The sequence below is a fragment of the Oncorhynchus mykiss genome, chromosome 5 (assembly GCF_057628025.1).
Source record: "Oncorhynchus mykiss isolate SJ-2025 chromosome 5, ASM5762802v1, whole genome shotgun sequence".
NCBI lineage: Eukaryota > Metazoa > Chordata > Actinopteri > Salmoniformes > Salmonidae > Oncorhynchus > Oncorhynchus mykiss.
Window position 1 is genome coordinate 92913551 of NC_143026.1, and position 288358 is coordinate 93201908.

At 43.9% G+C, this 288358-nt stretch overlaps 7 protein-coding genes and 1 non-coding gene across 25 annotated transcripts in view; 4 read left to right on the forward strand and 4 right to left on the reverse strand.

Moving 5' to 3' along the window:
* Positions 1–61009: 61009 nt before the first annotated feature.
* On the reverse strand, positions 61010–61081 carry trnap-ugg (transfer RNA proline (anticodon UGG)). Its single transcript has one exon. It is a non-coding gene; the product is annotated as a tRNA-Pro (tRNA).
* Positions 61082–63273: 2192 nt separating this feature from the next.
* Positions 63274–86682, reverse strand: hdlbpa (high density lipoprotein binding protein a). Of its 2 annotated transcripts, none has more exons than XM_036978909.2 (28): positions 86080–86682; positions 84490–84561; positions 80103–80217; positions 79722–79873; positions 78630–78845; positions 78005–78211; positions 77392–77607; positions 75370–75573; positions 74787–74894; positions 74596–74700; positions 73967–74045; positions 73679–73818; positions 73495–73599; positions 73052–73165; positions 72709–72795; positions 72445–72576; positions 72050–72268; positions 70475–70696; positions 69963–70181; positions 68217–68373; positions 67708–67868; positions 67451–67555; positions 67130–67264; positions 66777–66920; positions 66353–66532; positions 65789–65905; positions 65237–65389; positions 63274–64918 (listed from the first exon to the last, which is right to left on the reverse strand). In XM_036978909.2, the coding sequence occupies exons 3-28, from the start codon at positions 80176–80178 to the stop codon at positions 64823–64825; spliced, it is 3849 nt and encodes a 1282-aa protein (XP_036834804.2). In that variant the 5' UTR covers positions 80179–80217; positions 84490–84561; positions 86080–86682; the 3' UTR covers positions 63274–64822. The 2 variants fall into 2 exon arrangements, with proteins under 2 accessions (XP_036834804.2, XP_036834803.2); XM_036978908.2 differs by having other exon boundaries at positions 65228–65389.
* A 12568-nt stretch (positions 86683–99250) lies between these two features.
* Positions 99251–134972, forward strand: LOC110524871 (ephexin-1). 3 transcript variants are annotated; one of them, XM_090236430.1, is made up of 15 exons: positions 99251–100395; positions 100502–100610; positions 100761–100868; positions 115861–116502; positions 116681–117054; positions 117703–117863; positions 118199–118351; positions 119856–119985; positions 120093–120165; positions 123412–123497; positions 123655–123806; positions 123941–124114; positions 131877–131950; positions 132299–132403; positions 133608–134972. In XM_090236430.1, the coding sequence occupies exons 3-15, from the start codon at positions 100859–100861 to the stop codon at positions 133793–133795; spliced, it is 2322 nt and encodes a 773-aa protein (XP_090092556.1). In that variant the 5' UTR covers positions 99251–100395; positions 100502–100610; positions 100761–100858; the 3' UTR covers positions 133796–134972. The 3 variants fall into 3 exon arrangements, with proteins under 3 accessions (XP_090092556.1, XP_090092555.1, XP_036834812.2); XM_090236429.1 differs by lacking the exons at positions 99251–100395; positions 100502–100610; positions 100761–100868; ... (4 more) ...; positions 132299–132403; positions 133608–134972 and adding an exon at positions 103815–104005 and having other exon boundaries at positions 120093–120203; XM_036978917.2 differs by lacking the exons at positions 99251–100395; positions 100502–100610; positions 100761–100868; ... (4 more) ...; positions 132299–132403; positions 133608–134972 and adding an exon at positions 103836–104005 and having other exon boundaries at positions 116165–116502; positions 120093–120203.
* A 187-nt stretch (positions 134973–135159) lies between these two features.
* Positions 135160–223408, forward strand: farp2 (FERM, ARH/RhoGEF and pleckstrin domain protein 2). 11 transcript variants are annotated; one of them, XM_090236418.1, is made up of 29 exons: positions 135171–135274; positions 142681–142929; positions 164089–164193; positions 167456–167498; positions 167589–167667; positions 168650–168747; positions 169050–169164; positions 175484–175631; positions 175748–175843; positions 178299–178462; positions 178667–178735; positions 178822–178879; positions 179315–179684; positions 191734–191927; positions 192319–192408; positions 192612–192745; positions 193812–193893; positions 194168–194405; positions 196030–196160; positions 199417–199485; positions 200500–200589; positions 202558–202578; positions 203153–203235; positions 203428–203546; positions 206382–206545; positions 218545–218652; positions 219791–219942; positions 220298–221643; positions 221714–223408. In XM_090236418.1, the coding sequence occupies exons 2-28, from the start codon at positions 142729–142731 to the stop codon at positions 220386–220388; spliced, it is 3312 nt and encodes a 1103-aa protein (XP_090092544.1). In that variant the 5' UTR covers positions 135171–135274; positions 142681–142728; the 3' UTR covers positions 220389–221643; positions 221714–223408. The 11 variants fall into 11 exon arrangements, with proteins under 11 accessions (XP_090092551.1, XP_090092548.1, XP_036834807.1 ...); XM_090236425.1 differs by lacking the exon at positions 202558–202578 and adding an exon at positions 214602–214741 and having other exon boundaries at positions 135160–135274; positions 220298–223408; XM_090236422.1 differs by having other exon boundaries at positions 135160–135274; positions 191734–191879; positions 220298–223408.
* A 4428-nt stretch (positions 223409–227836) lies between these two features.
* boka (BCL2 family apoptosis regulator BOK a) lies at positions 227837–240097 on the forward strand. The gene is made up of 6 exons (XM_021604830.3): positions 227837–227936; positions 228425–228695; positions 229120–229515; positions 231285–231413; positions 233787–233950; positions 238579–240097. Exons 3-6 carry the CDS (start codon positions 229293–229295, stop codon positions 238702–238704), a joined length of 642 nt encoding a protein of 213 aa, XP_021460505.2. The 5' UTR covers positions 227837–227936; positions 228425–228695; positions 229120–229292; the 3' UTR covers positions 238705–240097.
* Positions 240098–244684: 4587 nt separating this feature from the next.
* Positions 244685–263877, forward strand: atg4b (autophagy related 4B, cysteine peptidase). 2 transcript variants are annotated; one of them, XM_036978919.2, is made up of 13 exons: positions 244685–245313; positions 246536–246637; positions 247560–247631; positions 247772–247870; positions 248391–248492; positions 250621–250693; positions 250928–251007; positions 252878–253080; positions 253296–253374; positions 255510–255655; positions 262408–262464; positions 262748–262844; positions 263180–263877. In XM_036978919.2, exons 1-13 carry the CDS (start codon positions 245304–245306, stop codon positions 263251–263253), a joined length of 1194 nt encoding a protein of 397 aa, XP_036834814.1. In that variant the 5' UTR covers positions 244685–245303; the 3' UTR covers positions 263254–263877. The 2 variants fall into 2 exon arrangements, with proteins under 2 accessions (XP_036834814.1, XP_036834813.1); XM_036978918.1 differs by lacking the exon at positions 244685–245313 and having other exon boundaries at positions 246502–246637.
* Positions 263856–272445, reverse strand: dtymk (deoxythymidylate kinase (thymidylate kinase)). 2 transcript variants are annotated; one of them, XM_021604832.3, is made up of 5 exons: positions 272167–272445; positions 271818–271926; positions 266942–267032; positions 264588–264785; positions 263856–264181 (listed from the first exon to the last, which is right to left on the reverse strand). In XM_021604832.3, exons 1-5 carry the CDS (start codon positions 272294–272296, stop codon positions 264026–264028), a joined length of 684 nt encoding a protein of 227 aa, XP_021460507.1. In that variant the 5' UTR covers positions 272297–272445; the 3' UTR covers positions 263856–264025. The 2 variants fall into 2 exon arrangements, with proteins under 2 accessions (XP_021460507.1, XP_090092557.1); XM_090236431.1 differs by having other exon boundaries at positions 270416–271926; positions 272167–272406.
* A 9560-nt stretch (positions 272446–282005) lies between these two features.
* The window catches only part of zgc:103559, a 25031-nt gene continuing 18678 nt past the window's right edge, over positions 282006–288358 (reverse strand). For all 3 annotated transcript variants that reach the window (XR_016496373.1, XM_036978921.2, XM_090236432.1), the window contains 4 exons: positions 287236–287374; positions 282732–282904; positions 282573–282605; positions 282006–282413 (listed from right to left, as the gene is read on the reverse strand). Coding sequence is in view for 2 of the 3 variants with exons in the window: in XM_036978921.2 (XP_036834816.1) it covers positions 282225–282413; positions 282573–282605; positions 282732–282904; positions 287236–287374 (534 nt within the window). In the remaining variant the exon portion in view is untranslated. The remainder of the gene's footprint in view (positions 282414–282572; positions 282606–282731; positions 282905–287235; positions 287375–288358) is intronic.

The following is a 288358-nucleotide window of genomic DNA, read 5'->3' on the forward strand; positions in this document are numbered from 1 at the left end:
ATGCCCAACTACACAAACTACACACATTCCACAACCCTCCACTCCACAATGCCCAACTACACAAACTACACACATTCCACAACCCTCCACTCCACAATGCCCCACAACCCCTCACTCCACAACGCCCCACAACCCCTCACTCCACAACGCCCCACAACCCTCCACTCCACAATGCCCAACAACCCCCCCAACTCCACAACCCCCAACAACTCCCCCAACTCCACAACGCCCCACAACCCCCCCCCAACTCCAAAACCCCCAACTCCACAACCCTCCACTCCACAACGCCCCACAACCCCCCCAACTCCAAAACCCCCAACTCCACAGCCCTCCACAACGCCCCACCCAACTGCACAAACCCCAACTCCACAAACACCCACTCCACAACCCCTCACTCCACAACGCCCCACAACCCCCCCAACTCCACAACCCCCAACTCCACCAACCCCCAACTCACAACCCCCAACTCCACAAACCCCCAACTCCACAACCCCCAACAACCCCCCCAACTCCACGACGCCCCACAACCCCCCCCAAACTCCAAAACCCCCAACTCCACAACTCTCCACTCCACAATGCCCCACAACCCTCCACCCCACTCCACAACCCCCAACAACCCCCCCAACTCCACAACGCCCCACAACCCCCCCAACTCCACAACGCCCCACAACCCCCCCAACTCCACAACCCTCCACCCCACTCCACAAACCCCAACTCCACAAACACCCACTCCACAACCCCTCACTCCACAACACCCCACAACCCCCCCAACTCCACAACCCCCAACTCAACAAAGCCCCAACTCCACAACCCCCAACTCCACCAACCCCCAACTCCACAACCCCCAACTCCACAAACCCTCCACCAACCCCCAACTCCACAACCCACCCACTCCACAACCCCCACTCCACAACCCTCCACTCCCACTCCACAACCCCCCAACCCACTCCACAACCCCCCACTCCACAACCTTCCACTCCACAACCCCCCACCCACCCAGTGCAGCAAACTCTCTCCAGAAGTTCAGTGAGGATCTCTGAATGATCCAATGTTGACCTAAATGACTAATGATGATAAATACAATCCACCTGTGTATAATCAAGTCTCTGTATGAATGCACCTGCACTGTGATAGTCTCAGAGGTCCGTTAAAAGCGCAGAGAGCATCATGAAGAACAAGGAACACACCAGGCAGGTCCGAGATACTGTTGTGAAGAAGTTTAAAGCCGGATTTGGATACAAAAATATTTCCCAAGCTTTAAACATCCCAAGGAGCACTGTGCAAGCGATAATATTGAAATGGAAGGAGTATCAGACCACTGCAAATCTACCAAGACCTGGCCGTCCCTCTAAACTTTCAGCTCATACAAGGAGAAGACTGATCAGAGATGCAGCCATGAGGCCCATGATCACTCTGGATGAACTGCAGAGATCTACAGCTGAGGTGGGAGACTCTGTCCATAGGACAACAATCAGTCGTATATTACACAAATCTGGCCTTTATGGAAGAGTGGCAAGAAGAAAGCCATTTCTTAAAGATATCCATAAAAAGTGTTGTTTAAAGTTTGCCACAAGCCACCTGGGAGACACACCAAACATGTGGAAGAAGGTGCTCTGGTCAGATGAAACCAAAATGTAACTTTTTGGCAACAATGCAAAACGTTATGTTTGGCGTAAAAGCAACACAGCTGAACACACCATCCCCACTGTCAAACATGGTGGTGGCAGCATCATGGTTTGGGCCTGCTTTTCTTCAGTAGGGACAGGGAAGATGGGAAGATGGATGGAGCCAAATACAGGACCATTCTGGAAGAAAATCTGATGGAGTCTGCAAAAGACCTGAGACTGGGACGGAGATTTGTCTTCCAACAAGACAATGATCCAAAACATAAAGCAAAATCTACAATGGAATGGTTCAAAAATAAACATATCCAGGTGTTAGAATGGCCAAGTCAAAGTCCAGACCTGAATCCAATCGAGAATCTGTGGAAAGAACTGAAAACTGCTGTTCACAACTGCTCTCCATCCAACCTCACTGAGCTCGAGCTGTTTTGCAAGGAGGAATGGGAAAAAATGTCAGTCTCTCGATGTGCAAAACTGATAGAGACATACCCCAAGCGACTTACAGCTGTAATCGCAGCAAAAGGTGGCGCTACAAAGTATTAACTTAAGGGGGCTGAATAATTTTGCACGCCCAATTTTTCAGTTTTTGATTTGTTAAAAAAGTTTGAAATATCCAATAAATGTCGTTCCACTTCATGATTGTGTCCCACTTGTTGTTGATTCTTCACAAAAAAATACAGTTTTATATCTTTATGTTTGAAGCCTGAAATGTGGCAAAAGGTCGCAAAGTTCAAGGGGGCTGAATACTTTCGCAAGGCACTGTATATACAGTAGCGATGGGGAGAATTCTATATACAGCAGAGTATGGTAATAGTATTAGTATTATTGCTAGGGAGTCAACGCTGGCGCTAGTCGGCTGTACCTGCGCCAAAACTCTGGTATTTCTCCTTCTCTAGCTTGAGCCAATATGTTTTCAGCACTTTTATTTCCATGACTGATCAAAACTAGTTTTCTCATTGGCCTTCTCTCATCTCTCGTCTCTCTGCAGCAGACATGGTGACCAATATGTCTGGAAGATTGAAGCACTATAAAATCACAGTATCAAATCACAATACGAATAGAATCATGAGAATTACAATGCATATCGTATCGGCACCTATGAATCTAGGAAATATTGGCAATTCTTTAGAATACAGAAAACACACATGTACACACGCACACACACACGCACGCACACAATGCCCTTCGTTTCTGGGGAGTAGATTTGTGGCAGAGAATGCTTCAGGGCCTGTAATTCTTTGCAACAGAAAAGGACATCTAAAACTCATTATGCCACTTAAAAACGTAGAATTTCTGGAGTGTTGTGGGACCTTCACATAAAAATATACCATTCTAAATGGGCTTGGTTCCTTTTCTCTTCTCTCCCACCTGCTCCTTTTCACCGCGTGACAGGACGACAGACGAAGGACAGTAATTGAGAGGGACACTGCACTGGAATCGACACACAGAGAGAGGGAATGACCCAATACAGCTGCTTGCCCTATGAACAACTATTACCAAATCATTGGCCAGTCCACATGATAGTGGAGAAGGAGTCCTTAGGGGTCTGACTGTTGAGGTGATAAGGTGAGCAGAGCCCCCCTCTCTCAGGGAGTCGTTCTGTAGAGCCAGACTTTATTTAATGCTTCAAGAGAATCGAATTTCTAACCAAAAAGTAATCTCAAGGTGAGTCATTCTGCTCCTCCTCCCTATGCATTCAGTTCCTCAGGACTTATGGTGATACCACACCTGCATGGGCTAGAGATGTCCCTGAATCACAATGTTGACATTCAAATCAGACATGTCTAACGACTCTTTGTCAAATGCAGAATCCACTAAATGAATGTGGATATAATGTATACAGGGAAAAGGAAAGGGGGATACTTAGTCAGTTGTACAACTGAATGCATTCTACTGAAATGTGTCTTCCGTATTCAACCCTACTAAGGTACACAGTATAATATAAGGTATGTATATTATATTAGCCATCTCTGTTCTAGAATATATACACTCTTCTCCTATCAGTCAATGGAGGCTCCTCCTCTGAAGAAGGGGAGGATCATCCTCCTCGGTCATTTTTCAGAAGAAAAAAAAAATAAAAATAGTTAAACGTCTAAAAAGTTATAGTTTTTAGATAAAACTATCCTAAATATACTCACACGTCACCAAATAATTGACTAAAACACACTGTTTTGCAATGAAAGGTCCTCCTCTGGGTACATTGACTTCGATAGAACACCTAGGAGGCTCGTGGTTCTCACCCCCTTTCCATAGACTTACACAGTAATGTACAGAGCCTTTGGAAAGTATTCAGAACCTTTTGACTTTTTCCACATTTTGTTACAGTCTTATTCTAAAAATGTATTAAATAATTGTTTTTTCCTCATCAATCTACACACAATACCCCATAATGACATCACAATACCCCATAATGACATCACAATACCCCCTAATGACATCACAATACCCCCTAATGACAAAGCCAAAACAGGTTTAGACATTTTTTGCAGATTTATTACAAATTAAAAACAGAAATAGCATATTTACATAAGAAGACCCTTTGCTATGAGACTCAAAATTGATCTCAGGTGCATCCTGTTTCCATTGATCATCCTTGAGACGTTTCCACAACTTAATTGGAGTCCTCCTGTGGTAAATTCAATTGATTTGGACAGTTTAATCTCAATCTCTTCATTCAAAGACTCAATCATAGATACTATTAATGACCGTTGTGGCTGCTTTGCGTGATGTTTTGTTGTCTCTACCTTCTTGCCCTTTGTGCTGCTACCATGTTGTGTTGCTACCATGTTGTGTTGCTACCATGTTGTGCTGCTGCCATGTTGTGTTGCTACCATGTTGAGCTGCTACCATGTTGTGCTGCTGCCATGTTGTGTTGCTACCATGTTGAGCTGCTACCATGTTGTGCTGCTGCCATGTTGTGTTGCTACCATGTTGTGCTGCTGCCATGTTGTGTTGCTACCATGTTGTGCTGCTACCGTGTTGTGCTGCTACCATGTTGTGCTGCTACCGTGTTGTGTTGCTACCATGTTGTGCTGCTGCCATGTTGTGTTGCTACCATGTTGTGCTGCTACCGTGTTGTGCTGCTACCATGTTGTGCTGCTGCCATGTTGTGTTGCTACCATGTTGTGCTGCTACCGTGTTGTGCTGCTGCCATGTTGTGTTGCTGCCATGTTGTGCTGCTACCATGTTGTGCTGCTACCATGTTGTGCTGCTGCCATGTTGTGCTGCTACCATGCTGTGTTGTCATGTGTTGCTCCCATGCTGTGTTGTCATGTGTTGCTCCCATGCTGTGTTGTCATGTGTTGCTCCCATGCTGTGTTGTCATGTGTTGCTCCCATGCTGTGTTGTCATGTGTTGCTCCCATGCTGTGTTGTCATGTGTTGCTCCCATGCTGTGTTGTCATGTGTTGCTCCCATGCTGTGTTGTCATGTGTTGCTGCTATGCTATGTTATTGTCTTAGGTCTCTCTTTATGAGGTGTTCTGTTGTCCCGCCGTCCCCACAGGAGGCCTTTTGCCTTTCAGTAGGCTGTCATTGTAAATAAGAATTTGTTCTTAACAAACTTGACTAGTAAAATAAAGGTTAAATAAAAATATATAATAAATACAATTTGTAAAGGCACACACATGTCTATGTACACAGTTGAAAGTGCATGTCAGAGCAAAAACCAAGCAATGAGGTCGAAGGAACTGTCCGTAGAGCTCTGAGACAGGATTGTGTCGAGGCACAGATCTGGGGAAGGGTACCAAAATATTTCTGCAGCATTGAAGGTCCCCAAGAACACAGTGGCCTCCATCATAATTAATACTATCAGGTTACTTTTCGGGGAAACACCCACTGTGGAAAGAAACTCATTTAACAGGCAAAGAAACATGACATCTCCTGGTTACTTTACTCCTCCGACATCTGAATCACACAAGGATTTAACCCAAGTCCACTTCACCTCCCTTTTCTTGGGCCTTGTCACAGGTAAACCTGGGGCCTTACATCCCAAATGGCACTCTATCCTCTATATCGTGCACTACTTTTAACTAGAATCCTATCGGCCAAAAGTAGCGCAGTATAAAGGGTACCATTTGGGACGCAATCCCACTATTGTAAAACCCAAAGCATCAGTAGTATCAGTGTTTTCCACGTGAACCCTGTAGATTGGTTGACATTTCTAAGAAATTCTTCCTAACCCCTTTCTGCGGGATTAAGCAGGTATTAAGTAGACGTGTAGGAACCAATTTTCTCCAGATCATGTTCTGCAGGGGACAGTTCCTGTGGTAAGCCCCATCCAGCCTGTGAGAATAAACAAATGAAGAGTCAAGTGCCGTGGCTCAAAATCCCTGCTGATACTCTGATTTAGAAAATACCACTCTAATCAGTTTAATAGCCCGATGTGGCCCGCTTACTGATACCGAGTCAGCGTGGTATAAAAACAGAGGTTATAAAAACGCAGAGGTTATACAACTCTCACAGTAAAGTCAGCGCTCAAAAGACAACAATTGAAACAACCTCCTGTGTCCCGCTTAGCAAAACATCTGGCCCCCGTGTCTGTTGTTTTTCATTAACGGCCCATTTACGTTATTACATTCTTCTTCGCTAAATCCTGGCTCTACTTTATCAATGGCCACACATGATATCTCTTACAAGGGGATCTGTGTAATGAGATACACTAGTGGATAAACCAAAAGCAGAGGATTAGCTGCTCGTTGTGTACCGCCATCTGTTGACCTTTGTACCTTATGTCAGTCTCAAACGGAATTGGAGCCAACAATAGCCTATCGCATTTACAGTACAGACAGCACATTTACCATCAACCCTGCATCCCAGCCATCACACAATTATTGTAGTTGTTTACGCAATCCAAAAATAGCCCATTATAAATTGCAATCCGGGTTAGGTGGGCATCATTTGAAAGCTTGCTCTATTTCCAACTTGATTAGCTAAGTTATAAAATACAATCTCACAGTGTTAGGTTTGTACAAGACAATTCAGAGAAACAAATGGTCATTTGAGTAGGGATGTTGCAGTGACCGTATTACCGCCACACTGGTGGTCACGAGTCATAAAGGCAGTCAAATTCCACGTGATCATTCAGTCACGGTAATTAGGCTTCTCCAAGCTCTGATGCTGCTGATGGTCATTAGTAGCCTACCAAACTTGCTAACTGCCTCTATTGTCCCTCTAATCATTCTGACATCAATAAAAATGTAATCGAAAATCGAATCAAACACTTCATGAGAGCCCATGAGCTCATGTTGCACATTTCAATAGGCTATGCATTTGCGTGAGAAAACAGAGTGATGGCCTCTATTAAAAAGAGGAGGACCAGCTTTCGATAGGCTAGACCTACTAGATTTATTTCTCAACTTACCTAATACTAAGCACGGTGCTTACATTTACAACAGGAGTATAGCCTACTTGGTTGGCATGAAAATGAACCACGGGGAAAAGCGCCCTCCATTCGCTATTTAAGTATTTTTTCCCGCTGTCCATGTCGCGATAGAGGTGCATGATAATGGTCCATACTTAAAAAAATATATATATATATAATATGTTTATTATTTTACAATAAAAAATATAATTAAAAAGACAGCAATACTAACAATGACATTCATTGTACTGTTGAATGGGATGGCCAATTTAGACGATAGTAAATCAAGAATAATCTGATGGGTGACAATATTAAATAGTATCACTTGTGAATGATGCCCAGCATAAGAAACAATGCCTTTTTTTGCAACTTTTTCAAATCATAGTCTCCCACCTCATGTAACCTAGCCAATAGGCCCATACTGTATGTTTTAATAAGGCTTGTGTAACAACTAAAGTGGCCAAAGCACATTAATCCGCTTTACAAGGGATGTAGAGCCTAACTGGCATACATAAGCAGCGCGTGAGTTTCAAGTTTGAGGGAAGATAATTTTCACCGTAAAAATTCACCTTCATAATAAAAGCATTACACTTTTGATAGTGGCGTTTTTCACTAATGGAACATTCACACATATAGCATTGCTGCGCTTATAATGTGAAATAGCCTAATAGTTTATCAACATTTTAAGCTATAAGTTCAGATCTGTTGCGTCAGCCACATTCCTTAAAAAAAAGCTTTTTTGATGCTAGTGGTTGTATTAACTTGGGATCTATCGCATCCCACAACTGTCCCAGACAGAATAGGTTGGCCTTTGTACTATGGGGGATAGTAGATTGACATAGGCTAGTGTTTTTCCTGTTCGTTAGGCCTACTACTCATCTTGTTGGCTGACGAAAAGCAAATGTGGACCGTTCTTCCAATATCTTCATTATGCACCTAGGAATTGGATAAGGACACAAGCGGTTGCGTCTCCGATGTGTCTGTCTTCACTTGTAGCCTGCGAGAAAGAGCCAATGATGTGATGGAGCGTGCAGCACTCAGGTAGAAGGGCACAATGGCTGCAAAAGGCACGTATTTTAGGGTGCATTACGGCCACACAAAGGGGATGCTGCAGTGAAATTGTAGGCATCATCAAGTGCTTGTCTCATTGTGAATGAGAGACTGATGAAGTGTGTTAAGCTTGTGCACAAATAAACAAAGCAGAGCTCATGCCTTTCAAGATACTTTTTTTTCAAATCATCATTGGAGTCTCATCATGCAGGCTTACAACGTATTAAAAATCAAAACATATAGCCCAACATTTGTAGAACAACTAAAGTTACATTAATAACTCTAAATTAAGCATATAGGAATACTTATTTGTTAACCTCTCATATATCATATATCATATCTATATATATTTATATTTGAGATTATATTTGCGACTGCAAAACTGTCATCAAGGCAACGGGTGGCTACTTTGAAGAATCTCAAATATAAAATATATTTTGATTTGTTTTAACACTTTTTTGGTTACTACATGATTCCATTTGTGTCATTTCATAGTTTTGATGTCTTGACTATTATTCTACGATGTAGAAAATAGTAAAAAATTATAATTATAATAAAGAAAAATCCTGGAATGAGCAGGTGTGTTCAAACTTTTTGACTGGCAGCGTGTGTGTGTGTACGAGTGTAGAGGGCTACAGTAAAAATTCATATTACTACAGTCAGTGCAAATGCTTAAACATATACAATCGGTCTGATTTCAGTATGAAAAGTGTCATTGTGTCAGTCTCATGTTGCCTAGTAAAGTCAAATGCACCATGTGCACATTTGGGTTGAAATACTGTACTAATATTTTCATTGGTAGAAGGAGAGTAAAGGGGGGGGGGGGGGGATCATAATATTAAAATCCGTATTTAACCTTTCAAGGCAAGAGGATTATGCAGCAGAGTCTCCATTCCGAACGGTTTCCTCGCCCCCTACTCCCCTGCCATAATATTGATCATTATCACCATTGTGTGAAAAGAGGATTATCATATCGTTCCATAAACCCAGGAACACCCCTACCATTATGAAGTCATTTCCTTCTCATCAGGAGAGCCTCAGCAGCCTGGCGGTGTGCGTGACAGTCAGCTGGGCTGTCACAGGTGACCGCGTTGTCTCTCCCTGTTCATTGTCTGAGCTGAGCTGCCTGGCAGAGAGAGAGAGAGAGAGAGAGAGAGAGAGCTATATTCCAGAAGAGTCGGAGGATGCCGCTCAAGGCACACTCCTCTCATTCATACTTGAACTTGGAAATTCAATTGAATAGCGGATGGGTGAGGTGGAAGTCGGTCTTGATAAGTATTTCTGACACATAGTGTGAGGCGGTGAGGGCCAGAGGCCTTAGACGGTAAGAAGTGCAGGTCCAGTAAGCAGGAGAGAGATACAGGCAGGGTAGCAGTCAGTCAGAAGGGCCAGAACCACAGCTGATACTATTTGTATGACAGCTCTCTTAGAGAAATGTGGTGTACAGTTCACTAAGCCACGCCCTGGAATTTCGGGAAACCAATCGCAGCGCTCCAATGGATAGCAACGGTCTTCAAGTCCAACACTTCAGACTCACATTTGAAATGCATGAAAGCCAGGCTAGTTGGCTGCAGCTGTGCAAACATGTTTTCAGCACTTTCATTTCCAGGACTGATTTAAAAAAATAGTTTTTAATCAAGAAACAAATTGTTTAAATGGCCAAATAATTTAACAGTGCAGCAGGAGTACTTGATACTGTGATTCCTGAAATGCAGAGCCTGTTGATGGAGTATTTTTTTTTGTTCAAATCCTAAATTATACTTTTGTTACATTATTTGGTAGATCAGCTGGTTTGCTAGCTCTCAGTCTCATTGACCACAAAACGTTGCTAAAGCTAGCTAGCTAGCCACTTAATATCACTTGTTTTTTCCTTGAAATGTATGTTAGCTCGCTGAGTTGGCTATATTGACTAGTGTCCCAGTCCCTGCCGCTGAAAAACATCCCCACAGCATGATGCTGCCACCACAATGCTTTACCGTAGGGATGGTGCCAGGTTTCCTCCAGACGTTACGCTCGACAGTCAGGTCAAAGAGTTCAATCTTGGTTTCATCAGACCAGAGCATCTTGTTTTTCATGGTCTGAGAGTCCTTTAGGTGCCTTTTGGCAAACTCCAAGCGGGCTGTCGTGTGCTTTCTACTGATGAGTGGCTTCATTCTGGCAACTACCATAAAGGCCTGATTGGTGGAGTGCTGCAGAGATGGTTGTCCTTCTGGAAGGTTCTCCCATCTCCACAGAGGAACTCTGGAGGTCTTTCAGAGTGACCATCGGGTTCTTGGTCTCCTCCCTGACAAAGGCCCTTCTCTCCCGATTGCTCAGTTTGGCCTGTCGGCCAGATCTAGGAAGAGTCTTGGTGGTTCCAAGCTGTTTCCATTTAATTATGATGGAGGCCACTGTGTTCTTGGGGACATTCAATGCTGCAGAAATGTTTTGGTACCCTTCCCCAGATCTGTGCCTCGACACAATCCTTTCTCAGTGCTCAACGGACAATTCATTCGACCTCATGGCTTGGTTTTTGCTCTGACATTCACTGTCAACTGTGAGACCTTACATAGACAGTTGTGTGCCTTTCCAAATCATGTCCAATCAAATGAGTTTACCACAGGTAGACTCCAATCAAGTTGTAGAAACATATCAAGGATGATCAATGGAAACAGGATGCACCTGAGATCAATTTTGCATCTCATAACAAAGGGTCTGAATAGTTATGTTAAGGTTTCTGTTTTTTATTTTTCATAAAATGTTTTCGATTTGTCATTATGGGGTATTGATGAGAAAAAAAATATTTAATCAACATCAGAAAAACTCAAGGAGTCTGAATACTTTCTGAACGTACTGTTCCCCTTGTGGTACTTTGCAGAATGGTAAATCAAATCAAATGTATTTACAAAGCCCTTCTTACATCAGCTGATATCTCAAAGTGCTGTACAGAAACCCAGCCTATAAAACCCCAAACAGCAAGATACAACTAAATCCCTGCAAGTTGTTGGAAAGCAGATGCTGTCCCATCTGCAGTGCAAGTGTAACACAGTAGTTATGTTTACAAAATGTAATAGAATTTGTCTGCCTTTTCTCAAAAGGCACAATAAGGTGGACAAATCCAGCACAACTTGTAAAAGAACCATACAAAAGTAACTAGGTTACTTAATTCAAAAGCAACCTGACTCTTAGCCTCGCTCTCTCTCTCCTCTGCCTGTGTATTTACACTTGGCTTCACTGTCATTTTCAGTATTTAATGGCAGGGTCATTTCTGCCTGCTCCCTAAACCTTTGTGTTTCTACATTCTCTGTAGCTACATTCTTTGAACATATTTTAATTAAATCATACCTTGATTCAGCCTGTCTCAGTCTTACCGACAGAAAGGTTATTCAACTATTAAAGTGAGTCACGGGGAGATGTGTTGTGGGCAGAGGGAGGCAGGAGAGGTTAATTAGGTAGCCATTGCTACTCCTAGTCCTTCGTACCTCCAGCAATAGCAGCATTCTTTTATCTGAGATGTGCCAGAGAAGGACTGTGGCTTTAGAGAGCGCAAGCGCAGGAAACATCTGCTGGGCAGCAGCAATAGCTCTCTGAATTAGCTAGGTTAAATATCATTTTTGTTCCACACAATGCTGATAAAAAAACTGTGACCCACTTTGTGAACCTGGTCATGAAAACAAACTTTGGAGACAGAAAAAGTGAAATTTGTTTGGAGAAAAACGACGGAAGAGGGTATGAGTAACCGGATCAGGGTCATTTTTGTGCACTAAGGCCCCGATTCCGACCTGAGTTAAACACACGTAAATGGAACATGATTCCCTTTTTAAGCGCTTTCGCAGTATGCGTATATCTGACCTTGAACTTAAGCATAAGAATAGCACACTATTCATTCGCTATTGGTTTGAGTTGAAACTCAAATAAAAATGAAGGCGTGGCGGAAGTGTGTCTACAGAGCCGCCGTATTCTGACCTCTGACTTAATTACCTCGTAATTCCACCACCTTCACTCGAGAGTAAACCATAAATACGGTCATTCCAAGTGGGAAAAGCATCAACTTTTTTGTTGTTGTATATTTTGTGTGTATATATATATATGTTTTTTTAAATAACAGCATTCTCCATGCACTGTAATTTATAAATTGATAAGAGCTATTGATAAGAGATATTGATAAGAGCTATTGATAAGAGCTATTGATAAGAGCTATTGATAAGAGATATTGATAAGAGATATTGATAAGAGCTATTGATAAGAGCTATTGATAAGAGCTATTGATAAGAGCTATTGATAAGAGCTATTGATAAGAGCTATTAATAAGAGCTATTGATAAGAGCTATTGATAAGAGATATTGATAAGAGCTATTAATAAGAGCTATTGATAAGAGCTACTGATAAGAGATATTGATAAAAAAAAGTAATCCTTTTGGAGAAGGGGATTGTAAACACACATTGCAATTGTTTTAGATGATTCTTCCTTATGATCCCTGGAGACGAATGTGATTTCAGCCATATGAAAGCACAACTGAACATGACATGTATTTCGGCTCCTTTTCCCACAGTGAAATATCATAGAAATAAATATTTAAATAGATAGTAAGAATTTAAATTGTGTTCCCTCATCATTTGCGTGGATGGTTCATCAACATTTTGATAAATGTAATTTCATGACTTTTTCCATGTGATCTCTACGTCCACCAATTGGTACAGTACGTATAACAAAAGTAAGGTGTCATCAACACTGGGAGGCTGGTCTCTGATCCCATGGACCATCTCCTGTTGTTGTACAAGGCACTTAACCCCTACTACAAAGTAGAATACCTGTTAGGCAACTGTATAAAAAAAACATGTGGTCAACCCTCAGCCTGGAGAGCTACTGGGTCTTTTGATCAAGCCCTGCTCCAACACATCAGAGACAGTTTATCAACGTCCGGTCGAGCAGCTCATTTCTAAATGTGGTTTGTTAGAGGGGGGACTTGAATTAAAGCCTGCCCACCCATTGGCTCTCCTGGAGGATGGCTGGCCACCCATTGGCTCTCCTGGAGGATGGCTGCCCACCCCTTGGCTCTCCTGGAGGATGGCTGGCCACCCATTGGCTCTCCTGGACGATGGCTGCCCACCCATTGGCTCTCCTGGAGGATGGCTGCCCACCCATTGGCTCTCCTGGAGGATGGCTGCCCACCCATTGGCTCTCCTGGACGATGGCTGCCCACCCATTGGCTCTCCTGGAGGATGGCTGCCCACCCATTGGCTCTCCTGGAGGATGGCTGCCCACCCATTGGCTCTCCTGGAGGATGGCTGCCCACCCATTGGCTCTCCTGGATGATGGCTGCCCACCCATTGGCTCTCCTGGAGGATGGCTGCCCACCCATTGGCTCTCCTGGAGGATGGCTGCCCACCCATTGGCTCTCCTGGAGGATGGCTGCCCACCCATTGGCTCTCCTGGACGATGGCTGCCCACCCATTGGCTCTCCTGGACGATGGCTGCCCACCCATTGGCTCTCCTGGAGGATGGCTGCCCACCCATTGGCTCTCCTGGAGGATGGCTGCCCACCCATTGGCTCTCCTGGAGGATGGCTGCCCACCCATTGGCTCTCCTGGACGATGGCTGCCCACCCATTGGCTCTCCTGGAGGATGGCTGCCCACCCATTGGCTCTCCTGGAGGATGGCTGCCCACACATTGGCTGTCCTGGAGGATGGCTGCACACCCATTGGCTCTCCATGAGGATGGCTGCCCACCCATTGGCTCTCCTGGAGGATGGCTGCCCACCCATTGGCTCTCCTGGAGGATGGCTGCCCACCCATTGGCTCTCCTGGAGGATGGCTGACCACCCATTGGCTCTCCTGGAGGATGGCTGCCCACCCATTGGCTCTCCTGGAGGATGGCTGCCCACCCATTGGCTCTCCTGGAGGATGGCTGCCCACCCATTGGCTCTCCTGGAGGATGGCTGCCCACCCATTGGCTCTCCTGGAGGATGGCTGCCCACCCATTGGCTCTCCTGGAGGATGGCTGCCCACCCATTGGCTGTCCTGGAGGATGGCTGCCCACACATTGGCTCTCCTGGAGGATGGCTGCCCACCCATTGGCTCTCCTGGAGGATGGCTGCCCACCCATTGGCTCTCCTGGAGGATGGCTGCCCACCCATTGGCTCTCCTGGAGGATGGCTGCCCACCCATTGGCTCTCCTGGAGGATGGCTGCCCACCCATTGGCTCTCCTGGACGATGGCTGCCCACCCATTAGCTCTCCTGGAGGATGGCTGCCCACCCATTGGCTCTCCTGGAGGATGGCTGCCCACCCATTGGCTCTCCTGGATGATGGCTGCCCACCCATTGGCTCTCCTGGAGGATGGCTGCCCACCCATTGATGTAAAGCATTGCAGTACGACATCCCAATAAAGGCTACAAATCTTTTTTTTACTCAGCTGAAGCAAGCACACAAATTCTCTTCAGTCATATTTATCTTAGCTACCTTAGAAGAATTTACTTTGCGGGATGACTAGCATCTATTGAGTTGCAATGTCCCATACATTAGATGCCCAAATCAACTGGAAGTACATTCAAAACACATTTTAAAACCACAGAATACAAAAGAAAGGCTACTTCTAATACATTTCCTAAAATGTATGTTCACGATTCACAAATTATATTTTTTTTATTCAAATGATTCAGTTCAACGCGATGGAACGGAATCCTAACTAATACAATGGTGAAGTGAATTGGGAGTTTAATCAAAAATAAATTGTTTAAATTAATCATATTAATCTTTTTTTTTTTTTAAGTAAATCAACTTTGTATGGCCTTATTTGCGACTTGCAAGAGTCAGTGGAACTGATGGTAACATTAATAGAGCTAAACAGTTAACTAGAGGGTACGGTTAACTAGAGGGTACAGTTAACTAGAGGGTATAGTTAACTAGAGGGTACAGTTAACTAGAGGGTACAGTTAACTAGAGGGTACAGTTAACTAGAGGGTACAGTTAACTAGAGGGTATAGTTAACTAGAGGGTACAGTTAACTAGAGGGTACAGTTAACTAGAGGGTACAGTTAACTAGAGGGTACAGTTAACTAGAGGGTACAGTTTACTAGAGGGTACAGTTTACTAGAGGGTACAGTTAACTAGAGGGTACAGTTAACTAGAGGGTACAGTTAACTAGAGGGTACAGTTAACTAGAGGGTACAGTCTATGTTTTGAACCTGCTTTTGAACCTGCTGCAGCATTGGCCTCCCTCTCCTTGAACAACGGCCCACTGGTCTCACACACAGGTGATGTGCCCAAACACGGACGCGCTGTCATTCAAATCCTGGCTGATATGTCGATTTTTTTTGTTTATTTGATTGATAAAATATTTTAAAACTGTGCCAAAATAAATTATAATAGAAATTATTATATACATTTTTCGGATTTTATCATCTTCCAAAACATTTCCAGGAAAACACAATTTTAAAATACCATGACTTTTTCCAGGATTTTCATGACTATTAGCCACTATTGGGAGCCACCGTCAGTAATACCCACGTACATTTACTTTTTCATAATTTAATTCCATTCCGTTTACATTTCTTCCCTGTGTCACTTCCTTGTAAGTTGTTCCTGAGGGTCACTAGCAATAGGGGCTCATATTAGGATAACGTTGTGCAATATATTTGGGGCAATGTAGCCTATTTGAATCATTATGGAACACGGGTTTCAGTGCTTTTCAGACACGAGGTTGACATTTTTTGTTGACATACCAACACTGATCAAAAAACATAGATGTTTTGTTACAGTCACATTTTTCATTGTGAAAAATATAACACGCTGTTTTCCTGTTCAAACAACTTGTTTTGATCTCGACACAGAGTCCCTCATCGACTCCATGGCTTCAAGTTGAGGCATCTGTTTTGCGGTAGATCGGGGAAGATTTGACAGGAGATGAGTATGTATATTGTGGCTAGATTCACAGCACCCTGAAATAGCATCCTTTCAGGTCAGACAATACACATATGTATTGCTACACAGCTCTAGTGTATATTCTATAACAGCTAAAGTGATCATCAATAACTGTGTTCCCCCCCCCCCATATTTTTGAAAATGAAATATTCTGTATTCTTTCCATTGAGAATTGAGTCATACCCAAACAATTATAACCCTGTGACTACACACTGGCATTATTCCTGGTAATGTTGCAGCCACGTAGTTACCAAACAAAAGGGTTAATGTGGTTAATGTTGCAGCCACATAGTTACCAAACAAAAGGGTTAATGTTGCAGCCACGTAGTTACCAAACAAAAGGGTTAATGTTGCAGCCACGTAGTTACCAAACAAAAGGGTTAATGTGGTTAATGTTGCAGCCACGTAGTTACCAAACAAAAGGGTTAATGTTGCAGCCACGTAGTTACCAAACAAAAGGGTTAATGTTGCAGCCACGTAGTTACCAAACAAAAGGGTTAATGTTGCAGCCACGTAGTTACCAAACAAAAGGGTTAATGTTGCAGCCACGTAGTTACCAAACAAAAGGGTTAATGTTGCAGCCACGTAGTTACCAAACAAAAGGGTTAATGTTGCAGCCACGTAGTTACCAAACAAAAGGGTTAATGTGGTTAATGTTGCAGCCACGTAGTTACCAAACAAAAGGGTTAATGTGGTTAATGTTGCAGCCACGTAGTTACCAAACAAAAGGGTTAATGTGGTTAATGTTGCAGCCACGTAGTTACCAAACAAAAGGGTTAGTGTTGCAGCCACGTAGTTACCAAACAAAAGGGTTAATGTTGCAGCCACGTAGTTACCAAACAAAAGGGTTAATGTGGTTAATGTTGCAGCCACGTAGTTACCAAACAAAAGGGTTAATGTGGTTAATGTTGCAGCCCCGTAGTTACCAAACAAAAGGGTTAATGTTGCAGCCACGTACTTACCAAACAAAAGGGTTAATGTGGTTAATGTTGCAGCCACGTAGTTACCAAACAAAAGGGTTAATGTTGCAGCCACGTAGTTACCAAACAAAAGGGTTAATGTTGCAGCCACGTAGTTACCAAACAAAAGGGTTAATGTGGTTAATGTTGCAGCCACGTAGTTACCAAACAAAAGGGTTAATGTTGCAGCCACGTAGTTACCAAACAAAAGGGTTAATGTGGTTAATGTTGCAGCCACGTAGTTACCAAACAAAAGGGTTAATGTGGTTAATGTTGCAGCCACGTAGTTACCAAACAAAAGGGTTAATGTGGTTAATGATGCAGCCACGTAGTTACCAAACAAAAGGGTTAATGATGCAGCCACGTAGTTACCAAACAAAAGGGTTAATGTTGCAGCCACGTAGTTACCAAACAAAAGGGTTAATGTGGTTAATGTTGCAGCCACGTAGTTACCAAACAAAAGGGTTAATGTTGCAGCCACGTAGTTACCAAACAAAAGGGTTAATGTGGTTAATGTTGCAGCCACGTAGTTACCAAACAAAAGGGTTAATGTGGTTAATGTTGCAGCCACGTAGTTACCAAACAAAAGGGTTAATGTGGTTAATGTTGCAGCCACGTAGCTACCAAACAAAAGGGTTAATGTTGCAGCCACGTAGTTACCAAACAAAAGGGTTAATGTGGTTAATGTTGCAGCCACGTAGCTACCAAACAAAAGGGTTAATGTGGTTAATGTTGCAGCCACGTAGTTACCAAACAAAAGGGTTAATGTTGCAGCCACGTACTTACCAAACAAAAGGGTTAATGTGGTTAATGATGCAGCCACGTAGTTACCAAACAAAAGGGTTAATGTTGCAGCCACGTAGTTACCAAACAAAAGGGTTAATGTTGCAGCCACGTAGTTACCAAACAAAAGGGTTAATGTGGTTAATGTTGCAGCCACGTAGTTACCAAACAAAAGGGTTAATGTTGCAGCCACGTAGTTACCAAACAAAAGGGTTAATGTGGTTAATGTTGCAGCCACGTAGTTACCAAACAAAAGGGTTAATGTGGTTAATGTTGCAGCCACGTAGTTACCAAACAAAAGGGTTAATGTGGTTAATGATGCAGCCACGTAGTTACCAAACAAAAGGGTTAATGATGCAGCCACGTAGTTACCAAACAAAAGGGTTAATGTTGCAGCCACGTAGTTACCAAACAAAAGGGTTAATGTGGTTAATGTTGCAGCCACGTAGTTACCAAACAAAAGGGTTAATGTTGCAGCCACGTAGTTACCAAACAAAAGGGTTAATGTGGTTAATGTTGCAGCCACGTAGTTACCAAACAAAAGGGTTAATGTGGTTAATGTTGCAGCCACGTAGCTACCAAACAAAAGGGTTAATGTTGCAGCCACGTAGTTACCAAACAAAAGGGTTAATGTGGTTAATGTTGCAGCCACGTAGCTACCAAACAAAAGGGTTAATGTGGTTAATGTTGCAGCCACGTAGTTACCAAACAAAAGGGTTAATGTTGCAGCCACGTAGCTACCAAACAAAAGGGTTAATGTGGTTAATGTTGCAGCCACGTAGTTACCAAACAAAAGGGTTAATGTTGCAGCCACGTAGTTACCAAACAAAAGCGTCCAAGGTTACATACGGTAGGAGAGTGGACTAGATTATAAAACAGTTATAGAAGAAGACAAATGAGATGATTTACCAACTGGTATATTGTATATCCTTTTCAAATGAATGACTATGTCCTATTCCAATTTGAGTAGGCCAGATTTCATCATCCTGGCTATATATTCAGATACAATAGCCAATGTGCGAAGCTTGGTCAACTGCACTCCCTTCCGCTTTTGATATTCAAAGTTATAGTTCCTCGGACACTGTCGATACGACTGGAGGCTTTTTCTGTTCCACGACCCTTTTCAAAAGTCCAACGAGGAGTTGGAGAGTGTAAGAGACCAAACAAAGCTGTTGGCTGCGTGACCAGATAAACAGTAAAGAAATGTCCGGGGTAATGTATTATTCACAGAGGAAATTAATCAATTTCCGCCATTCTCCAGCCCTTTGCAATTATACGTGAAGAAGAAAATGCTATCCATCACTTTCAATGGCAAGGGACAAACAGTGGTCAGAGCAGTGAGGGAGTTTGGTTGAATGCGGGGGGAAGCTAAAAAAAAAAAATTGCATTTATTGCAGCCCTGGCATTACCTATGCAGATCTTTATCGGTGGGGGGGGTCTATTGTGGCCATTTTGCTGGCCTACAATGGCTTTCTGTGCACCCAAGCTACCGGGAGATTGGCTGAAATTATATTCCCTTCATGCTTGGCTAGGTTGCAGCTTAGAAACAAGCTGCTTGTGGAAGCCAGGGGAAGATGGCTGATAATAGGAGCTTCACATCCCAACTGACCTTTTTCCTACTCTCCCCCCCCCCCCCCCCCCTCCTCCTCAATTGCAGTGACAGAAGAAAAACGCAAACAATCTGTGCAGGAGAGGACACACAACCTGCACCTTCTAAACCAAGGAGCTTGGTCCTGAATGGCGAGAGGTCCCCCAATCTGTGTCACCGTCGTGACCTGCCTTGACACGTGCTCCAACTTGTTCTAATACACATCAGAACATTTCCCAACCTGAGGCCATTTAACCTCTGACAAATCGTTAAATTATACACTAAGTGATAGACACCGGAAATGACTGACATGTATTTAGGAACAAGGAAAGGTTAAATTACCAGATTGATCTACATTGTAAAAAAATATATTGAGGTCATGAACTAATACGGGGGGGGGGGGGGGGGGGGGGGGCAGGTAGCCTAGAGGTTTGAGAGGCGAGCCAGCAACCCGGAGGGTTACTGATGTCAAATCCTAGATGCCATTGCCTGCCGTTGTGCCCTTAAGCAAGGCACTTAATCCCACACAACAGCAGCTCCCCAGTGTGACGCCCCCCGTTGGCTCCTATCCTAAACCTGTGTATGTGTGTCATTCAGAGGGGTTGGGGGTTAAGAGCAGAAGTAACCGTTCAGTCGGACCTTTGAAAAAAAGCAGTCGCTCTTCTTAATACCAATCTTTAACTTCAGAGTTACATAAAAGTACATTTGCTTCCATGGCAACGGGCCAATTGATGACAGGTTGTTGTTGTTTTTTGTGAGTAATCCATGTAATGTAATTAACTTCCTGTATGCCTGTATTGTCTGCAGACACCAATGGTCAGGGTAAACAACAATGGGAGTGTGTACAGTACTCTTAGACATCACGGCCATGCCTCTCGTCAGCCTTCCGGGTCTCACATGGACCTCGACGTTGACGTTGCCTCTTCACCTTTCTGGAATAATCTAAATCACGATAACAGGAAGTCAAAAGAGATGTGGCTAGCGTCAACAAGTGTGTGTGCGATAGATAAATACAAAACATCTAACAGAAAGACGGGAGTTTGTAACCTAGAACCCGTGGAACACTGGGGAACGTGCAGTGCAACATGAACTGTTATTGATAAATGTATCGTCAAAAATATGGCCGCCACTTGAGGACGTAGAAATGTTAACAACCTTTCCATATCCTCTTTCCAGGACACACAAATGGAGCTTCGGTGTATAACGTCAAACCTGTTTATTCAAAAGTGTGTATATAAAACTCAGCTGAAATGTCAGGGTCAAACTCAGAAAGAGTTCAAACTCTGCGTCCACCCCGATAAAAAAAAAAAAGAGAAAAAAAAAGAAGATTTGCAAAGAATAAAAAGTGATTCGGGAGATACGGCCGGCCCTCATGTGGGGCGGCTGGTTGCAGGGGATATGTATAACTGCAGATAAAGGCTTCTGTTCAGAAACTGTATTTATCAAGCCTTTTAGATACACATCAGCCGTGAAGACATGGGTCGGGCCTTCATTATACCATGTGAATCTTCCCTCATTTACCTGGGATAGCATCTCCTTTATTTCACCTTCGAATACCCCTATCCACACTCCCATTCGCTCCGCTCAGCTGACAAACAAGATGTTGCCCGTTGATGCTGGCAACAGTTGGTAACAAATGTCTGGCTTTTGTTCAGCTGTCTCAAAGACCTCCCAGTCATTCTAGAAAAACCTAGAAAAATAACTGTTTGGGAAATCAAAGGTGCTCACTAGACGATACAACTCGGGTGGGGTGTGGCATGCAAAAGACCCTGGTCCTGATAGGCTGAAGAGATAAGGGGGTCCGGTTCATCCCCATCCTCAACAATCAAGGAATAATAAACCATATTATACAAAAATACCACATCTAGCTTCATATTTTTTTCAAAGTTACCTCAAAGTCAAAATGAGTTTGTTTCACAGTGATCTTTTGAGCACTTAAAAGACAAAATCTCGGCTGTTATTTCAACAAAAGATGTGTTGCTACGCTGCGATGTGATCTTTTTAGAAAACGTGGTCAATTTGAAGATTTCTTTCTTCTTCATAATAACTTCGTGGACAAAAAAACAATTCAACGTGTAATGTTAGGATGTGTCACCTCCCAACCATTTGTTGGGTATTTTATAGCAACTGTAGATAATAAACTGGTCTTTCATGTTATGTTCTTCTGAAATTGGATTGTGATGAAAGTGAAAAACTAAAACGGGACTGTCATCCATGTGTGTGTTCACAAATATGTTCCCAACATCTCAATAAAATAAAACCTTGTGTTGCCTAAGTTCATGGTGGGTTCAAGCAGCAAATGGAAGTGTGGCAATGATAACTGAAATGTTGACAATGCGTGGAAACACAAGCAGTCGTACACAATTACATGCAAAGCAAAGTCAACCATATACTCAGTGGCCAGTTTATTAGGTACACCGCCCCATTCACGAACATGGTTAGCTCTTACAGACAGTGAGCCACGTGACCGTGGCTTTCTATATAAACCAGGCAGACAAGCGTTGAGGCATTCAGTTACTGTTCGATTGATCGTTAGAACGAGTGACCTAAGCAACGTTGAGCGTGGTACGATCGTCAGCGCCAGACGCGCCAGGTTTCCATGTATCTCAAAAAACACGGCTTCCTGGGTGTTTTACCGAGGATGATGGTGCAAACAAACCTCCAGTCCTGAGGGGGCGAAAAAAAAACAGCTCGTTGACGAGAGACGTGGAAGGAGAACGGAAAGAACAGTGCAAGCTAACGGGCGAGTCGCTAACGGGCAAATAACGGAGCAGTACAACAGCGGTGTGCACTACGGAATCACGGAACGCACCAACTCGTCGGTCCTGGTCACGGATGGGCTATTGCAGCAGACGACCACACCGGGTGCCCACAAGACGAAGCGGCTTCAGAGAGCACGCGATATCAAAACGCTGGACAATTGTGGAAGTGGAAAAAACCATCACCTGGTTCGATGAATCCCGTTTCCTGTTACGGCAGAGTCAGGATGTGACGTAAGCAGCATGACTGCGAGGACCCCATCCTGCCTGGTGTTAACAGTACAGCATGGTGGCAGAGGTGTAATGGTGTGAGGAATGTTTTCCTGGCACAAGTTAGGTCCATTGATAGAAACTGAGCAACATTTCCATGACCCAAAGAATTCTGTCTGTTCTGGAGGCATAGGGGGGCGTGGCTTGGTACTAGATGGGTGTACCTAATAAACTGGCCACTTACTGTACATCAACTTCAATTAGAACTGAATTCACTTGAAGTCATTCTGTAATAGAGGACATAATCCCGACTGGCATGGAATTACTTCCTTACCTTGCTTCCTTACCTTACTTCCTTACCTTGCAAAGTGAGCGAATGAGGCTCTCTTCAAAAAGCAATGACAGCAAACAAGAACAAATGTGTAGCCTTTTAAACTACAGTATATATTGGGAAATATAAAACTGTAAATAATGAATCATGTTACCATAACCACACCAATGTTGTGCATTCTAGCTAACAGATAGATAAGATCCCTGTCATATTTCTCTGGCTGACTAGACTAAGCACAATACCCCAACAGTGTTTTGAATGTGAGCTTTTCACATTTACATGTTATTAGGGGATTTCTATAGAATGATACAAGTTGCATCCTGAAACCTATACATGATGGCAAACAGAATGTAGTGTCAAAATAAATACATATTAACACCTTAAACAATTTATTGATGGCAATACTGTTGCCAGTAACCATATTCACTTCTGCTGAGAACGATACCTTAAACAACTTTGATATTTTCAAATGTTAGAGAAACTATAGAAAATGTTTGATTATGGATTTCCCCTTTCCATTGGTTTTGGAATTTCCTAATCCCAAGTAAACAAATTAAAATGTGTTAATCTTTTACGTGTCTTTATCTATAGCGCTGTTTCATTTTCTTGTTTTAATTGTCAGTCTGTGGAGCCACATTCCACCACACAATGTGTAATCAGTGTTTGCTGTGTGCTACAGGGGTTTGAGCAGAGCTGTGAGGCGTGGGGTGATGACCTCAGAGAGGACCTTTCTAACAGGGTAATTACAGAGCCCTCCCTTGGCCCACTGAGGGGGTGGCCTTTCTCATCGCCACAGTACTGTTACACACACACAGACACACACACACACACACTCACAACCTCACAACTTAACCTAACAAAACATCTCAAATAAATATTGGATCAAAATATTATATCACAAATGTATGGTGATTTTACACGGCTATATATATGCACACAATGTACCAATAGAGTGTCTATGTTAGGGAAAAGATCCCGCCCATCTCATTGGCAAGATGTGCCCGGAAACCCTCAACCCTCTATTGACATTTTTCCCCCCTAAAGAACAGGCCAGGGCAGCATAAACATCAGCAAGCTAAGCGTGCTCTCTCTCACTGATGTTGCGATGGGACCTGTCCCACTATCAGATCCCTGTCATATTTCTCTGGCTGACTAGACTAAGCACGAGTCAGAGGTATGAGCCGATAAAGGTTGTCTTTCACACAGCAACAACACGTACCCGTGTGCTTATCGCCTCGCCTCCTCACATGCAATCACTAGGACAGGAGGAAGGATTGTTACATTTTGACGATTTGTTTTTGCTTCCCGGGGACCGATAAAGAATGTGGGAATCTAAAGAAGGAGAAAGACTCATCTCTGGAGACACGGCAGGAGGTCAAGGGTCAAGGGGCAGGCCTGGATCTGTGAACCAGTGTCTTCATGCAAACAAAAGGGCCTTTCCTGTCTTTAGAGGTTTATTGGATGTTTATTGAAATAAGCACAAAATAACTATCAATTACACACCACTACACAAGAAAGGTTATCAGGAAGTAACAAGACAACTCGGAATGTTGTTTTTGCATGTTTGTATACAGACAGACAGACAACAACAACAAAAAGCATGTTTGAGTCTAACAGCAGTATTAATACGTGGATGGGTGTTAGATAAACCCCAATGGTAACCGTACCAACGCTTCTTCGTGTGACGAACGGTAACAGAAACATCTTCAAAGACCTTTTGGCATATTTTTTGTTAAATCAACAACAACAACAACAACCAAAAAAAAGAGAGGAAAAAGGGTGAGGTTTTACATCCATTTACCAACGCTATCCTGTAAAACCTTGTTTGAAGGCTGGTTTGATCTTCTGAGACATTACTGTGCCCTTTTTAAGTCCTAACCTCGCAGTCATCCACCGAGGCTCCCGCTCAGCCTTTATTCCTTCATCCATAATGGCAGCAATTAAAGTATAAGGTAAACTTTTCAACAGCCCTTTTCTACCGGATGAAAAGCATTGTGTTGCAAATTGGTAATAATATATTCATCCCTAGGTAAACATGCCTGCCATGTCCCTTATACACAACGGAGGCGAACAAAATGAAAGTGATAATTTCTCTCCCTTTGAGAATTCTGTTCTTTAATTCTGACAGTAAACTCGTGGCTGTTACAGGGTGTTAAGTAGGATTTAAAACTTGTCAGACAAGACATGTTTGAAATTGCTTTAAATAAGAGCACTGTGTTGCTGTCAACCAGAGGCTTAGAGAAACATATCCTCACAATTGAGGCACTCATCCAGGCTCAGAGAGCCGTGGCCCTAGCACCGACTTCTCCATACTGGTCCTTACTGGTCTCTTAGCACTGTGACCCAGCGCCCCCTGCTGGGGGAAACAGACACTGCCTCCGTCTCGTATTGGAGAGACAACACTGGATGAGAGGAAAAGCTTCCATGCTCTTGTTATTTATGACTTTTTTTAGGGAGGTAAGGATAAGTTTATTTACGAAACAAAAGCTAGCATTCAGTATAAAGATTGACGTTTCTATATAACTAATGCTTGAAGCTTGAATACTAAGGGGAGGGGGCCTTATGTGTCCGGGGTGGAGTCAGCTCCTTCCGGGGAGGAGTCAGCTCCTTCCGGGGAGGAGTCAGCTCCGTCCGGGGTGGAGTCAGCTCCGTCCGGGGTGGAGTCAGCTCCTTCCGGGGAGGAGTCAGCTCCGTCTGGGGAGGAGTCAGATCTGTCCAAGGTGCTCCATTTTTTCACAGCAGAACCGCAAAACAGACACTAGCATTTTAACAACTTACTAGCCACTTGCTTATTGAAAACCCTGTAGGCAACAGTCATTGCATGATAAAATAGGGGTTTCATTAACATATAGCATTGGACTTAAAAGATCCTTTTAAACTCCTACACAGTGGAAGAAAAAGAAAAAAGCCAGCCTCTGGTATCAGGATACTCTTTCTCCCAAGACAATGGTCTTATAGGGATACTTCAGGATTTTGGCAATGAGGCCCTTTATCTACACTGAACAAAAATATAAAACACAACATGTAAAGTGTTTGGTCCCATGTTTCATGAGCTGAAAAAAAAAGATCCCAGAAATGTTCCATACACACAAAACAAGCGTATTCCTCTCGAAAGTTTGTACAAATTTGTTTTACATCCCTGTTAGTGAGCATTTCTCCTTTGCCAAGATAATCCATCCACCTGACAGGTGTGGCATATCAAGAAGCTGATTAAACTGTATGATCATTACACAGGTGCACCTTGTGCTGGGGACAATAAAAGGCAACTCTAAAATGTGCAGTTGTCACACAACACAATGCCAGATATGTCCCAAGTTGAAGGAGCGTGCAATTGGCATGCTGACTGCAGGAACGTCCACCAGAGCTGTTGCCAGATAATTTAATGTTAATTTCTCTACCATAAGCCACCTCCAACATATGTCCAACCGGCCTAAAACGCAGACCACGTGTAACCATGCCAGCCCAGGACCTCCACATCCGGCTTCTTCATCTGCGGGATCGTCTGAGAACAGCCACCCGGACAACTGATGAAACTGTGGGTTTTCACAACCGAAGAATATCTGCACGTTGTCCTCACCAAGGTCTTGACCTGACTGCAGTTCGGTGACATCAGTGGGCAAATGCCTACCTTCGATGGCCACTGGCACGTTGGAGAAGTGTGTTCTCCATGGATGAATCACGATTTCAACTGTCCTGGGCAGATGACAGACAGAGTGTATGGCGTAGTGTGGGCGAACGGTTCGCCGATGTCAACGTTGTGAACAGAATGCCCCATGGTGGGGGTGGGGTTATGGTATGGGCAGGAACAAGCTACAGACAACTAAAATGTACATTTTATCAATGGCAATTTGAATGCACAGATATACCGTGACGAGATCCTAAGGCCCGTTGTCATGCCATTCATCCACCATCATCACCTCATGTTTCAGCATAATAATGCACAGCCCCATGTCGCAAGAATCTGTACACAATTCCTGGAAGCTGAAAATGTCCCAGTTCTTCCATGGCCTGCATACGCACCAGGCATGTCACCCATTGAGCATGTTTGGGATGCTCTGGATCGACGTGTACAACAGCGTGTTTCAGTTCCTGCCAATATCCAGCAAATTCACACAGCCATTGAAGAGGAGTGGGACAACATTCCACAGGCCACAATCAACAGCCTGATCAACTCTATGTGAAGGAGATGTGTCTCGCTGCATGAGGCAAATGGTTTGTCACACCAGATACTGACTGGTTTTCTGATCCACGACCCTACCTTTTATTTAAGGTATCTGTGACCAACAGAAGCATATCTGTATTCCCAGTCATGTGAAAACCATAGATTAGGGCCTAATGAATGTATTTCCATTGACTGATTTCCTTTATATGAACCGGAACTCAGACTTTGAAATTGTTGCATGTCGCATTGATATTTAGCTTCTGTGCACTTCCCCAGAGTCGGATGAGGATGCTAGCAGATAGCGCAATGACGGGAAGTCTATGGATAACGCTTGTTAACATTGGCTTCGAAAACTACCTTTAACTTCCTGTGCTAACTAGCGTTAGCGCAATATAGATACCCTTAGACTTTCAGTCATTGCGTTAGCGCTAGTTAGCATTTTCCTTCATACTGGACACACAGACATACAAAATGGTGTCCACGAGTTCATCTGACTCTGGGGAAGTAGATACAGTCCCGAAGTATCCCTTTAACTGGAGATACAGTCCCTTTAATTGGAGAGAAGCATTAGTCGAGTAATTAGACGAGCATCGGAAAACGAGGAAAACACAACACGGCGTCTCGTTCTTTGCGCCAGAGATGGGTAAATGATATCTGTTCGCTTTTGGGATAATTGAACTGAGTAAATAATCTCAGAGAGAGAAGGGAGTCAATAAACCAACAGCAGTTTAATCTCTTGTTAATGGCCAGAGTCACGGATTACTTCCTCTATTACTCCCTTCTAAGAAAAGATAACCACTAAGCCTTTAACGTTTTTCTCCATTTTGACTGTCATGTCCATGTTTTAGTGTTGACCCATACACAGGGATGTTAAGGTTGCACCCGTCCTTCAAAAATCTGCAAATATATATATATATATATATATATATATATATATAGGTAGCAAATATTGTCATTTGACAGTCTACTAACAATCCATATCTGACTACCCAACTACGAAGGAAGTGTCAAACGCCACCAACTAGTACTGTGTTCTTTTAGCTCATTAACAGGGATTAAACACTTTACAAGATGGCGCGGGGAAACAACATTTACCACCAGCATCCTGTCTATAATTTGTGTTGCGCTCGTCAGTGCAATAACATAATGTGTAGGTCTCTTTCCCATTAGGCCTAGTAGTTTGGCTGGGGAAGAGAGGGAGGCGGGAAGGAGCTAGGTTGTGATGTGAGGCAGGGACTAAACCTCCCCGAGTACCTTGTCCTGTGAGCTAGCACACTCTCCTGCCAAGGCGAGCCTTTATCATACAAAGGGATTAGATCGCCCAGTGTAAGTGCCTTCAAGTTATTAGCACCTTCTTATACAAAGTATAACAGCAATCCCAAAGACATTGATTGCAGGGAACAGTTCAAATATGAATTCCTTATAGCTATTAATATGTATGCCTTAAATAGAAGCACACTGCTAAGCAGCTTATGATATTAAGAAAAGAATGTTCCCTCAGGGGCATAATATGCCAGTAGTGACAGTAAGGATAGAGATTCGTATTTACCCAGATTGGCTGTACTTACGTCAAGCATTCTCCAAGCTTGTGGGAGGGAAGATGGGGCAGTGGCAACAGCCTGGTTTCGATAAGCACTTACCGTGAATAAAAGACAAGCATGAAAGTGAGGTTTAGCCTCTTTAAAGATTCCCTACCAAATGTAGAGGCAGATAGGGCAGGTGCCTTTGGTTCCGGACGTGATTAACCGTCTGTGCCGCACTGTTCCCGTAGAAACGAGACATTGCAGAGACATTGTCCAAGCTTGTCCAGGTGGGGGACCCGTCATCCCAAACCAGAGCTTAGCAGTGCGTCGCTTCGAGCGAAAGATTAGGACCCGGGGAATTCAGATTCTTCTATTTTTTTTCATTCTCCAATGCATGCTTAATCCCAACCGAAAAAAAATCCCTCTCCTCCACATCTTCTTCTTTCCCTCTCTTGCCTCACTTCCATCTTTCATTCTGTTTCTCTATTTTATTCATCTTTATCTTCGTATTCTATTCAACATTTTTTGTCATTTTCACAAGCAGACTTGGGTTTGATTTGCTACTCAGTTATGCAGACAGTTTTTCCAGGGATAAAATAAGAGGGTTGTCCACCTGGATTTGTTGGGATAGGCTGGTACAGTCGTGTTCTCCACAGATAAATAAACAACAGTCGCTCCTGTATTGTTGGGGAAAGTGAGATAATATTGCTGAGCCAAGCAAAATTTCACCATCCCAGACCCATTTTCATTTTACAATGCTTATGTCCTCCTAGTAGTTTATATAATTCAATCCTGAGTAGATGCAACCATTCAGAGGGACTTCAGAGTGTATGGGATGCATTAGGCAGCCGGTAACAAGGTACACGTGTTCATATCTTAAGGCTGATAGAGGTTGAGTAGAGTTGGTGTCTTTCCATAGGTCTAGGTCAAAACAGGGTTTAAATATTTCCAGTAAGATCAGCTAGATGGTTGATACCTTTGCAGACATAGTGGCTGAGGCTGCTGGTGAATCTTGGCAACAGTGATGTGTACAGCATCTGTCTAAAGTCCTGTTATTTGTCATAATCTTCCATGTACATTTGAGTTACTTAGAAGTACGCTCTTATCCAGAGCAATTGGGGTTAAGTGCCTTGCTCAAGGGCACATCGGCATATTTTTTTTACGTAGAAATTAGCTCCACTTGGGTCAGCCACTCACTGTATAATCAACGTTAAAAAGGGACCCATTCTAAATAACCCACTGGTAAACAGTGTGTTTAACATGCATCATGTTGTTTTTATCAGGAACCATTTTGAAAACGTGACGGTTTCTCTCAACAAAAGGAAGTCATCGTCCTGTACAGATTTAATAAATATATCCGCTTTTGTCAAGGAAAAGGATCTGATTTTGGTTATTTAACCATCAAGAACAACTGAAGAGATATGACCTAAGATCATTTACACACTCAATGTTAGGCTGAAAACCCCCCCCCCCCCAAAAATACACTTTGTAATAATAAAATATATTGAAGTGAGATTGTGTAAATGTTGCTCAGATGTCACCCATTCTCCTTCCCCGAAACGAGGGTTATCAACTGAGGGTAAGGGTTTGCAAAATGTGGCATTAGGCATTTAAAAAAAAAAAATGTTAAATAAGCTTTTTTTGAGTAAAAGCCTTCAAGGTGCTCTGTCAGTAAATAATATATAATTCTGCACACAGGCATGTGATAAGACAACTTTGTAGATATGTTGACACGCAGACAGAAACGTGTAAAAGGCCTCGACTTTCTATGTGCTGCTGATTCTGATCACACGTTGGAGGACAGGCAGATTCCACCGGAACATGTTTCAGCCCCAACAACAAGCGGGAAAATAGAAACAAATATGGTTCATATATGTCTGTAAATTAGACAACGCGCCTCTTTAACAACCAATGATTCCAACCCCCCCACCAAAACCCCTAATGTTTACCAACTCAATTATCCTTTTATCTCCAAGTGGAATTCGCTCGATTTGCCCGGGACACTTATTTACTACTTGTCCCCACGGTGTAAATGATGAAAGGAGGTGAAAGGGGATTCAGCAGGGTGGGAGGGGGGGGGGGGGGGTGAGGGATGGAGAAAGAGTCAGTGTTTCATTTATTAGAGTAGGGAGGCATTATACAAGAGCATTTACCTATAATGGGTAAATGATGAAGAAAGATTAAAGCCCTCCTAGTACCCTAGGTTGTTTTCTAAAAAATGGTCACAACAAGTCGTACTGGTGACAATAGAGAGCAGAGAGCTCCAGACACCATTACGTCTCAGACACCAGACAGAAAGACCACTGTTAAAAGCCCCATCAGCTGGTCAGAAGATGGGAAATATGAATAAGGTGTAATATGAATAAGGTGAACTAAGTGCTCTTCCTTTTCAATGTCTTGTGCTATGGAAGAAAACAAGAGGAAGGGCATCTGTGTCATGAAACTGAGTAAGGAGGACCTACAATTGACAACATTTGATCTCACAAACCATGATTACACTGAATGGCTTCAAGTGCTCCGACCGGAGGCTCTAACAACGTAGCCTAGATGCTCTCTGCTGTAGTCTACCGCTCCTCTGCTGTAGTCTACCACTCCTCTGCTGTAGTCTACCACTCCTCTGCTGTAGTCTACCACTCCTCTACTGTAGTCTACCACTCCTCTGCTGTAGTCTACCACTCCTCTGCTGTAGTCTACCACTCCTCTGTTGTAGTCTACCACTCCTCTGTTGTAGTCTACCGCTCCTCTGCTGTAGTCTACCACTCCTCTGCTGTAGTCTACCACTCCTCTGCTGTAGTCTACCACTCCTCTGCTGTAGTCTACCACTCCTCTGCTGTAGTCTACCACTCCTCTGCTGTAGTCTACCACTCCTCTACTGTAGTCTACCACTCCTCTGCTGTAGTCTACCACTCCTCTGCTGTAGTCTACCACTCCTCTGCTGTAGTCTACCACTCCTCTGCTGTAGTCTACCACTCCTCTGCTTTAGTCTACCACTCCTCTGCTGTAGTCTACCACTCCTCTGCTGTAGTCTACCACGCCTCTGCTGTAGTCTACCACTCCTCTGCTGTAGTCTACCACTCCTCTGCTGTAGTCTACCACTCCTCTGCTGTAGTCTACCACTCCTCTGCTGTAGTCTACCACTCCTCTGCTGTAGTCTACCACTCCTCTGCTGTAGTCTACCACTCCTCTGCTGTAGTCTACCACACCTCTGCTCTAGTCTACCACGCCTCTGCTGTAGTCTACCACGCCTCTGCTGTAGTCTACCACTCCTCTGCTGTAGTCTACCACTCCTCTGCTGTAGTCTACCACTCCTCTGCTGTAGTCTACCACTCCTCTGCTGTAGTCTACCACTCCTCTGCTGTAGTCTACCACACCTCTGCTGTAGTCTACCACTCATCTGTTGTAGTCTACCACTCCTCTGCTGTAGTCTACCACTCCTCTGCTGTAGTCTACCACTCCTCTGCTGTAGTCTACCACTCCTCTGCTGTAGTCTACCACTCCTCTACTGTAGTCTACCACTCCTCTGCTGTAGTCTACCACTCCTCTGCTGTAGTCTACCACTCCTCTGCTGTAGTCTACCACTCCTCTGCTGTAGTCTACCACGCCTCTGCTGTAGTCTACCACTCCTCTGCTGTAGTCTACCACTCCTCTGCTGTAGTCTACCACACCTCTGCTGTAGTCTACCACTCATCTGCTGTAGTCTACCACTCCTCTGCTGTAGTCTACCACACCTCTGCTGTAGTCTACCACTCATCTGCTGTAGTCTACCACTCCTCTGCTGTAGTCTACCACTCCTCTGCTGTAGTCTACCACTCCTCTGCTGTAGTCTACCACTCCTCTGCTGTAGTCTACCACTCCTCTGCTGTAGTCTACCACACCTCTGCTGTAGTCTACCACGCCTCTGCTGTAGTCTACCACTCCTCTGCTGTAGTCTACCACACCTCTGCTGTAGTCTACCACTCCTCTGCTGTAGTCTACCACACCTCTGCTCTAGTCTACCACTCCTCTGCTGTAGTCTACCACTCCTCTGCTGTAGTCTACCACACCTCTGCTGTAGTCTACCACACCTCTGCTGTAGTCTACCACTCCTCTGCTGTAGTCTACCACACCTCTGCTGTAGTCTACCACTCCTCTGCTGTAGTCTACCACACCTCTGCTGTAGTCTACCACTCCTCTGCTGTAGTCTACCACTCCTCTGAACATAGTACTTTTTTTAAAGTTCCAATGCAGCTGTTTTATCTCAATATCAAATCACTTCTGTGTAACAATTAAGTACCTTACTGTGATAGTTTTAAATTAAATTGCTTCTTAGCAAAGATAACTTTCTCAAGTAAGAATTTTGCTAGGACTCTCTGGGAGTGGTCTGAGTGGGGAGTGGTCTGAGTGGGGAGTGGTCTGAGTGAGGAGTGGTCTGAGTGAGGAGTGGTCTGAGTGGGGAGTGGTCTGAGTGGGGAGTGGTCTGAGTGAGGAGTGGTCTGAGTGGGGAGTGGTCTGAGTGAGGAGTGGTCTGAGTGGGGAGTGGTCTGAGTGGGGAGGGGGAAAACTGAAAACTCTTATTGGTCTATTGATTTACCACCTCGTGATAAAGGGCATTATCATCATTTTCACAAATTCACTGTATTATTTCAACCTCATAGTGTGGAAATATATATGAAACACAGGAAAATCTCGTTTTTGACAGCACTGGGCCTTTAAAGGAAAAATCCACTCAAAAACTTTTGGTATTTTCTTCCATGTTTTTGATATCAGCAGTTAAGTTTTCAAGATATAGCATTAGCAAGAAGCAAAATGTCACATCATCGTCATTATCATTATCATTATCATTATCATCATTATGATGTGGCAAGTGACATTTTGCTTCTTGAAAATCCTATATCTTGAAAACCTGACTGCTGACATCAAAAACATTTTTTTTTTTGGTACTGTATTAACAGTGGACGAATGGAAAAAAATACCAAAAGATCGTTTTTGAGTGAATTTGTCCTTTAAAACTGCTTCCACTCCTCTCGAGAAAGTTATATCTTTGTCCCTGTGAGCTGGTTGACTGATATTACGCTCACAGTGGTCCATACATTTTTTGACTGGACCATTTTTAGACTTGATATTGGTCAGGCTACACATTGGTCAGGCTACATTGGTCAGGCTACACATTGGTCAGGCTACACATTGGTCAGGCTACACATTGGTCAGGCTACACATTGGTCAGGCTACACATTGGTTGTTATAATGCCAAGAAACACAGTGGCATGACAGGAGTGAAAAACCTACCCTGAAAAGCTTGTTAATGACTTCCCATCCCAGTAATCATGGTTAGACATTGAAAAACATCTGGCTAACATAGTGTTATGCAGGACACTAGTGATGAATTTACTCCCTAAACATGTTCCTTTGTGTATTCTACATCCCTACCATCACACAGATCTAAGCCATCGTACACAGAGAAGCAGCCGATAGAAAAGCAAGTGACCGAATTTTCTGGGTTTATCAGGTACGAGTTATTAGGCACCTAAGAGTGTGGGAAATCCTATGGAGAAATATTATTCCCAGTAAATCTCAAAACTGTGAATAACACGAGCCAAGCAATTTACGCCAGAAGGTCATAGCAAAGTAAAGCAGGAAAATTGGCAGGAAAAACGGGCTTTTCCGGGAGAGTGAAATAGATGAGAGATGAAGGCAGATGGAAAAGTTGACGGCCTACCCAGGCGGGTATACAAAAAGTAATGAATATCCCTTGGTGTGCAGCGATTTTGAAGAACTGTCATTCTGAATGAAGTGAGATAAAAAAATATATATATATATATATATTTTACCCAGATAAAGAAAGAAAAAAAGCCAGACCTTATACAAAAGCAGAAAGGACATGTGTCTGGCTGATGCAGTCCTTAACCCAGGCCTGACACCCTCCACCAACCATGTGGACGCAACTGAAACATCAAAACACCATTAGAGCTCTTAGTTCCAATACAAAACCCATTGAAATCCTTTGGGCGTGCCGCCTAAGTCCAAACTGTGTCAAAAAATATATAATAATACGGATACTTTTCTGGGTGGAAAAACGCTTTCAGTGTAAACCGAAACGACTAAAACCCAGATGAGTAGAGTGCCAGTCAAAGTGAGACGTGAATCAGGCCTTCGTGGTCAAATTGCAGCAAACAAACCACTACTAAAGGACACCAATAATAAGAAGAGTCTTTCTTGCTTGGTGCCAAGAAACACGAACAAAGGCCATTAGTGGAAACCGGTGGAAATCTGTCCTTTGGTCTGATGAGTCCAAATTTGAGATTTTTGGTTCCAACTGCCGTGTCTTTGTGAAATGCAGAGTAGGTGAACAGATGATCTCCGCCTGTGTGGTTCCCACCGTGAAGCATGGAGGAGGAGGTGTGATGGTGTGGGGGTGCTTTGCTGGTGACACTGTCTGTGATTTATTTAGAATTCAAATTACACATTTAATCACCATGGCTACCAGAGCATTCAGCAGCGATATGCCATCTGGTTTGACCTTAGTGGTACTGTCTTTTTCAACAGGACAATGACCCAACATAGCTCCAGGTTGTGTAAGGGCTATGTGACCAAGAAGGAGAGTGATGGTACTGGATCAGATGACCTGGCTTACACAATCACCCAACCTCAACCCAATTGAGATGGTTTGGGATGAGTTGGACCACAGAGTGAAGGAAAAGCAGCCAACAAGTTTTCAGCTCTCAAGACTGTTGGAAAAGCATTCCAGGTGAAGCTGGTTGAGAAAATGCATTGAGTGTACAAAGCTGTCATCGAGGCAAAGGGTGGCTACTTTGAAGAATCTCAAATATCTCAAATTTGTTTAACACTTTTTTGGTTACTACATGATTCCATGTGTGTTATTTCATAGTTTTGATGTCTTTACTGTTATTCTACAATGTAGAAAATAGTACAAATAAAGAATGAGCAGGTGTGTCCCAACTTTTGACTGGTACTGTATATATTTTTTTTATAATATAATATTTGAATCTAACAATCTACAAAACAAAAAGCAAAATTCCAAAAACAATGAATTTATGAATAAAGATTTTGTTATTATGCTTTAGCAAAAGAACACAGCATTAGCCATGACAAAAATGCATAGTATTGCAGGAAATTTACTTAAAAACTACATTTTGGTCTCAGTTGCATGGCAAAATGTGTAGAACTGCAGGGAATTAATTAGCTTTAACACTGCAACACCACCAACAAACAATCTGCTTCATGGAGCAGATGTCGAATTGTAGAAAATTAATTACACAGCCAAAATGGTGGCCTCTAAAATGCTCCGAAATTCAGCCACGCCGACCGCACCCCCTGCCATGCCCCCGCCACGCCCACCACCTAAGCAATAGATTGTTCCCATAATAATAATGTTGTATCATACACAAAACATAAGCTACAATAAGAAGAAGAATGACATAGAAACAAATGTAATAGATAGGTTCCATGCAAAGCAGAGGCCTAGATTGTTTTGCTGAAGAGTTCCACTTTGTTGACGTTAGCAAGCTTACTCACAACGCACAGAATAACTGGTAGTAGCATGGTAGCAAGAAGCCAAATGACTTCCTCGTAATTAACTATGTAGCTGACACCGGCCATTGTTTAGCATGACAGCGTCACTAGCCTAATTCTAGCTAAAATAACATCTCCACGTCGTTTTATTACAGCAGCTGCATTCAAACAAAAGTTTATCCTGAAACTTCACCTTTTCCACGGTTGCATCCAATATCAGGTGCAACGTTTTCTCTACCCCCCCCCCCCCCCCCCCCTCCCACACACACACACTAGCTTTTATCTTATCTTTTTTTAAACACAGAATGGATTGAAAGCAGTCATAGAATTTGCTCCTGTCGTTGCTGCAGGAAACTAACGTGTGTCCTTCGAAAAGAGAATACAGCTGTGCTTCTCATTCCGAAGTCTTGATGCTATTTCCTTGAATAAATCATCCACGTCTATGGAATCCTTTCGGTTTCACAACACAAGACCTCTATTCAAGACGGAGAGAAAAGATTCTGAATTACTTTGAGATGGAGAGTTACCTAGCATAGAAAGGAATTAGGACCAGTTGCCAATATTGTGGATCAACTATGCACTGAATAAAAGGGGGTATTCTTGTGTTACCTGGCTAGGGACTAAAGCCACAATGGTCTTCAAACAAGGACCAACGCACCATTCATGCATTGATTTTTACTTCGGGGACCTTGGACTTTTCACAACAGACAATATCCCGGGAAGACAGGCATAAAGAGATGAATGGTCTGAATAGTCGCTGTATTACCCCTCTGGCCTTTGTGGGAGAGGAGTATAGGAGCTGTTTGAAGCACACCTCAATAGGTGACCTCAATCTCATACTCTCCTATTGTGATTTCTGAAAGCAGAATTCTGCTTTGAACGCTGTTGTCTTACATTGTTTGGCAGCTATTTGGTACGGAACACAACTTTGAAAGTTTTCTGCCATATTTTTTTGTTTAGCTACCACCTTCACTTCACCCTTGTGTATTGTACTGAATTTTCTAATGCTGAATTGTAAAATTTTCTGGGGAGGGGAAACACACAGACAAAGCAGAATAACAGGAAATGACTGCACTCTCCCTGTGGAGGAGACAGAATAATAAAAACTCTGGAAACATTTATTTTCCCCCCGACTGTCACGGGACTTTACCTTGAGTACTCAACAATTAGGATACTGTAGACCCAGGTATTCTCAAACTGGGGTACGCCAAATAAAACTGTGATTCGCTTTTCTTTCTTTTTGTTCTTCACATTTTTCACATGTTCATTTTTATTTTCCAAATGAGGCTATACATTTTTGGTGAGTTATTTTTTCCCCCCTCGCCTGCGTTGTCTAGTTTCACGGCCAAAAATAAAATTAAGCCATCTAGTGTTCAGCGAAATAACAACACAATAACAAATACAGGTAACCTAGTCAAATAATTAACATCCAATCACATTAACCGTTACTCATCCAATCACATTCACCGTTACTCATCCAATCACATTAACCGTTACTCATCCAATCACATTAGCCGTTACTCTCTCGTGGGAAACCTTCACTCTTGCGCAGACATTTAGAAACGAAACATGACCATTTGAAAAATAAGATGGGAGTTTTTGAGTGAGAATAAAGATGACTTTCGAGTAGTAAGACATGTATAAAAGCAACAGATTCCATTAATAAGAAGGGGCTAGAAGCATCTTATATGGTGAGCTACTGAGTGGCTGGGACAGGCAAGCCCCATACTATTGTGGAGGACTTAGTTCTTCCTGCTGCCGTGGATATGGCTGGGACAATGCTGGGGGGAAAAGGCAAAGAAAAACTATACAGACAATGACTTCATCAAACTACACTGTTTCACGGCGCATCAGTGACATGGCAGGAGATGTTTTGAAACAATTACTGCTTCACATATAAGCCAGTGAATTCTATGCGTGACAGCTGGATGAGTCAACAGACTGGCACAGCTCCTGGTATATGTCCGTTACGTTTATGGGGGGTCAATTAAGGAAGACATCCTCTTCTACAAACCACTGGAAACCAGGACAACAGGAGAGGATATTTTTTAAGTACTGAACAGCTTTGTGACATCAAATGGACTTTGGTGGTCAAGATGTGTTGGTATCTGTACTGATGGCACAAAAGTCATGACAGGGAGACATAGTGGAGTGGTAACGCACGTGCAAGAAGTTGCTCCCGACGCCACTTGGGCGCCACTGCATTATCCACCGAGAGGCTCTTGCTGCCAAGGGAATGCCTGATAGCTTAAAATATGTTTTGGACACTACAGTGAAAATTGTTAACTTTGTTAAAGCAAGGCCCCTGAACTTGTATATTTTCTGCATTATGCAATGATATGGGCAGCGACCATGTAACGCTTTTACAACATACAGAAGTGCGCTGGTTATCAAGGGGCAAAATATTCACACATTTTTAATTCATTGAGAGACGAGCTTAACGTTTTCTTTACTGACCATGATTTTCACTTGTCTGACCGCATGGATGATGACGGGTTTCTCACACGACCTGCCCATATGGGTGATGTTTTCTCTCACCTGAATGATCTGAATCTAGGATTACAGGGACTCTTCGCAACTATATTCAATGTGCAGGACAACATTGAGGCTGTGATTAAGAAGTTGGAGCTCTTCTCTGTCTGCATTAACAAGAACAACACACAGGTCTTTCCATCATTGTATGATTTTTTTGTGTGCAAATGAACTCAAGCTTACAGACAATGTCATATGTGATATAACGAAGCACCCGAGTGAGTTGGGTGAACAATTACGCAGGTACTTTCCCGAAACGGACAACACAAAAAAAACTGGATTCGTTATCCCTTTCATGCCCTGCCTCCAGTCCACTTACCGATATCTGAACAAGAGAGCCTCGTCGAAATTGCAACAAGCAGGTTCTGTGAACATTTTATTGAATCAGAAGTCACTGACAGATTTCTGAATAAGGCTGCGCTCAGAGTTTCTTGCCTTGACAAGTCACACTGTTAAGACACTGATGCCCTTTGCAATCACGTACCTATGTGAGGGTGGATTCTCGGCCCTCACTAGCGTGACAACTAAATACAGGCACAGACTGTGTGTGGAAAATGTGTGTGTGTGTGTGTGTGTGTGTGTGTGGCAGGCTTACAATGATGGCAACAACAAAAACACATTTGAGAGTGCGCTGACCCTGGTGCTAGATGGGGTACACAGCTGACCCTGGTGCTAGATGGGGTACACAGCTGACCCTGGTGCTAGATGGGGTACACAGCTGACCCTGGTGCTAGATGGGGTACACAGCTGACCCTGGTGCTAGATGGGGTACACAGCTGACCCTGGTGCTAGATGGGGTACACAGCTGACCCTGGTGCTAGATAGGGTACACAGCTGACCCTGGTGCTAGATGGGGTACACAGCTGACCCTGGTGCTAGATGGGGTACAGCTGGTGTTTGAATATTTGAAGGGGTACGGGACTATCTGACGTAGACTATAGTTAGAATGATGTTCAAATAGAAGGAAGATAATAAATGTGTCGATAAACTAGTAGAAAGTAAGTTCAAGAACAATAAAAGGAAATGACCACAATTATCTGACAAATATGGCGAATAAGAGAAGTAGCCTATATAGTTTATCCATCACCACATACATGAGGCAGTACTATTTGTATATGCCTGAGTTTCTATAAAGACATTGCCATCCATTTATGTTTTTTCTCTCTGTGTGCCCACCACCACCTCCCCCCCAGCTGCTCCAAGGGAGAGGCGTAGGAGTCCTGCCCTCAACTCCCACCTGAGTGACACTCGCTTGGTCTCTGCTGCTCGGCTCTAACCCCCCCCCCCCCCCCCCTCTCTCCTCCTAGCTCCTCAAACAAGAAGATAACACAGCTCTCGTATCACCTCCAAGAGGAGAGATTTGGCCTCTGTCCAAGAGAACCAACGAAGCAAGAAAACCACTGTCTAGACACTTAAGATGAACGAAAGGAAGGAATGCCATGTTTGACAGGAAATACTAAAAAAGGGCTTTTCGCTGGTGCCGAGCAAGTAGAGGACGCTGTAGTTCAGACGATGGATACGTTCCAAATGGCACCCTGTTCCCTATATAGTGCACTACTTTTGACCAGGTCCCATAGGCTCTCTCATCAAAAGTAGTACACTATATAAGGAATAGGGTGCCATTTGGGACGACAATCAATGTCATTGTGCTAGAGACCGTCTTGCCAAATCCTCTTTTCTAGAAGCAGTAAATGGAATGTTAATAACATGAATCTTAGTGCCGGACTACGACGCTCACTTGAAAAGACAACAATCAATAGTCCTTCATTACTAAGGTCCTATACTCATTACTAACAGACTATACTCATTACTAAGGTCCTATACTCATTTCTAAGAGACTATACTAATTACTAAGAGACTATACTCATTACTAAGATATTGTACTCATTACTAAGAGACTATACTCATTACTAAGGTCCTATACTCATTACTAAGAGACTATACTCATTACTAAGGTCCTATACTCATTACTAAGAGACTATACTCATTACTAAGAGACTATACTCATTACTAAGAGACTAGACTCATTACTAAGATACTAGACTCATTACTAAGTCCTATACTCATTACTAAGATACTATACTCATTACTAAGGTCCTATACTCATTACTAAGATACTAGACTCATTACTAAGATACTAGACTCATTACTAAGATACTAGACTCATTACTAAGAGACTATACTCATTACTAAGAGACTATACTCGTTACTAAGAGACACATTCACAATTGATATAAACATTGGTATTTATATCATGTACTGCATTTTTCACAAGACTTGGCCGAGACCCTTATCAAATCAAATGAAAATGTTATTCATCACATGCTTGGTAAACAACAGGTGTAGACTAACAGTGTAATGCTTGGTAAACAACAGGTGTAGACTAACAGGGAAATGCTTGGTAAACAACAGGTGTAGACTAACAGTGTAATGCTTGGTAAACAACAGGTGTAGACTAACAGGGAAATGCTTGGTAAACAACAGGTGTAGATTAACAGTGAAATGCTTGGTAAACAACAGGTGTAGACTAACAGTGAAATGCTTGGTAAACAACAGGTGTAGACTAACAGTGAAATGCATGGTAAACAACAGGTGTAGACTAACAGTGAAATGTTTGGTAAACAACAGGTGTAGACTAACAGTGAAATGTTTGGTAAACAACAGGTGTAGACTAACAGTGAAATGCTTGGTAAACAACAGGTGTAGACTAACAGTGTAATGCTTGGTAAACAACAGGTGTAGATTAACAGTGAAATGCTTGGTAAACAACAGGTGTAGACTAACAGTGAAATGCTTGGTAAACAACAGGTGTAGACTAACAGTGAAATGCATGGTAAACAACAGGTGTAGACTAACAGTGAAATGTTTGGTAAACAACAGGTGTAGACTAACAGTGAAATGTTTGGTAAACAACAGGTGTAGACTAACAGTGAAATGCTTGGTAAACAACAGGTGTAGACTAACAGTGTAATGCTTGGTAAACAACAGGTGTAGACTAACAGTGAAATGCTTGGTAAACAACAGGTGTAGACTAACAGTGTAATGCTTGGTAAACAACAGGTGTAGACTAACAGTGTAATGCTTGGTAAACAACAGGTGTAGACTAACAGTGTAATGCTTGGTAAACAACAGGTGTAGACTAACAGTGTAATGCTTGGTAAACAACAGGTGTAGACTAACAGTGTAATGCTTGGTAAACAACAGGTGTAGACTAACAGTGAAATGTTTGGTAAACAACAGGTGTAGACTAACAGTGTAATGCTTGGTAAACAACAGGTGTAGACTAACAGTGAAATGCTTGGTAAACAACAGGTGTAGACTAACAGTGTAATGCTTGGTAAACAACAGGTGTAGACTAACAGTGTAATGCTTGGTAAACAACAGGTGTAGACTAACAGGGAAATGCTCTGTAAACAACAGGTGTAGACTAACAGTGAAATGCTTCAGAAACAACAGGTGTAGACTAACAGTGAAATGCTTGGTAAACAACAGGTGTAGACTAAAAGGGAAATGCTTGGTAAACAACAGGTGTAGACTAACAGTGAAATGCTGACTTGCGGACCTTCCCCAACAATACAGAGAGAAAGAAAATAGAGAAGTAAAATATTTAATAATGAAAGTAATAGATACACAATGAGTAATAACATGGATATATACACAGGGTACCAGTACCGAGTCGGTGTGCCAGGGTACGAGGTAATAACATGGATATATACACAGGGTACCAGTACCGAGTCGGTGTGCCAGGGTACGAGGTAATAACATGGTTATACACAGGGAGTACCAGTACCGAGTCGGTGTGCCAGGGTACGAGGTAATAACATGGTTATATACACAGGGTACCAGTACCGAGTCGGTGTGCCAGGGTACGAGGTAATAACATGGTTATATACACAGGGTACCAGTACCGAGTCGGTGTGCCAGGGTACGAGGTAATAACATGGTTATATACACAGGGTACCAGTACCGAGTCGGTGTGCCAGGGTACGAGGTAATAACATGGTTATACACAGGGTACCAGTACCGAGTCGGTGTGCCAGGGTACGAGGTAATAACATGGATATATACACAGGGTACCAGTACCGAGTCGGTGTGCCAGGGTACGAGGTAATAACATGGTTATATACACAGGGTACCAGTACCGAGTCGGTGTGCCAGGGTACGAGGTAATAACATGGTTATATACACAGGGTACCAGTACCGAGTCGGTGTGCCAGGGTACGAGGTAATAACATGGTTATACACAGGGTACCAGTACCGAGTCGGTGTGCCAGGGTACGAGGTAATAACATGGATATATACACAGGGTACCAGTACCGAGTCGGTGTGCCAGGGTACGAGGTAATAACATGGTTATATACACAGGGTACCAGTACCGAGTCGGTGTGCCAGGGTACGAGGTAATAACATTGCTATATACACAGGGTACCAGTACCGAGTCGGTGTGCCAGGGTACGAGGTAATAACATGGATATATACACAGGGTACCAGTACCGAGTCGGTGTGCCAGGGTACGAGGTAATAACATGGATATATACACAGGGTACCAGTACCGAGTCGGTGTGCCAGGGTACGAGGTAATAACATGGATATATACACAGGGTACCAATACCGAGTCGGTGTGCCAGGGTACGAGGTAATAACATGGATATATACACAGGGTACCAGTACCGAGTCGGTGTGCCAGGGTACGAGGTAATAACATGGTTATATACAGGGAGTACCAGTACCGAGTCGGTGTGCCAGGGTACGAGGTAATAACATGGTTATATACGGGGAGTACCAGTACCGAGTCGGTGTGCCAGGGTACGAGGTAATAACATGGTTATATACGGGGAGTACCAGTACCGAGTCGGTGTGCCAGGGTACGAGGTAATAACATGGTTATATACGGGGAGTACCAGTACCGAGTCGGTGTGCCAGGGTACGAGGTAATAACATGGTTATATACGGGGAGTACCAGTACCGAGTCGGTGTGCCAGGGTACGAGGTAATAACATGGATATATACACAGGGTACCAGTACCGAGTCGGTGTGCCAGGGTACGAGGTAATAACATGGTTATATACGGGGAGTACCAGTACCGAGTCGGTGTGCCAGGGTACGAGGTAATAACATGGTTATATACGGGGAGTACCAGTACCGAGTCGGTGTGCCAGGGTACGAGGTAATAACATGGTTATATACAGGGAGTACCAGTACCCAGTCGATGTGCAGGGGTACCAGGTAATTGAGGTAGATATGTACATATACAGTGCTTTCTGAAAGTATTCAGACCCCTTGACTTTTTCCACATTTTGTTACGTTACAGCCTTATTCTAAAATTGATTGAATCTGTTTTTTTCCCCCCTCATCAATCTACACACAAAAAATCATAATGACAAAACAAAAACAGCTTTTTAGAAATGTTTGCAAATGTATAAAAAAAAAAACTGAAATATCACATTTCCATAAGTATTCAGACTCTTTTACTCGGTACTTTGTTGAAGCACCTTTGGCAGCGATTACAGCCTCGAGTCTTCTTGGGTATGACGCTACAAGCTTGGCACACCTGTATTTGGGGAGTTTCTCCCATTCGTCTCTGCAGGATCCTCTCAAGCTCTGTCAGGTTGAATGGGGAGCGTCGCTGCACAGCTATGTTCAGGACTCGCCAGAGATGTTCGATCGGGTTAAAGTCTGGGCTCTGGCTTGGCCACTCAAGGGTGCACAGTCATGGGAAGCTATTGGTTAACTAACAAACTAACTAGAGACATTGTCGTGCCCTCTTCACGACTGTGTTGGTGTGTATTGACCATGATATATATTTAGTTAAGTGGACACCGAGGAACTTGAAACTTTCAACCCGCTCCACCTCAGCCCTGTTGATGTGGATGGGGGCGTACTCGGCCCTCTGTTTTCCTGTTCTCCATGATCAGATCCTTGGTCTTGCTGATATTGAGGGAGAGGTTGTTGTCCTGGCACCACACTACCAGGTCTCTGACCACCACCCTATAAGCTGTCTCATCGCCGTCAGTGATCAGGCCTACCACCATCGTGCCGTCTAATGATGGTGTTGGAGTCGTGCTGAACAGGGAGTACAGGAGGGGACTAAGCACGCACCCCTCAGGGGCCCCCGTGTTGAGGGTCAACGTGGCGGATGTGTTGCCTACCCTCACCACCTGGGGGCGTCTCGTCTGGAAGTCCAGGATCCAGTTGAGGGAGGTGTACAGTGTACAGAGGGCTCCCGAGTGGTGCAGCGGTCTAAGGCACTGCATCTCAGTGCAAGAGGCGTCACTGCAGTCCCTGGTTCGAATCCAGACTGCATCACATCCGGCCGTGATTGGCCCAGCATGGCCAGATTTGGCCGGGTTAGTCCATCATTGTAAATAAGAATTTTTTCTTAATTGACTTGCCTGGTTAAATAATAAACTTTTTTTAAATACAGTGATGGTGTTGAATGCTGAGCTGTAGCCAATGAACAGCATTCTTACATAGGTGTCCCTATGCATCATCTGTGTATCTGTTGGGGCGGTATGAAAATTGGAGTGGGTCCAGGGTGTCTGGGATGATGGTGTTGATGTGTAGCATTTCATGGCTACAGATGTGAGTGCTTTGGGGCGAACGTCATTTAGACTGGTCACTTTGGTGTTCTTGGGCACAGGGACTGTGGTGGTCTGCTTGAAACATGTACGTATTCGCCTGGTCTTGTGAATATCAACTGTTTAAAGGTCTTACAGTCGTCCAGAACAGCTGGTGCTCTCAAGCATGGTTCAATGTTGCTTGCCTCGAAGCGAGCATGGAAAAGCATTTAGCTTGTCTGATAGGCTTGCATCACTGGGCAGCTCGCGGCTGGGTTTCCCTTTGTAATCCATGATAGTTTGCAAGTCCCGCCACATCTGACGAGCCGGGTGTATTAGGATTCGATCTTAGTCCTGTACTGACGCTTTGCCCGTTTGATGGTTCGTCTGAGGCCGTAGAGGGATTTCTTATAAGCATCCCGGTTAGAGTCCCGCTCCTTGAAAGAGGCAGATCTAGCCTTAAGCTCCGTGCGGATGTCGATTGTAATCCATGGCTTCTGGTTAAAATATGTACGTACGGTCACTGTGGGGACGACATCATCGATGCACTTATTATTAATGAAGCCGATGACGGATGTCAGACCCTAACATCACGCCATACCTTTTGTGAGATAATAGTGTGTCATCACTTGAACGCAAGAGCAACCCAAGAACTAACAGCATTCTCAGTGGGTTGTATTTTCAGGAACAATTGTCATGACAAGTATTGTACGATTCTGCATAGGTCAAGTCTAAATATTTTAAAAAAACATGCAAATAGATCTGCAGACCAAAAAATAAATAAATAATGATATTCTAAGTCTGAATCAGGCTCCATGAGTGGAAGAACAAAAGCCAGTCATGGCCAATAGTAAAAACAGAAGAAAACCCCAGCCAGAGATCCCGACGGCCACAGGTCAGAACATGCAAGAGCGTGTTGTTATCGCTGTTTTACACCTCTGTAGATATCAAAGAGAAACAGCTCTGCTTCAAACCCAGCCAGGTGATTAGCGCACTATAAACACATTGCTTATCACTCTCTTTATGGGACTCAACTCCTCTGAGATTCCTCAGAGAAATGTCATGATTTTAATATGTAGATAGTAAAGTAAAAAAAGTAAAGTTGTATTGTAAGCTCCTCAGACCACCCAGGGCCTCAAATTAATATTTTCAAATAATTCACAGTAACCATATTTAACTGAATGGCAATGATGTCACGACTGTCATAGTCAATGCTGCCTTGTAGGAAACGCTTGTAGGAATATCACTTATTGGGATTCAACGATCCATTAATATTGTTGGCAAATGGTTACGCACAACTTGGCCCAACACAACCAAGTCTAATATCATAAAGAGAGTAAAGAAAAATAACTCAGAATATTTACTGTCATTTGATGGCATTTTAAATGATTTAGCCTTTTTCTGCCAGGGCACATTGTATCCTCATTCTTCCTATTTCAGCGGCATCTGGTACATTCTAATGCCTTGATCTGAAATACACAGCGAAATTATGGAATACTTTGTAGTTTTTACCTCCCAGATTGGATTTTCTTTTGTATGGAGTAGAAAGACATGACTTTACAACTTAAAATGACTGGATAATGTATGAATTCAAACTGTATTACTAATTGTTTTGGATATTGTCTAGGTCTATATGATCAGGACTATTTTCTAAATAAGATCACTTTATAAAACATTGAATCTGTCTTCTCTTGAGATAAAAAAAAAAAATGTTATTTACAATTTTACTGCAAGATATGAATTGCCACAATGATGTTTGTTCTTAAAATTATTTATTTGATTAAAAACAGAAAAATTACGTAAATAGCCCACATTATCTTGAAAAATAAATGTAACATTTTGTTGTCAGAGTTTTTTGTTTTTTCCCCGCTCTCAAATCTTTAAAAAAAATGTTATAGAAAAACAAACTAAATGTGTTTTAAGTCCACAACAACGCTTAAAATCGCATCAGGAGAACACTTTTGAGGTCTCGGAAAAATCTGAGAAATGTAGATGTTGGTGTGTAGTTACCCTTAATTCAAGTGCAAAACTTGAACTTCAAAACTTTTTTAAAAACCTAGCAAGGGGCTGTTTGCTGGGTTTTTACAACGCATGTGATGCTAGAGTTTGCAAAAGAAACCAAGAAAATCCTTGGGTTTACTTGTCCCGATGCAATACAATGGACATATAACCACGTTGCATGATTTATGGATGGCAAAGGGATATAGATCGACTTTATTTCACTCAATTTGACACCTTTTTATAAACTAGTCAACACTTGCTGTTCAGTTGTCAATCAACGCACAGTAAATAGTCTACTGTGCGCCAGGACTCCGTGTGGCTGGCTATGTGAAACACGCGAATGAAAATAAATGAATGTCAGAAAATTGTGATTAGGCTAAGTTGTTGATTTTGCCTCATCGTTACGACATTACATAAGACGTGCAAATTCACGAGCATCGCGCTCTCTCCCTCCGTGTAAAGAAATGTGACTAACCACATATATGACGAGATGCTCATGTCTCCGCCCTAACAATGGGAGTCGTTTTCCCAAAGGCAGGAAGGCAGGCGACAAGCTTAGGTCCAAAATAAGCCCATAGAAAAGCGTTGAGATATTTTGGGCAGATTTTGGCGAGAGTGAAACCTCTCGCTGCGCCTCTTCCTCTCTGCAGCGTTACTCTGTCACGGCTTGCTTTGTGACTGACAGGCGCCTATCCTACTAGTAGATCGCCAGAAGGTGCATATTGTTAATTCCAGTGGGACAGGGCTTGACCTACTAGTGAACTGAAACTTTTAAATAAAAAAGTAGCCTAGTTAATATGAAGTGGAAAATGTAGCCGGCTGAAAATGGATCTGCAACCGGCAGCCGACAGCCGGCGCTAATGGAAAACACTGACTGGGGAGTCCGCAGTCTGATGCGTCCCAAACTGAACTTTATTTCCCACAGCCCCACGGCTCCTGGTCAGAAGTAGCGCACTATTTAGGAAATTTGGGATACAAACATGTGTCTGTCTACCATTTACTGGCCCGCCCATTGAAATAACAAAAATCCACAATGACCTGGAGACACAAAACTAACGGCTGTTCCATAATACAGAATATATCAACATGATCATTAGTTTGTATAGGCACATCCAAGTACAACTACAAAACAGACAAAACAGACATTCAATACATCACACTCAATGACAACAAATGAATCAAGCAAATCTATTATTCAAATGCATACTCATGATTATAAAACGTCATTGACAGGCTGACACAATCATTGTCATAAAATGCCTTTTACACAGATTACTGTTAGTTTGGCATTCATATTTATTCACCAGACTCAATGTCATGTCCAATACTTGTCGCCAAGTCACATCATATAGGGCGGGGGGGGGGGGGGGGGGTGATCAGGAAATATGATCAAAACTGATAAATGCCATGTATCAACATACATAGTAAACATGTTACGACGTGTAGGCTACCTTCTAGGTGCCAGGCCGCAGTGTCGAAACATGCCCTGTATCCGGGAAATATGACCCAAACTGATGTCGGAGAGAGAGAAAAAAAGACATTCAATTTGGAAGTAAATTATTGCCATCTAGCGAACAAGTAAGGAGCCTGCTTTCAGTAAACGTGGGGAAAGTGCGCCCTCCAGGGGTAAAGTTAGGTTATGGCATGGTAAGACCATGGCTTACATTTGGTTTGGTTTCTTGTCAAATCATTTGTTTAAAAAAAATAGTTTTTTTTTAAAGATGCAATTTGTGCACATTTTTTAAATGTGTATTATTTTTATTATTATTAATAATACGTTAAAATGTTGTACCACAGGGATGTGACGTGTGGTTGCATAGTGGTAGTAAATTTACATCATGAAATACATGTCTACAACAAATGTTATCAAATTTACTAAGGCAATTAGGTGTGATACAAAGGAAATATTGGTCACATTGTTATCATGGACAGACATTTTAATTAGTATTCAAGAGCTTGAGTGAGAAAGACAGTGATGAAAGAGAAAGAGAGAAAGAGTGAGAGAGATAATGACAAAGTAAGAAAGATGGTGATGAGAGAGTGATGGAGACAGAGGCAGCAAGAGAGAGAGAGAGAGACAGAGAGAGAGAGACACAGAGACACAGAGAGAGAGAAACACAGAGACAGAGAGAGAGAGAGAGAGAGAGAGAGAGAGAGAGACAGAGGCAGAGAGAGAGAGAGACAGAGACAGCGAGACAGAGACAGAGAGGGAGAGAGAGAGAGAGACAGAGACACAGAGAGAGAGAGACAGAGACAGAGAGAGAGAGACACAGAGAGAGAGAGAGAGAGAGAGAGAGAGAGAGAGAGAAAGAGAGATTAATAAGGAGACATAGCCCAGTAGACTTATTTTAGTTATAAGTGTCAGACCGAAGCAGACGTTCGGCAGCAGAGAGACTGGTAATAAGATGACAGGTTCATGGAAAGACAGACAGACAGACAGAGAGCGCCCGGCTGCCCGCCACTCGAATGATCTTTCCAGTGTAGCAAATCGAAACCAAATTCCCTTCCTTCCTTCGAGGCAGCCATCAACGAGGAAGAGAGAGACAGAGATACCTAGGGCCACCTGGGTCTGACTCCAAAGACTGTCAAAAATCTGCGTCCCAAATGACACTCTATTCCCTATATACGTAGCCCTCTACTTTTGACCAATGCCCCATAGGGCTCTGGTCAAAAGTAGTGCACTATATATATATATATATATATATATATAGAGAGAATAGAGTGTCATTTGGGACGTAGCACTCGCCAAGACAATTTCCCTCCAATCACCTCTCTATCTTAATCTGACAGCCAGACTCGATTAGGAGGCGTGGAAATTACTTCTCTACCCACCAGCTGTCGTCGAGAAATTATCTTAATTGTGCCATGATTATGCCTCTAAGCTTTGGTGAGAGGTAGGTATACCGTACCTACTGTACATTGCTCCTTTTTTAAAAAAGGCACAGAAGGGATGGAGTGCTTTCTAAAGTATGTGGCAGGGTTGGGGTCAATTCGAATTGAAGCCAATCAATTCAGGAAGTGATTTGAATTTAAAATGGGGGGAAAAAAACAAGGTACTACTTCTGAAATCAATACCTCCTACTTTTCAGCTTATTAAGAAGTCATTGAAAATAAATGCCCTTTTTTTTTCAATTACTAAATTGGAATGCCAGTTTACTTCCTGGATGGACTGACTTCAATTCAAATTGACCCCAAAATCTGGTTTGGCTTAGGTTACTACTCTGTAAGTACGAGAACACACGCACACACACGCACACACACACACTCTCTCATAAATCAATCCGGTAGAAACAGGCCAACTACTAAGGATCACCTGAGCAACTTCAACCACCCACTGTCAGAAGACATGGGATGTGACAGGAGACATAAGAGTTCTGCTTCTGTCAGTTAATGACAGTGAAAGAAGAGATCAAGGCTGTCAACCTGTCACTGACAAAAGGCCAGCCTTACTGCAGTGGAAATAAGGCCAGGCCTTACTACAGTGGAAAAAGGGCCAGGCCTTACTGCTGTGGAAAAGGGCCAGGCCTTACTGCAGTGGAAAAGTGCCAGGCCTTACTGCAGTGGAAAAGGGCCAGGCCTTACTGCAGTGGAAAAAGGGCCAGGCCTTACTACAGTGGAAAAAGGGCCAGGCCTTACTGCAGTGAAAAGGGCCAGGCCTTACTGCAGTGGAAAAAGTGCCAGGCCTTACTACAGTGGAAAAAGTGCCAGGCCTTACTGCAGTGTAAAAAGTGCCAGGCCTTACTGCAGTGGAAAAAGTGCCAGGCCTTACTACAGTGTAAAAAGGCCAGGCCTTACTGCAGTGGAAAAAGTGCCAGGCCTTACTGCAGTGGAAAAGGGCCAGGCCTTACTGCAGTGGAAAAAGTGCCAGGCCTTACTACAGTGTAAAAAGGCCAGGCCTTACTGCAGTGGAAAAAGTGCCAGGCCTTACTGCAGTGGAAAAGGGCCAGGCCTTACTGCAGTGGAAAAAGGCAAGGCCTTACTACAGTGGAAAAAGTGCCAGGCCTTACTACAGTGTAAAAAGTGCCAGGCCTTACTGCAGTGGAAAAAGGGCCAGGCCTTACTGCAGTGGAAAAAGGCCAGGCCTTACTGCAGTGGAAAAAGTGCCAGGCCTTACTACAGTGTAAAAAGGCCAGGCCTTACTGCAGTGGAAAAAGTGCCAGGCCTTACTACAGTGTAAAAGGGCCAGGCCTTACTGCAGTGGAAAAAGGGCCAGGCCTTACTGCAGTGGAAAAAGGCCATGCCTTACTGCAGTGGAAAAAGTGCCAGGCCTTACTACAGTGTAAAAAGGCCAGGCCTTACTGCAGTGGAAAAAGTGCCAGGCCTTACTACAGTGTAAAAGTGCCAGGCCTTACTACAGTGTAAAAAGTGCCAGGCCTTACTGCAGTGGAAAAAGGCCAGGCCTTACTGCAGTGGAAAAAGTGCCAGGCCTTACTACAGTGTAAAAAGGCCAGGCCTTACTGCAGTGGAAAAAGTGCCAGGCCTTACTACAGTGGAAAAGGGCCAGGCCTTACTACAGTGGAAAAGGGCCAGGCCTTACTACAGTGGAAAAAGTGCCAGGCCTTACTGCAGTGGAAAAAGGCCAGGCCTTACTACAGTGGAAAAAGTGCCAGGCCTTACTGCAGTGGAAAAAGGGCCAGGCCTTACTACAGTGGAAAAAGTGCCAGGCCTTACTACAGTGGAAAAAGTGCCAGGCCTTACTACAGTGTAAAAAGTGCCAGGCCTTACTGCAGTGGAAAAGGGCCAGGCCTTACTACAGTGGAAAAAGGCCAGGCCTTACTACAGTGGAAAAAGGCCAGGCCTTACTACAGTGGGAAAGGGCCAGGCCTTACTGCAGTGGAAAAAGGCCAGAACTTACTGCAGTGGAAAAAGGCCAGGCCTTACTGCAGTGGAAAAGGGCCAGGCCTTACTGCAGTGGAAAAGGGCCAGGCCTTACTGCAGTGGAAAAAGGCCAGGCCTTACTACAGTGGAAAAAGTGCCAGAACTTACTGCAGTGGAAAAAGGCCAGGCCTTACTACAGTGGGAAAGGACCAGGCCTTACTGCAGTGGAAAAAGTGCCAGAACTTACTACAGTGGAAAAAGGCCAGGCCTTACTGCAGTGGAAAAAGTGCCAGAACTTACTGCAGTGGAAAAAGGCCAGGCCTTACTACAGTGGAAAAAGGCCAGGCCTTACTGCAGTGGAAAAAGGCCAGAACTTACTGCAGTGGGAAAAGGCCAGGCCTTACTGCAGTGGGAAAGGACCAGGCCTTACTGCAGTGGGAAAGGACCAGGCCTTACTGCAGTGAAAGGGAAGAGCTACCCATCAGTGCCATAGACTGCTAAATCATTTATTATGATTGACCCAGCCATAACAGTAGTCCATCATGCCCCTAACAACAGTAGACCATCATGCCCCTAACAACAGTAGACCATCATGCCCTAACAACAGTAGACTGTCACGCCCTAACAACAGTAGACCATCATGCCCTAACAACAGTAGACCATCATGACCCTAACAACAGTAGACCATCATGACCCTAACAACAGTAGACCATCATGCCCTAACAACTGTAGACCATCATGACCCTAACAACAGTAGACCATCATGCCCTAACAACAGTAGACCATCATGACCCTAACAACAGTAGACCATCATGCCCTAACAACAGTAGACCATCATGACCCTAACAACAGTAGACCATCATGCCCTAACAACAGTAGACCATCATGACCCTAACAACAGTAGACCATCATGACCCTAACAACAGTAGACCATCATGACCCTAACAACAGTAGACCATCATGCCCTAACAACAGTAGACCATCATGACCCTAACAACAGTAGACCATCATGCCCTAACAACAGTAGACCATCATGCCCTAACAACAGTAGACCATCATGCCCTAACAACAGTAGACCATCATGCCCTAACAACAGTAAACCATCATGACCCTAACAACAGTAGACCATCATGCCCTAACAACAGTAGACCATCATGACCCTAACAACAGTAGACCATCATGACCCTAACAACAGTAGACCATCATGCCCCTAACAACAGTAGACCATCATGCCCTAACAACAGTAGACTATCATGCCCTAACAACAGTAGACCATCATGCCCCTAACAACAGTAGACCATCATGCCCTAACAACAGTAGACTATCATGCCCTAACAACAGTAGACCATCATGCCCCTAACAACAGTAGACCATCATGACCCTAACAACAGTAGACCATCATGCCCCTAACAACAGTAGACCATCATGCCCCTAACAACAGTAGACTATCATGCCCTAACAACAGTAGACCATCATGCCCCTAACAACAGTAGTCTGCTTTTAACAACAGTAGTCCATCATGCCCTAACAACAGTAGACCATCATGCCCCTAACAACAGTAGACCATCATGCCCCTAACAACAGTAGACTATCATGCCCTAACAACAGTAGACCATCATGCCCCTAACAACAGTAGTCTGCTTTTAACAACAGTAGACCATCATGCCCTAACAACAGTAGACCATCATGACCCTAACAACAGTAGTCTGCTTTTAACAACAGTAGTCCATCATGCCCTAACAACAGTAGACCATCATGCCCTAACAACAGTAGTCCATCATGCCCTAACAACAGTAGACCATCATGCCCCTAACAACAGTAGTCTGCTTTTAACAACAGTAGTCCATCATGCCCTAACAACAGTAGACCATCATGCCCCTAACAACAGTAGACCATCATGCCCTAACAACAGTAGACCATCATGCCCCTAACAACAGTAGTCTGCTTTTAACAACAGTAGTCCATCATGCCCTAACAACAGTAGACCATCATGCCCCTAACAACAGTAGACCATCATGCCCCTAACAACAGTAGACTATCATGCCCTAACAACAGTAGACCATCATGCCCCTAACAACAGTAGTCTGCTTTTAACAACAGTAGTCCATCATGCCCTAACAACAGTAGACCATCATGCCCTAACAACAGTAGACCATCATGCCCCTAACAACAGTAGACTATCATGACCCTAACAACAGTAGACCATCATGCCCCTAACAACAGTAGACCATCATGACCCTAACAACAGTAGACCATCATGCCCCTAACAACAGTAGACCATCATGACCCTAACAACAGTAGACTATCATGACCCTAACAACAGTAGACCATCATGCCCCTAACAACAGTAGACCATCATGACCCTAACAACAGTAGACCATCATGCCCCTAACAACAGTAGACCATCATGCCCCTAACAACAGTAGACCATCATGACCCTAACAACAGTAGACCATCATGCCCCTAACAACAGTAGACCATCATGACCCTAACAACAGTAGACCATCATGCCCCTAACAACAGTAGACCATCATGACCCTAACAACAGTAGACCATCATGCCCCTAACAACAGTAGACCATCATGACCCTAACAACAGTAGACCATCATGACCCTAACAACAGTAGACCATCATGACCCTAACAACAGTAGACCATCATGCCCTAACAACAGTAGACTATCATGACCCTAACAACAGTAGACCATCATGCCCCTAACAACAGTAGACCATCATGACCCTAACAACAGTAGACCATCATGACCCTAACAACAGTAGACCATCATGACCCTAACAACAGTAGACCATCATGCCCTAACAACAGTAGACTATCATGACCCTAACAACAGTAGACCATCATGCCCTAACAACAGTAGTCTGCTTTTAACAACAGTAGTCCATCATGCCCTAACAACAGTAGACCATCATGCCCCTAACAACAGTAGACCATCATGCCCCTAACAACAGTAGACTATCATGCCCTAACAACAGTAGACCATCATGCCCCTAACAACAGTAGTCTGCTTTTAACAACAGTAGTCCATCATGCCCTAACAACAGTAGACCATCATGCCCTAACAACAGTAGACCATCATGCCCTAACAACAGTAGACTATCATGACCCTAACAACAGTAGACCATCATGCCCCTAACAACAGTAGACCATCATGACCCTAACAACAGTAGACCATCATGCCCCTAACAACAGTAGACCATCATGACCCTAACAACAGTAGACTATCATGACCCTAACAACAGTAGACCATCATGCCCCTAACAACAGTAGACCATCATGACCCTAACAACAGTAGACCATCATGCCCCTAACAACAGTAGACCATCATGCCCCTAACAACAGTAGACCATCATGACCCTAACAACAGTAGACCATCATGCCCCTAACAACAGTAGACCATCATGACCCTAACAACAGTAGACCATCATGCCCCTAACAACAGTAGACCATCATGACCCTAACAACAGTAGACCATCATGCCCCTAACAACAGTAGACCATCATGACCCTAACAACAGTAGACCATCATGACCCTAACAACAGTAGACCATCATGACCCTAACAACAGTAGACCATCATGCCCTAACAACAGTAGACTATCATGACCCTAACAACAGTAGACCATCATGCCCCTAACAACAGTAGACCATCATGACCCTAACAACAGTAGACCATCATGACCCTAACAACAGTAGACCATCATGACCCTAACAACAGTAGACCATCATGCCCTAACAACAGTAGACTATCATGACCCTAACAACAGTAGACCATCATGCCCCTAACAACAGTAGACCATCATGACCCTAACAACAGTAGACCATCATGACCCTAACAACAGTAGACCATCATGACCCTAACAACAGTAGACCATCATGCCCCTAACAACAGTAGTCTGCTTTTAACAACAGTAGTCCATCATGCCCTAACAACAGTAGACCATCATGACCCTAACAACAGTAGACCATCATGACCCTAACAACAGTAGACCATCATGCCCCTAACAACAGTAGACCATCATGCCCCTAACAACAGTAGACCATCATGACCCTAACAACAGTAGACCATCATGACCCTAACAACAGTAGACCATCATGACCCTAACAACAGTAGACCATCATGCCCCTAACAACAGTAGTCTGCTTTTAACAACAGTAGTCCATCATGCCCTAACAACAGTAGACCATCATGCCCTAACAACAGTAGTCCATCATGACAAAACCGACCATACAAAGCCAACTGAAGCACATATGACATGGAGTAGGGATGTGGGGGTCATACATACAGTAGAGTATCGCAATATTATTTTTTGAATATATAATATTGATTGTCTAACTCCAAGTATCAATTCTGCCCCCCAAAAATAAGCTTTTTTTTGCTAAGCAGTTAAAGTTAGCTAGAGCTAGTCAGCTGTTCTACCTGTGCCAAAAATCTGTTATTTCACCTTCTATAGCTTGGCATCAATCTTTTTTTTTTTTTTTTTAATGGTGAGCTAACACATTTTCAGCACTTTAATTTCCATGGCTGATTAAAACTCATGTTCTCATGGCTCTCTCGTGTCCCTCTGTACCAGTCATGGTGAGCAATATGTTTGAAACACTGAGTAAAAATAAAAATCACATTGAGACACAGTACATCTAGAATAGTGATAAATCGTGATACATATAGAATAGCAATACATATATCGTGATACTGCGGTAAGTTGCGGACATTGAGGTCCATGGCGATTCCCAATCCTAACTTGGACTAGGTGGCCAAATCAACTTTAAAAGTAGACACGTTACCCCTGGTGCTGTGACCTTCTTACTGTGGATTGTGATCACATTTATATTACATTACATTCTAATCAAGAACTGAATGTGTACTCTGTAGGACCCACTACATTCCCAAAAGTATGTGGACACCTGCTTGTCGAACATCTCATTACAAAATCATGGGCATTTATATGGAGTTGGTCCCTCCTTTGCTGCTATAACAGCCTCCACTTTTCTGTGAAGGCTTTCCACTAGATGTTGGATCATTGCTGCGGGGACTTGCTTCCATTCAGCCACAAGAGCATTAGTGAGGTTGGGCACTGATGTTGGGAGATTAGGCCTGGCTTGCAGTTGGCGTTCCAATTCATCCCAAAGGTGTTCGATGGGGTTGAGGTCAGGGCTCTGTGCAGGCCAGTCAAGTACTGTGCGCAGGGGCATTGTCATGCTGAAACAGGAAACGGCCTTCCCCAAACTGTTGCCACAAAGTTAAGATCTCTCTTCACTGGAACTAAGGGGCCTGAACCATGAAAAACAGCCCCACACCATTATTCCTCCTCCACCAAACTTTACAGTTGGTACTATGCATTGGGGCAGGTAGCGTTGTCCTGACATCCGCCAAACCCAGATTCTCCCATCGGACTGCCAGAAAGTGAAGCACGATTCATCACTCCAGAGAACGTGTTTCCACTGCTCCAGAGTCCAATGGCGTCGAGTTTTACACCACTCCAGCCAAGGCTTGGTATTACGCATGGTGATCTTAGGCTTGTGTGCGGCTGCTCAGCCATGGAAACCCATTTCATGAAGCTCCCAACGAACAGTTCTTGTGCTGACTTTGCTTCCAAAGGCAGTTTGGAACTCGGTAGTGAGTGTTGCAACTGAGGACAGACCATTTTTACAGGCTTCAGCACTCGGCGGTCCTGTCCTGTGAGCTTGTGTGGCCTACCAATACCAATTCTGAACTGAGCCACTCCTAGAAGTTTCCACTTCACAATAACAGCACTTACAGTTGACCGGGGAAGCTCTAGCAGGGCAGAAATTTCACAAACTGACTTGTTGGAATGGTGGCATCCTATGACGGTACCACTTTGAAAGGCACTCAGCTCTTCTGTAAGGCTGATGGAGATTGCAATGGAGATTGCAATGCTGTGTGCTCGATTTTATACACCTGTCGGCAACGCGTGTGGCTGAAGTAGCTGAATCCACTAATTTGAAGGGGTGTCCACATACTGCTCTTATGTTCTAGTTCCTTTCTGTGGGAACTAACTTGTGTGTATTTTTCATAAAAAAATGCAATGCATTTAAAATGATATAAAATGGAAAACCGCTTGCATTTGCAGTCTTACCTTACATCATTTGGAACAAGATATTTCAATTCTACCTGTGTATTTTGTGCAACAGTTTGGCTAGGTTATGAATTAGATTGGCATAGAAAGAAACTGTGAGGCATGCTGTATCTGTGTACTTAAAGACCAGAAAAGGCCTTGTACTGAGGGGACTTTAACAAAGGTCTTGTGATGGAAAATCAAGATGGCGGGTGATGGTGATGTGATGCGGTTAAGGTTTACCTTAAAGCCAGGGCGTCCTGAGGAGGTTTTGAAGCCTCTCAGTTTTCCGCTAGTGTGCTGGGCCCCTGTGGCGGGGGGGGGATTTAGCAGTCAGTGTCTGTCTCCTGGCTACTCCCATCCAGGCATCAGCTTTGACAGATCCCCTTAGCACGGCTGTGTCCCAAATGGCACTCTATTCCCTATTTAGTGCACTACTTTTGGCCAGAGCCCTATGGGGAATAGGGTGCCATTTGAGACGTAAAGTCAGTGTCTAACCTCCATACGACTCCAAGGTCAGCCTTCTGAAAAGAGGAGGGATTACGGCTAGTTGTGACACTGACACACTTTTGTATTTTTCTCAGAATATTGTATTTGAGTAGAAGAAAATGATATGAAACGGAAAGTCAAAATGAAAGTAAAATCTATAGCTAAATGTAAGCATTGCTATTTCCTACAATGTCAGACGTGGATCAATCGCTCCAACTATAACCACTCAATGATATATTGCTGACCTATTAAGGCAATCACAAAGACAACAGAATTTAAAAGATGCACTGCAGCCTCCCTAGCAACTCATTTAAAAAATGCACTGCAGCCTCCCTAGCAACTCATTTAAAAAATGCACTGCAGCCTCCCTAGCAACTCATTTAAAAGATGCACTGCAGCCTCCCTAGCAACTAATTTAAAAGATGCACTGCAGCCTCCCTAGCAACTCATTTAAAAGATGCACTGCAGCCTCCCTAGCAACTCATTTAAAAGATGCACTGCAGCCTCCCTAGCAACTCATTTAAAAGATGCACTGCAGCCTCCCTAGCAACTCATTTAAAAGATGCACTGCAGCCTCCCTAGCAACTAATTTAAAAGATGCACTGCAGCCTCCCTAGCAACTCATTTAAAAGATGCACTGCAGCCTCCCTAGCAACTCATTTAAAAGATGCACTGCAGCCTCCCTAGCAACTCATTTAAAAGATGCACTGCAGCCACCCTAGCAACTCATTTAAAAGATGCACTGCAGCCTCCCTAGCAACTCATTTAAAAGATGCACTGCAGCCTCCCTAGCAACTCATTTAAAAGATGCACTGCAGCCTCCCTAGCAACTCATTTAAAAGATGTACTGCAGCATCCCTAGCAACTCATTTAAAAGATGCACTGCAGCCTCCCTAGCAACTCATTTAAAAAATGCACTGCAGCCTCCCTAGCAACTCATTTAAAAGATGCACTGCAGCCTCCCTAGCAACTCATTTAAAAGATGCACTGCAGCCTCCCTAGCAACTCATTTAAAAGATGCACTGCAGCCTCCCTAGCAACTCATTTAAAAGATGCACTGCAGCCTCCCTAGCAACTCATTTAAAAGATGCACTGCAGCCTCCCTAGCAACTAATTTAAAAGAAACACTGCCTCCCTAGCAACTCATTTAAAAGATGCACTGCAGCCTCCCTAGCAACTCATTTAAAAGATACACTGCAGCCTCCCTAGCAACTCATTTAAAAGATACACTGCAGCCTCCCTAGCAACTAATTTAAAAGATGCACTGCAGCCTCCCTAGCAGCTCATTTAAAAGATGCACTGCAGCCTCCCTAGCAACTCATTTAAAAGATACACTGCAGCCTCCCTAGCAACTCATTTAAAAGATGCACTGCAGCCTCCCTAGCAACTCATTTAAAAAATGCACTGCAGCCTCCCTAGCAACTCATTTAAAAGATGCACTGCAGCCTCCCTAGCAACTCATTTAAAAGATGCACTGCAGCCTCCCTAGCAACTCATATATCACCTGCTTTACTTAAAGCCACAATAAGTCCATTTTTGGGCAACCCAACCAAATTCACATAGAAACATGTGTTATCTGACACTTCTCATTGAAAACAAGTCTAATACGCAGTAGATATATTATTTCTATGCTTTGCGTTATTTAACAGCTGAAAATACAATATTTTTAGTTATGGAAAATCTATTTTACAGTAGTTTAGATGGCACAGCAGTTTAGATGGCATGGGATTTCTGCATAGTGCAGCTTTAACAAAAGGCACATCTCAATAGGTGGTCCAGGTATCATGACATGGCACAAGTGTGTGTACTTTACTGTATTTCCACTTTAAATATAGTTTTTCAACCAGAAAAGTGCAAAAAATAAATAAATAATAATTAAAAAAAATAAAAAAAATGTAAATAGCTGGAGTGCGTCTTTAAGTTGGAATTCAGTTGCGTTGGTCGGGAATTGAAACCCGGGTCACTGCTGCTGCGGGTTCGCGTGGGATCGAACCGCGTCTCAAAAATCAGCAGAAAAGGTCAAAATAAGGTCACCAAAATGTCTGTTTTCGGGCTATACATGTCTGGCTGCGGTGCTGAACAACATACCACCAACGCATGAGATCTGGTGAGAATGTTCCCAGTTGAATGTGGTGCAGAGGTTGTCTCCGCAATAGTAATTCGCATAATCTTAGTGTCGTGAGATTCCATAAAAACACCATTCCGATATTAGGAGAATTTACGCAGCAGGTTAGGATAATTAACATAGCAGGTTAGGAGAATTAGGTTAAGGTCAGGAAAAGGGCTATGAAAAGCCAACTGACATTTACTCCTGAGGTGCTGACCCGTTGCACCCTCTACAACCACTGTGATTATTATTATTTGACCCTGCTGGTCATCTATGAACGTTTGAACATCTTGGCCATGTACTGTTGTAATCTCCACCCGGCACAGCCAGAAGAGGACTGGCCACCCCTCAGAGCCTGGTTCCTCTCTAGGTTTCTTCCTAGGTTCCTGCCTTTCTGGGGAGCTTCAAAAATCTGCATTGCTTGCAGTTTGGGGTTTTAGGCTGGGTTTCTGACATCGGCTGATGTAAAATGGGATTTGACCCATTCATTGATTGATTATGGAAAATGCTCTCCTAATCTGCTACAAATAAGTAACTTCCGGTTGCAGCTGTATCAAAGTGGCGTGTTTTTAGGGAGTCCCTTAGCATAATAGCTAGCTAAATAGTATGATCTCTTCAAATATGTTGATTTTCAATGTACCGTTGAGCTTCAAAATGTTGGGCTCGTCCGGGATTTGAACCCGGGACCTCTCGCACCCAAAGCGAGAATCATACCCCTAGACCAACGAGCCAATACAAACTCAGTAGGCTAAAAAGGTCAATAACACATTACAACCAAAGATACTTAGAGCTAATCCAAGATAGTCAACTGCCTGTCATTTTTAATGGAAGCAAATTACTCCTCGTGGGCAGAGAGAAGCATATTTTGCACATTTCCGTTAGGGAACGCCTACTCTGTGAAGTGGGCGCGTGCAATTACTAAAATCGCCCTCTTTCTAAACAACGCAGGTTCACTCAGTTCCTTACAGATTTTAGTTTTGGAAACAGAAAACTGTATTGACATGTATGAAATGTTTTATCGATGAGAAAATTTGCCAAAAAAGTCGGCCAAAATCCATCTCGCTCCATTTTCTCCCACTGCCGGCCACTGGGCTTCCTCTCACCACCATATTTGGTAGTGAGTGGAAACAACTACCGGATGCTTCACATTTACACATTCGGTGAAATATCTGTTTCATTGTTCTGTGTTTTGTTACATTATATAATTAATTACATAACATTTGGATTTGTTCTCTGCTAGCTTTGAAGTGACCGAGTTGTGCTTTTTAATTATATTTATAGCTACTTGCTAGTAGCCTCTGTCACAGGTTTTCATCGCGTATATTTGTTTCAACGTGAAATGGGGCCGAGGCTAACTTGATAACTAGCTATCAAGATAAGAAGATGAATGCGTTGTGCTTCACGGCTCTCTGGTGGCAAAATGCAGTTGCATTCGCTAGTAAGTTGTCTTTGGCTAGCTAGCTACATGCATTACAGTATACGAACAGGTTTTTTTTTTTTACTCTTTAGTTAGCTAGTAACTAACACTTGGCTGGCTCGTTATCAACTCTGTCTTCTGAAATATTCACTCCGGGGTTACACTACAATTTATATAACATTATTATGATGATGATATACCATGAGTTACACATTCACCTACCATTTCATGTCTGTGACTCCATTCAGACAGTTTTACTTCTGTCAGCTTCCGGTGCAGGAAGTGTTAAGTACGCTGGACGTTCACCTCAAATCAAATTGTATTGATCACATGCGCCGAATACAGCAATCCAATCACTTCAATGCTGGTAACAGGAAATAGGAAAGAAACAGGAAACGGCCTTCCTCAAACTGTTGCCACAAAGTTGGAAGCACAGAATCATCTACAATGTAATTGTATGCTGTAGCATTAAGATGTATCTTCACTGGAACTAAGGGGCATAGCCCGAACCATGAATAACAGCCCCAGACCGTTATTCCTCCTCCACCAAACTTTACAGTTAGTACTATGCATTAGGGCAGGTGGTGATCTCCTGGCATCCGCCAAAGATTCTTCCGTCGGACAGCCAGATGGTAAAGTGTGATTCATCACTCCAGAGAACGCGTTTCCACTGCTCCAGAGTCCAATGGCGGCGAGCTTCACAACACTCCAGCCACGGCTTGGTATTGCACATGGTGGTGATCTTAAGCTTGTGCGCGGCCATGGAAACCCATTTCATGAAGCTCCCGGCAAACATTTATTTTGCTGGCATAGCTTCCAGAGGCAGTTTGGAACTCGGTAGTGTGTTGCAACCCGAGGACAGATGATTTACGCGCTACCGGTTTCAGCACTCGGCGGGGCTGTGAGCTTGTGTGGCCTACCACTACCAATTCTCAGCTGAGCCGCTCCTAGTAGTTCCCACTTCACAATAACAGCACTTAGTTGAGCAGGACAGATATTTGATGAACTGACTTGTCGGAAAGGTGGCATCCTATGACGGTGTCACGTTGACCGCCACTGATCTCATCAGTACAGCCCCTTCTACTGCCAATGTTTTTCTATGGAGAATGCATGCTCGATTTTATCCACCTGTCAGCAATGGGTGTAGCTGAAAGACAAATCCACTTATTTCAAGGGGTGTCCACGTACTTTCGGCCATGTAGTCTGTTTTCCACCAAGCCATCTTAAGATCTGGATTTGTATTCCTTACAGAACATAAGGATCTTGTGCCCTCTGCTCCAGGTGTTGCCATGTCAGACCCTCTGCCTTAAGCTCCTGCTCTCTCTCTATGTGAGTGTCCTGATCTGGTGCACTTTAAATGCAGTTCAAAACAAGTACAATTACCAGTAGTAGTCCTCATCTTGCAACTGGTGGGGGGGGGGGGGGGGGGGGTGTCAGGTTTTCATGCAGCCTAAACTCTAGTTAAAGTAGCTAGCTAGCTACATGTTCAACTCAACAAAAAAAAAATTACAATTTTCAATTTTTATTGACTTTTTGGACAATTTCATTTCCAGTGTCATCCATATTTGTTTCACTTCTTCTTGTAATGGTTTTTGCATAATCTTTCATATAAGGCTAGAATGATATAGACCAGGATTAGACAATGATGTCATATCTTTCAGGAAGTGTGCATCACCGGAAAAAATAAAAATAAAAAAAATGAACCACCCACTGCCATGAACTGAATGAGACGACTGAACATTTATCCACAGCATTGTACTGTACGCCTCCTGATCTCCTCGGGACTGTGACATCACCTCTGGGGTCTGGTTTATATCACTCTAGAGCTAAGGCTGATAAGAGGGCCATTGCTATGGTTACAGAACAATCTGCATAGCAACTGGAAGACAAAAAGGGACTGGACACTGACCCCGGGTAGGTAGCAGGATGAGTAACATCACTAGACAGAAGACAGTTCATTGGCACAGAATGGTCTGCTCTTTTGCTTCCGAAAGCCACGAGTAGAGAGTTAAAAACTTCATTTTCAAAATGTCACAAAAAAAAAAAAAACAGTATGGAACAAGTATGGTACTTTAACAGTTAGTGTGTAGGGTATTGAAACTTCTGGAGCTCTAGTGTTGCAGTAGGATGATTACAGTACAATCTCCAAAAGCATCTGGCAGTTTGAGAGAGAGTGTGTGAAATAGTATATCTGTAGTGAATCACCCCTCCAAAACAAAAAAAGTTCAACAAATGAATAAGGCTGCATGATTACAACACATCACTACCTGGCCATACACCTCACAAGCACAGTAACAAGCAGACAGGATGAAAGACTGGAGGACAGAACCACTCCGATGCAGCAATAAGACTGAGACCTGAATGAGATGACGTAACACAGTTCCACGAGGAGTGGAGGGAGAGCAGTTGAAAACAGACAGCTGGCCACCACGGTGGTCAAGCTTCTTCACTTCAAATCAAAAGCTGAAAATGGTCAGACGTGCGTTAACATGTCGCCAGAGGTAAGTCAACTCCCTCCCTCCCTCCCCCAGCCCCACACACCCTGCAAAGGCAACTAAGGGGCAGCTCAGTAAACCTAAGAAGCGTTGCTTGGGTTCCCTTTAACAGCTTTGGATTTGGTAACACATTTCAAAATCATTATGAAATGTCAAGTTTCGGAAAAAAAACACTGAACGTCTACCTGAATATAGACATAACCCAACAACCCAGCAATGTTTCTTATAATAAGTATAATTTGTTTGTTTTTTTTTTTGTTACAGAAAGACCCATTACTGAATGCAAGAAGACACAAAGCTGAAGTTACAGGTCCAAATACAGTTTGGTTGAAAGCATTTCAGACTACACCGTAAAATCTACAAAAAGGCAAACCAAGTTATGTAGACAGAAGAGAGAAGCATGAAACATTTCCAGGACTGCAGAGACTTCTGTGGGGGAGGGAGGGGGGGTCAGCGGTCAGTCCAGGTCCATAGGGTTGGGGCAGGCGATGGAGGGGAAGATTGTGTCGTCAGGTGGAGGTGAGGGCCGTCTTGTCTCCTTCGTAGCAGCACAGCTCTGCTCAGAAGCGCTTGGGTCCCCAGGGAGAAGCCTTGTTGGTGGCCGCCACAGGAGCACCAAAGCTGGGGAAGTCCTCTGAACTGCTCATGTCTGGGGCCTGGAGAGAGAAAGAGAGAGAGAGAAAGAGAGAGAAAGAAAAAGAGAGACAAAAAACAAGTACATGTCAGTGATCATCGAATGACAAATGACTGCATTCCAAAACAAATCAATGAAAAAAAAATGTATTTTTTATAATAAGGACAATACAAACGTATCCTGGATCCCAGATCTGTGCTAAATACAATAACCACAGGAAAAAATATGGCAAGACATTATAAAAAGATACGGGACCAGGCTAGCACAAAAAAAGGTAAATGGGTCAGATTTGTCAAAGGAGGGGGAAAAAAAAGAAAAAAAGATTCATCACCTCTCTCACCTTCTCACTGCCAGTTTGCCACGGTGCCTCCCTCACCACGAAGCCTTTGGAGGAGCCTCGCTCTCGTCCTCCCTCATCCATCGAGGACGCACCGCGGTCACCAGTGGGCTTCATGTACGTCATCTTAGATTCATTCTCATTCACGTCAGCCATCTGAAAACAGGTTTGATTTTTAAAACGCTATTGGGGGGGGGGGGGGGGGGGGTTGTTGAAGGTACTCTACATTCAAAGGGAATCAGAAAGTGTGTTCAGTCAAATGAAGAACCAAAGATTATCGTGGGGGGGGTCACAGAGGACAACGCATCACAGAGGATATGGAGAGCCGTGGTGGACACCAAGGGCCAAGAGGATTAAGTCAATGGAGGATGCCCAAAATGGCTTTCAAAGCCCAGGGTGAAGTTTCCCCCTAAGTACAGATCAAGAATCAGCTTCCCTTCCTGAAATCCTAACCTTACCCATTAGTGGGGGGGGGGGGGGGGGGGGGGGGGAAGAGACCCAGGATCAGCATTTAGGGGTAAATTCACCCTCCACCACTTCGACAAGAGTACTCACATATTCCTCTTCCAGGTTGAGGAGGTGGTCGATGGCTTCGTCCACCAGCTCAGGACGACCAGTAACAAACACCTGATTGGGGTCAGCAGCTCCGGGCTGGGGGAATCTCAGATCCACCTAAAACAAAAACACAGGAAGAAAACATGGTCAGTTCATCTGGTCATTTAAAGTGGAGGTCCTATGTGATGTTCCTCCAGAAACAAAAATAGCATTTAATAAATACATTAAATATATATATATATATATATATATTTTTTTTAATTTATAAATTCTTGTCTTTTGTCCATTTCAAATGAAGCCAAAGAGGCATTTTTATATGAATCCCGAAACACAAACAGTATGTACAGATTGAATACGTTGAATAGATTCCCAGAATTCAAAGCGACAAGGCAAGACTACCCTGTAAGATCTGTTCCCACAACCTTATCCAAGACAGACGAGCCCTGGACTAAAATCCTATTTCAATAGACAATTTTCATGGAGCATGCATTTGAGTCCAAGACTGGTATTTATGTATCAGGGAAACTAGCCCACTGATAAAGGCCACCCCCCCCCCCCCCTCACCTTGAACTCATCCATGATCTTGCGGATGCCTTTGCCACGGGCCCCGATGATACGGGCGTGGACGCGGGCGTCCAGGGTGATATCCTCGGAGATCATCTCCTCCAGCTCGTCCACGATGGCCTGGATGGCATCCCTGGCAGCTGTAGCCTTGTGCTCATACCCCGTGATGGTGATCTGGTCCTGGTGGTGGGGGGGGGGGGGGGGGGGGCATGTCAGGACTATAGAACTTACATGAGGGGAACATCAAGTTGAAGGCTTTCAATGAGCATTTCCTCATTTACTTGCATAAACCCACCCCCCCACCCCAACCCCATTGGAGAAGATCCAAGACCAATTTCCTCTGGCTTTCAACAATGCTTTTTTTTTTTTTTGTTGCAAAGGACAAGTGGCTTGAGGACAGAAGAATTGACCACAGACGGTGTACCTGGTTGTCGTCGTTCTTGTCTGGGAACTGGATGTTGACGTCGTGTTCCGTGCGGATGTTGGTTATTTTGGCCCCCTTACGGCCAATGATCTTGGGGTGATACTTAGGATCCACAGTGATGGTCAACTTGAAGCTCCTGAGGGACTGCAAATGAGCGACGAGCACAAAACATCCCCAGTCAGAACCATGTCACTCGTTCGCCTGGTCTTACAGCCGGTTTTGGGGGCCGAACGCCAGATGGCATAACAATGACTCGGCAACAGACTTAGTAACTTGTGATTGACTTGCAGTCCAACACGTTTTAATACTGTGGTTCTGAGATGTAGAAGAGCAGTGAAGAGAGCAACACGTACCCGATCCTCCTGCTCAGCAGTCAGCTCTTTAACGCGCTCCAGGAGACCCTCCTTAGCGCGGTCCAGGTGATTGGCCAAGCCAGTAATGGAGATTATGTCGGACTGCAGCTCAGGAGCAGGCACTTGAATATTAACCTGGCGGTGGAGGCAATAGTAAAAAAAATAATAATAATTTTAAAAACCATTACAATGTTGAATCAAACATCCAGACAGAAGAGACTGTATCCTGAATGAGTCCCATTTCAGCTACTCAACTAAATTTAAAAAAAAAAAAATTAGAATACATTTAAGTAAAAATTGACAATGAAACTACTCACGTACCTCAAACTCATCCATCATCTTACGAATTCCACTTCCTTTCTGCCCAATGATGTAACGGTGAAGCTCAAAAGGCACTTCCACTTCAGTGGTGACAGGGACCAAAGCCTGTGGGAAGAAAAGGTAGTGAAACACAAGTTGAACTACACATGAAAAAAAAACACACTGCTCTATACGAGTCACATATAACCTCCGTAAAGAGAGTTTACTGTACCAGCACACAGACAGACAATTTCAAAATGTCCAAGAGGAGGAGTGACCTTGAGTGCCTCCACAGCAGCCTCGCATCGCTCCTTGCGGCCAGAAAGCACGATGACGTCACACTTCTTCGGTGCAGTGGGATCCACAGGTGCTGCCGGCTCTTCAACCATCTCCCCGTTAGCCTCTCCATTCTCCTGCACTGCAGCCTCGGCCGGGGGAGCTGGGGAAGAAGAGGGGGGGGGGGGGGGGGGGAAAGGTTGATTAGAGAGAATGAACCAGGCAGTTGGAACAGTAGAAATCTGAAAGACTTGCTTCAAAAAAAAACAACCTTCTCTTAACAGTCTAGGATCATTACATTTAGGTCATGTAGCAGGCGCTCTTATCCAGAATGTCTTACAGTGCATTCAACTAAACTAAAAAACAAAAAAAACAGTAGATCAACCCATACATCAGTCATTGCCTGTAAAAGTCTTTGAGTGCCGATCTTAAACTAGTCAAAACTGATCCCATAACAGCCTCAGCCTCCTCTGACTCTGAATTACTGCCCGAGAACGACGGGGTGCTTTACCCGCTGGGCCTCCTTTCCCCGGGCCGTCCACTCGCTCAGGGAATTTAATCTGCACGTTGTGGTCCCTGGTGATGCCCTGGATACGGGAACCTTTGGGCCCCATGATGGAACGGTGGAACTTCTGAGGAATCACGCACTCCATGGTCACCTGGGCATCCTGGAGACAGAGGAGGAGGACCGTTAGCCAATCAGAGAGGACGGGCTAGTTATGACATGGGCATCATGGCACTGGGTGAACGAGACTAAAAGATTCATGCGTCCTTATGTCCCAGGGGACGAGTATGAGGCAGTACCGCCTGAGACTCCCCCCTCATCAGTGGGGTCACCAGTGTTCTATGTGAAATGTCAGCTCTAGTGTGACTGTGTTCCCATCAGGAGTGACACCAAAGACCTGTGGCGAACACAATCAACAACCTCTGCATCAAGACCGTTGCTTTCTGAGGCGTTAACCCATGTTCAGAGAGAGATCTATACACACACACACACAGAACAAAATAATATATTAAAAACAATTGTTTTCCTTAAGGCACAAAAAGCTCCTCAAATTCTGTGCACTAATTTCTTTATATCCCTGTTAGTGAACATTTCTCTTTGCCAAGATAATCCATCCACCTGACAGGTGTGGCATATCAAGAAGCTGATTAAACAGCATGATCATTACACAGGTGCACCTTGTGCCAGGGACAATAAAAGACCACTTTAAAATGTGCAGTTTAAAAATCACACAATGCCACAGATGTCAAGTTGAGGGCGTGAGCAATTGGCATGCTGACTGCAGTAATGTCCACCAGAGCTATTGTCAGAGAATCGAATGTTCATTTCTCTACAATAAACCCGCCTCCAAACTCATTTTTAGAGAAGTTGGCTGTACGTCCAACCGGCCTCGCAAACGCAGACCACGCGTATGGCGTCGTGGGGCGAGCGGGTTTGTTAACAGAGTGTCCCATGGTGGCAGTGGGGTTATGGTATGTGCAGGCATAAGCTACAGACAACCAACACAATGGACAGAGATAACATGATGAGATCCTGAGACCCATTGTCGTGCCATTCATCCGCTGCCATCACCTCATGTTTCAGCATGATAATGCACGGCCCCATGTCGCAAGGATCTGTACACAATTCCTGGGAGCTGTAATTGTCCCAGTTCTTCCATGGCCTGCATACTCACCAGACATGTCACCCCATTGAGCATGTTTGGGATGCTCTGGATCGACAGCGTGTTCCAGTTCCTGACAATATCCAACCATTGAAGAGTGGAACATGTCACAGGCCACAATCAGCCTGATGAAGGAGATGTGTCGCGCTGCATGATGCAAATGGTGGTCCCACCAGAAACTGACTGGTTCTGATCCACAACCCATTTATTTTTTTAATAAAGGTACAGTAGATCTATGACCAACAGATGCATATCTATTCCCAGTCATGTGAAATCGATAGATTAGGTCCTAATGAAATTTTATTTCAATTGGCCGATTTCCTTATATTGAACTGTAACTCTGTAAAACTGAACAAAAAATCTAAATACAACAATTTCAGTGTAAATGCCAGCTGAAAAGTACTAGTGGTCAGGTTGAGACCCCGATTAAGAGCAGGACCACGGAGGCCATGGCCTTGAGAGACACTGGAGCTGGGCCGTGGAAGTGGAATCAAAAGGACAGCCCTTTTAGGTAAAACACCGAGGTAAGTCTCCAGTGGGAAAAAAAATAAATCGGTCCTAAATAAGTTCGTAAAGCCCTGTGAACTCACCAGGTCCTCGATGATCTCCAGCATGCGTTTCTTGGCTGCCTCCACGCAGTCTTTGGCTCCCTTCAGAGTGACCTTGTCGCTGTTGGCGCCGCTCCTGGGGAAGCTCACCATCACGCCGCCGTACTCGTCAGCGATGTCCCTCAGCACCTGCCCACGGCGAGCCACAAAGTACCGGTGGTGCTTGGGGTCCACATTCATTACATCCTCCACCACGTTATCCTGAGGGATGACAAGCAAGCACGGGGTTTAAAATATTCAAAATGTGTCAAACTAAAACACAGTGAGTGTATAATCTAAAGTTTGGGGTCAGTATCGAAATGACAGTTTCCTCCCTTACACTAAAAAAATACACAGGAGAGTTTGATTCTGCTGTAAACACAAGTACGTAACATCAATACAAAACAATGCTGTCAGGAGAGTCTTTTGATAGGGGGGAAAAAAAACAGGAGAAATTGACTAATCAAATCAACAAAATGTATTGATAATTTTTTTTATTTTTATAAGTCTTTTACCAAGCTCTTGATGAGTTCCTCCAGTTCCTTCTGGGCCTCTCTGACGGCCTCCTCTGTCCCCACCACGGTGATCAGCTCCTGGTCCTCGTCATCAAGTGTCGGGAAGATAATCCTGGCTCCAGTACTGTCACGTACTTTACGGATGTTACCGCCTCCTTTACCGATCAGGAACTTATGGTACTCTGGCTTGGCCTTCAGCTCAGCCGTGTAACTCTTGGTTTGCTAAGGGAAAGAGAGAGAGAGAGAAGGACACATTTCTAGAATGTGCTGCAACGTAATGGTGGAGCTGGTTAGTTCAGTTGACTTCTTTTAAAAAGTGTACATGGACTACTGACGACCAGGTTTGGGATTAGGGTGACCACGTCCCAGATTGTACCGGGACAGTCTCGCATTTTGGCTCTTTATCCCCCTACCAAACAATTATGTGCCGTATTTTACCAACAAATTAAATCTACAAAAAAAAAAATGTTTTTATCAAATAAATTGTCGCCTCAGAGGTGTCGGTTTCATTTATTGGTGCAACTGTCCCAGAGTTCCTGTTAGAGGACTGATAATCATCATAAGGAAACACGAAGAAGAGACTGGCAGTAGGGTAAGTGAGGTAGTGTATAGTGGTTTATGGTCATCCAACCACTAACACAGTTAGGAAGGTTGTTCAGGAAGGGTCCACAGTATCGTGTTGAGGAGTTCTGACCCGTTGTCTCTCTGGACCTCTGTGTCCAACTATAGAACCGACTATTGGGGGTTTGAGACCCCTTCACAGCCTGTGATTGGCTGACCAGGTCAGCCAATTACAGGCAAGGGAGTGTTCTAGAAGGGCCCTTGGCGACCCCCTAACAACGCCAGAGGTCCAAAACCAGGGGATGGTAGCCTCTGCTGGGCTGGAGAGTTTCTCTAAAGTTTGTGGCTGTGTGTCCCAAGGCCAGAGAGGGTTTTTAACAAGTCCATGTGTCCCATATTTCATTCAGACATTCCAACCGGTGCCGTATGTTGTGCTTATGACCAGATATATCTTAAGGACGTGGTGCTGGTGACGTCTAACACTGTTCCAATCGTCGTTGAGATCTGATATTCCGCGCAGCGCAAGATGACACGTAGGCCAACGTCATATCGTCAACCAATCACATTTGTCGAATCCTTTTTGGACTAAACTCCAGCTAAACTTGGAGAGGACCGCTAACTACTTACAAAAAGCGTGCTTCAAACGAATAACTACCATAGTAAGTAGGCCTAAGTAGCTGTAGCCTTATTAGACAAAGAGAAGGTCATTTCACCACACTTGGTAGGCTCTCAATTAGCGTGTATAAAACAGCCAGTCTCTCATTTCCGCATCACTGAATTTTGCACTTCAAAATCATCCCATATTTGGGCATTTTTAAAATGTGGTCACCCTAGTTGGGATGAATTCTATTTCAACTGCTTTTTAGTGAAGGAAAATTGGGGATTTCAGTTTACTTCCTGAAATTGAACCCAACCCTCTTGACAACCATAGCCAAATGAACAAATAAAAAAAACGAACCTGGTCCTCAACCTACTGATAAGTAAAGCCTACATAAGATAAAAACAGGATCAAACCTTATCCTGGGCCAGAGAGAGCAGCTGTTTCTTCGCCTTCTCCACCTCCTCAGCAGGGCCCCTGATGGTGACCGTGTCGATGCCGGAGCCCTCGGTGGGGAAGTGGATATGAACGCCGCCACACTCTTCCATGATGGAGCGGACGAAACGGCCCTTAGAGCCAATCAGGGAGTTGTGCAGCTTTGAGGGGATGGACACCTCCATCTCTGTAATGTTGGCCTGGGTGGGAGGGACACAACCGTGGCATTTGTAGTTCACCGGGCACAGAACGGAAACATGGTTTCGTAGGAGAGAGAAATTAGAAACGTACGAACATTATATCCTTATCGGCATTGACATAGAAGAACACAGGCCATCTTAGATGGCAATCATCCTGAGAAAAGCCAGTAAGTTACCAGTTCTTTCTGGATAGACAGGATGCGGATTCTTGCGGCCTCACAGTTTTCCTTCTTGCCGGTGATGACGATCATCTCAGAGTTGCTGTTCTCGGCAGGCAGGTCAATCCTGGTGTTAGTTTCCTCACGAATCTGGAAGGAATTACTTTGTCACGTAATACCATTTCCTCCCCTCCCCCTTTATTTTAAAAAGCCTGAAAATTGTGAAAGAACTGTTCCCCCAAAGTAAGTTTAAATTCATAATCTTATTAAATGAGAATATACCTTCTTGATGTTGGCGCCACCTTTCCCAATAATGTTCTTGTGGAATTGTTTGAAGATGGGAACTGAGAGAAAGAAGCCATTCTCCACCTGAAAAAAAGACAAAAATCAAATCATAGATAAAACAGCAAAGCAAGATTTGCCATGTTCAATACACTTAAGGAAAGAGCTATCAAAATCATACAGACTCAAATGAAGTACTTCACCAGCACAATGTCTTGAAAGCCAAATGTACTTAACACAATTACACTAACCTTATTCAATGTCAAAAAAATAAAAAGTTAAAAGTTAAACCTAGTTGTCTAAACGATCGACTCTGTGACGTTTTGTTTCCTGATCTACATACCATGTCAGCAACCATCTTCGCCATGAACTTGGAGCATTTCTCCACCTCATTTCTTGGACCACGCAACTGAACGATGTCACTCTTCGCTGCCGGGTCTGGGAAGTTGATGATGACCTGCAAATCGACACATTACTACTTTATGTACAGCTTGGAAAACTTTAAATATATACCTTCTCATAAAAAAAATAAAAATATAAATATAAATATATAGTTGTAACTGCTCATCCTAACCAAAATGAACATAGTTGTTTACTGTAACTATACAGCAAAATGTTATAGCTGTATACACTGAAGCATTTGATAGCATTTACCAGAGCCACACATGTACAGCTAGTCTAAATATATGGCTCTGGCACACATGATCGTCATGGCTGAAGTCTTACTGAGCCACGGTCTACGGCGTCATCGGGAGCGTTGCCACGGCAACATGGTTTGCGACTCACCTCAGGGAACTTGTCACGAACGTCCTTGATCTTCTCCCCTTTTTGGCCAATGATGGCTCTGTGAAAACGCTGTTCAATGATCAGGTCCTTTGTACGCTCGTTCTCCTGCAAGAGAGAGACGAAAGGTTGAGGGACAACTCCCACGGGGACATTTATGGTGACGAGAGAGAATCGTGATACTCACCATGCGCGACGCTAGCTCAAGCAGCTCCTTACTGGCTTCCTGAACCCCCTGGGGATCCCCCTCGATGCGGATCAGGTGGCTCTTCTCGTTGTCAGGGGGGATACGCACAGACACCTTGTGCAGATCTTTGATGCGGTTTACTGAACAGGGCAGGAGAATAAAAAAGTCACCCACCATTTAGTAATACGCTAAATATCTTAAAATACATTTGTGTATCTTTTTATTTAACATCTTACTCGCCCCACTTCTCAAACCAACCCCTGCTTTGCTTAAAAAAAAAATACTTACTGTTGGCACCGCCCTTCCCAATCAGGTGTCTGTGGAATCTGGGGTCCACACTGATCTCCATATAATCCATGCGGCTCACCTAGAAGGGGAAAGGAAATACAATCATTCATTTGATGCCATGTTTAACTATGTCCTGAAACCAGTGTGGTTTACACAGTCTGTCGTTGGGACAATGAAACAAACTAGGCCTAGACTCAGATTAAGCCTACTCTTTAACTACAAAGCTAAAGCTCAAGGGAGACTCTTTAGTGCGCTTTAGCCCAGTAATCTAATAGGCTTAATCTGGGTTTTGGTAAACGGACGTCTGCATGGAGCGGACGAGGCTGTGCCTGGTCCGTCTGCTTGGAGCGGACGAGGCTGTGCCTGGTCCGTCTGCTTGGAGCGGACGAGGCTGTGCCTGGTCCGTCTGCTTGGAGCGGACGAGGCTGTGCCTGGTCCGTCTGCTTGGAGCGGACGAGGCTGTGCCTGGTCCGTCTGCTTGGAGCGGACGAGGCTGTGCCTGGTCCGTCTGCTTGGAGCGGACGAGGCTGTGCCTGGTCCGACTGCTTGGAGCGGACGAGGCTAGCCTGGTCCGTCTGCTTGGAGCGGACGAGGCTAGCCTGGTCCGACTGTATTCAGACGGTCTTTACCAGGTCAGTGACGATGGCTTCCATCTGACTCTGCACCATCTGCATGTCTTTGGTGGGGCCTTCCAGGGTGATCTTATCCTCGCCCTCAGTGAACTCGATGTGCACCTGCAATACACAGAGAAAACACCAAGTCAGACCGTGAGCTGCATCCCCCTCTGGAACAAACACACGCCAGCCACACACACACACACCTTGGGCATTTGCTGGGTAATCTTGGCCAGGTTCTGCCCCTTCTTGCCAATGATGAAGCGATGAAGCCAGGAAGGAGCTACGACTGAGGACACAGTATAGCTGTTGGCCTGGGAAACACACACAGGGTCATGTTTAGAAACCGAGAACCCACTGAGGTCATGGAGACATCCTCTTGGACCAGAGGCCCTGAAAAGGTGCTATGGTTTACACGTTAGTCATTTAGCAAGTAGCCTTATAGGAGATCTACTTACAAGTACATTCAACTAAGGTAAAAAAAACACATTCATTCACATTGCAAGTAAAACCTTAAAAAAATAAAATAATAATAATAATAATAATAATAATAATAATAATAATGCATCTACCTTGGACTAAACGTCAGTGAATGCCAGGCCCAGGCCGTGCGAAAGGTGCTGCGTATAGGTGTAATGTATATCTACCATGGCCCCAACTTCAGTGAGGCCTGTATAGTACGTACTGTGTAGTAGTGTGTGTTGCAATGTGTAACATAGCTACCTTGGCCCCAACTTCAGTGAGGCCTGTATAGTACGTACTGTGTGTTGCAATGTGTAACATATCTACCTTGGCGTAAACTTCAGTGAGAGCCTGACCCAGCCGGTCTGGCTCCCCGCGCAGGATGACTGTCTCCGAGTTGCTGTCTGGGGGTGGGATCTCGACCGAGACGCCAGTTTTCTCCAGGATCTCCTGCAGGGTGTTTCCTTTGGGGCCGATCACGTACTTGTGCTGAGATTTCTTCACCTCTACCGCGATGGTGGTGGCATTTTTCTGCCGGGAGAAAAAGGGTAAAACAGAGCACTGGAAATTAATGTAAAGATCAAGTGTAACTTGGTGCATTTGACAGTTACAAATATACCATTTTGAATATGTATTGGTCCCAAGTCGAATAAAATGTCAAATCTGAAAAGAAAGAGACACAGTCTAAGACTGCAGTCGTGCCACTGACACTAGTAGGAACCTTCACAAGACCTCAGATTACGGAGACAACTGAAGTCACGCCCTGGTACCCTGGGGCTACGTGACAACATTCCATACATGTTAAACGCAGACACTCAAATCATTCCTGTTTAGCACAATTTTAGCTAGCAGGACATAACAGTTGAAGTCTGAAGTTTACATACACCTTAGCCAAATACAGTTAAACTCAGTTTGTCCACAATTCCTGATATTTAATCCTAGTAAAAAAATCCCTGTTTTAGGTCAGTTAGGGTCACCACTTTATTTTAAGAATGTGAAATGTCAGAATAGAGAATAATTTATTTCAGCTTTTATTTCTTTCATCACATTCCCAGTGGGTCAGAAGTCTACATAAACTCAATTAGTATTTGGTAGCATTGCCTTAAAATTGTTTAACTTGGGTCAAACATTTCAGGTGGCCTTCCACAAGCTTCCCACAATAAATTGGGTGAATTTCAGCCCATTCCTCCTGACAGAGCTGGTATAACAGTCAGGATTTTTAGGCCTCCTTGCTCACACACCTTTTCAGCGCTTGGGGGTCATTGTCCATTTGGAAGACCCATTTGCGACCAAGCTTTAACTTACCGACTGATTTCTTGAGATGTTGCTTCAATATATCCACATAACAGATGGCATCATGAGGGAGGAAAATTAAGTGAAGTGCACCAGTCCCTCCTGCAACAACGCACCCCCACATGATGCTGCCACCCCCGAGCTTCACGGTTGGGATGGTGTTCTTCGGCTTGCAAGCCCCCCCCTTTTTCCTCCAACATAACGATGGTCCTTATGGCCAAACAGTTACTAGAGGACATTTCTCAAAAAAATACAATCTTTGTCCCCCATGTGCAGTTGCAAACCGTAGTCTGGAATTTTTTAATGGCGGTTTTGGAGCAGTGGCTTCCTTGCTGAGCGGCCTTTTAGGTTATGTCAATGTAGGACTCATTTTACTGTGGATATAGATACTTTTATACCTTTTTCCTCCAGCATCTTCACAAGGTCCTTTGCTGTTGGTCTGGGATTGATTTGCACATTTCGCACCAAAGTACGTTCATCTCTAGAAGACAGAACGTGTCTCCTTCCTGAGCGGTATGACGTCTGTGTGATCCCATGGTGTTTATACTTGCGTACTATAGTTTGTATAGATGAACGTGGTACCTTCAGGCATTTGGAAATTGCTCCCAAGGATGAACCAGACACCTCTAATTGACTCAAATGAAGTCAACTAGCCTATCAGAAGCTTCTAAAGCCATAAAATAATTTTCTGGAATTTTCCAAGCTGTTTAAAGGCACAGTCAACTTAGTGTATGTAAACTTCTGACCCACTGGAATTGTTATAAGTGAAATAATCAGTCTAAACAATTGTTGGAATAATGACTTGTGTCATGGACAAAGTAGATGCCCTCACCAACTTACCAAAACTATAGTTTGTTAACAAGACATGTGTGGAGTGGTTGAAAAACGAGTTCATGACTCCAACCTAAGTGTATATAAACTGACTTCGACTGTACCTTCCCCTCCAATCACATTCATCATAGCAATAGTAATATTTGCCATAAAGCAGGTTCAAAAGGACCATAACATTTCATATTAAAATCCTGTTGAAGACGACAGAGCATAGACCTTACACACCTTCCCCTCATAAATCTTCTTGATCATAGCCACAGCAAGGGCCACCTGCTCTTTCTCCCCAGTAATGACGATCTCCGTCTTATTGACGCTGGGTGGAGGGACGTTGATGCGGGCTCCCGTCTCCTGCATCATATCTGCCACCAGCTTGTTGTAGGCACCAGTGATGAAGGGGTGGAACACCTTGTCGATGTTCACCCTCTCCACAGCACGCTTGTCCTGGAGAAGGGGGGGGGGCAGAGAGCAGACAGTCGTCAGCTAGGTTGTCCAACACGTCGGACTGATATAACAATTTCACAAACTGAACTGGCTCGCTTTCCGAACTGTGTTCATGGCAGTGTAATTACAGCGAGGCTAGCGTTAGTGGTATAGGGGCATGTTCATTAAGTGGGGTGGTTAACTTAAAAAAAAATGGCCGAAATTATAAAAAGATAGTTTTAGATAAAAAGGTAACAGATATGACCTGAAGTGGAAAAAAAAAATGTTGTGCCGCAAAGGATTCCATAGCGAGTTAAAGAGGTCATTGTGTGATAGTTTACTCTCCACTCGCTAAGTTGTTCTAGACGATGACACTAGAGCGATCGCTAGGTGACTGATACGACACCAGGTTGGCTACCTGCTCGGCAGAGATGAGCAGAATCTCGTGCTTGGCCTTCTCCAGGCCCTCCTTGGTGCCCGAGATCTTGATATGGTTGCTGGGGTCATCTGGTCTTGGAATCTGGATCTTGGTGGCAGTCTTGAGCTCCAACTCCTGCAGCTTCTCCCCATTCTTGCCGATGACAAAGCGATGGTGTTCTTTGGGGATTGCCACAGTAGCTGAAGCCTGGTGTAAAAAAAGAAATTATATATATTTTAAAAGCAACATGAAGGAAAATATGTTTATAAACCTAAGTTAATATTACCACAAAGGTAAATAAATAAAAGTAGTCACCTTCGATTAACTTCAGTAACAGTGCATGAATTCATATTGAAATGTGATGACTCATTTCATTTTTATTTATTTAGCCTTGATAGTCCACTCAGTAAGAATTGACACTTTTTTTCCCCAGGGAGTCCTGAGGTGGGGGCCTCAAAACCACACACTAATAGTACAACAGTTGGGAAATCACAAAGATCAGTCTAAATGCATCTCTGATATATACAATGCAACCTATATTGTTATAATGAATACAACAACCAAATAAGAACTCATCCCATCTACACAGACCGGAGTCTGCAGTCGGGACACCAGCTACACTGACCTGAGTCTGCAGTCGGGACACAATCTCCTTGCGGGCTTTCATCACTGCGTCCAGTTTCCCAGACACCATGATGGACAGGCCCTGGTCTTTAGCCATGGAGAGTTCCAGGTGGGCTCCAGTCTTATGCATGATGTCCACACAGACCTTCGCCTGATCTCCTTCACCGAACTGGTTGATGTCCTTGTACTTGCGCTCTTCCAGAGGAACGTGGAAAACCTAGCGAGAGTCATAAGTTAGCAGAGAGCAAACATCACATGTTTGAATAGACTTTTTAAAGGTCTACACACCCAGGTTTACCAAAGGCAGAAGGAAGTGTTATTCGCTACAACAAACATGGTGCAGTGTCCCCAATGGTATCCCTATTCCCTACATAGTGCACTTCTTTAGACCACAGCTCTATGGGCTCTGGTCAATAGTAGTGCACTATATGGAAATTAGGGATACCATTTGCTACAACAACAGTTTCTTACTCCTCCAATGCAACAAAGTGTTGCGTAAATGCTGCAGCTAACCTGGGTGACGACAGAGGGGGCGTAGCTAACCTGGGCGACGACAGAGGGGGCGTAGCTACCTGGGCGACGACAGAGGGGGCGTAGCTACCTGGGCGACGACAGAGGGGGCGTAGCTACCTGGGCGACGACAGAGGGGGCGTAGCTAACCTGGGCGACGACAGAGGGGCGTAGCTACCTGGGCGACGACAGAGGGGGCGTAGCTACCTGGGCGACGACAGAGGGGGCGTAGCTACCTGGGCGACGACAGAGGGGGCGTAGCTACCTGGGCGACGACAGAGGGGGCGTAGCTACCTGGGCGACGACAGAGGGGGCGTAGCTACCTGGGCGACGACAGAGGGGGCGTAGCTACCTGGGCGACGACAGAGGGGGCGTAGCTACCTGGGCGACGACAGAGGGGGCGTAGCTACCTGGGCGACGACAGAGGGGGCGTAGCTACCTGGGCGACGACAGAGGGGGCGTAGCTACCTGGGCGACGACAGAGGGGGCGTAGCTACCTGGACGACGACAGAGGGGGCGTAGCTACCTGGGCGACGACAGAGGGGGCGTAGCTACCTGGGCGACGACAGAGGGGCGTAGCTACCTGGGTGATGACAGAGGATTTGAGGGGCCGGATCTTGGAGGTCCAGGCATTGACTGGTTCCTGGGTCCCCTCGGGTGAAGCAGCCTTCTCAGGCAGCGGAGGGAAGGCATCCTTGTAGGCTGGGGCCTCCTCATCTCCAGCAGAACTAGACCCTGTGTCAGAACCATTAGAAACAAGCCACCATATTAAAAAAAAATATTAAAAAAAATAAAAAAATCACTGACTACGATTGTCTGATAAATGACAGGTACATGATCGGTTAAACGGCAGTTAACACAACTCATGTCTTGTCTTGTCTTAGGTAGCATATTTGTTGAGATGGTCATTGATAACTGAACGCCAGACTACTCTACCCAGAGGAACAAATAAAAAAAAACTCACCACCTGCCTGCTCTGCAACGAGCCCAGAGCGGTGCTCGTTGAAGCTTTCCTGCGTAAGTACAGCGACTGAGCTCATGGTCGAAATCCCACGTTTACACGGAGTACGAGTGTGTCACTAGTAAAGGAAAAGAGGTCATCGTTAAATCAGGGTTAAAAAAAATACAACAAAATAGCCTGCATAGCTAAGACATGACAGACTCAAAAAGGGCAAGATCATTAAAAATCATTGATGTCTTTATATAAGGCCTTGTCTCATGGCTAGAAAATACAATAAACCATGAAAACAAATAAACCACTTATAGTTTAGGGTTAAATATATAGTAGTACAAAAACACATTTATCAGCTTGAATGGACTTTGATGTTAGGCCCCACTGTCTTATCTACCGTTATCAAAAGAAGCCATGCCTTTCCAGGAGGGATAATCTATGTTCTAGCTATTACCTATTTCACACAGCAACACTTTCTTAGAATGTCTTGACAAATAGCTTTAGTGCACAGATTAGGCCAATTTAGCATAACCAAGAGGACAAACTGACTCATTGCAGTAGCAACATGTGATGTTGACACTACACACTGATCTCTGTTCAGTTCAGCATTTCCCACACTAAATGTTAAGGTTAGGATTGGGGGTGAACCTAAAGGCCTGCTGATAGCGATATTAATCTGGTGTGGATGGTTTCAATTTACCGTCCAAAACGCATTGTACGCAGCAAGCAACACAGCCAATGGACCGGTTTGTACCTTTAATAAAAATAAAATATAAATTAAATTCTCCATTCAGGTTGCAAAAGTGTCGATTTCCTCCTTAACTAGATTTAATGGCGAGAAGGAAAAATAAATATTGGAAAACGTGTACTTTCTTAATGAAACGCCATTTCCGTCACCATGTTAGTGGCTAATGCTACTTCCTGATGTTGTAGGTTCAGCAAGAGGTAAACAGACTGCTGCAACCTGATTGGCTGACCGCGATACACAACATCCGGAACTAGCATTCCTAGGCATTAGCCACTTTATCACGGTGATGGAAAATGGTGTTTTACAGAAAGAATTCATATTTTTTAGTCTAGTTAAGAAATTCACACCATTACAGCCTAACTGGAGAAAGTCCTATGTTTAAACCTGTCCACGTGAGATATGAGTGTATTGCCGGCTGCATGCAAATTCATCTGGACAGTAAGATGGAAACTAATCAAAATTGACATCTGCCTGCCTCTGGGCTAGGGGAGGGGAAGTGGAGCCTAGATCTGTACCTAGGGTAAACTTCACCACTACCTACATGAACAAATTACCTCGACTAACCTGTACCCCCACACATTGACTAGGTACCGGTAACCCCTGTGTATATCGCCTCTTATTTTATTGTGTTACTTTTCTTACTTTAGTTTATTTGGTAAATATTTTCTTAACACTTCATGAACTGGTTTAAGTGCTTGTAAGTTAGCATTTCACAGTAAGGTCTACACTTGTTGTATTCGGCACTTGACAAATACATTGATTTGAACAACTAAGTTGAGTTGTTGGCCTAGGCCTTTCTAAGCTGGGTGAATGAGCTTTCCAAGGTTAAGAGGATTTCCCCGCTGACCCGTTCAGTTCATCCACCCACTGGAGCTTCCCCTAGGTACAGATCCAGGATCAGCTTCCCCCTCCCCAGTCCTAACCAAGTAGATCAGACTAGACCCTTAGCACATGCGCTAGGTGTAGGGTGAAGTTCTCCCAGGACACTCCACTTGGGTCAGTTTTGTACTTGCCCCACTAATGGTTAAGGTTAGGATTTGGCAAAGGGGGGGGGGCCTGAGAACATTTACTAGGCTATTCCTCTGCAAACTAGTTTTGCTTCAAATGAATGAGAAGCAGTGTGTGGGGGGGGGGGCTTTATACATTCAAAATAGAATCAAACCAATCACATAACATCTACTTGAATGGGAAGGTCCACTCTAGTAATTATATTTTGTACTGGCACACAGCACAGTCAGTGGAGATGGTGCCTGGGATCCTTAGCATGGCATTAGTACAGCTGTATTCACATGCTTTCCAGAGCAGCACCCTTTAAGGGGCCTCTTCCTTCTAGGCTAGGCATCTTTAAGGCTGAGCAGGCCGAGTCAGTGGTGCTTTAGCACAGTGAACTACATACAGGCCAGCCCAGGAAAGCCATACTACTGGCGCCTCATTGGTTTAACATGGAGCAAGAAAAACAGCCTGGAAACGAAAAATGTAAAACGTTGAAAAGATTTCACAAGGTAGACTACTGAAGTGTTTCAAGCCTTCTCTAGAAAGATTATTTGAGAATGTTATATACAGTACCAGTCAAAAGTTTGGACACGCATTCATTGAAGGGTTTCTTTAATTAATTTTTTTACATTGTAGAATAGTGACGACAAAGCTATTGTAACGGATGTGAAACGGCTAGCTTAGTTAGTTAGCGTGGGCGGTAAATAGCGTTTCAATCAGTGACGTCACTTGCTCTGAGACCTTGAAGTAGTAGTTCCCCTTGCTCTGCAAGGGCCGCGGCTTTTGTGGAGCGATGGGTAACGATGCTTCGAGGGTGACTGTTGATGTGTGCAGAAGGTCCCTAGTTCGCGCCCGGGTATGGGCGAGGGGACGGTCTAAAATTATACTGTTACACTATGAAATAACAAATGGAATAATTCACACCCCCCCCCCCCCCCCCCCTCCCCCTCTTAGCTGTCATCCAGACAAGCACACTCAACCAGCTTCACGAGGAATGCTTCTACACCTGCATTGCTTGCCGTTTGGGGGTTTTAGGCTGGGTTTCTGTACAGCACTTTGAGACATCAGCTGATGTACGAAGGGCTATATAAAATACATTTGATTTGAATGCTTTTTCAGTCTTGAAGTTCAACATGTGCTGAGCACTTCTTGGCTGCTTTTTCTTCACTCTGTAGTCCAACTTATCCAAAACCACTTCAAATTGGGTGTAGGTCAGGTGATTGTGGAGGCCAGGTCATCCGATGCAGCACTCCATCACTCTCCTTGGTCAAATAACCCTTACACAGCCCGGAGGTGTGTTTTGTGTTATTGTCCTGTTGAGAGAAAAAAAAATGATAGTCCCACGAAGCGCAAACCAGATGGGATGGCGTATAGCTGCAGAATACTATGGTAGCCATGCTGGTTAAGCATGCCTTGAATTCTAAATAAAATTCCCAGAGTGTCACCAGCAAAGCACCCACACTTCCTCCTCCATGCTTCACGGTAGGAAACACACATATGGAGATCAGCCATTCAGACTCTGCATCTCACAAAGACACAGCGGTTGGAACCAAAAAAAGCTCAAATTTGGACTGACCAAATGACAGATGTCCACCGGTCTAACGTCAATTGCTCGTGTTTCTTGGCCCAAGCCAGTCTCTTCTTATAGTTGTCATTTAGTAGCGGTTTCTTCGCAGCAATTCAACCATGAAGGCCTGATTCACGCAGTCTCCTCTGAACAGTTGATGTTGATATCTGTCTGTTACTTGAAGTCTGTGAAGCATTTATTTGGGCTGCAATTTCTGAGGCCTGGTAACTCTAATGAACTTGTCCTCTGCAGCAGAGGTAATTCTGGGTCTTCTTTTCCTGTGGCAGGTCCTCATGAGAGACAGTTTCATTATTCCGCTTGATGGTTTTTGCGACTGCACCTGAAGAAACTTTCAAAGTTCTTGAGATTCTCCAGATTAAAACCTGGAGGTCAGTCAAAGTAATGATGGACTGTATTTTCTCTTTGCTTATTTGACCTGTTCTTGCCATAATATGGATTTGGTCTTTTAACAAACACCACCCCTACCTTGTCACATCACAACTGATTGACACAAATGCATTATTAAGGAAAGAAATTCCACAAAGTAACTTAAGGTACACCTGTTAATTGAAATGTCATGAAGCTAGTTGAGAGAATACCAAGAGTGTGCAAAGCTGTCATCAAGGCAAAGGGTGGCTACTTGGAAGAATATCAAATATATTTTGTTGTTTAACACTATTTTGGTCACTATATGCTTCCATGTGTGTGATTTCATAGGTTTGATATCATCACTATTGTTCTGCAATGTAGAAAATGGTCAAAAGAAAAGAAAAACCCTGGAATTAGTAGGTGTGTCCACCTACTTGACTGGTACTGTATACACTGATTCAAAGTATTGCAATGAAATCCAGATAAATCTGACAAGCATCTGGTTTGTGATTGACCCAATAATATATAGCGTGCCACCCCCCCCTCTCTCCCCCTCTCTAGTATTCAAAAAGTAAATTGTCAGCTTTTGATCTTTAATTACTGAGCCAGTGGATGTGGCCAACAAGGCCATCTATTCCACTGCCTTTCCATTTGAAAACTGCAGGTTAGAAGAGACTGCAGCATGGCTATAATTAAGAGCTTAGAGTAGTGTCACTTCTTACCAGCTAAATGGTCAGTTACCAGATAATCCGTCCTGTAAAGCTGCCTGTTCGTGTCAGCCTGCCAGCTTTTGCCTGAAAAGCACAATTAATAAATAAAACATACTGGTTTCACAACAGACAGTCACGTGATAAAATACTGGACATTCAATTAATAGATTAAGTGGTATATTCACATGTGAGGATTTATGGGGTGGGGGGGGGGGGGAAAATTAAACTAAGCTTTGACATCCAATTAATGGCTGGAGGGATCCCCCTATAGAAGTAGCTAGCATACAAATCTGGGCCTACTTGCTTGAAGGTAAAATGTAGTTTAGAAATAGATAAACCAAACATTGTTGTTTGATATTAGACCATTGTATTGACCACTAAGTATTATATTCTACTACTAGACTTGGCCAGCTTTGTCATATTAGCCTAATGAGGTGTACGTTGATACCTATTCCAGTGAGGACCACAGACTCCATTAAATTTGGCCTTTAAAATCTAATGCTAAATTAGCCTCATTCATATAAACAGGCATTTATTGAACTTTCACCCTAGTTCGTCAACAGTGATAGATTTAACGTGTTGGTGTTTTGCAGCTGAAAAGCTAAACAAGACATAGCTAGCTAACGTTAGCTAGCCCACTGGCCTACTTCTCTCCCTCATTCACAAGCTAGCAAAAAAAATAGCTAGTTAGCTGGCTAGCGTTGAACCAAAAACAAAACAAATATACATAATTACCTAGCTAAAAAAAAAAATCAAACGATGTGGAAAATTTGACAGACTATAACACGACAGATGAATATATATAAGGTAGCTAGCTAGCTAACCGAGCAAAGACATGTTAAAATAGATAAGCCAATATTCCCTGGTTCCCACCACCACGGCTAGTAACTGCGTCGACAAATGGACGATTTAACATAAAACATATCTAAATAAAAAACGTTATTTGCGAAGTATTAGAAAAATAAAAAAATAAAATAAAAAAATAATTGCATTCCAGTAAAAAAAAAAAAAAAGAAGGTAAATGTAAACGCCCTATTGCGTTTTGTGTTTGTGAGACATTACTTGTACTGAAAAACTTTGTGTCGTCGCATTAGTTTCCTCGGTAATAAAACTGGTATAAAACTTGGACCGTCGGCGGTAATGACACGTAGCTGCAGTGCTAAGCGGCTAACTAGCTCCGGAGGCTAACAACCAGTTGTACCAGTGAAACTCATTATTAAAAATGTAATAACATTAAAAAAAAAAACATGAAATCGAGAACAGTGTTTAGGTCTTACATTTTATTTCTTTTTTAAAAATCAAAAAATAAATTGATAGCTACATATATTCTCCCATTTTAATACGGAAACGTTAGCATCCACAATAAAAGCTACACAAAGTCCACGTAGGCATTAAGGCAGCCGAACAAGGGCAGAAATGACATGGAGTCGACTCAGGCCAGAGCACACTTTTTTTTTTTAAGACAGTGATAATATTTCACTGCGTCCTCGACAAAACTATCAGCCCCTCCAAATTGGCTAAATGTCGACGGAAATAATGAGCACATCGTCTTTAATGTTCCTCGTACACGTTACATTGTGAAACAATTTCTTAGCTACTTACTCGTGTTTATGTTCTCGTCTGCCCTGGGTGGTGCAGAAGCTGTGCTGAAACTCCACTGGCGAGAAGGTGGAAGTGTAGGCCGAAGGAGGGCTATATACCTGCACCACCCTCCAATCCTATCCTCTAACGTCACGCCAAAGAGCCTCTGATTACAGATCACAGATTTGTCATACAGTGAGAAGAAAAATAAAATAGTATATTTTCATTGTAACACTATGACTACATTTGATTATGATTTAATCGTGTGGTGTATGTATCTGAAATGTTTCAGTTTTATACCGAATAGTTTTTTTTTTAAATCCTACAGCTTGAGAAATCAAACACACATTATTAAACTCTTGACGAAAGATGACGTTTCATAAACCCCGAGTAGCTACAATTCAGTTTTTTTTTTGTCGCTATTTCTGATGCGGTAACTGTAGCCGAAAATGCGATGAGTGACTGTAACAAGTATTCTCAGATGACATTTCATGCGTTTTGCAACATTGTAGCCAACTATGTGTCGTTTTAAACCAGTTGTTACATTGTTGTTGCACTGTCGCAGATAGTTAACCCCTAGTTCTCGGTCGATGATGTGGCTATAGGATTCGTGAAGCACTCGATGACGCCTTTAGTATAATCAAATGTACACGTATGCATTTTACTTTATTTACTTTACATATCTGTGCTTTAAAATGAATATCTATTTTTGATAGTCCAACTCATTCACATTTCCTTATAAATACGCCATTATAAATGAAGGATAAATGAATGAATGACGAATAAACCTTTTGGACAGATACTTTCTGATAAATAAGTCTTGACAATTATCGGCGCCTTTAGCAATGGAGCAAACGGAGCGGCTGCATCCCACTTCCAAAATAGGGGTGCGAACGTGTGTTTTTGCACAACCACTTTTTTTTACCAGATAATTATGATCCATTTGGTAGCCATTTTCAATGACAGCTAATAATTTGAGCTAGTCTGTATTCAAATAGATATGTCCATTTTATATACAGGGTTGAGTCGGTTACTTTCTAATTGTAATCAGTTACTAGTTACCTGTTCAAGTAATCAGTAACACAACTTTTGGATTACCCAGACTCAGTAACGTTATCTGATTACGTTCCGTTACTGTTAGATTACTTTCCCCTTAAGATGCATTAGAAGAAGACATACATGTGTATTACCAATTGAATGACATCTATTTGCAGGATAAATCAATGTTAACATTAACATAGCTGGCCATATATGGATGTTACATTTTATTTTATGGGTTGGTTATGTAGGCTTCTTCTAACCCATCGCTTTCTACTACATATAATAATAATACGCTTAAATTACAGTTGAAGTCGGAAGTTTACATACACCTTAGCCAAATACATTTAAACTCAGTTTTTCACAATTCCTGACATTTAATCCTAGTAAAAAGTCCCTGTCTTAGTTCAGTTAGGATCACCACTTTATTTTAATAATGTGAAATGACAGAATAATTGTAGGGAGAATTATTTATTTCAACTTTTATTTCTTTCATCACATTCCCAGTGGGTCAGAAGTTTATATGCACTCAATTAGTATTTGGTAGCATTGCCTTTAAATTGTTTAACTTGGGTCAAACGTTTCAGGTAGCCTTCCACAAGCTTCCCTCAATAAGTTGGGTGAATTTTGGCCCATTCCTCCTGACAGAGCTGGTGTAACTGAGTCAGGTTTGTAGGCCTCCTTGCTCGCACACGCTTTTTCAGTTCTGCCCACAAATTTTCTATAGGAATGAGGTCAGGGCTTTGTGATGGCCACTCCAATACCTTGACTTTGTTGTCCTTAAGCCATTTTGCCACAAATTTGGAAGTATGCTTGGGGTCATTGTCCATTTAGAAGACCCATTTGCGACCAAGCTTTAACTTCCTGACTGATGTCTTCAGATGTTGCTTCAATATATACACATAATTTTCCTCCCTCGTGATGCCATCTATTTTGTGAAGTGCACCAGTCCCTCCTGCAGCAAAGCACCCCCACAACATGATGCTGCCAGCCCGTGCTTCCCAAAGCCTCCCCCTTTTCCCTCCGACATAATGATGGTCATTATGGCCAAACAGTTCTATTTTTGTTTCATCAGACCAGACGACATTTCTCTACAAAGTACGATTTTTGTCCTCATGTGCAGTTGCAAACCGTAGTCTGGCTTTTTTATGGCGGTTTTGGAGCAGTGGCTTCCTTGCTGAGCGGCCTTTCAGGTTATGTCGATATAGAACTCGTTTTACTGTGGATATAGATACTTTTGTACCTGTTTCCTCCATCATCTTCACAAGGTCCTTTGCTGTTGTTCTGGGATTTATTTGCACTTTTCGCACCAAAGTACAGTACGTTAATCTCTAGGAGACAGCACGCGTCTCCTTCCTGAGCGGTATGACAGCTGCGCGGTCGCATGGTGTTTACACTTGCGTACTATTGTTTGTACAGATTAACATTGTACCTTCAGGCATTTGGAAATTGTTCCCAATGATGAACAAGACTTGTGGAGGTCTACAATTGTTTTTCTGAGGTCTTTTCTGATTTTGTTTGATTTTTCCATGATGTCAAGCAAAGAGGCACTGAGTTTGAAGGTAGGCCTTGAAATACATCCACAGGAACACCTCCAACTGACTCAAATGATGTCAATTAGCCTATCAGAAGCTTCTAAAGCCATGACATAATTTTCTAGAATTTTCCAAGCTGTTTAAAGGCACAGTCAACTTAACGTATCTAAACTTCTGACCCACTGGAATTGTAATACAGTGAATTATAGGTGAAATAATCTGTCTGTAAACAATTGTTGGAAAAATTACTTGTGTCATGCACAAAGTGGATGTCCTACCCAATTTACCAAAACTATAGTTTGTAAACAAGAAATTTGTGGAGTGGTAGAAAAACGAGTTTTAATGACTCCAACCTAAGTGTATGTAAACTTCCGACTTCAACTGGATATCTTTACATTAAAAACTAAATAAGTCGATTAGAATTCCATTCATTCCAATAAATGTTATACCCCTTCATCTTCAAGAATAGGACTTGGAAATATGGATGAAAAGATTGGCCAAATTGTTTTACCTGAGCATAACCCCAAAACTAAGGAGTTATTAGCCAGCCCTACTCTGTTGTTGACGATTCTGTTGTCATGGACGACTGATTGGGCTCATTGATTCTCATTGGATGGCTTTGAGCACCACTGAAAAGTTATATTTACCTGTGAAAAATAAATACCATGTGCTGCATTTGCTAAAGGCCTATTGTTTACCTTTTAGTTGGTTACACTTTGATATCTTAATAATACGCAGCTGTTTAAAGGGCAAATCCACAGATGAAACAATAACAAAATGGTTGCCCCGTCTCTGTTTTGGTAAAAAAAAAAAAAGCTGAGGGATGGGCCTGGAGAAATGTAACCACTCTCAGATTAATAGACAGAGCAATGGATGCGAGGACTGACCATCCATGATATAAAAATAATTGTTTTATCCATGCTATGAGGCTATACAGTGTTTGTTTACATTGATAATGTTCACAAACATGGGAATAAAACAAGTTCACGCATACGGAATTATTTAGTGACCAAAAAAGTGTTAAACAAATCAAAATATATTTTAGATTTTAGATTATTCAAATCTAAAATTCAAATCTAAAAGGGAGATTCTTGATGACAGCGTTGCACACTTGGCATTCTCCCAATCAGTTATGCCTGGAATGCTTTTCCAACAGTCTTGAAGGAGTTCTCACATATGCTAAGCACTTGTTGGCTGCTTTTCCTTCACTCTACGGTCCAACTCATCCCAAACCATCTCAATTGTGTTGTGGTCAGGTGATGAGTTGATGCAGCACTCCATCACTCTCCTTCTTGGTCAAATAGCCCTTACACAGCCTGGAAGTGTGTTGGGTCATTGTCCTGTTGAAAAACAAATGATAGTCCCACTAAGCCCAAACCAAATGGGATGGCGTATCGCTGCAGAATGCTGTGGGTGGCTATTTGAAGAATCTCAAATATAAAATATATTTAGATTTGTTCAACACTATTTTGATGACTACAAGTTTCCAAATGTGTTATTTCATAGTATTTTTGATTGCTTCCCTATTATACTACAATGTAGAAAATAGTTTAAAAAAATAAATCTAAACCCTTGAATGAGTAGGTGTTCTGTAACTTTTAACCGGTAGTGTGTGTGTATATATATACAGTGGGGAGAACAAGTATTTGATACACTGCCGATTTTGCAGGTTTTCCTACTTACAAAGCATGTAGAGGTCTGTCATTTTTTATCATAGGTACACTTCAACTGTGAGAGACGGAATCTAAAACAAAAATCCAGAAAATCACATTGTATGATTTTTAAGTAATTAATTTGCATTTTATTGCATGACATAAGTATTTGATACATCAGAAAAGTAAAACTTTATATTTGGTACAGAAACCTTTGTTTGCAATTACAGAGATCATACGCTTCCTGTAGTTCTTGACCAGGTTTACACACACTGCAGCAGGGATTTTGGCCCACTCCTCCATACAGACCTTCTCCAGATCCTTCAGGTTTCGGGGCTGTCACTGGGCAATACGGACTTTCAGCTCCCTCCAAAGATTTTCTATTGGGTTCAGGTCTGGAGACTGGCTAGGCCACTCCAGGACCTTGAGATGTGTCTTACGGAGCCACTCCTTAGTTGCCCTGGCTGTGTGTTTCGGGTCGTTGTCATGCTGGAAGAACCAGCCATGACCCATCTTCAATGCTCTTACTGAGGGAAGGAGGTTGTTGGCCAAGATCTCGCGATACATGGCCCCATCCATCCTCCCCTCAATACGGTGCAGTCGTCCTGTCCCTTTTGCAGAAAAGCATCCCCAAAGAATGATGTTTCCACCTCCATGCTTCACGGTTGGGATGGTGTTCTTGGGGTTGTACTCATCCTTCTTCTTCCTCTAAATACGGGGAGTGGAGTTTAGACCAAAAAGCTCTATTTTTGTCTCATCAGACCACATGACCTTCTCCCATTCCTCCTCTGGATCATCCAGATGGTCATTGGCAAACTTCAGATGGGCCTGGACATGCGCTGGCTTGAGCAGGGGGACCTTGCGTGCGCTGCAGGGTTTTAATCCATGACGGCGTAGTTTGTTACTAATGGTTTTCTTTGAGACTGTGGTCCCAGCTCTCTTCAGGTCATTGACCAGGTCCTGCCGTGTAGTTCTGGGCTGATCCCTCACCTTCCTCATGATCATTGATGCCCCACGAGGTGAGATCTTGCATGGAGCCCAAGACCGAGGGTGATTGACCGTCATCTTGAACTTCTTCCTTTTCCCGCAGGACAGGCGGGAGACTCCGGCAGCTCCGGAGTGAAGGGCGATTCTGGCATCGCCTGGCTGACTGACGGCTCTGGCAGCTCCTGGCTGTCTGACGGCTCTAGTGGCTCCTGGCTGACTGACGGCTCCTGGCTGACTGAAGGCTTTGGAAGCTCCTGGCTGGCTGACAGCTCTGGCGGCTCCTGGCTGACAGGCGGCTCTGGCGGCTCCTGGCTGACTGGCGGCTCTGGCGGCTCCTGCTGACTGGCGGCTCTGGCGGCTCCTGGCTGACTGGCGGCTCTGGCGGCTCCTGGCTGACTGGCGGCTCCTGGCTGACTGGCGGCTCTGGCGGCTCAGGACAGACTGGTGGCTCTGGCGGATCAGGAAAGACGGGAGACTCTGGTGGCTCAGGACAGACGGGAGACTCTGGCGGCTCAGGACAGACGGGAGACTCTGGCGGCTCAGGACAGATGGGAGACGACGCTGGAGAGGAGGAAGGCTCTAGCAGTACTGGACTGGCGGGAACACCTGTAGGCAGAAGACGGAGAGACAGCCTGGTGCGGGGGGCTGCCAACGGAGGGATGGTGCGTGGAGGTGGCACTCTGTAGACTGGACCGTGCAGGCGCACTGGAGCTCTTGAGCACCGAGCCTGCCCAATCTTACCTGGTTGAATGCTCCCCGTAGCTAGGCCAGTGCGGCGAGATGGAATAGCCTGCACTGGGCTGTGCTGGCGAACCGGGGACAAAATGCGTAAGGCTGGTGCCATGTGCGCCGGCCCGAGGAGACGCAATGGAGACCAGATGCGTAGAGCCGGCTTCATGGCACCTGGCTCGATGCCCACTCTAGCCTGGCCGATACGCAGAGCTGGAATGTACCGCACCGGGCTATGCACCCGCACTGGGGAAACTGTGCGCTCCACCGCATAACACGGTGCCTGCCCGGTCTCTCTCGCCCTCCGGTAAGCACAGGAAGTTGGCGCAGGTCTCCTACCTGGCTTCGCCACACTCCCCGTGTGCTCCCCCCAAGACATTTTTGGGGCTGCCTCACGCTTCCAGCCGTGCTGCCGTGCTACCTCCTCATACCAGCGCCTCTCTGCCTTCGCTGCCTCCAGCTCTGCTTTGGGGCGGCGATATTCCCTTGGCTGTTCCCAGGGTCCTTTGCCATCCAGAATCTCCTCCATTGTCCAGGAGTCCTGTGGTCTTTGCCGCTGCTGCTGCCTGTTACCACGCTGCTTGGTCCTTTGTTGGTGGGTGTTTCTGTAACGGCATTCCTCCTGAGGAGGAGTAGCGAGAAGGATCGGAGGACCAATGCGCAGCGTGGTAAGTGTTCATAATGTTTATTTAAAGACAAAAACTGAAGACTACAAAACAATAAAATAGAAAACGAACGAAACCCGAAACAGTACCGTGTGGCAACAAACACACACACGGAAAACAAACACCCACAAACCAAAAGTGAAACCCAGGCCACCTAAGTATGATTCTCAATCAGAGACAACTAACGACACTTGCCTTTGATTGAGAACCATACTAAGTTGAACTCAAAACCCCAACATAGAAAAACACACATAGACTGCCCACCCCAACTCACGCCCTGACCGTACTAAATAAAGACAAAACAAAGGAAGTAAAGGTCAGAACGTGACAACAGGTGTCTTTCATACAGGTAACGAGTTCAAACAGGTGCAGTTAATACAGGTAATGAGTGGAGAACAGGAGGGCTTCTTAAAGAAAAACTAACAGGTCTGTGAGAGACGGAATTCTTACTGGTTGCTAGGTGATCAAATACTTATGTCATGCAATAAAATGCTAATTAATTACTTAAAAATCATACAATGTGATTTTCTGGATTTTTGTTTTAGATTCCGTCTCTCACAGTTGAAGTGTACCTATGATAAAAAATGACAGACCTCTACATGCTTTGTAAGTAGGAAAACCTGCAAAATCGGCAGTGTATCAAATACTTGTTCTCCCCACTGTATATATAAACGTTCTATATATATATATATTATATATATATATATATAATTTATAAGTCCAAAAATGGATGTAGCAACTACAGATTGCCCCTTTAAGTGTGTCTAAAGTGTGCAAGTTTGAGCATGTGTCCATTAGTTTTATGGATTATTTTTATCAGCATGAATTAGATTGAGCAATAAAAGCCCTATTGTTATTCCATAGGCTTGGCTCTGCACAATGCATCTGTTATTCCATAGGCTTGGCTCTGCACGATGCAACTGTTATTCCATAGGCTTGGCTCTGCACGATGCAGCTGTTATTCCATAGGCTTGGCTCTGCACGATGCAGCTGTTATTCCATAGGCTTGGCTCTGCACGATGCATCTGTTATTCCATAGGCTTGGCTCTGCACGATGCATCTGTTATTCCATAGGTTTGGCTCTGCACGATGCATCTGTTATTCCATAGGCTTGGCTCTGCACGATGCAACTGTTATTCCATAGGCTTGGCTCTGCACAATGCATCTGTTATTCCATAGGCTTGGCTCTGCACGATGCATCTGTTATTCCATAGGCTTGGCTCTGCACGATGCAACTGTTATTCCATAGGCCTGGCTCTGCACAATGCATCTGTTATTCCATAGGCTTGGCTCTGCACGATGCAGCTGTTATTCCATAGGTTTGGCTCTGCACGATGCAGCTGTTATTCCATAGGCTTGGCTCTGCACGATGCAGCTGTTATTCCATAGGTTTGGCTCTGCACGATGCAGCTGTTATTCCATAGGCTTGGCTCTGCATGATGCAGCTGTTATTCCAAAGGCTTGGCTCTGCACGATGCATCTGTTATTCCATAGGCTTGGCTCTGCACGATGCAGCTGTTATTCCATAGGCTTGGCTCTGCACGATGCAGCTGTTATTCCATAGGCTTGGCTCTCCACGATGCATCTGATATTCCATAGGCTTGGCTCTGCACGATGCATCTGTTATTCCATAGGCTTGGCTCTGCACGATGCAGCTGTTATTCCATAGGCTTGGCTCTGCACGATGCAGCTGTTATTCCATAGGCTTGGCTCTGCACGATGCATCTGTTATTCCATAGGCTTGGCTCTGCACGATGCATCTGTTATTCCATAGGCTTGGCTCTGCACGATGCATCTGTTATTCCATAGGCTTGGCTCTGCACGATGCAGCTGTTATTCCATAGGCTTGGCTCTGCACGATGCAGCTGTTATTCCATAGGCTTGGCTCTGCACGATGCATCTGTTATTCCATAGGCTTGGCTCTGCACGATGCATCTGTTATTCCATAGGCTTGGCTCTGCACGATGCATCTGTTATTCCATAGGCTTGGCTCTGCACGATGCATCTGTTATTCCATAGGCTTGGCTCTGCACGATGCATCTGTTATTCCATAGGCTTGGCTCTGCACGATGCAGCTGTTATTCCATAGGTTTGGCTCTGCACGATGCATCTGTTATTCCATAGGCTTGGCTCTGCACGATGCAGCTGTTATTCCATAGGCTTGGCTCTGCACGATGCAGCTGTTATTCCATAGGCTTGGCTCTGCACGATGCAGCTGTTATTCCATAGGCTTGGCTCTGCACGATGCATCTGTTATTCCATAGGCTTGGCTCTGCACGATGCATCTGTTATTCCATAGGCTTGGCTCTGCACGATGCAGCTGTTATTCCATAGGTTTGGCTCTGCACGATGCAGCTGTTATTCCATAGGCTTGGCTCTGCACGATGCAGCTGTTATTCCATAGGCTTGGCCATTCGTCTTTCCATTAAATATGTATGCTGCTGAGACTAATTAATAAAAAAAAAATGTTCATAGTGATGGCACCAAAAAAAGTCAAGACCCCTGCTCCCAAGCTTTTACTTCTCTACCTTCAGACAGTCAGGCATCCATGTTGACAACTGACCTCAAGACCCCAATCCATCCAAGGTTTAGCAAATCAATCAGAGAGAGGAGTTAGATCACATCACAGGTGACCACTGACCACTATTTGCTCCTGATAGACTTTAAGATAACTATTGTCATTGGCATTTTGGGTTTATATTTAATCAACAGGGCACTGAGGGCAGAAAAGAGCACGAAAAGATAAAGTTAAATAGCCAAATTGATTGTTTTACAAACAGTGGACCTACCACATGGATGGACATTCATAAAATTCCATTGCGGGCCCGAGACATGCTAGGCTACACACCAGTAAACGGGGACCAATGCCAATGTCTTTTGGGTATCTATTTTTGTTGGTGTCTAAATGGCAGGCCTACCACATAGGGCAAAAAATTACATTTTTTTTTATCTTGCCTAGGGAGGCAAAACGGCCAGGACCGGCCCTGCATTTATCATATCTAACATTTCCAAATCACTAATTCCAGTCAATCACCTATGTCTCATCATCAAGTCTGATAGAGTTGGTCATAGACAGGAGATCTATGATAACATATAAACACTTCAGTCGGTGGCACCCTGGAGGTCAGCCCCCCACAGATAGCATATGGACACATCATAAATTAGCAGTAAAATGTCTAAATCTTCCCTTAGTCTCGTGGCTCTAGCTTTTTTCGGGGCCCGAAGCGAGAGAGAGAAAAAATTTACGTTTTAAATTTCTACACATTTTGCCGTGGGGCGTAGAGAAAACGTAGCAATTTTATAACCAGTTTCATGCAATTCTACAAATGTTGCCATGGGGCAGAGAGAATGTTTTGCAGCGACCCCTTGGAATATGTTCCGGGATTCCTCCAATGGCATTGAGGAGTACGCCACATCAGTCATTGGCTTCATCAATAAGTGCATCGATGACGTCGTCCTCACAATGACCGTAAGTACATACACTAACCAGAAGTCATGGATTACAGGCAACATCCGCACTGAGCTAATGGGTAGAGCTGCCGCTTTCAAGGAGGGGGACTCCTTGCTTATAAGAAATCTTATAAGCTTATAAGAAATCCCGCTATGCCCTCTAACAAACCATCAAACAGGCAAAGCATCAATACCTGACTAAGATCGAATCTTACACCACCGGCTCTGACAATCGTTGGATGTGGCAGGGCTTGCAAACCGTTACAGCCTACAAAGGGAAGAACAGCCAGGAGCTGCCCAGTGACACAAGCCTACCAGACGAGCTAAACTACTTCTATGCTCACTTCGAGGCAAATAACACTGAAACATGCATGAGAGCACAAGCTGTTCTGGAAGACTGTGTGATCACGCTCTCCTCAGCCGATGTGAGTAAGACCTTGAAACAGGTCAACATTCACAAGGCCGCTGGGCCAGACGGATTACCAGGACGTGTACTGCGAGCATGAGCTGACCGAACGGGCAAGTGTCTTCACTGACATTTTCAACCTCTCCCTGTCCGAGTCTGTAATACCAACATGGTTTAAGCAGACCACTATAGTACCTGTGCCCAAGAACACTAAGGTAACCTGCCTAAACGACTATCGACCCGTAGCACTCACATCTGTAGCTATGAAGTGCTTTGAAAGGCTGGTCATGGCTCACATCAACACCATTATCCCAAAAACCCTGGACCCACTCCATTTTGTATACCGCCCCAACAGATCCACAGGTGATGCAATCTCTGGTATGGCAACTGCTCGGCGTCTGACCGCAAGGTACTATAGAGGGTGGTGCGAAAGGCCCAGTACATCACTGAGGCCAAACTTCCTGCCATCCAGGACCTCCATACAAGGTGGTGTCAGAGGAAGGGCCTATAAATTGTCAAAGACTCCAGTCACCCTAGTCAAAGATTGTTCTCTCTGCTACCGCACGGCAAGCGGTACCAGACCCCAAGTCTAGGTCCAAGAGGCTTCTAACTTTTAAACAGCTTCTACCCCCAATCCATAAGACTCCTGAACACCTAATGAAATGGCGACCCAGACTATTTGCATTCCCCCCCCCCCCTTACACCGCTGCTACTCTCTGTTGTTATCATCTATGCATAGTCACTTTAATAACTCTACCTACATGTACATATTACTTCAACTAACCGTTGCCCCCACACATTGCCTCTGTACCAGTACCCCCCTTGTATATAGTCTCGCTGTTGTTATTTTACTGCTGCTCTTTAATTACTTGTGACTTTTATTTCTTATTCTTATCCGTATTTTTTTTTAAACTGCATTGTTGGTTAGGGGCTCATAAGTAAGGATTACACCTGTTGTACTCAGCGCATGTGACTAATAACATTTGATTTGGAAGGATTTGGAAGGATTTGTATACAGTACCAGACAAAAGTTTGGACCTATTCGTTCAAGGGTTTTTCTTTAGTTTGACTATTTAGACATCAGAACTATGAAATAACACGTATGGAATCATATTTTAAACCAAAAACATTGTTAAACAAATCAAAATATATTGATGACAGCTTTGCACACTCTTGGCATTCTCTCAACCAGCTTCATGAGGTAGTCACCTGGAATGCATTTCAATTAACAGGTGTGCCTTGTTAAAAGTTCATTTGTGGAATTTCCTTCCTTCTTAATGCGTTTGAGCCAATCAGTTGTGCTGTGACAAGGTAGGGGTCGTATACAGAAGATAGCCATATTTGTTAATTAAAAGACCAAGTCCATATTATGGGAAGAACAGCTCAAATAAGCAAAGAGAAACAACAGTCCATCATTACTCGAAGACATGAAAGTCAGTCAATGCGGAAAATGTATAGAACTGTGAGCGTTTCTTCAAGTGCAGCGCTATGATGAAATTGGCTCTCATGAGGACCGCCACAGGAAAGAAAGACCCAGAGTTACCTCTGCTGCAGAGGATAAGTTCAAGTAACAGACACATCTCAACATCAACTGTTCTGAAGAGACTTAGTGAAACAGGCCTTCATGGTCGAATTGCTGCAAAGAAACCACTACTTTAGGACACCAATAAGAAGAAGAGACTTATTGGGCCAAAAAACACGAGCAATAGACATTGGACCGGTGGAAATCTGTCCTTTGGTCGTATGAGTCCAAATTTGAGATTTTTGGTTCAAACCGCCGTGTCTTTGTAAGACACAGAGTAACCATCCCATCTGATTTGCTCTTAGTGGGACTATCATTTGTTTTTCAACAGGACAATGACCCAAAACACACCTCCAGACTGTGTAAGGGCTATTTGACCAAGAAGGAGAGTGATGATGCTGCTTCAGATGACCTGACCGCCACAATCACCCGACCTCAACTCAATTGAGATGGTTTGGGATGAGTTGGACCACAGAGTGAAGGAAAAGCAGCCAACAAGTGTTCAGCATATGTGCGAACTCCTTCAAGACTGCTGGAAAAGCATTCCAGGTGAAGATGGTTGAGAGAATGCCAAGAGTGTGCAAAGCTGTCATCAAGGCAAAAGGGAGGCAACTTTGAAGAATCTCAAATATATTTGGATTTGTTTAACACTTTTTTGGTTAGTGCATGATTCCATATGTGTTATTTCATAGTTTTGATGTCTTCGCTATTATTATACAATGTAGAAAAAATTTTTAAAAAATAAAGAAAAACCCTTGAGTGAGTAGGTGTGTCCAAACCATTTTTCAACAACCTATTGTCAGTCTAGTTAGTTGGTCATCTACGTGTTACTAGCTATACATGTAGTTATGTGTCTGTCATAATGAGCTATCTAGCTATAAGTTAACCCTGACCAATCAAATGGATAGGTGTAAGCCATTATGGTCATTCCAACTGATCTTAACTAGGTGTCTTTACTAGACAGACAGTCAGACAGAGCGAGAGAGAGAGGGTGGAGAGAGAGGGGACAGAGAGAGGACGAGAGAGAGGGGGGAGAGAGAGGGGGGGCAGAGAAAGGGGGGAGAGAGAGAGGGGCAGAGAGAGGGGACCGGCAGAGGGGGGAGAGAGGGGGTAGAGAGGGGGAGAGAGAGGAAGAAAGTAAGAAAAATAGCAGTGCACATTTACTTAGACTTGAGTATTTCAACAACTCTTCTCTTCCAACTTGTTAGGCAATCACAGGGGAAGGATGGCCAGCCACACAGGAGGGTGATTTTCACTACGGAGTAGGAGGCCGTGCTGATGGAGATGCATGCTGGCCATTTCGGAGTGAAGCGTATCCTTGGCAAAATAAACCTACGCTTCTTCTGGAGTGGGATTGTCAAGGATGTGGACAGCTGGGCAAATTAAATAACCTTTTGTTTATCAATCACATTCTATTATATCTGACATTGACTGTCATATCAGAGAGCACACAATGTTTCAATGTGCCACGTTGTGCCTAAAGGTCAGTACCTGTCTAGTCTGCCAGAAGTTTGAGAGGGTGAAGACTGTGGCGCCGGAGTTGATGCCCATTAGTTGTTTCACCGTGGCACATGATTGGTCAACCCATCAGTTGTTTCACCGTGGCACATGATTGGTCAACCCATCAGTTGTTTCACCGTGGCACATGATTGGTCAACCCATCAGTTGTTTCACCGTGGCACATGATTGGTCAACCCATTAGTTGTTTCACCGTGGCACATGATTGGTCAACCCATCAGTTGTTTCACCGTGGCACATTATTGGTCAACCCATCAGTTGTTTCACCTTGGCGGCAGGGTAGCCTAGTGGTTAGAGCGTTGGACTAGTAACCACAAGGTCGCAAGTTCAAATCCCCGAGCTGACAAGGTACAAATCTGTCGTTCTGCCCCTGAAAATAAGAATTTGTTCTCTGACTTGCCTAGTTAAATAAAGGAAAAATATATATTTTAAAAAGTGGCACATTATTGGTCAACCCATCAGTTGTTTCACCGTGGCACATGATTGGTCAACCCATTAGTTGTTTCACCGTGGCACATGATTGGTCAACCCATCAGTTGTTTCACCGTGGCACAAGTCACATTTTACTAAGTTGTTTTGTGATGGCTGCTTTTATTTGACGACAACAGAGTTCAATATTATAGAAATGTGTTTGTGTGTCAGTATCCTTACACATATGAGAATCTGCATACTGTAGGACACAGATACGGGTGAGAATAAAGTCAACTTCTCTGTAACACTTTAAATGTTTGGGGTGGAACTCATTGTACTCTTCACTAAATCCAGGATTGGCAACAGCTGGTGTCTGACGGTGACCAATCACTTTACCAAGTGGGTTGAGGCAATACCCATTAAGGTCAGTAAAGGAAGAGAACGTGCTTAACTCTCCATTCCCATCTGTAACCCATTAAAAAGGGTGGTAGGAACCAAACCGATTTTTGTTTTGTATGATACCCATCAAGGATGAAACTGGCGAGGCCACCTCCAAGGCGATGATTGACAGACATTTTCAAAACCCACGGTTCTCCTGAGGTCATCTCAAATCACCGAAGTCGTGAACTCTGGTTCAAGGTACGGATGTTATACGTTATTTTCTGTTACCAATGGTTTGTTTTAGTTTTTTTTTTTACAATTCGTTTTTTGTTTTCCATGGTACACAATCATACATATTTCAACATCTTACATTGTCAATAGATATTTCTTTCCTACCCCCTCCTCCAGGTTTGGATGAATGGACCAACCAGACCCTCAAGACCCTCTGTAAAGGCTTTCCTCCTCTTCATCTGAAGAGGAGAGGCGAGAAAGATCGGAGGACCAATATGCGGCGTGGTAAGTGTCCACGGTTCTTTTAATAAGAAATACTTAACATGAACACAACGGATACAAAAACAATAAATGTGAAACGAACGAAAACCGAAACACAGACACGGAAACAAACACCCACAAACACACAGTGAAACCCAGGCTACCTAAGTATGATTCTCAAACAGAGTACTCGTCCTACCGCCGAGTATTCGTCCTATCGCCTGCTGTACGGACGTGAGACCTGCAGATGTTGACTGATGGTCACCAATGCAAAGAAAAAGCTGTATCTCAGACTGGCCAATAAAAAAAATGGAGGCAGAAGAACTCTGCCTAGAAGGTCAGCATCCGGGAGTCGGGATGCCGACCTTGTGATCTGTAAGGTAAGTTTAATGTTTAACTTTAATGTGTCAAGCAGATTACCACTTTTCTTTGCTATTTTCCAAAACGTAGCAACGCTTAAGCCATGGATTTCATGTTGAAATGTTAATTAACAAGGTACCCAAAAAGTAGTTTGAAGTAATATTTCCATATTATTAGCTTATCAAAAGAATGTCACGGAAATCGGCTTTGTTTGCATAGCGGGGATGAAAAGAACATAATTTAGGCTGTAATGATCTCCACAGTTCAACGTATTTGGGTTATCACACCGTTGATATAGCAACAGACGCTAATAGGGGGGGGGGGGGGCAGCGGGACATTATTTGGCATGACAGGCCCCCTGGAGGTAGGTGCCCCGGGGCCCCAGATGAGGTGATCCGGCACTGGTCATAGACATGCTGTGCTTGAATTGGGCCATCCTGGTACACACGGGAGCCGAGTGCCAGGCAGCTCCTAAAATGTTTGACTGCTTGGGTACCAGCACCTGGCTTTAAAAAAAATATGACCAGCACCCAAATTGAAAAATATTTCAGTAAGTGTCGACATCATATAGGAGGATATGTTACTTTCATCACCCTTTACCGCCTCATCAAAACAAGATCAAGTTATTTGCAGGCTTTAATAGATAGAGGTCGAAGGTCGAAACAACACCAGTTCAGCTGAATTTTCTTGCAGCTCAGTTTCCCTGTAAAAAAAAAATGGGAAGTGCCAGGGTGCGGATCTAGTATCTAGTCCACCCTGTCTTACTCATTATGATCCTAAGACCAGCTGTCACACACGGATCTGTTTTTACCTGTCTTTGTGCTAGACCCCCCCCCCCCCCCTGCTATCCCCTGTGTATTTACATATACCTGCATTTTCTGTTTGTCTGTGCCAGTTCGCCTTGTCCCGTCAAGATCTACCAGCATGTTTCTCTGCACTCTAATTTTTTGTCCTGACCCTGATCCGGCCTTCCGTCTTGTACCTGCCTGAATCTGATTTGGATTACGACTCTTTGCCTGCTTTGACGTACCTTTTTGCCTGCCCCTTGTACTATAATAAACTCTGAGACTCGTACTATCCGCCTCCAGTGTCTGCATCTGGGTCTTAGCCTGAGCCAGGTCAGGTCGGAGGTCAACCCGCCCTGTGCAATTGGGTCCTGGACTTGACGGGCCCCCCCCCATGGTGGTGAAGGTGGGAAACAACATCTCCACTTCGCTGATCCTCAGCACTGGAGCCCCAATAGGGTGTGTGTTCAGCCCTCTCCTGTACTCCCTGTTCACCAATGACTGCGTGGCCGTGCTCGCCACCAACTCAATCATCAAGTTTACAGACGACACAACAGTAGCAGGCTTGATCACCAACAATGACGAGGCAGCCTATAGGGAGGAGGTGAGGGCACTCGGAGTGTGTTGTCAGGAATACAACCTCTCACTTAACATCAACAAAACATAGGAGATGATCGTGGGCTTCAGGAAACAGTAGATAGAGCACCCCCCCCCTATCCATATTGACGGAAGGTGGAAAGATTCAAGTTCCTCTGCGTACACATCAAGGACAAACTGAAATGTCCACCCACAACCTCAGGAGGTTGAAGAAATTTGGCTTGTCATCTAAAACCCTCACAAACTTTTACAGATGCACAATTGAAAGCATCCTGTCGGCATCCTGTCGGGCCTGGTACGGCAACTGCCATGCTCTCCAGAAGGTGGTGTGGTCTGCACAACGGATCACCGGGGGCAAACTACCTGCCCTCCAGGACACCTGCAGCATACGATGTCACAGAAAGGCCAAAAAGAGAATCAAGGACAACGACCACCCGAGCCACTGCCTGTTCACACCGCTACCATCCAGAAGGCGAGGTCAGGACAGGTGCATCAAAGCAGGGGACCGAGAGACTGAAAAACAGATTATAGCTCAAGGCCAGACTGTTAAACAGCCACCACTAACATTGAGTGGCTGCTGCCAACATATAGACTTGAAATCAATGGCCACTTTAATAAATGGATCACAAGTCACTTTAACAAGGACACTTTAATTAATAATGTTTACATATCTTACATTACTCATCTCATATGTATAGGCTGTATTTTATACCGTCTATTGCATCTTGCCTATGCCGCTCGGTCAACGCTCATCCATATATTTATTTATATGTACATATTCTTACTCCATCCCTTTAGATGTGTGTGCATTAGGTCGTTGTTGTGAAATTGTTAGATTACTTGTTAGATATTGCTGCACTGTTGGAACTAGAAGCACAAGCATTTCGCTACACTCGCATTAATTAACATCTGCTAACAGTGTGTATGTGACCAATAAAATTTGATTTGATTTGAGGCTCTCTGTGGAGACAATGCCTCTCCTGGGTGATTTCCTGCCCTGTGTGTCCTCTCATGCCTTTCTTACTCTCTAAAACCCAAACCCTAGGCTGTTAAGCCAGAGCATTTTAAAAATGGTGGGAGGCAAGGCGGATGTCTGGATAGATAGTGCCTCTGTAGCTTGGATGTCTGGATGTGAGCCAGCTCGACAGGTAGAGACTAGTCTCCCTCATACTCCATATTCCCATAACTTTTACAGTTAAATCCCCCCCCCCCCCCTCCCCCTTTAAGTATCTGCTAGTGTGCAGACAGTGGCTGAATCAGGTTCACAAAGAGAGAGACTATATGGGCCTGTGCTGTTGCACTATGTTATGTCTGATAGACTGACGTTTCATTGTGCTGAACTCAGGGAAAGAGATAGCAACGTACTGTGAGACAATACAGCTACGGAGAACACCGCGGATTTGGACGGTCAGAACTGAGGTGAGTTTGGGAACCTTGCGGCTGCTGTTTATAATACGAAGGAATACTGAGCCACGAACCAGACGACTTACCCCCTCAGAGTCCTCAGTCAAGAATCAGCATTAATTGATAGCTGTAGATGTCATATGAATTCAGGTGCAATAGGGTGTACAATAAATAAAGCTATATCTTTAATTCTATCGCTACCACCAAAATGTGGTTCTGGCTGTATTTAGACAACAGTAGTTACAGTTGAGAACTCAGCAGTAAAGTTGTTGTTGTTTTGTTGTAGCTTTTTTTTCCAAAGAGGCTACTGTTATTTTTAGTCAAATGTTTAGATCCAAGGACACACGTGAAAACGTTCACTTTCCCTGCCTATCTTATCTCCTGTACTACTTCTTTAGAGAGCATATAAACAGATGCACCCACTGGGTCCATGGACTTACGATTATTATCCTGTCTATGTGGTAGGGGGTAAACAGGGCTTTGTGTATTACTATGCTAATATCCTGTCTATGTGGTAGGGGGTAAACAGGGCTTTGTGTATTACCAGGCTAATATCCTGTCTATGTGGTAGGGGGTAAACAGGGCTTTGTGTATTACCAGGCTAATATCCTGTCTATGTGGTAGGGGGTAAACAGGGCTTACTATGCTAATATCCTGTCTATGTGGTAGGGGGTAAACAGGGCTTTGTGTATTACTATGCTAATATCCTGTCTATGTGGTAGGGTAAACAGGGCTTTGTGTATTACCAGGCTAATATCCTGTATATGGGGTAGGGGGAAAACAGGGCTTTGTGTATTACTATGCTAATATCCTGTCTATGTGGTAGGGTAAACAGGGATTACTATGCTAATATCCTGTCTATGTGGTAGGGTAAACAGGGCTTACTATGCTAATATCCTGTCTATGTGGTAGGGTAAACAGGGCTTTGTGTATTACCAGGCTAATATCCTGTCTATGTGGTAGGGGGAAAACAGGGCTTTGTGTATTACTATGCTAATATCCTGTCTATGTGGTAGGGGGTAAACAGGGCTTTGTGTATTACCAGGCTAATATCCTGTCTATGTGGTAGGGGGAAAACAGGGCTTTGTGTATTACTATGCCAATACGGTAGTCATTGGACTGGTTCTTGGCGCTGTAATTGTCTAACTTTGTAGCAGTGTTTTTAGATACTGACAAAGCCACTGAACGTTTACTTTCATTCACAATCTGATATATCGGTATTGTATGGTATGACTCCAGTCCCAAGTTCAGACACTAAGTTCAGACACCAAGTTCAGACACCAAGTTCAGACACCAAGTTCAGACACCAAGTTCAGACACCAAGTTCAGACACCAAGTTCAGACACCAAGTTCAGACACTAAGTACAGACACCAAGTACAGACACCAAGTACAGACACCAAGTACAGACACCAAGTACAGACACTAAGTACAGACACTAAGTACAGACACTAAGTTCAGACACCAAGTACAGACACCAAGTACAGACACCAAGTACAGACACTAAGTACAGACACTAAGTTCAGACACCAAGTACAGACACCAAGTACAGACACCAAGTACAGACACCAAGTACAGACACTAAGTACAGACACTAAGTTCAGATACTTAGTTCAGACACATCCCAATGGGAACAGAGGTCTAGTTTAGATTTACGTTAGATTGAGTTGTAAACTAACGTTTAATTCAACGTGAAATCAAGGTTAAAAGTTCAAAGTTGGGTGGAAAAAGAGACAAAATGGCCTTACGTTGATGACGTTGACGACTTTACGTTGACGACTTTACGTTGACGACTTTACGTTGACGACTTTACGTTGATGACCTTACGTTGATGACTTTACGTTGACGACTTTACGTTGATGACTTTACGTTGATGACTTTACGTTGACGACGTTGATGACTTTACTTTGATGACTTTATGTTGCTGACTTTACGTTGATGACGTTGATGACTTTACGTTGATGACTTTACGTTGATGATGTTGATGACTTTACGTTGATGACTTTACGTTGACGACTTTACATTGATGACTTTACGTTGATGACTTGACGTTGATGACTTTACGTTGATGACTTCACGTTGACGACTTTACGTTAATGACTTTACGTTGACGACGTTGATGACTTTACTTTGATGACTTTACGTTGATGACTTTACGTTGATTACTTTACATTGATGACGTTGATGACTTTACGTTGATTACTTTACATTGATGACGTTGATGACTTTACGTTGACGACTTTACGTTGACGACTTTACGTTGATGACTTTACGTTGATGACTTTACGTTGACGATGTTGATGACTTTACGTTGATGACTTTACTTTGATGACTTTACGTTGACGACTTTACGTTGATTACCTTACGTTGATGACTTTACGTTGACGACTTTACGTTGATGACTTTACGTTGACGACTTTACGTTGACGATTTTACGTTGATGACTTTACGTTGACGACTTTATGTTGACGACTTTACGTTGACGACTTTACGTTGACGACTTTACGTTGACAACTTTACGTTGATGACTTTAGTTTGACAACTTTACATTGACGACTTTACGTTGACGACTCTACGTTGATGACTTTACGTTGACGACTTTACGTTGACGACTTTACGTTGATGACTTTACGTTGATGACTTTATGTTGACGACTTTACGTTGACGACTTTACGCTGATGACTTTACGTTGATGACCTTACGTTGATGACTTTACGTTGATGACCTTACATTGATGACTTTACCTTGACGACTCTACGTTGATGACTTTACGTTGACGACTTTACGTTGACGACTTTACGCTGATGACTTTACGTTGATGACCTTACGTTGATGACTTTGCGTTGATGACCTTACATTGATGACTTTACGTTGATGACTCTACGTTGATGACTTTACGCTGATGACTTTACGTTGATGACTTTACGTTGACGACTCTACGTTGACGACTTTACGTTGACGACTTTACGTTGACGACTTTACGTTGATGACTTTACGTTGACGACTTTACGTTGACGACTTTACGTTGATGACTTTACGTTGATGACTTTACGTTGATGACTTTACGTTGATGACAGTACGTTGATGACTTTACGTTGATGACCTTACGTTGACGACTTTACGTTGACGACTTTACATTGACGACTTTACGTTGACGACTTTATGTTGACAACTTTACGTTGACGACTCTACGTTGATGACTTTACGTTGACGACTTTACGTTGACGACTTTACGTTGATGACTTTACGTTGACGACTTTACGTTGACGACTTTACGTTGACGACTTTACGTTGATGACTTTACGTTGATGACCGTACGTTGATGACTTTACGTTGATGACCTTACGTTGATGACCTTACGTTGACGACTTTACGTTGACGACTTTACGTTGATGACTTTTAGCAGAAAAACTATCGGTTTTCCACATTGATACCACATCATCATATGGATTTCTGTTGGGGAGAGTTGAAATTACAACCAGTTTTTTGCACAGTGGGATTGTATCTGTTTTGATCCACTTGATTTCTATCATACTGTGCAACGTATTCTTTCAGACTACATAAATGGTTATGTGAAAGTGCTGTCTGGAGTTTGGGCTTGCAAGTCCATTAGTAATCGAAGATCTCTTATGTCTTGAACCTAAAATCTAATTAAGACAAAAAAAAATGGTCTGTTTGGCCATAGATAAGGGACTTATTTTAGCCTTCGTCATGAGTCCAGAATATAAAATCTGTTTTGTTATTTAACCATCTTTGAGCTCCGTCAATGAGAATGAAGCCAATGACATATAGTACCAGTCAAACGTTTGGACATACCTACTCATTCCAGAGTTTCTTTATTTTTAATATTTTCTACACAAGACTTGCCTAAAGCTCCCCCAGTACCAGTTGAAAACATTTATGGAAATACTGTATACAGTGCCTTGCGAAAGTATTCGGCCCCCTTGAACTTTGCGACCTTTTGCCACATTTCAGGCTTCAAACATAAAGATATAAACCTGTACTTTTTTGTGAAGAATCAACAACAAGTGGGACACAATCATGAGGTGGAACGACATTTATTGGATATTTCAAACTTTTTTAACAAATCAAAAACTGAAAAATTGGGCGTGCAAAATTATTCAGCCCCCTTAAGTTAATGCTTTGTAGCACCACCTTTTGCTGCGATTACAGCTGTAAGTCGCTTGGGGTATGTCTCTATCAGTTTTGCACATCGAGAGACTGAAATTTTTTCCATTCCTCCTTGCAAAACTCGAGCTCAGTGAGGTTGGATGGAGAGCATTTGTGAACAGCAGTTTTCAGTTCTTTCCACAGATTCTCGATTGGATTCAGGTCTGGACTTTGACTTGGCCATTCTAACACCTGGATATGTTTATTTTTGAACCATTCCATTGTAGATTTTGCTTTATGTTTTGGATCATTGTCTTGTTGGAAGACAAATCTCCGTCCCAGTCTCAGGTCTTTTGCAGACTCCATCAGGTTTTCTTCCGGAATGGTCCTGTATTTGGCTCCATCCATCTTCCCATCAATTTTAACCATCTTCCCTGTCCCTGCTGAAGAAAAGCAGGCCCAAACCATGATGCTGCCACCACCATGTTTGACAGTGGGGATGGTGTGTTCAGAGGGATGAGCTGTGTTGCTTTCACGCCAAACATAACGTTTTGCATTGTTGCCAAAAAGTTCAATTTTGGTTTCATCTGACCAGATCACCTTCTTCCACATGTTTGGTGTGTCTCCCAGGTGGCTTGTGGCAAACTTTAAACGACACTTTTTATGGATATCTTTAAGAAATGGCTTTCTTCTTGCCACTCTTCCGTAAAGGCCAGATTTGTGCAATATACGGCTGATTGTTGTCCTATGGACAGAGTCTCCCACCTCAGCTGTAGATCTATGCAGTTCATCCAGAGTGATCATGGGCCTATTGGCTGCATCTCTGATCAGTCTTCTCCTTGTTTGAGCTGAAAGTTTAGAGGGACGGCCAGGTCTTGGTAGATTTGCAGTGGTCTGATACTCCTTCCATTTCAATATTATCACTTGCACAGTGCTCCTTGGGATGTTTAAAGCTTGGGAAATCTTTTTGTATCCAAATCCGGCTTTAAACTTCTTCACAACAGTATCTCGGACCTGCCTGGTGTGTTCCTTGTTCTTCATGATGCTCTCTGCGCTTTTAACGGACCTCTGAGACTATCACAGTGCAGGTGCATTTATATGGCGACTTGATTACACACAGGTGGATTGTATTTATCATCATTAGTCATTTAGGTCAACATTGGATCATTCAGAGATCCTCACTGAACTTCTGGAGAGAGTTTGCTGCACTGAAAGTAAAGGGGCTGAATAATTTTGCACGCCCAATTTTTCAGTTTTTGATTTGTTAAAAAAGTTTGAAATATCCAATAAATGTCGTTCCACTTCATGATTGTGTCCCACTTGTTGTTGATTCTTCACAAAATAATACAGTTTTATATATTTATGTTTGAAGCCTGAAATGTGGCAAAAGGTCGCAAAGTTCAAGGGGGGCGAATACTTTCGCAAGGCACTGTATACGGCTTAGTAGAAAAGTTATTTTATATACACACAATCACCTGACCTCAACCCAATTGAGATGGTTTGGGATGAGTTGGACGGCAGAGTGAAGGAAAAGCAGCCAACAAGTGCTCAGCATATGTGGGAACTCCTTCAAGACTGTTAGAAAAGCATTCCAGGTGAAGCTGGTTGAGAGAATGCCAAGAGTTGTCATCAAGGCAAAGGGTGGCTACTTTGAAGAATTTAAACTCTAAAATATATTTTGATATGTTCAGCACTTTCTGGGGGGTTACTACATGATTCCATATGTGTTATTTCATAGTTTTGATGTCTTCACTATTATTCTACAATGTAGAAAATAGTAAAAGTAAAGAAAAACCCTTGAATGAGTAGGGGTGTCCAAATTTTTGACTGGTACTGTACGTGCGATATCTCTGTCAAATCCAGCTACAGTATTTGTTTGCCTTCAGCTCAATGCACTTACCATTTCTACATGTATAAAAACATTTGTTTTAAAAGTGAGAGGAATAGAGGGGCTCGCGCAATTGGCCCAGCGTCGTCCGGGTTACGGGAGGTTTTGGCCGGCAGGGATGTTCTTGTCCCATTGCGTACTAGCGACTCCTGTGGCGGGCCGGCCACAATGCACGCTGACACGGTCGTGTACTGTGTTTCCTCCGACACATTGGTGCTGCTGGCTTCCGGGTTAAGCGGGCATTGTGTCTAGAAGCAGTGCGGATTGGCTGGGTTGTGTTTTGGAGTAAGCATGGCTCTCGACCTTCACCTCTCTCGAATCCGTACGGGAGTTGCAGCGATGGGACAAGACTGTACTACCAATTGGATACCACAACATCGGGGAGAAAAAGGAGTAAAAATAAAAAATTTACATAAAAAAAGGAGAGTAATGAGGAGTTTTCTCTGGGGCAGTATGTACTGTATCTAGCATCTCAGAGTAGGAGTGGGAATCTAGGATCAGGCCCCTACCGTCAATGAATCTGTGATCTAAAATTAAAACTGATCCTAAATCATCCCTCTTCCTCTGAGACGCTTCATACATATGGCTCCTCTACACAAAGACCCATTCACAAAAGCGCCCGGCTAATTGCTTCCGCAGATGCAAAACTCCATTAGCTCATTCTGAGGGAACTTACCCAGCTGTTCACACCCAGCCACACTAGGCCATTTCACAGTTAAATTCCTCTGTTATTAGCTTTTAAATGAGGGGGTTGGGTTGGAAGCTCCAGGCTACCATAAAATGTTTACCCGAAAGATGTAATGTCTCTGTTTACATCCTAAATGGCACCCTATTCTCTAGTTAGTGGACTACTTTTCACCAGAGCTCTATGCACTACATAGGGAATAGGGTGTGATTTGGAACGCATCCTATGACTGTCATTAGAACAGTTGCCAACAAGCAGGGGCAGGGTGAGATCGGCAGTCTGTTACAGTTCCTGGTTGTAAAGCTGTGTTGACTGTGAAGGCCACTTGCAGGTTTCCTCTGTGGATCTTAGTGGGGGAAGGGACTTTCTGGCAACTTTCACATTTGTTATTCAAAAAAATATATATACAGTGGGCTCCAAAATTACTGGCAATGCACAAACAATACTTAAAATAATATAAACAATATAATTATAGAGATGAACTCAAAATACCAACATGTGAGAAATACTGGACTTTATTAATGTTTCAGTGGAACCAACCAAAATCATACAATTATTTAATACAAAATATATTTCACCAAAATCAAGGTTTCATAATTATTGGCACTCGTCATTTAGTACTTAGTGCATCCACCTCTGGCAAGGATAACAGCATGGAGTCTTCTCCTGTAATGTTTGACAAGGTTAAGGAACACATTTGGAGGGATTTTGGACCATTCCTCTATGCAGATCCTTTCAAGATCCTTCACATTCTTGGGTTTGCTCTTATCAACTGCCCTCTTCCACTCAGCCCACAGGTTTTCCATTGGATTGAGGTCTGGCGACTGAGATGGCCATGGCAGAACATTGATTTTGTTGTCACAGAAACATTTCTGTGTGGATTTTGAGGTATGTTTTGGGTCACTGTCTTGTTGGAAAGTCCACATACGGCAACCAGATTGTCAGCCAAAATTGCCTGATACTTGGTGGAATTCATTATGCCATCAATCTTAACCAGTGCCCCTGGACCTCTGGAATTAAAACAGCCCCAAATCATCACTGACCCCCCTCCATATTTCACCGTGGGTATGAGGTGCCCCTGAACCTCTGGAATTAAAACAGCCCCAAAACATCCCTGACCCACCACCATATTTCACCGTGGGTATGAGGTGCCTCTCCTTGTATGCCTCCATGTTTCACCGTGGGTATGAGGTGCCTCTCCTGGTATGCATCTCTGTTTCACCGTGGGTATGAGGTGCCTCTCCTGGTATGCATCTCTGTTTCACCGTGGGTATGAGGTGCTTCTCCTGGTATGCATCTCTGTTTCACCGTGGGTATGAGGTGCCTCTCCTGGTATGCATCTCTGTTTCACCGTGGGTATGAGGTGCCTCTCCTTGTATGCATCTCTGTTTCACCGTGGGTATGAGGTGCCTCTCCTTGTATGCATCTCTGTTTCACCGTGGGTATGAGGTGCCTCTCCTTGTATGCATCTCTGTTTCACCATGGGTATGAGGTGCCTCTCCTTGTATTTCTGTTTCGACGCCAAACATGCCGATGCTGTATCTGACCAAAACGTTACATTTTGGTCTCATCTGACCAGAGCACCTTCTTCCAATCATAACTTAAATGACGTTTGGCAAACTCCAAGCGTTTGCGTCTGTGTCTTGGGGTCATTAAGTGCTTTCTTCCGGCAACCCTTCCAAAGAGCCTGTGGATGTGGAGTTGGTGTCTGATGGTGCTTTTTGAAACCTGGTGACCTCAAGACGCCACCAAGGCCTGCAATTCTTTCACACTGATTCTGGGGGTTTTGTTGCTTCTCTCACGATCCTCCTCCCTATCCTGGGTGGCAAAACAGTTTTCAACTGTTACATATCTTTTAAATGTTTTTATAATTGCCCTGACAGCGCTCAGTGGTATATTCAATCATTTGTGGATCTTCTTGTAGCCATGACCAGATTTATGAAGGTCTACGACCTATCTGTCTCTTTTGAACAGCCAGTTCTTTTGTTTTCTTCATGATGTTGGATGACAGCGGGATATTGCATGTGTGTTACCTCATTTTTATACCTTAGTGAAACAGGAAGTGATGTAATGGCTCAATATAGTTCCTTAATTCCTGGTTTAATGTTGGTAGATGTTATTTACAATAATATTTAAGGGTGCCATTAATTGTGAAATTTTGATTTGGAGGACATTGATTTTTTAATTAAATCAATACATTATTTTGGTTGGTTCCATTGAAACATTAATAAAGTACAGTATTTTTCACATGCTGTTATTTTGAGTTTATCTCTATAATTATATTGTTTATATTTTTTTAAGTATTGTTTGCGCATTGCCAGTAATTTTGGAGCCCACTGTATATATATTTAACCTTTATTTAACTAGGCAAGTCAGTTAAGAAAAAAATGTATTATTTAGAATGACGGCCTACCGAAATGCAAAAGACCTCCTGCGGGGACGAGGGCTGGGATAAAAAACAAAAATAAACATTTAATAAAAAAACACACATCACGACAAGAGAGACACCACAACACTACATAAAGAGAGACCTAAGACAACACTACATAAAGAGAGACCTAAGACAACACTACATAAAGAGAGACCTAAGACAACAACATGGCAAGGCAGCAGCATAGCATGACAGCAATGCCTATTGCATTGCTTCACCTTTCACCTTTGTCCCAGTTTTCTCTGCCATCACAAATCCTCTCTAGACAAAGTTTGGGTCAATTCCATCAAGAAAATGGGAAATTGAATTTCAGTTTACTTCCTGAATGTGTTTCATATATACACGGAGCCATACACCTCGTACACGGAGCCATACACCTCGTACACTGAGCCAGTCACCTCATACACGGAGCCGGTCACCTCATACACAGAGCCATACACCTCGTACACGGAGCCATACACCTCGTACACTGAGCCAGTCACCTCATACACTGAGCCAGTCACCTCATACACTGAGCCAGTCACCTCATACACTGAGCCAGTCACCTCATACACGGAGTCATACACCTCATACACTGAGCTAGTTACCTCATACACTGAGCCAGTCACCTCATACACGGAGTCATACACCTCATACACTGAGCTAGTTACCTCATACACTGAGCTGGTTACCTCATCCACTGAGCCGGTCACCTCATACACTGAGCCAGTCACCTCATACACTGAGCCAGTCACCTCGTACACTGAGCCAGTCACCTCATACACTGAGCCAGTCACCTCATACACTGAGCCAGTCACCTCATACACTGAGCCAGTCACCTCATACACGGAGTCATACACCTCATACACTGAGCTAGTTACCTCATACACTGAGCTGGTTACCTCATCCACTGAGCCAGTCACCTCATACACGGAGCCATACACCTCGTACACTGAGCCAGTCACCTCATACACAGAGCCGGTCACCTCATACACGGAGCCATACACCTCGTACACGGAGCCATACACCTCGTACACTGAGCCAGTCACCTCATACACTGAGCCAGTCACCTCATACACTGAGCCAGTCACCTCGTACACTGAGCCAGTCACCTCGTACACTGAGCCAGTCACCTCATACACTGAGCCAGTCACCTCATACACTGAGCCAGTCACCTCGTACACTGAGCCAGTCACCTCGTACACTGAGCCAGTCACCTCATACACTGAGCCAGTCACCTCATACACTGAGCCAGTCACCTCATACACTGAGCCAGTCACCTCATACACAGAGTCATACACCTCATACACTGAGCTAGTTACCTCATACACTGAGCTAGTTACCTCATACACTGAGCCAGTCACCTCGTACACTGAGCCAGTCACCTCATACACGGAGCCAGTCACCTCATACACTGAGTCGGTCACCTCATACACGGAGCTGGTCACCTCATACACTGAGCCAGTCACCTCATACACAGAGTCATACACCTCATACACTGAGCTAGTTACCTCATACACTGAGCTGGTTACCTCATCCACTGAGCCGGTCACCTCATACACTGAGCCGGTCACCTCATACACTGAGCCAGTCACCTCGTACACTGAGCCATACACCTCGTACACTGAGCCATACACCTCGTACACTGAGCCGGTCACCTCATACACTGAGCCAGTCACCTCATACACTGAGCCGGTCACCTCATACACTGAGCCGGTCACCTCATACACTGAGCCGGTCACCTCATACACTGAGCTGGTCACCTCATACACGGAGCCAGTCTCCTCATACACGGAGCCAGTCACCTCATTGAGCCAGTCACCTCATACACGGAGCCAGTCACCTCATACACTGAGCCAGTCACCTCATACACTGAGCCAGTCACCTCATACACTGAGCCAGTCACCTCATACACTGAGCCAGTCACCTCATACACTGAGCCAGTCACCTCATACACTGAGCCAGTCACCTCACACTGAGCCAGTCACCTCATACACTGAGCCAGTCACCTCACACTGAGCCAGTCACCTCATACACTGAGCTGGTCACCTCATACACGGAGCCAGTCTCCTCATACACGGAGCCAGTCACCTCATTGAGCCAGTCACCTCATACACGGAGCCAGTCTCCTCATACACGGAGCCAGTCACCTCATTGAGCCAGTCACCTCATACACGGAGCCAGTCACCTCATACACTGAGCCAGTCACCTCATACACTGAGCCAGTCACCTCATACACTGAGCCAGTCACCTCATACACTGAGCCAGTCACCTCATACACTGAGCCAGTCACCTCATACACTGAGCCAGTCACCTCACACTGAGCCAGTCACCTCATACACTGAGCCAGTCACCTCACACTGAGCCAGTCACCTCATACACTGAGCCGGTCACCTCATACACGGAGCCGGTCACCTCATACACGGAGCCAGTCACCTCATTCACGGAGCCAGTCACCTCATACACGGAGCCAGTCACCTCATACACAGAGCCAGTCATCTCATACACTGAGCCAGTCACCTCATACACTGAGCCAGTCACCTCACACTGAGCCAGTCACCTCACACTGAGCCAGTCACCTCATACACTGAGCCGGTCACCTCATACACTGAGCCGGTCACCTCATACACGGAGCCGGTCACCTCATACACGGAGCCGGTCACCTCATACACTGAGCCGGTCACCTCATACACTGAGCCAGTCACCTCATACACGGAGCCAGTCACCTCATACACGGAGCCAGTCATCTCATACACATTGTTTCTTCACATTCCTGTAGGTGCTTTTTGGAGATCCAAAAAGGTATGCATGGGTACTGAGAACACATCAGGGCTCCTACCAACCTCTCTACTTCCTAAAGGCCCATTTCCCTACCGGGTTCCACCCAAACCCCAGCCCAGAAGGGAACGATGGCACTGGGCCACAGACACTGTAACTGTCCTGAACAGGAACACCTGTACAGGTGAAGCAGGGGACCATGGTCAGGAGAAGGGACAACTGACCAGAAACAAGTCCATAGCACCTCTCATCAATAGCCAGGGGGACTGTATTTCGTCTGAAGTTATGACCTCTGGCTCTTCCAGGATCCAATCTGCATCTTCAATGACACCAGCGGAGGAACAGTGGGCTTCCATCGGATTCACACCTGTTCCAAAGCCTCGTCTCATAGTCGGACCAACACCTGCAGAGGAACAGTGGGCTTCCATCGGATTTACACCTGTACCAAAGCCTCGTCTCAGTGTCGGGCCAACACCTGCAGAGGAACAATGGGCTTCCATCAGATTCACACCTGTACCAAAGCCTCGTCTCAGAGTCGGACCAACACCTGCAGAGGAACAGTGGGCTTCCATCAGATTCACACCTGTCCCAAAGCCTCGTCTCAGAGTCGGACCAACACTTAACCCACACAGCAGAGACTCAGGTAGGACCCTTCATTTATTAAACTATTGTGTCTTTATTGTGAGAGCTCTGGTAAGACTTCCAATGTATTCATTACAGACGGCGCATGAACTTGAAACTTACTAGTGAACACAGTACATTGGCATCTCTAATACCTTGACGGATACAGTATCGTGACAGCTTTCTTGTTTCCATAACAGGTCTGGCAGCAGGACATATGGAGGAGCCCTTATGCTTACGTACCAACCCCGTCCAAAGACTTCCTCCCCCTAACAAGCCCCTCCCAACTTTAAAAAGAAACGGTATTGTTCAGAGAATGGTCCACACGAACACTGAGAACAGAAACAGTGGATCCATGGTTGTCATTGACACTGAGGGCTCAGGAGCGGATTTGCATTATGCACAGCTTCCAAGAGGCAGCCGGGAGAGGCTGAACACTGCTGTGACAGACAAGCTGAACGCAAACTGCAGAGAGAGAAACGGTTTATTAGAAACCTTGTGGCAGGAACGCAAACTGGTGCAAGAGAGCGGAATACTGCCGTACCTCAACAAGCAAGAGCTGCTGCTACAGGAGGTATACGGTATCATCAGTGGGTTTTCTACTGTTGGTAAAACATTTATATTTTCTTAACAATAGGTGTCTTGTTCATTGTGATTGATGGGCACCATTGTATGGATAACTGCATTGGATCTCTCACTCTTTCTCTCTCTCTCTGTCTCCCTCCCTCTCTCCTTTTCTCTTTCTCTCTGTCTCCCTCCCTCTCTACCTTTCTCTTTCTCTCTGTCTCACTCCCTCTCTCCCTTTCTCTCTCTCTGTCTCCCTCACTCTCTCCCTTTCTCTCTCTCTCTCTGTCTCCCTCCTCTCCCTTTCTCTCTCTCTCTCTGTCTCCCTCCTCTCCCTTTCTCTCTCTCTCTGTCTCCCTCCCCCTCTCCCTTTCTCTCTCTCTCTGTCTCCCTCCTCTCCCTTTCTCTCTCTCTCTGTCTCTGTCTCCCTCTCCCTTTCTCTCTCTCTCTGTCTCCCTCACTCTCTCTTTCTCTCTCTCTCTGTCTCCCTCCCTCCTCTCCCTTTCTCTCTCTCTGTCTGTCTCCCTCCTCTCCCTTTCTCTCTCTCTCTGTCTCCCTCCCTCCTCTCCCTTTCTCTCTTTCTCTCTCTGTCTCCCTCCCTCTCTCACTTTCTCTCTCTCTCTGTCTCCCTCCCTCCCTCCTCTCTCTCGTGTCCCAGAGTATGTATGAGGTGGTGACGACAGAGCAGTCCTACCTGGAGAGGCTGGGTGTCGCTGTGAACCATTTCATGAAGTCATCTACCCTGCGTCTAGCCCTGTCACCCAGAGACCACAAGTCCCTTTTCTCTAGTATTGCCAAGATCAGGGAGATTAGCCAGAAGTAAGCCTGCCTGTTGCACAATCTGGGCACCAATCTAAGGGTGCAAGACTTCATTACTAGTCTTACCTGTACAAAGACCAATGCATTTGCATGAACTTCTTGTGCCTTTGAGGACTGATCTGAGAAGATCGTTGTGTTGTCAGATTTTTAGATGCGATGAAGGAGGAGCTGGAGTCTAACCTGCTATGTGACATATTGTATTCTCAGCTTTCTAGACGTAATGAGGGAGGAGCTGGAGTCTAACCTGCTATGTGACATATTGTATTCTCAGCTTTCTAGACGTAATGAGGGAGGAGCTGGAGTCTAACCTGCTATGTGACATATTGTATTCTCAGCTTTCTAGACGTAATGAGGGAGGAGCTGGAGTCTAACCTGCTATGTGACATGTTGTGTGATGTCATCTATCACCACACCAGCAGCCACTTCGGTGCCTATGTGGACTACATCCGTAACATGCCTTACCAGGAACAGACCATGCACAACCTGGGGTATGTAAAGAAAATTGGTTAATATTGCCTCGGCTCTTTCCCAATTCCTCTTTACTCAAATCCTCTTTCCTCACCTCCTCCTCAGAAGACATTGGAGGAGATGGCTTTGAGAGGAGGGACATGGGATGTTCTCATCCAATGCGATTTGAGAAGGATGCGAGGAGAGAGGATGCAAGGAATCAAGGAAAAAGTTCATTTTAGAAAGAGCCCTGGTCTCAGATGTGCTCATTCCATGTGTCAGTTGTATTGGTAGTATCACGTTTCGGGTAATGATCCAGATGCGTAAAAGTGTATTTCTTATACGGGTGCAGGCAAATGACAGGTCAAACCAGGCAGCGCAGAGTAGTCTTAAGGTCCTGGTTGGCTCGCTTCGACTGGCCGTTGGACTGGGGGGGCGGAACCTGGAGGACAGGCTGGCTGACGACCCAATGAGGGTGCAGAACGTCTTCCAGAACCGGGACGAGAAGCCTGGATGCTGTAGCCCCAGGTAAAGCGTCAGTAAAAGTTGGCGAAACCCATGAACCCGCTGCAGCTGTTCTCTGGATGTAGGCTGCGGACAATCCACCACCGCTCTCACCTTCCCGGGATCCAACGGTACGCTCCCTGCAGCAATGATGTAACCCAGAAAGGGGATGGTGGAGTGATGGAATTCGCACTTTTACAAAAATTTGGAGTACCAGTCGGGCGTGGAGTACGTGTTCTTGGGCGGAGCGAGAAAAGACGAGAATGTCATCGAGGTAGACGAAGACGAATCGGTTCAACATGTTGCTGAGAACATCAATAACCAGAGCCTGGAACACAGCAGGAATGTTGGTAAGGTCAAAGGGCATGACCAGGTACTCGTAGTAGCCACTGGTCGTGCAGTCTTTCACTCATCCCCTCCCGTGGAGCGGCTCAAAGGCCGAGGAGATGAGAGGTAGCGGGTAGCGGTTCTTCACCGTGATGTCATTGAGACCTCGGTAGTTGATGTACGGGCGCAGGGTTTTGTCCGTCTTCTCCACAAAGAAGAACCCTGCACCGGTGGGGGAGGCAGAAAGACGGATCAACCCAGTAGCTATGAACCCAGCAGTCCTCGATGTACACCACCCTGTCAAAAGTTCTCAGGGTCAGGGCAGATGGGATTCAATAATCTGGTAAGGTGGGGTAAGGTACAGAACGGCAGGCAGGCTCAGGGTCAGGGCGGGCAGAACGACCAAAACCAGGAAGGACTGGAAAACAGGAGCAGGGAAACAGGCAGGAACAGGGGAACGAACACTGGTAGGTTTCACAAACAAAACGAACTGGCAACAGACAAACAGAGAACACAGGTATAAATACACAGGGGATAATGGGGAAGATGGGCGACACCTGGAGGGAGGTGGAGACAAGCACAAAAACAGGTGAAACAGATCAGGGTGTGACAGGTCGTGAGACAGGACAGAGCATTATTGGTACTCTATTGTATTATGCTACAACAGAGACTTAGTTTGTTCCTGTTTTGTAACTCTAATGCGTCCCTGAGCAGGAGGGAGAACCCCCAGATCATGGAAATATTAAGGGAGCTACAAGACGACCAACGCTGTTATCGTCTGCCCCTGAAGTCCTTCCTGGTCCTTCCCTTTCAGAGGATCACACGACTCAAGATCCTCATAGAGGTGAGAGGTGTGGAGATGATACGTTGTATCCTATTGAATAAATATGACCTGGTACTGCCATTATGCAAGATAATGCAGATTCATTTTGATGGTGCTCCTGTTCCTAGAACATTTTGAAGAGTACAGAGCGGGGGTCAGAGAGGCAGGTGTCCGCAGAGAAAGCACTGAGAGCACTCAAAGGTATACAACTTTTCACCTGTTATTAGGCAGAGATTGTCGTGTAGGTCTTTCGGAGCATGCAGTTGCATGGTTTGCTAACTATGTGTCTGATAGAACTCAGTGCACTCAATTTGATGGGCTCATGTCAGTTACATTGTCTGTCTGTAATGGTGTGCCCGAGGGCTCTGTACTTGGTCCCCTCTTACTCACTATTGATATGAATAATTTAGACAAAAATGTGCAAAATGCGCAACTTCACTTTTATGCTGACGATACTGTTATTTATTGTTGTGCCTCGTCTCTCACAAAAGCTTTCCAGAACTTGCAAACTGCTTTTTATACTGTTCAACATACCTTGTGTCAATTGAAGCTTATCCTCAATAATGACAAAACTAAACTAATGGTGTTTTCTAAAGCAAGAATTAGACCTCTGAACCTTTCACCTGTTACTACAAGTCAGGGCAATGAGATTGCGACTCTAACCTCATATAAATATCTTAGAATTTTAATTGATGACGGCCTCTCTTTTAAATGGCATATTCAACAACTTACAAAAAAATTGAAGCTGAAATTGGGATTTTATTTTAGGAATAAGGCCTGTTTTTCTTTTGAAGCCAGAAGGAGGCTAGTAAATCAGCTACATTTCTGCCTTTACTAGACTATGGAGATATTTTAAATATGAATGCTTCCACTCAGTTTTACCATGGCACTTGAGTTTTATATTAAACTGCAAAACCCTTACGCACCACTGCACTTTGCATACCATGGTTGGCTGGCCTTCTCTAGTCACTCGTAGGCTCAGTCACTGGTATACTTTTATTTACAAAGCCATTTTGGGTTTACTACCATTTTATTTGTGCATTTTTATTGTTAACAAATGTGGTGGGTACTCTCTTCATTCGCTGGACTTTATCCTGCTAACTGTTCCAAATGTCCGAACTGAATTTGGTAAAAGGGCTTTTATGCCCTCTGCGCCATCGGCTTGGAACGCCTTACAAAATACTTTTAAACTGGAAGAACTTGTCCCGATTGGTATTTTTAAATCACTGATGAATGATCTTGAGGCTGATTCCCTGACATGTCAATGTTTTTAATTAGCTGTTTTTGATTTTGTTATACTCTTGTGAATTCAATGGTTTTTACTAGATTACTTGTAGTTTTTCATGTTGTTTGTCTGTAATTTTTGTAATTACTTGGTACTGCCTATCTTGGCCAGGACCCTCTTGAAAAATATATTTTAAATCTCAATGAGCCTTTCCTGGTTAAATAAAAGGTAAATAAATAAAAAAAATATATACATTGCAATTAGGGCTGTTGCGGTGACCATATTACCGCCACACCGGCAGTCACGGTAATTAGGCTTCTCCAAACTCTGATGCTGCCGATGGTCATTAGTAGCCTACCAAACTTGCTAACTGCCTGGTACTCAGCACAGTCTATTGTCCCACTAATTTCTCTGACATCAATGCAAATGTATTTGAAAATCGAATCAAACACTTTATGAGAGCCCATGAGCTCATGTTGCGCAACATTTCTATATGCTATGCAAATGCGCGAGAAAACAGAGTGATGGCCTCTATTAAAAAGAGGAGGTTCCCATCATCATTCTATGGGCTAGGCCTACTAATATTAAACACATTGCTTACCTTTACTACAGGACGATAGCCTGCCTGGCTGGCATGAAAATGAACCACAGGAAAGCGTCATCCATTCGCTATTTAAGTGTATGACAGTTATTTTTTACAATGCCCCTGTATTGAGAAAGGCGCATGATTATGGTCCATTCTAAATCCAAACATATTTCACACATATATTATTTAGTACATGTAAAGACAAGATTAAATCAAGAATATTCTGATGGGTGACAATATAGCCTATCATTTGTGAATGATATATTATCACTTGTAAATTATGCCCAGCGTAAAGCAAGAAACAATGGCTTTTTTTGTTTGTGACTTTTTCTAATCATAGTCGCACAGCTCATGTAGCCTAGCCCATAGGCCAATATGTGGCCAAATAACTTCTTAAAATTTAGCACATTAATCCACTTTACAAGGGGTGTAGAGCCTAACTGGTATACACAAGCACCGTCAACTACTATGGGGAATAGTATATTGACATAGACCAGTGCTTTTGCTGTTCGTCAGGCCTACTCATCTTGTTGGCTGACGAAAAATAAATGTGGACAGTTCTTCCAATATCTTCAATATGTACCTTGGAATTGGATAAGGACGCACGCAGTTGTGCGTCCCCGATATGTCTTTCTTCACTTGTAGCCTGTGAGAAAGACCCGATCACGTGAGCCATGTGAGTGAGAGATGCTTCTGAGCACCTTCAGGGATGAAGGGCACAATGCCACACTCTGGGTCAAGGGCACAACTGCCACTGGCCGCAAAAGGCATGGATTTGCTTTGGGGGGTGGGCATTACGACCACACAAGGGGGACGTCCCCGGGAAAATATGAAGCATTAGCAAGTTCTTGTCAAATTGTGAATGAGAGACTGATGAAGTGTGTACAGCCTGCAAAACAACAAAACAAAGCAGAGCTCATGCCTTTCAAGCAACTTTTTTCAAATCATCATTAGAGTCTCATCATTCAACCTTACAGCGTATTAAACATCAAAACATATAGCCCAACGTTTGTAGAACAACTAAAGTTACATTCATTACTCTAAATTAAGCATATTGGAGTTTCTATTTCTTTGTTAACTCCCTCAAATCGTTTGGAGAAAGTATCCTTTCTATTTAATTCAGCTTTGTTCAATTGTATTCTTGTTACTATAATATTAAATAATCCAAATTCAAAGCACATCTTGACTGCTAAATTAACTAATGCAGCCCACAGCCATATGGCAAAGCCAGATCATGGCCTAACATGAGGACAACTCAGAGTATGTGATTCTGTTCTTCTGAAATAGACTACCTTTTTCTTCAAATCATGTTTCTTTAGACCGGTCTAAAATAAATAACGGATTTATTGTGATGGTGTAGACTATATTACTTTTTAAATGTAGATGTTCCAAAGGTCTGCATCAGTGGCTTGTAGTCTATGTGTGGAAGCCAGGAGATGCTAAATGTGTTTATGTTAATTAACAGTTAATTATCGTGAGACCGGCAGTTATTTGCTTGACAATCACTGGCTGCCGTAATGTCATGACCGCCGCAGCCCTAATTACAATACTTAATACTTTATATTAGACACACAGGACTAGCACAATTTCCACCCAATGGCATTGAGCGCATCGTGCCCTCTGACCCCTCAGGTAGTTGAGGCCTGCAATAGGGAGGTGGGGAGGATGAAGATGATGGAGGAAATCGTTCACATCGCCAACAAAACTGAGTTTGAATGCAAGGTGAATAAAAATGCTAAATACAATGTTGATGTTCAATTAAGTATCATTAAATGGTGATAAATGATAAATCAGTAGAGATCCCGAGAATGAGATTTAACCAGAACTCTTAATCAAACCTTAAACGGTCCTAGTCACACATGTGTTTTCCCTCTTCAAGGCCCTGCCCCTGGTGTCTTCCTCTCGCTGGCTCGTCAGACAGGGGCAACTAGCTCAGCTGTCAGAGAAAGAAAACATCTTTGGTCACCGGAAACTCTGTCACATCTATCTTTTCCTCTTCAATGACTTACTGCTGGTGACCACCAGGAAAGGGTCTGTGGGGATGTATCATCTTACACTTACTATACAGTCCTAGTATAGTAGTCTGCGTTTCAGTCTCAAGTCACAATACACGGACTGTTATGATGTTGGTGTGCCTGATAACAAACATTTTTATTGGATCTTAGCATGGATCGGTTTGTGGTGCGGGATCATGTCCATCGTTCCCTGATAGAGGTGAGTGAAGGACTGGAGGAGAAGGAGGATTTGGTGTGTGCTTCATGGGAGAGGATGTTCTGCCTCGCTCTGCTGAAGAACCAGAGGGGAACAACATCTCAGTTCCTGCTGCAGGCCTCCACACAGTAAGTTTACCACATATCCTAAAGATCAGCAAAACCACATCTTAGTTCCTGCTTCACCCACCTCCTAGTGAGTTAGTTTACACATCCTAGATCAGACCAATGAAGCATGTAACCACACAGAATATGTATATCTATGGATCAGACAGGCAGTACTACTACACTAGCCCACATAAAAAATACTAGGGTACTACATACTATGGTATAAATACTATAGTATTACTATATTTATTTACTATAGTATTCACTGTAGGGTTTTTGCAGACATGACTGTATTATACTGTAGTATGTATGGTCTACTATAGTATAAATACTGTAGTATTACTATAGTTAATTGTTACGCGGATTGGAACAGGGAAACCCAAGAGCAGACTCAGACGAGGAGACTGGGATGATGTAACCAAGGTATTTATTGAAACACAGGGGGAAGATGGAGTGCAGGTCAGGGGAAGTATAGACGGGTTGCAGGAAACCAGGTGAGGAGGCTGAGGCTGGAGCGAGAGGGGTTGGGACAGGGTAAGCAGGTGCGGAGGCTGAGGCTGGAGCGAGAGGGGTTGAGACAGGGTAAGCAGGTCCGGAGGCTGAGGCTGGAGCGAGAGGGGTTGAGACAGGGTAAGGTCCAGAGGCTGAGGCTGGAGCGAGAGGGGTTGAGACAGGGTAAGCAGGTGAGGAGGCTGAGGCTGGAGCGAGAGGGGTTGGGACAGGGTAAGCAGGTCCGGAGGCTGAGGCTGGAGCGAGAGGGGTTGAGACAGGGTAAGGTCCAGAGGCTGAGGCTGGAGCGAGAGGGGTTGAGACAGGGTAAGCAGGTGAGGAGGCTGAGGCTGGAGCGAGAGGGGTTGAGACAGGGTAAGCAGGTACGGAGGGGAATCCGAGGGAGTAGTAGAGTGGGGAATACAGGACAGAGTAGCAGGATTACGAGACGTGGGACTGGAGACATGGACCAGATTCAGAGTGGGCAGAACTGTAGCGGAGAGGAAAACAGAGTCAGACAAGGGAAAACAGAATCTAAATAGTAACAAACGGCTAGAAACGTAGACTGACAGAGCAGAGATTACGATCTGGCAGCGTGGAAGTGGCAGGATTGAGTATTTGTAGAGGTCTTGATTATGGAACAGGTTGCAGCTGGTGGGGGATCTGCTCTGACACCTGTCTCTGCCCACACAATTACACACACAGAGAGGGAGAGAGCACTGGAGGAGTGGCGGCAGGTCAAGGAGACACAGAATGAGCAGTAGAGGGCGTGGCAGGAGCAGATTTGACGGTTAATAGTGTTTTTGTTTTATTATCTTTGACATACAGTATAAGTAGGGTCTTTTTCCTTGAGGGACAAATACTAAAAGTTATTACCTACTTAGAGGTTATTTTCCATAACCTCTAGGTAGGTGGAACTGTAGTCTGAACAAATAGTTCAGAGCTTCTGCTCTTTTCTATAACTTGTAGGGAACAGAATATATGATCTATACTTGGCAGGCAAGTTTCTCACTTATGGGTGGCACAAATTGGGACATGGGTTAGCGGAATGGGTGGGGTAAATGAAAAATGTAATACTGTAGTATTACTATAGTTAAAAATCTGTAGTGTTTTTGCAGACGCTAGTGTGTTTGCGGAATTACTGTCGTGTTTATTGCAACGAATACTGTAGTAGTCTACAGTAAACTACGAAAACCTATAATAAGTACTACACATGATCGAGGGATACTGTAGTGTGTATTATAGTATTGTACAGTATACTACAGTTTACTACCTAATTCTAAAGTAAGCACTACACAATCAAGGGATACTACAGTGTGTAGTATAGCATTCTACAGTATACTACAGTTTACTTCAGAATTCTATAGAATTCTATAGTAAGTACTATAGTATTCTATAGTAAACTGTAGTATTTTTTCTATGTGGGATACTCCTGATGACCAGTCGACCGATTGGCCCAATATGGTCTGAAAGAATGGGATCTCAGCAATGCTTTAAAATAGGCTATCACTGCCCCTTAAGCTATTTAATGGTGTCCCTTCATTTTGAAAGTAATGGAAAGTCCTAGGTGTAGGGTTTGATACATCTATCTTAAGGGCAAATCAAGTCTGACATTTTGAAATGGAAATGTCAAACTTTAGAAGCCTTTTTTAAACCTTGAACACACTTCAAGTTTTCATTTCCTGCTGTGCAGGAAAATTCTTAGCAGCAAAATAAAAAATAAAATTAAGATCCTGTAAATATTTTGCTGTGGGACCTGGAATTTTTATTTGGTAGCACTAGTGTTCCACACCTGGAAAAATATTCAACCTGATAACAAATTAAATGACAAATGTATACGTGTGCCATTGTGGGCAAGCAAAGTTTTTACACTTTTATCATAATTGTTTTGTGTCCAGTTCTCTGGCTGTAATTACAATAGTATTATTATTTGAGCAGCGTACATAGTGAGCAGTCTATACATTCAGCAACTCTTGGAGGACAGACCGTAAGTTGATACAAACGCGTCTTTATTGTTAAATCAACACGTTCGGGCGTCAGCCTTCATTAGAGATTTACAGTTGACATTATTAAAGAGACTTTTATATGTTTCAAAATGGTCTCCTATGGGATCAACGACAAATCACAGTGGGAATACACAGCAAAAAAAAAAAAAAGACCAATGAGAGGCGATTTTGAAACTTTTATAAAGCATCAATTTCTTCACCTCTATGCTGTAAGACAAGCCATCTCTCCACACCATTCACCCCAGAAGCTGGAGTCCCTCAAGGTGCAGTCCTCAGCCCACTTCTATTCATCATCTACATCTCAGACATCCAGACCTTCTGTCTGACAAGTAGCACAATTTGCCGATGACTTTATGCTACTGGACCAACTCAAAGTTTCTACAAGTAGCTTCCAAACCAAAAAAAAAAAATAAACTCAACAAGTGCATAGAAGAAAAGTGGTGAAACAAGTGAAACTCAACCCTCAAAAGACATAGTGTGTCCTGTTCACCAGACACAACCAAACCAAAGGAACACATAACTCTCAAAATTAAATAATACAAAATAGAAAAAGATGCAAAGTTTCTGGGGGGTTAATATTTCAAAGCAACATGTTGTTGATGACCCATATTGAGAACGTCGAGAAAGAGGGACGGCAAGAGGACTAATCACCTGAAAGCACTTTGTGGAAAGAATGGAGCATCAACAGGAAACCATTTTAGAAGTGTATATTTTAGCTACATCAGACTACTCTTCGAGTACACACTACCCTCCTTTGGATCACAGACTTCACACCACAAATGAACCGACTGCAACGAATCCAGAACCAAGAAATAAAACTGCATTCAGCAGGTGTAAAGTACTTAAGGACATTTTTTTTTTTAAGTACAACTTAAGTCGTTTTTTGGGGTATCTGAACTTTACTTTACTTTACTATTTATACTTTTGACAACTTTTGCTTTTACTTCACGACATTCCCAAAGAAAATAATGTACTTTTTACTCCATACATTTTCCATGACACCCAAAAGTACTCGTTACATTTTGAATGGCTAGCAGGTGTCACGTTCGGACCTTAGTTCTTTTATTATGTCTTTGTTTTAGTATGGTCAGGGCGTGAGTTTGGGTGGGTTGTTTTGGGATTTCTGTGTTTGGCCTGGTATGGTTCTCAATCAGAGGCAGCTGTTTATCGTTGTCCCTGATTGAGAACCATAAGACAGCCGTTACAGCAGGACAGGAAAATGCATGCACTTATCAAGAGAACATCCCTGGTCATCCCTACTGCCTCTGATCTGGCAGACTCACTAAACACAAATGCTTTGTTTGTAAATTATGTCTGAGTGTTGGAGAGTGCCCATGGCTATCCATAAATAAAACAACAAGAAAATGGTGCCATCTGGTTTGCTCAATTTAGGGATTTTTTAAATTATTTATACTTGTACTTTTACTTTTGATACTTAAGTGTAAGGGTACAAGGCCAGACCCAGATGCAGACACAGGAGGCAGATGGTTTGAGTCTGTGATATTTATTAGTTTCCAAAAAGGGTAGGCAAGAGAATGGTCGTGGACAGGCAAAAGGTCAAAACCAGTTCAGAGTCCAGAAGGTACAGTGTGGCAGACAGGCTCGAGGTCAGGCAGGCGGGTACAGAGTCTAGAAACACGCAAGGGTCAAAACCAGGAGGACTAGCGAAAGAGAATTTAAAAAATCAGGAGCACGGGAAAAACACGCTGGTTGACTTGAACAGACAAGATGAACTGGCAAAGAGAGACAGGAAACACAGGGATAAAAACACCGGGGAAAATAAGCTACACCTGGAGGTTGGTGGAGACAATCAAAAGGACAGGTGAAACAGATCAGGGCGTGACACTTAAGTATATTTTATCAATTACATTTACTTTTGATACTTAAGTATATTTAAAACCAAATACTTTTAGACTTTTACTCAAGTGGTATTTTCCTCAGTGTACTTACCTACCAACCTTTTTACTGTTTACTGTTTAATTAATAATTAATAATAAGTTTATGCTATTTATCAAGTACCCTACCCTAGTCCTTACCTTAAGGTTTCGTATCTATGTCCTCCAACCCAGGGTTTGTATCCTTCTTCTTTTATTAACGCTCACTAACTTGTTGTTACCAATAACATCTTACTCACTTGTTGTTACCAATAACATCTTACTCACTTGTTGTTACCAATAACATCTTACTCACTTGTTGTTACCAATAACATATCACTAACTTGTTGTTACCAATAACATCTCACTAACTTGTTGTTACCAATAACATCTTACTAACTTGTTGTTACCAATAACATCTTACTCACTTGTTGTTACCAATAACATCTTACTCACTTGTTGTTACCAATAACATCTTACTAACTTGTTGTTACCAATAACATCTTACTCACTTGTTGTTACCAATAACATCTTACTCACTTGTTGTTACCAATAACATCTTACTCACTTGTTGTTACCAATAACATCTTACTCACTTGTTGTTACCAATAACATCTTACTCACTTGTTGTTACCAATAACATCTTACTCACTTGTTGTTACCAATAACATCTTACTCACTTGTTGTTACCAATAACATCTCACTAACTTGTTGTTACCAATAACATCTCACTCACTTGTTACCAATAACATCTCACTCACTTGTCGTTACCAATAACATCTCACTCACTTGTCGTTACCAATAACATCTTACTAACTTGTTGTTACCAATAACATCTTACTAACTTGTTGTTACCAATAACATCTCACTAACTTGTTGTTACCAATAACATCTTACTCACTTGTTGTTACCAATAACATCTTATTAACTTGTTGTTACCAATAACATCTCACTAACTTGTTGTTACCAATAACATCTTACTCACTTGTTGTTACCAATAACATCTTACTCACTTGTTGTTACCAATAACATCTTACTCACTTGTTGTTACCAATAACATCTCACTAACTTGTTGTTACCAATAACATCTTACTAACTTGTTGTTACCAATAACATCTTACTCACTTGTTGTTACCAATAACATCTCACTAACTTGTTGTTACCAATAACATCTTACTAACTTGTTGTTACCAATAACATCTTACTCACTTGTTGTTACCAATAACATCTCACTCACTTGTTGTTACCAATAACATCTCACTCACTTGTTGTTACCAATAACATCTTACTCACTTGTTGTTACCAATAACATCTTACTCACTTGTTGTTACCAATAACCTCTTACTAACTTGTTGTTACCAATAACATCTTATTAACTTGTTGTTACCAATAACATCTCACTAACTTGTTGTTACCAATAACATCTCACTAACTTGTTGTTACCAATAACATCTTACTAACTTGTTGTTACCAATAACATCTTACTCACTTGTTGTTACCAATAACATCTCACTAACTTGTTGTTACCAATAACATCTTATTCACTTGTTACCAATAACATCTTACTCACTTGTTGTTACCAATAACCTCTTACTAACTTGTTGTTACCAATAACATCTTATTAACTTGTTGTTACCAATAACATCTCACTAACTTGTTGTTAGCAATAACATCTTACTAACTTGTTGTTACCAATAACATCTTACTAACTTGTTGTTACCAATAACATCTTACTCACTTGTTGTTACCAATAACATCTCACTAACTTGTTGTTACCAATAACATCTCACTAACTTGTTGTTACCAATAACATCTTACTAACTTGTTGTTACCAATAACATCTTACTAACTTGTTGTTACCAATAACATCTTACTCACTTGCTGTTACCAATAACATCTACCTCACTTGTAGTTACCAATAACATCTTACTCACTTGTTGTTACCAATAACATCTTACTAACTTGTTATTACCTATAACATCTTACTAACTTGTTGTTACCAATAACATCTTACTAACTTGTTGTTACCAATAACATCTTACTCACTTGCTGTTACCAATAACATCTTACTCACTTGTTGTTACCAATAACATCTTACTAACTTGTTGTTACCAATAACATCTTACTCACTTGTTATTACCATAATTAACATATTACTAACCTGTTATTACCATAATTAACATCTTACTAACTTGTTATTAACAATAACGTCTTAGAATTTGTTATTACAATAACATCTTACTAACCTGTTATTACCATAATTAACATATTACTAACTTGTTATTACCGTAATTAACATAATACTAACCTGTTATTACCATAATTAACATATTACTAACCTGTTATTAACACTAACATATTACTAACTTGTTATTACCATAATTAACATATTATTAACTTGTTATTGCCGTAATTAACATATTACTAACCTGTTATTACCATAATTAACATCTTACTAACTTACTAACGGCAGGTAGCCTAGTTGTTAGGGTGTTGGGACAGTAACTGAAAGGTTGCTAGATTGAATCCCCGAGCTGACAAGGTAAAAATCTGTCGTTCTGCCCCTGAACAAGGCAGTTAACCCACTGTTCCTAGGCCGTCATTGTAAATAAGAATTTGTTCTTAATTAACTGACTTGCCTAGTTAAATAAAGGTCAAATAAATAAAAAAAACTTGCTATAATGACTAACATCTTACTAATTTGTTATTACCACCAACATCTTACTAACTTGTTATTAACAGATTTAAGGTCTTACTAACTTGTTATTGTCGCTAACATCTTACTAACTTGTTATTACCAGATTTAACACATTTTTGTTAAACTCTTTATTTCTTATAATCTTTTAACATATTAGTTTGTTTTAATTAAAATCAGTTCAGGAAACGAGCCAATCACGCTTTTGTGATCCACAAACACTTCCACAAGCCTCCTTTAATACCAAACCCTCCCCTCTTTGCCCCCTGCCTGCCTTGCCTCCTCCTCTCATTCCATGAGCAGAGTCTCTGAACTATCCAATCAGGCCCCAGTCCAGCCAGGCACCTGTAAAATCTTGGTCCTGATGAAAACGGAGGTGTATTAAACAAACTAAACCCATTTTTAATTTTAACAATAAAGAAGCGTTTTTATCCTTCCACTATCCTTCCACTATCCTTCTCAATTTCCTCTTCACTTGAGAGTGAGATAGCAGAAGTGTTCACTTCCCTTTAAGAGAAGCTTGATTAAGGGAAAGTGACTGGTTTCGCAGCACCGCAGCTTCCGGGTACCATAGACTATAAAGCACCGCTGATTTTTCTAGTGCTAAGTAACGTTTGGTGCTCCTAGCTTTTAAGTTGGCAGCACCAGTGCTATCAATAGAGAAAATGTTTTAGAGCCCTGAGTGTGACAGTTTGACTTCTCGTCTTCCGCTGCTGTAGGGCAGAGAAGATAACCTGGATGGAGGTGTTGAGCCATCGAGTGGACGGGATGGAAGGAATCTATGAAGAATGGGGTGAGTGTCATTCAGGGACCTTATCTTTCTACCAACAGATAACTCAGGAATAAATTAGATTGGACCCTGATCGTGTTCTTGCCTCCAAAATGGAAATGGCACAGGCCTGTCAGATTATCTCAAAGGCCCTGTTGTTTCTCGTCTTTCCACTAGAGGTCAGAACACTCAACGATATACGGCAGAGATTTAGCATGGTTCAGTTTCCATAGGCCTCCTCAGTGGGACTTCTGTTTATTCATTCATTGTTGTGTTTAAAACTAATAAGTCGAACGACAACGCATATTCTAAGGTGTAATGCACATTTCTAAACACACGTGTTTAGAACCTTAAACACGTTGCCTGTCTCAGACTGTCCTCAGGTACGATGCACTGAGGTCTACGTAGCACAGCAGCCAGGGGAACTGAGTGTACAGCTGGGTGATACCATCAACGTCATACAGAAAACTGCTGACGGTAGGTTTATGTGGACCAGAAAATCATGACAGGGTTTTTCACTCAGGTACTACTACTCTCTACTGGGTACAGTCAGAGGTGGATGGGGCCAACCCCCCCACTGAGTCTAGTTCCCATAGAGATCCTATTAAATTACTACGGGGTCTATGTCGTAAACCCTCAAAGTGCCTGAAATTGGGTGAAAATGGCAGCCATCTTGGTCAGGGAGAAATCCAAAACCAGTCTATTTGGATTGAATGGCAGTAGAGGCATTGGTGATGCATTTTCTGCTTTTCCTCATGCAGGACAATAAAAGTAAGGCATGTGATGTATCAGAAATGGTGTAATGGAATTAAAGTCAACCTAAAATATTGATATATAATGCTAAATACAGTTTATACGGGTTGTATATCAGTTTTCTGTAAATAGCCTCTAAAATATATGTAAACAGACTATAATGTCTCAGATTTAGTTTTCTTGTGAAGCTGTGAGTGATGTTATATGATACAATATCAGTACTTGTTGCATTTACAACTTGTCTAAGTCCTATCATCGACTGGACTGACTGCATTGTTTGAACAGAATGTTGAAAGCTCCTGAGTGGCGCAGCGGTCTAAGGCACTGCATCTCAGTGCTAGAGGTGTCACTACAGACTCTGGTTCAATTCTAGGCCGTATCACAACTGGCCTTGATTGGGAGTCCCATAGGGAGGTGCACAATTGGCCCAGGGTCGTACGGGTTTGGCCGTGGTAGGCCGTCACTGTAAATAAAAAAAATATTGTCTAGCTAGCTAACACACATACAGTGCAGATAAATTCTTCACATTCACTGTTTTACACAATATCTTATCACAGCACTGGCAGACCATGGTTGACCAACTCCCTGACCAACATGGCTGACTTTTGGACCATCATAAGAAGGTCCCATGCTAGTTAATATTCTAACTCCTCATTCTATGATAGTTATTCTCAAGGTGTATTCCTTCTACAGAGTTTTTCCTTGCCACTGTGCTTCTGCTTGCCCTTTGAGGTATAGGGTATAGGCCGGGTTACTGTAAAGCACTTCAGGACAATCTCCTGTGGATGTAAAAAGGGAAATATAAATCAATGTGATTTTACAGGTTAAATTGCTTTTCTCAATCTCAATACTGCTTGTAATCATGTCTTGGAAGTCCATCTTCATACCCCCCCCCCCCCCCCACTAACAACATGTCTCGCTATCGCAGGTTTCCTAGAGGGCAGGAGACTTGCGGACGGTGAGCGGGGCTGGTTCCCGGATTACTGTGCGGTGCAGGTCACCAATGAGTACGTCCAGAGGAAACACCTCAGGCAGCGCTACCATGTTATACGGACTGCCAACCGTATCCTGAACCGACGGCACACTGTTCCCCAGGCAACTGCCTGCTTCAGATAGAAAGGTCTTTCTGAACGAGGTCTGCATCGCAAATGGCACCCTATCTATCCCTTATATCAGGGCGTTCACAATAATTGGACGGTTGATGAACTGAATTAGGTTCGTTTCAAATGGGGTTGGAGTGAAAACCTACAGGATGGTAGATCTCCAGGAACAGGGTTGGAGAGCCCTGGTGTAAACCTACAGGAGGGTAGATCTCCAGGAACAGGGTTGGAGAGCCCTGGTGTAAACCTACAGGAGGGTAGATCTCCAGGAACAGGGTTGGAGAGCCCTGGTGTAAACCTACAGGAGGGTAGATCTCCAGGAACAGGGTTCGAGAGCCCTGGTGTAAACCTACAGGAGGGTAGCTCTCCAGGAACAGGGTTGGAGAGCCCTGGTGTAAACCTACAGGAGGGTAGCTCTCCAGGAACAGGGTTGGAGAGCCCTGGTGTAAACCTACAGGAGGGTAGCTCTCCAGGAACAGGGTTGGAGAGCCCTGGTGTAAACCTACAGGAGGGTAGATCTCCAGGAACAGGGTTGGAGAGCCCTGGTGTAAACCTACAGGAGGGTAGATCTCCAGGAACAGGGTTAGAGAGCCCTGGTGTAAACCTACAGGAGGGTAGCTCTCCAGGAACAGGGTTGGAGAGCCCTGGTGTAAACCTACAGGAGGGTAGCTCTCCAGGAACAGGGTTCGAGAGCCCTGGTGTAAACCTACAGGAGGGTAGCTCTCCAGGAACAGGGTTAGAGAGCCCTGGTGTAAACCTACAGGAGGGTAGCTCTCCAGGAACAGGGTTCGGGAGCCCTGGTGTAAACCTACAGGAGGGTAGCTCTCCAGGAACAGGGTTAGAAAAGCCCTGGTGTAAACCTACAGGAGGGTGGCTCTCCAGGAACAGGGTTGGAGAACCCTGCATGATGCACTTCTTCTGATCAGGGCCAATAGGGCTCTGGTCAAAAGTAGTGCACTATATAGGGAAAGGGTTGCCATTTGGGATGCAGAGGAGATATAACCAGTCACACTCTTGATGTATTTCAGTCAGTTGATAATGTTCAGCTTTTAATTTACTCTTAACCTAAGTGTTTATTCTTACTATGTTTCTTATTCTGTTTATACACATTTTATTTCATTGAACTGACATATGACAGAATATCATTATAACTTACTGCAATTTAATTCTTTATGAAAATAAACTACAACGTATGAAATTGATTTGATTAATAACCGCAATATTTCTTATAATATTCCATATATCAGATTAACCAATTACAATAACTTCCTTGGTTACTTTTCATCCAATCTAGATTTGTAAAGTAATTCCAGAAATTCCCATATTCACCAATCGTAAAGGACCTATCAAATGCAATCTGAACCAATAAGAGAGCGAATTAGTTGTGTTCTGTCCAATGACAAAGTGTCTTGTGGCTTCGAGCTTTTCCCGGAGACCCATCCAGTATATCGTATTCATTATTGGAGTTCCAGGATTTCAAGACGAAGGACAGAAGGTACGATCTCTTTTTTTAACGGATTTATTGTTGCAATTTACTGTTATTACTTTTTTTTGTTGAAAGATTGATTTATCAAATGCACTACAGAAAGATACAAAGTAACCAACGTTCTGAAGTTACTCAATCAGTGGGGAATGCATGTTTTTTTATGTAGGCTTCTCGTCGGTGTAACGTAACTTTTTCTTCGGCATGAATTATAACCAACAGTAAATGTCACTGTTTTCGAGGCTCGTGATTTCTTCTTTAGGTTATTTTAACTTGCGCTTTCACAACAATCTCATCGCCACTATAATTAACTTTGATTGCAAAAGCAGCTATAACCAGCAGCTATAACTAACTATACGTTAATTTGTTTAACTTTCCCATCGGATATAGTGTTGCATATGTAGATCAATCGCTGATTATTTTTCATTTAATGTTTTAATACACATGTGATTTTTATCGACCACGATGTCAAATGAAATCGTTTTGCACTTAAAATGTCCGGTCGTACGTTGGACCAAATAAAAGTAGCATTTGTGGGGGTGGCCAGGGGTTGTCCTGGGTACAACATGCAGAATTCATTACATTATAAACATTATAAATTATACATTATAAATCTGTAGGAATATGGACAGGGCAGACATGGTTTTGAGTTTATCTGCAACGCATTGAACCACTGAAGCAAACTGTCTGAAGAGTAACCGCGAGGCCTCAGGCGGAGGAGCCACTTACTCACTACTAACGTTACCTGTTGCATTTCTTTTCACAGAAGTTCAGATTTTGACTTCATTCATGCGCCATTGTGTTATTCATAGGTAACACGTAGTTAATCAATTGCATTTTAGATGTATTATCAAAACAACGTTAAGCAAAGGCCCAAGTCCTACACAGACAGTGTGGAGATAGAACACGTCGACACATAATGTAGTAGACTGACTGAGATTTGGGGTTAAGAGTTTGAGACCCAAGAGTGCCAACCAACCCTATGCCTTCCCACAAAAAAATGCCTAAACGGAAATAATTATATCAGAAATAGAAAGGCACTAAAATATAAAACAAAAGGCATGAGGGGGATTTTTTTTTTAAACCTTTTTTTATAATTGTTATTTTCAACTAAAATGTTCTGTTGTATTTTAATGGACTGAGACTCTAAACCACAATAGTGCTATTTCAGACCAAACTCTTCTCATCTCTGAAATCAACTCTCAACTGATTGAATGACAGACAGGAGTCCTTGGGAAAGGAGATATTGATTTGAATTAATCAATTCGGTTTAGTCTTATGACTGATTCCTCACAAAACCCAGACAAAAAAAATACAATTATTTTGGGGGATTTTTATTAAATGGATTCCATAGAATAGTCCCCTGGAGGAATAATCTAAAAGCATAATTATTGTTTTTAATCAAAGTTGCCATATTTGTATGTATTTTTTATGTGGAACTGACAGCATTGTAACTACGTTTTCTATTTGTATCATGTCAGTCAAAAATATAAAATTCCCAGTTTATGCTACAATACAACTTTTGGGTGTGTTCGTAAATTCAATCTGGTGTGTCAGAGTGCGCTCTGGGCGTTTGTAAATTGAGCATTGTCACATTTTCTGTTTGTAAATTCAGAGCATTTCGCTCTCGGAGCGTTCCCGACCGCATTCTGGATGATGAATTGCGTTGATCTGAACTTTCTGACCTCACAACGGCAGTCACGCACCCACGCTAACTGGCTAATGTTGGCTAGCTTGCTAACTACTTCCAGACAAATGAGAGAACATCTCACTCTGACCATTTTACTCTCCCTAGCAGAGGTGGTTAGGCTGTTGTTATCCAGAGCGTTGGTGACTGCAACTGTGCCATTGGCCAAAAAATTAATTATGCTTTTTTGCCGACTTTTACCGACACCAGCCATATTCAACAGGTGTTGAGCGTTCGTAAATTCGTCAGTTATTCTGCGCTGTGGCACACTCAAACGTGAGTGCTCTGAAATCGGAGTAGATGGCCAGAGCAAATTTACGAACGCACCCTTTATAAGAGGTTTTAAAAATAGATTCTATTTGACTCAAATTCCATGACTTACAACAAGACATTGTTGGCAGAATAGATGGATGCAGTTCAATGCATGACTAATATAAATTCACCAACACATTTCTTGGTAGTGCAAAAAAATTGTGAATTGGTTTGCTAGCTAGCTATGCTGAACTTACGCTAACTAGATAAGTTGTCAATCTCTTGCTTTTGTAAAGTCACTCTGGCTACTCCGATTTCAGCGCACTCTCGTCTGAGTGCCAGAGTGCAGAATAACTGATTAATTTATGAACGCTCAACACCCGCTACATATGACCGGTGTCAGTAAAAGTTGGCAAAAAAAAAAGTTGTACAATTGTTTTCAGCAGCACAGTTTGTCACGAAATAACATAAATACAGCCTAGTTAACAACCTCTGCTAGTGCGATTTAAAACGGTTTGGCTTTTTACTTTACCTTCTATAATGGTATTTGAATGTTTAGGTTATTAAATGTGATATGGGGCTACCGAGTGGAACTGTGGTCTAAGGTTCTGCATCTCAGTGCTACTACAGACCCTGGTTCGATTATAGGCTGTATCACAACCGTCCGTGATTGGGAGTCCCATAGGGCGGCACACAATTGGCCCAGCGTCATCCGTGGTTAGGGTTAGCCCGGGGTAGCGCTCTCCGGGTTTCCACACAGACGACCACGAGACTGCTTGCGTTCAGTCTCCATGTTGATGACAATGATGCTGTTTTCACTTCTTATTATAAATCCACTGGTGTTCTATAATTTTTTTCTTATTTCTGCAAATGGCTAGTTTTTGTCTTTTCTTAGCAAGTTGGCCCTAGATCGTGTTAGCCTCTACCGCTAGTAAATGTACTGATTCAGAGCAAACGTAACTAGCTATACAACCCTGATAATACCAGCGACGGTGTCAGATGTCACTCTGGAAATGTGAACAATGGCACTTTAATAGCGTTAACATGTATCTCACACTACTCATCTCATATGTCTATGTCTTGTACCTGTATACCATCTATTGCACTTTGCCTATGCCGCTCGGCCATCGCTCATCCATATATTTATATGTACATATTCTCATTCACCCCTTTTTTAGATTTGTGTGTATTAGGTAGTCGTTGGGGAATTGTTAAATTACTTGTTAGATATTACTACACTGTCGGAACTAGAAGCACAAGTATTTCGCTACACTCGCATTAACATCTGCTGACCATGTGTATGTGACCAATACAATTTGATTTGATTTGCCTGTAGCGTATATTATTTTAAACAATATAACTTAAAATGAGTTAAATCAAAAAATGGGAAAATTTGCAATATTCTTGTTTTATATTTTTCAATAATCATAAAGTCATGTAAACATTTTATAAAAACAAAAATGACATCAAAATACTAGTGTTTCCTGGTTTTTGTTGTTGTCTAGGTTTGGTGAGGAACCTTATTGATACTATAGATAATATTAGTCACGTCTCAAGTTTCTTTCGCAAATTATTGTGAGCAATCTCCTGAGTAAACGTAATGCATTTTCTACAGAAGTTTGAGAAGGAATTGTTTTGTTTGATTATAGAGGGTAAATCAGGGCAGGCCGTGATAAGGTATGTAAGATATCCTAGCCATGCCTCATTGATACCTCCTACACACTTGTCACTGTGTGATGAATGGTTGTAAAGTAGTCATTTCCCCTTTTTTATTTTTCTGACATCAAGAGGCTGTGTTTAGCCAATTCATTAGACAGAGTGAAAAACAAATATTGCTATCTCAATTCCAGATATGACCTTTGGTTTTGTGTGGGGTTTTTGTATGAGTCATCCAGAAATACCTCCAACCTTCTTAAAGTTCCAATGCAGCTGTTATAAAAATAAATAAAAAAACTCTATCAAATCCTTTCTAGGTAAAAGTTAAGTAACTTACTGTGATTTGTTTAAAATTTAAAATGGCCAAAAATAATCACAAATAGCTTCCTTAGCAAAGAGCAATTTCTCAAGCAACAATTTCTCAAGCAACAATTTCTCAAGCAACTATTTTGCGAGGGCTGTCTGGGAGTTGTCTTACTGGGGAGAGTAAAATGGGAAACTGTTATTGGCTGTTATTGGCAAGAGAGGTTTGGAACCCTCTTCTTTATTCATGTTTTTAACTCATTTACCGCCTAGTGATGTCACCAAGCAGGCCAAAAATTCCATCCCACCAAAACAGGCTGAAATTTCAGGTGTTCTTTTCAAACCGCTCTTACACTAAAAGGGCATGATCATTTTCACAATATTATTCAAAACCTCATAGTGGGGAAGTATGTACAGTGTATGTACAGAGATCCTCACTGAACTTCTGGAGAGAGTTTGCTGCACTGAAAGTAAAGGGGCTGAATAATTTTGCACGCCCAATTTTTCAGTTTTTGATTTGTTAAAAAAAGTTTGAAATATCCAATAAATGTCGTTCCACTTCATGATTGTGTCCCACTTGTTGTTGATTCTTCACAAAAAAAAATACAGTTTTATATCTTTATGTTTGAAGCCTGAAATGTGGCAAAAGGTCGCAAAGTTCAACGGGGGCCGAATACTTTCGCAAGGCACTGTGTATATATAAAACACAGGAAAATCATGTGTTTGACTGCACTGGGCTTTTAAACCATATTTAATGCAGAACCCTGATACCGCCACCTTTTTTAAAAAGAGGTCTAGTCTCTCACCTTTCAAACAGACTGTTTCTCTAACTTTTTTGCCGAATTTTCTTTTTATATTTGATAGGTATTACTGGCAACGAAGCCTGTACTTTTATTTCCTGCAACCAACCTAGTCGAGATTGCGGTAATGTATTGTAAAAGTCCTGCCAACCCCGCAGTATAAACGTCACCTTACATCTTACCGTCTTGGGCACGTATTAACAAAATCAACATTCTATTGCCGTCTGACTTGTCCTTATCATTTATTAAAAACTATAAACACAAAAAAAAGGCAGTCTTGCATGACATCGCAGCAGCCTGGTCCAAATAGTAACGTTACATGCTCTATTTTCTGCACCTAAAACCCCATCCATTTTAAAATGTGTTTAGGATAGCTATGTCAGTCCAGCAAGCCAGGAAACTAAAAGCAACTTTCTCTAAACAATGTTTTGGTTTGTGTTAGCCTATTAGCTAATGTAGCTATCTAACATTAGCTGGCTAGCCAGCTCGTATTATACCAGAACATATCTGACAATGTTTTGAGTTGAACTTTTTTTTCTTTTCTTGTTACATTACACAACCTTCAATGTTATGTCGTAATTACGTACAATTCTGGCAAATTATCTGCAATGAGCCAGGCTGCCCAAACTGTTGCAAATACCATGACACAATTTCACCTGGTTAATATTGTCTGCTAACCTGGATATATTTGAGCTAAATATGCAGGTTTAAAAATATATACTTCTGGGTATTGATTTTAAGAAAGGCATGGGTGTTTATGGTTAGGTACAGTCGTCCAACAATTGTGCTTTTTTTCGGAAATGCTCTTTTGTTAAATCATCCCCCAGCGTCGCATCGATTATATGCAACGCAGGACACGCTAGATAAACTAGTAATATCATCAACCATGTGTAGTTATAACCAGTGATTATGATTGATTGTTTTTTTATAAGATAAGTTTAATGCTAGCTAGCAACTTACCTTGGCTTCTACTGCATTTGTGTAACAGGCAGGCTCATCGTGGAGTGCAATGAGAGGCAGGTGTTTATAGCGTTGGACTAGTTAACTGTTAGGTTGCAAGATTGCATCCCCCGAACTGACAAGGTGAAAATCTGTCATTCTGCCTCTCAACAAGGCAGTTAACCCACCGTTCCTAGGCCGTCATTGAAAATAAGAATGTCTTCTTAACTGACATGCCTAGTTAAATAAAGGTATAAAAAATTTCTCTCCAAGTCGGCAAAATCTGCGCCCAAAAATACCAATTTCCGATTGTAATGAAAACTTGAAATCGGCCATTCCGATTAATCAGTCGACCTCTAGCACACTCTACCGACCTGTTTCAGCTGGGACCCCTTTAGCCTCTGGAATCCGAATGTTAGCAATGCTAACAAGTACATGTACAATGCCAGAATGCTAACGAAATGCAAACCTTTTTACAGTCTCCGACCTAAACTATTTGCAAAAAAAATGCTACTCCCAGTTTGCTGCACGGACAGAACAAATATTAGACAGCAAGGCTCTTGATCCCGGAGGGGATTCTCTGCTGTTAGGCTTTGAAGTGGAGCTTGGTTTTCGGAATACGTTAACATTGTGGACAGTTAACTTAATAGTTATAAGATATCTAGCTGGTAAACATTTAGTTGTGAATGTTGTACTGTAACTAGATCACCTGGCACGTGCTGCACAACAGTGAGTGACTCACAAGGCTCCGGTCTCTCGTCGTTGCGTGCTTGCGTAAACAAACATCACGTGACTGGGGAGTACTGGTAAGCTTCATCATGAAACACTGTGGCAGGTGAGATGAAGAACGCCATCTTTATCTTCTAACGTATTGCACAAGTTGACTGCAGGTATTTACTTAAAGTAACTACAAATATTCAAATGTGTATATATAAAAAAATAACTTTCAATAAATAGATTCAATAGTATTTAAAAAACCCTCCTTTTGGCAATTTCCAAATACCCAGATACCCCAATGTATATGGTACACTGCCCAAGTCTAATAAACATTGGCCAATACATTTTCACCCAATTCTTTCTCTGTCTTCAGTGGTAAACAGTTTGACATGTTGATTTGACCACTGCATCAAACATACTTGTATCCTTTTGTTGTCAAGCAGAGATGCCACCTGCCTGAGACTGATTTATCCTGAGGCCTGAAGATCCTTCATTCTAGAAGCCTATTTACATTAGTTGCCGCCTTTTGCAGCACACCACAGATTTGAAACTTTTCTATTTACTTTGTCCTTAACTTGAACTGTTCTGAATGTCTGTTTCTGCAGGAGTGAGTGACCCAGTGGGTTGGTTGGTTGTGAGGGGAGTCCTTAACTTGAACTGTTCTGAATGTCTGTTTCTGCAGGAGTGAGTGACCCAGTGGGTTGGTTGGTTGTGAGGGGAGTCCTTAACTTGAACTGTTCTGAATGTCTGTTTCTGCAGGAGTGAGTGACCCAGTGGGCTGGTTGGTTGTGAGGGGAGTCCTTAACTTGAACTGTTCTGAATGTCTGTTTCTGCAGGAGTGAGTGACCCAGTGGGTTGGTTGGTTGTGAGGGGAGTCCTTACTTGAACTGTTCTGAATGTCTGTTTCTGCAGGAGTGAGTGACCCAGTGGGCTGGTTGGTTGTGAGGGGAGTCCTTACTTGAACTGTTCTGAATGTCTGTTTCTGCAGGAGTGAGTGACCCAGTGGGCTGGTTGGTTGTGAGGGGAGTCCTTACTTGAACTGTTCTGAATGTCTGTTTCTGCAGGAGTGAGTGACCCAGTGGGCTGGTTGGTGTGAGGGGAGAGCAGCAGCAATGGGTGAAATGGAGGGCTCCTACAGGGCCATACAGACCCCTGGCACCCGGCTGGGGGCCCAGTTCAATGCTGGGATCAGTACCTTGGAGCCGGGCCAGAGCCTCAGTAATGCCCTGGGCCCCGGGGGTAGGAGCCCAGGCAGAGGACTACAGCTCAGGGTCCAGGGCCTGGACGACTCCCAGGAGTTTTACGACTTGGAGGTGAGTTGCCCATAGAATTACTAATTCGCGTTGCGGTCATGCTAGTTTTTGACGACTCTTTATTAATATTCAGAGGGGGTAGTTGGATTCCACTTGTAGAACAGATCCACACAGCTTCATTATATGGTCATAATTAAATAAATCAAACGCATATTTTGTTACATTTACGGGGAGATCAAAATGCAATGCACGTCTTTCTGTTGGTCAGAAAATTCCCATTGCAACAGTATCTTTCCTAATTTGTCAAGTAAGAGAAGCCGTTCTGTAGCAGAGGCACAACAGCAGAGCACGTTGTTCCCAAGTCCCTGACTCGGGTGGTGACAGCTGCCACATGGCTTTGGTCCACAAATCCCTTCCCACCCCCCTTTAAGACCGCTTACTGTTGGGATGCCCTGGTGTTACTTTAGTCTGATTAACACTATGGAGTTGGGATGCCCTGGTGTTTACTGTATTCTATTTTACACCATGGAGCCGGGATGATCCTGGTGTTACTGTATTCTGTTTTACACTATGGAGCTGGGATGCCCTGGTTTTACTGTATTCTGTTACTTTTAATGCTACTGTTACTCACTATTGTCCCTACTGTGGCTGTGATCTATGCCTCGCTTCCCTGCGGTTTGGCTGTTTGGTGTAGCCCGGTCAGTGAGGTGTGGTCATGACTGCAATATGATGGCCACATTGCCTTACCCATTCCTTTCCACCTGACCAAGACATCTATCCTTCCTGTGCTTTGATGTTCCTCCAGTCTGTGCTGACTCCTCTTCTCTCTGGCTCGTAGTCAGGTCACAGCACACTGTCAAGTTGAGCAGACAACGACTTCAATTAAGCCTCTCCCAAATACTGTCAGGAAAACTGTAAATCACTATGGAGAGATGGAAGAGAGAGAGGGAGCATGTGTTTGTCACTTTGCTTTACACGTGCGAGCACGGTTTTACAGTTCACACACGACTATGGTTATGAGGCAATGCCATGGCTGTATATTTGAGGAGTTCGGGTTTTCTACTAAAGAGGTTTTGTATTTGTTAGTCCAGTTGTCACTCAAGTATGACACACGACTTTAGCTCCATATGGTTTTTCTAGCCTGTAACCCCAGAGGTGCTAGTGGTAGGCCAGCATTTTGTATCATGGTGGGGGGGGGGGGGGGACACACTGGCTTTTGACCCTGTCAATAGTCAAGGCCACCACTGAAATCTAATGCATGGTTACTCTCTAGTGTCTCCTCCTCAAGCTACTGGTTATTAAAATGAACTCTGGCTAAGGGAACTTTACCCTGCTAATTATACCAGGACATAATAGAAGTAGTAATAGATTGGGTTCTGATGGACTGGCTCTTAGGCCTTAGATAATGATTTGCTGCTGTCTTGCATAATGTTTTTGTTCCCCACTTGTCTTGTATTTGTGGCTGGTTTGCTGTCTGTTTATCCTCTGCCTGCCTGTCTACCTGGGTGGCTGATTTAGCTGGCTCTGCCTGTCTGGCTGGCTTGGTGGTAAGTTGGGCTGGCTGTCTCTCTGGCTTGGCGTGTGCAGGACCTCATTCACTAGGCTAATAGGAAGTGATGAGGAAGTCACTACATCACGCCACGTTTCCTGCTCTCTGGAGGGAGAAAATCCATCCAAGTAGAGTTTCCACTATAAATTAACACTGAAGCACTCTGAGTCGGTTACCACTAGGGCTGTTGCAGTGACCATATTACCGCCACACTGGCAGTCACGAGTCTTGAAGGCAATCAAATTCCACGTGACTGTTTATTCACCATAATTAGACTTCTCCAAGCTCTGATGCTGCTGATGGTCATTAGTAGCCAACCAAACTTGCTAACTGCCTGATACAGCCAGTGTCTGATTCAATTTGCGATTACATTTTCATTGATGTCAAACACGTTTTGAGAGCCCGTGAGCTCATGTTGCGCAACATTTCTATAGGCTATGCAATTATGAGAGAGAGGAGAGTGATGGCCTCTATTAAAAAGAGGAGGATCCCCTTCAGCTTTCAATGGGCTAGGTCTACTATATTTACTTATCAACTTTCCTAATATTAAGCAATGTGCTTATCTTTACAACAGGAGTATAGCCTACTTGGCTGGCATGAAAATGAACCATGGGAAAGCATCCTCCATTCACTATTTTTAAGTGGATAGATGACAGGTATTTATTTGCCTCTGTCTCTGTTTTGAGACGTGTGCATGATAATGTTCTAAATCAAATATTACATATTTGGCCAAACTGATTAATCTGGGGAAGAATGGTCAGTGAGGTGACCAAGAACCCAATGCTCACTCTGACAGACCTCCAGAGTTCCTCTGTGGAGTTGGGAGAACCTTCCAAAAGGACAATCATCTCTGCAGCACTCTACCAATCAGGCCTTTTTATGGTAGAGTGGCCAGAAGGAAGCCACTCCTCAGTAAAAGGCACATGACAGCCCACTTGGAGTTTACCAAAAGGCACCTAAAAGGAATCTCAGACCATGAGAAACAAGATTCTCTGGTTTGGTGAAACCAAGATTAAACTCTTTGGCCTGAATGTCAAGCATGTGGAGGAAACCTGCCACCATCCCTACGGTGAAGCATGGAGGTGGTAACATCATGCTGTGGGGATGTTTTTCATCAGGATACTTGGGGAGAGATTGAGGGGAAATAGGTGTTTGGTGAAACAATTCTCCATAAAAATGCACATTTTTGTAATAAAAGCATTACATGTATAATCACATTTTACGGTAATTTGAGAATGGTGTTTTCACACATGTATTTATGTTGGAACATTCGCACTTGTGCTGTGTACGCATTGCTGTGCTTATGTGAAGAAAATAGCCTAATACTTTATCAACATTTTTAAGCTAAACATTTTGATCTGTTGTCAGCCTCAGCCTAATTGTTTAAAAAAAAAAAAAAAAAATTTTAAGGCTGGTGGTTGTATTAATTTGGAATCTATAGCATCCCACAACTGTCCCAGACTGTTTGGAATATTTACATAGTACATTGACATGGACTAGTGTTTTTGCTGTTCTTTAGGCCTACTCATCTTGTTGGATGACAAAGTAAATGTGGACAGTTTTTCCAGTATCTTCAATTATGCACCTCAGAATTCAATAAGGACGGGCGCTGTTGCGTCCTGTCTGTCTTCACTTGTAGCCTGTGAGAAAGACTCAATCACATGACGGGCATTGGCTAATAAGAGTTGAGATATCTGAGAGAGCCATGGAGTGAGAGGTGCTTTAGAGCTCGCAGCTAGGAGAAGGGAATTATAATTATTATATTCAACCCAAGGCACAATGGCCACTGGCTGCTAACGGTATGGATTTGTTTTTTGGGGGCATTACGGCCACAAAACGGGAATACTGCTGGGAACTTGGAGGCATTATAAAGTTGTTGTCAAATTGTGAATGAGAGACTGATGAAGTGTGTGCAAACGGCTCAAAAAGAACAATGTCATGAGGTCATGTTTTCCATTGAACGTTCGTCAAGTCGTTAGTTGCATCATGCAGCCTTACAATGTATTAAACGTTCAACAAAACACAAAGCCCCAATGTTTTTATCACAGCTAAAGTTGCATAAATAACTCTAAATTAAGCATATAACCTATCTTTGTTAACCGCTCAATACAGACTAGCTGCGTGTGTGCACTCCCTCATCGTTTGGAGACAATATCCTTTATAGTTTATTCAGCTGTGTTCAATTGTATTCTTCATACTATAAAATAATGGCATGCATAAGCACATCTTTTCATGGGGACACTGCTGAGACAATATAACAACCATGACCCAGATTATTTATTTTTATTGGCGGCAGTGTAGCCTAGTGGTTAGAGCGTTGGACTAGTAACCGAAAGGTTGCAAGTTCAAATCCCCGAGCTGACAAGGTACAAATCTGTCATTCTGCCCCTGAACAGGCAGTTACCCCACTGTTTCTAGGCCGTCATTGAAAATAAGAATTTGTTCTTAAGAACAAAATCTTATTTACATCAACGGCCTACCCCGGGCAAATCCTCCACTAACCCGGACAATGCTGGGCCAATTGTGTGCAGCCCTATTGGGACTCCCAATCACAGCCGGTTGTGATAGTCTGGATTTGAACCAGGGTGTCTGTAGTGACGTCTCTAGCACTGAGTTGCATTGCCTTAGACCACTGCGTCACTCGGAAGCCCGAGATGTAGCACGGGGACACTGCTGAGACAATATGTCAACCGCAATGCCGCCGGGGCGAGATCCCAGCCGCAATGCTGCCGGGGCGAGATCCCAGCCGCAATGCTGCCGGGGCGAGATCCCAGCCGCAATGCCGCCGGGGCGAGATCCCAGCCGCAACGCCGCCGGGGCGAGATCACATGATTCAACCTAGAGAATCTTTTATAAACAACTGCAATGAAGACTGTTTATAAAACAGAACTATTATAAATATAATACTACTTTTTACTTCACTACATTCCTAAAGAAAATGATGTACTTTTTACTCCATACATTTTCCCCTGACACTCAAAAGTACTTTACATTTTGAATGCTTAGCAGGACAGGGAAACGGTCTGATTCACACACTTATCAAGAGAACATCCCTACTGCCTCTGATGTGGTGGACTCACTACACACAATGCTTTTTTTTGTCAATGATGTCTGAGTGTCGGTAGTGTTCCCCTGGCTATCTGTAAATGGGGTGGGGGTCTTGTTTGCGTAATATAAGGAATTTAAAATTATTTTTTACTTCTGATACTTTAGTATATTCTAGCTATTACATATGAATTTTCTTTTGATACTATTTCAAACCAAATACTATTAGTCAAGTATTTTGACTTACTTGAGCCATTTTCTATTAAGGTATCTTTACTCAAGTATAACAATTGGGTATCCCCCCCTCCCCCCACCTCTCTATCTGCTCAGTGACATGGGGTGGGATACTAATGGAGCTCTCGAAGACAGAATGTCACTCTCTAAAAGTGGAGTTCATTCTTCTAAACTTGTAGTTTCCTAACGTGCCATTGACTTTCATTTAAGATAGCTGGCTAATGTGTTTTGTAGTAGAAAAATGCATAATTCCATGTTTCTAGAAGTGTATTTGGAGTAATGATTCATCAGAAAGTAGGTATATATACCATGTATTTCCTCGTTGACTATGAATATAAATCTAGATTTGTGCTTTTTTTTTGCCAATTTAAACATTACCGATGAGGATATGATGAACACTGCTTTAATACTCTACTCTTTATAGCTACTATGGCTTGTAATTTTAATCTTGCTTGAAATTTTCCCATGTGGACTTTGTGCATAAATAGATACTAAATTGCAGTGTTTGATGTTTCAAATTGCTGTGCCCTTCAACAAACTCTGCCATCCTCCACAAATCCAACCAGGGCTACAAATCCAACCAGGGCTTTGATGTTCTGAGTACTGCCTCTGGTCTGGTCCACAGCTGCAGGTAGCTGGTATGGTCAATGTCAGCACAGTCACACATTAGCCTGTGTGGTTCTTGTCCAGGGCTCCAGGCCCCTCCTACACCTAGAGCAACAGGAGAATGCCCATCCTTGTGGTGTCTGGCCAGGAAGGCAGGGCAGGGAACACAGGGTTCTTTTATCCAGCCAGCCCCTCTCTTTACTGACCTCCACTTCTCAGCTCTCTACTCCAACTCACCATGCAAGTAGGGGGCGAAGGGGTGGGCTGTGGAACCAAGCGGTGTGAGAATGCGGGAGAGGGGAGGTGGGGTAGACTGGGCTAGCTCAGCATGCGGGACTGGAGGAACCAGGAGGTGGGGTAGACGGGCTAGCTCAGCATGCGGGACTGGAGGAACCAGGAGGTGGGGTAGACTGGCTAGCTCAGCATGCGGCACAGGGAGGTGGGGTAGACGGGCTAGCTCAGCAACTGGGACTGGAGAGGGACAGGGAGGTGGGGTAGACGGGGCTAGCTCAGCAACTGGGACGGGAGGGACAGGGAGGTGGGGTAGACGGGGCTAGCTCAGCAACTGGGACGGGAGGGACAGGGAGGTGGGGTAGACGGGGCTAGCTCAGCAACTGGGACGGGAGGGACAGGGAGGTGGGGTAGACGGGGCTAGCTCAGCAACTGGGACGGGAGGGACAGGGAGGTGGGGTAGACGGGGCTAGCTCAGCAACTGGGACGGGAGGGACAGGGAGGTGGGGTAGACGGGGCTAGCTCAGCAACTGGGACGGGAGGGACAGGGAGGTGGGGTAGACGGGGCTAGCTCAACGTTAGCAAACAAGTACATAAATAGTGAGGTTGACATCCAAGTGGGGGACTCAGAGGAGGGGGAGGAGAGAGGGGCAGCTTGTGTTTTTTTTTTAAAGACCAGTTGTGTCTGAGTTTGGGGCCATAGAGGAAGGGGGGGGAGGGGATGAACTCAAGAGTGAAGCTGCTTAGAGAAGCCCCACAGGACTTGTTGCCAAGGAATTTCAACAACTGATAATTTAAACATTTAACCCGTTCAGTGACAGTCTCAGCCCGGAGAGGAGAGGCTGTTCCAGTGTTCCAGTATTGATTTCATGAGTTTCTTGTTTTGTGAAACCAGCAGAAGTTTATTTAGGACATGCAGTATGTGTTGGTAGAAAGTGGAACTCATAGTATATAAAAGCACGTATTGTGAGTCACATGAAGATTCTGCTTGAGTTGTTTAATCTGTTTTGTTCCAATTTTTATTTGAGTTCAGTTCACCCATGTTTTGCTTAATCATGAACTGCTGAAGGGTGATGCAATCGAAGCTCTGAATTTTATGGAACCTTCCCCTGGCATGACAAGCTCCCTGTCCCGCATGCTGAGCTAGCCCTGTCTACCCCACCTCCCTGTCCCTCCTGTCCCGCATGCTAAGCTAGCCCTGTCCACCCCACCTCCCTTTCCACCCCACCTCCCTGCCCACTCCACCCCACCTCCCTGCCCACCCCACCCCACCTCCCTGTCCACCCCACCTCCCTGCCCACCCCACCTCCCTGTCTACCCCACCTCCCTGCCCCCCCCAGTGGCGTTCTACGCACATCGAACAAAGCCGAGTGGGGTTAAGTGTTACGATTATCTAACATTTTGATGTAATAGTAGCTAGCTGTTCTCATGATAATGTGATGGGCTGTCCGTGTCATCTGCAGCATCTGTGTGTGAATGCCCTCCTCTCAAAGACGAAGAATAACAGAGTACAACTTATGTTCTTATTTTTCAGAGGAAATAATCTCGTATGTGATGTCCTTGTGTTTTAGATTGTATTCACTGGTTTCTTCTCTTTCCTCATTTGAGCCACTCAAAAGATTTCAATGTTGTTTACCCAAAACCAAGAAAAACAGTGGATTGTGTGGCCAGCATATCAGCCCACCACTTAAAGATATAGGAATGACCTGATGGAGAGTACTCTGCTTGGACAAATACTGGGAGCCCAAAATCCTGTGGAAGAGGTGGTCGTCTGGCAGCCAACTTCACCCCCGTCGCAAAAACTTAGCAAGGAGGTCTGCAGTGACATGGTTCAAGGACACTTGGGGGGGGGGGGGGGGGGTTTCTGACACCCCTAACTCACCCACTATCCATGAACATGGTCCTGCTACCTACCTAATAGAAACACTCATGGGACATCAGTCGTTAGCCTCTGGTTATTATCACACTGTCTTGTCTATGGTACATTTACGGTCATGGGACATCAGTCGTTAGCTTCTGGTTATTATCACACTGTCTTGTCTATGGGACATTTACGGTCATGGGACATCAGTCGTTAGCTTCTGGTTATTATCACACTGTCTTGTCTATGGGACATTTACGGTCATGGGACATCAGTCGTTAGCTTCTGGTTATTATCACACTGTCTTGTCTATGGGACATTTACGGTCATGGGACATCAGTCGTTAGCTTCTGGTTATTATCACACTGTCTTGTCTATGGGACATTTACGGTCATGGGACATCAGTCGTTAGCCTCTGGTTATTATCACACTGTCTTGTCTATGGGACATTTACGGTCATGTGACATCAGTCGTTAGCCTCTGGTTATTATCACACTGTCTTGTCTATGGGACATTTACGGTCATGGGACATCAGTCGTTAGCTTCTGGTTATTATCACACTGTCTTGTCTATGGGACATTTACGGTCATGGGACATCAGTCGTTAGCCTCTGGTTATTATCACACTGTCTTGTCTATGGGACATTTACGGGCATTGATCATGTAAATGGTATTTTCCGGTTCATGGATGATCGTGTCGTTACATACTGTAGGTCTATGCTGTTTTTTTATTGGCTTTTACCAATCTGGTATATTGACCTTCAGTATTCAGAATGTTATCGAGATCTGTTATATTGACCTTCAGTATTCAGAATGTTATTGAGATCTGTTATATTGACCTTCAGGATTCAGAATGTTATTGAGATCTGTTATATTGACCTTCAGTATTCAGAATGTTATTGAGATCTGTTATATTGACCTTCAGTATTCAGAATGTTATTGAGATCTGTTATATTGACCTTCAGTATTCAGAATGTTATTGAGATCTGTTATATTGACCTTCAGTATTCAGAATGTTATTGAGATCTGTTATATTGACCTTCAGTATTCAGAATGTTATCGAGATCTGTTATATTGACCTTCAGAATGTTATCGAGATCTGTTATATTGACCTTCAGAATGTTATCGAGATCTGTTATATTGACCTTCAGAATGTTATCGAGATCTGTTATATTGACCTTCAGAATGTTATCGAGATCTGTTATATTGACCTTCAGAATGTTATCGAGATCTGTTATATTGACCTTCAGTATTCAGAATGTTATCGATCTGTTATATTGACCTTCAGTATTCAGAATGTTATTGAGATCTGTTATATTGACCTTCAGAATGTTATTGAGATCTGTTATATTGACCTTCAGTATTCAGAATGTTATTGATCTGTTGTTGTATTCACATGTTGCTGATCTAATACAATACACTAGCATGTGGCATACTGTAATGAATCACTAGTAGCAGATGGTAACGAACAGATGGTACTACCATGTGGCATACTGTAATGAATCACTAGTAGCAGATGGTAACAAACAGATGGTACTACCATGTGGCATACTGTAATGAATCACTAGTAGCAGATGGTAACAAACAGATGGTACTACCATGTGGCATACTGTAATGAATCACTAGTAGCAGATGGTAACAGATGGTACTACCATGTGGCATACTAATGAATCACTAGTAGCAGATGGTAACAAACAGATGGTACTACCATGTGGCACACTAATGAATCACTAGTAGCAGATGGTAACAAACAGATGGTACTACCATGTGGCACACTAATGAATCACTAGTAGCAGATGGTAACGAACAGATGGTACTACCATGTGGCATACTGTAATGAATCACTAGTAGCAGATGGTAACAAACAGATGGTACTACCATGTGGCACACTAATGAATCACTAGTAGCAGATGGTAACAAACAGATGGTACTACCATGTGGCACACTGTAATGAATCACTAGTAGCAGATGGTAACAAACAGATGGTACTACCATGTGGCACACTGTAATGAATCACTAGTAGCAGATGGTAACAAACAGATGGTACTACCATGTGGCACACTAATTAATCACTAGTAGCAGATGGTAACAAACAGATGGTACTACCATGTGGCATACTGTAATGAATCACTAGTAGCAGATGGTAACAAACAGATGGTACTACCATGTGGCACACTGTAATGAATCACTAGTAGCAGATGGTAACAAACAGATGGTACTACCATGTGGCACACTAATGAATCACTAGTAGCAGATGGTAACAAACAGATGGCACTACCATGTGGCACACTAATGAATCACTAGTAGCAGATGGTAACAAACAGATGGTACTGTCTCTAATGGTATTTATTACATCAATGTCTGACTGTGAAGCTAAGTCACCGTTGTGTAATTACAAGCGGCCCATTGCATCCTCTGCCTCCTTGATTACCATGTAGACTCCTGTCGGCGAGAGGGATATTAGTGGCACAAACGACACATGAAGGCAAGACTCTTCTGTTCCCTCGTCCTTATCCATCTCCCTTCACTGCCCACTCCAACAGCAGTCTTTCTGCAGTCAGCCTGTATTGACTGGGAACAGATGTTTTATTTGTTACTGTGTTCTGGGACAAACAGCCACTTACTCAACAAACAGCGGTCCATTCTGTCCAGCCGATAAGGACTGCTTCTTGCAGTTTTATATTGGGGACATGGACGAATGTGTTTTAACTCCAGGATTGATGAGCGGGAGAAATGTTCTCTGGGATTGTTTAGTCTCTGGGTGAGCTGCTTTCTTCACTGTAGATATCAAGCCCTCCGATCGATGGCAGTCACAAGTCCCACTCTGTGCAGCACGAAAACATGTTTTTGAAATGGTTGCCATTTCCCACAGTTGCGCCATCACTTCCCCCTCCCAGACATGGCCGCCGCTCCTGGTAGCTCGTCTACCGGCTCCTCTGATTCAGCCTCCCTCCGTGCTCGTTAATTCCGTCTCTAATAATAAATATATCTCTGAATAAAAACGGTCTTCTCCCTCAGTCCGACATTTCTTTAATAAAGGTTATGATGATTTACAAATAATAAACAAACAAGCTACTAGAGTACCAACAGCTGAATGCCTTCTGGGAGTTTTTATTTACAAAACCATACCAAGTCTCACAGGAAGAGAGCGCAGGCAGAACCCAAAGTAGTCCCTAGATGAGGAATCTCCTTTCTTACGATTATCAGTAAAATAATTGTGATTTATATCTTATAAATTAGTTATGTATAGCTTTGTAACACTATCAGTGACCAACCATCCAGCTTTGGAGTAGTTAGGTCAGGGTGTCCCATAGGGGTGAGCATTTTGGTTTTTGCCCTAACACTACACAGCTGATTTCATATAATCCACTAACCATCAATCTTTGGATCATTTGAATCAGCTGTGTAGTGATCGAGCAAAAAACCAAAAGGACCCCTTGAGGTCCTGACAGTGTCATTACATGTAGTAATATTTGGGGAGGCCAGCAGAGTGGAACAGAACGGTTAGGGAAGACAGGCAGGTAAATCTAATCTCTTCCCCTGATCCTGATTAGCGCTAGTTAGCTAACCATCCCACTGTTATCAACTGACAAACACACTCTCTAGTTAGCTAACCATCCCACTGTTATCTGCTGACAAACACACTCTCTCTCTAGTTAGCTAACCATCCCACTGTTATCAACTGACAAACACACTCTCTAGTTAGCTAACCATGCCACTGTTATCGGCTGACACACTCTCTCTCTAGTTAGCTAACCATCCCACTGTTATCTGCTGACAAACACACTCTCTAGTTAGCTAACCATCACACTGTTATCGGCTGACAAACACACACTCTCTAGTTAGCTAACCATCCCACTGTTATCAACTGACAAACACACTCTCTCTAGTTAGCTAACCATCCCACTGTTATCTGCTGACCAACTCTCTAGTTAGCTAACCATCCCACTGTTATCGGCTGACAAACACACTCTCTAGTTAGCTAACCATCCCACTGTTATCAACTGACAAACACACTCTCTCTAGTTAGCTAACCATCCCACTGTTATCTGCTGACCAACTCTCTAGTTAGCTAACCATCCCACTGTTATCGGCTGACAAACACACTCTCTAGTTAGCTAACCATCCCAATGTTATCGGCTGACAAACACACTCTCTCTAGTTAGCTAACCATCCCCACTGTTATCTGCTGACAAACACACGCTCTCTAGTTAGCTAACCATCCCACTGTTATCGGCTGACAAACACACTCTCTCTAGTTAGCTAACCATCCCACTGTTATCTGCTGGCACACACTCTCTCTAGTTAGCTAACCATCCCACTGTTATCGGCTGACAAACACACTCTCTCTCTAGTTAGCTAACCATCCCACTGTTATCTGCTGACAAACACACTCTCTCTAGTTAGCTAACCATCCCACTGTTATCTGCTGACCAACTCTCTAGTTAGCTAACCATCCCACTGTTATCGGCTGACAAACACTCTCTCTAGTTAGCTAACCATCCCACTGTTATCAACTGACAAACACACTCTCTCTAGTTAGCTAATTATCACACTTTATCTGCTGACAAACACACTCTCTCTAGTTAGCTAACCATCCCACTGTTATCAACTGACAAACACACTCTCTCTAGTTAGCTAACCATCCCACTGTTATCGGCTGACAAACACACTCTCTCTAGTTAGCTAACCATCCCACTGTTATCGGCTGACAAACACACTCTCTCTAGTTAGCTAACCATCCCACTGTTATCGGCTGACAAACACACTCTCTCTAGTTAGCTAACCATCCCACTGTTATCGGCTGACAAACACACTCTCTCTAGTTAGCTAACCATCCCACTGTTATCGGCTGACAAACACACTCTCTCTAGTTAGCTAACCTTCCCCACTGTTATCTGCTGACAAACACACTCTCTCTAGTTAGCTAACCATCACACTGTTATCAACTGACAAACTCTCTCTAGTTAGCTAACCATCACACTGTTATCGGGTGACCAACTCTCTCTAGTTAGCTAACCATCCCACTGTTATCGGCTGACAGTATTTGGCCAGCTGGTCGTATACGTAGGGCGGTTCCCACCCACAGCTGGTATCGGTACTGTTTAGGCCTACAGCAAACATTGTTGATTTAGTATTGGACTCCTTCCTCAATATATGAGGTGAGATTTGACATTTTGTAATACTCCTTCCTTTTTAATTGATCACCAGACTGCAGGAGTTTCAGAACCCCTGGAATAAAGGGAAATATAGTGTTGTAGTAGCCCACTTCAACATTAAAAAGCAAAACTCAGACTGCTATTATTTAATGAATTATAAAGGACAGTTTGGAGACTTCCTGTAGTGAAAGTGGCCACACGATCGTGTTGTTTAAAGCTGTTTTTTTTTTTTTTTTTTTTTTAGTGATGTGCAGTTCACAAACGGTTTTGTTAATTTGGGACAACTCTTTTTACTGACTCAAGTCGTGCTTCGTGTTTTGTTGTTGTGAGTGACTCGTTCATTTTAGTAATTCGTTTTGACCTGCTGACCGCAGTGAAGTCCTACAGCAGGATTACTACACTCTCCTCTTGCTCAGTGGCTCCAGTGAAGTCCTACAGCAGCATTACTACACTCTCCTCTGGCTCAGTGGCTCCAGTGAAGTCCTACAGCAGGATTACTACACTCTCCTCTGGCTCAGTGGCTCCAGTGAAGTCCTACAGCAGCATTACTTAACTCTCCTCTGGCTCAGTGGCTCCAGTGAAGTCCTACAGCAGCATTACTACACTCTCCTCCGGCTCAGTGGCTCCAGTGAAGTCCTACAGCAGGATTACTACACTCTCCTCTGGCTCAGCTGCTCCAGTGAAGTCCTACAGCAGCATTACTACACTCTCCTCTGGCTCAGTGGCTCCAGTGAAGTCCTACAGCAGCATTACTACACTCTCCTCTTGCTCAGTGGCTCCAGTGAAGTCCTACAGCAGCATTACTACACTCTCCTCCGGCTCAGTGGCTCCAGTGAAGTCCTACAGCAGCATTACTACACTCTCCTCCGGCTCAGTGGCTCCAGTGAAGTCCTACTGCAGCATTACTACACTCTCCTCTGGCTCAGTGGCTCCAGTGAAGTCCTACAGCAGGATTACTACACTCTCCTCTGGCTCAGTGGCTCCAGTGAAGTCCTACAGCAGCATTACTTAACTCTCCTCTGGCTCAGTGGCTCCAGTGAAGTCCTACAGCAGCATTACTACACTCTCCTCCGGCACAGTGGCTCCAGTGAAGTCCTACAGCAGGATTACTACACTCTCCTCTGGCTCAGCTGCTCCAGTGAAGTCCTACAGCAGCATTACTACACTCTCTTCTGGCTCAGTGGCTCCAGTGAAGTCCTACAGCAGCATTACTACACTCTCCTCCGGCTCAGTGGCTCCAGTGAAGTCCTACTGCAGGATTACTACACTCTCCTCCGGCTCAGTGGCTCCAGTGAAGTCCTACAGCAGCATTACTACACTCTCCTCTGGCTCAGTGGCTCCAGTGAAGTCCTACAGCAGGATTACTACACTCTCCTCTGGCTCAGTGGCTCCAGTGAAGTCCTACAGCAGCATTGCTACACTCTCCTCTGGCTCAGTGGCTCCAGTGAAGTCCTACAGCAGGATTACTACACTCTCCTCTGGCTCAGTGGCTCCAGTGAAGTCCTACAGCAGCATTACTTAACTCTCCTCTGGCTCAGTGGCTCCAGTGAAGTCCTACAGCAGCATTACTACACTCTCCTCCGGCTCAGTGGCTCCAGTGAAGTCCTACAGCAGGATTACTACACTCTCCTCTGGCTCAGCTGCTCCAGTGAAGTCCTACAGCAGCATTACTACACTCCTCTGGCTCAGTGGCTCCAGTGAAGTCCTACAGCAGCATTACTACACTCTCCTCTGGCTCAGTGGCTCCAGTGAAGTCCTACAGCAGGATTACTACACTCTCCTCTGGCTCAGTGGCTCCAGTGAAGTCCTACAGCAGCATTACTACACTCTCCTCCGGCTCAGTGGCTCCAGTGAAGTCCTACAGCAGCATTACTACACTCTCCTCCGGCTCAGTGGCTCCAGTGAAGTCCTACTGCAGGATTACTACACTCTCCTCCGGCTCAGTGGCTCCAGAGAAGTCCTACAGCAGCATTACTACACTCTCCTCTGGCTCAGTGGCTCCAGTGAAGTCCTACAGCAGGATTACTAAACTCTCCTCTGGCTCAGTGGCTCCAGAGACGTCCTCCGACCAACTACTGTCTGTCATGTAGCCGTGCAGGAAAACAGATCGTGCTGTAGGCAGCATAGACGAAAAAGACATGTTTAGAAATGATCATTGGTCGCATAGTGCAAGAATGAATACAATGAGTTGTTGAATGTTGTGATGGACACAGCTTTGTAGAAACAAAACAACTGCTCAACACTCAAACTTGAAAATTAATATTTTTTTGTTGGGGGTGGGGGGCAGTCTGCAGTTCACAAGTGCTATTGTGCTCATCACTAGTGATGGGGGGGGGGGAAAATCTATACATTCACATCGCAATATTTATTTTGGACGATTTTTGTAAATTTTATTTTTGCTAGGTAGCATTAGCTTGTGCTGGTCAGTTGTACCTCTGCCAAAATTCATATTTGTCATCCTATAGCTTGTAATCCATCTAATAAATAAAAAAATAGTGAGTCAATGTGTGTTCAGCACTTATATTTCCATGACTGATCAAAACCCATGTTCTCATTGGCCTTCTCTCTTGTCGCTCTGCAGCAGACATGGTGGGCAATATGTTTGAGACATCAAATCACAATACGTATTGGTATCGACGTCACGATACCATGTCGCGAGGTCCCTGTCAATTCCCAACCCTACTTATCACCCTCACGACAGTCAAGCAATGCATTCCGGCGAGAGTCGGTCACAATCTAGTCCGCGGTTGTGGGGCCCCGACTAGACCTCGTTTCAAATGTATCAAGAAATAATCATATTTGTTTGGCTTGCAATTGTTAGTTTTTTTTAAAGCACACATTTTTACAAGTCTCAATCACAAATCACCACTCCAAATGTCCAGTTCAGCGGTAGAGGGTGTCGAATATCTGAGTCAGTAAAAACTCTCCATAACTAGTGTTTTTTTTTTTTGTGTGTGGGGAAAATCTCTGACTAATATTAGGAGCTAGACAATGACTCCTCTCACTGAGGCAGATACAACAAGGCCCAACACAACCCTGCTAGTACGAGGTGATTTTAAACAAGCCAATCTGTTTTGTGTGTAAAATCAAGTGCCAAGAGAGGTGCACTAATTTGTTGTTGCTCAATGCCAACACATTCTCGGTTTTGGAAATGTGTTTGGAGTGTAAATTCTCCTGTGAAGTATTGTATTCACCTTGCTTCTCCCTCAAGCTGGATTCTAAACCGATTTCAGGCTCTTTCACATGCAGAGAGCCATGTCTATAAGGAATGTGTTTGACATGGCTCTCTGCTCATCTATAAGGAATGTGTTTGACATGGCTCTCTGCTTGTCTATAAGGAATGTGTTTAACATGGCTCTCTGCTCGTCTGTAAGGAATGTGTTTGACATGGCTCTCTGCTCGTCTGTAAGGAATGTGTTTAACATGGCTCTCTGCTGGTCTATAAGGAATGTGTTTGACATGGCTCTCTGCTGGTCTATAAGGAATGTGTTTGACATGGCTCTCTGCTTGTCTATAAGGAATGTGTTTGACATGGCTCTCTGCTTGTCTATAAGGAATGTGTTTGACATGGCTCTCTGCTCGTCTATAAGGAATGTGTTTGACATGGCTCTCTGCTCGTCTGTAAGGAATGTGTTTATCATGGCTCTCTGCTGGTCTATAAGGAATGTGTTTGACATGGCTCTCTGCATGTCTATAAGGAATGTGTTTGACATGGCTCTCTGCTGGTCTATAAGGAATGTGTTTAACATGGCTCTCTGCAGGTCTATAAGGAATGTGTTTGACATGGCTCTCTGCTCGTCTGTAAGGAATGTGTTTGACATGGCTCTCTGCTGGTCTATAAGGAATGTGTTTGACATGGCTCTCTGCTCGTCTATAAGGAATGTGTTTGACATGGCTCTATGCTGGTCTATAAGGAATGTGTTTAACATGGCTCTCTGCTGGTCTATAAGGAATGTGTTTGACATGGCTCTCTGCTCGTCTATAAGGAATGTGTTTAACATGGCTCTCTGCTGGTCTATAAGGAATGTGTTTAACATGGCTCTCTGCTGGTCTATAAGGAATGTGTTTAACATGGCTCTCTGCTCGTCTATAAGGAATGTGTTTAACATGGCTCTCTGCTGGTCTATAAGGAATGTGTAACATGGCTCTCTGCTCGTCTATAAGGAATGTGTTTGACATGGCTCTCTGCTGGTCTATAAGGAATGTGTTTAACATGGCTCTCTGCTGGTCTATAAGGAATGTGTTTGACATGGCTCTCTGCTGGTCTATAAGGAATGTGTTTGACATGGCTCTCTGCTCGTCTATAAGGAATGTTTTTGACATGGCTCTCTACTGGTCTGTAAGGAATGTGTTTGACATGGCTCTCTGCTGGTCTATAAGGAATGTGTTTGACATGGCTCTCTGCTGGTCTATAAGGAATGTGTTTGACATGGCTCTCTACTGGTCTGTAAGGAATGTGTTTGACATGGCTCTCTGCTGGTCTATAAGGAATGTTTTTGACATGGCTCTCTGCTGGTCTATAAGGAATGTGTTTAACATGGCTCTCTACTGGTCTGTAAGGAATGTGTTTGACATGGCTCTCTGCTGGTCTATAAGGAATGTGTTTGACATGGCTCTCTGCTGGTCTATAAGGAATGTGTTTAACATGGCTCTCTGCTCGTCTGTAAGGAATGTGTTTGACATGGCTCTCTGCTGGTCTATAAGGAATGTGTTTGACATGGCTCTCTGCTGGTCTATAAGGAATGTGTTTGACATGGCTCTCTGCTGGTCTATAAGGAATGTGTTTGACATGGCTCTCTGCTCGTCTATAAGGAATGTTTTTGACATGGCTCTGCTGGTCTATAAGGAATGTTTTTGACATGGCTCTCTGCTCGTCTATAAGGAATGTGTTTGACATGGCTCTCTGCTTGTCTATAAGGAATGTTTTTGACATGGCTCTCTGCTGGTCTATAAGGAATGTGTTTGACATGGCTCTCTGCTCGTCTATAAGGAATGTGTTTAACATGGCTCTCTGCTGGTCTATAAGGAATGTGTTTGACATGGCTCTCTGCTCGTCTATAAGGAATGTTTTTGACATGGCTCTCTGCTGGTCTATAAGGAATGTGTTTTAAGGCCAAGGTTAGAAATGCACCTAGACCTATGAGAAAGCTGTGTGACCACACCAACCGGTCAGACATTACGTTAGATATGAGGTGTTTGGCACAGCAGGAATGTAGGTGGAGGTGTACGTGCGTACACAGCTGCTTCACTGGGCCCTTTTTTTGTTTTCAAACTAGACGCTGTGTACAGTGGTCTACCTTTTCCTTCCTCAAGACGTCTGGGAGCAATTTTAAGCAGTGACAAATGTCACCTACCTCTGACACTACCTCTGACTCTACCTCTGACTCTACCTCTGACTCTACCTCTGACTCTACCTCTGACTCTACCTCTGAGTCCCAAATGGCACCTATTTCCTATATTGTGCACTGTGTTTGATCAGAGCCATATGGGCCCTGGTCAAAAGTGAATCGGTGCCATTTGGGGATTCCCCTCTCCTTACTACCTCGCCTTACTATCTCTTCCACTTGTGATTGTGGGAGATGGTGCTGAGTGTCCCAGGCAGCCGGAGGAAAAGGAGACCAGAGGATTTCATTCATAAGCTTTTCGTTTCCTCTTTTTCTTCAGCGTTCCTTTTTTAAGAAAGGTTCATGATTAACACGCGGTCAGGATTCTGGAAACTTCTCCTCAGATTTATCAAAGTGGGGTAACGTTAAATCTCTTTCTTCTCCTCAGATTTATCAAAGTGGGGTAACGTTAAATCTCTTCCTTCTCCTCAGATTTATCAAAGTGGGGTAACGTTAAATCTCTTCCTTCTCCTCAGATTTATCAAAGTGGGGTAACGTTAAATCTCTTCCTTCTCCTCAGATTTATCAAAGTGGGGTAACGTTAAATCTCTTCCTTCTCCTCAGATTTATCAAAGTGGGGTAACGTTAAATCTCTTCCTTCTCCTCAGATTTATCAAAGTGGGGTAACGAAAGGCTTGTTGTTTTTGAATAGGGTTAATGTCAAATCAACTCCCAGTCAACGGTTACGAAGTCAAAATGTCCCTTAAAAAAAAATAAAAAATTATGAGTCTTTATATAATTATATAGTGTATCACTGGCTTTGTACATCTGGCAGACATTTTTAAACAACCGTTATAAGAATGATTCTGAATCTGTCTGCGTGTGATTTAGACCATATCAACCCCAAACAAAGGCCTTTAAAGTGGCACTTCGGTCATCCTTTTCACCTCTATTTAACACCTGATTTCCTTAACAAAAAAGGCACATCTCAACAGGTGGCCCAGGTAAGTCATGACATGGAGGGGTGGGGGGGGGGGGCGCTTTCTTCTTTTTGTTTGTTATTGTTCCTCAAGCAAGGGGGGAGGCTGATGACATCACGGATTCCCATCCTTGAATGTCCTACTCCTTTCAAGTTGTCTTTAACAACAACAACAGAAAACGCTATTTTGCTCAAGACATTTTTTTTTTTTTTCTCACCCTTTTAGTGCAGGAGTGTCAAACTCATTCCATGGAGGGCCTAGTGTCTGCAGGGTTTTGGTTTCTCCTTTCAATTTACTGATCAGTGACCTTAATTCCTCAATGAAGTACAAGGGAGGAGCGAAAACCAGCAGACACCCTCTGGAACAAGTGTGACGTACTCTAACTGTATTTATACTTGAGATTTAACTTTTCAACAGGAAAAGTTTTTTTTTTTTTTTTTTTTTATCCCTGGAGGACATATTTTTAAGGCTATTTACATGATCTCCCTAGTCTTTGTGGAAACAGAGATGTAATGGTAGTGTTGCCAATGCAAACCAGACTTTTTTTTATTTTTTTATAAGGTTTTTAAAAATACAATTTTAAATTACAACCAGATGTCTCACACTATAATTTTCTATGGAAGTCACGGGTTAGGATTCCAAACCCCAACTGCAGTGTGTTCCTCGTTAGGGTTGGCCGGTATCTAGATTTTCATACCTTCGTATCATTCCTGCTCAAAATACCCCCAGTACACACGGTATACCGCTGTAGTCTATTCCTGGTTCGTAGTAATTAGTGAAGAACTTAGTGGAAACAAACCCAACGGTGTTGCAAAGGTAAACTGGAGGACGGGAGAGTTCCTTTCCATTCCCCTCCCATGTGAATTTACAGTACCCGGTTCAGGTCCAGGGAAGGGCCTGTTTAGTTAGGTTGTGCATTCTTAGACGAGAAAGGATCACCAATCCTGTTATTTGTTGTGACACACAACTCAAGCGAACGACTTCCCATGGCCAGCGGCCACTGGTACAGGCCACTGGTACTGCTATCCGGCTGACAGACAGCCAGGCCACTGGTACTGCTATCCGGCTGACAGACAGCCAGGCCACTGGTACTGCTATCCGACTGACAGACAGCCAGCCAGGCCACTGGTACTGCTATCCGACTGACAGCCAGGTCACTGGTACTGCTATCAGACCACTGGTACTGCTATCCGACTGACAGACAGCCAGCCAGGCCACTGGTACTGCTATCCAGCTGACAGACAGCCAGCCAGGCCACTGGTACTGCTATCCGACTGACAGACAGCCAGCCAGGCCACTGGTACTGCTATCCGACTGACAGACAGCCAGCCAGGCCACTGGTACTGCTATCAGACCACTGGTACTGCTATCCGACTGACAGACAGCCAGGTCACTGATACTGCTATCAGACAGCCAGGTCACTGGTACTGCTATCAGACAGCCAGGTCACTGGTACTGCTATCAGACAGCCAGGCCACTGGTACTGCTATCAGACAGACAGCCAGGCCACTGGTACTGCTATCAGACAGACAGCCAGGCCACTGGTACTGCTATCAGACAGACAGCCAGGCCACTGGTACTGCTATCAGACAGACAGCCAGGCCACTGGTACTGCTATCAGACAGACAGCCAGGCCACTGGTACTGCTATCAGACAGACAGCCAGGCCACTGGTACTGCTATCAGACAGACAGCCAGGCCACTGGTACTGCTATCAGACAGACAGCCAGGCCACTGGTACTGCTATCAGACAGACAGCCAGGCCACTGGTACTGCTATCAGACAGACAGCCAGGCCACTGGTACTGCTATCAGACCACTGGTACTGCTATCCGACTGACAGCCAGGCCACTGGTACTGCTATCCGACTGACAGCCAGGCCACTGGTACTGCTATCCGACAGACTCTCACCTCAACTGTGTTCTCAAGCCTTATAACAGATTATGACTCAAATGCAAATTACGTTATGTAACCTGAATGACTCCCTTTGTCATATTCAGACTGAGACTAAATTACCTTGATTGACTTGTGTGTTATGTTATGAGTGCAGGTTAGTTATTGGAGAACCACTAGACATTGTATTTCTTTTTTTTAATCACTGACTTGTGAACAATTGACCAGTATTTGTGTTCAGACAAGGTGCTGTAAATCTAGACGGGGATAGTCTGCATTGTTCATGTCATAAAATCTTTGTTCTCACAGAAAGTGGTGATGTTCTCTCTGTCTCCTGTAGTCCAGAGCTGACGGACAGACTCTTCTCTCTGATGTGTTCCGGAGGAGCAACCTAATGGAGAGCGATTACTTTGGCCTAGAGTTCCAGAACATGCAAATGAGCTGGGTAGGTACTCGAACTAACTATGACTTGTTCTTGAACTTGATGAATGAGATCACTGGGAAATAAGCTGTTTTGATTATTCTCTACAGAAGGGAAAGTCCTAGAGGATCCTTGGGAGTTTTAAAAGTCAGTATTTTCTCAGCTGCTCTCTAGACTTCAGACCCATGGCTTCTCCTTGCTCTGCAGAGTATTGGTTCGAACTTGTTTGTAAAGCACCCAAATAAAATGTTAAGAACTGGATGTTGTTGAAACATACAGTACTAGTCAAGTTTGTACACACCTACTCATTCCAGGTTTTTTAAAATAATTTTTTACTGTTTTATACATTGTAGAATAATAGTGAAGACATCAAACTATTAAATAACACACATGGAATCATGTAGTAACCAAAGTGTTAAACAAATCAAAATATAGTAGCAACCCTTTGCCTAGATGACAGTTTTCCACACTTTTGGCTTTCTCTCAACCAGCTTCATGAGGTAGTCACCTGGAATGCCTTGTTAATTTGCGAAATTTCTTTCCTTCTTAATGCATTTGAGCCAGTCAGTTGTGTTGTGACAAGGTAGGGGTGGTATACAGAATATAGCCCTATTTGGTAAACAACCAAGTCCATATTATGGCATGAACAGCTCAAATAATCACAGAGAAATGACAGTGCATCATTACTTTAAGACATGACAGTCAGTCACTGGGGAACATTTCTAGAACCGTGAATGTTTCTTCAAGTGCTGTCGCAAAAACCATCCAGCTCTATGATGAAACTGGCTCATGTGAGGACTACCACAGGAAAGGAAGACCCAGAGTTACCTCTGCTGCAGAGTTACCAGCCTCAGAAATTGCAGCTCAAATAAGTTCTTCCGAGTTCAAGTAACAGACACATCTCAACATCAACGGTACAGAGAAGACTGCGTGAATCAGGCCTTCGTGGTCAAATTGCTGCAAAGAAACCACTACTGAAGGACACCAATAAGAAGAGACTGGCTTTGGCCAAGAAACACGAGCACTGGACATTAGACCGGTGGAAATCTGTCCTTTTGGTCTGAGTCCAAATTTGAGATTTTTGGTTCCAACCGCCGTGTCTTTGTGAGACGCAGAGTTGGTGAAAGGATGATCTCCGCATGTGTGGTTCATGGAGGAGGTGTGATGGTGTGCGGGTGCTTTGCTAGTGACACTGTCGGTGATTAATTTAGAATTCAAGGCACACTTAACTAGCATGGCTACAACAGCATTCTGCAGCAATACTCTATCCCATCTGGTTTGTACTTAGTCCCACTATCATTTGTTTTTCAACAGGACAATGACCCAACACACCTCCAGGCTGTGTAAGGGATATTTGACCAAGAAGGAGAGTGTTTTAGTGCTGCATCAGATGACCTGGCCTCCAATCACCCAACCTCAACCCAATTGAGATGGTTTGGGATGAGTCGGACCACAGTGAAGGAAAAGCAGCAAACAAGTGCTCAGCATGTGACAACTCCTTCAAGACTGTTGGATAAGCATTCCAGGTGAAGCTGGTTAAGAGAATGCCAAGAGTTTGCAAAGCTGTCATCAAGGAAAAGGGTGGCTACTTTGAGGAATCTCAAATAATAAAATATATTTTGATTTAAAACGGTTTTGGTTACTACATGATTCCATATGTTTTATTTCATCGTTTTGATGTCTTCACTATTATTCTACAATGTAGAACATAGTAAAAAAAAAAAATTGAATGAGTAGGTGTGTCCAAACTTTTGACTGGTACTGTACATAAAAATGGACCGAATGTGGTGTATAAAAAAAATCCTGTCTTAATTAAGATGTATGAAAAGGAATCTCGGACATATGGGAGACTGTTAGGATGTATGAAAAGGAATCTCGGACATATGGGAGACTGTTAGGATGTATGAAAAGGAATCTCGGACATATGGGAGACTGTTAGGATGTATGAAAAGGCATCTCAGACACATGGGAGACCAGTAGGATGCCTTGTTCAAAGAAGACAGACTCAGGGACGTTTTCAGATGCCTGCGAGGTTCACTGGATCCATCCTGTGGTCTGTCCAGGGGAGGTCGGCTGTTCAGCCGGATCACCGTTAAGGCAATCTAAAAGCCAACTTCTTTAATAATAATAAAAAATAAAAAACTTATCACCCGTTACACATCTTTGCTGTCAGATTTGTGAAAGGAGTATTGTCATGGAGACCATAGCAGTTGAGGTGCACTCGCTCTGAATCAATAACACCAGGACAAAGATGTGCTGTAGAAACTGTAGAGATGGATACACTATAGTTTAGACCAGGGATGGGAAACTTTGATGGGGGTGGGGGCCACAAAGTCATCATGAATGGCCGTAGTAGCTCGCACCCCCCCCCCCCCCCCCCCCCGTGACCGTGAAGAGAAACAATTTAAGTTTTAAAGCACATTTCTTGCAATTTTGCTATAGGGTGGAGGCAAATGTTTGCAACGGGCCCCACCCTGGTTGGTCATTTGTGCATGCTTTTACTACAAGTTTAGATAGCTGGCCGCTAGACTCATTTACCAATCTAAAAAAAATAATAATAATGTGCTAGACAACGGGCTAGTTAAGTGACTCGGTGACATAACGACCACATTTTTATTTTTTGAATTGTACCTCGTGTGTGCCACTATTCTAACTCTCAACAATAAGTTCAGACGCCGACGGAGTTTGGGCGTACACAAAAAAGGGGGCTAGTTGCCAGTTGCCCATCCCTGGTTTTGACCTTCCACAATTTGAAAGTGATCTTTCAACTGGAATCCTTTCCGATATGTTGCTGATGTCCTCTCCTCACCTAAGGTCAAAGGTTATCCCGGGTGGCTGTTGTCTTAACCACACTGGACTCCTGCTGTCCTGTGTCCCTTTCATATAGAGAGGAGCTGAGGACTGCTATAGAGGTGTGAACTGTGTAGGAATAGAAGGTGCATTCCTCTCTCCATCAGGTCCCGGATGTGATGAAGGGAGAGGGGTGGGGGGGGAGTGGCCTCTGCAATGTGGCTATGGAGCCAACCCTCAAATACTCCCGAACCCCGCCCCTCAACTGTCACTCACAGCGTCCACCACTGTCACCAAGGCAGCCATCTACATAGCTGTGGTCCCATCACGCCTGAATTATGACTGTTGGACAGTACTTTCTCTTGGACCCACTAGGCCACAAACAGCGCAGAGAGGAAGGACTATGTTTCCTAAGCTCTCTCAAGCGTTCCTTTTTTAAAAAAAAATGATAATTAAAGGCTTATCGGTAATTTTTAAACTTTTTTTTTTTTTCCAGGTTTGGTTGGAACCCACGAAGCTTGTAGTGAAACAAGTGAAGCGTAAGTTCACACAGACCAGGAGCATTTCTAACACAACTGGACTTATTGTCAGGTGTAGTTTTTAACGTCTTGGTTGTTTGTTTGTTTCAGGACCCATGAACACCCTCTTCAGGCTGTCCGTGAAGTTCTTTCCCCCTGACCCTGGTCAGCTGCAGGAAGAGTACACTAGGTCTGATTGTCCCTCACGCTCTCTGTGTCTCAAATGGCACTTTTATTTAGTGTACTACTTGTGGTACACTATATGGGGAATAGGGTGCCATTTGGGTCAAAAGTAGTGCACTATATGGGGAATAGGGTGCCATTTGGGTCAAAAGTAGTGCACTATATAGGGAATAGGGTGCCATTTGAGACATCCTCTGTGCCGTAGTCACAATAAACATGAACAGGACAGCTGTCATACGCTTTTTAATTGTTCAGTCCTTATTTTTGCAAAAAGCTGATGACGTTGACGAGCTTAACCGGGCGTTATTATTATAGAGGCCGATGACCAGATGTACACTATAAACTAAAGTCCTGACCTGTGTTTACACACGTGCATTTGGGAAAGTATTCAGACCCCTTCACTATTTTCCTCTAATGCACTAACTGTTTCACTAAAGTCCTGCCTCTGTTGTTTCACTAAAGTCCTGCCTCTGTTGTTTCACTAAAGTCCTGCCTCTGTTGTTTCACTAAAGTCCTGCCTCTGTTGTTTCACTAAAGTCCTGCCTCTGTTGTTTCACTAAAGTCTTGCCTCTGTTGTTTCACTAAAGTCTTGCCTCTGTTGTTTCACTAAAGTCCTGCCTCTGTTGTTTCACTAAAGTCCTGCCTCTGTTGTTTCACTAAAGTCCTGCCTCTGTTGTTTCACTAAAGTCCTGCCTCTGTTGTTTCACTAAAGTCTTGCCTCTGTTGTTTCACTAAAGTCTTGCCTCTGTTGTTTCACTAAAGTCCTGCCTCTGTTGTTTCACTAAAGTCCTGCCTCTGTTGTTTCACTAAAGTCCTGCCTCTGTTTCCTTCCCAACTACTTGTTGGTCCTAGACATGGAAACACGATTTCTCTAGTACACCAGGGTGTATACTTCAGTGTAACACACCGGTGTCCATATTGAAAAAGCAGCGTATAAACTAAAGCCCTGTGTGTGTGTGTGTGTGTGTGTGTGTGTGTGTTTCCCCCAGGTACCTGTTCTCCCTGCAGATGAAGCGAGACCTGCTAGAGGGCAAGTTGAGCTGTACAGAAAACACTGCTTCTCTGCTGGCCTCACATCTCCTTCAATGTATGTCTGATGATACAGGCTCTTTTTCGTCTAGTGTCGTAGAGAAACGATTACTCTTGATTTTGAAGAGCGTGTACAGTATGTACTGATTATGACTGTGTTATGAAGTCTGTCCCTAAAGGCTACCCTTTCTATAAAGTGTTATCCGTGTAAACAACCGGTATAGCTGCATTACATACACGTTTTATATTGACGATGGATAAATCTGATTTTGATGACCTTTTTTTTTTTTTTAGTAGCATTATTAACATGATGCTATGTTGCTGCATTTATAACACCGCCTCCCTCTCCTCCAATCACAGCGGAGATAGGGGACTATGACGACCTGGCGGACAGGGACTTCCTGAAGCTGAACAAGCTGCTGCCCAATCAGGAGAGGATACAGGAGAGGATCATGGAACTGCACTACAGACACCTGTGAGTCGCTACGTCCTTCTGTCCTCTCCTCTCCTCACACCCAGTGAAACTAACCTCTGTCCTAGCCTGGTCCCAGACCTGTTTGTACTGTACAACCAACTCCTATGTCTATCTGCATGACATACTCAGTCCGTGTTCATTTCGCTCCTTGCTATTGGCAGTGCGATTTCCACGTTGTACTGACGACAGATATATATATTTCTTGTCACTTTTTTTCCAATGTTTTGAGAGGACATGAAAGGTCCTTTTTGTTTAACTTCAACACTTCACAACATGAATGAATTTCCTCCTTGGAAGCAGGAGTCTTCGTCTCTCTACGTCATGAGTTACAGGTTTCTTCTAACAGGTACATGCCAGTACTCCCCAGTAACCTCAGCCAGTGTCTTATCCACCTGTGTCCTAAATGGCACCCTCATCAGATCACGTGTTTAGCAGATGTTATTGTGGGTGTAGCGAAATGCTTGTGTTTCTAGCTCCAACAGTGTAATAATATCTAGCAATTCTCAACAATAAACGCAAACCTAAAAGCATAAGAATGGAATTAACCTCTAGCGTCGAGCAATCCCGTATCCGGGAGCGTAATCATAGCCTCAAGCTCATTACCATAACGCAACGTTTCCTATTCATGAAAAAGTTCAAATGAAATTAAATAAATATATTGAAACACAAGCTTAGCCTTTTGTTAACAACACTGTCATCTCAGATTTTCAAAATATGCTTTATCCAAAGCTACACAAGCATTTGTGTAAGAGTATTGATAGCCTAGCATAGCATTAAGCCTAGCATTCAGCAGGCAACATTTTCACAAAAACAAGAAAATCATTCAAATAAAATCATTTACCTTTTGAAGAACTTCGGATGTTTTCAATGACGAGACTCTCAGTTAGATAGCAAATGTTCATTTTTTCCAAAAATATTATTTGTGTAAGAGAAATAGCTCCGTTTTGTTCATCACGTTTGGCTAAGAAAAAAAAACGAATATGCAGTCAACACAACGCCAAACTTTTTTCAAAATTAGCTCCATAATATCGACAGAAACATGGCAAACGTTGTTTAGAATCAATCCTCAAGGTGTTTTTCACATATCTATTCGATAATCTATCAGTGGTGGCAGCTGGCTTCTCATCAGAAGAAAACGGAAAAATACTGCAGCTGGAGATTACGCAATAATTGCGACGGAGGACACATTGCGACGGAGCGACCACCTGGTAGATGTAGTCTCTTATGGTCAATCTTCCAATGATATGCCTACAAATACGTCACAATGCTGCAGACACCTTGGGGAAAACGTGGAAAACGTAAGCTGACTCCTAGCTCCTCCACAACCATATAAGGAGTCATTGGCATGCAGGGCTTTCAAAAAATGGGGCACTTCCTGGTTGGATTTTTATCTGGGTTTCGCCTGTAACATCAGTTCTGTAGCACTCACAGACGATATCTTTGCAGTTTTGGAAACGTCAGAGTGTTTTCTTTCCAAAGCTGTCAATTATATGCAGAGTCGAGCATCTTTTCGTGACAAAATATCTTGTTTAAAACGGGAAAGTTTTTCATCCAAAAATTAAGAGCGCCCCCTATATATATATATATATATACATATATATAAATATTAGGATGAGTAATGTAGGAGTGGCATTGACTAGAATACAGTAGAATAGAATACAGTATATACATATGAGTAAGGCAAAATATGTAAACGTTAGAGTGGCCGGTGTCCCCGCTATTAGAGTGGCCGGTGTCCCCGCTATTAGAGTGGCCGGTGTCCCCGCTATTAGAGTGGCCGGTGTCCCCGCTATTAGAGTGGCCGGTGTCCCCGCTATTAGAGTGGCCGGTGTCCCCGCTATTAGAGTGGCCGGTGTCCCCGCTATTAGAGTGGCCGGAGTCCCCGCTATTAGAGTGGCCGGAGTCCCCGCTATTAGAGTGGCCGGAGTCCCCGCTATTAGAGTGGCCGGAGTCCCCGCTATTAGAGTGGCCGGTGTTCCGTGTCTATGTATATAGGGCAGCAGCCTCTAAGGTGCAGGGTTACATAACTGGGTGAAAGCTGCCTAGTGGTGGCTATTTAACAGTCTGATGGCCCTGAGCTGGGTTTTTTTCTCTCTTGGTCCCAGCTTTTATGCACCTGTACTGACCTCGCCTTCTGGATGATAGCGGGGTATTTGTATTTATTATGGATCCCCATTAGTTCCTGCCAAAGCAGCAGCTACTCTTCCTGGGGTTTATTATGGATCCCCATTAGTTCCTGTCAAGGCAGCAGCTACTCTTCCTGGGGTTTATTATGGATCCCCATTAGTTCCTGCCAAAGCAGCAGCTACTCTTCCTGGGGTTTATTATGGATCCCCATTAGTTCCTGCCAAAGCAGCAGCTACTCTTCCTGGGGTCCAGCAAAATTTAAGGCAGTTTATACATTTTTAAAACATTTACAATACATTCACAGATTTCACAACACACTGTGTGCCCTCAGGCCCCTACTCCATCACTACCACAGCTACAGTACTAAATCCATTCGTATGTTATCGTGTGTGTGTGTGCATGTGTCTGTGCCAAATGTTTGTGTTGCTTCACAGTCCCCGCTGTTCCATAAGGTATTTTTTAAAATCTGTTTTTTTAAATGTAATTCTACTGCTTGTGTCAGTTACTTGATGTGGAATAGAGTTCCATGTAGTCATGGCTCTATGTAGTTCTGTGCGCCTCCCATAGTCTGTTCTGTACTTGGGGACTGTGAAGATACCTCTGGTGGCATATCTTGTGGGGTATGCATGGGTCTCCAAGCTGTGTGCCAATAGTTTAAATGGACAGCTCAGTGCATTCAACTTGTCAACCTCTTATAAATACAAGTAGTGATGAAGTCAATCTCTCCTCCACTTTCAGCCAGGAGAGATTGACATGCATATTATTAATATTAGCTCTCTGTGTATGTCCAAGGACCAGCCGTGCTGCCCTGTTCTGAGCCAATTGCAATTTTCCTTAGTCCTTTTTTTTGTGGCACCTGACCACACAACTGAACAGTAGTCAAGGTGTGACAAAACTAAGGCCTGTAGGACCTGCCTTGTTGATAGTGTTGTTAAGAAGGTAGAAACTAGGGCCTGTAGGACCTGCCTTGTTGATAGTGTTGTTAAGAAGGTAGAAACTAGGACCTGTAGGACCTGCCTTGTTGATAGTGTTGTTAAGAAGGTAGAAACTAGGACCTGTAGGACCTGCCTTGTTGATAGTGTTGTTAAGAAGGTAGAAACTAGGACCTGTAGGACCTGCCTTGTTGATAGTGCTGTTAAGAAGGTAGAGCAGCTCTTTATTACGGACAGACTTCTCCCCATCTTATCTACTGTTGTATCAATATGTTTTGACCATTTGACCATGACATCTCGACTTGCTCAATTTCCACATTTATTTATTACAAGACTTAGTTGAGGTTTAGGGTTTAGTGAGTGTTTTTGTTCCAAATGCAATGCTTTTAGTTTTGGACATATTTAGGGCTAACTTATTATTTGCCACCCACTCTGAAACTAACTGCAGCTCTTTGTTGAAGATTGCAGTCATTTTCAGTTGCTGAAGTGTATAGTTGTTGGATCATCCACATACATAGCCACTCTGGCTTTACTCAGCCTGCGGCATGTCGTTAGTAAAAATTGAAAAAAAGCAAGGGGCCTAAACAGCTGCCCTGGGGAGTTCCGGCCATGGCTCCGGGTGTTTGTTGTCCTGCAGTCCACTTGTCAAAACTAGTGCACTATATAGGGAATAAGGTGCCAAATGGGACGCAGACTCAAATGGCACCTTATGAAGCTGAACCCAAGATGCATTTGTTTTAGCTGTTTCAGATCGTCTGCTTCACCTCCAGCACTGAACGTCTAATGTCCCGGAGTCATCTTGGACATAGACTTTTTTTTAGTTTTTAGTTTGTTTTACAAGTGGTTCCGGCAGCACTAAATTGCTTTGAATAGTTTGATAATAAGATTACAAACAAGGTTTATTTGGATATCCATAAACCTGTGTTAACTTTTTTACCTAAAAAAGGAACATTATCTCAGATATTTCTGCTGACATAGACACTTTTGTTAAATCGCACATAAAACGTAGTCAATAGACAACTAAATGTGACTGTGTCTCTGGGAGGAGTTGAGTCTGGCAGCTGTTCAGAATTCAAAGGGCTCTTCGTGGTAATCTGGGTGTTCTAGCTCACTACCCTTTCCCACATTTTCAGCCTGCCTGTTCAAACACCCTCCTTGAGCTTCTAGTGACTTTCCACTCCTTTTCTATAGACTGTGCTCCCTCTGGTCCCTGGTTAGAAGTAGTGCACTATAAAGGAAATAGGATTGCATTTGGAATGCACACTGCCTCTCCTCTTCTCTCCTCAGAGTGACAATAGGCAGGTTTCCATTGACTCAGGTTTATTCCACAAAAGCAATGTTGCAGAAGAAATCTTTGCATCACATGCAATGGACAGATGTATAGGGGGGGGGGGGGGGGTATTTTTTTAAAGATCAACAAAAATGTTATGTGACCAACTTCTTTACAATTATAACACTATAATACTCCACTAAACTTAATTCCAAATACGTACTGCTTGCTAAAATAAAAGCTTTTCCGAGATCATCCTGACTTTCTAAAATGCTTGAATTTCTTCGACTTGCTTTTCTGGAATGCAAGTTTCACCATCCAAATCTTCACCACCATGTCCCAGGTTGTGGTGATACGTTGGCACATGACAATTATTAAAACGTGGCAAACCAATTCTTGCATTCTATCCATGCTGGCTTTCGCCGGCTGTTTGAGACATGAAACAGATAGGTGGGGAGGGCATTTCAGGTTGTCTCCAATTTTATTAATGTCGATTTTGTCTAAAATGGTAATGGTAACATTGTTTGTAAGCTTGTGTAGTCAAATTAATCTGTGTATGTTATCCATTTGTTTGTATGCTGTTCTTTGTATGACATTTTTAATATTTGATTATTAACCAATGATATTAGGCCACTCTTGGCCATGATTACAGACACCTGTGTCTTTTGACACTATATAAACGAGTCATCCCGCAGTGTTTGATTTATACCCTGATGAAGACAGCTTGGCTGTCAAAACGTTGGTAATTAAATTATTGCATCTGACCTCCTAGAGTGTGCGGCTCTTTTATTTTCAAATGGTAACATTTCAACCATTAATTTTAAGTAAAACAAATCCATGCAAGACTGTGAGACGGAAACATTCTACATGTAGACAACAAAATCAGTGGATAAGTTCATGGAAACATAGCTGTTGATATAGCAACTCCTAGGTTGGCGGGCAGGGTGGTGGGTTATCTCCCCCCTCTGGCTGTTGCTGTTGGGGAGGAAGCTCTGGCTGTTGCTGTTGGGGAGGAAGCTCTGGCTGTTGCTGTTGGGGAGGAAGCGCTGGCTGTTGGGGAGGAAGCGCTGGCTGTTGGGGAGGAAGCGCTGGCTGTTGGGGAGGAAGCTCTGGCTGTTGGGGAGGAAGCTCTGGCTGTTGGGGAGGATGCTCTGGCTGTGTCCCATATGGCATTCTATTCCTTAAATAAGGCTTAAGGGCCCTGGTCAAAAGTAGTGGACTATACTGGGAATAGGGTGCCATTTGGGACTTAGACTATGGCTTGTGCATGGCTCCTAGCCTCCTCCCTAGCACCCTGATCTAATCCCCCTCGTGTCAGGCCAGGCTATTTGATTAGCCAGACAGCCAGGAGGGGAGAGGAGGAGGGGGGGCAAGGGGAAGAGGGGTGGAGGAGGGGCATAAGGAGATTTCGCAGCTTAAAGGATGAACAAAATTAGAATGCTGGGTGATGATCTGGCATACTGCCACCCGACTAACCAAAGACGAGCATCATGATTTAGTTTGTACACACACACACGCGCGCGCTCTACTAGAAAACATTGAGATGATTGGCGATTGGATGGCTCTCCTCTTCTCCAACATGTTGTTAGTCAAACATTTTGACATGTTCTCATTTAAGTCCTTGTAAGAGGTTAGGGCTGGGGAGGGGAGCTTTCATTGTCTTTATTTTTTATTGCTAGAGTCACTCTTCTTCTCAGGAGAATCACCACAACTCATGTTGACACACGTCAGCCATTTTGTAAGTTGAACAGCCAGCCAGCCGTTCTCTCTGATCTTTCCATAGGTTGTAATACCAAGTAGACTGTTAATATTCAGTTTATCCACATCCTCGCTCATATGAGACACATTCATAAATAAGACCAATAAAGTGAGCCAGGGATGGAACTGACGAATAGACATTCTTGTTTGCAAAGACAAACTTTCACTGACCTGAAGTGAACGGAACTCAACATCCCCTGTGTCTTCTCCCCCCCCCCCCCCTCCCCCCCAGCGGGCAGACTCCAGCCGACTCAGACTTTCAGGTTCTGGAGATCGCCCGTAAACTGGAGATGTACGGCGTCCGTTTCCACCCAGCAGCCGACCGTGAGGGAACGAAGATCAACCTGGCTGTGGCTCACATAGGCCTGCAGGTCTTCCAGGTGACTTGTAGTTCTACTGCTGACACACACACACACCTCGCTCCACCTCTGAGAATGCACCCGAGGCCTCATCCCACCGGTTTCAGATTCTTGTCTTTGGTCTCATTTTCTCCCAGGGTAACACCAAAATAAACACCTTCAATTGGTCCAAGATCCGAAAACTGAGCTTCAAGAGGAAACGCTTCCTGATCAAGCTATACCCAGAGGTTCATGTGAGTACTGTATTTCTGTCATCAACGCATTGGAGGCAATCAGCAGTTGAAAAAAATTAAGTGTTCTCGCTTGTCCCTGTTTTGGTAAAAAACTGAGGGATGGGGCTGGAGAAATGTAACCAGTCTCCAATTTATAGACCAAGCTTTGGATGAAAAGATTGACCATCCATGATATCAACATTATAGTTTTAATCATTTTACCTGTATCATTAAATCAGAAGTCCAAAGATTGATGTAGCATCTGCAGATTCAACACAAATTGGCTAATTGGGTGTCATCCAGAGTGTCTGGTGGTGTTCTCTACCCTGTACAAGAAAAAAGTAGAAATCTGTCTTTACAAATCTATGTAAAGGGATCTGTGTTTTTTATCCTGAAGGTCTGTGCCAAGTTTGAACCATATACAGAGCATTCGGGAAGGTATTCAGACCCCTCAACCTTTTCCACATTTTGTTACGTTACAGCCTTATTCTAAAATTGTGGAATTAAAAAAAAATGTTTAATCCATTTACACACAATACCCCCACAATGACGAAGTAAAAACAGGTTTTTAGAATTTTTTTGCAAATATCACATTTACATAAGTATTCAGACCCTTTACTCAGTACTTTGTTGAAGCACCTTTGGCAATGATATTACAGCCTTGAGTCGTCTTGGGTATGACGATACAAACTTGAAACATCTGTTTTTGGGACGTTTTCCCCCTTCTCTGCAGCTCCTCTCAAGCTCTGTCAGGTTGGATGGGGAGCGTTTCTCCAGAGATGTTCAAACTGGTTCAAGTCTGGTCTCTGGCAGGGCCACTCAATGACATTGAGACTTGTCCTGAAGCCACTCCTGCATTGTCTTGGCTGTGTGCTTTGGGTTGTCATTTTGGAAGGTGAACCTTCACCCCAGTCTGATGTCCTGATCGCTCTGGAGAAGGTTTTTCTCAATGATTGCTCTGTATTTTGCTCTTCATCTTTCCCTCGATCTTGACTAAAGGCCTGATTGGTGGAGTGCTGCAGAGATTGTTGTCCTTCTGGAATGTTCATCTCCTCAGAGGAACTCTGGAGCTCTGTCAGTGACCATCAGTTTCCTTGGTCACCTCCCTCTCTCCCTATTGCTCAGTTTGGCTGGGTGGCCAGCTCTAGGAAGAGTGTTGGTGATTCCAAACTTCTCAATTTGAGAATGATGGAGGCCACTGTGTTAATGGGACCTTCAATCCTGCAGAAATGTTTTGGTACCCTTCCCCAGATCTGTGCCTCGACACAATCCTATCTCAGAGCTCTACTGACAATTCCTTCGACCTCATGGCTTGATTTTTGCTATGGACATTATATAGACAGGTGTTTGCCTTTCCAAATCATGTCCAATCAATTGAATTTACCACCAGGTGGACTCCAATCAAGTCGAAGAAACATCTCAAGGATGATTCATGGAAACCGGATGGACCCGAGCTCAATTTCGAGTCTCATAGCAAAGGGTCTGAGTAGTCATAAATGTTTTTTTACAATCTTTTAATACATTTGCAAACATTTATAAAAAACCTGTTTTCATTTGGTCATTTATAGGGTATTGTGTGTAGATTGAGGATTTTTATTCATTTGAATCCAGTTTAGAATAAGACTTGTAATGTAACAAATTGTGGGAAAAGTCTAAGGGGTTTGTGAATACTTTCCAAATACACCGGGAAATGCATCATCTAGTGAAGTGAGGAGGCTGCAGAATGCACAGAATAAAGCAGCAAGGATTGTTTTAAGGCGGAGATATGGTTCTTCTGTTGCAGTCATGCGCAGTGCTCTTGGTTGGTCATCAATCGACAAGATAATTGAAAAAAACATGCTTATCTTATTTTATAATATACATCATTTAAAACGGCCAAGTTCTATTCACAACGGTATTCAATTGGTAAGAGTAAATACTAGGAATAGATTGTCCACCATCTATGCGTTATCCAGACAGAAAAAAGAAATGGGCAAAAGAACATTTCGATTTAGAGCAATAAAGAAATGGAATAAATTAACTGAGCAAACTAGAAACCTTTCAATATATAAGTTTAAACATTATTTAAAAACAATTTTAAATATAGTATATAGAAATGTTGTGGGACTATAGTAGATGAAGAATCAATATTTTTTATATTGAGTATTTATTGTGTCATTATGTTAGTATATTATGTATGTTTGTAATAGTGTGTTATATGTGAAAGTGTGTTTGTATTATAAATTGTATTTTATTGTTTAAGGACTCTTGGAAGATTAGAGTCCAAATGGGGACTAAAATATATTCCTAATCAAATCAAACCGTACATGTTTACAGCAATTATCCATGAGTGTAAACGTTAGCATTCCAGTAATATTATATTGGACTACTTTGGGTATAACTGTTTTTTTTTAAGTTCCTGCTTTCAACTATCCTCTGGGACGACGTGTACGATTTGTATTTAATTTGAAAATTAAAGGTCATATTTGAATTGTAGGGGCCTCATCAGGATACCCTGGAGTTTCAGATGGTCAGTCGGGACCAGTGCAAGATCTTCTGGAAGAATTGTGTGGAACATCACTCGTTCTTCCGCCTCTTGGATCAGCCGCAGCCCAAGTCCAAAGCCATTCTCTTTAGTAGGGGATCGTCGTTCAGATACAGGTATCTCTGCTTTCTGCTGAATCATACGGAGGTAGATTTTGTTTAAAAATATATATATATTTTTATTTTTTTAAATGGACGTTATGTTGAGGTAAAATTTTCACTGAAGTGTAACCATGTAGTGTACAGCTTCAACCCATAGGAGACTCTATGGCTCTTGCTGTTGTTGTTTGATGGTATCTGTGTTGACTCTTCCTGGTTTAGTGGGAGGACCCAGAAGCAACTAGTGGAATATGTCAAGGACAGCGGAGCAAGGAGGACACCATATCAGAGGTGTGTGTGACTCTCTCTGTCTCTGGTCTCTCTGTGTCTTTGACCTCTGTTTTAAACTCTCATGTGATCTCCTGTCTCTCTGTCAGGAGGAACAGTAAGGTGAGGATGTCGGCTCGCTCCCTGGCCCTCGATGTGCCAAAACAGGTCAGTGGGATTACCAAGACTAATGCATCTTTCTGACCGGGTCAGTGAGGGGCCTTTACGACCGGGTCAGTGAGGGGCCTTTACGACCGGGTCAGTGAGGGGCCTTTACGACCGGGTCAGTGAGGGGGGTCTTTACATCGGGGTCAGTGAGTGGTCTTTACGACCGGGTCAGTGAGTGGTCTTTACGACCGGGTCAGTGAGTGGTCTTTACGTCAGGGTCTGTGAGTGGTCTTTACGTCAGGGTCTGTGAGTGGTCTTTACGACCGGGTCAGGGAGGGGCCTTTACGACCGGGTCAGGGAGGGGGGCCTTTCCGACCGGGTCAGTGGGGGGGTCTTTCCGACAGGCTAAAGCATTTTAGGAAGGAGGTGCAGAGTAGTTGGAGACTAATGGAACCCTCTCTCCCCATCTCTCCTCTTTCTTTCATGTCATTTCAGACGTTCTCGTTCAATGACAGCCTGCGGGCGCCAGGTTCCCCATCCTCTGCGACCGGGTCCTTCCACTCCATACAAGTCTCCAGCTCCCCCCCACGTCCGGAGCCCCAGGCACAGTCTATACAGCCTCCTCCCCAGAGCCAGGCCCAGTCTACACAGCCTCCTCCCCAGAGCCAGGCCCAGTCTACACAGAGCCAGGCCCAGTCTACGCAGCCTCCTCCCCAGAGACAGGCCCAGTCTACACAGCTTCCTCCCCAGCAGCAACAGACCCAGCTCCTGCCCCCACAGCTGGCCAGGCCCTCCAGCCCCCCAGCGAAGGAGGACCCCCACAAGGCCACCGACATCCCCCCATGTCACCACGCCTTCTCACAAGGTGCCCCAAGTTCCCCGGCGGCAGGAGACTGCAACCCCTCGTCTGTGTGTGTAGAGAGTAGCGCTTCCCATCCGCAGCAGCAGCCCTCCCAAAATGGCAATGAGGGTAGTGAGCAGGGTGGGGGATGGGGATCGAGGTGCAGGGAGGGGGGAGGGGGGGAGACTAGAGTGTTCCTCTCAGCTGATGTGTTTGAGGCGGAGCTTCTCCGAGCCAGGCAGAAGCCCCTGTTCCCATTGGCTAACACCCAGCTCCATGTCACAGAGGAGTTCATAGATGACGACCCCACTGAGATGTCGTTCTATGGTGGCGGGGCCGAGGCCTATTACGGCTATGAGGAGAAGTGGGGTCAGTATGGCTGTTATGGGGAGGGTGCTTACACAGAGGGTGGTGGTGGTGGTGGGGACCTCACTAAAACCAGGGGTGTCAGTCTGGGTCTGGAGGACCTGAACAGCAACACTAACCTCTTCTCTGACCACAGCGTTGTTGGTCGCTCCGAAACCAGCTCTCTGGTTAACAACAGGTCAGAGTGTAGTTCCCTTGACAACCTGGGGCTTAGTTCCGCAGGTGACTCCCGGTCTCTGGGCTTCGACGGGCCAGAGTTCTCCTCCTCCCTCCGCCTCCCGGGCTCTGACAACCCGTCTGAGGCTAGCTCCATGGTTAACTTCCCGGCGTACTCAGTCCGCTCGGAGACTAGCTCGGCGGTGCAGTTCAGCGACCTATTGGAGCAACTGGAGCACCTCAGCTATCCTCCTACGACCACGGAGGGGTCGGCTAACGGCAGCGACGATTCTGACTCAGACTGGGGTTCAGACAGCGGTCTGCCCCCTGAGCAGAATCTGTTCTATAGCAATCCTCTAGCCGGAGGGCCAGGTGGGGTGGAGGGGTTCCTTCTGCAGTGTCATGACCTGCAGGCCCTAGCCCTGGGGGAGTCCTCTGGTGGACCCCCACATTAACATGTAGGCAGTCACTCTACTTACTTAGCTAACGTTACACAATATTATTGTGGTTTTGGTGAAGATTTGAATATTCGCGGAACATTTTGAATCAGATTTGAATCTTACATTTTTGTGATTAGGGAACGGCACCACTTCTGACTCATTTGATGCCTTTTTACGAGCCAGCCAGTCACATTTGACCTTTACTAGCCAGCCAGACACATTTGACCTTTACTAGTCAGACAGTCACATTTGACCTTTACTAGCCAGCCAGTCACATTTGACCTTTACTAGCCAGCCAGTCACATTTGACCTTTACTAGCCAGCCAGACACATTTGACCTTTACTAGTCAGCCAGTCACATTTGACCTTTACTAGTCAGCCAGTCACATTTGACCTTTACGAGCCAGCCAGACACATTTGACCTTTACTAGCCAGCCAGTCACATTTGATGCCTTTACTAGCCAGCCAGTCACATTTGATGCCTTTACTAGCCAGCCAGTCACATTTGATGCCTTTACGAGCCAGCCAGTCACATTTGACCTTTACGAGCCAGCCAGTCACATTTGACCTTTACGAGCCAGCCAGTCACATTTGACCTTTACGAGCCAGCCAGTCACATTTGACCTGTACTAGCCAGCCAGACACATTTGACCTGTACTAGCCAGCCAGACACATTTGACCTGTACTAGCCAGCCAGACACATTTGACCTGTACTAGCCAGCCAGACACATTTGACCTGTACTAGCCAGCCAGACACATTTGACCTGTACTAGCCAGCCAGACACATTTGACCTGTACTAGCCAGCCAGACACATTTGACCTGTACTAGCCAGCCAGACACATTTGACCTGTACTAGCCAGCCAGACACATTTGACCTGTACTAGCCAGCCAGACACATTTGACCTGTACTAGCCAGCCAGACACATTTGACCTTTACTAGCCAGCCAGACGCATTTGACCTTTACTAGCCAGCCAGACGCATTTGACCTTTACTAGTCAGCCAGACGCATTTGACCTTTACTAGTCAGCCAGACGCATTTGACCTTTACTAGCCAGCCAGACGCATTTGACCTTTACTAGCCAGCCAGACGCATTTGACCTTTACTAGCCAGCCAGACACATGACCTTTACGAGCCAGCCAGACACATTTGACCTTTACTAGTCAGCCAGACACATTTGACCTTTACTAGTCAGCCAGACACATTTGACCTTTACTAGTCAGCCAGACACATTTGACCTTTTTTTAAACAGATCAATTGTAGCACTTACCCAGACATCCTACCTACTAATGACTGTTCTCCCTCTAGCTCTGCTAATGGGTGCTGGCCATGCTTGTGTTATTGAAACCAGATCTTTTTTAAGACTCTTTTTTTATGCCTCATAACAGTGGTCTGGCATTACAGCCATCAGCTCACGTTGCATCGCACGGCTCGGTAACAGTAAGAGCACAATACCGAAGTCCTAAGTGGTCGAGTGCAGGGATAGAACGAATATAATATTGCTTGCCTATGTGGCTGTACTTAATAATTGGAGAGTTATTTAATAAGATACGGTTGCTATTATATCCCCCCTAGCATACAGCGATGGCTCTAAAGTTGTTGGTGGTTTTCAATCTGTCGGTACCATTATGGTGACTCTATTTTTTTTGTCCGCTCTTCCGTACCACCACGCTACACAGTCTTTGACCGTGCGTTGATTTGGCCTTTGTCACAGCTCTGTAGTGTTAGGCACTTTGCATTTAGCCTTTATCTCACAGCTCTGTAGTGTTAGGCACTTTGCATTTAGCCTTTATGTCACAGCTCTGTAGTGTTAGGCACTTTGCATTTAGCCTTTGTCACAGCTCTATAGTGTTAGGCACTTTGCATTTAGCCTTTATGTCACAGCTCTGTAGTGTTAGGCACTTTGCATTTAGCCTTTGTCACAGCTCTGTAGTGTTAGGCACTTTGCATTTAGCCTTTATGTCACAGCTCTGTAGTGTTAGGCACTTTGCATTTAGCCTTTATGTCACAGCTCTGTAGTGTTAGGCACTTTGCATTTAGCCTTTATGTCACAGCTCTGTAGTGTTAGGCACTTTGCATTTAGCCTTTATGTCACAGCTCTGTAGTGTTAGGCACTTTGCATTTAGCCTTTATGGCACAGCTCTGTAGTGTTAGGCACTTTGCATTTAGCCTTTATGTCACAGCTCTGTAGTGTTAGGCACTTTGCATTTAGCCTTTATCTCACAGCTCTGTAGTGTTAGGCACTTTGCATTTAGCCTTTATGTCACAGCTCTGTAGTGTTAGGCACTTTGCATTTAGCCTTTATCTCACAGCTCTGTAGTGTTAGGCACTTTGCATTTAGCCTTTGTTTCACAGCTCTGTAGTGTTAGGCACTTTGCATTTAGCCTTTATGTCACAGCTCTGTAGTGTTAGGCACTTTGCATTTAGCCTTTATCTCATAGCTCTGTAGTGTTAGGCACTTTGCATTTAGCCTTTATCGCACAGCTCAGTGGTGTTAGGCACTTTGCATTTAGCCTTTATCTCACAGCTCTGTAGTGTTAGGCACTTTGCATTTAGCCTTTATGTCACAGCTCTGTAGTGTTAGGCACTTTGCATTTAGCCTTTATCTCACAGCTCTGTAGTGTTAGGCACTTTGCATTTAGCCTTTATGTCACAGCTCTGTAGTGTTAGGCACTTTGCATTTAGCCTTTATGTCACAGCTCTGTAGTGTTAGGCACTTTGCATTTCAAATCCCTTAATCTTTAACTTTTTTTTACAGGAAAATATTTCTTATGTGTTCAAGACACGTGTTGCTTATTCAGAATAAGACATAAAAATGTATTGCGACGTGAATGTTGGGAGGATAATATTTCTCCAGATGATTAGTATTGATTGTCTGTCATTCTGAAGGAATATATATTAGTTCACCGTTGTTGAGGTTCGATGCGTGGAAGCAGGTTTAGACTTAATCCAGCTTTGATTTTAAATATATCATTTTAAATATAATCGATTTTGATTCAGGGGATTCAGACTGTAGCCGTCTCTGTGACTTGAATATGTGTGTTCTTTGTCTAAATTTAACACCCCTGAAAGTAAATTCGATTTTTTTAATTTTAACAGCACTTTTCATAATTTATAGTGTAGTATTTTACTTACATTTTTTTTTTTTTAAATAGTAGGCAACAATATGTGATTTGTCACATGCTTTTTGTGAATCAGAGATTAATATTTGTGTCATACCACTCAGATCTCAGGGGTAGTAATGAAATCGATGCTGTTCCTTCATTAGTGTAACACAGTCTCGTAAATCCTTCATTGGCGTAACACAGTCCAGTAGTATGTCAGTGTATTCTCTGTCAGAGGTTATACAGGCCTCTGGGACTGTTATAACATACAGATATATAGCACACTGCTGCTAAAGATAGAAATTCAACATTGTTTGCATCCCAAATGACACCCTAATCCCTACATAGTGCACTACTTTAGACCAGAACCCTATGGCACCCTATTCCCTACATAGTGCACTACTTTAGACCAGAGCCCTATGGCACCCTATTCCCTGTATAGTGCACTACTTTTGACCAGAGCCCTCCTATAAAGGCACTACAATGTGTGTTTTTATAGAGCCTTTATATCATGCTACTACTGTCTTGGAAGATTTTGTTCCATTGAGACATCTGCTGGTCCATAATAACCTGGACTTTCCTGTCCGTTAGTGAGTAACGGAGTAATGCACAGCCTCAGTCTGGGGTTCATGTAAGGTACTGGGTTAACAGAGTATTAGGCTATATCGTTCTGTCATTCTGCCCCTGAACAAGGCAGTTAACCCACTTCCTAGGCCGTCACATCGCAAAGTTTTTTTTCTTATGAAGAAAAGATGTAGACGAATGAAACGAGGACACAAGCACATTGTAGATTTGAGTCGGTGTAGATTTCAGTTTAAAGAATGCAGGGCAGTGTTCTGCTGAGGCAGTGTTAAAGACACACCACAGCCAACAACGTGAATGTACTTTTAACAAACCCATGTAACAAAATATGACGTTTCTCCTTCAGTAATAACAGTAGCTTGCATGCCAATAGATTACGAACTGTTTAGATGTCTTAAATGTACTGTAAGCGAAAAGGTAGAAGCCCTCAGTAAACAGTAAGAAGCATTTATACTTAGTCTGGTTTATATTCCTTCAGTGGAAGTCATGGGGAATCAATGAAGTTCTTAACAGATTGATGATGATGAGGTTTTACGATGTCACCATATCATTGTGCAGGAAGTGTTTTTTTTTTTGTATCTGTTACTTTCATCTGATCGTTTACTGTAAACATGTTGCATGAGATTTTATACAGTCTATAATGACTTCCTGTAGCTGCGTCGGAGGCACTTCAAGACAATAACACTAACAGCCGCAGGAAACGAGGGACATTTCTCACGTTGGTCCTTAATCTTGTCACTTTTTTTTAATATAACCTGCCATTTTGAGATTCATCTTAGCAGTTAATTTTATTATTATTTTTTCTTCTAACTATAATATCATTTGATGAATGAACGGATATACAGCCGTAGCCATTGGGGTCCAGTCCAGTGACGTATTGTGGTGTTGACATCCAAGCCACAGTTATGTGTTGGGTTTCTGCTCGGGTCGGAGTAGGGAACAGTGTGGAGGTGCCATGGTAAATAAAGTCCCGTTGAACCGACGTAGAGTTTTGAGTCCCAAATGGCAACCAATTCCCTACTTAGTGCACAATGGGGCCTTGGTTAAAAAGTAGTGCACTTACATGGGGAATAGGGTGCCTGTTTTTTTTTTTGGGGGGGGGGGGGGGGGGTAACCATAGAAACGGAGTCAACGGAGTGTTTCTCTGCTTTGTTATGAGGAGGAAATTACATCATCAATCTAAACTCTCCAAGTCCCATTTTTTTTTTAAATTTCCTGTCATTTGAAGCCGCTAGCTTTAATCTACCCCAAAAGGCCTCTGACTTGGCGTTCTGCAACGCCAACTGTTCTGCTTTCAGTACGTTTTTAGAACACAAATCTATTTGGATTTGTCATCTGTAGCACAGTAGAGTCTGCTCACTCTGAAGGTTATTTAAAAAAAAAAAAATAAAAAAAAAATTGTCATTTAGCAGACGCTCTTATCCAGAGCGACTTGGGGTTTAAGTGCTTTGCTCAAGGGCACATTGACAGATAAAATAATTCACGTCGTCGGCTTGGCGACGCTAAACCAGCTGTGGTCTATGGACTTTTGTCTGTACTGTTTTGACTAATGTTGCTCAATTCCTTAAGCCTTTTTATTGTTTGCCTCATTCACTTAATATGTATTCATATAATGGACCGCGGATGCTTAGAGGTGAATTTTAAGATTGTTTTTAAATATTTTGCTGAATTTTCTACATTAATGTCAAAATTGTGTTTTGGGGGGGGGGGGGGGGGGGAGTATATTTGAGTGATTTCTACATGTGTTTATGAATGTAAAAGTGTGTGGGGGGGGGGTGTATTTGAGTGATTTCTACGTGATTGTTAAAATGGGGGTGGTGGGTGTATTCTACATGCGTTTATGAATGTGAAAAGGGCGGTGGGGACTGGGTAATTTTTTTAAACTTCTTTAGACCACTTGGCGATCAAGAAAACCAACAAATATTTTAGCTGTTGGGTAAAACTGCTACGCTACATCGTTTCTATTCTCTAAAACTCTACAACCCAGCTTCTCATTGTCATTTTGGTCGAATGCCCCCCCCCCCCCCCCCCGTAAATGGGTTCATAGAAGTGCGCTTGCGGAGCCTCGCTCTCTACCATCACAAGTGAGTCAAACAGCAGTCCTCTGAGCCTCCTAGAGAGGGTCGGGTCAAAGTTCAAATACCCAGAAAACACACACACAAAAAACTAAAGAATGCACAGATGGAGACCTTTTGACCTGTGGTTGTTGGCCTCTGTTAGAACATTCTGTCTTTGATTCGTGGCCTGCAGATTCACCCCACCCCCACACCCCCCACACCTCTCTTGAATCAAGTGCACGGTGTACTAAGAGACAATTATTCACCTAGCTTTTGATCTACTGTAGCTTGCAACTTACAATGGCATCAAATAATGCAACTTGCATTTCTTAATCAACATGTATGGTTACTGATTCTAAACTAAAGTGTACTCTTACGGTTTTGTATGTTTCTCCTCTTAAGAATAAAGGAATCACTTTTTGGGTATCTTTTTTTTTTTTATTACATTTTTTTTAAATGTCAGACTTAAAATTTATTTTAGACATTTTGTTGATTTTACTTTCCATCAAGGAAGCAGAGAATCATGTGCAGAAGAGGTTTTGGTGATCAATTCTGTGGCTTTGGAATTTGAATAGTCCTCTACTGAACTTGACAGCCATCAGCTGGATTATTCATTTTCTTTTCATGTTAGTGGATATTGTTATATTGCTTAAACGGATGGTCCCGACAACAAAGTGTTGATTCAATACTGTTTAAACTGATGGATTTTTAGCTACAGCTAAAACCTGCCTATTCATCCCACTAAGACTGACTCTTCACCTTGTCCAGGAGTGGAGGTGGAATGCTAGAAGTGGCGTCTGCACGCGAGAGGCTTTAGAGAGATGAATTTGGACGGACCAGTTCACCTTGTCCTCGCTCCACCTAACCCGACCTCAAACCCTCTAACCCTCAAGCAGCTACCCTGAACCCTCTAATGTTGCAGTGTTTAGTTAGACACCAGCGCTGTGGACCTCACACTCAGGGGGGGGGGGGGCAAACGGCTAGTGTTTTTACCTGGTCTGGTACACCTTAGAGAAGTATACCACAATCTCAATAGGTCAATAGGTCAAAAATACATTAATAACAGTATTTGGTTTTGGGGAGACATTTTGATCATTTAATTCTATATCCTTTTGGAAATTGCTACCATTTTTAATGTTACATGTCACTATCATTCCTATGGTTTTGTGTAAACACGGTGCCTGGCCAGAGCATGTCGTTTAGGATTAGGGCTTCATCTGGGGCTTAAAATGCAGGAGCTGTCTGCTTTGTTTAGAATTAGAGAATACAAACACATGTTCCTTATTTTAATCTAGGCCGTGTTCCAAGTGGCCCCCTATTCCCTATATAGTGCACTACTGTTTAACCAGAGCCCTAGGGCTGCTCCTCAAATACAACATTCCACAGCCTGTGCACATGCTCCCTGTTTAGACAGGCTCTCTGCCAAGTCATTCCACACAGCAAACCCCACCCCCCCCCTTCCAGGACTGTCCGTCTCCACCCCCCCCCTTCCAGGACTGTCCGTCTCCACTTCCCCCTTCCTGTGACAGGACTGTCCGTCTCCACTTCCCCCTTCCTGTGACTGGACTGTCCGTCTCCACTCTCCCCCTTCCTGTGACTGGACTGTCCGTCTCCACTCCCCCCCTTCCTGTGACAGGACTGTCCGTCTCCACTCCCCCCCTTCCTGTGACAGGACTGTCCGTCTCCACTCCCCCCCTTCCTGTGACAGGACTGTCCGTCTCCACTCCCCCCCCCCCCTTCCTGTGACAGGACTGTCCGTCTCCACTCCCCCCTTCCAGGACTGTCCGTCTCCACTCTCCCCTTCCTGTGACCCCCCCCCCCCACACACACACTCCTCTCCATCTGTAGAGACTTTAGACCAGGGATCATCAGCTGCGGGCTGATTTTATATATATTTTTCTTGAGTGGATGGTCAGGGGCTGGAACATAATTACAAATAAGTGGTAGACTGAAGTTGACCTCAAGAAGTCCAAACAGATATGTCTGACCAAAACAGTCATTTCAAACCTTGTTTACATTAGTATACGATCACGTCTCTCTGTGTGTGGGAATATTTAAATACAGATTTCCAAAATGAAAATCACTTGTAGCTGATTTCCTGGTGTTGTACAGTCTGTTATGTCCCGTTCTATGTAGAGGGACTGCAGGTTGTGCTATCTATCTTATCTCCTCAGTGTCCGCCCGTCCTGTGTTGTCCCCCGTGGGGCTGTAAAACAGTTAAACTATAAACCTCTGCCAGGCCGCCGCCGCCGGGCTGTTCCGAGCCGTGACTCAGGGAACTGTTTCCAGGTCGGAGAGGAATCTTTTTTTTTTTTTTTTCTCTTCCTGGTGTGTCGTTCTGTTTCTCTTCTGTGAGAAATGGGAGAACAGCTCTGACTTCCTGTCAGGAAGAGTTCAACCAAAACGTCTAGCTGGTGTGGAGTTTGATTCTCTCCACTTCCTCCAATAGGGAATCATCACACCGCAGACTCCTCCCAATAAGGAATCTTCACACCGCAGACTCCTCCCAATAGGGAATCTTCACACCGCAGACTCCTCCCAATAGGGAATCTTCACACTGCAGACTCCTCCCAATAGGGAATCTTCACACCGCAGACTCCTCCCAATAGGGAATCTTCACACCGCAGACTCCTCCCAATAGGGAATCTTCACACCGCAGACTCCTCCAATAGGGAATCATCACACCGCAGACTCTGGGTCCTTCCTAAATGGCACCCTATTCCATGCACTACTTTTAACTGGGGCCCATGGGGATTAGGGTGCCATTTGGGAAGCAGCTTCAGTTCTCGAATGTAATTCGCTTCAAATAAGAGCTGGTGATAAATCATTCTAGTGGACTGCAGCTCTGAAAACAATGGCTGGAGAGAGAAAATGTGGGAGCCATTATCTTTCTCTATTCATGTTAAAGTGTGTGTGTGAGAGAGAGTGAGCGTGTGAGAGAGAGTGAGCGTGTGAGAGAGAGTGAGCGTGTGAGAGAGAGTGAGCGTGTGAGAGAGAGTGAGCGTGTGAGAGAGAGAGTGAGCGTGTGTGAGAGAGAGTGAGCGTGTGTGAGAGAGAGTGAGCGTGTGTGAGAGAGAGTGAGCGTGTGTGAGAGAGAGTGAGCGTGTGTGAGAGAGTGAGCGTGTGTGAGAGAGAGTGAGCGTGTGTGTGAGAGAGAGTGAGCGTGTGAGAGAGAGAGAGTGAGCGTGTGAGAGAGAGAGAGTGAGCGTGTGAGAGAGAGAGAGTGAGCGTGTGAGAGAGAGAGAGTGAGCGTGTGAGAGAGCGTGTGAGAGAGTGAGCGTGTGAGAGAGCGTGTGAGAGAGTGAGAGAGAGAGTGAGCGTGTGAGAGTGAGCGTGTGAGAGAGAGAGTGAGCGTGTGAGAGAGAGAGAGTGAGCGTGAGAGAGTGAGCGTGTGAGAGTCATATAGTTAACAGCCTGTTTCTAATGAAGGACACAGGACGTTGTCATATAGTTAACAGCCTGTTTCTATGGAAGAACACAGGACGTTGTCATATAGTTAACAGCCTGTTTCTAATGAAGAACACAGGACGTTGTCATATAGTTAACAGCCTGTTTCTTTATGGCTCTGTCAAATGGGATAATACAGTTTGGATGAGCAATAATACCTTTTATTAGCATATTTAATCTTTAAAAAAAATAATGTTTTATTCAAGTAGGTCCAAATGTATTCTCGACTCTGTACCTATTTCCTGAATGAAGTGGCCTTTCCCCTCTTCTGTGATTTCCTGTTGTTGCCTGGATATTCCTCCCACCTTTTTCCAAAGCAGAGACTTGTACAGTATAGAGCAGATCCCTCCTGCTCCCCTAAGCACCTCTCTCCCTGCTGCCTCCTGTGGGATTCATTTAGAAATATACAAGATTATTTTAATGTCATGTTAGGGTAGGGTGTGTTGTTTTCACTCATGCTGTGTGTGTGTGTAGATACTTTTTTGGGGGGGGGGGGATAACAGAGGAGAGACGATGTGGTACTCCGTGTTGTCTGTCTCATTCGTGGGTTTCATATATTTACTACATAATCAAAAGTATGTGGACACCTGCTCGTCGAACATCTCCTTCTAAAATCAGGGGCATTAATATGGTGTTGGTCCCCCCCCTTTGCTGCTATAACAGCCTCCACTCCTCTGGGAAGGCTTTCCACTAGATGTTGGAACATTGCTGCTATAACAGCCTCCACTCCTCTGGGAAGACTTTCCACTAGATGTTGGAACATTGCTGCTATAACAGCCTCCACTCTTCTGGGAAGGCTTTCCACTAGATGTTGGAACATTGCTGCTATAACATCCTACACTCTTCTGGGAAGGCTTTCCACTAGATGTTGGAACATTGCTGTGGGGACTTACTTCCATTCAGCCACAAGAGCATTAGTGAGGTCGGACACTGATGTTGGACGATTAGGCCTGGCTTGCAGTCGACGTTCCAATTTATTCCTTAGGTCTTCGATGGGGTTGAGGTCAGGGCTCTGTGCAGGCCAGTCAAGTCCTTCCACACCGATCTCGACAAACCATTTCTGTATGGACCTTGCTTTGTGTACGGGAGCATTGTCATGCTGAAACAGGAAAGGACCTTCAAGATCTCCCTTCACTGGAACTAAGGGGCCTAGCCCGAACCATGAAAAACAGCCCCAGACCATTATTCCTCCTCCACCAAACTTTACAGTTGGCACTATGTATTGGGCCAGTTAGCGTTGTCCTGGCATCCGCCAAACGCAGATTCATCCGTCGGACTGCCAGAAAGTGAAGTGTGATTCATCACTCACGAGAACGCGTTTCCACTGCTCCAGAGTCCAATGGCGGCGAGCTTTACAGAGACTCTAGCCCACACTTGACATTACCCATGGTGATCTTAGGCCTGTGTGCGGCTGCTCGGTCATGGGAACCCATTTCATGAAGCTCCTGACGAACAGTTCTTGTGCTGCCGTTGCTTCCAGAGGTAGTTTGGAACTCGGTAGTGGAGGGTTGCAACCGAGGACAGATGATTTTCACGCGCTACGCCCTTCAGCTCTTGGCGGTCCCGTTCTGTGGCCTACCACGGCTGAGTCGTTGTTGCTCCTAGACTTTTTTTCACTTCACAATAACAGTGGCATTGTATGTTGAACGTCACTGAGCTGTTCAGTAAGGCCATTCTGCTGCCAATGTTTTTATCTGGAGATTGCATTGTTGTGTGTTTGATTCTTACCTGTCAGCAACGGGTGTGGCTGAAATAGCTGAATCCACTGATTTGAAGGGGTGTCCACATACTTCTGTGTGTGTGTGTATATAGTGTGCAGCAGAGATGGAATATGAATTCAATCATTTAGAATTTGTATAGACACGTTTTGAAATGTCATTCATAGTTTGACTTGTTTTTGTTGCTCTTTCCCGTCTCCCAGGGTCCTCTATGGACAGCCCCCAGCTCTCCCCGTTCAACTCCAAGAGCTCTCCCCTCTGCCTGTCCCCTTCCTTCCAGATGTCTACGCTGAGTCTCCCTGGGGCAGGCCAGGCTCCCTCGCCCCTACAGAGCCCCATCCTGAGTGAGGTGGGCACCAACAGGCTAGAGGAGGAGGAGGAGGAGGGCAGGAGGAAGGTACACTGCCTGCCTCTATGGATCTGTCAGATGATTAATTCATCAACCTGTCATTCAATCACATTTAGTTTTAGGTGGATTTTTGTTATGTATTTTTTTATATGGTGATTGGGTGTGAAGTTTTGTTAAATCATAATTGTAAGAGATAACAAACTGTCCTTTCCTCTTAAAATAAATGGATTTTAAATCGTCTCTAGAGTTCCATAAACATTGTTTTTGAAGGCCTGTGCTTTGCAATTTGCGCACAATATTGTTGCATGAAAATTTTATTGGGGCCAAATTCACTTTATTTTAATCTTTATGAGCTATATTTTCCATAAAGCTGTTTTGATTATTGGCTGAATACTGTGCGTATCCAGTGTTGACATGACCTGATGGTCTCATTCCTCAGCGATATCCCACTGACAAGGCCTACTTCATTGCCAAAGAGATTCTAACCACAGAGAGGACCTACCTGAAAGACCTAGAGGTCATCACAGTGGTGAGCGATACACGCAGTGTGTGTGTTTCATCTGTGGCTGTGTACAGTATTATGTTGTTTTTTACTGAGGTAGCCTGGTCCCAGATCAGTTTGTGCAGTCTCTCTCCATAAGAATATGCTGCACAACCCAAACAGATCTGGAACAAGGCTTGTGTTTTTAATGCTAAAAATCTGTCTTTTTTCTCTTTCACTTCCCCCGTCAGTGGTTCCGCAGCGCGGTGATCAAAGAGAACGCCATGCCAGAGGGGCTGATGACCCTGCTGTTCTCCAACATCGACCCCATTTACGAGTTCCACCGGGGGTTCCTCAAGGAGGTCGACCAGAGACTAGCTTTATGGTCAGTGCTGCTCTCCTCACATGTATCTACATATGTAAAACATTAGACTAATCTACATATGTAAACCATTAGACTAATCTACATATGTAAAACATTAGACTAATCTACATATGTAAAACATTAGACTAATCTACATATGTAAAACAGACTAATGCTGTGGTAATCTACATATATAAAACAGACTAATCTACATATGTAAAACAGACTAATGCTGTGGTAATCTACATATATAAAACAGACTAATGCTGTGGTAATCTATATATGTAAAACAGACTAATGCTGTGGTAATCTACATATATAAAACAGACTAATCTACATATATAAAACAGACTAATGCTGTGGTAATCTACATATATAAAACAGACTAATCTACATATGTAAAACAGACTAATGCTGTGGTAATCTACACATGTAAAACAGACTAATCTACATATGTAAAACAGACTAATGCTGTGGTAATCTACATATGTAAAACATACTAATCTACATATGTAAAACAGACTAATGCTGTGGTAATCTACATATGTAAAACAGACTAATCTACATATGTAAAACAGACTAATGCTGTGGTAATCTACATATATAAAACAGACTAATGCTGTGGTAATCTGCATATGTAAAACAGACTAATCTACATATGTAAAACAGACTAATGCTGTGGTAATCTACATATGTAAAACAGACTAATCTACATATGTAAAACAGACTAATGCTGTGGTAATCTACATATGTAAAACAGACTAATCTACAAATGTAAAACAGACTAATGTCTGTAAAACAGACTAATCTACATATGTAAAACAGACTACTGCTGTGGTAATCTACATATGTAAAACAGACTAATCTACATATGTAAAACAGACTAATGCTGTGGTAATCTGCATATATAAACATTAGACTAATGCTGTTATACTAAGCCTTCTGAGAAAGGGAAGAGTACGGCAACACTGAAAGATGGAACGCAGCAATTATATTTATTTAAAAAAAAAACTTGATATTTTTTTACTGTCAAAGCTAAGGTATGTAGTCAAAAGTATTTATTTTTGGGGGGTTTGTTTGTGACCAGGGAGGGGCGCTCTAACGCTCATGTGAAGGGAGACTACCAGAGGATTGGAGACGTCATGCTGAGGAACATGTGTGCTCTCAAGGTGAGACTGGACTCCTGTCACCACCTGGTTGTTCAGACGGGTTACTGCTACACACTATAGTCAGATGGGAGACTGCTGCTGTACGAAACAGGGATGGAAAGTGATGGGATAAACCGTCTTAACTCCCATTGTCATGTGTAAGCTTAGTACTGCATCTGTTTACATTATGTTGGGAAGTGATTTTAAACACGGTGTCCACACTACTCAGACCATTACCGTGTTTTTATAAAGGGATCCCTGCTTTGAGCTTGTTGTTTCATGCTTCTCTCCTCAGGAGTTCACCAACTACCTGCAGAAACATGACGAGGTGCTCACCGAGCTGGAGAAGGCCACCAAGCGCCTGAAGAAGCTGGAGACGGTGTATAAGGAGTTTGAGCTTCAGAAGGTGTGTTACCTGCCTCTCAACACGTTCCTGCTGAAGCCCATCCAGCGCCTCATGCACTACAAACTGATCCTAGAGAGACTGTGTAAACACTACAGCCCAGACCACCCCGACCACAACAACTGCAGAGGTGAGAATGCTACGGGGTTGATGGGTGGGAGGTCCGTCGGGGGACCGTAGAGCTGTCACATTGAGAATGCTACGGGGCTGATGGGTGGGAGGTCCGTCAGGGGACCGTAGAGCTGTCACATATAGAATGCTACGGGGCTGATGGGTGCGAGGTCCGTCAGGGGACCGTAGAGCTGTCACATTGAGAATGCTACGGGGCTGATGGGTGGGAGGTCCGTCAGGGGACCGTAGAGCTGTCACATTGAGAATGCTACGGGGCTGATGGGTGGGAGGTCCGTCAGGGGACCGTAGAGCTGTCACATTGAGAATGCTACGGGGCTGATGGGTGGGTGGTCCGTCAGGGGACCGTAGAGCTGTCACATTGAGAATGCTACGGGGCTGATGGGTGGGAGGTCCGTCGGGGGACCGTAGAGCTGTCACATTGAGAATGCTACGGGGCTGATGGGTGGGAGGTCCGTCAGGGGACCGTAGAGCTGTCACATTGAGAATGCTACGGGGCTGATGGGTGGGAGGTCCGTCAGGGGACCGTAGAGCTGTCACATTGAGAATGCTACGGGGCTGATGGGTGGGAGGTCCGTCGGGGGACCGTAGAGCTGTCACATTGAGGATGCTATGGGGCTGATGGGTGGGAGGTCCGTCGGGGGACTGTAGAGCTGTCACATTGAGAATGCTACGTGGCTGATAGGTGGGAGATCCGTCAGAGGACCGTAGAGCTGTCACATTGAGAATACTACGTGGCTGATGGGTGGGAGGTCCGTCGGGGGACTGTAGAGCTGTCACATTGAGAATGCTACGTGGCTGTTAGGTGGGAGGTCCGTCAGGGGACCGTAGAGCTGCTACATTGAGAATGCTACGGGGTTGATGGGTGGGAGGTCCGTCAGGGGACCGTAGAGCTGTCACATTGAGAATGCTACGGGGCTGTTAGGTGGGAGGTCCGTCAGGGGACCGTAGAGCTGTCACATTGAGAATACTACGGGGCTGATGGGTGGGAGGTCCGTCAGGGGACCGTAGAGCTGTCACATTGAGAATGCTACGTGGCTGTTAGGTGGGAGGTCCGTCAGGGGACCGTAGATCTGCTACTTTGAGAATGCTACTTGGGCTGATGGGTGGGTGGTCCGTCAGGGGACCGTAGAGCTGTCACATTGAGAATGCTACTTGGGCTGATGGGTGGGTGGTCCGTCAGGGGACCGTAGAGCTGTCACATTGAGAATGCTACGGGGCTGATGGGTGGGAGGTCCGTCAGGGGACCGTAGAGCTGTCACATTGAGAATGCTACGTGGCTGATGGGTGGGTGGTCCGTAGAGCTGTCACATTGACAGTCAGAGCATAGTAATAGAATCCAGAGAATGGGCGTGCCCTTCAGTTAATGAGGGCATAATTGCCAGGGGTTAGAGGTGCCAATCCTTTTCATTTGGATTATAGTCAGATACCTAGCCCTCCTGCTCATTTCTCCTTAAGAGACCTGGGTCATGTTCAGCAGGGAGAAAATGTTCTGAATGGGTTGGTAATCCTGGGCCGAGCTAAGCAACCGCCATCTTGTCATATTCCCTGATGTTTGGTATCCCTCCTGTGTGGATCCTCAACCCTCCTGTATGTACCCTTATCCCTTTGTCCCTCGTGTACAGAGGCCCTGAAGGAGGTGGCAGAGATGACCAATCAGCTCCAGAGTAGTTTGATCCGTCTGGAGAACTTCCAGAAGCTGTCCGAGCTCCAGAGAGACCTGATCGGCATCGAGAACCTCACTGCGCCTGGCAGGGTGAGTCTAGTACCTCGTAGAACATCACTGTGCCCGGCGGGGTGAGTCTAGTACCTCGTAGAACCTCACTGTGCCCGGCGGGGTGAGTCTGGTACCTCGTAGAACATCACTGTGCCCGGCGGGGTGAGTCTAGTACCTCGTAGAACCTCACTGCGCCCGGCGGGGTGAGTCTGGTACCTCGTAGACCCTCACTGCGCCCGGCGGGGTGAGTCTTGTACCTCGTAGACCCTCACTGCGCCCGGCGGGGTGAGTCTTGTACCTCGTAGACCCTCACTGCGCCCGGCGGGGTGAGTCTGGTACCTCGTAGACCCTCACTGCGCCCGGCGGGGTGAGTCTTGTACCTCGTAGACCCTCACTGCGCCCGGCGGGGTGAGTCTGGTACCTCGTAGAACCTCACTGCGCCCGGCGGGGTGAGTCTGGTACCTCGTAGAACCTCACTGTGCCCGGCGGGGTGAGTCTGGTACCTCGTAGACCCTCACTGCGCCCGGCGGGGTGAGTCTGGTACCTCGTAGACCCTCACTGCGCCCGGCGGGGTGAGTCTGGTACCTCGTAGACCCTCACTGCGCCCGGCGGGGTGAGTCTTGTACCTCGTAGACCCTCACTGCGCCCGGCGGGGTGAGTCTGGTACCTCGTAGAACCTCACTGCGCCCGGCGGGGTGAGTCTGGTACCTCGTAGACCCTCACTGCGCCCGGCGGGGTGAGTCTGGTACCTCGTAGACCCTCACTGCGCCCGGCGGGGTGAGTCTTGTACCTCGTAGACCCTCACTGCGCCCGGCGGGGTGAGTCTGGTACCTCGTAGAACCTCACTGCGCCCGGCGGGGTGAGTCTGGTACCTCGTAGAACCTCACTGCGCCCGGCGGGGTGAGTCTGGTACCTCGTAGACCCTCACTGTGCCCGGCGGGGTGAGTCTGGTACCTCGTAGACCCTCACTGCGCCCGGCGGGGTGAGTCTGGTACCTCGTAGACCCTCACTGCGCCCGGCGGGGTGAGTCTAGTACCTCGTAGACCCTCACTGCGCCCGGCGGGGTGAGTCTAGTACCTCGTAGACCCTCACTGTGCCCGGCGGGGTGAGTCTGGTACCTCGTAGACCCTCACTGCGCCCGGCGGGGTGAGTCTGGTACCTCGTAGAACCTCACTGCGCCCGGCGGGGTGAGTCTGGTACCTCGTAGACCCTCACTGTGCCCGGCGGGGTGAGTCTGGTACCTCGTAGACCCTCACTGCGCCCGGCGGGGTGAGTCTGGTACCTCGTAGACCCTCACTGCGCCCGGCGGGGTGAGTCTAGTACCTCGTAGACCCTCACTGCGCCCGGCGGGGTGAGTCTAGTACCTCGTAGACCCTCACTGCGCCCGGCGGGGTGAGTCTGGTACCTCGTAGACCCTCACTGCGCCCGGCGGGGTGAGTCTTGTACCTCGTAGACCCTCACTGCGCCCGGCGGGGTGAGTCTGGTACCTCGTAGACCCTCACTGCGCCCGGCGGGGTGAGTCTGGTACCTCGTAGAACCTCACTGCGCCCGGCGGGGTGAGTCTGGTACCTCGTAGACCCTCACTGTGCCCGGCGGGGTGAGTCTGGTACCTCGTAGAACCTCACTGCGCCCGGCGGGGTGAGTCTGGTACCTCGTAGACCCTCACTGCGCCCGGCGGGGTGAGTCTGGTACCTCGTAGAACCTCACTGTGCCCGGCGGGGTGAGTCTGGTACCTCGGAGAGGGAGACCGCACCAGTACTGTAGTACTCGAGTCCAGGAGATAGACCTGAACAAACGCTGGAGACTTGAACACTTAGTGACTTGACTACATCACTGCACAAAATGCTCAACTAAGTTCTGTAGGGTGAATGAGTCTTTGGGTGCTGTAGCAGGAGTAATCTGAATGTTTTGAAGAAGACGGCAAGCACTGACTAATAAAGTAGATCTATTTTTACATCAGTGGTCAGGGCGAGAGGAGAGGTAGACTGGGGGGCGGGAGCAGTATACAGGAGAGGTAGACTGGGGTTGGAGGAGAGGTAGACTGGGGGCGAGGGGCAACTAAGGTCACAGTTATGAAAACTTAGGACACTAAAGAGGCTGTTCTACTGACTCTGAAAACCACCAAAAGAAAGATGCCCAGGGTCACTTCTGATCTGCGTGAACATGCCTTAGGCATGCTGCAAGGAGGCATGAGGGCTGCAGATGTGGCCAGGGCAATAAATTGCCATGTCTGTACTGTGAGACGCCTAAGACAGCGCTTCAGGGAGACAGGACGGACAGGTGATCGTCCTCGCAGGACAGGATCGGTACATCCGAACATCACACCTACGTGACAGGTACAGGATGGCAACAACAACTGCCCGAGTTTCACCAGGGAACGCACAATCCCTCCATCAGTGCTCAGACTGTCCGCAATAGGCTGAGAGAGGGTGAACTGAGGGCTTGTAGGCCTGTTGTAAGGCAGGTCCTCACCAGACATCACCGGCAGCAACGTCGCTTATGGGCACAAACCCACTGTCACTGGACCAGACAGGACTGGTAAAACATGTTCTTCGCTGACGAGTCACGGTTTTGTCTCACCAGGGGTGATGGTCGGATTCGCGTTTATCGTTGAAGGAATGAGCGTTACACCGAGGCCTGTACTCTGGAGCGGGATAGATTTGGAGGTGGAGGGTCCGTCATGGTCTGGGGAGGTGTGTCACAGCATCATCAGACTGAGCTTGTTGTCATTGCAGGCAATCTCAACACTGTGCGTTACAGGGAAGACATCCTCCTCCCTCATGTGGTACCCTTCCTGCAGGCTCATCCTGACATGACCCTCCAGCATGACAATGCCACCAGCATTACTGCTCGTTCTGTGCGTGATTTCCTGCAAGACAGGAATGTCAGTGTTCTGCCATGGCCAGTGAAGATCCCAGATCTCAATCCCATTGAGCATGTCTGGATCGAAGGGTGAGGGCTAGGGCCATTCCCCCCAGAAATGCCCGGGAACTTGCAGGTGCCTTGGTGGAAGAGTGGGGTAAAATGAGGAGATGCACTGCAGTACTTAGTATTTGCTGTGGCCACCAGCTGCATTGACTGTTTCTTTTGATTTTAACCCCCCCCCACCATTGTTCAGGGACACATTATTCCATTTCATGTCTGTGGAACTTGTTCAGTTTATGTCTAAGTTGTTGAATCTTGTTATGTTCATACAAATATTTACACATGTTAAGTTTGCTGAAAATAAACGCAGTTGACAGTGAGAGGACGTTTAAAAAAAAAAAAAAACTTCATCTACTTTTCTGGTTTTCAGGAGTTCATTCGAGAGGGTTGTCTGTACAAGCTGACCAAAAAAGGGCTGCAGCAAAGGATGTTTTTCCTGGTGAGTTTCAGCGTTTCAGTTTCAACAATCCCTTTTGTTTGTTGATTTCTATACAAGCTGAGAAAATGATTAGTGTCACTCAGACAAATGTGAGTTTCTCGTTTATTTCATGTCTTTCCTCTGTCTCCTGTATGATTTCTATTGGAGTCATTTGACTTACTGTACACTGTTATAAACCAGAGATGATCTCAATGAGTCAAACCCGGACAAATAAAGGTTAAATATATTGATGTGCATCTTTCCTCTCGGTCTTCAGATATGTCATGTTTTATGCCAGTTAGTGGTCCCTCAGTATAAACTATTAGGATTAGCGTTGTCACGGTACCGGTATTGCCTTACTAGGAGGTAAGGAAGGAAAGGAAACATTCATTTCCTTGGACTTCATTTGTTGAGGAAAACAGTCCTAATGTTAGGGGGGAAAAAAACAGCCTTGTGTTGTCTGCCACAGTCACCTTTATTTTCCAAGCTACATCACACAATATGTTACATACGGTTTTTAACAGACTGAAGAGTTTAGTCTGCTTTGGGAGTTCTTTTCTGCCGTTCGAAAGTCTGGTATCGTAGTATCACCATGCTGTTATCGTAGCCTCTGCCGAGTCCACAGCAAACCGAATGTTCTGGTTTTCAAGGGAAATGTAAAGAGACTGTACCTTCCTTTTTTTGGGGGGGACGTTAACAAACAGGCATGTTCGACATTACAGCTGACAATGCAGGCGACTGCCTACCGACTGATCTACAAATCAACTTTCATCATAAATAACGACTCCGTTTTATTATTTGTAGATCAGTCAGTCGCCATTTACCCACAACGCATCATGGATCGGATGCTTTCAAACACTCATCCACATTTACAGAATTGCTTAAACAGTTTTCTTTTGGGGGGGGGATCTAATTTCAACCGTTTCTTTTACGCCTGCAACATTAGGTTACTGGTGTCATGACAACCCTAATTAGGATAACAATAGTTTGTGTCGTGGTGTATCTCATGGTCTATGTTCGGTCTTTCCCTCTCAGTTCTCCGACCAGCTCCTGTACACAAGTAAAGGTGTGACGGCCACCAACCAGTTCAAGGTCCATGGCCAGCTGCCTCTGCACGGCATGATCGTGAGTATAAAGCTGCCTGCCCTGTTTTTGACCCCTGACCTTTACCCTGTTAGCCGTGACCTCAGGTTAATCTGGCTCTGACCTAGCTGTGGTAACCTGACCCAGCTGTGGTAACCTGACCTAGCTGTGGTAACCTGACCCAGCTGTGGTAACCTGACCTAGCTGTGGTAACCTGACCTAGCTGTGGTAACCTGACCTAGCTGTGGTAACCTGACCTAGCTGTGGTAACCTGACCTAGCCGTGGTAACCTGACCTAGCCGTGGTAACCTGACCTAGCCGTGGTAACCTGACCTAGCTGTGGTAACCTGACCTAGCTGTGGTAACCTGACCTAGCTGTGTGTAACCTGACCTAGCTGTGGTAACCTGACCTAGCTGTGTGTAACCTGACCTAGCTGTGTGTAACCTGACCTAGCCGTGGTAACCTGACCTAGCTGTGGTAACCTGACCTAGCTGTGGTAACCTGACCTAGCTGTGGTAACCTGACCTAGCTGTGGTAACCTGACCTAGCTGTGTGTAACCTGACCTAGCTGTGGTAACCTGACCTAGCTGTGGTAACCTGACCTAGCTGTGTGTAACCTGACCTAGCCGTGGTAACCTGACCTAGCTGTGTGTAACCTGACCTAGCCGTGGTAACCTGACCTAGCCGTGGTAACCTGACCTAGCCGTGGTAACCTGACCTAGCCGTGGTAACCTGACCTAGCTGTGGTAACCTGACCTAGCCGTGGTAACCTGACCTAGCTGTGGTAACCTGACCTAGCTGTGGTAACCTGACCTAGCCGTGGTAACCTGACCTAGCCGTGGTAACCTGACCTAGCTGTGGTAACCTGACCTAGCTGTGGTAACCTGACCTAGCTGTGTGTAACCTGACCTAGCTGTGGTAACCTGACCTAGCTGTGGTAACCTGACCTAGCTGTGTGTAACCTGACCTAGCCGTGGTAACCTGACCTAGCTGTGTGTAACCTGACCTAGCCGTGGTAACCTGACCTAGCCGTGGTAACCTGACCTAGCCGTGGTAACCTGACCTAGCCGTGGTAACCTGACCTAGCCGTGGTAACCTGACCTAGCTGTGGTAACCTGACCTAGCCGTGGTAACCTGACCTAGCTGTGGTAACCTGCTGCTAATAAAATACATACTAGGGTTGCAAAATTCAGAAATCTTAGTTGTAGAATTACAGAATTCCTCCTTTCCCTCCTGATTCTGGAAATCTTTCAACTGAGTTTTCTGGAAAACCTAATAATTAGGTAAATGACTGTTTCCTTCCTATTTTGGATTGAATTATTACTCATGTTTTTGTGCAACTGTCTTGAATCAGCAAGTCGTCCCCATGACGACAAAATGGACATTTCAGAAAATATCACCTTCATGGGCCACTGTGAGAGCTCGATTCAATCCGTAGTGCAGAAGATCTGCTTTCTAGCGCGATTTACTCTTTTTTTAAAAAAAGGCAATGTTACCGCATTCCCCCGGAGACCGCATTCCCCCGGAGACCGCGTTCCCCCGGAGACCGCATTCCCCCGGAGACCGCATTCCCCCGGAGACCGCATTCCCCCGGAGACTGCATTCACGGAAAACGCTGAATATGTCGTCTCCATCGGGAAATGACCCGTGCTACAACGCAGATCTTCTACGCTACGGATTGAATTGAGCCCCAAAGTTACTGAAAGGTTTAATATCATCATCTTTCCTCAGCTGGTTGTTCAGTTTGTGTCGGGAGTCAGACAGAAGGAAACCGAGGGAGATAAGTCACTGCTAAGGGAGGGGGGGAATCTAACACCAGATCAGGGAGATGTGAGGTGTTTCCATTGCATTCTACAAAAAAAATAGAGTAGCACTGTGTTGAGTTGGGGGGGAAGTTGGGAGGTCAGGGTGGGGGTTTGACTGAGGTCCAGTTTGTTTGTCAGTGAGACTACCTCGAGGTCCCCTGCCTTGGTCTAACCTGCGTCTCTGCTTCTCCATTTGTGATGCAGCTCATAGTTTTGGAGGCCCCGGTGAGTACTCTGGGTTCTGTTAGCTAGGGCACGCTGCTCCCTCTCCCGTACTGGTGTAGACAAAACAACGCTTAGATGTGGGCTCTGACGAGACGTCTGTGAATGGCTGCTAAAGGGAGAAAGAAGCTGTGTTTAGAATTAATTTATTTATTTTAACTTTATTTAACTAGGCAAGTCAGTTGAGAACATTCTTATTTATAACGACGGTATACTGGGGAACAGTGGGTTTAACTGCCTGTCAGTAGATACCCCCCCAGGCCAGACGGATGTGCAGTAGATACCCCCCCCCCCCCCCCCCCCCCATGCCAGACGGATGTGCAGTAGAAACCCCCCCCCCCCCCCCCCCCCCCCAGGCCAGATAACCCCCCCCCAGGCCAGACGGATGTGCAGTAGATAACCCCCCCCCAGGCCGAGACGCTTTTGGCAGGCCTTCCTTTGATCTGCTTTACCTCCAGTTCCCCTGCTGCTCTTGTCCAATCCCATGAGAGCAGGTGGTTGTGGCCAAAGGCCAACGTATCTTTTGCTGATCAACCATCTTACTGTGTCCCCCCCCCCCCTTCCCTTCCATCCTTAGGTGGAAGAGAGTGAGAATGAGTGGTCTGTTCCTCACTGCTTCACCATCTACTCTGCCCAGAGGACCATTGTGGTGGCAGCCAGGTAAACACACAGGAGTTTCTCTCACACACACACACACACACACACACAGAACAGTTATGCTTTTTAATCTAAAGACAAATACAAGTCTTCATTTTAATAGTGAACCGGTTGGTTAAAGTCCTGAGTCGTAAACCCATCCTGCTCACTTCCTCAGCTGATCTGTTTCACCTCCCTGTGTGGATGTGATTGTAGCTCGAAGGTGGAGATGGGGAAATGGATAGAGGATCTCAACATGGCAATAGAGATGACCAAGAAATCTCAGGAGAAATCAGACCTGTTCCTGGATCCAGGGCTGTGTGATCGCTCCAACAGTAAGACAGAATTACCCCTCTCTGTGATCGCTCAACAGTAAGACAGAATTACCCCTCTCTGTGATTTCTCCAACAGTAAGACATAGAATTACCCCTCTCTGTGATCGCTCCGACAGTAAGACATAGAATTACCCCTCTCTGTGATCGCTCCGACAGTAAGACATAGAATTACCCCTCTCTGTGATTTCTCCAACAGTAAGACATAGAATTACCCCTCTCTGTGATCGCTCCGACAGTAAGACATAGAATTACCCCTCTCTGTGATCGCTCCGACAGTAAGACATAGAATTACCCCTCTCTGTGATCGCTCCGACAGTAAGACATAGAATTACCCCTCTCTGTGATCGCTCCGACAGTAAGACATAGAATTACCCCTCTCTGTGATCGCTCCAACAGTAAGACAGAATTACCCCTCTCTGGGATCGCTCCGACAGTAAGACATAGAATTACCCCTCTCTGTGATCGCTCCGACAGTAAGACATAGAATTACCCCTCTCTGTGATCGCTCCGACAGTAAGACATAGAATTACCCCTCTGTGATCGCTCCAACAGTAAGACATAGAATTACCCCTCTGTGATCGCTCCAACAGTAAGACAGAATTACCCCTCTCTGGGATCGCTCCAACAGTAAGACAGAATTACCCCTCTCTAGCAATCTTAGCATTACCCCGCCCTGTGGCGACCCTCAGCCTTACCCCTCCCTGTGGCGACCCCCAGCATTACCCCGCCCTGTGGCGACCCCCAGCATTACCCCGCCCTTTGGCGACCCCCAGCCTTACCCCTCCCTGTGGCGACCCCCAGCCTTACCCCTCCCTGTGGCGACCCCCAGCCTTACCCCTCCCTGTGGCGACCCCCAGCCTTACCCCTCCCTGTGGCGACCCCCAGCCTTACCCCGCCCTGTTGCGACCCCGGCCTTACCCCGCCCTGTGGCGACCCCGGCCTTACCCCGCCCTGTGGCGACCCCCGGCATTACCCCGCTCTGTGGCGACCCTGGCCTTACCCCGCCCTGTGGCGACCCCGGCCTTACCCCGCCCTGTGGCGACCCCCAGCCTTACCCCTCCCTGTGGCGACCCCCAGCCTTACCCCGCCCTGTTGCGACCCCGGCCTTACCCCGCCCTGTGGCGACCCCGGCCTTACCCCGCCCTGTGGCGACCCCCGGCATTACCCCGCTCTGTGGCGACCCTGGCCTTACCCCGCCCTGTGGCGACCCCGGCCTTACCCCTCCCTGTGGCGACCCCCAGCCTTACCCCTCCCTGTGGCGACCCCCAGCCTTACCCCGCCCTGTTGCGACCCCGGCCTTACCCCGCCCTGTGGCGACCCCGGCCTTACCCCGCCCTGTGGCGACCCCGGCCTTACCCCGCCCTGTGGCGACCCCGGCATTACCCTGCTCTGTAGTGTATAGTTAGGATCTATACTACTTGTGCACCTGGCTGTAGCCTACAGCATTACCCTGCTCTGTAGTGTATAGTTAGGATCTATACTACTTGTGCACCTGGCTGTAGCCTACAGCATTACCCCGCTCTGTAGTGTATAGTTAGGATCTATACTACTTGTGCACCTGGCTGTAGCCTACAGCATTACCCTGCCCTGTAGTGTATAGTTAGGATCTATACTACTTGTGCACCTGGCTGTAGCCTACAGCATTACCCTGCCCTGTAGTGTATAGTTAGGATCCATACTACTTGTGCACCTGGCTGTAGCCTACAGCATTACCCTGCCCTGTAGTGTATAGTTAGGATCTATACTACTTGTGCACCTGGCTGTAGCCTACAGCATTACCCTGCCCTGTAGTGTATAGTTAGGATCTATACTACTTGTGCACCTGGCTGTAGCCTACAGCATTACCCTGCCCTGTAGTGTATAGTTAGGATCTATACTACTTGTGCACCTGGCTGTAGCCTACAGCATTAGATCCCTCTTTGTTTTTATAGTGATGATGATTTTATATTGTCTTTTCCCCTTTTGTTGTGGAACCATCTAGCCTCTTGGTCTGGGTTTGAAACCATCTAGCCTCTTGAGCTGGATGTTGTGGAACCATCTAGCCTCTTGAGCTGGATGTTGTGGAACCATCTAGCCTCTTGAGCTGGATGTTGTGGAACCATCTAGCCTCTTGAGCTGGATGTTGTGGAACCATCTAGCCTCTTGAGCTGGATGTTGTGGAACCATCTAGCCTCTTGAGCTGGATGTTGTGGAACCATCTAGCCTCTTGAGCTGGATGTTGTGGAACCAACTAGCCTCTTGAGCTGGATGTTGTGGAACCAACTAGCCTCTTGGTCTGGGTTTGAAACCATCTAGCCTCTTGAGCTGGATGTTGTGGAACCATCTAGCCTCTTGAGCTGGATGTTGTGGAACCATCTAGCCTCTTGAGCTGGATGTTGTGGAACCATCTAGCCCCTTGAGCTGGATGTTGTGGAACCATCTAGCCTCTTGAGCTGGATGTTGTGGAACCATCTAGCCTCTTGGTCTGGGTTTGAAACCATCTAGCCTCTTGGTCTGGGTTTGAAACCATCTAGCCTCTTGAGCTGGATGTTGTGGAACCATCTAGCCTCTTGAGCTGGATGTTGTGGAACCATCTAGCCTCTTGGTCTGGGTTTGAAACCATCTAGCCTCTTGGGCTGGATGTTGTGGAATCATCTTGCCTCTTGGTCTGGGTTTGAAACCATCGCTATATGTGTTGTGTATTCTTATGTCAGTGGATTTTCTGGTGCATCCATGGACTGTTGGAGCCAGATGGTGCTCCTATTGGGTGGACTTGACTACAAATGTACTGTAACCCCTCCCTTTAGATGTAGCTAACCCCTCCCCCTCCTCCCTGCCCCTCCCCTCCTTCCTCAGGGTCGTCGGATGAGGTTTCTCTGGATCAGGAGTCAGAGGATGACATGTCGTCGTCCCGTAACTCTCTGGATAAGCAGACCCATCACCGTGCCAACAGCACCATGCATGTCTGCTGGCATCGCAACACCAGCGTGTCCATGTCAGATCACAGCCTGGCTGTGGAGGTAGAGACTACACACAGAGAGAGAGACACACACACACACCACATCCGTTGACTTCATCGCTGCTTGTGGGTTCTCTGATGACTGTATAGTCCGATGCAGGATGCATACTATCTGCCACAGACACAACACGGAGAGGCCTGTCCCCCGTAGAGCCACAGACACAACACAGAGAGAGAAGCCTGTCCCCCGTAGAGCCACAGACACAACACAGAGAGAGAAGCCTGTCCCCCGTAGAGCCACAGACACAACACAGAGAGAGAGGCCTGTCCCCCGTAGAGCCACAGACACAACACAGAGAGAGAGGCCTGTCCCCCGTAGAGCCACAGACACAACACGGAGAGGCCTGTACCCCGTAGAGCCACAGACACAACACGAAAAGGCCTGTCCCCCGTAGAGCCACAGACACAACACAGAGAGAGAGGCCTGTCCCCCGTAGAGCCACAGACACAACACGGAGAGGCCTGTCCCCCGTAGAGCCACAGACACAACACGGAGAGGCCTGTCCCCCGTAGAGCCACAGACACAACACGGAGAGGCTTGTCCCCCGTAGAGCCACAGACACAACACGGAGAGGCCTGTCCCCGTAGAGCCACAGACACAACACGGAGAGGCCTGTCCCCCGTAGAGCCACAGACACAACACGGAGAGGCCTGTCCCCCGTAGAGCCACAGACACAACACGGAGAGGCCTGTCCCCAGTAGAGCCACAGACACAACACGGAGAGGCCTGTCCCCCGTAGAGCCACAGACACAACACGGAGAGGCCTGTCCCCCGTAGAGACACAGACACAACACGGAGAGGCCTGTCCCACGTAGAGCCACAGACACAACACGGAGAGGCCTGTCCCCCGTAGAGACACAGACACAACACGGAGAGGCCTGTCCCCCGTAGAGCCACAGACACAACACGGAGAGGCCTGTCCCCCGTAGAGACACAGACACAACACGGAGAGGCCTGTCCCCCGTAGAGACACAGACACAACACGGAGAGGCCTGTCCCCCGTAGAGCCACAGACACAACACGGAGAGGCCTGTCCCCCGTAGAGACACAGACACAACACGGAGAGGCCTGTCCGCCGTAGAGACACAGACACAACACGGAGAGGCCTGTCCCCCGTAGAGACACAGACACAACACGGAGAGGCCTGTCCCCCGTAGAGACACAGACACAACACGGAGAGGCCTGTCCCCCGTAGAGCCACAGACACAACACGGAGAGGCCTGTCCCCCGTAGAGCCACAGACACACACACTATTTCGTGGGTGCTTATAATTGTCCTATTTCACACATGTACACGTGTGTTACATGTGTGAATTGGATATTCGTTTTTTGCATTACCCACCCTCGTAGAGTTATCAACGGTGACCCTGGAGCAATTAAGATTAGGTGCCTTGCTCAAGGGCACATCGACATATGTTTCACCTTGTCTGCGATTCGTCTTAACAACCTTTCGGTTATTGTCTGGCGACACACATACAAATCAAATGTTATTGGTCACCTGCACCGAATACAACGGATGTAGACTTTACCGTGAAATGCTTATGAGCCCTTCCCAACAATGCAGAGTTAAAAAGTAAAGAATTATAATAGTAGCACGGGGAATAAAATGAAATATACAAGAATGGAGCTACATACAGGAAGTACCAGTACCAGATCAATGTGAAGCTATATACAGGGAGTACCAGATCAATGTGAAGCTATATACAGGGAGTACCAGATCAATGTGACGCTATATACAGGAAGTACCAGATCAATGTGAAGCTATATACAGGGAGTACCAGATCAATGTGAAGCTATATACAGGAAGTACCAGTACCAGATCAATGTGGAGCTATATACAGGGAGTACCAGTACCCAATCAATGTGGAGCTATATACAGGGAGTACCTGATCAATGTGGAGCTATATACAGAGAGTACCAGATCAATGTGGAGCTATATACAGGGAGTACCAGTACCCAATCAATGTGGAGCTATATACAGGGAGTACCTGATCAATGTGGAGCTATATACAGGGAGTACCTGATCAATGTGGAGCTATATACAGGGAGTACCAGATCAATGTGGAGCTATATACAGAGAGTACCAGATCAATGTGGAGCTACATACAGGGAGTACCAGTACCAGATCAATGTGGAGCTACAGTGCCTTGCGAAAGTATTCGGCCCCCTTGAACTTTGCGACCTTTTGCCACATTTCAGGCTTCAAACATAAAGATATAAAACTGTATTTTTTTGTGAAGAATCAACAACAAGTGGGACACAATCATGAAGTGGAACGACATTTATTGGATATTTCAAACTTTTTTAACAAATCAAAAACTGAAAAATTGGGCGTGCAAAATTATTCAGCCCCCTTAAGTTAATACTTTGTAGCGCCACCTTTTGCTGCAATTACAGCTGTAAGTTGCTTGGGGTGTCTCTATCAGTTTTGCACATCGAGAGACTGACATTTTTTCCCATTCCTCCTTGCAAAACAGCTCGAGCTCAGTGAGGTTGGATGGAGAGCATTTGTGAACAGCAGTTTTCAGTTCTTTCCACAGATTCTCGATTGGATTCAGGTCTGGACTTTGACTTGGCCATTCTAACACCTGGATATGTTTTTTTTTTAACCATTCCATTGTAGATTTTGCTTTATGTTTTGGATCATTGTCTTGTTGGAAGACAAATCTCCGTCCCAGTCTCAGGTCTTTTGCAGACTCCATCAGGTTTTCTTCCAGAATGGTCCTTTATTTGGCTCCATCCATCTTCCCATCAATTTTAACCATCTTCCCTGTCCCCGCTGAAGAAAAGCAGGCCCAAACCATGATGCTGCCACCACCATGTTTGACAGTGGGGATGGTGTGTTCAGGGTGATGAGCTGTGTTGCTTTTACGCCAAACATAACGTTTTGCATTGTTGCCAAAAAGTTCAATTTTGGTTTCCTCTGACCAGAGCACCTTCTTCCACATGTTTGGTGTGTCTCCCAGGTGGCTTGTGGCAAACTTTAAACGACACTTTTTATGGATATCTTTAAGAAATGGCTTTCTTCTTGCCACTCTTCCATAAAGGCCAGATTTGTGCAATATATGACTGATTGTTGTCCTATGGACAGAGTCTCCCACCTCAGCTGTAGATCTCTGCAGTTCATCCAGAGTGATCATGGGCCTCTTGGCTGCATCTCTGATCAGTCTTCTCCTTGTATGAGCTGAAAGTTTAGAGGGACGGCCAGGTCTTGGTAGATTTGCAGTGGTCTGATACTCCTTCCATTTCAATATTATCGCTTGCACAGTGCTCCTTGGGATGTTTAAAGCTTGGGAAATCTTTTTGTATCCAAATACGGCTTTAAACTTCTTCACAACAGTATCTCGGACCTGCCTGGTGTGTTTCTTGTTCTTCATGATGCTTTCTGCGCTTTTAACGGACCTCTGAGACTATCACAGTGCAGGTGCATTTATACGGAGACTTGATTACACACAGGTGGATTGTATTTATCATCATTAGTCATTTAGGTCAACATTGGATCATTCAGAGATCCTCACTGAACTTCTGGAGAGAGTTTGCTGCACTGAAAGTAAAGGGGCTGAATAATTTTGCACGCCCAATTTTTCAGTTTTTGATTTGTTAAAGTTTGAAATATCCAATAAATGTCGTTCCACTTCATGATTGTGTCCCACTTGTTGTTGATTCTTCACAAAAAAATACAGTTTTATATCTTTATGTTTGAAGCCTGAAATGTGGCAAAAGGTCGCAAAGTTCAAGGGGGCCGAATACTTTCGCAAGGCACTGTATATACAGGAAGTACCAGTACCACATCAATGTGAATATATATACAGAGAGTACCAGTACCAGATCAATGTGGAGCTATATACAGGAAGTACCCGTACCAGATCAATGTGGAGCTATATACAGGAAGTACCCGTACCAGATCAAAGTGCAGAGGTAGATATGTACATGAAGGCAGGGTAAAGTGACTAGACATCAGGATAGATAATAATAATAGTAGAATAAAGATCAGAGCAGTGAGTGTGTGTGTGTGTATATATATTGTGTGTGTGTATATATATTATATGTGTGTATATATATTATATGTGTGTATATATATATATTATATGTGTATATATATATTATATGTATGTGTGTGTTTATCTCACTCACTACCGGTCAAAAGTTTGAACACCTACTCATTCAAGGGTTTTTCTTTATTTTTTCTATTTTCTACGTTGTAGGATAATAGTGAAGACATCAAAACTATGAAATAGCACATATGGAATCATGTAGCAACCAAAAAAGGGCTAATGAAATCAAAATATATTTTATATTTGAGATTCTTCAAATAGCCACTCGTTGCCTTGACAGCTTTGCACACTTGGCATTCTCTCAACCAGCTTCATGAGGTAGTCACCTGGAATGCATTTCAATTAACAGGTGTACCTTAAGTTCATTTGTGTAATTTCTTTCTTAATGCATTTGAGCCAATCAGTTGTGTTGTGACAAGGTAGGGCTATGTTCTGTATACCACCCTATTTGGTAAAAGACCAAGTCCATATTATGGCAAAAACAACTCAAATAAGCAAAGAGAAACAACAGTCCATCATTACTTTAAGACATGGAGGTCAGTCAATACGGAAAGTTTCAAGAACTTTGAAAGTTTCTTCAAGTGCAGTCAACCGAACCATCAAGCGCTATGATAACTGGCTCTCATAGTGACCGACACAAGAAAGGAAGACCCAGAGTTACCTCTGCTGCAGAGGATAAGTTCATTAGAGCTACCAGCCTCAGAAATTGCTGCCCAAATAAATTCTTCACTGATTTCAAGTAAAAGACACATCTCAACAGCAACTGTTCAGAGGAGACTGTGTGAATCAGGTCTTCATGGTTGAATTGCTGCAAAGAAAGCACTACTGAAGGACACCAATAAGAAGAAGAGATTTGAATGGGTCAAGAAACACGAGCAATGGACATTAGACTGGTGGAAATGTGTCCTTTGGTCTAGAGTCCAAACTGGAGATTTTTGGTTCCAACTGCTGTGTCGTTGTGAGACGCGGTGTGGGTGAACGGATGATCTCCACATAGAGGACGAGGTGTTGTGGGGGTGCTTTGCTGGTGACACTGTCACTGATTTATTTAGAATTCTTAACCAGAATAGCTACCACAGCATTCTGCAGCGATATGCCATCCCATCTGGTTTGTACTTAGTGGGACAATCATTTGTTTTTCAACAGGACAATGACCCAAAACACACCTCCAGGCTGTGTAAGGGATATTTTACCAAGAAGGAGAGCGATGGAGTGCTGCATCAGATGACCTGGCATCCACAATCCCCCGACCTCAACCAAATTGAGACGGTTTGGGATGAGTCGGACCGCAGAGTGAAGGAAAAGCAGCCAACAAGTGCTCAGCATATGTGGGAACTCCTTCAGGACTGTTGGATAAGCATTCCAGGTGAAGCTGGTTGAGAGAATGCCAAGAGTGTACAAAGCTGTCATCAAGGAAAAGGGTGGCTGCTTTGAAGAATCTCAAATATAAAATGTATTTTGATTTAACACTTTTCTGGTTACTACATGATTCCATATGTGTTATTTCATTAGTTTTGATGTCTTCACTATTATTCTACAATGTAGAAAATAGTTTTTTTTTTTTTTTTAAATACAAAAAATAAAGGAACACCTTTGAATGAGTAGGTGTGTCCAAACCTTTGACAGGTACTGTACATAAAAATGGACCGGATGTGGTGTAAAAAGTCAACCTGTATGAAAAGCCGTGCCCCTTCTTCATGACTGTGCGGTGTGTGTGTGTGTGTGTTTGGACCATGTTAGATCCTTAGTGATGTGGACGCCAAGGAACTTGAAGCTCTCAACCCACTCCACTACAATGGATGGTGGCTTGCTCTTCTCTCTTTCTCCTGTAACACACGATCAGCTCCTTGATCTTACTGATGTTTAGGGAGAGGTTGCTGTCCTGTCACCACACTGCCAGGTCACTGACCTCGTCCCTGTAGAGCTGGCTCATCAGGCCTACCACCTTCGAGTCGTCCGCCAACTTGATAATGGTGTTGAAGTTGTGCCACGCATTCGTGGGTGAATGGGGAGTACAGTAGAGGGTTAAGGACACACCCCTGAGGGGCCCCCGTGGTTAGGGTCAGCGTTGCGGAGGTGTTGTTGTCTACCCTTACCACCTCAGGGAGTCCAGGATCCAGTTGCAGAGGGAGGGGTTCAGTTCCAGGGTCCTTAGCTAGGTGGTGAGCTTGGAGGGGACTATAGTGTTGAACGCTGTAGTTATTCCCCCTCTTGTCCGGGGTGGGAGAGGGCGGTGTGACGTGAAATCTGTAGATTTGGATGTGTTGGTGCGGTATGTGAATTGGAGTGGGTCCAGGGTGTCTGGAATGATGGTGTTGATGTGAGACGTGACCAGCCTTTTTCAAAGCACATCCTAATTCCAGATGTGAGTGCTGCAGGACGACAGTCATTTAGGCAGGTTACCTTGGAGTTCTTTGGAACAGGGACAATGGTGGTCAGCTTGAAATATGTTGGGATTACAGTGAAGAAACTGGCCGAGCTGGTCTGTGCATGCTTTGAGTACGAGCCCTGGTATTCCTGTCTGGCCCGGTGGGCCTTGTGATTCTTAACCTGTTTAAAAGTATTACTCACGTCGGACAATCTGGAGAAACGGGTGCTTTCACGGAGGAACAGTGTTCTATTCCTCGAAGCGCGCATAAAAGGGCATTTAGCTCATTTGGGCGTGGCTGGCCGTTTGGGCGTGGCTGGCTGGGTTTCCCTTTTGTAATCAGCTATCGACCTGCCACATACGACGAGCGTTGGCGCCGGTGTAATAGGACGCCACTTTCCTCCTATATTGTCCTGTCGCATGTTTGATGTCTCATCGGATGTTGTCGCGGGCTTTCTTGTAAACTGTAGCTCTAGCCTTTTAGCTCAGCGTGGCTATTGTCTGAAATCAATGTAATCCATGGTTTTTGATTTGGATACGTTCTTAGAGTCACTGTGGGGAAGACATCGTCTGTGCTCTTATTGATGATAAAGCCTGTGACGGTTGTGCTGAACTTCTCAGAGTTATCCGATGAATCCCGGAACATATCCCAGGCCGTTACTAGCAAAACACTCCTGTAACCTCACTTCTGCTTCATCCAACCACTTCTGTATTGAGCACATCACTGGTACTTCCTGTTTGAGCTCTTGTTTGTAAACAGGAAGCAGGAGTTTTATTTGTATGTTTAATTTACTTTTATTTAACCAGGGAAGTCAGACGGCCTACCAAAAGGCAAAAGTCCTACTGTGGGGGGGGGGGGGGGGGGCTGGGATAAGAAAAATAAGGATTTAGGGGCAGCTGTCAGTCAGAGCTGCAGGATTTTGGGGCAGCTGTCAGTCAGAGCTGCAGGATTTAGGGGCAGCTGTCAGTCAGAGCTGCAGGATTTTGGGGCAGCTGTCAGTCAGAGCTGCAGGATTTTGGGGCAGCTGTCAGTCAGAGCTGCAGGATTTAGGGGCAGCTGTCAGTCAGAGCTGCAGGATTTTGGGGCAGCTGTCAGTCAGAGCTGCAGGATTTTGGGGCAGCTGTCACTCAGAGCTGCAGTATTTGGGGAAGCTTTCATTGGGCACACAGAGCAGTGGATACACGGCCTGTCCTCATCTCCTCACCCCATAGTCATTCTCCTGCACCTCCCTGCTCCACTCTCTCTCCCATGATTCATCTCTCTCCTCTGATGATCTTTTCTGTTTCATTTCAGTGTTTCACTGTTTCATCACTTCCTTGCACTGAAGTCTTGTCTTTGTGGAAAACACTCCAATCAGAAGCATGTGTTCTTTATCTATGACCAATCTTGTTCCGTCTTTAACTAACTCCTCCCCTCCACAGCCCTGGCTGAAGGACTTTCTAATCTACCGTTTTGTTTCTGTCACTGAATGTAACCTGCCAACTCATCCTATGTTGCTTTCCTCCTTTATCCACACCCCTTTCTTTCTCTGTCCTTTTTGCTTTCTGCCCCTCTTTCTTTCTCTCCCTCTCTCTACTTGCCCTCTTTCTCTGTCCTTTCCTCTGTCTCTGCCCCCCCCCCCCCCTCCCCCCAGTGTTCTGTTCCCCAGCCGTGTCTCCAGAGCTCCCTCCTCGTTACCTGCTGGGTCAGGGCCAGAGACCCAACACCATCACACACGTCTGCTGGTACCGCAACCAGAACCTCTCACTCACTGATTATCTGCGCATGAACCAGGTACCACCACTAGCAGAACCAGGTTCCAGACTGTAGAACCAGGTACCAGACAAGAACCATACTTAAACCATTTTAGAACCAGGTACCAGACTAGAACCATGATAGAAGCAGGTACCAGACTAGAATCAGCCTAGAAGCAGGTACCAGACTAGAACCATACTAGACCAGGTACCAGACTAGAACCATGGTAGAACTAGGTACCATACTAGAAGCAGGTACCAGACTAGAATCATACACCATACTAGAACCAGGTACCAGACTAGGACCATACACCAGACTAGAACCATGGTAGAGCCAGGTACCAGACTGGAACCGCACCAGACTGCAACCATACCAGAACAATGATAGAACCAGATACCAGACTACAACCATACTTGAACCAGGTATCAGACTAGAACCATGCTAGAACCAGACTAGGACCAGGACCAGACTAGAACCAGGTACGTACCAGACTAGAACCATGGTAGAACAAGGTACCAGACTAGAACCAAGCTAGAACCAGGTACCATACTGCAACCATGCTAGAACTATGGTAGAACCAGGTACCATACTAGAACCGTACCAGACTAGATCAATGATAGAACCAGGTACAAGACTAGAACAGTGGTAGAACCAGGTACAAGACTATAACCTTACTAGATCCAGTTACCAGGCTAGAAACATACACCAGACTAGAACCAAGTACCAGACTAGAACCATGGTGGAACCATGATAGAACCAGGTACCAGACTAGAACCATGATAGAATCAGGTACCAGACTAGAACCATGACAGAACCAGTTACCAGACTAGAACCATGGTAGAACCAGGTACCAGACTAGAACCATGGTAGAACCAGGTACCAGACTAGAACCAGGTACGTACCAGACTAGAACCAGGTACGTACCAGACTAGAACCAGGTACGTACCAGACTAGAACCAGGTACGTACCAGACTAGAACCAGGTACGTACCAGACTAGAACCATGGTAGAACCAGGTACCAGACTAAAATTATGGTAGAACCGTTCTCCAAACTAGAACCAGGTACCAGACTAGAATCATACCAGAACCAGGGTAGAACCAGGTACCAGACTAGAGCAATGGTAGTACCAGGTGCAAGACTGGAATCATACTAGAACCAGGTAACAAACTATAGCCATTCTGGAACCAGCTACCGGACTAGAACCATGGTAGAATCAGGCACTATAGTAGAACCATGATAGAAATAATTACCAAACTGATGGTAGAATTTCACAGGGAGACGCCAAATGATGCATACAGTTTACTGATCTGCAGTGTTGGGGGAGCTACTCTGAAAATATCGTTTACCAAGCTTCAATTACTTCTCACTGGAAGAAGATAATCTACACTTAAACTACCCCAAAGACAAAAATATAGTTTACTTAACTAAAGTTACTTTGAAACAGTAGTTCACTATGTCTAAACTACTTTGGTGTAAAAAAAAAATTATATGAAAAATCTGAAATGTCAGACGACAAATCACAAGGACAGATCCCTTTGGGGTCATAGGTTAATGTGAAATTTAGCCTATTAAACACAGACTCCAGCGCCTTCAGAAGGTATTCACACCCCTTGACCTACACACAATACCCCATAATGTCAAAGTGGAATTAGGTTTTTAGACTTTTTAACAGATTCGTTAAAAATGAAAAGCTCAACTGTCTTATTACGTTTTCAACCCCTTTGTTATGGTAAGCCTAAATCATTTCAGGAGTAAATATTTGCTTAACAAGTCACATACTAAGTTGCATAGACACACTCTGTGTGCAATAATAGAGTTTAACATGATTTTTCAATGACTACGTCATCTCTGTAACCCACACATACAATTATGTGTAAGGTCTGTCTGTCGAGCTGTGAATTTCAAACACAAATTCAACCATAAAGACCAGGGAGGTTTTCCAACGCTTTGCAAAGAAGGGAACCTATTGGTGGATGGGTAAAAAAAAATCAGCAAATATTGAATATCCCTTTGAGCATGGTGAAGTTATTATACTTAACAAAAATATAAAACACAACATGTAAAGTGTTGGTCCCAGGTTTCATGAGCTGAAATAAAACATCACAGAAATGTTCCATGCACAAGCTTATTTCTCTCAAATGTTGTGCACAAATTTGTTTGTGTTTCTGTTAGTGAACATTACTCCTTTGCCAAGATAATCCATCCACCTGACAGGTGTGGCATATCAAGAAGCTGATTAAACAGCATGATCAATACACAGGTGCCCCTTGTGCTGGGGACAATAAAAGGCCACTCTAAAATGTGCAGTTGTCACCCAACACAATGCCACAGATGTCTCAAGTTTTGAGGGAGCGTGCAATTGGAATGATAACTGCAGGAATGTCCACCAGAGCTGTTGCCAGATAATGTCAATTTCTCTACCATAAGCCGCCTCGATGTCGTTTTTGAGAATTTAGCAGTGCGTCCAACCGGCCTCACAACCGCAGACAGCGTGTATGGCATCGTGTGGGCGAGCGGTTTGCTGATGTCAGCGTTGTGAACAGAGTTGCCCCATAGTGGTCGGTGGGTTTATGGTATGGGGCAGTCCCAAGTTACGGACAACGAACACAATTGCATTTAATGGATGGCAATTTTAATGCACAGAAATACTGTGACGAGATCCAGAGGCCCATTGTGAGGTAACTATGACCAACAGATGTGTATCTGTATTCCCAGTCATGTGAAATCCACAGCTTGGGGACTAACTCATTCATTTCAATTGACTGATTTCCTCATATGAATTGAAACTCAGTAAAGTCTCAGAAATTGATGCATGTTGGTTTATGTTGTTCAGTATAATTACACTTTGGATGGTGTATCAATACACCCAGTCACTACAAAGATACAGGCGACCTTCCTAACTCGGTTACCCAGAGAGGAAGGCAACCGTTTATGGATTTCGCCATGAGGTCAAGGGTGACTTTAAAAACCGTTAAACTTTTAAATGGCTGAGAACCTGAGGATGGATCAACATTGTAGTTACTCCACAATACGAACCTAATTGACAGAGTGAATAGAAGGAAGCCAGTACAGAGGCACTAAAGTAAAACAGCAACAAAAACAAAAACGTTTTTGTTCTGAATACAAAGTGTCTGTGGAAAATGTACTTTACTGAGCAGCACGCACCATATTTTTAAGCATAGTGGTGGCTGCATCATTTTATGGGTATGCTTGTTATCATTAAGGACTGGGGAGTTTTTCAGGATGAAAAAGAAACGGAATGGAGCTAAGCGCAGGCAAAAATCCTAGAGGAAAACCTGGTTGTCTGCTTTCCACCAGACACTGGGAGACGAATTAACCTTTCAGCAGGACAATAACCTAAAACACAAGGCCAAATATACACTGGGGTTGCTTACCAAGACGACAGTGAATGTTCCTTAGTCGCCGAGTTACAGTTTTGACTTAAAGATACGTAAAAATCTATGGCAAAACCTGGAAATGGTTGTCTAGAAATGATTTTTTTTAAACTATTTAACAGAACTTTTAAGAATTTTGAAAAGAATAATGGGATAATGTTGCACAATCCAGGTGTGTAAAGCTCTTAAGTCGAGGGGTATGAATACATTCTGAAGGCACTGTATGTTTCAACAGAATTAGGCAAGTCTGTAGTTCCAGTAGTTAGCTACACAGCTAAATGGTAAAAGAAAACGTCATTGACTACTGAAAACACAATCTAGATTTGAATTTTGTTCAACTAACACCAAGCTACTGCAAAAAAATGTTGTTAAATGACTTGAACTACAAGTAGTTCACTACTCTTCAACACTGCTGACTGTCCTGTCCTTTCCGGTCCTGTCTTCAGAACCAGCTCTCAGGTTACCTCCTACGGAAATTCAAGAACAGCAACGGCTGGCAGAAGCTCTGGGTGGTCTTCACCAACTTCTGTCTGTTCTTTTACAAGACTCACCAGGTACTGGCCACACGCCGAACCCTGAACACACACTGAACACACACCGAACCCTGAACACACCCTGAACACACCCTGAACACACACTGAACACACACTGAACCCTGAACACACACCGAACCCTGAACACACACCGAACCCTGAACACACACCGAACCCTGAACACACACCGAACCCTGAACACACACCGAACCCTGAACACACCCTGAACACACACTGAACCCTGAACACACACTGAACCCTGAACACACACTGAACACACACCGAACCCTGAACACACACTGAACCCTGAACACACACTGAACCCTGAACACACACCGAACCCTGAACACACACTGAACCCTGAACACACACTGAACCCTGAACACACACTGAACCCTGAACACACACTGAACCCTGAACACACACTGAACCCTGAACACACACTGAACCCTGAACACACACTGAACCCTGAACACACACTGAACACACACCGAACCCTGAACACACCCTGAACACACACTGAACACACACCGAACCCTGAACACACACCGAACCCTGAACACACACCGAACCCTGAACACACGCTGAACACACACCGAACCCTGAACACACACCGAACCCTGAACACACACCGAACCCTGAACACACACCGAACCCTGAACACACACCGAACCCTGAACACACGCTGAACACACACCGAACCCTGAACACACACCGAACCCTGAACACACACCGAACCCTGAACACACACCGAACCCTGAACACACACCGAACCCTGAACACACACCGAACCCTGAACACACACCGAACCCTGAACACACACCGAACCCTGAACACACCCTGAACACACACCGAACCCTGAACACACACTGAACATAACACAAAATGGCTGTCAGAAGTTCTAGGTGGTCTTCACCAACTTCTGTCTGTTTTACAAGACTCCGCAGGTACTGGCCTAACACTTGACTTTTAATACTGCAGGATGGCTTTTTACACAACCAATTTACATGTTTGTTGTACTGCAAATGCAGCCTAGATGCTTATAAACGTCTCAATTTCAGACTCCTTTGCTGAGACCAAATGTCCTCTGTTGGGTTTTATGTTGAAGTGTTCTCTGGATGGTAAGGTATCCCAGCCAACTGTCTATTTCTGTGTTCAGGATGATTTCCCGCTGGCCAGCCTCCCGTTGCTAGGTTACACCGTGAGCAGCCCGGGAGAGTCAGACAGCATCCACAAGGAATACGTGTTCAAACTGCACTTCAAGTCCCACGTCTATTTCTTCCGGGCGGAGAGCGAGTATACATTCGAGAGGTATAGTGACCGTTTCATTCATTATTTGACTCCTTCCAACAAAGCGTCATTGTGATTCCAGAACATTTCCTTGGACGCATTTTAATTGTAAAACTTGGCCGCAGTTTTTGGCTAAACAGGTCAGTGTTACGGAGATGGAGTGGTGCTTTGTGTTTACACTATGGCTGTAATAGCTCTGATGTCTCTCTTTCTCTCTCTCTCTCTCCCTCGCTCTCTCTTTCCACCCCCTCTTTTTCCCTCTGTTTCTCTCACTCCCTCGCTCTCTCTCCTCTCTCCCTCTTTCCACCCCCTCTCTCCTTCCCCTCTGTTTCTCTCTCCCTCTCTCTGTTCCTCTCTCCTTCCCTCCTCTCTACAGATGGATGGAGGTGATTAAGAGTGCGGCCAGTGCTACTGGCAGGATGAGTCTCCTCATACCTAAAGGTCCCCTGCAGATGAATGGGAACTAACTGCGCTCTTTGATCTGATCTACTGCGGCTTAGAAGCTTCTATCTAATCTGCGTCCCAAATGGCACCCAAGGGTCAGGCCTAGAGAGCAAAGGGCTGGGCCCAATAGACTCTGAGACAATACTGTATAATACCATCTCTCTCTCTCTCTGTTTCTCCCTCTCTCTCTCTCTCTCTCTCTGTTTCTCCCTCTCTCTCTCTCTCTCTCTCTACGGGTTCTCATTGGCATCATGTTAAAGTGGCACTCATGTCTTGGATTTATTTGGCAGATAAGGGCTCAGTGAGTGACTGGAAGTTATTATATATATTATATTAATTCTCTCCTTATGGAATGGTCAACCATTGTTATGTGAGAATCTGTTGAAACAATGTATCAGCGGGGGAACAGAGTAACATTCTAAATCCAGTAATTGGATACGTGGTTCAAGAGAGAAGGATATACCAGTGCTATCACGATCAACAAGGATGCTTGAGGACATCCTGTCAAGGGTGAGTGTACACACTCAGCCAGCTGAGAAAGGGAACTAAAGAGAGACTCATAACCTTCTCATGGCAGCCAGTGTAAAACAACTACATCACAAAACATAGGATTGGTTTCCCACACTCGGATTAAGTCTAGTCCTGGCCTAAAAAAACTAATTTTTTTTTTTTTAATGAACAATCACCTTTTTGAAATTGTTTTTTTTTTACTCCAGAACTAGACTTAATCTGTGTCCAGAACTAGACTTAATCTGTGTCCAGAACTAGATTTACTCTGTGTCCAGAACTAGACTTCATCTGTGTCCAGAACTAGACTTAATCTGTGAACTAGACTTAATCTGTGTCCAGAACTAGACTTAATCTGTGTCCAGAACTAGACTTAATCTGTGTCCAGAACTAGACTTAATCTGTGTCCAGAACTAGACTTAATCTGTGTCCAGAACTAGACTTCATCTGTGTCCAGAACTAGACTTAATCTGTATCTGGAAAACCGTTTATCCATCAGGTTATGTTCTAGAGAAGTTTATACAGCGTTAGTCTAAAGACTGTTGTTTCCTTTTAGCCAGTGAAAGCATTCTGCGGACGGTCGTTGTCGAGTCTGTATCGTGTCTGTCTACACGAAGATACAGGTGTCGAAAGGGAACTGGTAGGTGGAGGAAGGCAGTGATGATATTACGGAGGTGCAGAGCATGTAGGATTTATTTGACTAGGGACTGTGGAAGGGTAACTAGCTGGAGAACAACCTCAGATACCACGTTTAAAATAGCTGGACTTGAGGTAGCTCTGGTCCAGGGTGTTGTTTCTACCACTAAGGAATTAGTGGAGGAATGAATGCCCTGGACCAGAGCTCTGGTACAGCAAGAGAGGTAGGGAGGTACCCAGTGAATGTCCTTTATTTTTTCATTGATAAAAGGAAGATGGTATTGTATGTTGCAATGAGTTAGGAACACAAGCAGTCAAATCTCCTTTTTTTTTAGGGTAACTTCTGTAATAGACTTGGGAGGCATTATTCCGTTCTTTTGAGAATTTCGTAGTTCTCATTTGTTCTGTTGTCACACGGAGGTATTAATGGCCATGGGAGTTACATGAAAAATTGAGTAAAAAACACAATTCTGTAAGGTACGTTTCCCATCGAAGTGTTTCAAGGGGTCTATATTCATGTTAATAAATGTACAAGTACTTTGTTGGTCCCCGAGATAAAATTTTTTTTTTGTTAATGAAGTTTTCCTGTACTATCAATATGTAGTTCTATTTTATTTTTAATACATTGACAATAGTCCAACCTAATTCTGGCCTAATTCATAACCTCAAATGTTGTTAAAGTCAAACATACTTAAAGCATTTAATTGTTGTGTTATTGACTTGTTATTAGTCAGTGTTGGCCAGTTCTACTGTTTGTCTAATTTCCTAGTTTTGACGACAGTCAGGAAGTCAGGCAGGAAGTCAGGCAGGAAGTCAGGAAGGAAGGTGCTACATTTGATTCATGTTTTGTTTGGCTTGCTGGGCTTGTATAGTTACTACCATGTGTTCTGGATTATAGTTAGTTTTTTTGTTGTTCATTTAACATAGGGATGACGATGACCTCGTAAAATTAATATGCAGTGTATATCCTAATATCTAAAGTCTTTTTAAAGTTACGGATTCCATTCTGATATGTCGTTAAGGCTGAAGAGCTTGGATCGGTCCCAAATTGGGATCCTATTCCCTATGGGCCCTGGTCAAAAGTAGTGCACTTTTTTAAAGGGAATGAAGGTGCCATTTGGGACTCCTTCCACTTTAGAAGATCTGTCGTGGTCTAACTGTCTTGCTGTATGTAGTGGGCCTTGTGAGTATTGTGATTTTAATAGGCAGGAGATCAGGATGTGTATATTCTCTAAGTGTCTCGGTGTAGAGCTGATTTAGGATGAGTTTTTTTTGTGTTTTTTTCCCTTGTAAATCGTACGCATAAGAGGGGAGACCTTCTCCTAGATGAGCACTCCTACTTTAAGACGCTAGATGCATCCCGGCCTCTGTCCGTTCGTCATCAGAAAGCCCCCCCCCACCCCCCCCCCCCCCCCCGTTACTGTCTACACATCATGGTATTATCTTTCTGTCTCCGGAGTGATAGGGGCCAGTGAGGTGTAAGTCCTGTCATCTTCCCATGTTGGACTGGAATGAATCACAATGTTTAGGGCGCACCTCTATCTCATCCCTGTGTGTGTGTGTCCCAAATGGCGCTCTATTCCTTATATAGTGCACTACTCTTGACCAGGACCCATAGGGAATAGGGCGCCATTTTGAGATGCATCTATGAACTACAGGGGGGGGGGGGGGGGGGGGCAGCAGCACCACCTCTCTTAACTCCTTTCCCACTTCATCTCTCTGTGTTCAGGTGTGCTAACCAACCAAGGCCTCACTGGCCCCCGTCTGCTGTTCCAGTCGGATGTTCTTCCTATTTATTGTGTAGCAGCATGTCATTGGAGCCCTTCTTGTTCCTGTATGTTCTGCTTCTTGCTCCTGTTATTATTGCATTGATAACAAATAAAGTTGAACAGCTGCAAAACAACAGTCAGGTTTTCTTTTCAAACTGTTTGCCTGTTTGCTTTTAGCCTGACACCCAACGATACAACATTTGGAAGGATGGCCCCCTACGAGACTAGTTTGTCATCACCTGTCCCATCTGACGCTCTACCAAGGTTACCTGTCCCATCTGACCGTTCTACCAAGGTTACTTGTCCCATCTGACGCTCTACCAAGGTTACCTGTCCCATCTGACGCTCTACCAAGGTTACCTGTCCCATCTGACCGCTCTACCAAGGTTACCTGTCCCATCTGACCGCTCTACCAAGGTTACCTGTCCCATCTGATGCTCTACCAAGGTTACCTGTCCCATCTGACCGCTCTACCAAGGTTACCTGTCCCATCTGACCGCTCTACCAAGGTTACCTGTCCCATCTGACCGCTCTACCAAGGTTACCTGTCCCATCTGACGCTCTACCAGAAGGTGGCAGTGATGGGTTGTTGACCTAATGCTCATATTACCATGACTGCTGCAGGTCGTTCTGTTCCCACTAGATGGTCAAGTTGCAAAGTTAATTTAACATGTGGGTAAGGCATCAAGGTTAGCAGTGTGGTTAAGATTCAGGTTAGGTTTAAAAATATGTATTTTAAGATGAGAAATTGTAGAAGGCTTTCGACTTGTCCAGATAGTGACGGCCGTGGTGTTCCCACTGAGTGGAAACCTGGACGAACTGGAGGAGCAGAGAGAGAATGGGGAACTCTTGACACCCATAGCAGCTTACACAGCGACTTGCCCTGGGAAACTACTCAAACAGGTGGAGGAATCTTATGAGAAGGTATTCTCTGGGCATGCCTAAACAAAACTCCTTGTTCCACAGTAATATCTGTATGTGAGGGTGTGGTGAAAACCGTTCACTGTAAATACACAGGAAAAACCATCCTGGCTACAAACTTGTACAATAGTAACAAACAATATTAACTCCATGTGGAGACACTGTGTCTTCAACAATACATTCTTTAGAATCAAGTGTTCTCAGAATGTGACCTGGGTTTGAGCCTCCGGTCTGCCGTAGCAGGGAAGGACCATTTTATTATAGATTATATAATATTTCTCCATTTTTTTTACCTTTCATTTAACTAAGCACGTGCCAGTTAAGAACAAATTCTTATTTACAATTACGGCCTAGGAACAGTGGGTTAACTGCCTTGTTCAGGGACAGAATGACAGATTTTTACCTTGTCAACTCGGGGATTCGATCTTGCAACCTTCCAGTTACCAGTCCAACACTCTCTCCACTAGGCTACCTGCCGCCCCTACATGATGCATGGTCTTGATAACGTCAGTCTATTTTTTTTCTTTGCCCAGGTTTTTATTGAGCGAACCAAAATCATGAACTGATAACAGAAAGAGAACACAGCATTAAATCCTGTTTGGACCATCAGGGCAGGTAGCCTAGTGGAGAGAGTGTTGGACTGGTAACTGGAAGGTAACCTTGGTAGGACTGTTGTGTGTGTGTGTGTTTGATCAATTCCAAGGGGCCATCTGTAATCTTCATATGGAAGCTCCAGAGAACTACCTTTTTTTTTTTACTTTCCTAAGATAACATTCCGTTTTAGCCAGGTAGGGAAGGAGAAGGGAGCGACTGTAGTGACATGTGGTTTGAGCCAGGTGAAACAGTGCCCAGGCTCTCTGCCTGTTAACATTCTGTTCTACTGTAGATAGAACATGTTATGTAGATGTTCAGCAGCTAACATCTGGTCAAAAGCTGTTGTTGTTTGTCGGCGTCCATTACTGCTACTGTTATTTTTCCCCTTTTTACTGTTTTTATTTATTTACTTACCTACTGTTCACCTAATACCAGTTGTATTTTTTGTTTGTTTACTTAAATTGCACTGTTGGTTAGAGCCTGTAAGTAAGCATTTCACTGTAAGGTCTACTACACCTGTTGTATTTGGCGCACGTGACAAATAAACTTGGATTTGATTTATTATTATTCTTCTGTAAGGTAATAATATTAAAATGTAAATTCCACAGAGTAGGTAGTGCCTAAGGTGCAACTTGTCATGATGGTAACAAAAACATGAGCCACCACCCTCTTACGGTGGTGCTATAACAAGTGATTGAAAATGCGATTTTTTTTTGAAAGAGCACGCCCCTCGCTCTGTTTGGTCTAGAGTCATGAAATTCACTACATACAGTGCCTTGGGAAAGTATTCGGCCCCCTTGAACTTTGCGACCTTTTGCCACATTTCAGGCTTCAAACATAAAGATATAAAACTGTATTTTTTTTGTGAAGAATCAACAACAAGTGGGACACAATCATGAAGTGGAACGACATTTATTGGATATTTCAAACTTTTTTTAACAAATCAAAAACTGAAAAATTGGGCGTGCAAAATTATTCAGCCCCTTTACTTTCAGTGCAGCAAACTCTCTCCAGAAGTTCAGTGAGGATCTCTGAATGATCCAATGTTGACCTAAATGACTAATGATGATAAATACAATCCACCTGTGTGTAAGCAAGTCTCCGTATAAATGCACCTGCACTGTGATCGTCTCAGAGGTCCGTTAAAAGCGCAGAGAGCATCATGAAGAACAAGGAACACACCAGGCAGGTCCGAGATACTGTTGTGAAGAAGTTTAAAGCCGGATTTGGATACAAAAAGATTTCCCAAGCTTTAAACATCCCAAGGAGCACTGTGCAAGCGATAATATTGAAATGGAAGGAGTATCAGACCACTGCAAATCTACCAAGACCTGGCCGTCCCTCTAAACTTTCAGCTCATACAAGGAGAAGACTGATCAGAGATGCAGCCAAGAGGCCCATGATCACTCTGGATGAACTGCAGAGATCTACAGCTGAGGTGGGAGACTCTGTCCATAGGACAACAATCAGTCGTATATTGCACAAATCTGGCCTTTATGGAAGAGTGGCAAGAAGAAAGCCATTTCTTAAAGATATCCATAAAAAGTGTTGTTTAAAGTTTGCCACAAGCCACCTGGGAGACACACCAAACATGTGGAAGAAGGTGCTCTGGTCAGATGAAACCAAAATTGAACTTTTTGGCAACAATGCAAAATGTTATGTTTGGCGTAAAAGCAACACAGCTGAACACACCACCCCCACTGTCAAACATGGTGGTGGCAGCATCATGGTTTGGGCCTGCTTTTCTTCAGCAGGGACAGGGAAGATGGTTACAATTGATGGGAAGATGGATGGAGCCAAATACAGGACCATTCTGGAAGAAAACCTGATGGAGTCTGCAAAAGACCTGAGACCGGGATGGAGATTTGTCTTCCAACAAGACAATGATCCAAAACATAAAGCAAAATCTACAATGGAATGGTTCAAAAATAAACATATCCAGGTGTTAGAATGGCCAAGTCAAAGTCCAGACCTTAATCCAATCGAGAATCTGTGGAAAGAACTGAAAACTGCTGTTCACAAATGCTCTCCATCCAACCTCACTGAGCTCGAGCTGTTTTGCAAAGAGGAATGGGAAAAAATGTCAGTCTCTCGATGTGCAAAACTGATAGACATACCCCAAGCGACTTACAGCTGTAATCGCAGCAAAAGGTGGCGCTACAAAGTATTAACTTAAGGGGGCTGAATAATTTTGCACGCCCAATTTTTCAGTTTTTGATTTGTTAAAAAAGTTTGAAATATCCAATAAATGTCGTTCCACTTCATGATTGTGTCCCACTTGTTGTTGATTCTTCACAAAAAAAATACAGTTTTATATCTTTATGTTTTGAAGCCTGAAATGTGACAAAAGGTCGCAAAGTTCAAAGGGGACGAATACTTTCGCAAGGCACTGTAGGTCACTTCTCCTCACAAGGAACACATTTACATCCACGACCCATAACGTCTGCCATGATGGATCTTTTATCATTTGTTTTTTTATGGAGTGTTTTTTCCCCCAAAACTTAAGCTACTCTTCTGACACCGAATGACTGATCTGCACCAAACTTGATATGCGGCATCTATTAACAAAAATGTCTCCCAACTAACATTTTCCAGACTAGTATCTAAAACAACATGAACGCTATTGGCCAATAAACATTCTTGTGGGTGTGGTCCGGCACATAAATTAATATAAATCAGTCACGGATATTCTAATTGTTACAAAATTTGGTACACATGTTCCAACCACTGAAGACGCAACACATGCAAGCACATTCAGATCGACCTCACGGCGGCGCTATAACGTGCACATGTTTACATCTCTTGATCTGTTTGACTCTGTGTGATGAAATTTGGCACATGTGCTCAGGGAAACGAGTCCAGCTGACCTGTTTTGCCGGATGGTGGTGCTGTAGGTCACGAAAACCCAGCTCATTGGCTCCTAGCGGCCATATTGTTTGAGCTAGAGTCCCTGGTACATTTTTGGAACACAAACATTGAGTAATAAGGGAACTGAAAGTGTAGGCTGCAGTTCTTCCAGGGAGATTCGGCTGAACTGTTGCTCTACAATAATTACAGGGCATGTCTTGGCATGGTGAGCTAAGGCATGGGTAATGACTTTTCAGAAGGATTTCATTTGAGGAACCAGGGTTGGAGTTTGTATGTGTGAGTGTAAAGTTCAAAATATGCTATATTTGTATATTGGGAAAAGACAATACATCCCAGTTGTGTTAGAATTTACACAAGATTCTAGCAACACTTGCTATTCACTTTTGGAGGTAGATTTTTTTTTTTAGATATAGAAGTAGATAGGCTAGATTTATCGGGGCATCATTCTAGAGAAGATGTTGTTGGATGATAATTATCATGATTATGTATTAATACAATAGGCTTGATTATCATGATTATGTATTAATACAATAGCTTTGTGGAGTTTTGGACTACATAATATTGCAATATCTTGTTTGTTACAAGATAGAAAACACATTCCTTTGTCTGCCACACCCCTACCCGACTTGCCTAGTTAAATAAAGGTTAAATTAAAAAAAATACCCATCAAGGAGATTTCCTTAGAAATCTGCTACTATGGGATGGGCGGGGCATATGTAGATAATGTATCATTGTCCCTGCCTTTATATCCAAACGGTCCATAGAAGGAAACTTTGCTCGAGTGTGGGGGCGCGCTTCTCAGCTACCAACCCTGGCTGTGCCAAACGGTATAAATCAATGGTCAAGAAAGCGTTTGGAGTATCGGTAAGGAACTGACGCCATGAAGACTTCACAGCAGTGTTTTTTTTTTTAAAACAGAGAATGAACTGTTTTAATATATACCTAATGGCCAAGTGGTAGATGTGGATATCCTGTAGCCTATAATCACGACGGCGCAGACCGTGCGCCTGTAGACTACAGGACTGGACGCGAAAGGTATTTGGACATTTGCTTATCTGTTTACAGTAGCATATTCTATTTACGTTATATTTGAATGGATATTGTAACGAAATACATTTTAACTGATAAACTCCTGCAATAACCTGCTCACTTTACAATGGTAAACTATCACAATCAAATGCAGTTGAACATTTTTTACAGAGGTTTCTGTGTAGTTACAATGGGTAGTTTAAATCAAATGTTATTGGTCACATACACATGGTTAGCAGATGTTATTGCGAGTGTAGAGAAATTCTTGTAAATCTCGCCATTAACTCAAGGAAGCTGAGTTTTGTCAAACTGCGAAAGGATGGCATTATGGGAGCCTATGGGCACCTATATTTTGTTGACGATGACCGAATAAACTAATTCAATTCTGCGCTACTGAAAATCAATGAAATAATGCCCCTTTTCCAAACAGGCAGATTCTCTTCGAAACGCCCTCAGTCCGAGGGAGGAGAGTAAGAGAAGTAGCATTCTGGTGACAAAGAGGACCATACACGGCGACAGAGGTTGAAGATTGAGGTGGATCAGAGCCAGAGCCAGCGCCAGGCGGGTTGTTTGTGATTAACTGCTGCTTGGGGACTCTGGGGTATGGAGATGTTGCGTCGCTCCTCCGTATTCGCGGCTGAAGTGATGGAAGTATTCGACCGCTCTCCCACAGACAAGGAGCTGGTGTCACAGGCGAAGGCTCTATGCAGGGACTACATCCATTCCAGGCTGAACCGAACCGGGATAGGGTGGTCCAAACCCGAGCATCAGCTGTCAGCATCTGGTGGGATGCTTGGAGAGGTATCCTCTGTCCTCATGTGGTTAGGTAAGAGGACGTCAGTGCGCAGTTTGTGTACATTGGTGGGTTCGGGTCTGTGTGAATGACAGGCTGTGTACCTATTGGAGATAAATTCAGCAGCATATCCTATAAAAAACATTTTTAGAAAGCAAATGGTAATCGATTTTCTACAATGTCCAAATAGTATGTTATTTGTTTATTTTATAGATTCTGCTATTAGCCAAGCCTACTTGGTCACATTAGCTTGATGTTGGAATTTTGCTCTCTGTTGAGACTCCTCTCTAGACATTCAACTGGTGTCATGCGTTTGTTGAGGTTACCTAGGTTACTCAGTGTTGGATTGTACAAAACCTTCCCTCTGTTTCCTATTACACCCCCCCTCCTCTGTATTATTTTGAGAAAGAGAAGCTTACTGTCTCCTGAAAAATAGACACTGATGAATCACTGTCTGAAGCCTGCACAGTGCATCACGTGAACATCCTGTTACTTAGCAACGGAGAATACCTCTAAATAAATACCTTCTAACCATGAACAAGATATTAGCCATGTTTGTGTACCAAATGGCACACTATTCCCTGTTTTTAGTGCACTACTTTTGACCAGAGCCCTGGTCTGTTTAGTAGTGCATTGAATAATGGTGCCTGAGAGTCCAAGGCTCCTGACATTCAGCTAATAGCAGAAATGATACCAGTGAATCACAGAGAATCACAGAGAGTAAAGGGAGTTAACTTATTCAAAGATGTGATGCCTGAGATAGTACCTGCAGCACTAGTGAACAGGGAAGTCACTAGCCTGGTCCCAGATCTGTGCTGTTTTGTCCACTTTAAAAATGTTTTTTTTGTGTATTTTACCTTTGTTTAACCAGGTAGGCAACTAGAGAACAAGTTCTCATTTACAACTGCGACCTGGCCAAGATAAAGCAAAGCAGTTCGACACATACAACAACACAGAGTTACACATGGAGTAAAGCAAACATACAGTACAAAAACAAGTCTATAATCAATGTGACCAAATGAGGTGAGATAAGGGAGGTAAAGGCAATAAAAAAGGCCCTACAGTGGCGAAGTAAATACAACATAGCAATTAAAAACACTGGAACGGTAGATTTTGCAGTAGGTGAATAGACTTTATCAAGGGTTAGGGGTTCTAGGAAATATATTTCACAGTGGTTTTAGATTCTACATTGATTCTCTTTTTTTTTTGTTGTCACATAAACTGAAATTAGGGGAACTATTTAGAATTGTAGCAACCAGGAAATGGCGGCACGATATCTGCATAGTGCAGGTAGCTAGCTACAAACACACACACACACACACACACACACAAACTCGACCGGTGACCGCATCTCTCAAACCATACATGTTTGGATACCGGGTGCGCACAATCTCTGTACAGGGCAGACTGGGGTGCAACCGGACACACACAATCTCTGTACAGGGCAGACTGGGGTGCAACCGGACACACGCAATCTCTGTACAGGGCAGATCAACAGGCGCAACCAGCGGATGGGGATGGGGGTACGAACTCGATAACGACTTGCGGGCAGTGGGTTCCGAACAAAGATGACAAAAATATGAATACAAGGGGCATGTGCTCTGCACACATTGAACCTTATCTGTATACAGGCACAAATATCTCTGACCAAGCTGGGAAACCAAACCCCCTCACTGGCTCACTACCTGTCCTGTTGTTCACTAGAGGATGAGTTGGACTTCCTGATTGGCTCACGACCTGTTCTGTTCCCTAGGTGATGAGTTGGAGTTCCTGATTGGCTCACGACCTGTTCTGTTCCCTAGGTGATGAGTTGGAGTACCTGCGGCCCAACATCTACCGTAACGTAGCTCGTCAGCTGAACATCACCGTTGCGTCTGAGAGCGTGGTGTCTGATGCCTTCCTGGCTGTGGCTGCAGAGATCTTCTCCACCGGTAGGTCAATGCCTATTCACTACTACACCAGTGGGACAAGATCTCTCTGATAACCAGCCTGGGGTAAAACAAACCTCATACATGATCTCGCCGACCCTAACCAAACTGTGCTGACGCAGCATGGTTCCGGCTACTATCTATGATGGATTCAGAACCAGGCCAGCTCAGCTTGGCTCGGTTGTGGTCTTTAGTAGTATGAAAAGCCCTGGAATGTATGGACAACTGGTTATAATGTGCCTGGGTTGTAACATGATGGCAGTGTTGGTACAGATTTCTTTCTAGTATTGTGGCAAATATTAGCAAGAATATTAATGGGGGGGGGGGGGGAGTAACCAATCACAGAGGTTGCTGGGGGAACTATTAGCAGTGTGTTGTATAGAAAAAGAGGAACTAGTGGATTCATTATCAATGAAACACAATGAAGATGTGTAACGTTAGGGAGAACAAGTTGACTTTGAAGAAGGATGTCGGAGGTAACTGAGACCAGGGAACCTAGACTAGAAAGTAGTGCACTATATAGGGAATAGGGTGCCTTTTTGGGACACAGACCAGCTCTCAGTATGGTGTTACACCGCTCTTTACAGGTCTCTTTTTTTTAAAAGTGATTTACTGGCAGGGGCCAAGCATAGTTCTGTGAGAAAGGTAAAAATATACATTTTCTGACATTTTTGTACACATTCAGTCTTGGCTGTCTCTTAGCGCTTCAGGGGACTGTACAGCATAGCACTCTGGGCACCGTGCGCCTGTAGAGTAGAGACTGTAACTCTGGGTTTGGCAGATGCCAGGAAAACACTACCATAGTGTTAACTGTAAAGTTTGGTGGAAGAGGAATAATGGTCTGGGGCTGTTTTTTTCATGGTTTGGGCTCCTTAGTTCCAGTGAAGGGAAATCTTAATGCTACAGCATACAATGACATTCTAGAAGATTCTGTGCTTCCAACTTTCACAAAGCAAGGTCCATACAGACATGGTTTGTCAAGATCGGTTTGGAAGAACATGACTGGCTTGCACAGAGCCCTTACCTCATCCCCACCAAACACCTTTGGGATGAATTGGAATGCAGACTGCGCGCCAGGCCTAATCTCCCAACAGCAGTGCCCGACCTCACTAATGCGCTTCTGGCTGAATGGAAGCATGTCCCCACAGCAATGTTCCAACATCTAGTGGAAAGCCTTCCCAGAAGACTGGAGGCTGTTATAGCAGCAACGGGGGGGGACCAACTCCATATTAATGCTCATTATTTGGAATGAGATCTTCGACGAGCAGATATCCACATACTTTTGGCCATGTAGTAGTGTATCTTAGATTAAATCTGACTTTTTAGGAAGTGTACACTGGCTACGGCGTCTCAAAATGGACAAACAGTACTACTTTTCTCGTTTTTCAAATGAAGGTATTTTTATTAATTAAGGTAGTATGCGAGCACATTTGTTTTTAACTCGGCTAGGTTTCAGCTGAACTGAAGCGTGCTGACGCCTTAAGTTGCATTGAATAAAAGCATCTGTTAAATGGCTTTTTAAAATTATTTTTTTTTTGGGGGGGGGAATGGTCCATAGTTAGTCTGTCACAAGAGACTAACCAAAGTCTAGTTGTGGTGATTAACATGATCCCATTCTGTCAGGGAATGATCGTTGAATCCATGACCTTGGACTTAAAACCTTACATTACACACACACACACAGTCCATTATGTTGTCAGTTGATTCTTTTACATTTTCACTCCCTAGAAATATCTGGATTCCAAAGTAGTGGTAAATCCCTCCTATGATCCTTAGACGTGAAAGGAGCTGATTTCTACAAAGGAATGAGTCTGTGCATCAATGTCAATGTAGGGCTATTCACTGTCCTCCATAGTCTGAACACATTACCATAAATGGTAGCGTACTAGTTAAAATCCTGACTGAAAAACAAGGGCTTCAAGTTTGCTAAACGTCTGCTGTCTGAGCTAATAAAGAATAATATACCAGTTTTAGACTGCCTTTTATGATGTATTGTTTGGCGGATGGGCATGTCGGCTGAATGCCTGGAGGCTACATCTAGTTATGTCTTTCTCTCTCGGTCTCCCTTCACTAAAGGAGTTCCTGGCAGAGATGCAGTCAGCTCCTCAAACCCACTCGGCTCACTCAGTCACCCTCCCTCCCTTCAGGCAGCACGATCATGTAAAAACCCAAACAATGATCTCATGTAATTGCTATCCAGTCAGAAGTAACGATTTTACATCTTTTTTTTTTGTAATAAGCTGAAATTAAATGGCTAAATAAATAAATGTACATTGGACACTGCTAAGATTATTGGAATGTGTGTGAAAGGGGTATCCCGGGTGTTTGATTCTGGACGTTTTCGTGTCTGAGTCTCTTGTCTGCATCTCTCCTCAGGTATAACGTGGGGGAAGGTGGTGTCCCTGTATGCGGTAGCTGGTGCCCTGGCAGTGGACTGCGTGAGGCATGGTCACCCAGCAATGGTCCACACCATTGTAGACTGCATGGGGGAGTTTGTCCGCAAGAGCCTGGTCTCCTGGTTGAAGAGGAGAGGAGGATGGGTAAGAGAAACAGAAATACATTAGAATCTATAGAACGTTCGAGGTTCCATTTTTATTGACTATTTCTATGCTTACCGCACCATAGTTTTACCGATAGACAAACAATTACTAGAAAGGGAGAAAACACTTCAGACAACTGCAATGTGACAATACGTATATGGGTAGGTATTCAGGCCTTTTGTTCTCAGACTTGGCGCTCTGGTACCACTTGCCATGCGGTAGCAGGAGGGTGGCTGGAGTCTTTTTGACAATGTTTAGGGCCTTCCTCTGACACCGCTTGGTCTAAAGGCCCTGATTGGCAGGGAGTTTGGCCCCAGTGATGTACTGAGCCGTACGCACTACCCTCTGTAGCGTCTTGTGGTCGGATGCCGAGCAGTTGCCATACCAAGCGGTGATGCAGCCAGTCAAGATGCTCTCAATAGTGCAGCTGTAGAACTTTTTGAGGATCTGAGGACCCATGCCAAATCTTTTCAGTCTCCTGAGCGGGAAGAGGCGTCGTAAGTGAAGACACTTGCCAGAATGGTCAGCACGTGCTCTGAGTACGTGTCACATCGACTATGGAGAGTGTGATCACACAGTGCTCCGGAACAGCTGGTGCTCTCACACATGGTTCATTGTTGCTTGCCTTGAAACGAGCATAGAAGGCATTTAGCTCGTCTGATAGACTTGCGTCATTGGACAGCTCACGGCTGGGTTTTCATTTGTAATCCGTGATAGTTTGCAAGCCCTTCCCCATCCTACAAGTGTCAGAGTCTCTACTACACCAGCTATCTTAGTCCTGTATTGACCCCTCGCCTGTTTCCCAGTGGACCCTAATAGCGTTTGAATTAATGCATAGATGTTACATTTAGAAACATATTTTAGGCTATCTGATTGAGAACATGCGTTGCACAAACAACTTGCTGATTATATACCACCACTGGTAGCAACCTGTATTAGAGCTAACATTTGCTTTGCCCTAGCTAGTGGATTTTATCTTAAGGGCATTTAGCTAGCTAGCAATTAGCATTAGTGATTTAGTTTTAGGCACATGCCAGCTTCCTTAGATTAACTAACTCTCATTTAGCATAAAGCAAGATAGACAAACTAATATTATAAAAGAGAGAACACGTGGATTCATACTTAGAAGCAACTTGGGAAAGCAGCATTGTTTAGAAGTATCTGAGAGGAACAGGCACAGCGTCTAGGAACTGTGTGCTGCTAGCCAGCCTGTTGAGTGATTTTGAGGAGTGTAGAAAAGTGTTCGGACGAAACATTGTTATGCGTTTTAGTTTTTTTTGTCTTGCCGCACGGTGCTCCCAGAATAAAACACCAAAATGATTGGTCGTACTTTAGAGCCCTGCCTGCGGTTCAAGTGATTGACTGAGTCTGTGCACCTCGAAGGTTTATTTAGGAAAGGCTGTGTGTTGATGACGGACATGGGCTATTTTAATCACAGAAAGTGTGCATACAGTAAGCCCATGTCTGTGCAGACATCATCTCAGATAACCCAGCACTAACAGCTTGTGTTATTTAGTCAGATGATCGATCGATCATCTTTGGTACCATTTCTGTTGACGTCGTCGTCGTCTGTCCACGTGAGGTTAGTGCAGACTCCGTGTCGCACGACTGTGATGCCTGTATGCGTTTCCCTATGGTGTACATATTTGAATTCAGACTGCCTGCAGGTCATAGGTCATGGTCTTCCATACCCACCTAATCAGGGGTGTCCTGAACATGTCACTCCAGGTGTCTACTGAGAGACTAGCTCAATAAAACTGAGAGAAACAAGAGCCTGAACACAATACAACCATGACTGCAAAACGCAACTCCCTGTCCTGTACATGGTAGAAGGGCAGGGTGTTTTCCACATTGACTTTGACTAACTCAAGGCTTTTGTCCTCAAAGCATGAGGTGTCTGTAACGGCTATTTCTAAAAGCCAATTGTCTCGCTGTTGAGTTGAATTCAGCTACTACTTTAAGAAACTCCCAAAAAATGTCTCGTATAGATTTAGATAGTCTTGCTCTAGAGATCATCTGATGAAAATCCTTCGAGAGCAAAGCGTGGTGCTCAACTGGTATTCAAAGCTGAGAGGAGGCCTGGCAAAGAGCCTCGGCCTAAATCTGTGAACTCTGCTCTGTTGGCAAAGTCAACCAAGAATCCCTCTGAAGCAGGCCTGTGTTCCCAAATCGACCCCCGATTCCCCTATATAGTGCACTACTTTCGACCAGGACCCATAGGGTGCTATTTGGACTCAACCTTGGAATGGCCCGTTTGGAAGTTGACCACGCCAGATAATTAAAGATCATAAACTGTTGAATTGGACTGGAGTTTGATGCTGATATACACCAAAACATTGAAGGAAATGGCTGTACTATTAGCTAGTAGAACTGTGTGGATGTAGCCTCCCAGTGGCCACCGACATCCTTTTAGCATCTAGTTTTGATTGACATTTTGGTTGAGATTTCATCTAACGTGAAATCAACAAATCATTTCACCATTGGATTTAGGTAAAAAGTTAGGTGAAAAACAAAATAGGAAAGTACCTTACGTCAATTACTTTTTTGCAAATCCAATCAGTCGTCTGCATGGATTCAAGGTCCATCAGATCAATTTGTTGTTGTTGAAATGACTTGGAAACAACGTGGATTCAACGTCATCAGATCAATTTGTTGTTGAAATGACTTGGAAACAACGTGGATTCAACGTCATCAGATCAATTTGTTGTTGTTGAAATGACTTGGAAACAACATGGATTCAACGTCATCAGATCAATTTGTTGTTGTTGAAATGACTTGGAAACAACATGGCTTCAACGTCATCAGATCAATTTGTTGTTGTTGAAATGACTTGGAAACAACATGGATGCAACCTGTCTTGATGACTCATTCTTCCCCCTTATTGTGCTGTTTTTACTGCTGTTCTAAACCTTTGACCATTTTGTTTTCAAGTGGTATGTTGAAATATGTGTCGTTTAAGATTACAGTGTTGAGTTTGGCTGAGACGTTGCTTAGTTGTTAACTCGCTGCATTTCATCTCTTTCTTTTTTTTATGTGATCGTGTATACGTTTTCTTAATTTAGTTTTTATGAACGTTTTTAACCTGACTTTTTTTTTTTAGATGAGACCAACATCTCTCAAACACGTTTGGTAATCTAGTCCTGTTAACGCATGTTATTTATCAGACATTCCTTGGTTACTGACTAACTCATAAAGGGTCCCACCCTGTTTAAAGGAAATTGATGTGTGTGTGTGTAGGGAATCCCTCACTGCCTTTTGAAACTTTGCCTTGTGACATCAGTGCCCAGCCTCTGCTCAAAGGTCTGTGTCCTAATTTTCCACCCTTCTCTCACACTAGTCCCCTCGTGGATTTAACAGTATTTATTGCTGTAGGAGTGCCAACCATTGTTAAATCCATGATGGGACAGTTGGAGAACGGATGCAAGAATTGAGACTTAGCCCTTGGCAGGGTAGCCGAGTGGTTAGAGCGTTGGACTAGTAACCGGAAGGTTGCAAGATCAAACCCCCGAGCTGACAAGGTACAAATCTGTCGTTCTGCCCCTGAACAAGGCAGTTAACCCACTGTTCCTAGGCCGTCATTGAAAATAAGAGTTTGTTCTTAACTGACTTGCCTAGTTAAACAGAGGTAAAATAAAAATGTGGACACCCCTTTAAATGAGTGAATATGGCTATGTCAGCCTCACCCGTTGCTGATAGGTGTATAAAATCGAGCACACAGCCATGCAATCTCCATATCATTGGCAGTAGAATGGCCTTACTGAAGAGCTCAGTGACTTTCAATGTGGCACTGTCATGGGATGCCACCTTTCCAACAAGCCAATCTGTCAAATTTCTGCCCTGCTAGAGCTGACCCCCGTCAACTGTAAGTACTGCTATTGTAAAGTGGAAAAGTCTCGCTTTAGGCACCAGCTGTCAGAGCAGCTCACAGATCATTGCACCTGTACATAGCCCATCTGTAAACAGCCCATCCAATCTACCTCATCCCCATACTGTATGTATTTATTTATCTTGCTCCTTTGCACCCCAGTATCTCAACTTGCACATTCATCCTCTGCACATTCCAGTGTTTTAATTGCTATATTGTATTTACTTCACCACCATGGCCTATTTATTGCCTTTACCTCCCTTATCCTACCTCATTTGCACTCACTGTATATAGATTTACTGTTTCATCATGACAAATCCCCCGTGCACAAAGCAAGGTCCATACAGAAATGGTTTGTCACGATCGGTGTGGAAGAACTTGACTGGCCTGCACAGAGCCCTGACCTAAACCCCATCGAACACCTTTGGGATGAATTGGCACGCCGACTGTGAGACAGGCCTAATCTCCCAACATCAGTGCCCGACCTCACTAATTCTCTTTTGGATGAATGGAACCAAGTCTCCGCAGCAATGTTCCAACATCTAGTGGAAAGCCTTCACAGAAAAGTGGAGGCTGTTATAGCAGCAAAGGGGGGGACCAACTCCATATTAATGCCCCTGATTTTGGAATGAGATGTTAGATGAGCAGGTGTCCACATACTTTTGATTATGTAGTGTATATTTCAATAATGCTGGCTAGTATCTGAGTTACTTTATTCTCTTCCCTCTCTCTGAGTTGCTGTCATCTCTCTCTTCCCTCACAGGCTGATATCACAAAGTGCGTGGTGAACACAGACCCCAGCTTCCGCTCCCATTGGTTGATGTCTGCTGCCTGCGCCTGTGGACATTACCTGAAGGCCATGGTGTTTTACCTGCTCCGGGACAAGTGACAACGGAGGAGGAAGGTCACAGACACACGACGAGCATTCTGCCCTATACGAACACAGCCACCCCCTATCCATCAGTGGAGTACAGGACAGGACAAGCAAGCCCGGTCCCAGATCATTTTTTGCTCTTGACAACTCCAGTGATGTCATTGTCAAGCCAAACCATGTTTGTCATGACAATGAGTGACAAGGAGTTGCACAAACAGACTGGTACTCGGGGCCGGCCAGCCAGCCTCCCTCCCCTTCCTCTCGCCCTCTGTCCCTCTGTCTGCGCGGCAGCCATCACTGCTTTAGCGTCTAGATATGTTGTTGTTGTTTACACCTGCAGAAGTTTGCTCCAACACTGCCACAGGCGAGCACCTTGGGACTTCACAAACGCACTGGCCTGGAGCATCAATGTGAATTAGCCTTGTCCGCTTCGAACACACTATAGGGTATTTATTATTTACCTTGACGGCAATATTTTGTGACGTGCTGTACAGATCCTCCAGCTGGATTGTGAGGTAGTAGTCTAGTCATATAGATCTATAGAATGGAATGCCACCCATCAACCATTGACTTGAATGCGAATGTCCTTTCTACTCATTCTATTTCTGTATTTGTTTTTCTTCAGTTACATCCGAGAGTCACTTTCCTTGCTTTAATTAGTTTTTATTTTAATAAAATGTATTTAACTAGGCAAGTCAGCTTAAGGACATTTTCTTATTTACAATGACGGCCTACCCCGGACAACGCTGGGCCAATTGTGCGCCGCCCTATAGGACTTCCAATCACGGCCGGTTGTGATACAGCCCGGATTCGAACCAGGGTGTCTGTAGTGACGCCTCTTGCACTGAGATGCTGTGCCACCCAGGAGCTTTATGCTTGCATTACTCAATGGCAAATATTCTATTCAAATCAATGGAATATTTCTATACATTTTGAGTTTCTGTTCTACACCTGTTCGAGCAAAGGGGATATGGGCCCAGACAGTGTGCCTGTAAATAAACCAGTATTTTCATCCAGGGGGTCATACTCTCCCTGGTGGCTGAAAACAAGAATGACCAGAACCCCTATTTTGATGACGATTTGAAAAGGAACATTTTGTGAAATTATTCGGAATTCCTCAGTTTGGATGGAAATATCGTTTAGATTCTAAGGTTTTGTCTGCATGATCCACGTAGTTGATGAGTGTGTGAATTTACACAATCTGGGTGAATAAGTGTGTCTTTTTGTAAAATATTGTGTAATTATGGATCACTCTTATCACCTGAAACTTGAATCCCATTCAGACATTTTTGTCTGTTTTCTACAAATGTATTTGTATTCTGTGAATAACTACACAGTAGCTTACACATACACTGTATTTGGCATGCAGCACTGAGTGTCTTCAGAAATAAAATGTTTTACATTTCAACATTTTTGTTTTCTTATTTATTAACAGCATTATACATTGAAAAGGTATACCAATTTAGCCTACTAACAAGTGAATGGTCAGACCAAATATTCCAAGTCTGCCAAATGCGGTCTTGAATAGCCAACTTTATTTATCATGATTTACTGCCACCTACTGTCCAATACAAGTATAACACAACGTTTGTCTATTTCAATAGTAGAGAACCTTTTATTCTGATCACTGTAGGATACGCTAAACATTTGCATGGTTGAAAGTTAAGGTAATGAAGAGGCTTTTTAATCTTCCCACTAGACCTAAATGGCTGTGTTCAAATATAATATGCCATTTAGCAGACACTTATCCAACGCGACGTATTCACGCATGAATACATTTTATGTAAATTCGCAATCTGGCCATCAAACCATCACGGTCACCTAATAATCCCCAGTTTACAATTGGCTCATTCATCCCCCTACTCTCTCCTGTAACTGTTCCCCAGGTCGTTGCTGCAAATGAGAACGTGTTCTCAGTCAATTTACCTGGTAAAATAACGGATAAATAAATAAAATAAAATAAAAATGTTTGGGTGGCTCCAGCTGGAACCGAACCAACACGCCTCGATGTTGCAAGCGCCACGGTCTACTGACTGAGTCACTTGTGTCGTAAACAACCATGTGTAGACGAACAGTGAAATGTTTTCTTACGGGGCCTTTCCAACAATGCAGAGAGAGAATGTTTTTGAAAAATAAAATAATTTGATTAGTTTTAATTGTCACGTGTACAAGGTTGCAGATGTATTTACAGGGTACAGTGAAATTCTTGAGCTCCAACAATGCAGGACAAAGTAAAATAAAATGTAATGATAATAAGCAAAATAAATAAGCACATAATAGGATGAATAAATACACAATGAGTAACGAGAACATGGCAATATACAGGGAGTAGCAGTACCCAGTCGATGTGCAGGGGTACGAGGTAATAACATGGCTATATACAGGGAGTAGCAGTACCCAGTGGATGTGCAGGGGTACGAGGTAATAACATGGCTATATAAGGGGAGTAGCAGTACCCAGTCGATGTGCAGGGGTATGAGGTAATAACATGGCTATATACAGGGAGTAGCAATACCCAGTGGATGTGCAGGGGTACGAGGTAATAACATGGCTATATACGGGGAGTAGCAGTACCCAGTGGATGTGCAGGGGTACGAGGTAATAACATGGCTATATACGGGGAGTAGCAGTACCCAGTCGATGTGCAGGGGTACGAGGTAATAACATGGCTATGTACAGGGAGTAGCAGTACTGAGTCAATGTGCAGGGGTACGAGGTAATAACATGGCTATATAAGGGGAGTAGCAGTACCCAGTCGATGTGCAAGGGTACGAGGTAATAACATGGCTATATACACAGACTCCGTACTGGTATCCCGTGTGCAGGGGTACGAGGTAATAACATGGCTATATACACGGGGTACCAGTACGGAGTTGATGTGCAGGGGTACGAGGTAATTGAGGTAGATGCACTACATGATAATTGTATGTGGACACCTGCTTGTCGAACATCTCATTCTAAATCAGGGGCATTAATATGGAGTTGGTCCCCCCCTTTGCTGCTATAACAGCCTCCACTCTTCTGGGAAGGCTTTCCACTAGATGTTGAAACATTGCTGCAGGGGACTTGCTTCCATTCAACCACGAGCCTTCGTGAGGTTGGGCGATTAGGCCTGGCTCGCAGTCGGTGTTCCAATTCATCCCAAAGATGTTCAATGGGGTTGAGGTCAGGACTCTGTGCAGGCCAGTCAAGTTCTTCAACACCGATCTCGACAAACCATTTCTGTATGGACCTGGCTTTGTGTGCTGAGGATTTGTCACTGGAACTAAGGGGCCTAGCCCGAACCATGGAAAGCAGCCCCCGACCATTATTCCTGATTGGTATTTGGCCATGATAACTACTAGTTTAGAAAGCTGGCTAGACTAATTTACCAATCAAATTTTTTTGCTGACATGGCTAATAGAGTGACTGTCAGTGACTGACATAACATGAGAAAAATTGCTGATGCACAACCAAATTTCGAACTTGCACCCTGTGTATTCACCCTGTGTATTCACCCTGTGTATTCACCTTGTGTATTCACCCTGTGTATTCACCTTGTGTATTCACCCTGTGTATTCACCTTGTGTATTCACCCTGTGTATTCACCCTGTGTATTCACCCTGTGTATTCACCGTGTGTATTCACCCTGTGTATTCACCTTGTGTATTCACCTATTCTAACTCTCAACAGTAAGATGAGACGCCAACCAAATCGCGCTTAGAGCCCCCCAAAAGGCTAGAGTCAAATCAAATTCAAATCAAATGTATTTATATAACCCTTCTTACATCAGCTGATATCTCAAAGTGCTGTACAGAAACCCAGCCTAAAACCCCAAACAGCAAGTAATGCAGGTGTAGAAGCACGGTGGCTAGGAAAAACTCCCTAGAAAGGCCAAAATCTAGGAAGAAACCTAGAGAGGAACCAGGCTCTGAGGGATGGCCAGTCCTCTTCTGGCTGTGCCGGGCGGAGATTATAACAGAACATGGCCAAGATGTTCAAATGTTCATAGATGACCAGCAGGGTCAAATAATAATAATCACAGTGGTTGTCGAGGGTGCAACAGGTCAGCACCTCAGAAGTAAATGTCAGTTGGCTTTTCATAGCCGATCATTGAGAGTATCTCTACCGCTCCTGCTGTCTCTAGAGAGTTGAAAACAGCAGGTCTGGGACAGGTAGCACGTCCGGTGACCAGGTCAGGGTTCCATATGCGCATGCAGAACAGTTGAAACTGGAGCAGCAGTACGGCCAGGTGGACTGGGGACAGCAAGGAGTCATCATGCCAGGTAGTCCTGAGGCATGGTCCTAGGGCTCGGGTCCTCCAAAAGAGAGAAAGAAAGAAAGAGAAAATTAGAGAGCAATTAAATTCACACAGGACACCGGATAAGACAGGAGAAATACTCCAGATATAACAGACTGACCCTAGCCCCCCAACGCATAAATACTGGAGGCTGAGATAGGAGACATTGTGGCCCCATCCGATGATACTGCCGGACAGGGACAACAGGCAGGATATAACCCCACCAACTTTGCCAGAGCCGGCCCTGAATGTAAGAATTGGCTGAATGGGGGGGGTTCGCCCACGGAGCCATACAAGCTGGAACCACCACTGCTGTGGATTGTGTTACTGTCGACCAATCACAAGGCATATGCTGTAGCTTGAGAATGCACAGCAAATCTGTCAGTGAACCACATGCAGCCAGAACAAGCCTATTGCAATATTTCAAATACTCCTGCTTAAAAGTGAAACAATTATTCTGACTTTAGGCTATCCAAATATTTCATCAACTTCCACATAGGCCTATGGAGCGAACATTGTTTTACGAAGTAATACAATAAGTAATACAAGAGAGATACGCTTTTGGCATGAGAGTATCGGCCATTTTGTCCATTTATTGATCTCAGATTGTCGGTGTCAAAGTCACCTGTCTTTTCCATCATTTGTGTGGTATTAAAAAATACTACTAAAGTCTGAAAAGTGCCTGCAATGTGTTTATAAAAGGCCAAATTCTTCCCAGACCCAAGTACAACTGTTTCTGTCTTCTCTACTGCTCCATGCTACTTTGCAAATGTGATTATATGCATGCACTGCTTTATTCTAAATTAGATTTTTTTTTTTGTCCATTCCAGTGCCTCAGAGACACCTAGTTCACTTTTTTTCCCCCCGGCACCTCCCTATTTACAATTTAAGAAATGGTGAAGACTCTTGTCAGCGCATGCTCTGAGTACACGTCCTAGTAATCCATCTGGCCCTGCGGACTTGTGAATGTTGACCTGTTTAAAGGTCTCACTCACATCAACTATGGAAAGCGAGATCACACAGTCGTCCGGAACAGCTGGTGCTCTCATGCGTGGTTGCGTCACTGGGCAGCATGCGGATGGGTTAACCTTTGTAATTCGTGATAGTTTGCAAGCCCTGTCACAGCCGACAAGCATCAGAGCTGGCATAGTAGGATTCGATCTTAGTCCTGTATTGACTTTTTGACTGTTTGATGGCTCGTCGGTTTAACAGGATTTCTTATAAGCTTCCGGATTAGTGCCCCACTCCTTGAAAACGGCAGCTCTAGCCTTTAGCTCAGTGCAGATGTTGCCTGTAGATCCATGAATTCTGGCCGATGACTGATGTGGTACTCTTCAATGTTATAGGATGAATCTTTGAACACAATTGGCTAAACATTTAAATAATGAAAACAAAATATATCTTTGGTCTTAATTCAAGGTTAAAATGATAAATAAGGTTAGCAGTGTGGTTAGGGTTAAGGTTAGGTACAAAAAATATATATATATCATTTTAAGAAGATACATTTCAGAAATAGGTGGGGTTTATGACTTTGTGGCTGTGTTAACTAGTGACGACCGCGATCGAGAGCATCAAAACCGTGATGGATCATGGGTAAATTGTGAAGAACTGACTGATATTCAAATAATAATGAGTCGTTATTTATTGGCTCAACACAAATCAATAAATATTAATAATAAATAATAATAATAAAATAATAATAAAACTATTACAGGTGAGTTGAAAACTGAGGGGAACGAGGTAAACAATGATTTTGCCTAGAAGGGATACAGTTTATGTCAATATTTTACAGAATTGTCTTTTCGTAGCAGGTTAGGAGAATTTACGCAGCAGGTTATGAGAAATTAGATTAAGGTTAGGAATATGGTTAGAGTTAGCTAAAATACAATAACAAAAATACATTTTTGACGTCAGTGTGACATAATCTATATCCCAACTAGCCATGACCGTAAACAAGTGATCACGGGACGGACACGTTGGACAAATTCCTTTCTTCTCTGACTCTTCTCTTTCCTGTTTACTTTAGTTGTTCTTGGCTGGCAAGGCGGTCAGTTTGCCAAGTTTCGCTGATCTTCATACTATAAGTGGCAAAGAAAGCGCGTTGAAATTGCTTTCCTTGCACCCTAATCAACACCAACAGATCTGCGAAAATGTTCCGCCTAAAATGAGTCCGGCGGCTTCTTATTGGACGAAATAGTTGCCCCGCCCAAAACAAGAAATCCTATTGGATATTACAAGGCGATTTCGGCAGTATTGAATTCTCATTGGCCGTATGATATTTCACACTGCTGGACCGGCCAACAACAACAACAAGATAGGGTGAAGAACTGTCAGGATGGATGCAGGTAGGAAATATTTCTTAATTAAGGAAACAATGATTTAACACTTTTGTGTTTTAGAGTCACTCTGTACAAAGGCACGGCATATTTAGCTATTCCATAATGGATTCCAATTTGTACATCAGTTGAGGTTTACATCTATTTTGAATGTGAATCAAAATAGTCTTAGCTTGTCTGTTAGGCAGATACTGTTACTAGCTAAAATCAGCAGATGTCAGTTTGGTAGATTATATAAAACATTTTGCTGGTGAACTAGCTAGCTAACCTAGCAATCATTATACTTTTGACTGAAAACGACGAAACTAAGGTGAAATAAACCCCATGTTTAGCTGCGGCTATGTTCTGTCCTTGACATCAGTTTAACGTTAGCATAATTGGGTCCCTGACTCCCAAGACAAATCATCTTTTGCCGTATATACCCATGTAACATAACGTTATTGTCCAGTGTCACTAGCAAACCAACTAGCTACCTACCAACAACTGCTGAAAGGATGGTCACGTAGCTAGCAAGCCAAATCTGTATTTGCAATGTCATTCTCTGTCGCAATCCCATTTTTGGCTAGCTAGCCAGCAAGCTCAACTGTCAATCTGCATTGAGTATGTTTTGCAGTGCTTGGAAGCTAGCTATCTACTAGTCCCGTTACTGAAATAAATATACACTGAGTGTACAACATGCTCATTCTATGACATAGCCTGACAGGCGAAAGCTATGATCCCTTATTGATGTAACTTGTTAAATCCACTTCAATCAGTGTACATGAAGGGGAGGAGACATGTTAAGGAAGGATTTTTAACCCTTGAAACAATTGAGATTGTGTATGTGTGACATTCAGAGGGTGAATGGGCAAGACAAAAGATTTAAGAGCCTTCGAAATGGGTATGTTAGTACGTGCCAGGTTCACCGGTTTGTGTCAAGAACTGCAACGCTGCTGGGTTTTTCACGCTCAATAGTTTTCTGTGTATCAAGAATGGTCCACCCCCCAAAGAACATCCAGCCAATTTAACACAACTATGGGAAGCATTGGAGTCAACATGGACCAGCGTCCCTGTGGAATGCTTTCGACAACTTGTAGAGTCCATGTCCCGACAAATTGAGGCTGTTCTGAGGGCAAAAGGGAGTGGTGCAACTCAATATTAGGAATGTGTTCATTAATGATTCCTTGTTCAAGTGTGTGTGTGAGAGCCATGTAACAAGGTGTTCTGAATCAGATGCACTTTTATATTTCAGCTACTCTCACATACGACACCCTTGGCTTTGGAGAGTTTGACGATTTTCCAGAGACCTCAGAGCCAGTGTGGATCTTAGGGAAAGAATTCAATGCACTCACAGGTACTGAAGACATGGGATCATAAAACGGGTGTACTGTTGCCCCAGTATATGTGTGTTAGAGATGTCGACGATGGTGGCAGCAGACTGTATATAAAGACCTACTGTAAGCAGCAGACTGTATATAAAGACCTACTGTAAGCAGCAGACTGTATATAAAGGCCTACTGTAAGCAGCAGACTGTATATAAAGACCTACTGTAAGCAGCAGACTGTATATAAAGGCCTACTGTAAGCAGCAGACTGTATATAAAGGCCTACTGTAAGCAGCAGACTGTATATAAAGACCTACTGTAAGCAGCAGACTGTATATAAAGACTTACTGTAAGCAGCAGACTGTATATAAAGACCTACTGTAAGCAGCAGACTGTATATAAAGGCCTACTGTAAGCAGACTGTATACAAAGACCTACTATAAGCAGCAGACTGTATATAAAGGCCTACTGTAAGCAGACTGTATATAAAGACCTACTGTAAGCAGGAGACTCTATATAAAGGCCTACTGTAAGCAGACTGTATATAAAGACCTACTGTAAGCAGCAGACTGTATATAAAGACCTACTGTAAGCAGCAGACTGTATATAAAGACCTACTGTAAGCAGCAGACTGTATATAAAGACCTACTGTAAGCAGCAGACTGTATATAAAGACCTACTGTAAGCAGCAGACTGTATATAAAGACCTACTGTAAGCAGCAGACTGTATATAAAGACCTACTGTAAGCAGCAGACTGTATATAAAGACCTACTGTAAGCAGCAGACTGTATATAAAGACCTACTGTAAGCAGCAGACTGTATATAAAGACCTACTGTAAGCAGCAGACTGTATATAAAGACCTACTGTAAGCAGCAGACTGTATATAAAGACCTACTGTAAGCAGCAGAAGGCATGCTTCTTAGCTAACTCATTATCTTTGCTTATCCAGAAAAGGAAGACATTCTTTCACATGTCACTTCACGACTATGGTTCACCTACAGAAAAAACTTCCCGCCCATTGGTGAGTAGCCTAAACCTACTGTAGCAGGCCACATAATAAACCCTAGGACATTACTAATACGCCTACAGTACCATAGCACTTTGATTGTATATGCCAATAAGATTAGCCTATCAGGTGCAGATTGTTTCACTGTGTTCCAGGAGGGACAGGGCCTACGTCCGACACAGGCTGGGGCTGCATGCTGCGATGTGGACAGATGATCCTAGGCGAGGCCCTGGTCCGCAGGCATCTAGGCCGAGGTATGAATGACTGCTTTTCTAAATCCTGTGCCGTAATCTGTTCCCTGAAGCACGCAGCTCGTTTTATTGTGTGTACCCTTCAACATTTAACTTCTGTTATTCAGTAGTATCAAATGTACTTCACAAGTATCAAATGTACTTCACAAGTATCAAATGTACTTCACAAGTATCAAATGTACTTCACAAGTATCAAATGTACTTCACAAGTTATCAAATGTACTTCACAAGTTATCAAATGTACTTCACAAGTATCAAATGTACTTCACAAGTATCAAATGTACTTCACAAGTTATCAAATGTACTTCACAAGTATCAAATGTACTTCACAAGTATCAAATGTACTTCACAAGTATCAAATGTACTTCACAAGTATCAAATGTACTTCACAAGTTATCAAATGTACTTCACCAAATAATCTCCGGCGCAGTTGTGATACAAATCTCTTATTGCACTTGTACTATGTGTGTTCTGTACAAAAGGGTTTCAACCAGCCATTGATAATGGTGTGTTTGTTAAGCAGACTGGAGATGGGTGAGGAGCCAGTCTCAGAGAGAAGACTACATCGGTATCCTCAACGCCTTCCTTGACAAGAAAGACGGCTACTATTCTTTACATCAAATCGGTGAATACTGACTTGTAAATCTTGTAAAAAGACAGTCATACTTTATATTCAGAAAGGAATGGGTAGTATTTCTGACAACAATAGCATTATACTATATTTACTATGATGACATCAGTGGCATAACAACATCTGTCTTTATTAGGATAAGACATCTGTGTACTGCAGCCTATGATGACATCATTATTAGGATAAGACATCTGTGTACTGCAGCCTATGATGACATCTTTATTAGGATAAGACATCTGTGTACTGCAGCCTATGATGACATCATTATTAGGATAAGACATCTGTGTACTGCAGCCTATGATGACATCATTATTAGGATAAGACATCTGTGTACTGCAGCCTATGATGACATCTTTATTAGGATAAGACATCTGTGTACTGCAGCCTATGATGACATCTTTATTAGGATAAGACATCTGTGTACTGCAGCCTATGATGACATCTTTATTAGGATAAGACATCTGTGTACTGCAGCCTATGATGACATCTTTATTAGGATAAGACATCTGTGTACTGCAGCCTATGATGACATCTTTATTAGGATAAGACATCTGTGTACTGCAGCCTATGATGACATCATTATTAGGATAAGACATCTGTGTACTGCAGCCTATGATGACATCTTTATTAGGATAAGACATCTGTGTACTGCAGCCTATGATGACATCTTTATTAGGATAAGACATCTGTGTACTGCAGCCTATGATGACATCTTTATTAGGATAAGACATCTGTGTACTGCAGCCTATGATGACATCTTTATTAGGATAAGACATCTGTGTACTGCAGCCTATGATGACATCTTTATTAGGATAAGACATCTGTGTACTGCAGCCTATGATGACATCATTATTAGGATAAGACATCTGTGTACTGCAGCCTATGATGACATCTTTATTAGGATAAGACATCTGTGTACTGCAGCCTATGATGACATCTTTATTAGGATAAGACATCTGTGTACTGCAGCCTATGATGACATCTTTATTAGGATAAGACATCTGTGTACTGCAGCCTATGATGACATCTTTATTAGGATAAGACATCTGTGTACTGCAGCCTATGATGACATCTTTATTAGGATAAGACATCTGTGTACTGCAGCCTATGATGACATCATTATTAGGATAATACATCTGTGTACTGCAGCCTATGATGACATCTTTATTAGGATAAGACATCTGTGTACTGCAGCCTATGATGACATCTTTATTAGGATAAGACATCTGTGTACTGCAGCCTATGATGACATCATTATTAGGATAAGACATCTGTGTACTGCAGCCTATGATGACATCTTTATTAGGATAAGACATCTGTGTACTGCAGCCTATGATGACATCTTCATTAGGATAAGACATCTGTGTACTGCAGCCTATGATGACATCATTATTAGGATAAGACATCTGTGTACTGCAGCCTATGATGACATCATTATTAGGATAAGACATCTGTGTACTGCAGCCTATGATGACATCATTATTAGGATAAGACATCTGTGTACTGCAGCCTATGATGACATCATTATTAGGATAAGACATCTGTGTACTGCAGCCCAGATGACATCTTTATTAGGATAAGACATCTGTGTACTGCAGCCTATGATGACATCTTTATTAGGATAAGACATCTGTGTACTGCAGCCTATGATGACATCTTTATTAGGATAAGACATCTGTGTACTGCAGCCTATGATGACATCTTTATTAGGATAAGACATCTGTGTACTGCAGCCTATGATGACATCATTATTAGGATAAGACATCTGTGTACTGCAGCCTATGATGACATCATTATTAGGATAAGACATCTGTGTACTGCAGCCCAGATGACATCTTTATTAGGATAAGACATCTGTGTACTGCAGCCTATGATGACATCTTTATTAGGATAAGACATCTGTGTACTGCAGCCTATGATGACATCTTTATCAGGATAAGACATCTGTGTACTGCAGCCCAGATGACATCATTATTAGGATGTCACTAACATCAGTTGTCTGTGTACTGCAGCCCAGATGACATCATTATTAGGATGGCACTAACATCAGTTGTCTGTGTACTGCAGCCCAGATGGCATCGTTATTAGGATGGCACTAACATCAGTTGTCTGTGTACTGCAGCCCAGATGGGAGTCGGGGAGGGGAAGTCTATAGGCCAGTGGTATGGACCGAACACAGTGGCACAGGTACTGAAGTAAGTACAGTCTCCAGTCTAGATAATGACCGACTCTGTGGTACAGATGATGACTGCACCTAGCCTGGTCCCAGATCTCTGTGTGTGCTCTTGCCAATATCCATTGCTGTCATTGTAAAGCCAGACATTGGCATTTTAGCACAAACAGACTGGCACTCAGGCTATGGCTGCACAGTGTGTGATACAGATGATGACTGCTACACTGTGTTGAATATCACCCGTCTTGCCCCTCAGGAAACTAGCTGTGTTTGACTCGTGGAGTCGCCTGGCTGTACACGTTGCTATGGACAACACTGTGGTGATCGAAGAGATCAGTGAGTAGTGAACACAGTCATGGTACTACAGGATTAACACAGGGCCTCGTCAATCTATAGAACATACATGGTTATAGAGGAAGGGGCCATCAACTGTTAGGTCTACTCATACATGGTTAAAGAGGAAGGGGCCATCAACTGTTAGTCCTACTCATACATGGTTAAAGAGGAGGGGGGGCCATCAACTGTTAGTCCTACTCATACATGGTTAAAGAGGAGGGGCTATCAACTGTTAGTCCTAGTCATACATGGTTAAAGAGGAGGGGCCATCAACTGTTAGTCCTAGTCATACATGGTTAAAGAGGAGGGGCCATCAACTGTTAGTCCTAGTCATACATGGTTAAAGAGGGGCCATCAACTGTTAGTCCTACTCATACATGGTTAGAGGATGGGGGCCATCAACTGTTAGTCCTACTCATACATGGTTAGAGGATGGGGGCCATCAACTGTTAGTCCTACTCATAAATGGTTAAAGAGGAAGGGGCCATCAACTGTTAGTCCTACTCATGTTAGCATTCATCCAGTTCTGTATTGCGTGTAGTCCAGAATACCCAAGCCAAGGGCTTTTATGGACCAATCTCTGCCATAATAGTAGATGGGAACAGGCTATTGAGATGAGTGAGCTAGAATCTAATTCAAGCTGACCTCCTGTCCTGTTCCCCAGAGTGGTTGTGTATGTATAGACGTGTACAGGCACTTCGGAAAGTATTCCGTTCTCTCAGGCACTTTTTCTCCGTTTTGTTTTACATTACAGCCTTATTCTAAAATTTAATGAATATATTTTTTTCCCTCATCAATCAACACACAATACCCCATAATGATAAAGCGAAAACAGGTTTTTAGAAATTTTAGCAAATGTATATTTAAAAAATGGTGACCAACAACCCCTGATGGTCACTCTGACAGAGCGCCTGAGTTCCTCTGTGGAGATGGTTGTCCTTTTGGAAGGTTCTCCCATCTCTGCAGCACTCCACCAATCAGGCCTTTGTGGTAGAGTGGCCAGACGGAAGCCACTCCTCAGTAAAAGGCACATGACAGCCCGCTTGGAGTTTGACAAAAAGGCACCTAAAGGACTCTGACCATGAGAAACAAGATTCTCTGGTCTGATGAAACCAAGATTGAACTTTTTGGCCTGAATGCCAAGCGTCACGTCTGGAGGAAACCTGGCTCCATCCCTACGGTGAAGCATGGTGGTGGCAGCATCATGCTATGAGGATGTTTTTCAGCGACAGGGACTGGGAGACTAGTCAGGATTGAGGCAAAGATGAACAGAGCAAAGTACAGAAAGATCCTTGATGAAAACCTGCTATAAAGCGCTCAGAACCTCAGACTGGGGCGAAGGTTCAAGTTCCAACAGGACAACGACCCTAAGCGCACAGCCAAGACAATGCAGAAGTGGCTTTGGGACAAGTTTCTGAATGTCCTTGAGTGGCTCAGCCAGCGCCCGGACCCCGATCTAACATCTCTGGAGACCTGAAAATAGCTGTGCAGCGACACTCCCCATCCAACCTGACAGAGCTTGAGAGGATCTGCAGAGAAGAATGAGAGAAACTCCCCAAATACAGGTGTGCCAAGCTTGTAGCATCATACCCAAGAACACTCAAGCAGGAATCGCTGCCAAAGGTGCTTCAACAAAGTACTGTGGAAAGGGTCTGAATACTTATGAAAATTTATTTTAAATAAATTAGCCGGGGGAAGAAAAAAAACGGTGTTTTTGCTTTTTCATTGAGGTATTGTGTAGATTGATGAGGGAACAAATATATTAAATCCTTTTTTAGAATAAGGCTGTAATGTAACAAAATGTGGAAAAAGTCAAGGGGTCTGAATACTTTCCCGAAGGCACTGTTTGAAACGTTGCTGTTCTCCCCAGAGCGGTTGTGTATGCCCTGGCTGGACTATGGTGGAGCAGCGTGTGTGGATCTCCAGGGGGGTATGTCAGAGCGTAACGGCTGCCTGGAGGGGGCCTGCGCCCTCGCTGAGGAAGAGACCGCTCTCTGGAACCCCCTGCTCCTCCTCATTCCTCTCAGGCTGGGCCTAAGCGATATCAACGAGGCCTACATCGAGACCCTGAAGGTGGGCCAGAGAGAAATAGCTTGGTGCCAGATCTGTTTGTTTGTGCTGTCTTACCAACTCCTACGGTTGTTGTCGTGCCATGAGAGTTGGCTATATAACAAACTTATCTGGGGCCAGGCTAATAATCACCAACAAAACTAAAGTGTAATGATCTTTTTTACGTGTATACAGCCAGGTCCAATTCTGTCCCCTCTTTCTGTGTCTCTTGTTCACAGCAGTGCTTCCAGCTGCCCCAGTCCCTGGGTGTCATCGGAGGGAAACCCAACAGTGCCCATTACTTCATAGGCTATGTTGGTATGTCCTGTACACTAACATTACTTCATAGGCTATGTCCTGTACACTAACATTACTTCATAGGCTATGTTGGTATGTCCTGTACACTAACATTACTTCATAGGCTATGTTGGTATGTCCTGTACACTAACATTACTTCATAGGCTATGTCCTGTACACTAACATTACTTCATAGGCTATGTCCTGTACACTAACATTACTTCATAGGCTATGTTGGTATGTCCTGTACACTAACATTACTTCATAGGCTCTGTCCTGTACACTAACATTACTTCATAGGCTATGTTGGTATGTCCTGTACACTAACATTACTTCGTAGGCTATGTCCTGTACACTAACATTACTTCATAGGCTACAGTGCCTTGCGAAAGTATTCGGCCCCCTTGAACTTTGCGACCTTTTGCCACATTTCAGGCTTCAAACATAAAGATATAAAACTGTACTTTTTTTGTGAAGAATCAACAACAAGTGGGACACAATCATGAAGTGGAACGACATTTATTGGATATTTCAAACTTTTTTAACAAATCAAAAACTGAAAAATTGGGCGTGCAAAATTTTGAAGCCTGAAATGTGGCAAAAGGTCGCAAAGTTCAAGGGGGCCGAATACTTTCGCAAGGCACTGTATGTCCTGTACACTAACATTACTTCATAGGCTATGTTGGTATGTTCTGTACACTATCCAGTCTATGGTCTCTAGTTATTTATATCCAGTCTATGGTCTCCTCTAGTTATTTATATCCAGTCTATGGTCTCCTCTAGTTATTTATATCCAGTCTATGGGCTCCTCTAGTTATTTATATCCAGTCTATGGTCTCCTCTAGTTATTTATATCCAGTCTATGGTCTCCTCTAGTTATTTATATCCAGTCTATGGTCTCTAGTTATTTATATCCAGTCTATGGTCTCCTCTAGTTATTTATATCCAGTCTATGGTCTCCTCTAGTTATTTATATCCAGTCTATGGTCTCTAGTTATTTATATCCAGTCTATGGTCTCTAGTTATTTATATCCAGTCTATGGTCTCCTCTAGTTATTTATATCCAGTCTATGGTCTCTAGTTATTTATATCCAGTCTATGGTCTCTAGTTATTTATATCCAGTCTATAGTCTCCTCTAGTTATTTATATCCAGTCTATGGTCTCCTCTAGTTATTTATATCCAGTCTATGGTCTCCTCTAGGTATTTATATCCAGTCTATAGTCTCCTCTAGTTATTTATATCCAGTCTATGGTCTCCTCTAGTTATTTATATCCAGTCTATGGTCTCCTCTAGTTATTTATATCCAGTCTATGGTCTCTAGTTATTTATATCCAGTCTATGGTCTCTAGTTATTTATATCCAGTCTATAGTCTCCTCTAGTTATTTATATCCAGTCTATGGTCTCCTCTAGTTATTTATATCCAGTCTATGGTCTCCTCTAGGTATTTATATCCAGTCTATAGTCTCCTCTAGTTATTTATATCCAGTCTATGGTCTCCTCTAGTTATTTATATCCAGTCTATGGTCTCCTCTAGGTATTTATATCCAGTCTATGGTCTCCTCTAGTTATTTATATCCAGTCTATGGTCTCCTCTAGTTATTTATATCCAGTCTATGGTCTCCTCTAGTTATTTATATCCAGTCTATGGTCTCTAGTTATTTATATCCAGTCTATGGTCTCCTCTAGTTATTTATATCCAGTCTATAGTCTCCTCTAGTTATTTATATCCAGTCTATGGTCTCTAGTTATTTATATCCAGTCTATGGTCTCTTCTAGTTATTTATATCCAGTCTATAGTCTCCTCTAGTTATTTATATCCAGTCTATAGTCTCCTCTAGTTATTTATATCCAGTCTATGGTCTCTAGTTATTTATATCCAGTCTATGGTCTCCTCTAGTTATTTATATCCAGTCTATGGTCTCTAGTTATTTATATCCAGTCTATGGTCTCCTCTAGTTATTTATATCCAGTCTATAGTCTCCTCTAGTTATTTATATCCAGTCTATAGTCTCCTCTAGTTAAAATAGATACTTCCTGCTTTGCACTATTGCGACCCTCTGCTCACTAGGAGCTAAAAGTCGAGCTTCAATGACTCTGTTGAATGGTCTCGTTCTGCTAAGTAGAGCTTGTTGTCCTGCATCTGGCCCCCCCAGGAGAAGAGCTGATCTACCTGGACCCCCACACCACCCAGCCTGCGGTAGAGCCCTGTGAGGACAGCCAGGTCCCAGATGACACTTACCACTGTCAGCACCCGCCGTGCCGCATGCACATCTGTGAAATAGACCCCTCCATCGCAGTGGTAAGAGAACCAGAGACTTAGGGCTATGAGGTCAAAGGTAGAGCAATACTTCAGCTTGCTTACACTTTTCCCAAGCAGCAGGTATATCTTAAAGATAGCATTTTGCTAAATATTGCTTTGCTGAGCACTATTTGAAGTGAATCGACTCAACGTTGCCTCTCTACGTTGTGGTTAGGCGTGATTTCAGTTCTAGACATTAGTGTTTTGTTTTGCTGACCACTATTTGAAGTGAATTGACTCAACGTTGCCTCGCTACGTTGTGGTTAGGCGTGATTTCAGTTCTAGACATTAGTGTTTTGTTTTGCTGACCACTATTTGAAGTGAATTGACTCAACGTTGCCTCTCTACGTTGTGATTTCAGTTCTAGACATTAGTGTTTTGTTTTGCTGACCACTATTTGAAGTGAATTGACTCAACGTTGCCTCGCTACGTTGTGGTTAGGCGTGATTTCAGTTCTAGACATTAGTGTTTTGTTTTGCTGACCACTATTTGAAGTGAATCGACTCAACGTTGCCTCTCTATGTTGTGATTTCAGTTCTAGACATTAGTGTTTTGTTTTGCTGACCACTATTTGAAGTGAATCGACTCAACGTTGCCTCTCTATGTTGTGATTTCAGTTCTAGACATTAGTGTTTTGTTTTGCTGACCACTATTTGAAGTGAATCGACTCAACGTTGCCTCTACGTTGTGATTTCAGTTCTAGACATTAGTGTTTTGTTTTGCTGACCACTATTTGAAGTGAATCGACTCAACGTTGCCTCTCTACGTTGTGATTTCAGTTCTAGACATTTAGTGTTTTGTTTTGTTGACCACTATTTGAAGTGAATCGACAACTTTGCCTTTCTATGTTGTGATTTCAGTTCTAGACATTAGTGTTTTGTTTTGTTGACCACTATTTGAAGTGAATCGACTCAACGTTGCCTCTCTACGTTGTGATTTCAGTTCTAGACATTAGTGTTTTGTTTTGTTGACCACTATTTGAAGTGAATTGACTCAACGTTGCCTCGCTACGTTGTGGTTAGGCGTGATTTCAGTTCTAGACATTAGTGTTTTGTTTTGCTGACCACTATTTGAAGTGAATCGACTCAACGTTGCCTCTCTACGTTGTGATTTCAGTTCTAGACATTTAGTGTTTTGTTTTGCTGACCACTATTTGAAGTGAATCGACTCAACGTTGCCTCTCTACGTTGTGATTTCAGTTCTAGACATTTAGTGTTTTGTTTTGCTGACCACTATTTGAAGTGAATCGACTCAACGTTGCCTCTCTACGTTGTGATTTCAGTTCTAGACATTTAGTGTTTTGTTTTGCTGACCACTATTTGAAGTGAATCGACTCAACGTTGCCTCTCTACGTTGTGATTTCAGTTCTAGACATTTAGTGTTTTGTTTTGCTGACCACTATTTGAAGTGAATCGACTCAACGTTGCCTCTCTACGTTGTGATTTCAGTTCTAGACATTAGTGTTTTGTTTTGTTGACCACTATTTGAAGTGAATTGACTCAACGTTGCCTCTACGTTGTGATTTCAGTTCTAGACATTAGTGTTTTGTTTTGCTGACCACTATTTGAAGTGAATCGACTCAACGTTGCCTCTCTACGTTGTGATTTCAGTTCTAGACATTAGTGTTTTGTTTTGCTGACCACTATTTGAAGTGAATCGACTCAACGTTGCCTCTCTACGTTGTGATTTCAGTTCTAGACATTAGTGTTTTGTTTTGCTGACCACTATTTGAAGTGAATCGACTCAACGTTGCCTCTCTACGTTGTGATTTCAGTTCTAGACATTAGTGTTTTGTTTTGCTGACCACTATTTGAAGTGAATCGACTCAACGTTGCCTCTCTACGTTGTGATTTCAGTTCTAGACATTAGTGTTTTGTTTTGCTGACCACTATTTGAAGTGAATTGACAACTTTGCCTCTCTACGTTGTGATTTCAGTTCTAGACATTAGTGTTTTGTTTTGTTGACCACTATTTGAAGTGAATCGACTCAACGTTGCCTCTCTACGTTGTGATTTCAGTTCTAGACATTAGTGTTTTGTTTTGTTGACCACTATTTGAAGTGAATCGACTCAACGTTGCCTCTCTACGTTGTGATTTCAGTTCTAGACATTAGTGTTTTATTTTGCTGAGCACTATTTGAAGTGAATCGACTCAACGTTGCCTCTCTACGTTGTGGTTAGGCGTGATTTCAGTTCTAGACATTAGTGTTTTGTTTTGCTGACCACTATTTGAAGTGAATTGACTCAACGTTGCCTCGCTACGTTGTGGTTAGGCGTGATTTCAGTTCTAGACATTAGTGTTTTGTTTTGCTGACCACTATTTGAAGTGAATTGACTCAACGTTGCCTCTCTACGTTGTGATTTCAGTTCTAGACATTAGTGTTTTGTTTTGCTGACCACTATTTGAAGTGAATTGACTCAACGTTGCCTCGCTACGTTGTGGTTAGGCGTGATTTCAGTTCTAGACATTAGTGTTTTGTTTTGCTGACCACTATTTGAAGTGAATCGACTCAACGTTGCCTCTCTATGTTGTGATTTCAGTTCTAGACATTAGTGTTTTGTTTTGCTGACCACTATTTGAAGTGAATCGACTCAACGTTGCCTCTCTATGTTGTGATTTCAGTTCTAGACATTAGTGTTTTGTTTTGCTGACCACTATTTGAAGTGAATCGACTCAACGTTGCCTCTACGTTGTGATTTCAGTTCTAGACATTAGTGTTTTGTTTTGCTGACCACTATTTGAAGTGAATCGACTCAACGTTGCCTCTCTACGTTGTGATTTCAGTTCTAGACATTTAGTGTTTTGTTTTGTTGACCACTATTTGAAGTGAATCGACAACTTTGCCTTTCTATGTTGTGATTTCAGTTCTAGACATTAGTGTTTTGTTTTGTTGACCACTATTTGAAGTGAATCGACTCAACGTTGCCTCTCTACGTTGTGATTTCAGTTCTAGACATTAGTGTTTTGTTTTGTTGACCACTATTTGAAGTGAATTGACTCAACGTTGCCTCGCTACGTTGTGGTTAGGCGTGATTTCAGTTCTAGACATTAGTGTTTTGTTTTGCTGACCACTATTTGAAGTGAATCGACTCAACGTTGCCTCTACGTTGTGATTTCAGTTCTAGACATTTAGTGTTTTGTTTTGCTGACCACTATTTGAAGTGAATCGACTCAACGTTGCCTCTCTACGTTGTGATTTCAGTTCTAGACATTTAGTGTTTTGTTTTGCTGACCACTATTTGAAGTGAATCGACTCAACGTTGCCTCTCTACGTTGTGATTTCAGTTCTAGACATTTAGTGTTTTGTTTTGCTGACCACTATTTGAAGTGAATCGACTCAACGTTGCCTCTCTACGTTGTGATTTCAGTTCTAGACATTTAGTGTTTTGTTTTGCTGACCACTATTTGAAGTGAATCGACTCAACGTTGCCTCTCTACGTTGTGATTTCAGTTCTAGACATTAGTGTTTTGTTTTGTTGACCACTATTTGAAGTGAATCGACTCAACGTTGCCTCTCTACGTTGTGATTTCAGTTCTAGACATTAGTGTTTTGTTTTGCTGACCACTATTTGAAGTGAATCGACTCAACGTTGCCTCTCTACGTTGTGATTTCAGTTCTAGACATTAGTGTTTTGTTTTGCTGACCACTATTTGAAGTGAATCGACTCAACGTTGCCTCTCTACGTTGTGATTTCAGTTCTAGACATTAGTGTTTTGTTTTGCTGACCACTATTTGAAGTGAATCGACTCAACGTTGCCTCTCTACGTTGTGATTTCAGTTCTGGACATTAGTGTTTTGTTTTGCTGACCACTATTTGAAGTGAATCGACTCAACGTTGCCTCGCTACGTTGTGATTTCAGTTCTAGACATTAGTGTTTTGTTTTGCTGACCACTATTTGAAGTGAATCGACTCAACGTTGCCTCTCTACGTTGTGATTTCAGTTCTAGACATTAGTGTTTTGTTTTGCTGACCACTATTTGAAGTGAATCGACTCAACGTTGCCTCTCTACGTTGTGATTTCAGTTCTAGACATTAGTGTTTTGTTTTGCTGACCACTATTTGAAGTGAATCGACTCAACGTTGCCTCTCTACGTTGTGATTTCAGTTCTAGACATTAGTGTTTTGTTTTGCTGACCACTATTTGAAGTGAATCGACTCAACGTTGCCTCGCTACGTTGTGATTTCAGTTCTAGACATTAGTGTTTCGTTTTGTTGACCACTATTTGAAGTGAATCGACTCAACGTTGCCTCTCTACGTTGTGATTTCAGTTCTAGATATTTAGTGTTTCGTTTTGCTGACCACTATTTGAAGTGAATTGACAACTTTGCCTCTCTACGTTGTGATTTCAGTTCTAGACATTAGTGTTTTGTTTTGTTGACCACTATTTGAAGTGAATCGACTCAACGTTGCCTCTCTACGTTGTGATTTCAGTTCTAGACATTAGTGTTTTGTTTTGTTGACCACTATTTGAAGTGAATCGACTCAACGTTGCCTCTCTACGTTGTGATTTCAGTTCTAGACATTAGTGTTTTGTTTGGTTGACCACTATTTGAAGTGAATTGACTCAACGTTGCCTCGCTACGTTGTGGTTAGGCGTGATTTCAGTTCTAGACATTAGTGTTTTGTTTTGCTGACCACTATTTGAAGTGAATCGACTCAACGTTGCCTCTCTACGTTGTGATTTCAGTTCTAGACATTAGTGTTTTGTTTTGCTGACCACTATTTGAAGTGAATCGACTCAACGTTGCCTCTCTACGTTGTGATTTCAGTTCTAGACATTATTGTTTTGTTTTGCTGACCACTATTTGAAGTGAATCGACTCAACGTTGCCTCTCTACGTTGTGATTTCAGTTCTAGACATTTAGTGTTTCGTTTTGTTGACCACTATTTGAAGTGAATCGACTCAACGTTGCCTCTCTACGTTGTGATTTCAGTTCTAGACATTTAGTGTTTCGTTTTGCTGACCACTATTTGAAGTGAATTGACAACTTTGCCTCTCTACGTTGTGATTTCAGTTCTAGACATTAGTGTTTTGTTTTGTTGACCACTATTTGAAGTGAATCGACTCAACGTTGCCTCTCTACGTTGTGATTTCAGTTCTAGACATTAGTGTTTTGTTTTGTTGACCACTATTTGAAGTGAATCGACTCAACGTTGCCTCTCTACGTTGTGATTTCAGTTCTAGACATTAGTGTTTTGTTTTGTTGACCACTATTTGAAGTGAATTGACTCAACGTTGCCTCGCTACGTTGTGGTTAGGCGTGATTTCAGTTCTAGACATTAGTGTTTTGTTTTGCTGACCACTATTTGAAGTGAATCGACTCAACGTTGCCTCTCTACGTTGTGATTTCAGTTCTAGACATTTAGTGTTTTGTTTTGTTGACCACTATTTGAAGTGAATCGACTCAACGTTGCCTCTCTACGTTGTGATTTCAGTTCTAGACATTAGTGTTTTGTTTTGTTGACCACTATTTGAAGTGAATCGACTCAACGTTGCCTCTCTACGTTGTGATTTCAGTTCTAGACATTAGTGTTTTGTTTTGTTGACCACTATTTGAAGTGAATTGACTCAACGTTGCCTTGCTACGTTGTGGTTAGGCGTGATTTCAGTTCTAGACATTAGTGTTTTGTTTTGCTGACCACTATTTGAAGTGAATCGACTCAACGTTGCCTCTCTACGTTGTGATTTCAGTTCTAGACATTAGTGTTTTGTTTTGCTGACCACTATTTGAAGTGAATCGACTCAACGTTGCCTCTCTACGTTGTGATTTCAGTTCTAGACATTAGTGTTTTGTTTTGCTGACCACTATTTGAAGTGAATCGACTCAACGTTGCCTCTCTACGTTGTGATTTCAGTTCTAGACATTAGTGTTTTGTTTTGCTGACCACTATTTGAAGTGAATCGACTCAACGTTGCCTCTCTACGTTGTGATTTCAGTTCTAGACATTAGTGTTTTGTTTTGCTGACCACTATTTGAAGTGAATCGACTCAACGTTGCCTCTCTACGTTGTGATTTCAGTTCTAGACATTAGTGTTTTGTTTTGTTGACCACTATTTGAAGTGAATCGACTCAACGTTGCCTCTCTACGTTGTGATTTCAGTTCTAGACATTTAGTGTTTTGTTTTGCTGACCACTATTTGAAGTGAATCGACTCAACGTTGCCTCTCTACGTTGTGATTTCAGTTCTAGACATTAGTGTTTTGTTTTGTTGACCACTATTTGAAGTGAATCGACTCAACGTTGCCTCTACGTTGTGATTTCAGTTCTAGACATTAGTGTTTTGTTTTGTTGACCACTATTTGAAGTGAATCGACTCAACGTTGCCTCTCTACGTTGTGATTTCAGTTCTAGACATTAGTGTTTTGTTTTGCTGACCACTATTTGAAGTGAATTGACTCAACATTGCCTCTCTACGTTGTGATTTCAGTTCTAGACATTAGTGTTTTGTTTTGTTGACCACTATTTGAAGTGAATCGACTCAACGTTGCCTCTCTACGTTGTGATTTCAGTTCTAGACATTAGTGTTTTGTTTTGTTGACCACTATTTGAAGTGAATCGACTCAACGTTGCCTCTCTACGTTGTGATTTCAGTTCTAGACATTAGTGTTTTGTTTTGCTGACCACTATTTGAAGTGAATCGACTCAACGTTGCCTCGCTACGTTGTGGTTAGGCGTGATTTCAGTTCTAGACATTTAGTGTTTTGTTTTGTTGACACAGTAAATCAGATGTTTGTCCTGAACCCACAGGGTTTCTTCTGCAGAACGGAGGACGACTTTGACGACTGGTGTATGCGCTTCCGAAAGGTACTGTACGATGTTTCGTCAAAGGGATACAAATATAGGAGGTTTTCAATTCACCTCGGCACTAAACCTCTTTTCAGAACCGTTAGGGGTGTCAGTTGTCCCCGCTGAAAAAAAAAAAAAGAGTTATTTTTAACCTGAAATGGGTCAACCTGGTTAAATTACTGTTACTTCATCGGGGCAGTGGTTTTGTTGTGGTTCAGTGAGTCAGGTCCTGCGAGCATCGACTCCTCGCAATTCTCCCAGGGTGAACTAATCATTATTTTTCTGCCCTGTCTGTTTTCAGTTGTCCCACACTAGAGCAGGCCTGCCCATGTTTGAACTGATAGACTGTCAGCCATCTCACTTCGCCTGTTCTGTAGATGTACTCAACCTCAACCCTGGTAAACATCAAGACACTTGACCTACATTCTCTTGACCTGTACGGGGGGGAGGGGGGGGGTCAAGGAAGGGATATTGTGATTTAGTTCTCTTTACAGATTGAGGCTGGGATTCAGTCAGAGGTGCGTTGTCAACAAGCGCCTTTTTAAAGGCAATTATCCCTGCAGACCTTTAAATGCCAAGCGCTGTGTGCTCATCTACAACACGCCTTTGATCGAATCCTCGCCTAAATCTGGGTAGGACAATGAAGTGATTTAATGTGTTGTCTGAGGTGATTAATCTCTCTTTACAGACGTTGCGATACTGTTGATCAATCCATTATTTCTCCCCCTCCTAGATTTCTCAGACTCTGATAGGTTGGAGCGGTTCTTTGATTCCGAGGATGAAGAGTTTGAAATTCTGTCCCTGTGATCGATCGAATACAGCCATATGTCCCGGCAGAACCCCAACGATTCTTCTCTGTATCAGAAGGGGAGCCATAGGGGACAGGAGATAACAACAACATCACCTAGCCAGCCTGGCAACGATGGCGTAGTGATGTGTCAACACAGTTGTCTTCTGAACAGCCACTGACTGCCCTGTGTCCAATGAGGAGACTCCTTGCTAGGAGGTGGTGATACAAGGGTAGTGGGAGCTTTCAGGACATCTTCACATGTCTCCATGAAGTCTTAACACTTAAAAAGGAAATATTTAGTGATATGGTGCCTTGACCCCGCCCCCTCCCCATAAAAAGCTGAGTTTCCATAACACAGTTGACTAGTGTTTAATCCATAACGGTTTACTACTACTATACTTATTGCTTAGGTCACTGATATCTGAAGTCTCTGTATTAACGGATGAACACCGACATTTGGTTGAGTGAAATTCGCAGATCCAAATAGATTATCTTGTTCATTCAGAGTAACGTTGTCACGTTAAATCTCTCTGTACAAAACACTGGCTCATTGATTTTCCTCAATTCACGAAGATGAATGATGAACAGACCATTTGAAATGTTAATAAGGACAAAATAATAAAGCTTGGACATTTATTTAATTTACTTGTTTGTGTTTTTTTTGTTGTTGTTGTGAAATAATGATTTGAAAGAGTTGACTATACCCACTTAAATATCGTAACATACAGTTTGCAGTTTCATATTCAAGTCTTTTAGCCCCTCTGACGTCTCCTTGTGTACTAGGCACTGTTAGGAGGAATCTAACAGAGGATAAATTGGGTCTCCTCGTCCAGGCTCCTTCCACAGCTCCCCGATTGGCTCATTCTCTGCTGCCTTGATGGCATCAACACTTCGGTTCTTAATGTCAGCGTGCACATCTTCAATGTTCCTGGCTGCATCAATCACCTAGGAGATGACAACAATATCTTGGGTGAATTTCCCATTGGAAGACCACAATGTAACATCATGTTTGGACAAACCAATGGCCAAATCTCCACATTCTACCAGTGTGCACTTGCACACTCCCATTAATAGGGGCGGCAGGGTAGCCTAGTGGTTAGAGCGTTGGGACTAGTAACCGGAAGGTTGCAAGGTCAAACCCCTGAGCTGACAAAGTACAAATCTGTCGTTCTGCCGCTGAACAAGGCAGTTAACCCACTGTTCCCAGGCCGTCATTGAAAATAAGAATTTGTTCTTAACTGACTTGCCTAGTTAAATAAAGGTTAAAAAAGATAAACATTTTAAAAAATGATGGGGAGTGTGAAAGTGCAAACATAGGAAGTGTGGAGAATCAGGACACAGCTTCTTATACCTGCCACTTGACAGAGGGGTCCTTCATCAGAAGTTCAAACTTCTGCTGAACGGCCTTCTGGAAGACGGTGGTCTCATATCTCTCTGTCCCAAACTGACCCCGCTGGGCGGCCTCAGACGGGCTGAGCTGCAGGAACAACACAAGGTCTGGCTTGGGCAGCCCCATGTCAGGATTCATACACCAGTCCAGACTGAAACCCTGCTCGGCAGACAAACATGAACTTGCTCGTTATGGCATAGGAACTACTGGCCATTCAGAGTGAATGGATAGGTAGTTAGTGAAGGTATCCTGTTTTCCTATAGATTTTTCAGATTCAGACAAATGTTCTAAGTCCACAACAATGGTTAAACTGTCAGGAGACTATTTTTCAGGTCTGGGATAAATTTAAAAAATTATATATTTTTGGAGAGTGTAGTTGCCCTTTAATTCAATTGAGCAAAACAAAATGTCCTCCCCATTGACACAGCTCAGCATTAAATCGTTTTGTCAGGTAAGCTAACATTAAAGTCAACATTTAATTGTGAAAGTTTGTTTGTTAAAGCCTTTATTCATCCAAACAGTGAATGATGACCGGATTGAGCATCGCAAACTAACCACGACTAAGAAACAAACTTTTTCAATACCTGAACCAATAGGTTCACCATTGCAGGCCTAGGTCCAATAGGTTCACCACTGCAGGCCTAGGTCCAATAGGTTCACCACTGCAGGCCTAGGTCCAATAGGTTCACCACTGCAGGCCTAGGTCCAATAGGTTCTCCACTGAAGGCCTAGGTCCAATAGGTCCACCACTGAAGGCCTAGGTCCAATAGGTTCACCACTGCAGGCCTAGGTTCAATAGGTTCACCACTGCAGGCCTAGGTTCAATAGGTTCACCACTGCAGGCCTAGGTCCAATAGGTTCACCACTGCAGGCCTAGGTCCAATAGGTTCACCACTGCAGGCCTAGGTCCAATAGGTTCACCACTGCAGGCCTAGGTCCAATAGGTTCTCCACTGCAGGCCTAGGTCCAATAGGTTTTCCACTGCAGGCCTAGGTCCAATAGGTTCTCCACTGCAGGCCTAGGTCCAATAGGTTCACCACTGCAGGCCTAGGTCCAATAGGTTCACCACTGCAGGCCTAGGTCCACCACTGCAGGCCTAGGTCCAATAGGTTCACCACTGCACAAACAGGTCTATAATAGATATAACGACTGTTACAACCTCCCCCGTCTTCCCCAACAGCGAGTCAAGCAAATTCAGCCAAAGTGTGAGGCTATATTTCAATGAAAGTAAAAGAAAGTAGAAACCCCCAGGCGTCAATAGGCCATAAGATATATTTCAAGAAAGGAGAGCATATATTTGGCCTGGTGAAGCGCTTCTATGTGCCGACTGATTGGAAGCTGATTATGAGTTTGATTTACACCGCTGGTCTTGGGAAGAGAGTCCTCACGGTCCGAGACCAAGTCAAGACAGAGTACAAATGTATTCCAAACTGAGACAAGACCGACACACTCAATGTGTGGACTGGAGTACGACAACACTGCAAGAGGGGGTACTTCAGGCAGAGCAAAATGCGATTGGGGTAACCACAGACAGTACATACGGAACAGGTTTTGGCGCTGGTGAGAGGTGTGTGTAATGTTCTAATTAACTCACAGGCTTGGTGCTGGTGTGTGTAATGTCTTAATGAACTCACAGGCTTGGCTCTGGTGAGAGGTGTGTGTAATGTCTTAATGAACTCACAGGCTTGGTGCTGGTGTGTGTAATGTCTTAATGAACTCACAGGCTTGGCTCTGGTGAGAGGTGTGTGTAATGTCTTAATGAACTCACAGGCTTGGTGCTGGTGTGTGTAATGTCTTAATGAACTCACACAGGCTTGGCTCTGGTGAGAGGTGTGTGTAATGTCTTAATGAACTCACAGGCTTGGCTCTGGTGAGAGGTGTGTGTAATGTCTTAATGAACTCACAGGCTTGGCTCTGGTGAGAGGTGTGTGTAATGTCTTAATGAACTCACAGGCTTGGTGCTGGTGTGTGTAATGTCTTAATGAACTCACACAGGCTTGGCTCTGGTGAGAGGTGTGTGTAATGTCTTAATGAACTCACAGGCTTGGCTCTGGTGAGAGGTGTGTGTAATGTTTTAATGAACTCACAGGCTTGGCGCTGGTGAGAGGTGTGTGTAATGTTTTAATGAACTCACAGGCTTGGCGCTGGTGTGTGTAATGTTTTAATGAACTCACAGGCTTGGCGCTGGTGAGAGGTGTGTGTAATGTTTTAATGAACTCACAGGCTTGGCTCTGGTGAGAGGTGTGTGTAATGTTTTAATGAACTCACAGGCTTGGCGCTGGTGAGAGGTGTGTGTAATGTTTTAATGAACTCACAGGCTTGGCGCTGGTGAAGGCCACTCCAGAGAAGGCGTATCTATCCACCACCAGATTGATGCCCTGCTCCAACTTCTCCTTCATCAGAGGCCTGGAGGGAAAAGGACCCAGACATACAATCACAGCTAATAACACATCATTTCCTACTCCTTAAGACAGTATGGCAGCTCAACCACATCTAATAACACACCATCTAAATGTTTTTGCCATTTTAACCCTTGGACAGGCCACCTATGCATTTTTTTCCCCCAGTTCTCCTAAATCCAAATCCTAGATTTGGCCTTGTGTTTTCAGTTATTGTCTTGCTAAAAAGTGAATTAATCTCCCAGTGTCTAGTAGAAAGCAGATTGAAACAGTTTTTTTCTCTAGGGTTTTGCCTGTGTTTAGCTCCATTCCATTGATTTTTTTTTTATCCTGAAAAACTCCCCAGTCCTTAATGATTACAAGCACACTCATAACATGATGCAGCCACCACTATGCTTGAAAATATAGAGAGCGGTACTCAGTAATGTGATGTATTGGATTTGCCCCAAACATAACACTTTGTATTCAGGACTCACAGTCTTTGCAGTATTACTTGAGCGCCCTGTTGCAAACAGGATGCATGTTTTGGAATATTTTCATTCTGTACAGGCTTCCTTCTTTTAAATCTGTCAATTAGGTTTGTATTGTGGAGTAACTACAATGTTGAGCCATCTTCAGTTCTCCCATCACAGCCATTAAAACTCTGATTTCATGGTGAAATCCCTGAGCGGTAAACTGAGTTAGTCAGGACGCCTGTATCTTTGCACACAGAGTCCATGCAACAATTTTTACTCCTGAAATTATTTAGGCTTGCCATAAAAGGGATTAAATACATTTCATTTTTAATTAAAAAAATCATAAAAAGTGTTAATCCACTTTAAATTCAGGCTGTAACACAACATCACGTGGGAAAAAGCCAAGGGGTTTGAATCATTTCTGTAGGCACTGTATATATATATATATATATATATATATATATTTTTTTTTTAAATAATATAACCTCTTATAAACCAAAAATGACCAAGATAAAATACAAGTCAGTTTGGTGGAAACAACTGGTGGGAAAAGGTGCACATTTTCTTGATAAAGATTTTTTTATTTTGCATGAAAATGTGTCGCCAATTGTATACTAACCTAGCTACTCAGAAAGACTTGAACATTCCAAAAAACAATGAATTAAAGAGTACATTGTTAGTACATTAATAGTATTATGTTGACTGAAAAGAACACAGCATTAGCCATAGCAGAATGCAGGAAATTGGAATTAAAAATGGCAAAATGATTTCTTAGCTCAATGGCAGAATGCAGGAAATTGGAATTAAAATGGCAGAATGCAGGAAATTGGAATTAAAATGGCAGAATGCAGGAAATTGGAATTAAAATGGCAGAATGTACAGAGCCTTCGGAAAGTATTTAGACCTTTTGACATTTTCAACATTTTGTTACGTTACAGCCTTATTCTAAAAATGGATTTAAAAAAGAAATACATCTACACACAATACCCCCATGACAAAGCAAAAACAGGTTTAGAAAATTTAGCTAATTTACTAAGTAGTTAACCCACTGTTCCTAGGCCATCATTGAAAATAAGAATTTGTTCTTAACTGACTTGCCTGGTTAAATAAAGGTAAAATAAATTAGACATATTTTATATTAGTATTCAGACCCTTGAGGGACTTGAAATTGAACTCAGGTGCATCCTGTTTCCATCGATCATCCTTGAAATGTTCCTACAACTTGGAGTCTATCTGTGGTAAATTCAATTGATTGGACATGATTTAGAAAGACACACACCTGTCTATATAAGGTCCCACAGTTGACAGTGCATGTCAGAGCAAAAACCAAGCCATGGGGTCAAAGGAATTGTCCGTAGAGCTCCAAGACAGGATTGTGTCGAGGCACAGATCTGGGGAAGGGTAGCAAAAGGTGTCTGCAGCATTGAAGGTCCCCAAGAACTCAGCGGCCTCCATCATGCTTAGATGGAAGAAGTTTGGAACCACCAAGACTCTTCCTAGAGCTGGCTGCCCGGGCCAAATTGAACAATCGGGGGAGAAGGGCCTTGGTCAGGGAGGTGAGCAAGAAACAGATGGTCAGTCTGAAAGAGAACCTTACAGAAGGACAACCATCTCTGCAGCACTCCACCAATCAGGCCATTATGGTAGAGTGGCCAGACAGAAACCACTCCTCAGTAAAAGGCACGACAGCCCGCTTGGAGTTTGCCAAAAGGCACCTAAAAACAGAGCAAAGTACAGAGAGCTCCTTGATGAAAACCTGCCCCAGAGCGCTCAGGACCTCAGACTGGGGTGAAGGTTCACCTTCCAACAGGACAACAACCTGACAGAGCTTGAGGGGATCTGCAGAAAATAATGGGAGAAACTCCCCAAATACACATGTGCCAAGCTTGTAGGGCCCTACCCAAGAAGAATCAAGGTTGTAATCGCTGCCAAAGGTGCTTCAACAAAGTACTGAGTAAATACTTATGTAAATGTCATGCAGGTAGCCTAGTGGTTAGAGTGTTGGACTGGATCGAATCCCCGAGCAGATTATGTAAAAATCTGCCCCTGAACAAGGCAGTTAACCCACTGTTCCCCGGGCGCCGTAGATGCCGATTTAAGGCAGCCCCCTCCGCACCTCTCTGATTCAGAGGGGTTGGGTTAAATGAGGATTATTTTTTATTTAACTAGGCAAGTCAGTTAAGAACAAATTCTTATTTTCAATGACGGCCTATCAAAAGGCCTCCTGCGGGGACGGGGGCTGGGATTAAAAATAACAAATATATATAAATATAGGACCAAACACACATCACGACGAGACAACACAACACTACATAAAGAGAGACCTAAGACAACAACATAAGGCAGCTGCTACACATGACAACACAGCATGGTAGCAACACAGCATGGTAGCAACACAGCATGGTAGCAGCACAACATGGTAGCAGCACAACATGGTAGCAACACAACATGGTACAAACATTATTGGGCACAGACAACAGCACAAAGGGCAAGAAGGTAGAGACAACAATACATCACACAAAGCAGCCACAACTGTCAGTAAGAGTCCATGATTGAGGCTTTGAATGAAGAGATTGAGATAAAACTGTCCAGTTTGAGTGTTTGTTGCAGCTCGTTCCAGTCACTAGCTGCAGCGAACTGAAAAGACGAACGATCCCGGGATGTGTGCGCTTTGGGGACCTTTAACAGAATGTGACTGGCAGAATGGGTGTTGTATGTGGAGAATGAGGGCTGCAGTAGATATCTCAGATAGGGGGGAGAGAGTCCTAAGAGGGTTTTCTAAATAAGCATCAACCAGTGGGTCTTGTGACGGGTATACAGAGATGACCGTTTACAGAGGAGTATAGAGTGCAGTGATGTGTCCTATAAGGAGCGTTGGTGGCAAATCTAATGGCCGAATGGTAACAAACATCTAGCTGCTCGAGAGCACCCTTACCTGCCAATCTAGTAATGTCTCCGTAATCTAGCATGGGTAGGACGGTCATCTGAATCAGGGTTAGTTTGGCAGCTGGGGTGAAAGAAGAGTGATTACAATAGAGGAAACCAAGTCTAGATAGAGGACTCATCTCTGTAATTTAACATGGGTAGGATGGTCATCTGAATCAGGGTTAGTTTGGCAGCTGGGGTGAAAGAAGAGTGATTACAATAGAGGAAACCAAGTCTAGATTTAACTTTAGCCTGCAGCTTTGACGTGTGGAAGACCCATTTCAGTTGAAGGCATTCAGTTGAAGGCATTCAGTTGAAGGCATTCAGTTGAAGGCATTTCAGTTGAAGGCATTCAGTTGAAGGCATTCAGTTGAAGGCATTTCAGTTGAAGGCATTCAGTTGAAGGCATTTCAGTTGAAGGCATTCAGTTGAAGGCATTCAGTTGAAGGCATTCAGTTGAAGCCATTTCAGTTGAAGGCATTTCAGTTGAAGGCATTCAGTTGAATCCATTTCAGTTGAAGGCATTCAGTTGAAGCCATTTCAGTTGAAGCCATTTCAGTTGAAGGCATTCAGTTGTACAATTGGTATCCCCCCTCTTTCCTTATTTCCGTTTTTTAAATACAAATTCTAAAAAGCTGTTTTTGCTTTGTCATTATGGGGTATTGTGATGTCATTATGGGGTATTGTGATGTCATTATGGGGTATTGTGATGTCATTATGGGGTATTGTGTGTATATTGATGAGGAAAATTAACAATTTAATTAATTTTAGAATAAGGCTGTAACAAAATGTTGAAATAGTCAAGGGGTTTGAATACTTTCCAAATGCACTATATATACACACAGTACCAGTCAAAAGTTAGGACACGCCTACTCATTCATTTATTTTTCAACAGGACAATGACCCAACCCACCACCAGGTTGTGTAAGGGCTATTTGACCAAGAAGGAGAGTGATGGAGTGCTGCATCAGGTGATCTGGCCGCCACAATCACCCGACCTCAAACCAATTGAGATGGTTTGGGATGAGTTGGATCACACAGTGAAGGAAAAGCAGCCAACAAGTGCTCAGCATATGTGGGAACTACTTGAAGACTGTTGGAAAAGCATTCTAGGTGAAGCTGGTTGAGAGAATGCCAAGAGTGTGTAAAGCTGTCATCAAGGCAAAGGGTGGCTACTTTGACAAATCCAAAATATATTTGATTTGTTTAACATTCTTTTGGTTACTATATGATTCCATATGTGTTATTTCATAGTTTTGATGTCTTCACTATTATTCTACAATGTAGAAAATAGTAAAAAAAAATAAAGAAAAACCCTTGAATGAGTCAAGGTGTCCAAACTTTTGGCAGGCTCAAATATGCAAGCATGTATCTTATTTAATGATCAATGCCTCTGTATATTAGAGTATTACACGAGTTCCCATCGGTTGGCAGAGAACAGCAGGTGCACTGTATGGTCCTCCAGGTTGCTTTTGTTCTCCAGATAGGAGTTGATCAGCTGGCCGATCTTTGTAGTTCTTTCTGTACAAACAAGAGTAATACAGGAAGAGAAAGTAGTCAAAGACGAATTAATTTTGCACCGCCATGTGGACCAAACTCCACCCAGCCGGGGGAACCGGGCAAGGCAAAATTAGTTTGTATAATCCCATATATTTTGGTCTAGGTAAATTTGCAATCAAAGCGGATTGAAACAACACAATTATGAGAAAAATACATTTCATTTTGATGAATTAGCAGCCACGGATAATAAAGTTAATTTACCCGGAAATTTCATCATCTCAGTTTGCCGCCCGCTATCCTGCAGTGCTTGGACAAGCTTGTTACATTGTGTTGTTTTTCCTGCCTTGTCCACTCCTTCTAGCACAATGAGAGCCCCTCTTCTGCAAGTCATTATGAATAGCGATTATGAACAACGGAACTCACAAAAACTAAAATTACAGGCGCGTTGACCAGCAACAGGAATTGAGAAGCTCACCCGCGTAGACTATGGAACGCCGTTAGGGTCTTAAAGCACGTGGTCAAAACGCAAACTTTTTAATGCTACTCTGTAAAGTCAGTAAACTCAGAAAAACAGAAACGTATTTTTTTCAGGACCCTGTCTTTCAAATATAATTCGTAAAAATCCAAATAACTTCACAGATCTTGATTGTAAAGAGTTTAAACACTGTTTTCCATGCATGTTCAATGAACCATAAACAATTAATGAACAATCACCTGTGGAACGTCATTAAGACACTAACAGCTTACAGAAGGTAGTTAACTAAGGTCACAGTTATGAAAACCTAGGACACTAAAGAGGCCTTTCGACTGACTCTGAAAAACACCAAAAGAAAGATGCTCAGGGTCCCTGCTGATCTGCGTGAACGTGCCTTAGGCATGCTGCAAGGAGGCATGAGGACCGCAGATGTGGCCAGGGCAATAAACTGCAATGTCGGTACTGTGAGACGCCTCAGACAGGGCTACAGGGAGACAGGGTGGACAGCTGATCGTCCTCGCTGTGGCAGACCACGTGTAACAACACCTGCACAGGATTGGTACATCCAAACATCACACCTACGGGACAGGTACAGGATGGCAACAACAATTGCCCGAGTTACACCAGGAACACACAATCCCTCCATCAGTGCTCAGACTGTCCACAATAGGCTGAGAGAGGGTGAACTGAGGGCTTGTAGGCCTTTTGTAAGGCAGGTCCTCACCAGACATCACCGGCGACAACGTCGCCTATGGGCACAAACCCACCGTCGCTGGACCAGACAGGACTGGCAAAAAGTGCTCATCTCTGACGAGTCGCAGTTCTGTCTCACCAGGGGTGATGGTCAGATTCGCGTTTATCGTTGAAGGAATGAGCGTTACACCGAGGCCTGTACTCTGCAGCGGGATCGATTTGGAGGTGGAGGGTCCGTCATGGTCGGTGTGTCACAACATCATCGGACTGAGCTTGTTGTCATTGCAGGCAATCTGTTCGGGAACTTGCAAGTGCCTTGGTGGAAGAGTGGGGTAACATCTCACAGCAAGAACTGGCAAATCTGGTGCAGTCCATGAGGAGGAGATGCACTGCAGTACTTAATGCAGTTGTTGGCCACACCAGATACTGACTGTTACTTTTGATTTTGACCCCCCCCCCCCCCCCCCTCTGTCAAGGGACACATTATTCAATTTCTGTTAGTCACATGTCTGTGGATCTTCTTCAATTTATGTCTCAGTTTTTGAATCTTGTTATGTTCATACAAATATTTACACATGTTAAGTTTGCTGAAAATAAACGCAGTTGACAGTGAGAGAACGTTTATTTTTTTGCTGAGTTTAGAATGTCTGTTCACCCCATTACCGTCCAGAAGGCTAGGCCAGTACAGGTGCATCAAAGCTGGGACCGAGAGAAAAACAGCTTCTATCTCAAGGCCATCTGGGATGTCCTGTGGGTAGTGGACTGTTAAACAGCCATCACTAACATGGAGAGGCTGCTGCCAACAAACAGACTCAAATCTCTGGCCACTAAATAAATCGACTTAATAAAGGTATCACTAGTCACTTTAAATAAAGCCATTTTATATAATGTTTACATACCCTACATTACTCATCTCATATGTATATACAGTGCCTTGCGAAAGTATTCGGCCCCCTTGAACTTTGTGACCTTTTGCCACATTTCAGGCTTCAAACATAAAGATATAAAACTGTATTTTTTTGTGAAGAATCAACAACAAGTAGGACACAATCATGAAGTGGAACGACATTTATTGGATATTTCAAACTTTTTTAACAAATCAAAAACTGAAAAATTGGGCGTGCAAAATTATTCAGCCCCTTTACTTTCAGTGCAGCAAACTCTCTCCAGAAGTTCAGTGAGGATCTCTGAATGATCCAATGTTGACCTAAATGACTAATGATGATAAAGACAATCCACCTGTATGTAATCAAGTCTCCGTATAAATGCACCTGCACTGTGATAGTCTCAGAGGTCCGTTAAAAGCGCAGAGAGCATCATGAAGAACAAGGAACACACCAGGCAGGTCCGAGATACTGTTGTGAAGAAGTTTAAAGCCGGATTTGGATACAAAAAGATTTCCCAAGCTTTAAACATCCCAAGGAGCACTGTGCAAGCGATAATATTGAAATGGAAGGAGTATCAGACCACTGCAAATCTACCAAGACCTGGCCGTCCCTCTAAACTTTCAGCTCATACAAGGTCAAGACTGATCAGAGATGCAGCCAAGAGGCCCATGATCACTCTGGATGAACTGCAGAGATCTACAGCTGAGGTGGGAGACTCTGTCCATAGGACAACAATCAGTCGTATATTGCACAAATCTGGCCTTTATGGAAGAGTGGCAAGAAGAAAGCCATTTCTTAAAGATATCCATAAAAAGTGTTGTTTAAAGTTTGCAACAAGCCACCTGGGAGACACACCAAACATGTGGAAGAAGGTGCTCTGGTCAGATGAAACCAAAATTGAACTTTTTGGCAACAATGCAAAACGTTATGTTTGGCGTAAAAGCAACACAGATCATCACCCTGAACACACCATCCCCACTGTCAAACATGGTGGTGGCAGCATCATGGTTTGGGCCTGCTTTTCTTCAGCAGGGACAGGGAAGATGGTTAAAATTGATGGGAAGATGGATGGAGCCAAATACAGGACCATTCTGGAAGAAAACCTGATGGAGTCTGCAAAAGACCTGAGACTGGGACGGAGATTTGTCTTCCAACAAGACAATGATCCAAAACATAAAGCAAAATTTACAATGGAATGGTTCAAAAATAAACATATCCAGGTGTTAGAACGGCCAAGTCAAAGTCCAGACCTGAATCCAATCGAGAATCTGTGGAAAGAACTGAAAACTGCTGTTCACAAATGCTCTCCATCCAACCTCACTGAGCTCGAGCTGTTTTGCAAGGAGGAATGGGAAAAAATTCAGTCTCTCGATGTGCAAAACTGATAGAGACATACCCCAAGCGACTTACAGCTGTAATCGCAGCAAAAGGTGGCGCTACAAAGTATTAACTTAAGGGGGCTGAATAATTTTGCACGCCCAATTTTTCAGTTTTTGATTTGTTAAAAAAGTTTGAAATATCCAATAAATGTCGTTCCACTTCATGATTGTGTCCCACTTGTTGTTGATTCTTCACAAATAAATACATATCTTTATGTTTGAAGCCTGAAATGTCGCAAAAGGTCGCAAAGTTCAAGGGGTCCGAATACTTTCGCAAGGCATTGTAGATATATTTTTTACACTCTTTTTTTCGCTAGGCCAATTGTGCGCCCCCAAATCGTATTTTTTTGCCGAGATGTTTGAGTAACGTTATTGTGTATTCTACGTCATGACGCAATTTTACGCGACGACGTCACAACGTAATCTTGCAAATTTATTCCACAAATCGACCTGCCTCTAGCAACTTCCCCTGAAAAGGAGTTGGCAACACTGCCTACATTACTCAAATGTATATACTGTCTTCTATACCATCTACTGCATCTTGCCTATGCCGCACGGCCATCGCTCATCCATATATTTACATGTACATATTCTTCACTTTACATTTGTGTGTATTAGGTAGTTGTTGTGAATATGTTAGATTACTTGTTAGATATTACTGCATGGTCGGAACTAGAACTAGAACTAGAAGCACACTTGCATTAACACCTGCTATACTTGCATTAACACCTGCTTACCATGTGTATGTGACCAATACAATTTGCTTTGAAACCTTCCCTGGTCGTGGTGGCTCTAATACCATTGTTTCTTCCCCGACACTCGTTCCTTCCAATTTTCTCACCGCCTCCAGATAGGAGACAAGCTGGACAGTCGTTACTCTTGCCACCTCATTCTCCTTCACCCTAACAGGAAACTCATTACCCTTGCCACCTCATTCTCCTTCACCCTAACAGGGCACTCATTACTCTTGCCACCTCATTCTCCTTCACCCTAACAGGAAACTCATTACCCTTGCCACCTCATTCTCCTTCACCCTAACAGGGCACTCATTACTCTTGCCACCACATTCTCCTTCACCCTAACAGGAAACTCATTACTCTTGCCACCTCATTCTCCTTCACCCTATCAGGGCACTCCTTACCCTTGCCACCTCATTCTCCTTCACCCTATCAGGGCACTCCAAGAATTCAGGTGCGTGTTCACCTCCACAGTTGCAGTATTTCCCTTCATCTGGAAAACGATATTCTTCCCTTCTGCACACTCTTGAAACGTAACCAAATACTTAACATTTATGACACTGAAGGGGATTGTGCACAAAAGCTCTTACAGGGTATCTCATGAATCCCCATATCCTAACCTATCCTCATATCCTTATATGAGAAGGGAGAGAGACTAAATCAAAGAACAGTAGCATGGATGAAGTGAATTAATTTTCTCCATCCACCACACAAGTCAGTGTGGACAACTTGAATGGACTTCGAGACAGCCATGTTATACCTTACTCTGATGACAGTACATGTTTTAGCCTGTCAGAGAAGGTTTACAATGTTGATACAGACTTTGGCCTTGCTCTTATGGCAGTGTTTTGAGAGCATCTGTCAATGCCTCCAGCACCATGTCAACACTGGCTTTGTTGCCGTGACAACCCATCAGTCCCAGTGAGCCAGTTGCACAAAGAAGGTATACTTGCCTATTGGTATCATTCCATCATCATTCCAGCCTGTACAGGTAACTGTCCTTAATGATACCAATAGGCCTGTACAGGTAACTGTCCTTAATGATACCAATAGGCCTGTAGGACTACCTGGCAGGAGCGGTAAAGATACTCTGAATGATCGGCTATGAAAAGCAAACTTCCTAGGTTTTCCTAGCCACCGTGCTTCTACACCTGCATTACTTGCTGTTTGGGGTTTTAGGCTGGGTTTCTGTACAGCACTTTGAAATGTTAAGGAGCTCTAATTTGTGTCATATGTCTCCACTACCATCTAGTGGACGAACTACTACAGTGGAGGATTCTCCGTGGGAAGAACAGCACAGGCTTGTGTTTGGCCAAGGGCCTGGGGAGAAACAGTGACACGACAGAACAGAAATACCAGTCTTGATGCACAGAAAGAAATTGGCCCTGGTCAGAGCTATTACTCTACATAGGGAACAGGGCCCTGGTCAGAACTATTACTCTACATAGGGAACAGGGCCCTGGTCAGAACTATTACTCTACATAGGGAACAGGGCCCTGGTCAGAACTATTACTCTACATAGGGAACAGGGCCCTGGTCAGAACTATTACTCTACATAGGGAACAGGGCTCTGGTCAGAACTATTACTCTACACTCTACATAGGGAACAGGGCCCTGGTCAGAACTATTACTCTACATAGGGAACAGGGCCCTGGTCAGAGCTATTACTCTACATAGGGAACAGAGCCTGGTCAGAACTATTACTCTACATAGGGAACAGGGCTCTGGTCAGAACTATTACTCTACATAGGGAACAGGGCCCTGGTCAGAGCTATTACTCTACATAGGGAACAGCGCCCTGGTCAGAACTATTACTCTACATAGGGAACAGGGCTCTGGTCAGAACTATTACTCTACATAGGGAACAGGGCCCTGGTCAGAACTATTACTCTACATAGGGAACAGGGCCCTGGTCAGAACTATTACTCTACATAGGGAACAGGGCCCTGGTCAGAACTATTACTCTACATAGGGAACAGGGCTCTGGTCAGAACTATTACTCTACATAGGGAACAGGGCCCTGGTCAGAACTATTACTCTACATAGGGAACAGGGCCCTGGTCAGAACTATTACTCTACATAGGGAACAGGGCTCTGGTCAGAACTATTACTCTACATAGGGAACAGGGCCCTGGTCAGAACTATTACTCTACATAGGGAACAGGGCTCTGGTCAGAACTATTACTCTACATAGGGAACAGGGCCCTGGTCAGAACTATTACTCTACATAGGGAACAGGGCCCTGGTCAGAGCTATTACTCTACATAGGGAACAGGGCCCTGGTCAGAACTATTACTCTACATAGGGAACAGGGCCCTGGTCAGAGCTATTACTCTACATAGGGAACAGGGCCCTGGTCAGAACTATTACTCTACATAGGGAACAGGGCTCTGGTCAGAACTATTACTCTACATAGGGAACAGGGCCCTGGTCAGAACTGTTACTCTACATAGGGAACAGGGCCCTGGTCAGAACTATTACTCTACATAGGGAACAGGGCCCTGGTCAGAACTATTACTCTACAAAGGGAACAGGGCCCTGGTCAGAACTATTACTCTACATAGGAAACAGGGCCCTGGTCAGAACTATTACTCTACATAGGGAACAGGGCCCTGGTCAGAACTATTACTCTACATAGGGAACAGGGCTCTGGTCAGAACTATTACTCTACATAGGGAACAGGGCCCTGGTCAGAACTATTACTCTACAAAGGGAACAGGGCCCTGGTCAGAACTATTACTCTACATAGGGAACAGGGCCCTGGTCAGAACTATTACTCTACATAGGGAACAGGGCCCTGGTCAGAGCTATTACTCTACATAGGGAACAGGGCCTGGTCAGAACTATTACTCTACATAGGGAACAGGGCTCTGGTCAGAACTATTACTCTACATAGGGAACAGGGCCCTGGTCAGAACTATTACTCTACATAGGGAACAGGGCCCTGGTCAGAACTATTACTCTACATAGGGAACAGGGCCCTGGTCAGAGCTATTACTCTACATAGGGAACAGGGCCCTGGTCAGAACTATTACTCTACAAAGGGAACAGGGCCCTGGTCAGAACTATTACTCTACATAGGGAACAGGGCCCTGGTCAGAACTATTACTCTACATAGGGAACAGGGCCCTGGTCAGAGCTATTACTCTACATAGGGAACAGGGCCTGGTCAGAACTATTACTCTACATAGGGAACAGGGCTCTGGTCAGAACTATTACTCTACATAGGGAACAGGGCCCTGGTCAGAACTATTACTCTACATAGGGAACAGGGCCCTGGTCAGAACTATTACTCTACATAGGGAACAGGGCCCTGGTCAGAGCTATTACTCTACATAGGGAACAGGGCCCTGGTCAGAACTATTACTCTACATAGGGAACAGGGCTCTGGTCAGAACTATTACTCTACATAGGGAACAGGGCCCTGGTCAGAACTGTTACTCTACATAGGGGACAGGGCCCTGGTCAGAACTATTACTCTACATAGGGAACAGGGCTCTGGTCAGAACTATTACTCTACATAGGGAACAGGGCCCTGGTCAGAACTGTTACTCTACATAGGGGACAGGGCCCTGGTCAGAACTATTACTATTAATCCCCCTCCCCACATGCTAATCAAGTGCCTATCCTCTATCCCGAGATCCCATTGACTGCAGTGAGAACCCCCTCCCCTGACTGTACTGCAGTGAGAACCCCCCCCTCCCCTGACTCGACTGCAGTGAAAACCCCCCTCCCCTCCCCTGACTCGACTGCAGTGAGAACCCCCCCCTCCCCTGACTCGACTGCAGTGAGAACCCCCTCCCCTGACTCGACTGCAGTGAGAACCCCCCCTCCCCTGACTCGACTGCAGTGAGAACCCCCTCCCCTCCCCTGACTCGACTGCAGTGAGAACCCCCCCCTCCCCTGACTCGACTGCAGTGAGAACCCCCTCCCCTCCCCTGACTCGACTGCAGTGAGAACCCCCTCCCCTCCCCTGACTCGACTGCAGTGAGAACCCCCTCCCCTGACTCGACTGCAGTGAGAACCCCCCCCCTCCCCTGACTCGACTGCAGTGAGAACCCCCCCCCCCCTCCCCTGACTCGACTGCAGTGAGAACCCCCTCCCCTCCCCTGACTTGACTGCAGTGAGAACCCCCTCCCCTCCCCTGACTCGACTGCAGTGAGAACCCCCTCCCCTGACTCGACTGCAGTGAGAACCCCCCCCTCCCCTGACTCGACTGCAGTGAGAACCCCCTCCCCTCCCCTGACTCGACTGCAGTGAGAACCCCCTCCCCTGACTCGACTGCAGTGAGAACCCCCCCCTCCCCTGACTCGACTGCAGTGAGAACCCCCCCCCTCCCCTGACTCGACTGCAGTGAGAACCCCCTCCCCTCCCCTGACTTGACTGCAGTGAGAACCCCCTCCCCTCCCCTGACTCGACTGCAGTGAGAACCCCCTCCCCTGACTCGACTGCAGTGAGAACCCCCCCCTCCCCTGACTCGACTGCAGTGAGAACCCCCTCCCCTCCCCTGACTCGACTGCAGTGAGAACCCCCCCCTCCCCTGACTCGACTGCAGTGAGAACCCCCTCCCCTCCCCTGACTCGACTGCAGTGAGAACCCCCTCCCCTCCCCTGACTTGACTGCAGTGAGAACCCCCTCCCCTCCCCTGACTCGACTGCAGCGAGAACCCCCTCCCCTCCCCTGACTCGACTGCAGTGAGAACCCCCTCCCCTGACTTGACTGCAGTGAGAACCCCCCCCCCCCCCCTCCCCTGACTCGACTGCAGTGAGAACCCCCTCCCCTGACTCTACTGCAGTGACCTATACTGTAGGTCATATCTTATACTGTAGGTCATATCTAATACTGTAGGCCATATCTTATACTGTAGGTCATATCTTATACTGTAGGTCATATCTTATACTGTAGGTCATATCTTATACTGTAGGCCATATCTAATACTGTAGGCCATATCTTATACTGTAGGTCATATCTTATACTGTAGGTCATATCTTATACTGTAGGTCATATCTTATACTGTAGGCCATATCTTACACTGTAGGCCATATCTTATACTGTAGGTCATATCTTATACTGTAGGTCATATCTTATACTGTAGGTCATATCTTATACTGTAGGCCATATCTTATACTGTAGGCCATATCTAATACTGTAGGCCATATCTTATACTGTAGGTCATATCTTATACTGTAGGTCATATCTTATACTGTAGGTCATATCTTATACTGTAGGTCATATCTTATACTGTAGGCCATATCTTACACTGTAGGCCATATCTTATACTGTAGGTCATATCTTATACTGTAGGTCATATCTTATACTGTAGGCCATATCTTATACTGTAGGCCATATCTTATACTGTAGGTCATATCTTATACTGTAGGCCATATCTAATACTGTAGGCCATATCTAATACTGTAGGCCATATCTTATACTGTAGGCCATATCTTATACTGTAGGCCATATCTTATACTGTAGGTCATATCTTATACTGTAGGCCATATCTTATACTGTAGGTCATATCTTATACTGTAGGCCATATCTTATACTGTAGGCCATATCTTATACTGTAGGCCATATCTTATACTGTAGGCCATATTCAGCAGACACTGACTTTTCCATTCAGTCCTAAAACCTAATGGTAAAAATGATGATCTTGATATCCTAGTAAAACATGTGTTTGTGTGATCATGGGATTCTGTCCTGTCGTCTTTGATTCAGGGTGTTTATGAGCTGATATGCTTCCTAGATTTCAGTTTGGTCAGAGATTACTCAGTGACACGGAGAGGCAGGGGGCAGGCACAGGAGATTAACCCCCCCCCCACCCCCCACCCTCCACCCTCCACCACTCTCCTCTAGTTCCTTAACTGTTGTACTATGGAATTGACTCGATTTAGGTGGAGGGAGTAATGGAATATAGACACAAATCTCGTTTTGAAAGAGATTACTTTGTTTATTGAAACATCTTAAAACAACAGTCAAGCATATGAACTTTGAGACACACATGCCCCCCCCCCCCCCCCCCCCCCCATGGTCCATTTATTTAATTGTATTGTATTTATGTAGCCAGGATTGTCCCCTCGGTAACATGTCTTGCCACTGTTTTCCAGGGAGTCACAGTGAGGCCTGGGTCCCCTCGGTCTTCTCTCCATCACCGTGAGGCCTGGGTCCCCTCGGTCTTCTCTCCATCACACAGGGAGACCTGGGTCGTCCCCTGGGGGAGGAGGAGATGCTTCCCCAGGGGCGTAGGAGAGAAGGAACCCTGCTTGTACACCACTCTGCCTCGGACGATGGTGACACTCACCTCCCCAAGCAACGTCAGGCCCAGGTAGGGAGTTAGCTGGAGAGAGAGATGGGGGGTGGGGGGGGGGGGGGGGGGGTTCGTCAACCAGGATCATTGCCTTCAGTAGATTGTGAAGGCTTTATATGTATAGTCTGGACTGATCTTCATATTTTAATATTGTGTAGGGTATTGTACCCATGGTTTATGTTATCTCACCTTATTTTTGTGATGTATACTTGCGTCTTTCACCTGTGGAAAGTCATCAATGGAAATATAAAATAATAGCTGAGCACAAAACCAACAAATTAACAGTTGTGATACAATGAAAGACTGTGTGTTCTTCGTCTTAATGAATCCCTCTCCTATAATACTAGCCTCAAACTCCTTCTCTGGGTCCCATATGACCAGGTCTGCATCGTGACCGGGAACAAGGCTCCCCTTCTGGTTGTCAAGGCGACAGAGTTGTGCAGTGCGCTGGCAGAGGAGCCTCACCACGTCTGGCAGAGTGAAACCCTTCTTACTGGCTGACGTCCAGAACAGAGACAGACCTGAGATAGTGAGAGACAGACATAGAGCGAGACAGATAGACAGAGACAGAGACAATACAGAGAGAGACAGAGACAACAGAGAGAGACAATTTTTTGTATTTTATTTAACCTTTATTTAACCAGGAAAGGCTCATTGAGATTAAAATATATTTTTCAAGAGCGTCCTGGCCAAGATAGGCAGCACCAAGTCATTACAAAAAAATTACAGACAAACAACATGAAAAACTACAAGTAATCTAGTAAAAACCATTGAATTCACAAGAGTATAAAACAGCTAATTAAAAACATTTACAGGTCAGGGAATCAGCCTTGAAATCCTTCATCAGTGATTTAAAAACACCAATCGGGACAAGTTCTTCCAGTTTAAAAGTATTTTGTAAGGCGTTCCAAGACGATGGCGCAGAGGACATAAAATCCCTTTTACCAAATTCAGTTCGGACATTTGGAACAGTTAGCAGGATAAAGTCCAGCGAACGAAGAGACGACCCACCACATTCCTGAACAATAAAAATGCACAAATAAAAAGGTAGTAAACCCAAAATGGCTTTGTAAATAGAGAGAGAGACAGATAGAGAGAGAGACAATAGAGAGAGACAGATAGAGAGACAGAGAGAGAGAAAAGGAGGTGGAAACTGGGCTGCACTTCCTAACCTCCTGCCCATTGTCTGACCATATTAGAGACACCGCAGCAAGATTAGTGACCTGTGAGAGGGAGGTTTGAATACACACTATAGCCTGGGAGAGGGGGAGTGGAATACATACTATAGCCTGGGAGAGGGAGGGTTGAATACATACTATAGCCTGGGAGAGGGAGGGTTGAATACATACTATAGCCTGGGAGAGGGAGGGTTGAATACATACTATAGCCTGGGAGAGGGGGAGTTGAATACATACTATAGCCTGGGAGAGGGAGGGTTGAATACATACTATAGCCTGTGAGAGGGAGGTTTGAATACACACTATAGCCTGGGAGAGGGGGAGTTGAATACATACTATAGCCTGGGAGAGGGAGGGTTGAATACATACTATAGCCTGGGAGAGGGAGGGTTGAATACATACTATAGCCTGGGAGAGGGAGGGTGGAATACATACTATAGCCTGGGAGAGGGAGGGTGGAATACATACTATAGCCTGTGAGAGGGAGGTTTGAATACACACTATAGCCTGGGAGAGGGGGAGTTGAATACATACTATAGCCTGGGAGAGGGAGGGTTGAATACATACTATAGCCTGGGAGAGGGAGGGTTGAATACATACTATAGCCTGGGAGAGGGAGGGTTGAATACATACTATAGCCTGGGAGAGGGAGGGTTGAATACATACTATAGCCTGTGAGAGGGAGGTTTGAATACACACTATAGCCTGGGAGAGGGGGAGTTGAATACATACTATAGCCTGGGAGAGGGAGGGTTGAATACATACTATAGCCTGGGAGAGGGAGGGTTGAATACATACTATAGCCTGGGAGAGGGAGGGTTGAATACATACTATAGCCTGGGAGAGGGAGGGTTGAATACATACTATAGCCTGGGAGAGGGAGGGTTGAATACATACTATAGCCTGGGAGAGGGAGGTTTGAATACACACTATAGCCTGGGAGAGGGGGAGTTGAATACATACTATAGCCTGGGAGAGGGAGGGTTGAATACATACTATAGCCTGGGAGAGGGGGAGTTGAATACATACTATAGCCTGGGAGAGGGAGGGTTGAATACATACTATAGCCTGGGAGAGGGGGAGTTGAATACATACTATAGCCTGGGAGAGGGAGGGTGGAATACATACTATAGCCTGGGAGAGGGAGGGTGGAATACATACTATAGCCTGGGAGAGGGAGGGTGGAATACATACTATAGCCTGGGAGAGGGGGAGTTGAATACATACTATAGCCTGGGAGAGGGAGGGTGGAATACATACTATAGCCTGGGAGAGGGAGGGTTGAATACATACTATAGCCTGGGAGAGGGAGGCTTGAATACACACTATAGCCTGGGAGAGGGAGGGTGAAATACATACTATAGCCTGGGAGAGGGAGGGTTGAATACATACTATAGCCTGGGAGAGGGAGGGGGGGGGGTTTACGATGCTTTGGGGTGATAAACCTAACAAGACCGTGTTCCAAAGCATGAGTTAATGTTTCTGTTCTATACGGTACCAGGGAGAGATGACCACCAGGGCCAGATGACCACCAGGGCCAGATGACCACCAGGGCCAGATAACCACCAGGGCCAGACCATGATCTCTACACAACGAGAACAGTTTTTTATTTTTTTTACAGCAGATACCGTCTGCTGTGCATTATAAGTATCTTTCATACAAATCTTAACCTTGTGACCCATTCCATACATCTGTTGTTTGTCATGTGGCTTGAAGAGGGTGTATCTTGGCTATAAAATACCTTTGTACCTTTGTCTCGGGGCTCTCAACGAATCATCTGAGGGTGATTCATTCGACCAGCCATCGTTATCGTACTCAATCGATTCACTTTATATATGTGTGTTGTATTGACTTGCTCCCTTATTAATAAGTGAATAAAGATTTAGTTTAACTATAACTCTGACTTGTGTGATATGTTCGCCTCACCTCATTTTATAGTAAAGAAATGAACCACCACACGAAGCCAGGAGTCTTTGATCAGACCTCTTCTCTGTTCACTGTGACTGGCCAGTAAATAATTAAACTGTCTTGTAAACTAGCGCTGTATTTTATGCTTATCTCCTTGTGGACTTTGTCGTGTAGCAGGAGACTGGATTAGTAGTAACATCAGGAGCAGAGTTTAGAGGCTTTGCCAACAGACAAGGCATGGTTTAATGAATGATTCATTTATGGTATATGAAAAGATATAAATACATTTTACAGAACAACACGATAGATACCTTTTCATTTGGTGCCTCTGACAGACACATAGAAATATAATCTATTAGAATGTATTATATTTCTATGGTTGGATATTAGGCTTCTATGTGTGAATCCATTAGATTATATCATATTTCTATGGTTGGACATTAGGGATTTATGTGTGAATCTATTAGAATTTATTATATTTCTATGGTTGGACATGAGGCTTCTATGTTTTTTTTAAATTTATTTGACCTTTACTTAACTAGGCAAGTCAGATAAGAACAAATTCGTATTTTCAATGACGGCCTAGGAACAGTGGGTTAACTGCCTGTTCAGGGGCAGAACGACAGATTTGTACCTTGCAACCTTCCGGTTACTAGCCCAATGTCCTAACCACTAGGCTACCCTGCCCCCCCATGTGTAACTACTCACACAGAAAATACTATATATAGATGGCAAGGTATGGCTAATAGCTAATGGATCTCTAATGGATCTCTACGGGATCTCTGACTGATCTCAAATGGATCTCTGACGGATCTCTAATGGATCTACTGGATCTTTAATGGATCTTTAATGGCTCTCTAATAGTTAGCTACTGGATCTCTAATGGATCCACTGGATCTCAAATGGATCTCACTGGATCTTTAATGGATCTTTAATGGATCTCTATTGGATCTCTACTGGATCTCTACTGGATCCACTGTATTTTTAATGGATCTCTAATGGATCCAATGGATCTTTAATGGATCTCTAAGGGATCTCTAATGGATATCTAACGGATCCACTCGATCTTTAATGGATCTCTAATGGATCCACTGGATCTCTAATAGATCCACTGGATCTCTAATGAATCTCTACTGGATCTTTAATGAATCTCTAATGGATCTATAATGGATCTTAATGGATCTCTAATGGATCCACTTAATCTTTCATGGATCTCTACTGGATCTTTAATGGATCTCTAATGGATCTCTAAGGGATCTCTACTGGATCTTTAATGGATCTCTGCTTGATCTCTAATGGATCTCTACTGGATCCACTGGATCTTTAATGGATCTCTAATGGATCCACTGGATCTCTAATGAATCTCTACTGGATCTTTACTGGATCCTTAAATGATCTCTAATGGATCTCTAATGGATCCACTGGATCTTTAATGGATCTCTAATAGATCCACTGGATCTTTAATGGATCTTGAATGGATCTTAATGGATCTCCAATGGATCACCTGGATCTTTAATGGATCTCTAATGGATCCACTGGATCTTTAATGGATCTCTAATGGATCCACTGGATCTTTAATGGATCTCTAATGGATCTCTACTGGATCTCTAATGGATACACTGGATCTTTAATGGATCTCTACTGGATCTTTAATGGATCTCTAATGGATCTCTACTGAATCTTTAATGGATCTCTAATGGATATCTACTGGATCTCTAATGGATCTCTACTGGATCTTTAATGGATCTCTTATTGATCTCACTTACCGAACTGTAAGGAGGAGATCCCTCCCCAGGCCTGAGTGAAATCCCCACTGTCCAATCTCTTCAGGTCTGGTGTGCAGGGGGAGTGATCTGACACAACCATGTCAATCTGACCAGCCTTCAGGGCAGACCACAGCTGCTCCTGGAGGGGTAGAAGGTAATGGGACGTTTTAGATGTTTTAATATATTTTTTTATCTAACCTTTATTTAACCAGGTAGGCTAGTTGAGAACAAGTTCTCATTTACAACTGCGACCTGGCCAAGATAAAGCAAAACAGCGTGACAAAAACAACAACACAGAGTTACACATAAACAAACGTACAGTCAATAACACAATAGAAAATCTGTATGCAATTTGTGCAAATGAAGTAAGGAGGTAAGGCAATAAATAGGCAAAATAATTACAATTGAGCAATTAACACTGGAGTGATAGATGTACAGATGAGGATGTGTAAGTAGAAATACTGGTGTGCAAAAGAGCAGAGAAAAAACAAAAAACAAATGCGAGGATTCAATTGGTAATAACCATCATGTTCAGTGTGGATGGATGACTGGCCCCTGTGTTAACTTCTGTTATATAATGAGATGGTGTGGATGGATGACTGGCCCCTGTGTTAACTTCTGTTATATAATGAGATGGTGTGGATGGATGACTGGCCCCTGTGTTAACTTCTGTTATATAATGAGATGGTGTGGATGGGTGACTGGCCCCCGTGTTAACTTCTGTTATATAATGAGATGGTGTGGATGGATGACTGGCCCCTGTGTTAACTTCTGTTATATAATGAGATGGTGTGGATGGGTGACTGGCCCCTCTGTTAACTTCTGTTATATAATGAGATGGTGTGGATGGATGACTGGCCCCTGTGTTAACTTCTGTTATAGAATGAGATGGTGTGAATGGATGACTGGCCCCTGTGTTAACTTCTGTTATATAATGAGATGGTGTGGATGGGTGACTGGCCCCTGTGTTAACTTCTGCTATATAATGAGATGGTGTGGATGGGTGACTGGCCCCTGTGTTAACTTCTGTTATACAATGAGATGGTGTGGATGGGTGACTGGCCCCTGTGTTAACTTCTGTTATATAATGAGATGGTGTGGATGGATGACTGGCCCCCGTGTT

What these genes read in the sequence shown, in the direction of transcription:
- LOC110524871 (XM_090236430.1), top strand. An exon ending in GACTCAAGATCCTCATAGAG is followed by an intron (nt 119,986 to 120,092) that starts GTGAGAGGTGTG and finishes TCCTGTTCCTAG; the next exon opens with AACATTTTGAAGAGTACAGA. An exon ending in AGCACTGAGAGCACTCAAAG is followed by an intron (nt 120,166 to 123,411) that starts GTATACAACTTT and finishes CCCCTCAGGTAG; the next exon opens with TTGAGGCCTGCAATAGGGAG.
- hdlbpa (XM_036978908.2), bottom strand. Translation starts at nt 80,178, where the DNA reads ATGAGCTCAGTCGCTGTACTTACGCAGGAAAGCTTCAACGAGCACCGC. An exon ending in TTACCCAGCAAATGCCCAAG is followed by an intron (nt 74,701 to 74,786) that starts GTGTGTGTGTGT and finishes TGTGTATTGCAG; the next exon opens with GTGCACATCGAGTTCACTGA. An exon ending in TCTCTCTGGCCCAGGATAAG is followed by an intron (nt 70,697 to 72,049) that starts GTTTGATCCTGT and finishes TCTTTCCCTTAG; the next exon opens with CAAACCAAGAGTTACACGGC.
- farp2 (XM_090236418.1), top strand. Translation starts at nt 142,729, where the DNA reads ATGGGTGAAATGGAGGGCTCCTACAGGGCCATACAGACCCCTGGCACC. An exon ending in CCCTCGATGTGCCAAAACAG is followed by an intron (nt 178,880 to 179,314) that starts GTCAGTGGGATT and finishes ATGTCATTTCAG; the next exon opens with ACGTTCTCGTTCAATGACAG. An exon ending in ACCTCACTGCGCCTGGCAGG is followed by an intron (nt 196,161 to 199,416) that starts GTGAGTCTAGTA and finishes TCTGGTTTTCAG; the next exon opens with GAGTTCATTCGAGAGGGTTG.
- boka (XM_021604830.3), top strand. Translation starts at nt 229,293, where the DNA reads ATGGAGATGTTGCGTCGCTCCTCCGTATTCGCGGCTGAAGTGATGGAA. An exon ending in CTCTGTCCTCATGTGGTTAG is followed by an intron (nt 229,516 to 231,284) that starts GTAAGAGGACGT and finishes TCTGTTCCCTAG; the next exon opens with GTGATGAGTTGGAGTACCTG. An exon ending in TGAAGAGGAGAGGAGGATGG is followed by an intron (nt 233,951 to 238,578) that starts GTAAGAGAAACA and finishes CTTCCCTCACAG; the next exon opens with GCTGATATCACAAAGTGCGT.
- atg4b (XM_036978918.1), top strand. Translation starts at nt 246,517, where the DNA reads ATGCACTTTTATATTTCAGCTACTCTCACATACGACACCCTTGGCTTT. An exon ending in AAAAAACTTCCCGCCCATTG is followed by an intron (nt 247,632 to 247,771) that starts GTGAGTAGCCTA and finishes ACTGTGTTCCAG; the next exon opens with GAGGGACAGGGCCTACGTCC. An exon ending in CCTACATCGAGACCCTGAAG is followed by an intron (nt 253,081 to 253,295) that starts GTGGGCCAGAGA and finishes TCTTGTTCACAG; the next exon opens with CAGTGCTTCCAGCTGCCCCA.
- dtymk (XM_021604832.3), bottom strand. Translation starts at nt 272,296, where the DNA reads ATGACTTGCAGAAGAGGGGCTCTCATTGTGCTAGAAGGAGTGGACAAG. An exon ending in GCCAACCGATGGGAACTCGT is followed by an intron (nt 267,033 to 271,817) that starts GTAATACTCTAA and finishes TTTTCCCTCCAG; the next exon opens with GCCTCTGATGAAGGAGAAGT. An exon ending in ACCCCTCTGTCAAGTGGCAG is followed by an intron (nt 264,182 to 264,587) that starts GTATAAGAAGCT and finishes GTCATCTCCTAG; the next exon opens with GTGATTGATGCAGCCAGGAA.